The sequence below is a fragment of the Trachypithecus francoisi genome, unplaced genomic scaffold (assembly GCF_009764315.1).
Source record: "Trachypithecus francoisi isolate TF-2019V2 unplaced genomic scaffold, Tfra_2.0 Lachesis_group11, whole genome shotgun sequence".
Taxonomy (NCBI): domain Eukaryota; kingdom Metazoa; phylum Chordata; class Mammalia; order Primates; family Cercopithecidae; genus Trachypithecus; species Trachypithecus francoisi.
The window spans coordinates 77,641,122-77,886,337 of record NW_022681456.1 but is presented as its reverse complement, the minus strand read 5'-3'; the positions used below and the strand labels follow the sequence as shown (position 1 = coordinate 77,886,337).

General features: G+C 46.3%; 6 protein-coding genes, 1 long non-coding RNA gene, 3 other non-coding genes and 1 pseudogene across 34 annotated transcripts; 4 read left to right on the top strand and 7 right to left on the bottom strand.

The window, feature by feature from the left end:
- Positions 1-3,814: 3,814 nt before the first annotated feature.
- On the top strand, positions 3,815-6,329 carry SPRYD4 (SPRY domain containing 4). The gene is made up of 2 exons (XM_033221669.1): positions 3,815-4,004; positions 4,368-6,329. The coding sequence occupies exons 1-2, from the start codon at positions 3,920-3,922 to the stop codon at positions 4,904-4,906; spliced, it is 624 nt and encodes a 207-aa protein (XP_033077560.1). The 5' UTR covers positions 3,815-3,919; the 3' UTR covers positions 4,907-6,329.
- On the bottom strand, positions 6,299-25,328 carry GLS2 (glutaminase 2). 4 transcript variants are annotated; one of them, XM_033221666.1, is made up of 19 exons: positions 24,867-24,951; positions 24,386-24,509; positions 15,973-16,072; positions 15,464-15,585; positions 14,736-14,865; positions 13,875-13,954; positions 13,625-13,788; positions 13,348-13,406; positions 11,592-11,624; positions 11,271-11,329; positions 10,694-10,760; positions 10,493-10,543; positions 10,203-10,379; positions 8,800-8,931; positions 8,565-8,657; positions 8,031-8,092; positions 7,461-7,537; positions 7,121-7,184; positions 6,642-6,989 (listed from the first exon to the last, which is right to left on the bottom strand). In XM_033221666.1, the coding sequence occupies exons 2-19, from the start codon at positions 24,415-24,417 to the stop codon at positions 6,833-6,835; spliced, it is 1,659 nt and encodes a 552-aa protein (XP_033077557.1). In that variant the 5' UTR covers positions 24,418-24,509; positions 24,867-24,951; the 3' UTR covers positions 6,642-6,832. The 4 variants fall into 4 exon arrangements, with proteins under 4 accessions (XP_033077556.1, XP_033077559.1, XP_033077558.1 ...); XM_033221665.1 differs by lacking the exon at positions 24,386-24,509 and having other exon boundaries at positions 6,299-6,989; positions 24,867-25,319; XM_033221668.1 differs by lacking the exons at positions 24,386-24,509; positions 24,867-24,951 and adding an exon at positions 24,629-24,858 and having other exon boundaries at positions 6,299-6,989.
- A 9,267-nt stretch (positions 25,329-34,595) lies between these two features.
- On the top strand, positions 34,596-37,104 carry LOC117089925 (annotated as a pseudogene). The gene is made up of 3 exons (XR_004439804.1): positions 34,596-35,354; positions 35,654-35,820; positions 36,112-37,104. The product of XR_004439804.1 is annotated as a 60 kDa heat shock protein, mitochondrial-like (transcript).
- A 6,719-nt stretch (positions 37,105-43,823) lies between these two features.
- On the bottom strand, positions 43,824-53,010 carry LOC117089923. Its single transcript, XR_004439803.1, has 3 exons — positions 52,510-53,010; positions 52,122-52,161; positions 43,824-43,873 (listed from the first exon to the last, which is right to left on the bottom strand). It is a non-coding gene; the product is annotated as an uncharacterized LOC117089923 (long non-coding RNA).
- RBMS2 (RNA binding motif single stranded interacting protein 2) lies at positions 49,915-124,744 on the top strand. Of its 9 annotated transcripts, XM_033221660.1 has the most exons (16): positions 49,915-50,186; positions 50,323-50,388; positions 89,114-89,256; positions 95,671-95,837; positions 102,571-102,629; positions 103,494-103,585; positions 105,327-105,484; positions 115,000-115,079; positions 115,215-115,324; positions 115,649-115,695; positions 115,878-115,971; positions 121,313-121,390; positions 122,676-122,781; positions 123,411-123,491; positions 124,040-124,126; positions 124,247-124,744. In XM_033221660.1, the coding sequence occupies exons 4-16, from the start codon at positions 95,695-95,697 to the stop codon at positions 124,270-124,272; spliced, it is 1,161 nt and encodes a 386-aa protein (XP_033077551.1). In that variant the 5' UTR covers positions 49,915-50,186; positions 50,323-50,388; positions 89,114-89,256; positions 95,671-95,694; the 3' UTR covers positions 124,273-124,744. The 9 variants fall into 9 exon arrangements, with proteins under 9 accessions (XP_033077551.1, XP_033077549.1, XP_033077554.1 ...); XM_033221658.1 differs by lacking the exon at positions 89,114-89,256; XM_033221663.1 differs by lacking the exons at positions 49,915-50,186; positions 50,323-50,388; positions 89,114-89,256 and adding exons at positions 51,677-51,950; positions 101,671-101,791.
- Positions 123,634-123,737, top strand: LOC117091150. Its single transcript, XR_004440271.1, has one exon. It is a non-coding gene; the product is annotated as a U6 spliceosomal RNA (small nuclear RNA).
- Positions 124,745-131,673: 6,929 nt separating the features above from the next.
- BAZ2A (bromodomain adjacent to zinc finger domain 2A) lies at positions 131,674-173,570 on the bottom strand. Of its 10 annotated transcripts, none has more exons than XM_033221651.1 (31): positions 173,488-173,570; positions 172,946-173,057; positions 167,857-167,946; positions 153,475-153,612; positions 151,067-151,660; positions 150,013-150,198; positions 149,093-149,311; positions 147,870-148,343; positions 147,670-147,730; positions 146,525-146,633; positions 146,228-146,329; positions 145,850-146,060; positions 142,341-142,441; positions 141,955-142,020; positions 141,538-141,771; positions 140,770-141,024; positions 140,282-140,496; positions 139,912-139,986; positions 139,219-139,399; positions 139,058-139,117; positions 138,406-138,550; positions 137,226-137,884; positions 136,868-137,090; positions 136,620-136,775; positions 136,358-136,509; positions 135,860-136,149; positions 135,622-135,754; positions 135,361-135,507; positions 134,788-135,017; positions 134,527-134,670; positions 134,040-134,441 (listed from the first exon to the last, which is right to left on the bottom strand). In XM_033221651.1, exons 4-31 carry the CDS (start codon positions 153,608-153,610, stop codon positions 134,276-134,278), a joined length of 5,724 nt encoding a protein of 1,907 aa, XP_033077542.1. In that variant the 5' UTR covers positions 153,611-153,612; positions 167,857-167,946; positions 172,946-173,057; positions 173,488-173,570; the 3' UTR covers positions 134,040-134,275. The 10 variants fall into 10 exon arrangements, with proteins under 10 accessions (XP_033077536.1, XP_033077537.1, XP_033077542.1 ...); XM_033221650.1 differs by lacking the exon at positions 173,488-173,570 and adding an exon at positions 164,211-164,306 and having other exon boundaries at positions 172,946-173,151; XM_033221653.1 differs by lacking the exon at positions 173,488-173,570 and adding an exon at positions 164,211-164,306 and having other exon boundaries at positions 167,857-167,929; positions 172,946-173,151.
- A 1,359-nt stretch (positions 173,571-174,929) lies between these two features.
- On the bottom strand, positions 174,930-183,498 carry ATP5F1B (ATP synthase F1 subunit beta). Its single transcript, XM_033221644.1, has 10 exons — positions 183,261-183,498; positions 182,598-182,780; positions 182,210-182,384; positions 181,269-181,390; positions 180,839-181,023; positions 180,107-180,265; positions 179,883-180,005; positions 177,040-177,252; positions 176,160-176,361; positions 174,930-175,178 (listed from the first exon to the last, which is right to left on the bottom strand). Exons 1-10 carry the CDS (start codon positions 183,385-183,387, stop codon positions 175,078-175,080), a joined length of 1,590 nt encoding a protein of 529 aa, XP_033077535.1. The 5' UTR covers positions 183,388-183,498; the 3' UTR covers positions 174,930-175,077.
- Positions 181,116-181,182, bottom strand: LOC117091224. The gene has a single exon (XR_004440331.1). It is a non-coding gene; the product is annotated as a small nucleolar RNA SNORD59 (small nucleolar RNA).
- Positions 182,455-182,529, bottom strand: LOC117091223. The gene has a single exon (XR_004440330.1). It is a non-coding gene; the product is annotated as a small nucleolar RNA SNORD59 (small nucleolar RNA).
- Positions 183,499-194,587: 11,089 nt separating the features above from the next.
- On the bottom strand, positions 194,588-221,645 carry PTGES3 (prostaglandin E synthase 3). 4 transcript variants are annotated; one of them, XM_033221640.1, is made up of 8 exons: positions 221,175-221,645; positions 205,013-205,126; positions 204,805-204,874; positions 203,182-203,280; positions 201,122-201,211; positions 197,444-197,506; positions 196,015-196,039; positions 194,836-195,735 (listed from the first exon to the last, which is right to left on the bottom strand). In XM_033221640.1, coding segments are annotated over exons 1-8 (483 nt in total). In that variant the 5' UTR covers positions 221,177-221,645; the 3' UTR covers positions 194,836-195,715. The 4 variants fall into 4 exon arrangements, with proteins under 4 accessions (XP_033077533.1, XP_033077531.1, XP_033077534.1 ...); XM_033221642.1 differs by lacking the exon at positions 197,444-197,506 and having other exon boundaries at positions 194,588-195,735; XM_033221643.1 differs by lacking the exon at positions 201,122-201,211.
- Between the last annotated feature and the right edge of the window lie 23,571 nt (positions 221,646-245,216).

The window sequence follows — 245,216 nt, the reverse complement described above, 5'->3', positions numbered from 1 at the left end:
CCACACCTGGCTAATTCTAAAATTTATTTTGTAGAGATAGGGTCTCCCTATGTTGCCCAGGCTGGTCTCGAACTCCTGGGCTCAAGTGATCCTCTCACCTCAGCCTCCCAAAATGCTGGGATTACAGGCATGAGCTACCATGCCCAACCACCCTCTACTTTTATACTCATTTGTTTTAATGAGCATATATTCTGTGCTAAAGGGAACACTAAGGCCCTGGGGCACAGAGAATACAGTATTTAATCACCTTTCTTAAGAATTCACAGTCTAATGGGTGATATAGTTTCTCTCAGCAGCACTGGGGAGAATGGAGACCAGTTAGAAGGCTGATGCAGTTGATGGTGGGGGCTGGGTAGGAGTAGGGGGAATGTGATAGGGATTCAGTGACAATCAGTTATGTGAGAGGAGATAGACAAGTCAAGGACTCCATGGTTTCTGGGCAACTGGCTGAATATGGGTTGCAATTCATGAGATTCCCTCACTTGCTTAACCATTTCTGCTTTTCAAGCCATAGCTATGGCTTTTGGGAAGTCTCTTCCCACCTTTCCATATACTAAATCAGAGGCTTCACCTTTGTTTCTTTTGCATCCTGTATGACTTCAATCATGGCACCTAGTGAATCATACTGCAATGGCCTTGTGAACCCTTGAAGAAATCATGTTTTGTGAAAGTAAACAAAGAAGGTAGGCAGCAGTCATATCACGTAAAGCCTTGTGACTATGCAAGGGATTTGAGGCAGGCACCTTAAAGGATTTAAGCAGGGAGGTGGCATGTCTGACTGTAATGCCAACATTGAATTAGAAGCAGATAAATAGAAGCTGACAGATCAGCTTAGAAGCTACTCACATTTTCTACATTGAAATGAGAAAGCTGGCCGGGCGTGGTGGCTCAAGCCTGTAATCCCAGCACTTTGGGAGGCCAAGGCGGGCGGATCACGAGGTCAGGAGATCGAGACCATCCTGGCTAACACGGTGATACCCCGTCTCTACTAAAAAATACAAAAAACTAGCCCGTCGAGGTGGCGGGCGCCTGTAGTCACAGCTACTCGGGAGGCTGAGGCAGGAGAATGGCGGTAAACCCGGGAGGCGGAGCTTGCAGTGAGCTGAGATCCGGCCACTGCACTCCAGCCTGGGCGACAGAGCGAGACTCTGTCTCAAAAAAAAAAAAAGAAATGAGAACGCCTTGACCGGGCGTGGTAGCTCATGCCTGTAATCCCAGAACTTTGAGAGGCAGAGGCGGTGGATTTTCTGAGGTCAGGAGTTTGAGAAAAGCCTGGCCAACATGGCAAAACCCTGTCTCTATTAAAAACACAAAATTAGCCGGGCATGGTGGTGGGCGCCTGTAGTCCCAACTACTTGGGAGGCTGAGGCAGGAGAATCACTTGAACCTGGGCAGTGGAGGTTACAGTGCACTGAGATTATGCCACTGCACTCCAGCCTGGGCGACAGAGCGAGACTCCGTCTCAGTGAAAAAAAAAAAAAAAAAAGAAAAGAAATAAGAAAGGCTTAAGGTCAAGGATGACAGTGGCCTGAACTAGGGCCATGTCCACGATTCAAGGCAGTTAGAATTCTGGGAGAGGAGGAAGAATTTTTGGTTAATTATTTAGGCTTTTAAGTATCTAGGCCAGAGGCCAGGTGTGGTGGCTCACACCTGTAATCCCAGCACTTTGGGAGGGTGAGGTGGGTGGATCAGGAGTCTGAGACCAGACTGGCCAACATGGTGAAACCCTGTCTCTATTAAAAATACAAAAATTAGGCCAGGCGCAGTGGCTCACGCCTGTAATCCCAGCACTTTGGGAGGCTGAGGTGGGTGGGTCACCTGAGGTCAGGAGTTCAAGACCAGCCTGACCAATATGGTGAAACCCTGTCTCTACTAAAAATACAAAAATTAGCCAGATGTAGTGGCATGTGCCTATAGTCCCAGGTACTCAGGAGGCTGAGACAAGAGAATTCCTTGTACCTGGGAGGCAGAGGTTACAGTGAGCCAAGGTCGTACCACTGCACTCTAGCCTGGGCAACAGAGTGAGACTCAGTCTCAAAAACAAACAAACAAACAAACAAACAAACAAAACAAATTACCCGGATCTGGCTGGCGGGCACCTGTAATTCCGGCTACTCAGGAGGCTGAGACAGGAGAATTGCTTGAACCCCATAGGCGGAGGCTGCATTAGCCAAGATCAAACCACTGTACTCCAGCCTGGGTGATAGAATGACACTACATCTCAAAATATAAATTTAAAAAACATATATCTAAAATCCTTTTTTTGAGGGGTAGGAGGATGGAGGTGGGATGTATGTTGACATTGCACTGGCCAGCAGAACCTTGAGAAGAGGATTGATTTAAAAAAATGTAGGCCTGGCATGGTGGCTAACACCTGTAATCACAGCACTTTGGGAGGCAAAGGTGGGAGGATGGCTTGAGCCCAAGAATTCGAGAACAGCCGGGGCAACAAAGTGAAACCCTCATTTCTACAAAAAAGTTAACCGGGCATGGTGCGTGCACTTGTGGTCCCAGCTACACGGGAGGCTATAGCAGGAATATCGCTTATGCCTGGGAGATGAGGGCTGCAGTGAGCTGTGTTCCCGCCACTGTGCTGCATGCAGCCTGGGTCACAGAATGAGACGCTGTCTCAAAAAACAAAATAAAATGGAATGCAGATCTAAATGTTAAATATAGGCTGTTCACAATCTCCTACCTCATACACTAAACCAAAATATTGCTACTTTTGGTTAAGTTCAGAAAACTGAATGCTGAGTTAAACTATCCGTTTCTAGCCTTGAAGGTACTAAACCAACATTAACAGTATTTATGTATTTAGTACTAATTATAAACAACTGTGAATTACCCAATGGTTGCTATTTGCCAATATATATCTAGATTCTTCTTCTTTTTTTTTTTTTTTCTTTTTGAGATGGAGTCTTGCTCTGTCACCAGGCTGGAGTGCAGTGGCAGGATCTCGGCTCACTGCAACCTCCGACTCCCTGGTTCCAGCGATTCTCCTGCCTCAGCCTCCCGGGTAGCTGAGAATACAGCGCGCGCCACCATGCCTGGCTAATTTTTGTACTTTTAGTAGAGGCGGGGTTTCACCATGTTAGCCAGGATGGTCTTGATCTCCTGACCTCATGATCCACCTGCCTCGGCCTCCCAAAGTGCTGGGATTACAGGCGTGAGCCACCGCGCCCGGCCTAGATTATCCTCGCTTAATTATTACTAAGGTCTGTATATAATCTCTAGTTTAAAAATGAGAACACTGGCCAGGCGCGGTGGCTCAAGCCTGTAATCCAGCACTTTGGGAGGCCGAGACGGGCGGATCACGAGGTCAGGAGATCGAGACCATCCTGCCTAACACGGTGAAACCCCGTCTCTACTAAAAAATATAAAAAACTAGCCGGGCGAGGTGGCGGGCCCCTGTAGTCCCAGCTACTCGGGAGGCTGAGGCAGGAGAATGGCGTGAACCCGGGGAGGCGGAGCTTGCAGTGAGCTGAGATCCGGCCACTGCACTCCAGCCCGGGCGACAGAGACTCTGTCTCAAAAAAAAAAAAAAAAAAGAGAACACTAAGGCTCAGAAAAGTGGCATGAGTTGCCCAAACTCACACAGTGAAGCCGGGATCAAAGCTAATTACAGTACTGTTTAATTTTAAAATCTATACTTTTAAGCATCTCGCAAAACTACATCTCTAAAAGTTTTATGTAGTTCAAATGTGAGCGGCGTCCATCTACGCAGAAAAACTGAATAAACAGCATCAACCACCGGGTAGAATCAGAACAGAAACCGCTAACGCGGTGGCATCCCGCAGGGCGTTGCTCCTACGTCATAACACTGCGCGGCCGCCCCTCGCGCACCACGTGCTAGGGGAGCAGGCGGGCAGATGGCTGAGTCTGTAAGCGGGAGGCGTGTCCGGCTCATCCATGGCGCAAGATGGCGCTGCTCTTTGCACGTTCTTTGCGCTTGTGCCGCTGGGGAGCCAAACGATTGGGAGTTGCCTCCACAGAGGCCCAGAGAGGTAGGATTATCTCTTTTTACTCTTTTACCTCCAGGATGGCTTCCGTCTATTATTCCCAGACCCGACTCCGAGAAGCAATTCCAACCCTCTCGGGTCTTTTCCTTCCCCCACCTGCCTTGGTCTCTAGATTCCAAACCTGTGACACCATTTGGTTTCTTTAAATTCCGGGACTTCCTCAATCAGAGTTTTTCAGCTTTATGAGCTATCCATACTAAAGCGACCCCCCGACTCTCTTGCCCGCTTGGCATTCTGACTCTTCCCTAGTTGCTCGTGTCTCATGACTGCCTGCCTCAGATCTGAATATATCACCAGCCCTAGGGTTCTAGCCCCTGTTATTATCCCGTCTTTTTGCTCTGCCCGCAGGCGTCAGTTTCAAATTGGAAGAAAAAACCGCCCACAGCAGCCTGGCACTCTTCAGAGGTGATACGGGTGTCAAATATGGCTTGGTGGGATTGGAGCCCACCAAGGTGGCCTTGAATGTGGAGCGCTTCCGGGAGTGGGCAGTGGTGCTGGCAGACACAGCGGTCACCAGTGGCAGACACTACTGGGAAGTGACAGTGAAGCGCTCCCAGCAGTTCCGGATAGGAGTGGCAGATGTGGACATGTCCCGGGATAGCTGCATTGGTGTTGATGATCGTTCCTGGGTGTTCACCTATGCCCAGCGCAAGTGGTACACCATGTTGGCCAACGAGAAAGCCCCAATTGAGGGTATTGGGCAGCCAGAGAAGGTGGGGCTGCTGCTGGAGTATGAGGCCCAGAAGCTGAGCCTGGTGGATGTGAGCCAGCTCTCTGTGGTTCACACGCTACAGACAGATTTCCGGGGTCCAGTGGTGCCTGCCTTTGCTCTTTGGGATGGAGAGCTGCTGACCCATTCAGGGCTTGAGGTGCCCCCGGGCCTCTAGTATTTCCATTACTGGAGTCCCTAATCACGCTCTTGGCCAGCCTCCTTTTGAAAATGTCTGAAGCCTTTTTACTTTGCCTCAAGCAACCTCTAGCTCCCGCAGTTCAATGTTGGGTCCTTTGTGCAATATCATAATCATCTTCCTCATCCCCTACCTTGTGAAAGCTAGGCATACAGCCAAACCCTCCTTCTCCCACCCACCAACTACTGCCAATTTCCTAGGCTACCATGGGTGATATATCTTCCCTGACCTGCTTCCTTCAGTCCCTCTGCTTCCCTTTGCCCAGACCTTTCTCAGACTGTGTTCCATCCTGGGGTCTTATCATTCAGCTTTGTTTGAATTTATTAATCACCATGATACCTCTCCCTCCCTTTGTCCACATGTAACTTGTTTGTTCTTGGGGCTCTACCAGATCGCTGAAGAGTAAATCCTTTCTACCTCTGGCTGAAGGAGTGGTGCAGTCAATGACTTGGCCCTTTTTCTACAGCACATTCAGAGTTTGGGCTCTGGCTCCCTCAGTAAGTGCTTTATTAATTCAGTGTGTCAAAATGAAAACAGAGCCCTCCTTCCCCAGTAGCTCAGTGCCATAGACCTTCAGCCCCAGACAGCTGTAGCTATCCTTACCCTGAGTCCATCTACCTTAATCTATACCTCTGACACCCAGCCAGTCTGTCATAATCATTATCCCAGTTATAACCATGACCAAAGGGGAAGAGAGACACTTGGGGGATATCTAGGGTATGAGTGCTAGAAACTGTTGATTATTTTATTTATTTTTGGAGACAGTCTCACTCTGTCACACAGACTGGAGTGCAGTGGCATGATCTCGGCTCACTGCAACCTCTGCCTTCAGGGTTCAAGTGACTCTCGTGCCTCAGCCTCCTGAATAGCTGGGATTACAGGTGTGTGCCACCATGCCCGTCTAATTTTTATATTTTTAGTAGAGATGGGGTTTCGCCATGTTGGCCAGGCTGGTCTCAAACTCCTGGCCTCATGTGATCCACCCACCTTGGCCTCCCAAAGTGCTGGGATTACAGATGTGAGCCACCATGCCCGGCCAAAACTGTTTATACTTGAGAAGTTCCATCTTCATTTCTGCCACAGTTGGAACTTCCCGAGGAAGGAGGAAGGCCTGAGGTTTTTTTGCACAATCTGTTTCAGAGCCTGTTTAGACTCAAACCTACACTTCCCTTGGCAGCAGAATATACTTAACCTAAAGCAGTATTTGGAGTTGAGAAAAACCTGGCAGGGTAAGTGAATATGTACTGTTTGGTAGAGTAGGTAGAGAAGCTGTGCTCTGACCCTGTGATTCCATCTTTTTCTACCTTCTATGATGGTGATGAAGCTAGATACCCCTAAGAAAGAAAGAAGGACTGGGTTTAGCAAAAATGTTTTGATAATTAAAGTTTATTTGAACACAAAATACTTTCTCTGTCTATAAAATTGGCTGTTAGCAGTAGCAGCAGCATGTCCTGGCCAAGGGGAGTAGATCTCTCCAGACTACTAAAGCCATGTACATAGCCGTTTCCACTTCCCATATTCTGTGGATATATACATGTGCATGGTAGCTAGAGTCCCTCCACCAGAATGTCTTTCTCTCATGACGGTTTCTTCAGGAAGAGGAAGAGGAGACCTGGGTGAAGAGCTGGGATGGTTTTGAGTGGGGCAAGCCATTAGGCTGTACCTTGAAGCCCATTCTCTCTGGATAGCTCTACTGCAGGTGTCTACTGAGGCCCTTCTCTGTACTCTGTCTGCTGAGGGAATGGGGTATTTTGACTCTCATAGAAAGCACTAGCCTAAGTCACCACATGACTGCTTGGTCCCCACTGAAGCAGTGTAGCTCTCCATAGCATTTTTGGTGGTTATGGATTACATGTGTGGCCAGCTCGTGCTTTTTCTTGAGCAGGGGCTCTCCATGACCTGTGCTCATACCATGCTTTCTAAGTTCTCTTTAGACAGGGCCTCAGCTGCTGCCTCAGCCTGAGTGTCAGAGAGTGTGTAGGAATCCTGGTAATCTTGAAGCAGTTTGACCACCTCCAGATGGTTGAACTGCACAGCATCATCCAGGGGAATGTTGCCCCATCTGAAAGAAATAATGATATGATCAGGCAAAGGAGACATGGAGAGTGTGGTGGTTATATATATTTGCATGGTGGCTGGAGGGTCGGTAGAGAAGCTGTGCCCACCCTCCTCCACTTTTAGCTTAATACTCACCTGTCCTTGACAAAAGGATTCACTTTGCAAGCCTCGATCAGGAATTTAACAACTTCGGTGTGTCCTAGGAATACGGGCAGAAGGAAAATGAGAAGGCACAGGTCTTGAAACCTTTGGTGCAGACACTTAGCCACTGAAGTCTTTACCAAGAGGGGAGTGGAAAAGGCTTCTTCCCATTTTGTACCCTGCAGCACCCAGTAATAGTCTAGCTGCAAAGCGAAAGGTGTCTAGATAAAACTAGTTGCTGCCCCTATAACCTTGAGAGCACATATAACGAAGGAACTTTTGGTGAAAAAGAAAGGGTCTTATGATTACCCTCCCATCCTTAACCCTTCAGTACCTTCAGCTGCAGCAACATGGAGAGCTGTGCGTGAGTCATAGTCTTTCTGTTCCATATCCATGGCTGACAAGGCAAACCTGAGGGTAGTGGGAAAGCAGCTAGAGTTGCCTAGATCAGACTGGAATCACAGGTGGTCTTTGTGAACTGGTGTCAGACTGGATGAGTTTCAGAGAAAGTGAAATAGTCTACCCAGGTTTGTAGGCTCTCAATAATCTTTTTTCCATACCCAGATGAGATTGTTATACCCATATTAGAGAGATGGGAATGTGATGCTGCCAGAAATATCACTCACTGCCTACCTGTGGTAAGTGCCCATTGGAGGCAGGGTACCTACTTCCTCAGACTCTGCTCTTAACACTCAATAACAACGGCTAACTTGAATTATAGAGCAGGCAGTTTACTTTAAAAAAAAAAATCTCCTTTTTAAAAAAAATCTAATTTAAATGCAATCTATATCCATTCTGTCTAATTCCAAAGCTGAAGCACTTAACTATTTTGCTATGCTGCCTCCCAGTAAAATCTCTGACCAGGAGTATTTTATTGTGTGTATTTGGTCAACAGTAGCATTACCTTCGAAGAGCTGAGACATCACCACTGTAGGCCGCAAATAACAGGTTGACCACAGTCTTGTTCTGGAACACAAATCATACCCTCCTGACATTAATTGAACTCACCTATGTCAGCTCTGCCCTGTGACCTTCCTCCATGGGGGCTTAGTGAAGGGTATTGCTGAAGTGTTATGGAGTGTGCTACTCTGAAATATTTTTTATTTTTTTGTTTTTGTTTTTGAGACAGAGTCTTGCTCTGTCGTCCAGACTGGAGTGTAGTGGCGTGATCTTGGGTCACTGCAACCTCCACCTCCCGGTTTCAAGTGATTCTCCTGCCTCAGCCTCCCAAGTAGTGGGACCACAGGCGCGTGCCACCATGTCCAGCTAATTTTTTGTATTTTCAGTAGAGACAGGGTTTCACCATGTTAGCCAGGATGGTCTTGATCTGACCTCGTGATCCGCCCGCCTCGGCCTCTCAAAGTTCTGGGATTACAGGTGTGAGCCACCGCACCTGGCCTTTGAAATATTCTTACAAGCCACCTGGAGTTTTCCTTACCCGAACTTCTCCCCCTTCACGCCGTGGGTCTAACTTCCGAGCACAGTGCCTCAGGTTGTCATAGTTGTGGAAATTGAAGAGAGACACCAACTTCTAGAATTGTAAGCCAAAGATACTGTGTATTTACTCCTTACACTTAGTAGGAGCTCAAAATTATTTTATTAAAATAAAAGTGGTACCATTAAACAAATTTATTGCTTCAAAAATATTAAGTGCTATATGCAAAGCATCTCACCTGGCAGAAGCTGGTCCCTCTATAGCTATTCCCCAGCTTGTCCAATGGGGGTGACAGGCACATCATTCCCATGACATTGGGTACCACCAGCAGGATGGCTCCTGATACAGCTGACTTGGCTGGCAGGCCCACCTGGGGAACAGAATTGAAGCTGAGGATGATGTGGGTGTGCCCCGAATCAGAAAATAAACAAGTTAGGCTGTACTCTTAACAAGTTTACAAATGACTGCATGGCCACAATCCACCTCAACCTTTTGGCTTGTTAATTAGCTTCTTTTATTACTCCTGTCCTTTCCTTCTCTTAAAATTCATTGATTCAGCTAGAAAATATTTTTTGAAATACAGCATTCTGTGCTGGATGCTGTGCTAGAACTAGCATTCTGGTATTAGGAGATAGGTAATAAACGGGTATAAATAGTGTTAGGAGATAGGTAATAAACAGGTAAATAAATAGTCAAGTAATTTTTAAAGTAATTGTGATAAATAGTGAGAAGAAGTAGGGTGCTGTAAATAGAGGTAGAAGGGGGCCCATGTGAGATAGGGTGATCAGAAAAGTCTTTCTTTGGAAATGACATCTAAGCTGAGACCTCAAGGAGAAGAGCCAGCAATGTGAAGCACAATTCAGGAGCTGCAACATCTCTCGTTTTTTTTGTTTTGTTTTGTTTTTCTTTTTCTTTTTTTGAGACGGAGTTTTGCTCTTGTTGCCCAGGCTAGAGTGCAATGGCACAATTTCAGCTCACTGCAACCTTCACCTCCCAGGTTCAAGCAATTCTCCTGCCTCAGCCTCCCAAGTAGCTGGGATTACAGGTGCACACCACCACTCCCAGCTAATTTTTTGTATTTAGTAGAGATGGGGTTTCACCACGTAGGTCAGGCTGGTCTTGCACTCCTGACCTCAGGTGATCCACCCGCCTCAGCCTCCCAAAGAAATCTTTTTTCTTTCTTTTTTTTTTTTTTTGAGACAGAGTCCTGCTCTGTTGCCCAGGCTGGAGTGCAGTGGCGCAATCTCGGCTCACTGCAAGCTCTGCCTCCCGGGTTCACGACATTCTCCTGCCTCAGCCTCCCGAGTAGCTGGGACGACAGGTGCCTACCACCATGCCCGTCTAATTTTCTGTGTTAGCCAGGATGGTCTTGGTCTCCTGACCTCGGATCTGCCCGCCTTGGCCTCCCAAAGTGCTGAGATTACAGGCGTGAGCCACTGCGCCCAGCCAGACATCTCTTTATATATTCAAGGAACTTGGTGTTTTTGAGAAACTCATCTAAGGAGTCTCAACCTAATTGCCTTCCTGGAAGTTAGTGAATGAGAGGCAGGAACAAGCTTCCACCTCTATCTTCAGAGAGTCAATGTTCTCTCTTCTTAGCACTGGGTGCATGACAGATGGATGGCAGAGCCAGAAACTCACGTGGAAGGCAAACTGGCCAGAGAAGTCATACATGCCACAGGAATGCATGAGGCTGAGGGTGTTGCGCACTGCTTCAGCACTCAGCACACTCTCGCCTGTGATGGGGCAGATCCCACCATTGGCGAGGGTGGCTGCCATGACACTGCCTGATTCACAAGTGACCTCCACAGAGCACAGCTATGAAAACAAAGAATAGGTGAAGATGTGATGTGAACCTGCACATGGTACCCTCGGGTGTAGGGCAAGGACAGTCTGTCCTGTTCCCTCGGCCCTGAGCAGTGTTTTCTTACCTGGAAGTAGAGATCAAGGGCAGCCATCATGTCCACCCCCTTAGGAAAGCACTGCAAGGAAGAGAGGGGAGAGCATTTCTCTTCAGGACATCAGCAGCGCTTTCACATTGTCAGGGTCTCGGCCGAAACCCCCAGCCCCTACTGTTCTTCCACTAGCAGCAGAATTCCCAGGGACTTTCTCTCCCAGCCTCTCCTGGTTACCTTCTTTTCCTTGAGATAATAGCCAATGGCATAATTCCGATCCCCTGTTTCCTTCTCCGACTGGAATCTGAAGCAAACACCCAATTTAGTACTTGAAGTTGGAGGAATAGGTGTTGGGAGAAGGGGAAAATTACCCTCCCTGAGAGAGACAGAACTACATCACACCACAAACTAAATGAACCCCTTTATAACTTCTCACGGTAATATTAGAGGAAATTTCTGAACCTCAGCAAACACTCAGCGTAGCTTTATTATAAAGTAAACCCAAACCAAACCCCCAAACTATCTAGTCATCTAGTCTAGGAAAACTGGTGAAGTTTTTGGCTTTGAAAGTCTTGGCAAGAAAGGGCTTGGGCACAAACCATCACACTCTCTCATTACGTACTAATTAGTAATGGAAAAAATTATTTTACAAGGTAAACAAATGATGAAGGGACTCAGAGGAAGCTGGAGGGCCAAAGTTCCCCTGGGATTTCTTCCTCCTAAGATTCTCTCTCCCCCATTCCTCTTGTCCCCATCCTAAGTACACACAGATACACCACAATGCTTTCAGTCAGTCCTCTGAACAGGGACTTACGTGGCATTGCTGAAACCCATGTATTCATTCCCAGCCATTTTGTTGAGATACTGCAATACCTGGAAGCGAAAAAGGGACCTTGAGGCTCCACTTGACTGAGAAGCTCTATTAATACCTCACAGGCTGACTAGCCCTTCTGAACTCAGGTCTTGTCAAGAGGTTTTCCTCTCTGAGGCCAGCAGATTTCCACACTTCTGGAAATAAGGCTTCTAGTATGGGCTGGTGCACCTGGTAGTGGAGTTAGGGAGCCACTGGGGCAGCTGGAGAGGACAGCATGCTGTGGAGAAATGCAGCCAGGGGCCAAGTAGCAAGGGAACTTACAAAATCAAACTTCTCTGCTTTGTTACAGTCCATCTGCAGAGAAAGAGAGAGATGTCAGTCTTCTAAGCCTAGGAGGATGACAGAGGGAAGGATCAGAAGGATCTAGTGGAGTTCAAGTGTTAGACTGGTCCTGCTGCTGCAAATGTGTTCAATTTTATAATGGCCTGTTTTTTGTTTTTGTTTTTTTTTTCCTGAAAACACCACACTTCCATTGGCTCCTATCTTTCTCTTGAGGCAGAGTCTTGCTTTTTCACCCAGGCTGGAGTGCAGTGGCATGATCGTGGCTCACTGCAGCTTCGACCTCCCAGGCTCAAGTGATCCTCCCACCTCAGCCTCTGAGTAGCTGGAATTACAGGCATGAGCCACCTTGCTGGGCCATTCCACTTCCATTCTCAATCCAAACCCTCATCCCTGACTCCCACGTTCATTTTCCTGACTCTAATCCTGTCTCCCAGCCCCACCCTATCCCTGATCTCCATCCTCATTCCTTACACCCCATGCTAGACCTTTACTCTATCCCACTGGCTAGCATGATGGTTCATGCCTGTAATCTCAGCAATTTGGGGGGCCGAGGTGGGAGGATCGCTCGAGCCCAGGGGTTTGAGACCAGCCTGGGCAACATAGGAGAGACCCTGTCTCTCTCTCTCTCTCTCTATAGATAGATAGATAAATAGATTTTTTTTTTTTTTTTTTTTTTGAGACGGAGTCTCGCTCTGTCACCTAGGCTGGAGGGCAGTGGCACAATCTCGGCTCAACTGCAAGCTCCACCTCCCGGGTTCACACCATTCTCCTGCCTTAGCCTCCTGAGCAGCTGGAACCACAGGCACCCGCCACCACGCCTGGCTAATTTTTTGTATTTTTAGTAGAGACGGGGTTTTACCGTGCTAGCCAGGACGGTCTCGATCTCCTGACCTCGTGATCCGCCCGCCTCGGCCTTGGCCTGCCAAAGTGCTGGGATTACAGGCGTGTGCTACCGCACCTGGCCTCTATTTTTTTTTTTTTTTTTAAAGTTCCTACTTAGATGGGAATGGGGTGAGGCAGGTCCCAGATACAGGTTTGTAGATGGAGCCATCACAGAGCAAGGGGAGAGACTCAGCCTCATTTCCTCACCCAGACTCATTGCTTACTCATGTGTCAATTACAGAGTCAATACCACAGGGACTGTGACACCTGAGTCCCTGGGGGGAGGATTCCTAACACCACCTTCCTCAGGAGGGGCTATGATTGGCCCAAGGGTGTTGCTGCCCAGCTGCTCCCAGGTTCTTGCTCAAGCTCTGGGAGACCTACAGCTGATGGGCTAGTTTGACACCCTGTTCAAGGCCAACTCACAGTTCCAGGTGACGTGAATAACTGCCCTGGCCTGGCCATTCACCCTTCCCTGCAGGTGTCCCACACCCAGAAATGGCCAATCAGTGCCCAGTAGTACTGTCCTCCCCTTGTCTCTGGCATTTGGCCCTTGGTCCTAGGCAGGGGTCAGGACCTGCTCACTGCTCTAAGAGTCAGGAAGCTCTAGGCTCTAGACTCATGGGTGGGGGCAGGGAACAGTACTAGTGGGGGTGAGGGAGGTGGTGCAGCCTCTTTTACTGACATCGTCAGCGTAGCGTGTGGGTCCCTGCTGTGCCTCATGTGCCTTCTGGGGACCCTCAAAGGAATCAGAGCCCCACCAGTCTCCCCAGAGAGCTGAACAAATATGAGGGATACACGAACACAGGAGCTTAGAGGATAATACCTGTCAGAAGGTTAAGGCGGCACTGACCTTGATCAGGGAGCTGACAACAATGGCACCAGCATTGACCATGGGGTTATGGGGGATTCCTGGGGAAATACAAACCACCAAGAGTCTTAGCCACTGAACAAAGCCTCCCTGACAGCCTGCTCATTTTGTGGGTTAGACAAGAAGGATTGCTTGCTAGGGAGAAGGGCATGACAGGGCTAATCAGGAAGGGCAGAGAAACAAAAAAGGCTGGGGGATGGGGTGGGGGTAAGGAGGAGGGGACGGCCATAAGTATGGTCTGAGCCTTGGTAGTGCTCACCTTCCTCATTGAGGGAGAGCTTGTTGTAGCGCAGGCCACTAGGCTCTTTGCCCACAAACTTGTGCACGTAGTCAGTGCCTAGGGTGCTTATGGAGATGGCATAGGTGAGGGGCTTCACACAGGACTGCAGGCAGAAGGGGATCTTTGTGTGGCCCACAGAGTGCCTGGAGGCAGACAGAGGCCATGAAAGGGGTTGGCCTGTGTTCGGCACCTGTGCCCTGCCTCCCCTTCCTCTTGCCCAGCATCTCACCGCTGACCATCCACAGTGCACAGGGAGACACCCCACAGGTCTGGGTTTGACTTGGCCAGCTGAGGGATGTAGGCTGCCACCTGGACATGAATGGGTGGAGAAAAGGGAGATGGATGTGGAGAAAAGGAACAGAGTTGAGGATGAGGGTAAAGAGAATCTTTTAGATAAAAGCTAAAATTCTGTCTTCTATAGGGCAAAGGGGTTCCCTCCTGCCTGTTGCTCCCAGAAATTCCGAGCCTTAAGTCCTAAAAGGCCATGTCTTTCTGTATCCCCAATCCTGTAGAGATAGCAGTAAAGCTAATGGAAGTTAAAAAAGGAGAATTCTGAGGTCACCTTCCCCTTTTGCTTCTTAGGCTCAGTCTTTGAAGACTGTATTATAGACTCTTGATTCCCTCACCTGCTCTAGGAATCACGTGTATAGAAACACATGAAGCCAGGTCCCCATTTACAGAAGTTCTGCTTCTCATTTCTCATTCATAGGATTCCCAGCCGCAGGAAATCTCTGAGAAGCAAGGTTTATCTAGGTGTGGTGGCTCATGCCTGTAATCCCAGCAGTTTGGGAGGCCAAGGTGGGCGGATCACTTGAGGTCAGGAGTTCGAGACCAGCCTGGCCAATATGGCAAAACCCCATCTCTACTAAAAATACAAAAATTAGCCAGGCATGGTGGCATATGCCAGCTACTCGGGAGGCTGAGACAGGAGAATCGCTTGAACCTGGGAGGTGGAGGCTACAGTGAGCTGAGATTGCACCATTGCGCTCCAACCCGGGTGACAGAGCAAGACTCCATCTCAGAAAAAAAAAAAAAAAAAGAGATATTTGGCCCAGGTCCCTGACCCCTCCCTTAGTCCCCTGGCTCTCACTTTGCCTCCAGTGAGCTCTTTGGCATCCTCAAAGATGCGATCCACATGGCCCGTGAACTCCTCAAAATCAGGAATGACAAACTTCTTTCGGAATGCCTGGGTCAGGAGCACAATGTTGCTGCTCACACACCTGGATCCCAGATACGATTGGATTAGGGGGCTAGAGAGATGCAGCTGGGACTCACTCTGGAGCCATGGAAATTGCGAATAAAGAAGGTTGAGTGGTCTTCCGGTTTGGGATCAACAGCTGTATTACCTTTGGCAAATCAGTTTGCCTTTCTGTGTCTTAGTTTCCTTACCTGTAAAATGAGGGGTTTTAACGATGTGGAAAGACACTATGTCTTGGGATATGAGAAAAAAAATAAATACCAGAATAATATGTATGTATGTTACCTTGATATTTAAAAAATCCTAAATCATGGAAGTATATTTACATATATTCATGTATGTATGTCAATACATAGGACATTATCTAGAAGATACCCACTAATCTGTTAATATTTACTTTGGGGAAAAGAGGATAGGGATTGAGTAGGGAGGGAAAGGAGAACATGCATTTCTATATTGTTTGAACTCTTATAATGAGTATTCATGTGTAACTTATATAATAAGTAATAAAATAAAATGAAGAATTGAACTATACAATTCGCAAATTCCTCCCTGCTGTGAGAGTCTACGTCCACAGGACAGTTTTCAGAGAGCAGTGCCCTTGTTTCTGGGGCCCTCACTTTCGGAAGAGATCTCGGTCCAAGAGGCCACCACTACTGGACTCTTGGACCACACGGTGCATCTCGCTCATGCAGTCTTGGAGCCGAGGATCTGATGTCTGCAGCCCAGTGGCCTTTAGTGCCTTTAGAGGAAAGAAGAGACCAGAAAGGTCAGCTACAAGGACAGTGATGTGCTCCTCATAATCTTTCCCAGTGGATACCCGATTAGCTGAACCCCAGCCACTACAATAGGTGGAACAAATGGGTTTGGAGAATAAGAAGGGAGGGGATGGAGCAACTCTGAAGGCTAACAAGGGTTTCCTGTCCTTTTTCCACAGGGTTTAATCTTCTGACCCTGGGGCAGGGATGGGCTTGTCTTATCAGCCTAGACATCTGGATTCTCATCCATCTGTATGCTTCACCCTCATGTAGCAACCCATTAGCTGCCCTGCACTTGTCATACCCTCGTTTCCCCCACTTTTCACAGATCTTAAGGAATTAGCATCCTGAACAGGTAGAGAGCAACTTACAGTGGTGAACTTGTGGATAGGGATTTGTTCCTGTCCTTCAGCAATAGTGTAGAAGAGCAAATCACCCAGGCGGGACAGCATGCCACTTTCTGATGAATCACTGGGGGCAGAGAATGGGGAGGAAAGTGGGGCCTGAGAACTGCTACCTGCTCCTCCTTCTGCAACATGGGCTTATAAGTAGGTGAGTGTCCTCATTCTATGCCTCCTCCTTAAACCATCTGATCTATCCCTATAAATCTAACTTTCATGTCTGTCCTAAGAAGTTGTAGATCTTTTCTCTAGCTTTTACTCCTGACCTTCAGATCTTTATTTTTAGCTCCCTTCTCACACTTCCACCTATAGGTGCCCCACAAGCACTGAAAACTCAGTATGTCCAAACCTGAGTCATCTCACCTCGTTCCCTCTTCTTCTCCTCTTTGTTTCCCACCTGGGTTAACAGCATTACCACCCACCTGGGTGCCAAGCTGGAAATGTGGCATCATTTTGATAGTTTCCACACCTTAAGTCCATGCTTAGTTGGTCACCAACATTGGATGAATCTGCCTCATAATGTCTCAAATCCACCCTCTCTTCTCCTTTTCCCTGTGCCAGCATGCTGTAGTAGACCAGAGTTTGCTCCATAATAGCTGTGTGATCTTGAGCAGTTTGCTTAATATTGCTGAACTTGCTTCCTTATATAAGGGTAGTAATGTCTACTTCACCTGGGTGATGTGAGGCTTAAGATAAAAATTCCATGAAAAACTGTCTGACACAAAGTAGATGTTCAATAAATCATGTATATCATCAGCTCCTTATTCCCTTTTACCTAATTGCCACTACACGCTCTTGACTTTCAATCCATCTTTTTTTTTTTTTTTTTTTGAGACAGAGTTTCACTCTTGTTGCTTCAATCCATCTTCTAAAATGTGCTAGTGATCTTTTTTTTTTTTTTTTGAAATGGAGTCCGGCTCTGTTGCCCAGGCTGGAGTGCAATGGTGCGATCTCAGCTCACTGCAACCTCCGCCTCCCGGGTTCAAGCGATTCTCCTGCCTCAGTCTCCTGAGTAGCTGGGATGACAAGTGTGCGCCACCACGACCGGCTAATGTTTTTGTATTTTTAGTAGAGACGGGGTTTCACTATTTTGGTCAGGCTGGTCTGGAACTCCTTACCTTGTGATCCGCCTGCCTCGGTCTCCCAAAGTGCTGGGATTGCAGGCATGAGCCACTACGCCCGGCCAAACTGTGCCAGTGATCTTTCTAAACTCAAATGTAATTTCTGTACTCAAAAACATTTGGTAACTCCCTATGCCTACAGAATAAGCTCTTGAAATAAGAAGTAGGCCAGTCATGGTGGCTCACACCTGTAATCCCAGCACTTTGGGAGGCTGAGGTGGTTGGATCACCTGAGGTTAGGAGTTCAAGACCAGCTTGGCCAACATGGTGAAACCCCATCTCTATTAAAAATACAAAATTAACTGGGCATGGTGGCACATGCCTGTAATCCCAGCTACTACAGAAGCTGAGGCAAGAGAATTGCTTGAACCTGTGAGGCGGAGGTTGCAGTGAGCTGATATCTTGCCATTGCACTCTAGCGTGGGCAAAAGAGCAAAACTCCGTCTCAAAACAAAAACTTGGTAGGCCCTTAAAAGCTCTTTAAAACCTGCCAATTGGCCGGGCACGGTGGTTCATGTCTGTAATCCCCACACTTTGGGAGGCCAAGGTGGGCAGATCACCTGAGGTCAGGAGTTCGAGACCAGACTGGCCAGCATGGTAAAACCCCATCTCTACTAAAAATACAAAAACTAGCCAGGCGTGATGGTGGGCGCCTGTAATCTCAGCTACTTGGGAAGCTGAGGCAGGAGAATTGCCTGAGCCTGGGAGGTGGAGGTTACAGTCATTCAAGATTGCACCACTGCACTCCAGCCTGGGTGACAGAGTGAGACTTTGTGTCAAAAATAAATAAATAAGGCCGGGCGCGGTGGCTCAAGCCTGTAATCCCAGCACTTTGGGAGGCCGAGACGGGCAGATCACAAGGTCAGGAGATCGAGACCATCCTGGCTAACACTGTGAAACCCCGTCTCTACTAAAAAATACAAAAAACTAGCCGGGCGAGGTGGTGGGCGCCTGTAGTCCCAGCTACTCTGGAGGCTGAGGCAGGAGAATGGCGTAAACCCGGGAGGCGGAGCTTGCAGTGAGCTGAGATCCGGCCACTGCACTCCAGCCTGGGCGACAGAGCGAGACTCCGTCTCAAAAAAAAAAAAAAAAAAAAAAGTTAAAAAAAAAAAAAATAAATAATAAATAAATAAATAAATAAATAAAACCTGCTCACTTAACTTCCCTATTCCCCATCATGCCCACACACTCCAGATGTAACAGGCAATATAGATGGTTCACCAAAATGGGCCGGGAACTGTGAGGCTTCCTGGCCTTTGCTTATGCTATAACTTCTGCATAGAATGACCTTTGCTTAGTATGGTCCTGCTCATTCTTCAAAGTCCAGATCAAATGTCGCCAACTCTGTAAAGGCTTCCCCAAACCTCCAGATATTGCTTATGCTGCCGGTTTGACACAACACACCATCTTACTGACAGAAGAATCTCCCTTGCTCCACTGTTAGGTCTTTGTGTTTTATACATCTTTTTTATACATCTTTGTCTTCCTAGCACTGAGCAAAGTCCCTAGCACACAGTGGGTCTTCAATAAGAATTACTAAATTGTATTGCTGGCAAGGTCCCTGTGCCCCAAAGTATCTCTCTGGCTTATAGCACCTAAAATTCCAGGTACTGAAGACTTTTTAGTTTTCAAGATTTCCATTAACATGTTAAAATATTTAGAAGAGTTATTTTTTTAAGTAGAAAAGGGATCTACTATGTTGCCTAGGCTGATCTCAAACTCCTGGACTCAAGTGATCTTCCCACCTAAGCCTCCCAGAGTGTGGGATTATAGGCATGAGCCACCACACCCAGCCAAGCGGAGTTATTTTATCAGATTATTTCCAAATATGACAGCTAGTTTCGATTAAGACCCTTCAAAGATCTTTGACCCAGTCAGGTGCGGTGGCTTACGCCTGTAGCCCCAGCACTTTGGGAGGCTGAGGCAGGTGGATCATGAGGTCAGGAGATCAAGACCATCCTGGCTAAAATGGTGAAACCCTGTCTCTACTAAAAATACAAAAAAAAAAAAAAATTAGCCGGGCATGGTGGCGGGCGCCTGTAGTCCCAGCTACTTGGGAGGCTGAGGCAGGAGAATGGCATGAACCCCAGAGGCGGAGCTTGCAGTGAGCTGAGATTGCGCCACTGCACTCCAGCCTGGGCGACAGAGCCAGACTCCATCTCAAAAAATAAATAAATAGGCTGGGTGCGGTGGCTCAAGCCTGTAATCCCAGCACTTTGGGAGGCCGAGACGGGTGGATCACGAGGTCAGCAGATCGAGACCATCCTGGCTAACACGGTGAAACCCTGTCTCTACCTAAAAAATACAAAAGACTAGCCAGGCGAGGTGGCGGGCGCCTGTAGTCCCAGCTACTTGGGAGGCTGAGGCAGGAGAATGGCTTAAACCCGAGAGGCGGAACTTGCAGTGAGCTGAGATCCGGCCACTGCACTCTAGCCTGGGCGACAGAGCGAGACTCCATCTCAAAAAATAAATAATAAATAAATAAATAAATAAATAAAATAAATTACAAAACAATAAAAAATTTAAAATATATAAAACAATAAAATTAAAAAGAAAACTTTGACCCAATAATTTGACTTCCAAGGATTTGTCCTACAGGTATACTTACACACCTCAAAAATAACACATTTACAATTATTCATCACATTGTTGTTTTTTCTTTTTTTTTTTTTTGAGATGGAGTCTTTTTTTTTTCTTTCTTTGAGACGGAGTCTCGCTCTGTTGCCCAGCCTGGAGTGCAGTGGCCGGATCTCAGCTCACTGCAAACTCTGCCTCCTGGGTTCACGCCATTCTCCTGCCTCAGCCTCCCCAGTAGCTGGGACTACAGGCGCCCACCACCTCATCCGGCTAGTTTTTTTGTATTTTTTAGTAGAGACGGGGTTTCACTGTGTTAGTCAGGATGGTCTCGATCTCCTGACCTCATGATCCGCCCGTCTCGGCCTCCCAAAGTGCTGGGATTACAAGCTTGAGCCACCGCACCTGGCCAGAGACGGAGTCTTGCTGTGTCACCCAGGCTGGAGTGCAATGGCGTGATCTCTGCTCACTGCAACCTCTGCCTCCTGGGTTCAGGCGATTCTCCTGCCTCAGCCTCCCAAGTAGCTGGGATTTACAGGCACGTGCCACCATGCCCAGCTAATTTTTGTAGTTTTAGTAGAGACGGGGTTTCCCCATGTTGGCCAGGCTGGTCTCAAACTCCTGACCTAGTGATCCACCCACCTCCTCCTCCCAAAGTGCTGGGATTACAGGCATGAGCCACCACGCCCGGCCTTCACTGCGTTGTTAATAATAGTAAGATTAGAAACAACCTGATGTGCAACAAAAGGGAACCGGTTAATTATGGTATATTCATACAATGGAATATTATGCAGTATAAAAAAAGAACTTGGGGTGTGCTCTAAGTATTGATATGGAATTATCTCTAGGATACAATATTAACTAAAAGAAGTATGTTATAGAACAGTATATAGAGTATGGTAGTATTTATGTTTGTTTTTAGAGATGGGGTTTAGCTTAGCTGTATTGCTCAAGTTGGCCTTGAACTCCTGGGCTCAAGTGATCCTTCTGCCTCAACCTCCCTAGTAGCTGGGACTACAGGTGCATGCCACCATGCCCAGCTTTATTTATTTTTATTTTTTAATTTATTTTTTCTTTCAATAGGTTTTTGGGGAACAGGTGGTGTTTGGTTACATGAATAAGTTCTTTAGTGCTAGCTTTATGTTTTCATGTGTTTTTTCTTTTTTTTCTTTATCAGTTTTCTCAGGTTGAAGCACAGGTTTAAAGGGAAAAATATATATGTGTTTGCTTATTCAGGCACAGAATATTTCTGGACGAACATTTAGTTAGAAATAGGTAAGACTGGCCGGCCATGGTGGCTCATGCCTGTAATCCCAGCACTTTGGGAGCCCAAGGTGGGCAGATCACAAGGTAAGGAGTTCGAGACCAGCCTGACCAACATGGTGAAACCCCGTCTCTACTAAAAATACAAAAATTAGCTGGTGTGGTGGCGCCCACCTGTAACCCCAGCTACTCAGGAGGCTGAGGCAGGAGAATTGCTTGAACCCAGGAGGCAGAGGTTGCAGTGAACCAAGATTATGCTACTGCACTCCAGCCTGGGCAATGGAGTGAGACTCCATCTCATAATAAATAAATAAATAGGTAAGATTGATTCATCTTCTACAGAGATGACGTAGGTGCTGGGAAAAAGGGATGGGAGGGATACTTTTCACTATCTTTTGTGTATTTTGAATTTTGAACCATATGGAATATATTATCTATTGAAACAATGGATTAAAAAATAAGACTCAAACAGCTTGGCATAGACTAGGCATGTGTGTGTTTGGAGTCAGGAGAAATACCAGAAGAGGGAACACCAGAAGAGTCTTCCTGCTTCTGGGTAAATCTTGTTGTCACAATGAAGCTAGTGCCTATACGGGGAGAGGAGGAGAAAAGCTATCTGAGGGATAACTCAAGAAGGAAAGTACATAGGAACACTTTGAAGGCAGGACTCAGGACTCTGTGCCTGGAAGCTGACAGAAGACAGGAAATAATGCTATACCACTGAATGTATCACAAGCCTAAAAAAACTGCATATCCCTCAGATATGGATGGATCACCAATGTAATGTTGAGGGAAAACAAGCAAGGTACAAGAGCAATGTATATAGTATGATACCAAAAAACCAAGGTACAGGAACAATGTGTTTAGGATACCATTTGTACAAAAAAAGTAAAGTAATATCAGCATGTATTTTATGCATAAAATATCTCTAGAAAACTATACATGATATCACCGACATCAGATTATCTCTGGGGGGCAAAATTTCCTTGGAATTTAAGAAATAATTGAACAAGTGTACAAGAGTATATACTAACCAAATTGAAGACTGGTTATTTAAATTATGATACCTCAAACAATGGAATCTTTTAAAATTATAAAATGACAATGTCATACATATTCAATGATATTAAAAGCTGTTCATAAATGGAAAAGATAAGTTCAAGAGTATGACTATCCCATTTTTGTTAAATTATATATACATATATAGGATATGTATGACTAGATCACAATATTAATTGGTTATCTCTAATACTGGGATCTTTATTTTCTTTTTAAATTTTTTAAATAATAAACTTATTTATTTATTTTTGAGGCAGGGTCTCACTCTGTTGCCTAGGCTGGAGTGTGGTGGTGCAATCATGGATCACTACAGCCTCAACCTACAGGGCTCAAGTGATCATCCCACTTCAGTCTCCCAAGTAACTAGGACTACAGGCACACGCCACCATGCCTGGTTAATTTTTGTATATATATATTTTTTGTAGAGACAGGGTTTTGCCATGCTGCCCAAGCTGGTTTCAAACTCCTGAGCTCAAGTGATCCTCTCCACCTTGGCCACCCACAGTGCTGGGATTACAGGTGTGAGCCACTGCGCCTGGCTCTAAATTTATTTTTTTAATTGGCACATAATTGTACAGATGTTTATGGGATGCAGCGATGTTTCAATACATAGAATTATAGTGATCAGTAAGGGTAATTAGTGTATCCATCATCTCAAACATTTATCATTTCTTTGTGTTGGGATATTTTCCTCTTGATATTCTTACTTTTCTTTTAAAGTCATAAATACAGCCGGGCACGGTGGCTAACACCTATAATCCCAGCACTTTGGGAGGCTCAGGCAGGTGGATTATCTGAGGTCAGGAGTTCGAGACCAGCCTGACCAACATGGTGAAACCCCATCTCTATTAAAAATACAAAAATTAGCCAGTCGTGGTGGTGGGTACCTGTAATCCCAGCTACTTGGGAAGCTGAGGCAGAGGTTGCAGTGAGCTGAGATTGTGCCACTGCACTCCAGTCTGGAGGACAAAGAGACTCTGTCTCCAAAAAAAAAAAAAAGTCATAAATACAGCTAAATAGCTAAATATTAAATAATAACCCGAATAACAGCGCATTTCCTCTTTACTGCTCTCTTTCCTTCGCCAAACACAGGAACTCCACCCCATCATGGTGTCACACTGCCAGAGCACATCACTCTCCAGTGCTCACAACCCTTTCTGCCTGGGGAGTACCAGTCCAAGGATATGACAGCGGGTTCCCTGGGCAGAAGAAACAAGGTCCCCTGAAAAGACTTCCATCACCAGACTCCACTGGATAAGGAGGTGTGGGGGGGGGGGAACTAGGGATACCTATAGTTCCCTACTCTGCAGAAGGTAGACAGATGAGGGAAGTTCAGCCTTTGCTGTATCTCACTTTATTTCTCCCATGGTGAATATCTGGGAAGAAGTTGGGGTGGAGACTAGAACAGGAGGGAGAGGGCTTATCCTTTAAATGTTCTGTGTCTCTTTGAGAAGAAGCTGATGGAAAAGTACTGTGTAATATGGATAAGCAAACACCATGACTATGAAAAAAAGAAAGAAAAGGGCCGGGCGTGGTAGCTCATGCCTGTAATCCCAGCACTTTGGGAGGCTGAGGCAGGCAGATCATCTGAAGTCAGGAGTTCAAGACCAGCTGGGCCAACATGGTGAAACCCTGTCTCTACTAAAACTACAAAAATTAGCGGGGTGTGGTGGAGCGTACCTGCAATCCAAGCTACTCGAGGTAATCCCAGCTACTCTAGAGGCTGAGGCAGATTTGAACCCAGGAGGCGGAGGTTGCAGTGAGTCAAGATGGTGCCACTGCACTCCAGCCTGTGTGACAGAGTGAGACTCCGTCTCAAAAAAGAAAGAAAGAAAAGTACGGCATAATGTCATTAATAATAAATAATACCTATTGGTGTCCCTTACGACAGAGACTCGAGTAGTTGGTGAGGTAGTGTTGTGTCAGTCTGGCTACTTTACTGATAGTGTCTATGTTTCTGAGTGTCATGAGGGAGATGGCCCATTTCCTGTTCCTGCTACAGTAGAGCAATGGCTCTTTGAACAGTGTCTATGCTGGCCCTCTGGGGAGGACAAGATTTCCTGTTCAGCACGTCTGCATCTCGGAGAAAAAGGCTCAGCCACCAAGTGTGTCCTAGGCGGTGGGGAAGATAAAAGTTTGGCCACCTGGGCGGAAGAAATAACCAAAGAAAGAGAACCTTTTAGATTCCGGAGCCTGGGCAGCACAAATAATAGCTCTGACTGGCTCTGGTTTGGGAAATCTGCGTCTTAAAGACTTTTCCTCTATTACAAATATTCTCCCCATTCAACAACCAGTTTGGAAAATCCCCCCCTATTCTGCTGTTCAGGGAGCACTACTACGCACACACCCAACACTTATGTACGTACCTGCGCACCAGTAACACACGAGCATCACACATTACCCGCCGAGGACACGCAGAAACACAACACACAGACAGACCCCAGTACACTTGGACCTGAGGCAGGAGGCTGTTCCACACCCACGCATCTCCTAAAATACACACCGAGACGAGGGAAGGTGAGGACGGGCGGCGTGCGCCCGGCCCTGCACTCAGACACGTGAGCCAAGTAACACTCGGGGCGCATCTGTGATCCAGGTTAACTGCGCACCTTGGACAGGCGCCATCCCCAGGACCCGCTTGCCCGAACGCGCTCCCAGGCAGATTGCAGATTACCGCCCGAACGCGGCGTACCCAAAGCTCCACATCCAAAGGAAAAGGCATCCAGGGCTAGTGAGCGAGGAGAGGGGAGATGAGGGGCGCTGCCTGGGGAGGGCACTCGGGAACTAGCGAGGACCACAGTGGGAGTTGGGGCAAGCCCGTCCCCTGCCCTGTCCCAGGAGCCTTACTGATCCTGGTGCTGCGGCTGGCTGCTGTGTGGCGTCTCTCTGCCCTGGGCCGCTGCCTCACTGAGGTGGTGCCGGACGCCCCCGCCAAGGAGGGGGCTCCGGCTCAGGTGACCCCAGTCTCCCCGCCGGCAGTGACTGCCGGCTCGGCTCAGCGCCTTCTGCAGAGCCTTCATGGAGCGCATGCCCCCAGCAAGCCGCTGGCTCTGCAGGTGCGCCCAGGACCTCTAGCTGTGGCTGGGAAGGAGAGGCGGAGCGGGCGAGACAAGGTGCGGGGGAGTTCTGTGAGGGAGCTCTGGGCCTGAAAGACGGAGAAGGGGGGCCCGGTGGGTGGGGCTGGGGCAGGAGGAGGGGCTTTCCCCTTTAAAGCTGGCTCCAGGGTTAGGCACACCCTCAGGATAGGGGCTAGATGAGGAGCGTTGGGAATAAAGGAGAACCCGAGTGGGTGGAGAGAGGGCGGTGCCTGGGAGCTGGAATGGACAATGCCCAGGTCCAATCACTGAGGAAGCAAAAACATTGAGGCAGGGAAAGGGTAAGGTTGCCCAATGAGAGCAAGACGGTAGGCTCTTGCGACAGCCTGCGGATGCTTCCACGTGGGCCCCGCGAGCGCTTCCGTGTGGACCCCGAGAGCGCGGGTGTCCGCGGATGCTGAGGGCTGGAAAGGCGAGGACAAGCTGAAGCAAAGCCGGTGGGGGCGGGAGGCGCTCCCCGGGGACACCGTGGGGCTGTGAACGATGGAGTTCTCGCTAGAGAGGAGGGTGCTGCCTCGAGAGAGGAGGCCAAGTAAGAGTGAGCCCAGTTCAGGAGGTCACTTAGAGAGCCTCGACCTCCGAAGACCAAACCAGCGCCCAATAATCCGGCGAGTAGCGTGGCACGCGGCCGACCTGCGGTGGTGCTGAGTGGAGGGCAGGATGGCTGCTGGGTACCCCGGGCAGAAGCAGCCGACCAGCACCTCAGGAAGGTCGCTCTGGCGGTTAGGATGCCTGGTTCCAGTTTGTGTCCCTCTACCATTTATTTGGTGTAGGACTTGTTTTAAAATCTGGAAAGTTAAAACATTAGAATAAGGTGGCACGCAGAAAAATATTTTATAAACCATGAAGTGCTCCCTACATTTTTCCTACTTTAATTGTTTGCCCTTGTCCTCCTCACGGGCAGAAAAGAGGCGATGTACAAAAAGCATTTTGAAATCTAAGAACATTCAGGACTTTTGCCATTTGCAGCTAGAATTTTCACCTTGTATCTCGGCAGCGCCTAACCCAGCGTCCATATTTAGTAGTCCATATTTAGTTATTAGTCTCAATTTGAAGGTGAGGAAACTAAGACTCGGAAATTAAGACTTCTCGCATAAGGTAACCCAGCTAGTAAGTACCAAAGCCAGAAATTAGACCCGTTTTTTGTTTTGTTTTGTTTTGTTTTGTTTTTAACTACAAGTCTCTCCTTCATGCAGCCCTTCCCAAAAATTAAGCATTGAATTGAATTATCCCAAGAGAAATGACCCCATCCCTAAAGGAGGTATTTTATGTGTGTGGAAGTATTATGATACAGTACTGGGAGTCTTTTCCTTGTGATAGTTCTGGCTGTTTCACAAAATACTAGTTTTCTTTTTTTTTTTTGAGATGAAGTTTTGCTCTTGTTGCCCAAGCTGGAGTGCAATGGCACAGTCTCGACTCACTGCAACCTCCGCCTCCTGGGTTCAAGCGATTCTCCTGCCTCAGCCTCCCTAGTAGCTGGGATTACAGGCGCGTGCTACCTCACCCAGCTAATTTTTTGTCTTTAGTAGAGACGGGGTTTCGCCATGTTGGTCAGGCTGGTCTCATCCTGACCTCAGATGATCCGCCCGCCTCAGCCTTCCAAAGTGCTGGGATTACAGGCATGAGCCACCGTGCTTGGCTTATAGTTTTCGTTTTTGAATTAAAATGAGTTTCAAGGGTACCCGTGGGAAAACAAATACTGAAACCAGTATGGTGTGTTCTGTGGAAAGGCAGTTCTCCTTTGCCTTGGTTAGGATTGGAGGGCTTATTTGGTTTAAAACCAGATGGAGTGACATTTGTTTTTGCTTGTTTTTCTCTTCTATAGTCATTCTGTGCCTGCTGTATACATTCTCCTGTCCGTGGAAAGCTGTCTAATTCTGGGACTGCGGCTTGCTGCTTTATGCTTGGCTTTGCCCAAGAGGCAGAGTTCTGGGTCTTGATAGTGTAAACTCAATCCTGCATTAGTTTTTTTCATATATAACAGACGAATCTTATCCTTGTTTCGTAGGAATATGATTTATCTGAAGCGTTTTCATCTGTTCAAGAGAAAAATACCACCTGTTAAGGAATTTCTAAACATTACCCAGAATTAATTTGCTTCCTTTATTTCCTATTTCCGCCTCTTTGAATTAGCTTTATACTCTAATGAGTTCCTTACTCTCTTTCTCCTAGCACTCTTCTGCTAATAGGAACTGTTTGGGTAGTGAAGAAGATCTATGCATGGAAGCAGAGGTTCTTTGCTTAGAAAACTAGCTCCAGCTGCACTTGGACCTTTGGACTAACTCTGTCTCCAATACAATATTGCTTTCTTTGCATGAGGATGGAGCATGAACTGGTGACTTGGGAGGCCAATGGTACTGTGTAAAGTATAAGATACTGGAGAAGAACAAGTTTGTTGTCCCAGGTGGTTAAAGCTTGGCAGGGTCAGGTCCTCTTTTTGTTTCTAATTTGAAAAATACTCATCATCTAGTTTAATTTGTGCAAAACTATTAGCCAACTATGACAGGGGCAGCTATAAATGAAGATTTTCATAACTGAAAGAAAGTTTTTTTGGGTCTCTAACAGTGGATTTTTAGGTTAGTCCATGGCTGTGCCAGAGTTTTGTGGTATGTGAGAGAGGATTGGACTTAATGATTTTGAATCCTTAAGAAAAGCTAAATCTGGGCCGGGCACGGTGGCTCACACCTGTAATCCCAGCGTTTTGGGAGGCTGAGGCAGGTGGATCACCTGAGGTCAGGAGTTTGAGACCAACCTGACTAACATGGAGAAGCACTGACTCTAATAAACATACCAAATTAGCCAGATGTGGTGGCACATGCCTGTAATCCCAGCTGCTCAGGTGGCTGAGGCAGGAGAATTGCTTGAAGCCGGGAGGTGGAGGTTGCAGTGAGCCGAGATTGCGCCACTGCACTCCAGCCTGGGTAACAAGAGTGAAACTCCGTCTCAAAAAAAAAAAAAAGAAAAAAAAAAGAAAACCTAAATCCTCTGTGATAGGAAATTGATGTTTGGAGATTGTTTATTTCTTATGATTAAGAAACTCATTTGTTCTACTCTTTTTTTTCCCCTTTTTCTCTTTTGGTGATGGAGTCTCACTCTGTCATCCAGGCTGGAGTGCAATGGCATGATCTTGGCTCACTGCAACATCTGCCTCCCGGGTTCAAGCAATTCTCCTGCCTCAGCCTCCCAAGTAGTTGGGATTATAGGTGCCCGCCAATATGCTCGGCTAATTTTTGTACTTTCAGTAGTGATAGAGTTTCACTATGTTGGCAAGGCTGGTCTCGAACTCCTGACCCCGTGATCTGCCCACCTTGGCCTCCCAAAGTCCTGGAATTACAGGTGTGAGCCACTGCACCCGGTCTGTTCCACTGTTTAGACTGTAGCTAGGATGTTAATTGGTCCAAGTAAAAGATTAGTTCACTTTTTTTTCATTAATCTTTGCTAATGATACTATTGTTACAAACTCCTTTCTGCCTTAGTTTCTCCATTTGTAAAAGATAAACTTGTATTTTACTGGGTAAAATGTAAGTACTTGGGGCTCTGACATAATCAGCTTCCACTAACTGAATTAATATTTATTTGTTGGCATTCAGTATGCCAGGTCCAGTGCTGGAGAATCCAGAATTTTAAAAATTTAATAAACCAGTTTCTATTGGGAGAAATGAGAAAGTTTATGTTTAAAATTTCTAATGAAGGTCAGGCGCGGTGGCTCACGCCTGTAATCCCAGCTCTTTGGGAGTCCGAGGTGGGCGGATCAGGAGGTCAGGAGATCGAGACCAATCTGGCTAACACGGTGAAACCCCGTCTCTACTAAAAATACAAAATTGTGGTGATAGGCGCCTGTAGTCCCAGCTACTCGGGAGGCTGAGGCAGGAGAATGGCATGAACCTGGGAGGCGGAGCTTGCAGTGAGCAGAGATCGCGCCACTGCTCTCCAGCCTGGGCAACAAAGTGAGACTCCGTCTCAAAAAAAAAAAAAAATTCCTAATGAAAAATGCTGTGATGTAGAGACATGCAGAAGAAAGTATAAAGAGGGGACATCTAAGCTGGGGATGAAGGGCCACTGGGATAGAAGAGGAATGTTGGCTGACAGGAGCTGGTTTTTTTTTTTTTTTTTTTTTTGAGACGGAGTCTTGCTCTGTCACCCAGGCTGGAGTGCTGTGGCTGGATCTCAGCTCACTGCAAGCTCCGGTTCCCGGGTTCACGCCATTCTCCTGCCTCAGCCTCCCGGGTAGCTGGGACTACAGGCGCCGCCACCTCACCCGGCTAGTTTTTTGTAGTTTTTAGTAGAGACAGGGTTTCACCATGTTAGCCAGGATGGTCTCGATCTCCTGACCTCGTGATCCGCCCGTCTCGGCCTCCCAAAGTGCTGGGATTACAGGCTTGAGCCACCGCGCCCGGCCAGGAGCTGGTTTTTTTTTTTTTTTTTTTTGAGACGGAGTCTCGCTCTGTCACCCAGGCTGGAGTGCAGTGGCCGGATCTCAGCTCACTGCAAGCTCCGCCTCCCGGGTTCACGCCATTCTCCTGCCTCAGCCTCCGAGTAGCTGGGACTACAGGCGCCCGCCACCTCGCCCGGCTAGTTTTTTGTATTTTTTAGTAGAGACGGGGTTTCACAGTGTTAGCCAGGATGGTCTCGATCTCCTGACCTCGTGATCCGCCCACCTCGGCCTCCCAAAGTGCTGGGAGTACAGGCTTGAGCCAGCGCGCCCGGCCCAGGAGCTGGTTTTTAAAGCATGAGAGGTGTTTCAGACAGAGGGCTCTACAAGAATAAACAGAGCCTGAGAGGAACATTCGAGGGATTCTACCTCTAGTTGGGTTGGAATGAAACGTGGGTATAAGAGTGTGGACCAGCTGGGCGCGGTGGCTCACGCCTGTAATTCCAGCACTTTGGGAGGCTGAGGTAGGCAGATCACAAGGTCAGGAGTTCGAGACCAGCCTGACCAACATGGTGAATCCCCGTCTCTACTGAAAATACAAAAATTAGCCAGGCGTGGTGGCATGCACCTGTAATCTCAGCTACTCAGGAGGCTGAGGCAGGAGAATCAGTTGAACCTGGGAGGCAGAGGTTGCAGTGAGCCAAGATCGCGCCACTGCACTCCAGCCTGGGTGACAGAGTGAGACTCCGTCTCAAGAAAAAAAAAAGAATGTGGACCAATGAAACTGGGGATGTAGGTATGAGATGCCTGTTTTAACTTGATGCTAGACTTTCATAGAGTAAATGAAATTCAATAAAAGTTGAAGCATGTCTGTGATCTACTCCAGTGTGCTTTCCTAATTCTTCTTTCGTTTAGCAATAACAAAATGAAAATTTATAGGACTGAAAAAATATAAATATAAGCCTATTAAAAAAACGTATCATCACACTGGTCCGTTTATGATGCCTAACATGCATTTTCTCTATTTTGCCAAATAATATCTTCTATAATCTGGGTTCTCCAGTAGCCATTAAAGTAGATTATAGCAAGTCTTAATCAACAAAATATACTAAAAGAATGTAGATTTTGCTAGAATTCCTAAAAAGGATTTAGAAAAGTCTGTAGGCAAAAGCTAATTTGAAGGAATTTGAAAGCCTTTGCTGACATAGCAAAAAGAAAATACCTTCAGGGTTTGATTGATAGGATTTTCTTTTTTCCCTTCTCCAAGTTATTGGTAGAGAAATAGTATTTTAATACTTGTTTTTCTTTGACTTAAAGAATATGGAAGATGTCAGAATCTTGTATTACTCTATAGTGAGCAAATGAGACCCTTCTCTAAAAGACTAGGTTAAATTAACTTTTAACCACATTTACCTAAGTAAAACACTCCATAAGCCATATTTTATTAAGATTTTATATAATTTGAAATTTTTTTACATCACCTGCTTTGACCTGTCAGTTTGCAAAAAACTGTCGTTATAGTTTACTGATTTTCAGGAAAGTTTTAGATAATACAATTTTAGATCATCAGGTAATTTATGTAACTACCACTCAGAAAAGAGATTTTTGGTGTTAAGTATATTTACTCCCTTGTTTGCATTTCTTGTTCCAATTTAGTTAATTTAATTAGATGAAAATTCACAATAAAAAGTAGGTGAAGGTGCTAAATTAAAGGAATAATATTACATATAAAATTTCTGTGATAGTTGCTAATGGTACCAGTACTTGATTTCAAGTTTCTCTGAAATATCATCTTAGTTTTGTTTTTAAAGTATCATTATTTAACAAGTCCCTTACTGGTGAATATTTGTGTTATTTTCCTTTTTTTTTTTTTTTTTTTGAGAAGGAGTTTCACTTTTGTTGCCCAGGCTGGAGTGCAATGGCACTATCTCAACTCACCACAACCTCCGCCTCCTGGGTTCAAGCGACTCTCCTGCCTCAGCCTCCTGAGTAGCTGGGATTACAGGCACCTGCTAATACACCTGGCTAGTTTTTGGTATTTTTAGTAGATATGAAGTTTCTCCCTGTTGGTCAGGCTGGTCTCGAACTCCCGACCTCAGGTAATCCCCCCGCCTCGGCCTCCCAAAGTGCTGGGATTACAGGCCTGAGCCACTGAGCCTGGCCTCCATTTTTTATTATTACTAGAATCACCATATTTCCTGGCTTGTCTGGAACAGTATGAAACATGTTCTTATGTTTATAGCAAAATTAGGCTAGGCACGGTGGCTCACGCCTGTAACCTCAGCATTTTGGGAGGCTGAGGTGGGCGATCACCTGAGGTCAGGAGTTCGAGACCAGCCTGGCCAACATGGTAAAACTCTGTCCCTTCTAAAAATACAAAAAATTAGCCAGACGTGGTGTCGCACACCTGTAATTCCAGCTACTCAGGAGGTTGAGGCAGGATAATTGCTTGAACCCCGGGGGTCAGAGGTTGCAGTGAGCCGAGATCACGCCACTGCACTCCAGCTGGGCGACGGAGCGAGACTCCATCTTAAAAAAAAAGAAAACCAAAAACCAAAAACTGCTTAAGGAACTCTATAGAATCACAATATTTAACACAATTATTATAATTTAATATAGAAGCACAAGCAGGGAAAAAAAATATGTCATCAAAGTTTTCAAGTAGTCAACTCATTATTGGAGCCATTTTATTTTATTTATTCAGTTGGTTTAGAATTCAAAAGGGCACATAATGAAGTTGCTATCCTGCTTCTGTTTCCCAGCCATCCAGTTTCCCTCCCTGGAGGGAAACAGTGTCATTGTTGTTGTTGTTGTTGTTGTTGTTGTTGTTGTTGTTTGAGACGGAGTCTTGCTCTGTCGCCCAGGCTGGAGTGCAGTGGCGCTATCTTGGCTCGCTGCAAGCTCCGCCTCCCGGGTTCACGCCATTCTCCTGCCTCAGCCTCCCGAGTGGCTAGGACTACAGGCGCCCGCCACCACGCCCAGCTAATTTTTTGTATTTTTAGTAGAGACGGGGTTTCACCGTGTTAGCCAGGATGATCTCGATCTCCTGACCTCGTGACCCACCTGCCTCAGCCTCCCAAAGTGCTGGGATTACAGAAGTGAGCCAGCGCGCCCGGCTGTTACTTTTCACATATTATGGAAATTAGCTCTTTATGAAATGAGTTGCATACATTCTCCTCTCCCTGCCAGTTTATCATTTGACTTTGGTTTTCCATTTGTGGATTTTGCCATGTAGAAATGTTTTCTCTTTATGTGGTCAGGTCAGCTTTTTTTTTTTTTTTTTTTTTTTTTTTTTTTTTTTTGAGACGGAGTCTCGCTCTGTTGCCCAGGCTGGAGTGCTGTGGCCCGATCTCGGCTCACTGCAAGCTCCGCCTCCCGGGTTCCCGCCATTCTCCTGCCTCAGCCTCCCCAGTAGCTGGGGCTACAGGCGCCCGCCACGTCGCCCGGCTAGTTTTTTGTATTTTTTAGTAGAGACGGGGTTTCACCTTGTTAGCCAGGATGGTCTCGATCTCCTGACCTCATGATCCGCCCGTCTCGGCCTCCCAAAGTGCTGGGATTACAGGCTTGAGCCACCGCGCCCGGCCAGGTCAGCTTTTTTTTCTTTTTCGAGACCAGGTCTCACTCTGTCACCCAGGCTGGAGTGCAGTGGCGCCATCATGGCTCACTGCAACCTTGAACTCCAAGGGGTCAGGTGATCCTTCCACCTCAGACTCCTGGGTAGCTGGGACTACAGGTGTGCACCACCACGCCCAGTTAATTTTTTGTATTTTTTGTAGAGACAGCGTTTTGCCACGTTGCTCAGGCTGGAGACTTATTATCTCTAAAATGACATAAAAATCCATTGTTCAGCTAGAGGTTCACATGTGATCCTTTATTTCTCCTGCTTCCTTATCCTCTACATACCATAATGGGTCTCAAATCCATCCACTTCTCATTCCCATTGCTACTATCCTAGTGAAGCTTCTTAATTTACATCTCCCATCAGTTTTACTCCCTTCCATTCGTTACAGTATAGCCACAAGTGATCTTGCAGAAATGCAAATCTGATTATGTTGCTTTCAAAATATAACCCAGTAGTAATTTCCCAACTCTAACATAACTTGGAATGCAATTAAAAGTGAGTGGAGAAAAACAAATGAGAGATGAGGACATACAGTTAGTAAATATAAATTACTCTTGATTATGGGGAAAACTGGAATATCTAGAGAAGAATCTAGGGTACAGGAAAGGGCTTTTATTTGTTTTTTATGTATGAGTGTTTTCATCTTTTTTTTTTCTTGCTCTGGATTTTTGCCAGTCTGGCAGGTGAGAAATGGAATCTCCGGGTAGTTTTTTTGTTTGTTTGTTTGTTTGTTTTGAGATGGAGTCTCGCTCTGTCGCCCAGGCTGGAGTGAAGTGGCACGATCTCAGCTCACTGCAAACTCCGCCTCCTGGGTTCACGCCATTCTCCTGCCTCAGCCTCCCGAGTAGCTGGGACTACAGGCGCCCGCCACCTCGCCCGGCTAGTTTTTTTGTTTGTTTGTTTGTTTGTTTTGAGATGGAGTCTCGCTCTGTCGCCCAGGCTGGAGTGAAGTGGCACGATCTCAGCTCACTGCAAACTCCGCCTCCTGGGTTCACGCCATTCTCCTGCCTCAGCCTCCCGAGTAGCTGGGACTACAGGCGCCCGCCACCTCGCCCGGCTAGTTTTTTTTTGTATTTTTTAGTAGAGACGGAGTTTCACCATGTTAGCCAGGATGGTCTCGATCTCCTGACCTCGTGATCCGCCCGTCTCGGCCTCCCAGAAGTGCTGGGATTACAGGCGTGAGCCACCATGCCCGCCCTACTCCATGTAGTTTTAATGTGAGCATATTTTTATGTTCAAAATCACATTTTAATAAGTTGATGATAGCAAACCTGCATTGACATTTAAAGAAGGCAGGCCAAGCATGGTGGCTCATGTTTGTAATCCCAGCAGTTTGTAAGGCCAAGGCGGGAGAATCATTTGGGTGCAGAAGTTTGAGACCAGCCTGGGCAACATAGTGAAACCCCATCTCTATAAAAATTTTTAGCCCTCACTCACCAGTGACGACCTGTCTCGCTGCGCGCACGCCCTGCCACCGCCCCACAGAAATGCTTTGGTTACCTACAGTCTTTAGATGAGACCAGTGTCCAGGGTACTGACTCCTCATCTCACTCGGGCTTATGCCAAAGATGTAAAATTTGGTGCAGATGCCCGAGCCTTAATGCTTCAAGGTGCAGACCTTTTAGCCGATGCTGTAGCCGTTACAATGGGGCCAAAGGGGAGAACAGTGATTATTGAGCAGAGCTAGGGAAGTCCCAGAGTAACAAAAGATGGTGTGACTGTTGCAAAGTCAATTGACTTAAAGGATAAATATAAAAACATTGGAGCTAAACTTGTTCAAGATGTTGCCAATAACACAAATGAAGAGGCTGGGGATGGCACTACCACTGCTACTGTACTGGCACGCTCTATAGCCAAGGAAGGCTTTAAGAAGATTAGCAAAGGTGCTAATCCAGTGGAAATCAGGAGAGGTGTGATGTTAGCTGTTGATGCTATAATTGTTGAACTTAAAAAGCAGTTTAAACCTGTGACGACCCCTGAAGAAATTGCACAGATTGCTACGATTTCTGCAAACGGAGACAAAGAAATTGGCAATATAATCTCTGGTGCAATGAAAAAGGCTGGAAGAAAGGGTGTCATCACAGTAAAGGATGGAAAAACACTGAATGATGAATTATAGATTATTGAAGGTATGACGTTTGATCTAGGCTTTCTCCATACTTTATTAATACATCAAAAGGTCAGAAATGTGAATTCCAGGATGCCAATGTTCTGTTCAGTGAAAAGAAAATTTCTGGCCGGGCGCGGTGGCTCAAGCCTGTAATCCCAGCACTTTGGGAGGCCGAGACGGGCGGATCACGAGGTCAGGAGATTGAGACCATCCTGGCTAACACGGTGAAACCCCGTCTCTACTAAAAAATACAAAAAACTAGCCAGTCGAGGTGGCGGGCGCCTGTAGTCCCAGCTACTCGGAGGCTGAGACAGGAGAATGGCGTAAACCTGGGAGGCGGAGCTTGCAGTGAGCTGAGAACCGGCCACTGCACTCCAGGCTGGGCGACAGAGTGAGACTCTGTCTCAAAAAAAAAAAAAAAAAGAATATTTCTAGTGTCCAGTCCATTGTACCTGCTCTTGAAATTGCCACTGCTCACCGTAAGCCTTTGGTCATAATTGCTGAAGACATTGATGGAAAAGCTCTAAGTACACTCGTCTTGAACAAGCTAAAGGTTGGTCTTCAGGTTGTGGCAATCAAGACTCCAGGGTAGGCCGGGCGCGGTGGCTCAAGCCTGTAATCCTAGCACTTTGGGAGGCCGAGACGGGCGGATCACGAGGTCAGGAGATCAAGACCATCCTGGCTAACACGGTGAAACCCCGTCTCTACTAAAAAAATACAAAAATCTAGCCGGGCGAGGTGGCGGCGCCTGTAGTCCCAGCTACTCCGGAGGCTGAGGCAGGAGAATGGTGTAAACCCGGGAGGCGGAGCTTGCAGTGAGCTGAGATCCGGCCACTGCACTCCAGCCCAGGCGACAGAGCGAGACTCCGTCTCAAAAAAAAAAAAGACTCCAGGGTTTGGTGACAATAGAAAGAACCAGCTTAAAGGTATGGCTATTGCTACTGGTGGTGCAGTGTTTGGAGAAGAGGAGTTAACTGTAAATCTTGAAGACGTTCAGTCTCATGACTTAGGAAACGTTGGAGAGGTCATTGTGACTAAAGACGATGCCATGCTCTTAGAAGGAAAAGGTGACAAAGCTCAAATTGAAAAAATGTATTCAAGAAACCATTGAGCAGTTAGATGTCACAACTAGTGAATATGAAAAGGAAAAACTGAATGAACGGCTGGCAAAACTTTCAGATGGAGTAGCTGTGCTGAAGGTCGGTGGGACAAGTGATGTTGAAGTGAATGAAAAGAAAGAGAGTTCAGATGCCCTTAATGCTACAAGAACTGCTGTTGAAGAAGGCATTGTATTGGGGAGGGTTGTGCCCTGCTTCAATGCATTCCAGCCTTGGACTCATTGACTCTAGCTGATAAAGATCAAAAAATTGGTATAGAAATTATTAAAAGAACACTCAAAATTCCAGCAATGACCATTGCTAAGAATGCAGGAAGGATCTTTGATAGTTGAGAAAATTATGCAAAGTTCCTCAGAAGTTGGTTATATGCTGTGGTTGGAGATTTTGTGAATATGGTGGAAAGGGGAATTATTGACCCAACAAAGGCTGTGAGAACTGCTTTACTGGATGCTGCTGGTGTGGCCACTCTCTTAACTACAACAGAAGTTGTAGTCACAGAAATTCCTAAAGAAGAGAAGGACCCTGGAACGGGTGCAATGGGTGGAATGGGAGGTGGTATGGGAGGTGGCATGTTCTAACTCCTAGACTAGTGCTTTACCTTTATTAATGAACTGTGACAGGAAACCCAAGGCAGTAACTTCAGAGAAATCAGTTGGAGAAAATGAAGGAAAAGGCTGGCTGAAAATCACTATAACCATCAGTTACTGGTTTCAGTTGACAAAATATATAATGGTTTACTGCTGTCAGTGTCCATGCCTCCAGATAATTTATTTACTTTTTTCACAATACATAGTCCTTGTATTTAGGTACATTATGAGACACACTTACTTTTTCTCTACATTTAGCACATCAGCATAGAAATGTGATGAATTAATCTCCTAGTGATATAAAGTAAGAAGTAATGCACTGCAATAAAATATCACATGTGACAGGACACCAAGCGGGGTTTTGTTAGGAGGTGGGGAGGAGAATGGTACAAAGCTGAATCAGGCAAGGTCCCTACCCTTCATCAGCTTACAATTTAGTTGGAGAGTTAAGGCAATTTAAGAGTGAAATCGATTCCATAATACATGAGCTGTTACAAGGCTGCCTGTGATTAACTTCCAAATGGGTAATCCAGTCAATGAAGACTGAGCTCAAAGGCAAGAGACTTCAGTGTGGACTGGGAAGGCTTCATTTCTTAGTTGACTTCTCAGAAAGTTGCTTCCTTGCCTCCTGGTATTAGCCTTTTATTTTGTATTTTTGAATAAAAACATTTGCATATTCCTGATACTGGGTACAAGAGCCATGTACCAATGTACTGCTTTCAACTTAAGTCACTGAGGCATTTTTACTACTCTTCTGTCAAAATCAGGATTTTAGTGCTTGCCACCACCTGATGAGAAGTTAAGCAGCCTTTCTGTGGAGAATGAGAATAATTGTATACAAAGTAGAGAAATATCCAATTATGTGACAACCTTTGTGTAATAAAAATTTGTTTAAAGTTAATTTTTTTTAAATTAGTTAGGCATGGTGGCATGTGCCTGTAGTCCCAGCTACTCAGGAGGCAGGGGTGGGAGGATCAGTTGAGCCCAGGATGTAAAGGCTGAGGCATAATCAAGGCACTTCAGCCTGGGCAACAGAGCAAGACCCTGTCTCAAAAAAAAAAATTGTCTTTAGCAATCTAAAATTTGACGAGTTTGCTTTGATTCTCTAGTTGCATAACCTGATTCTCTAGTTCATAACCTGATCTACCCACTGCAAATTCTATACTTTCTTTTCCCAGGATTTGCTAAAGGAGGCACAACCCGTTTTAACCAGGAGATGGCAGTGTTTCTCTTACTGTTATATTTATTGGGCGCTCACTTTCCCATGGAAGGTGAAATACTTAAAGTGAAATTGTATTCTTTCAGTGAATAATCTTGAGTTAAATTATGTTTAGCTGTTAATGATAATAAGATTAGTAAAGTTGGTGCCTGCCTTCTAGGAGTTGACAATCTAGCTTCTAGGAGTTGACAATCTAGCTTCTAGGAGTTGACAATCTAGGAGCAAGAGGTGGAGGTGGAACTGTGAAGCAGAGTCAAAGAATAGCCTAAAAAGGCCGGCTGTGGTGGCTCACACCTGTAATCCCAGCACTTTGGGAGTCTGGGGCAGGCAGATAACTTGAGGTCAGAAGTTCAAGACCAGCCTGGCCAACATGGTGAAACCCCATCTCTACTAAAGATACGAGAATTAGCCAGGCATGGTGATGTGCACCTGTAATCCCAGCTACTGGGGAGGCTGAGGCAGGAGAATTGTTTGCACCTGGGAGGCAAAGGCTGCATGAGTCGAGATTGTGCCGCAGCACTCCAGCCTGGGCGACAGAGCAATATTCTGTCTCAAAAAAAAAAAAAAGCCTATGAAAATTTCAAACAAAATGTTACAAGAATACAAATTTGTAATTGACCTCTTGATGTGATGTCTTTAACGGCAGTTTAACTTTAGCCTACAGGTGAGAGTGGGCTTACTCCACTGTTAGGAGACACAGGTAAGTTCAAGCTGTCTGACTTCCAAGACACAAAAATAGGCAATAAAAAGAAAATCAGGCCAGGCATGGTGGCTCATACTTGTAATCCCAGCACTTTGGAAGGCTGAAGCAAGAGGATCTCCCTTGAGGCCATAAGTTTGAGACTAGCCTGGGAAACATAATGAGACCCCTATCTCTACAACAAATTTAAAAATTAGCCAGGCCTGGTGGCATGTGCCTGTAGTCTTTGCTATTTGTCAGGGGTGGTGCTGAGGCAGGAGGACCGCTAGAGGACCGTGTCTCAAAAACCAAAAAAAGAAAATAATATATTGTAAATATAAAGAGAAAAGTTCCTAGATGTTCTAATGTGCCATTCCATCACTGCCAGCCCTACTTTTACCATTTTTTCTTTTTTTGAGATGGATTCTCACTCTGTTGCCCAGGCTGGAGTGCAGTGGCAAGATCTCGGCTCACTGCAAGTTCTGCCTCCTGGGTTCCCATCATTCTCCTGCCTCAGCCTCCCAAGTAGCTGGGATTACAGGTGCCTGCCACCACGCCTGGCTACTTTTTTTGTATTTTTAGTAGAGATGGGATTTCACCGTGTTAGCCAGGATGGTCTCGATCTCCTGACCTCATGATCCACCCACCTCAGCCTCCCAGAAGTGCTGGGATTATAGGCGTGAGCCACCGCGCCTGGCCTTACCATTTTTAATTAGTAACTTTTTTTTCAGATGTAAATTTTGTGTTCTGAGACAGTCCATTTATTCATTTAACAAATATTTTAAAATTTTAAATTAGCCAGGTCCTGCTGAATGCTAAGGATATAATGGTGTACAAAAAACAGTCACAGTCTCTGTCCTCATCAAGTTTATGCTTCTGATGAAGCCTGGTCATGACTAGTGATAATATAACTAATGTATATTGATATTTTAACAATTACTTTTTCAGCACCATAGGAACAGGAAAAATAGAAGAATAATTATTTCTTGCATTCAAATCTCTCTCTCTCTCTCTCTCTTTTTTTTTTTTTTTGAGACAGAGTCTCCCTCTGTTACCCAGGCTAGGGTGCAGTAGTGCAATCTCGGCTCACTGCAACCTCTGCCTCTGGGTTCAAGTGATTCTCCTGCCTCAGACTCCCAAGTAGCTGGGACTACAGGCCCACACCACCATGCCCGGCTAATTTTTTGTATTTTTAGTAGAGACAGGGTTTCACCATGTTGGCCAGGCTGGTCTCGAACTTCTGACCTCAAGTGATCTGCCTGCCTCAGCCTCCCAAAATGCTGGGATTACAGGTGTGAGCCACTGTGCCCAGCCCTTATATTCAAATCTTATATTTCACCTGAGAGTTTTAGGATATGGTCCTAATTATCTGGAAAGCAGATTTAAAGCAAATTATCTTCTAAATATATAGCGAATCAAAACTCAGAAGCTTCATTAGGAGTGCTTCTCAGCAAATGTGGTTTTCAACAAACCTCTTGCTGTTTGTGTTGTAAGTTTATCCCTAGAAATATTACCCAGTGTGTAAGTTAAGAATAAGTCAAAATATTGAATATGACTACTACTTGAGGTAAGGGGCTGGCTTGAGGAAAATAGTTGAATCTTTCACTTCTGGATTCCTAGGATTATTCCTTTATTATTTCTGACCCCAAAGAACATATTTACTGGAATTATTTTACGGGCAAATAGAAAGGGTAGAATTGAGTCAATAAATCTGAATTCTGGCCAGGAGCAGTGACTCACACCTATAATCCCAAAACTTTGGGAGGCCGAGGCAGGCAGATCATCTGAGGTCAGGAGTTCAAGACCAGCCTGGCCAACATGGTGAAACCCCGTCTCTACTAAAAATACAAAAATTAGCGGACATGGTGACGCATGCCTGTAATCCCAGCTGCTCCAGAGGCTGAGGCAGGAGAATTTCTTGAACCCAGGAGGCAGAGGTTGCAGTGAGCTGAGATCACGCCATTGCACTCTAGCCTGGGCAACAGAGCGAGACTCCATCTCAAAAAAAGAAAAATGAAGAAGAAATCTGGATTCTGGTGTCACTTATGCTGCTGTTTGACCCCTATGACCTTGTGTAAGTGAGTTTGCCTCTCTGGGATTTGCTTTTTTAATCTGAAAATAAGAGAGGACAAGGGGAAGGAACTATCCAATTAATCACTGTTTTGGCTCATTATCATCCCCACAGTCTCATACTTCTTGCAATATTTAGTTTGACCATATGAAGTTGCTAGTATTCAATGATATGAAAAGATTAAGATTTAACCTATAGAGACAGCAGTTTCATTTGATTCAGCCTAATTGTTGAATCAGTTGTGGGCCCTGTTGGGATCATCTGAGTTATTTATTTTAGGGATAGATGAGGCCAAGGCCAAGCAAAATTATTGCCTCAGGTGTGAAGGAAACACACATTTAGAGAATAAATCTTTCTGGGTAGGTGATAAAATAAAAATAAAAAGAGAATACAATGAATACCACCATATAATCAATGTGGTATATTCTGGGTTACATAGAATCCATTCCAGCCTTTTCATTCTACAATATGGTAATTTTCTAGCCCAGTGATTCTAAATGATATTTCATTCCTGTATTCCTTCAGCATCTGGCAAAGGAAAAGTCCATTTGACAATTTTATTAGAATATTCTCTGTAGCAATGCTTGGCCAGGAATATCTGTTGCTATAGGAGAATACAGCCTGTTAGCACTGATATCCAGGGTGTGAAAGAAATAATTCTTCAGAGTTGTCTTTTTCCTTGTTTGCCAGTGAGGTAAGTCAAGGAGGTGAAAAGACAAACTTTTCCAATTTTTAGTTTTAGACCAATTTTGTCATTCCATCCTACATCAGAAGGGGTCACGGCTAAGCTTTGCTTTACTGTGTGATGTAGCTCATTAATGTTTCTTGCCTAAGGAAACTGGTATGTTCAATAAACTGTTTTTTGTTTGCTTTTTTTTTTTTTTTACTTTTCCCCAAGACATAATCTCATCTTTTTACCAGGAAATAAACTGAACTTTTTTTTTTTTTTGGAGACAGAGTCTCATTCTGTTGCCCAGGCTGGAGTGCAGTGGCATGATCTCGGCTCACTGCAACCTCCGCCTCCCGGGTTCAAGTGATTCTCCTGCCTCAGTCTCCCAAGTAGCTGGGATTACAGGCGTGTGCCACCACACCTGGCTAATTTTTGTATTTTTAGTAGAGACAGGGTTTCACCATGTTAACTAGGCTGGTCTCGAACTCCTGGCCTCAAGTGATCTGCCCACCTCAGCCTCCCAAAGTGCTAGGATTACAGGCGTGAGCCACCGCACCTGGCCAATAAACTCAAATTTTGGACTATTTCCATTACATAGCATTTTGGACACAAAAGTAAATCAGTGGAATGGAAAGATAATCCACAGGGAGTATTTACACCTAGGGAAAAATGTTTCTTTGTTGTTCAGGTCTCTGAGCCACATTCAAAGCCTCACATGCAAACTGACTGTCTCATTGCTTTCAGACACATATATCACACACCAGGCTGTCTCCATTGGAATGTGGAGACATATATCCATTGGAATGTCTGGCTAGGGTCCAGCACATCTACAGGTAATACGTTCTTCTGAGTTCTCCACCCTGATATGGAGGGGCCAATAGAGGCATGCAAACATTTTTCTTTATTTTTCTTTTTATTTTGAGACGGGGTCTCACTTTGGTTGCCTAGGCTGGAGTGCAGTGGCGCCATCTCAGCTCACTGCAGCCTCGACCTTCCAGGCTCAGGTGGCTCTTCAACCTCAGCCTCCTGCGGAGTTGAGACTACAGATGTGCACTACTATGCCTGGCTAGTTTTTTGTATTTTTAGCAGAAATGGGGTTTTGCCATGTTGCCCACGTTGGTCTTGAACTCCTGGACTGAAGCAGTCTGCCCACCTCAGCCTCCCAAAGTGCTGAGACATTTTTCAGCTACATTTTGGGGTTGATCTAGCCCCTACTCCTTCACCTTGGACACTTGTTTAAAAGAGTTGTTTTTCAGGAGAAATCACAAGCCTATATTGAATCAGGTACAAATGTCTCTTCCCCAAAGAGGTTACAGATAGCTCTCATTTTGCTTTTTTCCCTTCAAAACAATTCCTGAGTGCTGGGTTCATGAGAACCAAGAATTAGTGAGGCATTGACTAAATCTGGAAAAATGTGGGCAATATAATGGGCAAAGCAGAAGGGCGTCAAAGTAAATACACTGGAGGAAGTAGGATTCTTCCTCCTCCCATATACTTCCTGGATCTAACCACAGAACACCATTACCTTCCCCATCATTTCCACGGAATTCCATAACTCCTTTACAAATATACTCACCTGTAATGCCAGCACTTTTGAAGGCTGAGGTGGGCAAATTGCTTGAGCTGAGGAGTTCAAGACCAGCCTGGGCAACATGATGAAATCCCGTCTCTACCAAAAAAAAAAAAAAATTACAAAAGTTAGCCAGGTGTGGTGGTGCATGCCTGTAGTCCCAGCTACAGGGTGGGGAGGGGTGGGGTGGGTGTGAGGATCACCTGAGCCTGGGGAAGTCAAAGCTGCCTGTTGTGAGCCGTGATTGTGCTACTGCACTCCAGCCTAAGTGACAGAGTGAGACCCTGTCATAAAATATATATATATATATATATTTATAATGTATATACTCACCAGAATGAAGGATTTAGTTTCCAGTTTTGTTAGTGCTCTTTAACATAATACAACCTTGGCAACAGTTTGCATATCTGGGTCCTTTTACTTCTGTGGTCCCAACTTACTAGACTATACAAATTTAGATTTTTAGGCCAGGTGTGGTGGTTCACACCTGTAATCCCAGGACTTTGGGAGGCCGAGGCAGGTGGATCGCTTGACATCAGGAGTTCGAGACCAGACTGGCCAAAATGGTGAAAACCTGTCTCTACTAAAAATACAAAAAATTAGCTGGGTGTGGCGGCAAGCACCTGTAATCCCAGTTACTTGGGAGGCTGAGGCAGGATAATTGCTTGAATCCAGGAGGTGGAGGTTGCAGTGAGCCAAGATCATGCCTTGGTACTCCAGCCTGGGTGACATAGAGAGACTCTGTCTCAAAAACAAACAAATAAACAAACAAAAATTTAGGTTTTTGTATTAGTTAATATAAGTAGAGCTTATTGAATTAGATCCTTCTTTATCTCCCTTCTATCTGATATTCTCTACTTGTAGAGTAGAGGAATGGGGTTAAATCTTGGCATGTAAGGAAGTCCCCCTTTTTTCCTGCCAGATTTGTTTTTATTTCTTGGATGGTAGGACTCAAAGAGAAATGGGAGCTGGGGTGTCTTGTATCTAGTGTTTTTTGATTTTGTATTATTTTGTTTCCTTTTTTTTCTAGAGATAAGACATATTCCACCAGTTTCCAGGAGACTGAGAATTATGAAAATAATTTATGAATAATCAGGTTGTATGCTTATGGGAGAGAGGGAAGAAATTAAATTGGATGATCCCTGAAACTTTTTGAGGTATGTAGTTTAGCCTGCGTGATTCTAGGATAATCTTTTGAATGTAACTAAGATGCCAGTTTTTGGAATTGCTTACTTCAGATCTTCAAATTTGAGTTATATGATACCCAGAGGGATACATGCTGGCAGGCGGTAGAGTAACTAATCGCAATGAAGCTAGCATCTATTGGGTGTTTACCAAGTGTCAGGCACCTTCTTAAGGGCTTTATACGCATTGCCTTATTTCATTTCACTACAATTTTAGGGAGTAGATACTATTTATTATTCCATTTTACAGATGAGAAAAGTAGGGATCAGATATGTGAGGTAATTTCTCCTAGTGCAAAAGTGAAGTATTATCTTCATTTTGCAAATGGGTGAATGAGATATGTTAAGTAACTTGGTTTAAAGTCATATAGTAGTAACTAACAGTGGTGACAAGATTTTAATTTTCTTTTTGGAGACAGTCTTGCTCTGTCAACTCAGGCTGGAGTGCAGTGGAGCAATCTCAGCTCACTGCAATCTCTGCCTCCCAGGTTCAAGAGATTCTTATGCCTCAGCCTCCCGAGTAGCTGGGATTATAGGCGTGCACCACACCCAGCTAATTTTTGTATTTTCCGTACAGACAGCGTTTTGCCATGTTGGCCAGGCTGGTCTCAAACTCCTGGCCCAAAGTGATCTGCCTGCCTCGGCCTCCCAAAGTGCTGGGATTACAGGCATGAGCTACTGTGTCCAGCCTGGTGTCAGGATTTGAACTCAGGTCTGCCTTTTTCTAAAACCCATGGTTTTTAACTGTTTTTTTTTCTTAATTTGATTTTATTTTTTAAACTTTTTATTTTATTACGTATTTATTTATGTATTTTTTTAGAAATAGGGTCTCTCTCTGTCACCCAGGCTGGAGTGTCATGACAGATCACAGTTTACTGCAGCCTTGAACTCCTGGGCTCGAGTAATCCCTCTGTCTCAGCCTCCCCAATAGCTGGGACTATAGGCGCACACAACCACACTTAGCTAATTTTTTTTTTATTTTAATTTTTTTAGAGACAGAATCTTGCTCTGTTACTGGTATGGTCTTGGAACTCCTGGCCTCAAGCTATCCTCTTGCCTCAGCCTCCTGAGTAGCTGCGATTATGGACACGAGCCATATGCTTGGCATTAACTATTTAAAACAAATATATATATATATTTTAATAGAGACGAGGCTCTCACCATGTTGTCCAGCTGGTCTTGGGTTCCTGAGCTCAAGCAGTCCAACCACCTTAGCCTCCCAAAGTGCTGGATTACAGACGTGAGCCACTATGCCTGGTCTCTTGCCCCACCACCCTTTTTTTTTTTTTTTTTTTTTTTTTTTTTGAGACGGAGTCTTGCTCTGTGGCCCAGGCTGGAGTGCAGTGGCTGGATCTCAGCTCACTGCAAGCTCCGCCTCCCGGGTTCACGCCATTTTCCTGCCTCAGCCTCCCCAGTAGCTGGGACTACAGGCGCCCGCCACCTCGCCCAGCTAGTTTTTTGTATTTTTTTTTTTAGTAGAGATGGGGTTTCACCGTGTTAGCCAGGATGGTCTCGATCTCCTGACCTCGTGATCCGCCCATCTCGGCCTCCCAAAGTGCTAGGATTACAGGCTTGAGCCACTGCACCCGGCCGACCCTTTTTTTTTTATAGGGGTGAGGTCTCAACTACTTAAAATTCTAAGGTATCATTAAGCATTAAGGAATGAAAAGTGAGATTATAACACATTAGGAATATTAGAATTGGGTTGGGTACAGTGGCTCATGCCTGTAACCCAGAACTTTGGGAAGTCAAAGTGGGAGGATCGCTTGAGACCATGAGTTCAAGACCAGCTTGGTCTCGCTTGTTCAAGAACAGCAATGTCACTTCTGGGTATTTACCCAAAAGATTTGAAATCAGTTCACTGAAGAGATGTCTGCATTCCCATGTTTATTGCAGCACTATTTAGAGTAGCCAAGTTATGGAATCAACCTAAGTGTTAATAAACAGATTAATGAATAAAGAAAATATGCTATATATACACAATGGAGTACTATTCAACTTTATTGATTTATTTTTTTTTGAGACAGGGTCTCACTCTGTCACCCATGCTGTAGTGCAGTGGCGTAATCATTGCTCACTGCAGCCTCCAACTCCTGGACTCAAGTGATCCTCCCACCTTAGCCTTCCAAGTAGCTGGGACCACAGACGTGCACTACCATACCTGGCTAATTTTTTTTATTTTTTGTATAGATGGGGTCTCACTATGTTATCTGGACTAGTCTTGAACTCCTGGGCTCAAGTGATCCTCACACCTTGGCTTCCCAAAGTGTGGGATTATAGGTGTGAGCCGCCTCATTCAGCCTCAACTTTAAAAAAGAAGGAAATTCTGTCATTTGTGACAACATGGATGGAATTGGAGAACATTATATTAAATGAAATAAGTCAGGCACAAAAAGACAAATACTGTAAGTTCTCACTTATACATAAAATCTAAAACAATCAACTCACGGTAGCAGAAAATAGAATGGTGGTTACAGAAAGCTGGGGAAGAGGCCGGGCTCAGTGGCTCATGGCTGTAAACCCAACCCTTTGGGAGATCAAGGCGGATAGATCACGAGACTAGGAGTTCAGGACAAGCCTGGCCAACATAGTGAAACCCTGTCTCTACTAAGAATACAAAAATTAGCCAGGCATGGTGGCGTGTGCCTGTAGTCCCCGCTACTCAGGAGGCTGAGGCAGGAGAATCGCTTGAACCTGGGAGTTGGAGGTTGCAGTGAGCCAGGATCGTGCCACTGCCACTGCACTCCAGCTTGGGCAACAGAGTGAGACGACGTCTCAAAAAAAAAAAAAGAAAAAAAAAAAAAAAAAAAAGAAAAAAAAAACACAAGCCGGGGATGGAGGAAATGGGGAGATGCTGGTCAAACTGTACAAAATCTTAGGAGGAATAAGATTTTTTTTGTGAGCTCTATTGCACGTGTGGTGAAAGTTGTTAATAATAGTGTATTATACATTTCAAAATTGCTAAAAGAGTAAATTTCACGTGTTCTCACCACAAAAATGATAAGTAGGCTCGGCTTGGTGGCTCCTAGCACTCTAGGAGGCTGAGGCAAGTGGATCACTTGCCTCACTTGAGGTCAGGATTTCGAGACCGGCCTGGCCAACATGATGAAACCCTGTCTCTACTAAAAACACAAAAATTAGCCAGGCGTGGTGGTTGTGCACCTGTAATTCCAGCTACTTGGGAGGCTGAGGCACGAGAATGGCTTGAACTCGAGAGGTCGAGATTGCAGTGAGCTGAGATCATGTCACTGCACTCCAGACTGGGTGACAGAGCAAGACTCTTGTCTCAAAAAAAAAAAAAGATAATGAGCCTGGGAGGCAGAGGCTGCAGTGAGCCAAGATCACGCCACTGTCCTCCAGCCTAGGCGATAAAGCCAGATCCTATCTAAAAAATAATAATAATAGTAAGTATTTGAGGTGATAGATATGTTAATTAGCTTGAATTAATTACTCCACATTATATGTATAAGTCATAACTTCACTTTGGACCCATAAATACATACAATTATGAACTGTCAGTTTACAAACAACAACAATAGCCGGGCGCGGTGGCTTAAGCCTATAATCCCAGCACTTTGGGAGGCCGAGATGGGCGGATCACGAGGTCAGGAGATGGAGACCATCCTGGCTAACACGGTAAAACCCCGTCTCTACTAAAAAAAAATACAAAAAGCTAGCCGGGCGAGGTGGCGGGCGTCTGTAGTCCCAGCTACTCGGGAGGCTGAGGCAGGAGAATGGCGTAAACCCGGGAGGCGGAGCTTGCAGTGAGCTGAGATCCGGCCACTGCACTCCAGCCCGGGCGACAGAGCGAGACTCCGTCTCAAAAAAAAACAAACAAACAAACAACAGTCAGAAAACCTGCAATGAGATACCACCTCGCACCTATTCGGATGACTATTATAAAAAAAATTCTCGGCTGGGTGCTGTTGCTCATGCCTGTAATCCCAGCACTTTGGGAGGCTGAGGCGGTTGGATTGCCCGAGCTCAGGAGTTTGAGACAGGCCTGGGCAACACAGTGAAACCCTGTCTCTACTAAAAAAAAATACAAAAAGCTAGCCGGGCGAGGTGGCGGGCGTCTGTAGTCCCAGCTACTCGGGAGGCTGAGGCAGGAGAATGGCGTAAACCCGGGAGGCGGAGCTTGCAGTGAGCTGAGATCCGGCCACTGCACTCCAGCCCGGGCGACAGAGCGAGACTCCGTCTCAAAAAAAAACAAACAAACAAACAACAGTCAGAAAACCTGCAATGAGATACCACCTCGCACCTATTCGGATGACTATTATAAAAAAAATTCTCGGCTGGGTGCTGTTGCTCATGCCTGTAATCCCAGCACTTTGGGAGGCTGAGGCGGTTGGATTGCCCGAGCTCAGGAGTTTGAGACAGGCCTGGGCAACACAGTGAAACCCTGTCTCTACTAAAATACAAAAAATTAGCCGGGCTTGGCAGCGTGTGCCTGTAATCCCAGCTACTCAGAAGGCTGAAACAGGAGAATCGCTTGAACCCGGGAGGCAGAGCTTGCAGTGAGTTGAGATCATGCCACTGCACTGCAGCCTGGGCCACAGAGCGAGATTCTGTCTCAAAAACAAAAAAGGCCAGGCACGGTAGCTCATGCCTGTAATCCCAGCACTTTGGGAGGCCGAGGTGGCCGGATCATGAGGTCAAGAGATCAAGACCATCCTGGCCAACATGGTGAAACCCTGTCTCTACTAAAAACACAAAAATTAGCTGGGCGTGGTGTCGCACGCCTGTAGTCCCAGCTACTCAGGAGGCTGAGGCAGGAGAATCGTTTGAACCCGGGGGGCAGAGATTTCAGTGAGCTGAGATTGCACCACTGCACTCCAGCCTGGCGACAGAGTGAGACTCTGTCTCGGGGGGAAAAAAACAAAAAGTAGAAAGAAAAATTAGACTTAAAAAAAAAAAAGGTTAAATTGGGTTGATTGCCTTTATGAAACCTTCAAGAGAAAGGTTTCTGTACCACATTGTTAGGGTAAAGGAGAAGATATCATCCAAGGGCCTAAACAACAAGGATAAATTGGTTGAGAGTCTCTGAGAGCAGAAAAGGGACTTAAAAAATATATATTGGGGCCAGGCTCAGTAGCTCATACCTGTAATCTCAGCACTTTGAGAGGCTGAGGCAGGCAGATCACCTGAGGTCAGCAGTTTGAGACCAGCCTGGCCAACATGGTGAAACCCCGTTTCTACTAAAAGTACAAAAATTAGCCAGGCATGTTGGGGCATGCCTATAGTCCCAGCTACCGGGGAGGCTGAGGCAGGAGAATTGCTTGAACCTGGGAGGCAGAGGTTGCAGTGAGTTGAGATACTGCCACTGCACTCTAGCCTGGGCAACAGAGCAAGACTGTGTCTCAAAAAAAAAAGTATCACTGAGCGATGTCTTCATTTATTTATTTACTGCATTTGGCTGCTGTGTTTCCAATCTCAGTTGCAATTCCCACACTGAGGCTGTCCCACCCTTCCTGTGTCCCTTGAGCTGAGCAGGCACTTCCTGTCCTATTGGAAATGAAAGTTAGAGATTGGGGGTAGGGTATGTATATTTACTCTGCAGAATGCTAATACTGTCTGTTCCATTATCATAGCAAAAAAGTGACAGGGAAACTAGAATAGAGACCAGAACTTCATTTGAGGGAGGGTTTGGGCTTAATATTTGTTATCATAAAACAGACAGGGTTAATTTATATCTCAAGAGAATACTTAGGATGGCAGCAAGGTGGCCTTATGAATGGATTTGAAGGCTTTCATTTTATATCTCTATTCCACTTGGATTGGTAGGGGTTACTGGATATCATTCTTAAGTTTTTGGTTTCCTTTCTTGTTAAGGTTACTCCTACAAAGACATTCTTTGGAAACTAGTAGAGGTAAGTGTTGCAACTCTATTAGGTTCTTGACTCTGAAATTTATATCCCTTCCTAAGAATTTTGTGTTTTTATTCTGTTTGAAGCATATGCTTTTTAAGTAGTTTTTATTTTGTTTCTTTTTTTTTTTTTTTGACAGCTCAAAGACAACTCGAAGCAGATATCCCAACTGTGGACGTCAGTTTAGACATAAATTCCAGGTTTGGTGAGTTACTGTAATTGTTTCAGTTTCATGGATCTTAAAGATGAGGAAATAGTAGGGTAAAGTGTTAAATAAGATAGCCTGCAATTGTTAAAGAAATGCCTAGGCCCCAAGTGTCATGATACAGTCCAGTTTGATAATTCCTTCTTAAGTATGAACTCATTCCTTGGAGAATCTGAAATAGGGGTGAGGGCATCAGCCCATTGGTGCGAGCCAAGAGAAACAGATCTAAGGATCTGAAACTAGTTATACCCCACACTCTATTTTGCTTAGCTCTGCTCTTTGGTGTGTTCCTCTGTTTGTTCCTTTGTACATTAAGATCACTGCAAATGGGCCAGGTGTGGTGGCTCACACATGTAATCCCAGCACTTTGGGAGGTTGAGTGGGCAGATCACTTGAGGTCAGGAGTTCGAGACCAGCCTGTCCAACATGGCAAAACCCCATCCCTACTAAACAATACAAAAATCAGCTGGATGTGGTGGTGGGTACCTGTAATCCCAGCTACTCGAGAAGCTGAGGCAGGAGAATTGCAGAAGGTGGAGGTTGCAGTGAGCCAGATCCAGGATTGCACCACTGCACTCCAGCCTGGGTGACAGAGTAAAACTTTGTCTAAAAAAAAAAAAAAAAAAAAAGGCCGGGCGCGGTGGCTCAAGCCTGTAATCCCAGCACTTTGGGAGGCTGAGAAGGGCGGATCACGAGGTCAGGAGATCGAGACCATCCTAGCTAACACGGTGAAACCCCGTCTCTACTGAAAAATACAAGAAACTAGCCAGGCGACGTGGCGGGCGCCTGTAGTCCCAGCTACTCGGGAGGCTGAGGCAGGAGAATGGCGTGAACCCGGAAGGCGGAGCTTGCAGTGAGCTGAGATCCGTCCACTGCACTCCAGCCTGGGCAACAGAGCCAGACTCCGTCTCAAAAAAAAAAAAAATATTCACTGTAAATGTAAAGTAGGGGAAGCCCTGAGCTTATCTCAAACACTCTGTCTCTAACTCTGGTTTTTTTTTTTTTTTTTAACGTGTTCTCCAAGGCAATGTCTCAGGAGCCCCTTTAAAATCAAGCTTGAAATCTTATAGCTGAGATCTAAGGGTGGAAATAAAGCCCTTGTTGTCTTTATATGAGAATCAGAACTTGTTCATAGAGGAAAGGGGATAAATTTGAAAGGGGTTAGACCTAAGAACTCTGCTTTCTAGCTTTAATTCCTGAGACTGTGAAAAACAAACAAAAAATAACATCTTGGGCATTAGGACCCAGTCGAAGTGCCTCTGCCTTATTCAGACTCTGTTAACTTCTCTCAGTGACGTAAAGGAGCAGCCCGAGCTCATTCTCTGCCCGCAGCCCCCCTTCATCTCTCCCCTCCTGCTCCTTTTCTCCTCCCCCTCCCTTTTTTCCTCCCTCCCTCTCCCCCTTTCCCTCGCTCCCCTCCTCCCTCCCTCCCCGTTTTTCTTACCCCCTCCCTTTCTCTCGCTCTCTCTCACTCGTTCCCTAACATTAAAGAGAAAATGCTGCTATCGGTGACTTCCAGGCCCGGGATTTCGACTTTTGGCTACAATAGAAACAACAAGAAGGTAGGGAAAAGCGCTTTTTTGGTATCTAGCTACTTCTTTTTCTGGGGATCTGGCAATGCCCTTGGTTTTTACATTCTTTTTAAAGAGGGGAAGGGGATTTCTCTCTCAAGATTCCTAATTCCTCACCGTGCTTCTCCCTTTTCCACTACTTCTTTCGGCATCTTTTCTCACCTGGTTCTGGAGTTCAAGGAACTTACAGTCTCTGTGAGGCCTGAAAAGACAGGGGAATTAAAAACAAATCAAGCTTGCAAGTTTGTATCCTTGTGAAATGAAGTTAGTTTGACTTCCTGCTGATCAGTCTCCACAAGGATAATATGTCATCTCAGACCCTGTCCCCCAGTCCACCCCACCCCCCACAAGATTATTTTATTTGTTGATTAACTGTTTCCATTCTCTCCCCAACCTTCCCTCCTACCCAGACCACCAGTAGTATTAGATAGCTGAAATCATAGATAGTCAGTGAAGCCACAATAGTTTATCAAGAGCTGCGTATATTCTTCTAGACTACAGATCCTACCCCACCCAGCCTATAGAGAAGGAGTCTTGAGAGACATCGCACCTTGGGATTAAGGCACAGAGCGCTGTGATACTTTGGATCTTGCATTTGAGCTGATACTTGGAGCTCTGCAGATAGCCAGGCTTTGCAGTGACCCTAGGAGTCTTTATGATTAACCCATGGCTGCCTGAGAGTTGTGCTGTCCTTGGGCAATCTGGGGAGAGATGGACAATCTTGTCCATATTTGACAAGGAATATATTTGGCAGTTTCTGGCATTTCAGGGCACACAGCATACTGATTAGGAGGAATTTCATGCTGTAGCAGGAAGAAGACTCTACCCTCTCTTCGTGTTATAGCTGTTCTTTTAAGAAAAAAATGTGACATAGACATTTAGGGAATCTTTTGCTCATCTAATGGAATGTTGGAGGGTGAGGAACAATTCCTGCTGCTTTCTCATGTACCAATGAGATCATTACAGGTAGATTTAAACAAAAGTGGCTGATCAATGCAGTGGGTAAATGTTAGACCCAAAACACTTAGTGTTGATTTATGGGCTTGGTCTATGTGGTACTTATTCTGTTTATATCCTAAAGAAATATGGGTAGAGGGGGGAGGAAATGGGGAGCTATAGGTCAGAGGATACAAAGCAGTAGATATGTAGGATGAATAAATCCTGAGATCCAATGTACAACATGAGGACCATAGTTAATAAAATTGTACTGTATATGGGATTCATGCTAAATAAGCAGACTTTAGCTCCTCTTGCCACAAAGAGAAACAAAAGGGATAACTATGTGGGATGATTAATTTACTTTACTACAGTAACCTTTCTACTATCTATATGTATCCCATAACATGTTGTATACCTTAAATATACACAATGAAATTTACTTTAAAAAAGAAATGAGGCTGGGCACGGTGGCTTATGCCTGTAATCCCAGCACTTGGGAGGCCAAGGCGGGTGGATCACTTGAGGTCAGGAGTTCAAGACCAGCCTGGTCAACATGGTGAAACCCCAAATTTGCTGGGCTTGGTGGCACGCACCTGTAATCCCAGCTACTCAGGAGGCTGAAGCAGGAGAATCACTTGAACCTGGGGGACGGAGGTTGCAGTGAGCCAGGATTGTGCCACTGCACTCCAGCCTGGGTGACAGAGCAAGACTCCATCTCAAAAAGAAATGAAATATGAGTTTATACATACTTGTTGGTTATCAATGTATGTTTATATGTATGTATGCTGACATCTCTTTATCAAGTGTATGTATAGATAATACATTATATATTATACATATATATTTGAAAGGGAAATATTTCAGGTGTCTTTATTCTTTTCAAACCTTGTAGAGTACCATGTGAAAATTTCTTTCCTGATTTTTTTCCCTCCTAGTCTCTCAGGTTACCCAGAACTCATTAAAAGAAAATGAATTCCCAAAATGAATTGCTTCCCTATTAGAGTTTTCATGTATTTGAAGCTATCTAAAAATCTCTTTTCATTCTCTACTCCCTCTCCCACCTTGGAGTATAGGAAAAATTTAACTATCTTCTAAATCTAGGATAGTATAAGGGACAAGAGGTATGGCTGTGGGTTTGGGTTGAAATCTCTTCTCTTCCTGATAACTGTAAGGTCTGACAATTCAGGAATTGTTGGGATTGGTAGGGGAGGTTGGATAGATACATAATTACTAATTACTAATGTATTTGTCAATTCTTTGGGTTCTTATAAGTCAATGTTATGTTCAGATATACGGATGCTGTATCTGTGCATTACTTTGTGGCTATGCATATGACTCCTTTTGTGCCTATATAAGTTTGTGAATGCAGAGAGTTTTCATATTTTTATTTTTACTCTTTTTTTTTTTTGAGATAGAGTCTCACTCTGTCATCCAGGCTGGAGTGCAGTGGCGTGATCTCAGCTCACTGCAGCCTCCACCTCCCAGGTTCAAGCAATTCTCCTGCCTCAGCCTCCCGAGTAGCTGGAACTATAGGAGTGCCACCACACCCAGCCAATTTTTTTTGTATTCTTAGTAGAGACAGGGTTTTACCATGTTGGCCAGGCTGGTCTCAAACTCCTGACTTCAAGTGATCTGCCTGCCTTGGACTCCCAAAGTGCTGGGATTGCACTTTGAGTCGCCAAGCCCAGCCCACATTTTTATTTATTTATTTATTTATTTGAGACGGAGTCTTGTTCTGTCACACCCAGGCTGGAGTGCAGTGGCACGATCTTGGGTTCAAGTGATTCTCCTGCCTCAGCTTCCTCAGTAGCTGGGATTACAGGCGCCCGCCACCACGCCTGCCTAATTTTTTGTATTTTTAGTAGAGACGGGGTTTCACCATGTTAGTCAGGCTGGTCTTGAACTCCTGACCTCAGGTGATCTGCCTGCCTCGGCCTCCCAAAGTGGTGGGATTATAGATGTGAGCCACTGCACCTGGCCCCATATTTTTATTTTTATTTTACTTAATTTTTTTCCTCAACACTAGAAGACCAGGGAGGGTGTTTTTAAACTACAGCATTATTATGTTGCTCTTTGTCTTGTCAAGTAGGGCTTACTGTGTTTCTCTGTTGTGGAAAGTGTTATAGATGCATTTGCTTATGTAATTTGTAGTATTTTCCATACCCAGTTAAATTTTATTTATTTGTTTATTTACTTATTTTGAGACAGAGTCTTACCTTGTCACCCAGGCTGGAGTGCAGTGGCACAATCCTGGCTTCCTGCAACCTCAGTCTCCTGAGTTCAAGCAATTCTCCTGCCTCAACCTCCTGGGACTACAGGTGCACGCCACCATGCCCAGCTAAATTTTGTAATTTTAGTAGAGACGGGGTTTTGCCATGTTGGCCAGGCTGGTTTTGAACTCCTGGCCTCAAGTGATCTGCCAGCCTCAGGTTCCCAAAGTGCTGGGATTATAGGCGTGAGCCACTGTCCGGCCTATTTATTTATTCATTTATTTTGAGACAGGGTATCACTCTGTAGCTTGGGCTGGAGGGCAGTGCCATGATCTCGGCTTACTACAACCTCCACCTACTGGTCTTAAGTGAGCCTCCCACCTCAGCCAACTTTTATATATAACTTTTTTGTTGTTTGTTTTCGAGACAGAGTCTCGCTCTGTCGCCCAGGCTGGAGTGCAGTGGGGTGATCTCGGCTCACTGCAACTTCTGCCTCCTGGGTTCAAGCGATTCTTCTGCCTCAGCCTCCTGAGTAGCTGGGATTACAGAGGCCCACTACCACACCTGGCTGATTTTTTATATTTTTGGTAGAGATGGGGTTTCACCATATTGGCCCAGCTGTTCTCAAACTCCTGACCTCAAGTGACCTGCCCACCTCGGCCTCCCAAAGTGCTGGTATTACAGGCGTGAGCCACCACACCCTACCTATATATAGCTTTTATTTAAAAGTTACTGTTTCTTACTGAAACTAATAAAAGTTATTGTAAAAATTTAACTTTGACTGGGCTCAGTGCTCACGCCTGTAATCCCGGCTCTTTGGGAGGCAGAAACCGGCAGATGGCTTGAGGTCAGGAGTTCGAGACCAGCCTAGCCAACATGGTGAAACCCCGCAAACACTGAAAATACAAAAATTAGCTGGGTATGGTGGTGCATGCCTATAGTCCCAGCTACTCAGAAGGCTGAGGAAGGAGGATGGCTTGAACCCAGGAGGTGGAGGTTGCAGTGAGCCAAGATTGTGCCACCGCACTGCAGCCTGGGCAACAAAGTGAGACTCCATCTCAAAAATAAATAAATAAAATAAAATAAAAAACATGAAAAGTAGGATTGTTTTGTTTTGAAATATATACTTCACTTATCCGGAAAGATGTTTACTGAGGAGCCCATGACAGTCATAATTTTCTCTTTATTGGATGGTGGTAAATACAGGAATGCAGTCAACAAGTGTGTAATGCCTAATAAAGGCAGACTTTTTCTCAGGAAGTAGTGTTAATTTTTTTTTCCTTTCTTTGGAATTAAAATAGTTACTGAAGGGGAAAAATGTGGATTTCAAAGAGAGATTCTGCAAGATAATTTTGTGGATTTTTTTAAACATCAGTTTTAATGCCCTTCAATAACTTGGTTCATTAAAAAAAAAAAAAAAAAAAAAAAAAAAAAAAACGGCTGAAGTAAAAAGAGACAGGGTTTCTTCAATGTTTGAAGAAGTTGCCTAAGTAGAGAGATTTGAGTATAGGTGAGATTGAAAGAGGAAATGTTTGGGACTAAAGGAATTCCAAACTTGTAAAGGGCCTAACCACGCCTTTCTTGACATCATCTCCCTGGCATGTGTTATTATAATTTAACTCCTCATAGGATCAACAACCATTTCCTTTGGAAAAAAAGAAAAGAGACTGTGTTTAAGTTAGGATAATTTGCCTTCCCCAACGTACTTTTCATACATTTCTATTTCTTCTCAATGTTAATATATTGAAGACTGGTGGGGAGTAGGAGGTGATGAAAGTAAGGCTGACTGGTGGGTACTGCCAGATCCTCACTCATTGAGAAGCTTGACAACCTGCAGTTGTCAAGAGTGTTTACTCAGGAGAGAGAAGTGACAAACAGTACTGTAATCACTTAGTACTTCTAACAGTATAGAGAATTTTCTCTGTGTATGCTTACTACTTTTCCTTCTAGTTTCCATCAAATCAAATGTAATAGGACTGAGAATTAAGAACTTGTAGGTCTACCACCTCTTGACTGGGGCAGCTGTTCTGTTATCAGTGATAAGCTAACTCAAATGGTTAAAGTTTAGTGGTAGGCCGGGCGCGGTGGCTCACACCTGTAATCCCAGCACTTTGGGAGGCCAAGGTGGGTGGATCACCTGAGGTCAGGAGTTTGAGACCAGCCTGACCAACATGGTGAAACCCCGTCTCTACTAAAATACAAAAAAAAAAAAAAAATTAGCCAAGTGTGGTGGCGGGCACCTGTAATCCCAGCTACTCCGGAGGCTGAGGCAGGAGAATCGCTTGAACCTGGGAGGTAGAAGTTGCAGTGAGCAGAGATTGCACCATTGCACTCCAGCCTAGGCGACAGAGCGAGACTCCGTCTCAAAAAAATAGATAGGCTGGGTGCGGTGGCTCACGCCTGTAATCCCAGCACTTTGGAAGGCTGAGGTGGGTGGATCACGAGGTCAAGAGATTGAGACCATCCTGGCCAACATGGTGAAACCCCGTCTCGGCCGGGTGCGGTGGCTCACGCCTGTAATCCCAGTACTTTGGGAGGCTGAGGCAGGTGGATCACGAGGTCAGGAGATCGAGACCATCCTGGCTAACACAGTGAAACCCTGTCTCTACTAAAAATACAAAAAATTAGCCAGGTGTGGTGGCGGGCACCTGTAGTCCCAGCTACTCGGTAGGCTGAGGCAGGAGAATGGCGTGAACCCGGGAGGCGGAGCTTGCAGTGAACCGAGATCATGCCACTGCACTCCAGCCTGGGCGACAGAGCGAGACTCCATCTCAAAAAAAAAAAAAAGAAATCCCATCTCTACTAAAATACAAAAAAATTAGCCAGGCATAGTGGCAGGCGCCTGTAATCCCAGCTACTTGGGAGGCTGAGGCAGGAGAATTGCTTAACCTGGGAGGCCGAGGTTGCAGTGAGCTGAGATCACGCCATTGCACTCCAGCCTGGGCAAAACGAGCAAAACTCCGTCTGAAAAAATAAATAAATAAAAATAAATAAATAAATAAATAAATTTTAGTGGTGATGTCTTTCCATTGACCCCTCCTTTCCATTTTTAGCACTACTACTCTAATTTATGCCCTCATTATTGACTACCTTTACTACTGCAATAAACATCCAGCATGATCATCTTGCCTCCTATTTTTCAACTTCCCTATTCCTTGCCCCCAAGTAATTTTATACCTGTTGCCAGCACAATCTTCCTACAATCCAGCAGTCTAGCACTATTTTCTGTATAAAAAACTTCAGGTTGGGAGTGATGGCTCATTCCTGTAATCCCAGCACTTTGGGAGGCCGAGGTGGGTGGACCACCTGAGGTCAGGAGTTTGAGACCAGCCTGGCCAACATGGTGAAACCCCATCTCTACTAAATATACAAAAATTAGCCAGGCATGGTGGGAGGCACCAGTAATCTCAGTCACTTGGGAGACTGAGGCAGGAGAATTGCTGGAACCCGGGAGGCCAAGGTTGTAGTGAGCCGAGATCGCACCATTACACTTCAGCCCAGGGCCCACAACAGCGAGACTCCATCTCAAAAAAAAAACTTTAATGGCCGTATATTACCTGCTGAATAAAATGCAAATTTCTAGCCCAACACCCACTATCTATCTGGTCTTTCCTTATCTTCCTCATCTCCCCCATCTCCCCCCTGCACCACGCCGCCTTGATTCTGTTACATTTGCTCTACTAGCCAGTTACTTTAATGCAGTTTTCTGGATATACCTTTTGGTTGCTGGTTTACATTTCTTATTCCATAGGAGAATATGCAGTATGCAGTATAACAAAAAAAATACAGAACAGAAACAGAACGAGGGAAAATATCAATTAGAATAAGAAGTCAGTTGGAATTAAAAGGCAAGTATGGCCAGGCACAGTGGCTCATGCCTGTAATTCCAGCACTTTGGGAGGCCAAAGTGGGAGGATCACTTGAGCCTAGGAGTTCTAGACCGGTCCGGGCAACATGGCAAAACTCTGTCTCTACAAAAGATACAAAACTTAGCTAGGTGTGATGGTGTGTGCCTGTCGTTCCAGCTGCTCAGGAGCCTGAGGTGGGAGGATCACCTGAGCTGGTGGAGGTTGAGGCTACAGTGAGCCGTGATCATGAGGTCGAGGCTACAGTGAGCTGTGATCATGCCACTGCATTGCAGCCTGGGCAACTGAGTGAGACCATGTCTCAAAAAAAAAGAAAAGAAAAAAAAAAGTCGAGTGTACAAATCATAAAATTATAATGCTGGAAGATGAGGAGTGAAGCATCATCTTTGAATTTGTCAGTGTAAAGGTGGTTGATGACTTTGACAAGCAATTTCCAGAGGCATGGGGAGCAAAAGCAAGATTGGAATAAGTTGATGAGTGAAAAAAAGTAAGGAAGTATAGATGATATATACACACTAATCTTTTAAGAACTTTGATTAAGATGTAGAGCAGAACCCAAATAGAAAGTAGGTAAAAGATCTGAATCGATGTTTATCCACAGGCTCTATGGAAAGATGCTTAACATCATTAGCCATCAAGGATATATAAAATAAAGCCACGCTGAGATACCACTTCACACCCACTAGGCTGTTTATAATGAAAAAGACAATAATCAGTAATCAAAAAGATAATCGAAAGGACAAATAACTCCTTGGCACCATGATGCCCAGGAGTTTGAGACCAGCCTATCTCTACAAAACACAATCTCTACAAAAAAAAGACACCCATCTCTACAAAAATACAAAAATTAGCTGGGTGTCGTGGTATACACCTGTAGTCCTAGCTATTAACACTTGGGAGACTGAGGCGGGAGGATTGCTTGAGCCCAAGAGGTCAAGGCTGCTGTTGATTGCACCACTGTCTTCATTCTGGGTGACAGAGCAAGACTCTGTATCAAAAAAGAAAGAAAGAGACATAATATATGTGGAGTAATTGGAACCTTTATACACTTCTGGTGGGAATGCAAAATGGTACAGCTGCTTTGGAAAACATCTTGGCAAGTTCTCAAGAGGTTAAGCAAAGACCCAGGAATTCCACTCCTAGATATATGCCCAAGAGAAATGGAAACATATGTTCACACAAAGACCCGTACACAAATGTTCATAGGAGCATTATTCATAATAGTTCAAAGTGGAAACAACCCAAATGTCCATCAACTGATGAATGGATAAATAAAATACATGGTGTGCCCATACAATGAAATATTATTCAACAATAATAAGGAATGGGTTACTAGGCTGAGTGTGGTTTCTCATGCCTGTAATCCCAGCACTTTGGGAGCCCGAGGCAGGTGGATTACTTGAGCCCAGGAGCTCTAGACCAGCCTGGGCAACATGGCAAAAGCAAAATCCCATCTCTACAAAAAGTACAAAAATTAGCCAGACATGCTAGTGAGCAACACACCTGTAGCCCCAGCTACTCAGAAGGCTGAGTTGGGAGGATTGCTTGAGGCTGGGAGGTGGAGGCTGCAGTGGATCACACCACTGTACTCCAGCTTGTGCAACAGAGCAAGACTCTGTCTCAAAAAAACAAAAACAAAAACAAACAAACAAAAAACACAACAACAAAAAACAAAAATCCCTAAAGGAAAAAAAAAGGAATGGAATACTGATACATGCTAAATGTGGATGAACCTTAAAAACATTATGCTCATAAAAGAAGCCAGTCATAAGAGACTACATGTTGTATGATTCCATTTATGGGGAATGCCCAGAATACAGAAATCTATAGAGACAGAAAGTCGATTAGTGGTTGCCTAGGGCTTAGTGGGGAAATAGGGAGTGACTGGTAATGGGTATTGTGTTTCTTTCTGGGATAATGAAATGTTCTAAAATTCTGGTTATGGTTGCATAACTCTGTGATCTAAGTACCATTGAATTTATGCTTTATTTATTTAGAGACAGGGTCTCACTCTGTTGCCCAGGCTGGAGTGCAGTGGCACAATCATAGCTTACTAAAGCCTCAAACTCCTGAGCTCAAGGGATCCTCCTGCCACAGCCTCCCAAGTACCTGGGATTACAGTGCCACATGCCCAGCTAATAAAAATTTTTTTTTATAGAGACGGGCTTTTGCTATGTTGCCCAGGCTTGTCTCAAACTGCTGGGCTCAAGTGATCCTCCTGCCTTGGCCTCCCAAAGTGCTGGGATTACAGGCGTGAGTCACTGTGCCTAGTCCTGAATTTATACGTAAATGGACGACATGTATGGTATGTGAATTATAACTCAGTAGAGTTGTTATTTTTAAAAAAGATAGGGAGCAGAGAAATGAGATAAAAACTGGATGAGGGGCCGGGTGCGGTGGCTCAAGCCTGTGATCCCAGCACTTTGGGAGGCCGAGACGGGCGGATCACGAGGTCAGGAGATCGAGACCATCCTGGCTAACACGGTGAAACCCCGTCTCTACTAAAAATACAAAAACTAGCCGGGCGAGGTGGCGGGCGCCTGTAGTCCCAGCTACTCGGGAGGCTGAGGCAGGAGAATGGCGTAAACTCGGGAGGCGGAGCTTGCAGTGAGCTGAGATCTGGCCACTGCACTCCAGTCCGGGCGACAGAGCGAGACTCCGCCTCAAAAAAAAAAAAAAAAAAAAAAAAAACTGGATGAGGATAGCGGTGCTGTCAAGAGAGAATTTTCTTTTTCCTTTTTTTTTTTTTTTTGAGACAGGGTTGTGCTCTGTTGCCCAGGCTGGAGCACAGTGGTACAATCATGGTTCACTGTAGCCTCAACCTCCTGGGCTTGACCGATTCTCCTACCTTGGTCTCCCGAGTAGCTGGGATTACCGGCTCACGCCATCACACTTGGCTAATTTTTAAATTTTTTGTACAGATGGGGTCCCACTATATTGCCCTGGCTGGTCTCAAACTCCTGGGCTCAAGTTATTCTCCCATCTCAGCCTCCTAAAGTGCTGGGATTTCAAGCATGAGATACTGCACCTGGCTGAGATAATTTTCTTAAAGATGGGAGATGTAGGAGCCAAATATAAAGAGAATCGTGACCAATTACTTGGTACTTATTCTCAAAATATGCATATTAACATCCCACCAACTCTGATCTTTTTGTTGTTCTTGTGCCTTATGCATTCAGCCTCTGATCGTTTTTGTTGTTGTTGCTTAATTCTGGAATTGCCTTTTGTTTCATTTGTTTACTTCACTCATATTACTTAAATTTATTGAACTGCTGCAGCATGCTAGGCCCTGGGGTTAAGGCATGACAGTGGCCCTTTAAGAACTCACAGTCAGGCCGGGCGCGGTGGCTCAAGCCTGTAATCCCAGCACTTTGGGAGGCCAAGACGGGCGGATCACGACGTCAGGAGATCGAGACCATCCTGGCTAACACAGTGAAACCCCGTCTCTACTAAAAAATACAAAAAACTAGCCGGGCGTGGTGGCAGGCGCCTGTAGTCCCAGCTACTTGGGAGGCTGAGGCAGGAGAATGACGTAAACCTGGGAGGCGGAGCTTGCAGTGAGCTGAGATCCGGCCACTGCACTCCAGCCTGGGCGACAGAGCGAGACTCCGTCTCAAAAAAAAAAAAAAAAAAAAAGAACTCACAGTCAAAACTCTCTTTAAAAATCCTACCCATCCCTTTAAGTTCAGTTGAAATATTACCTCTTATATAAAGCTTCTGCTAATCCCTCCATTTCCCAGCCCCAGAGGGGACTGTTTTTCCCAAAGGGGACTTTTTTCTGAAGCCCCATAATGTTTTATACTTCTTAAATCATGTTTATATGATTTTGCATTGTACTGGAATCATTTAGGTAATTCTCTTATCTTCGTTGCTAGAGTGTAAGCTCTTTAAGGGTAGAGACAGTGTTATTCAGTTTATTATCTGCCCAAATACCTAATGTAGCATCTTAGGCCTATCTAGTAGATACTCAAAAAATATATCCTAATAAAAGTGATTAAGCTATCACATTTAGTGCCTATGGTAGGCACAAAATCAAGCTTAAGCAAAGGAAGGAAGCATTGTGTTCTATACAAACCCTGAAATATGGAGTTAGATAGATCTGAATTTATTTTTTAAGTAATTATTTATTGATTGATCTGAATTTAAATGTGGCTTTGTCACATATTAGCTGTGTGACCAGTGCCAGGTCTTAGGTCTTAGGCTTTCTGACCTTGAATTTTTCATCTTAAAGTACTGATATATTGGCCGGGCACAGTGGCTCATGCCTGTAATCCCAGCACTTTGGGAGGTGGAGGCGGGCAGATCACGAGGTCAGGAGTTCAAGACCAGCCTGGCCAACATAATGAAACCCTGTCTGTACTAAAAATACAAAAAAATTAGCCAGGCATGGTGGTGGGTGCCTGTAATCCCAGCTACTTGGGAGGCTGAGGCAAGGAGAATCGCTTGAACCTGGGAGGTAGAGGTTGCAGTGAGCCAAGATCCGCCACTGTACTCCAGCCCAGGTGACAATGTGAGACTCCCTCTCAAAAAAAAAAAAAAAAGTGCTGATATATTTTATTGAATTGTTTTGAGGATTGGTAATGTTTATAATCACATATCAGCCTGTATATTGGCTGTTATTTCTTTTATTTTAAGAAAACATTGTGGGCCGGGTGTGGTGGCTCACACCTGTAATCCCAGCACTTTGGGAGACTGAGGTGGGCAGATCACCTAAGGTCAGGAGTTCGAGACCAGCCTGGACAACCTGGTGAAACCTTGTCTCTATTAAAAAATATAAAATTAGCTGGGCATGATGATGCATGCTTGTAATCCCAGCTAACTGGGAGGCTGAGCCAGGAGAATCACTTGAACCCGGGAGGTAGAGGTTGCAGCGAGCTAAGATCATGCCATCGTACTCCAGCCTGGGCTACAAGAGTGAAACTCTGTCTAAAAATTGTGAACCTATGGAGTATAAAAGAGAAAAAAACATTGGTCAGGCGCAGTGGTTCATGCCTGTAATTCCAGCACTTTGGGAGGCCGAGGTGGGCAGATCACCGGAGGTCAGGAGGCTGAAACCAGCCTGACCAACATGGTGAAACCCTATCTCTACTAAAAATACAAAGTTAGCCAGGGATGGTGGCACATGCCTGTAATCCTAGATACTAGAGAGGTTGAGGCAGGAGAATCGCTTGAACCCTGGAGGCGGAGGTTGCAGTAAACAAAGATTGTGCCATTGCACTCCAGCCTGAGCAACAAGAGCAAAACTCTGTCTCAAAAAAAAAAAGAAAAAGAAAAAAAATTAAATTAAAGCACCTTTTCTTCTTCTTCTAGCCACTGTTTCATTTCTCTTCTTTCCTTTACAGTAAAACATCTTGAAAGAGCTATCTATTCAAGAATCATATATACTTGCTGTCTCCAATTTATTTCCTTTCATTCTTTTTTCTTTTATTATCTTGAATATATTGTCTGATAATACAGAAGTTTACATGTAGTTATAAAGTGTAATAATAGAAGAATACCTGTAAGAGGTACTCTCAAGTACTAGACTAGATTCATTGCCTATAAATTACGTACACATAAATTTCTCCATCTCATCCTCTGCACCTCTTCTAGAGGTAACCACTGTCCTAAATTCTGTATTTATCATTATCTTGCTTTTTATTTTATTTTTTTTTTTGAGACTAGGTCTCACTTTGTCACTTGGGCTGGAGTGCAGTGGCTCAATCATGGCTCACTCACTGTAGCCTCGACCTCCCTGGCTCAAGCAATCTTCCCACCTCAGCTTCCTGAGTAGCTAGGAATACAGGTGTGTGTCACCATGCCCAGCTAATTTTTAAATTTTTTGTGGAGATAGGGTCTCGCTATGTTGCCCAGGCTGGTCTCGAAATCCTGACCTGAAGTGATCCTCCTGCCTTGGCCTCCCAAAGTGCTGGGATTATAGTTGTGAGCCATGGCACCCAGCCCTATTACTTTTTTTTTTTTTTTTTTTTTGAGACGGGGTCTTACTCTGTCACCCAGGCTGGAATGCAGTGGCATGATCTCAACTCACTGCATCTTCCACCTCCCAGGTTCAGGCGATTCTTGTGTCTCAGCCTTCTGAGTAGCTGGGACTACGGGCGCATGCCACCACAACTGACTTATATTTGTGTTTTTAGTAGAGACAGGGTTTCACCATGTTGGCCAGGTTGGTCTTGAACTCCTGACTTCAAGTGATTCGGCCACCTTGGCCTCCCAAAGTGCTGGGATTACAGATATGAGCCACTGCGCCCGGCAGCCCTGTTACTTTTTGAAAACATAGTTTTAGTTTTCTGTGGAGGAAAGTTAAGCCAGTTTACTTCTATACTCCCATTTTGGACTGAAAGTCTTCCCCAAAAAACATAGTTTTAAAATCATATTTAATTTACTTGTTTGCATTGTTGTAAGTACTTTATATAACTATCTGTAATTATATCTACATAATATATAATTATATAACTATTTTTTTCTTATTTAATCCTTACAACTTCATTATTATTATTGCCATCTTATACATGAGGAAAAGTGAGTTACAGAGAGTTTGAAAATTATACTGCTAGTGAATGGCCCAACTGGGATTTGAACCCAGGTAATCTAGTTCCAAATCTGTGCTTGTAACCACTGCTATAGTCTCTTATTGCAGCACATAGTCTTCTGTTTGTTTTGTTTTTGTTTTTTTACTTTCAATGTTGTGTTTTCATGATTCATTCATGGTGCATGTAGATGTGTTTTATTCGTTGTTCCATGCTTTATAATATTTCATTTGTGAATATACTGTAATTTATCCATTCTCCTACCAACGGACTTTTAGATTGTTTCTAGATTTTGTTTGTTCGTTTATGCTATTTTTGAAATTGCTGTTCTGAACATTATTCTGTATGTAGTGTCCTTGTGCAAGAGTTTCTCTTGGGTTTCTACCTAAGAGTGGGATTGCTGAGCCATCAGGTATGCGAATATTCCACTTTGGGAGATAATGCTAAATTGATTTCCAAAGTATTGTACCAAGTCTGTTCCCATCAACAATGTATAAAATTTGTCATGGATTTACATCCTTTCCATTTTTTGATAATGTCAGACTTCTCTCATTCCCTCTTAAACCCAAACTAATTAGGCTTTTATTCCTACCACTCCACCAAAACTGCTCTTTTGAAAGTCTGCAGTGACTCATGTTATTACGTAAATGTTTGTTTGTTTGTTTATTATTATTTTTATGACGGAGTCTTGCTCTGTCGCCCAGGCTGGAGTGTAGTGGCACCATCTCGGCCCACTGTAACCTCCGCCTCCCAGGTTCATGTCATTCTCCTGCCTCAGCCTCCCAAGTAGCTGGGACTACAGGCGCCCGCCACCACGCATGGCTAATTTTTTTGTATTTTTAGTAGAGATGGGTTTTCACCATGTTAGCCAGGATGGTCTCGACCTCCTGACCTTGTGATCTGCCTGCCTCAGCCTCCTAAAGCGCTGGGATTACAGGCATGAGCCACCACGCCCGGCCCCAGAAAATGCTTATTTCTTTTTTTTTTTGAGACGGAGTCTCGCTCTGTCACCCAGGCTGGAGTGCAGTGGCCGGATCTCAGCTCACTGCAAGCTCCGCCTCCTGGGTTTAGGCCATTCTCCTGCCTCAGCCTCCCAAGTAGCTGGGACTACAGGCGCCCGCCACCACACCCGGCTAATCTTTTGTGTTTTTAGTAAAGATGAGGTTTCACTGTGTTAGCCAGGATGGTCTCGATCTCCTGACCTTGTGATCCGCCCATCTCGGCCTCCCAAAGTGCTGGGATTACAGGCTTGAGCCACCGCGCCCGGCCAAAAATGCTTATTTCTTAACTTGCATCTTAACCTATCGATAACACTTGACACAATTTATCACTCTATTCCTTGAGAAACTTTCTTCATTTGACTTACAGAATACCACACTCTCCTGGTTTTCTTCTCATTTCTATGGCCTCTCTTTTTCTGGCTCCTTTCCTGGTTTCTCCTCATTATCCTGACCTCTAAACCTTGGAGTACCCTAGAACTCAGTCCTTGACCTCTTTTCTGTCTATATTTCTCTCTTCATAGTTTTATCCAGTTCTTGGACAGGTGCAGTAGCTCATGCCTGTAACCTCAGGCCTTTGGGAGGCTGAGGTGGGCAGATTGCTTGAGCTCAGGAGTTTGAGACCAGCTGGGGCAACATGGTGAAACCTCGTCTCTACCAAAAATACAAAAATTAGCCAGGCGTGGTGGTGCATGCCTGTGGTCCCAGTTACTCGAGAGGCTGAGGTGGAAGGATCACTTGAACCCAGGAGGTAGAGGTTGCAGTGAGCTGAGATTGCGCCACTGTACTCCAGCCTAGGTGACAGAGTGAGACTCCATCTCAAAACAAAACAAAACAAAACAAAAAATATATATATAGATAGATAGATATCTCCAGTCTCATAGCTTTGAATAGCATCCATATGATGGAACTCTCAACTTGGACTGCCCGCCTGTATTTTAGATTCATGTATTTAACATCACACCTGACCGTTCCATTTAGACATTAATTAGACATTTCAAACTTAACAGAGCTCCTGCTTGTTCTTTACCTCCCTGCCCTGCCAAAACTGTTCTCCATCTCAGTAAATGGCAACTTCATTCTTCCATATGCTCAGACCAGAAACCTTAATATTATCCTTGACCTTCTTTTTCTCCCATAACTCCATATCTAATGGTATACTACTAGTATCCACTTTATTGAGCTGTTAGTAATGAATGCCTGGCACATAGTAAATGATCATTAAGGTTAACGATTGGCTGGGTGCAGTGGCTCACACCTGTAATCCTAGCACTTTGGGAGGCCGAGGCAGGTGGGTGGATCACCTGAGGTCAGAAGTTTGAGGCCATCCTGGCCAACATGGTGAAACTGTGTCTCTACTAAAAATACAAAAATTAGCTGGGCGTGGTGGCGCACACCATAATCCCAGTTATTCGGGAGGCTGAAGCAGGAGAATCACCTGAACCTGGGAGGTGGAGGTTGCAATGAGCTGAGATCGCGCCATTGCACTCCAGCCTGGGCGACAAGAGTGAAACTCTGTCTCCAAAAAAAAAAAAAAAATCCCAGCACTTTGGGAGGCCAAGGCAGGCAGAATACCTGAGGTCAGGAGTTCTGCCCAGATAATTTTTGTATTTTTTGTAGAGATGGGGTTTCACCATGTTGCCCAGGCTGGTCTTGAACTCCTGGGCTCAAATAATCCCCCCACCTCAGCCTCTCAAAGTGCTGGAATTACAAGTGTGAGCCACCATGCCTGGCCTGAGCTTCTTGAAAGAGTAGTCTGGCCGGGCGTGGTGGCTCAAGCCTGTAATCCCAGCACTTTGGGAGGCCGAGACGGGCGGATCACGACGTCAGGAGATCGAGACCATCCTGGCTAACACGGTGAAACCCCGTCTCTACTAAAAAATACAAAAAACTAGCCGGGCTAGGTGGCGGGGCCTGTAGTCCCAGCTACTCAGGAGGCTGAGGCAGGAGAATGGTGTAAACCCGGGAGGAGGAGCTTGCAGTGAGCTGAGATCCGGCCACTGCACTCCAGCCTGGGCCACAGAGCGAGACTCCGTCTCAAAAAAAAAAAAAAAAAAAAAAAAAAAAAAGAAAGAGTAGTCTGTATAGAGTCTCTGTTTCCTTACCTCCCACTCTTTTTCTTAGTAAGATCCTTCCTTCCTTCCTTCCTTCCTACCTTCCTTCCTTCCTTCCTTCTCTTTCTTTTCTCTCTTTTCTCTCCTCTCCTTCTTTCTTGTTTTTTTGTTTGTTTGTTTGAGATGGAGTATGGCTTTGTCTCCCGGGCTGGAATGCAGTAGCATGATCTTGGCTTACTGCAACCTCCACCTGGCAGGTTCAAGCAATTCTCCTGCTTCAGCCTTCCGAGTAGCTGGGACTACATGTGTGCACCACCATGCCTGGCTAATTTTTTGTATTTTTAGTAGAGACAGGGTTTCACCATGCTGGCCAGGCTGGTCTTGAACTCCTGACCTCGTGATCTGCCACCACCCCCCGCCGTCCTCGGCCTCCCAAAGTGCTGGGATTACAGGTGTGAGCCACTGCACCTGGCCTATTTTTATGTTTAACTGTGACAAGTATACATAACATAAAATGTACCATCTTGAACTTTTTTTTTTTTTTGAGACAGAGTTTCACTCTTGTTGCCCAGGCTGGAGTGCAATGGCACGATCTCAGCTCACTGCAAACTCCGCCCCCTGAGTTCAAGCGATTCTCCTGCCTCAGCCTCCCAAGTAGCTGGGATTATAGTTATGCACCACCACACCCGGCTAATTTTGTATTTTTTTTAGTAGAGACAGGGTTTCTCCATGTCGGTCAGGCTAGTCCTGAACTCCCGACCTCAGGTAATCCATCCACCTCGGCCTCCCAAAGTGCTGGGATTACAGGCATAAGCCACTGCGCCGGCCTTTTTTTTTTTTTTTTTTTTTTTTTTTTGAGACGGAGTCTTGCTCTGTTGTCCAGGCTGGTGTGCAGTGGCATGATCGTGGCTCACTGCAACCTCCACCTCCCAGATTCAAGTGATTCTCCTGCCTCAGCCTCCAAAGTAGCTGGGATTACAGGCACCTGCCATCACGCCTGGCTAATGTTTGTATTTTTAGTAAAGACGAGGTTTCACCATGTTGGTCAGGCTGGCCTTGAACTCCTGACCTCAAGCAATCCACTCGACTCAGCCTCCCAAAGTGCTGGGATTACAGGTGTGAGGCAGCCACCGCGCCTGGCTCATCTTGAACATTTTAGTGTACAGTTCAGTAGCATTAAGTGCATTTACATTGTGCGCAACCCGTCTCCAGAATTCTTTTCATCTTAGGGAACTGAAACTCTATACCCATTAAACAACTGCACATTCTCCTCTCCCTCCAGCCTCTGGCAATCACTGTTCTACTTTCTGTCTCGATGAATTTGACTACCCTATGTACCTTATGTAAGTGGAATCATACAGTATTTTGGTGACTGGCTTATTTCACTTGGTATAATGCCCTCGTGGTTCATCTATGTTGTAGCATGTGTCAGTGTTTCCTTGCCTTTCACCCTGAATAATGTTTCATTGTATGTTCAGCATATAGCACATATTTGTTTATTCATTTGCCTATTTTTTTTTTTTTTTTTTTTTGAGACGGAGTCTGGCTCTGTCGCCCAGGCTGGAGTGCGGTGGCCGGATCTCAGCTCACTGCAAGCTCCGCCTCCCGGGTTTACGCCATTCTCCTGCCTCCGCCTCCCAAGTAGCTGGGACTACAGGCGCCCGCCTCGTCGCCCGACTAGTTTTTTGTATTCTTTAGTAGAGACGGGGTTTCACCGTATTAGCCAGGGTGGTCTCGATCTCCTGACCTCGTGATCCGCCCGTCTCGGCCTCCCAAAGTGCTGGGATTACAGGCTTGAGCCACCGCGCCCGGCCTATTCATTTGCCTATTGATGGATACTTGGGTTGCTTCTACCTTTTGGCTGTTGTGAATAATGTCGCTATGAACTTGAGTGTACAAATTCACTCAAGTGTCCCTTTGAGACACTGCTTTCAATTCTTTTGGGTATATACCCAGAAGTGGAATTGCTACATCATATGGTAAGTCTATTTTTAACTTTTTTTTTTTTTTTTTTTTTTTGAGACGGAGTCTCGCTCTGTCGCCCAGGCTGGAGTGCAGTGGCCGGATCTCAGCTCACTGCAAGCTCCGCCTCCCGGTTCACGCCATTCTCCTGCCTCAGCCTCCGGAGTAGCTGGGACTACAGGCGCCCACCACCTCGCCCGGCTAGTTTTTTGTATTTTTTATTTTTTATTTTTTATTTTTTATTTTTTTTTTTGAGGCGGAGTCTCGCTCTGCCGCGCAGGCTGGAGTGCAGTGGCCGGATCTCAGCTCACTGCAAGCTCCGCCTCCCGGGTTCACGCCATTCTCCTGCCTCAGCCTCCCAAGTAGCTGGGACTACAGGCGCCCGCCATCTCGCCCGGCTAGTTTTTTTTTTTTGTATTTTTTAGTAGAGACGGGGTTTCACCATGTAAGCCAGGATGGTCTCGATCTGCTGACCTCGTGATCCACCCGTCTCGGCCTCCCAAAGTGCTGGGATTACAGGCTTGAACCACCGCGCCCGGCCTATTTTTAACTTTTTCAGGAACCGCTGTCCTGTTTTCAATGCTGCACAGGGTTCCAATTTGTCTGCATCCTTACCAACACTTGTTGTTTTCTGCTTTTTTTTTTTTTTTGACAAGTAGCCATCCCGATGGGTGTGAGGTGGTATCCCATGGTTTTGATTTCTGTTTCTCTAATGATTAGTGATGTTGAACATCTTTTCGTATGCTTATTGGTCATATGTAAATCTTCTTTGGAGATAAGTCTATTCAAGTCCTTTGCTTATTTTATTTTATTATTTTATTTATTTATTTATTTGAGATGGAGTTTTGCTCTTTTGCCCAGGCTGGAGTGCAATGGCATGATCTCGGCTCATTGCAACCTCCACCTCGCGGGTTCAAGTGACTCTTCTGCCTCAGCCTCCTGAGTAGCTGGGATTACAGACGTGCACCACCACGCCCAGCTAATTTTTGTATTTTTAGTAGAGATGGGGTTTTGCTATGTTGGCCAGGCTGATCTCAAACTCCTGGCCTCATGTGATCCACCCACTTCAGCCTCCCAAAGTGCCTGGAATTACAGGCATGAGCCACCACACCCGGCCCATCTTTGGGATTTTGATAGGGATTACATTGAATCTGCAGATTACAGGCATGAGCCACCACACCCAGCCCATTTTTGGGAATTTGATAGGGATTACATTGAATCTGCAGATTACAGGCATGAGCCACCACACCCAGCCCATTTTTGGGAATTTGATAGGGATTACATTGACTCTGCAGATTGCTTTACATAGTACTGATATCTTTTTTTTTTTTTGAGACGGAGTCTGGCTCTGTCGCCCAGACTGGAATGCAGTAGTGCGATCTCGGTTCGCTGCAACCTCCGCCTCCTGGGTTCGAGCAATTCTCTGCCTCAGCCTCCTCAGTAGGTGGGATTACAGGTGCCTTCCACCAAGCCTGGCTAATTTTTGTATTTTTAGTAGAGACGGGGTTTCACCATCTTGGCCAGGCTGGTCTTGAACTCCTGACCTCGTGATCCACCCCCCCTTGGCCTCCCAAAGTGCTGGGATTACAGGCGTGAGCCACCGTGCCCGGCCCTGATATCTTAACAATGTTAATGCTTCCAATCCATGAGCATGGAGTGTCTTTCCATATATTTGTGTCTTCTGCAATTTATTTTAGTAATGTTTTTAGCTTTCGCTGTACAAGTCTTTTGCCTCCTTGGTTACCCTTATTCTTAAGCGTATTATTATTTTTGGTGCTATTAGAAATGGAACGGTTTTCTTAATTTCCTTTTCAAATCATTCGTTGTTAATTATATAAAATTCAGAAATTCTTTTTTTTTTTTTTTTTTTTGAGACAGAGTCTTGCTCTGTTGCCCAGACTGGAATGCAGTGGTGCAATCTCAGCTCACTGCAGCCTCCGCCTCCTGGATTCAAGCAATTCTCCTGCCTCAGCCTTGCAAATAGCTGGGATTACAGGTGCATGCCACCATATCCAGCTAACTTTTTGTATTTTTAGTAGAGATGAGGTTTCACCATGTTGGCCAGGCTGGTCTGAAACTCCTGAACTGAAGTGATTTGCCCTCCTCAGCCTTCCAAAGTACTAAGATTACAGGCATGAGCCACTGCGCCCAGCCAGAATTCAGCAATTCTATAAGTCTGCTTTTGTGTATTGATTCAGCAAATCAGATATTGCCTTTCTGTTATAGAGGGTAAAGATTTATTTATTTTAAACCCCATGCCCTTATGTTCCAGCCTCCCCTTTCTTCCCAACTTCCGTGTATAAGTTGTGTCATGATTTTTAGTTAAATCAGTATTCAGTATTTATATTATGATTTTATAAGTATTATTTCTAGCTAAGCTGTATAATATGCTACGATAATAGTTCCTTTGTTCAATTTTTGTTTTCCCTGGAGTGAATAATTACCTTGTTTCTTAGTTTTATTTTATATAATAGACAGCATTTTTACATACCAGTTACTGTTCTTTTATTTTTTTTTGAGATGGAGTTTTGCTCTTGTTGCCCGGACTGGGGTGCAAAGGCGTGATCTCGGCTCACTGCAACCTCTGCCTCCCAGGTTCAAGCGATTCTCCTCCCTCAGCCTCCTGAGCATACCAGTTACTGTTCTAAGCCCTTTATAAAATTTAACTCACATAAACCTAAAAACTGAGAGGCTGGATGTTTCATTACATTCCAGCGTCACTGGCCTTCTCTTCCCTCCAAAGTCCCACCTTATAGCTTTTAACTGTGTTGTTCCCTCTTTCTGGAACGATCTCTTTCATTCTCCGAATGACTAGTTTCTTCTCATCCTTGAAGTCTTTTGTACTTGAATGTCATCTTTCTGACTAGTCTAATGAAAATAGGCCACAGCCTTCTTTTTTTTTTTTATTGGTAGCCCATTTATCACGTGGTTAATTATTAAATTATTTTATGCTTATTTGATTAATGTCTCTCTCCCCACTAAATACCCCTGAAAATTTCATTAGGGCCAAAACCATGTCTGGTTTAGCTAAGCATTTTGTCCTTGGTACCTGATGTAGTGCCTAGTACTCTAATGTGATGAGTAGATGTCAGCTCCTTTTATGTTTCAGGCACCATGATAAGAGTTTTACATGTATGTATGAATGTATTTATGTATTTATTTGTATTTACATATATTTATTTATTTATTTATTGCAGAAGGGGATCTCACTTTCTCTCCCAGGCTGGAGTGGAGTGGTGTGATCATAGCTCACTGCAACCTCAAACACCTGAGCTCAGGTGATCCTCCTGCCTTAGCCTTCCATGTAGCCGGGACTGCAGGTGTACCCTAACACACCCAGCTGATTTTTTTAAAAATTGTTTTTTTAGGGACAAAGTCTCACTATGTTGCCCAGACTGATCTCAAACTCCTGACTTCAAGTGATCCTCCCACCTCAGTCTTCAGAGTAGCTGGGATTATAGGCAAGAATAACCACACCTGGCTACCTGCATTTATCTTAATCCCCACAACAGTCCTATTTCATAGGTGTTGTTAACTATCCCCATTTTATAGGTAAGGTCAAGCAGCTTATCCAAAGTCACACAGCTAGTACAAGACAATGGTAGAGTTAAACCTAAATCTTGGTTGTGCTCGGTGGCTCATGCCTCTAATCCCAGCACTTTGGGAGGTCAAGGCAGGAGGATCACTTGAACCCAGATGTCAAGACCAGACTAGGTAACAGGCCAAGACTAAGTCTCTACAAAAATTTCAAATAGTATCCAGGTGTGGTAGCGTGCGCCTGTAGTTGAGGCTACTCAGGAGGCTGAGGTAGGAAGTTTGCTTGAGCCCAGGAATTCGGGGCTACAGTGAACCATGATTGTGCCACTACACTCCAGCCTGGGCAGCAGAGTGAGACCTTGACTCAAAAAAGAAAAACCACACACCCCCAAAACCCCTAAGTCTCTGTGACTTTTGAGCCAGTGTTTTCACCATTTTCTGTTGATTAATGGGATTTATAGTCAAGAAAAATACTTTTTTAAAAATTGAGTAAACATTGGGGGCCGGGCGCGGTGGCTCAAGCCTGTAATCCCAGCACTTTGGGAGGCCGAGACGGGCGGATCACGAGGTCAGGAGATCGAGACCATCCTGGCTAACACGGTGAAACCCCGTCTCTACTAAAAATACAAAAAACTAGCCGGGCGAGGTGGCGGGCGCCTGTAGTCCCAGCTACTCAGGAGGCTGAGGCAGGAGAATGGCGTGAACCCAGGAGGCAGAGCTTGCAGTGAGCCGAGATTGCGCCACTGCACTCCAGTCTGGGCGACAGAGCGAGACTCTGCCTCAAAAAAAAAAAAAAAAAATTGAGTAAACATTGATTCCTTGCCTATTCAGTTGCTGAATGAACAGTGAAAAATTAAGTAGTTATATAAAGAGTGAATCTGATTTTTCCTCATTTGTAAAATAAAGACATTAATTAGGAATGGAATTGATTACTTTAACTCAAATTGAATTACTATTAAATTATTATTTTACAAATAATAGGATTTGCAAACTAATAGGGCTGTGCTCTAACCTTTACCCCATTATTTCAGTTACCAAATATAACATTTACATAGCTCTTAAAGATTGTTGGGGTTTGAGGGTTTCAATCTGAAGCATTCCTCTTACTTCAATCCAGTTGAGAAATATGAAAAAAGTTTGATAGATGGAAATACAGTAACACTCATTACAAATAAAACTAATATTCAAGAAGATAGCTTGTATTTGTGGGCTAGTAGATGTTCTAATACTGAATCCAGAATTAGACAGATTTATCCACCTAAATACAAGCAGTACTTGAAAACCAGACAAAAACCTATGGACTTCCTCATGTGGGCACTTACCCCTATAAAATTTGACCAGTTCAGAGTAGCAAAGCTGAGTGTGTACTCCCTGCAGCCAGCTGGATCTCAAAATAGGAAAGAAGGAGCTGTGTTTTTCTTCTAGTCACTAAGAAGGGAGGGGTGATATGCTAAACACTTGGCTGTCTACATTGAAAGAAACATCTGGAGTAGGGAATAAGTGTTTTTCCCTGCTAAGATGGTAACAATCCAGAGAGAAGCAAGTCAAAAAATAAAATAAACATAAAAAATTTTAGAAGATGATACAAGATTCTCTTGATTGGGTTCCATTTTCACTTATCAGATCAATGCTTAAATCTAGTAACTTTATTTTATTTTATTTTTTTGAGACAGAGTCTCGCACTGTTGCCTGGGCTAGAGTGCCGTGGCACAATCTCAGCTCACTGCAACTTCTGCCTCCCAGGTTCAAGCGATTCTCCTGCCTCAGCCTCCCTAGTAGCTGGGATTACAGGCATCCGCCACCACGCCCAGCTACTTTTTTGTATTTTTAGTAGAGGCAGGGTTTCACCATGTTGGCCAGGCTGGTCTCGAACTCCTGACCTTGTGATTTGCCCGCCTCGGCCTCCCAAAGTGCTGGGATTACAGGTGTGAGCCACCGTGCCTGGCCTAGTAGATTTTGTTTTTTGAGACAGGGTCTCATTCTGTCATCTTGGCTGGAGTACAGTAGCATGATCACCACTCACTGCAGCCTCAACCTCTGTGGACTCAGGTGATCCTCCCGCCTCAGCATCTAGAGTAGCTGGGACTACTTATGGGCACATGCCACCATGCCCGGCTAATTTTTGAATTTTCCTTTTTTTTTTCTTTTTTTTTTGTAGAGACAAAGTTTTGCCATGTTGCCCAGACTGGTGTCGAACTCATGGGCTCAAGGGATCTTCCCACCTTGGCCTCCCAAAGTTCTGTGATTACAGGCATGAGCCACTGCACCTGACTCTAGTAGACTTTTTGATGATTGAGGTAAAATGATAAACTAAATCCCTTTACCTGTTTTTTGGTGTCATTTTAGACTACTGATTTGAACACATTTAAACTATGGGTTTAAAAAAAAAATTGGGACATATAGTTAATGAAAATCATTGACCGTCCCTGTGTTTCTTTCTCTTTTTTTTTTTTTTTTTTTCCTGTTTTTCTTGTTTTTTTTATTCGGGGTTTCACTCTGTTGCCTAGGCTGGAATGCAGTGGCCCGATCTTGGCTTACTGCAGCCTCAACCTCCCTGGCTCAAGTGATCCTCGCAGGGCAGCCTCCTGAGTAGCTAGGACTACAGGTGCACACCACTATGTCAGGCTAATTTTTAAACTTTTTCGTAGAGGCAGGGTCTCCCTATGTTGCCCAGGATGGTCTCAAACTCCTGGGCTCAAGCAATCCTCCCATCTCCATCTCTCAAAGTGTTAGGATTATAGCTGTCAGCCACCATACCTGGCCTCTTTATTTTTTAACCATCCCATATTTCATTTCTTTTTATTATTTTTATTTATTTATTTATTTATTGAGATGAAGTCTCACTCTGTCACCCAGGATGGAGTGCAATGGTACAATCTTAGCTTACTGCAACCTCCATCTCCTGGGTTCAAGCAATTCTCCTGTCTCAGCCTCCAAATTTCCGGGCGCGGTGGCTCAAGCCTGTAATCCCAGCACTTTGGGAGGCCGAGACGGGCGGATCACGAGGTCAGGAGATCAAGACCATCCTGGCTAACACGGTGAAACCCCGTCTCTACTAAAAATACAAAAAACTAGCCGGGCGAGGTGGCGGGCGCCTGTAGTCCCAGCTACTCGGGAGGCTGAGGCAGGAGAATGGCGTGAACCCGGGAGGCGGAGCTTGCAGAGAGCTGAGATCCGGCCGCCGCACTCCAGCCTGGGTGACAGAGCAAGACTCCGTCTCAAAAAAAAAAAAAAAAAATTTTATATACAGACAGTATCTCACTGTGTTTCCCAAGCTGGTCTCAAACTCCCGGCCTCAATGATTCTCCTGCCTTGGTTTCTCTGTGTTGGGATTACAGGCATGAGCCACCACACCCAGCCCCATACTTCATTTCAAAGTGTCCATGAAGGCCGGGCACGGTGACTCACGACTGTAATCTCAACACTTTGGGAGGCCGAGGCAGGTGGATTACCTGAGGTCAGGAGTTCAAGACCAGCCTGGCCAACATGCCTGGTGCATGCCACCACACCTGGCTAATTTTTGTATTTTTAGTAGAGACAGGGTTTCACCATGTTGGCTAGACTGGTCTTGAGCTCCTGACCTTGGGTGATCCGCCCACCTCAGCCTCCCAAAGTTCTGGGATTATAGGCGTGAGCCACCATACCCGGCCATAGAGTCACCTTTTAAAACCAGCTATAGGCCAGGCGTGGTGGCTCATGCCTGTAATCCCAGCACTTTGGGAGGCCAAGGCGGGTGGATCACAAGGTCAAGAGTTCGAGACCAGCCTGACCAACATGGTGAAACCCCATCTCTACCAAAAATACAAAAATTAGCCAGGTGTGGTGTTGAACGCCTATAATCCCAGCTACTCAAGAGGCTGAGGCAGGAGAATTGCTTGAACCTGGGAGGTGGAGCTTGCAGTGAGCCGAGATCACACCACTGCACTGCAGCCTGGGCAACAGAGCGGGACTTCGTCTTAAAAAAAAACCCATCTATGCTGGACAGTTATGCAGCATGTGTTCTCTGCCTCAGACTCTGTTTTAGAGATGCCTTTCTTGTTTTACATTGCTGTTTTTAGGAAGAGGAGTTGCAGGAAATATTTGTTTATTTCTCTTACATGATTTGAGCTTCAATAAAATATATTTATTTTGTGACTGACTTTTCTACCTGGAAATGAAGTAGAGTGATGCCACCTAGGCTGAATTCTGTGCCAGTTCATGGTAACTTCTGGTAACCTAAAGTCTCAAGATAGTTTCAGTAGTTGGAATGTCTTCTTCTGTCTACCCATCCTCATCACATTTTGTTGTTGTTGTTGAGACAGGGTCTTGCTCTGTTGCCCAGGCTGTAGCGCAGTAGTGCAATCATGGCTCAATGCATCCTCAGCCTCTCAAGTTCGATGATCTTCCCACCTGAGCCTCCTGAGTAGCTGGGACTACAGGCACATGCCACCATGCCCAGCTAATTTTTAATTTTCTTTTTTTGGTAGAGACGGGATTTTGCCATGTTGCCCAAGCTGGTCTTGAACTCCTGGGCTCAAGCAATCCACCTGCCTCAGACTACCAAAGTGTTGAGATTATAGGCCTGAGGCACCACACCTGGCCCTCATCACATTTTTTTTTTTGACTATATATTTTAATTTCAATAGTTTTGGGGGTACAGGTGGGTTTTGGTTACATGGATAAGTTCTTTAGTGGTGGTTTCTGAGATTTTAGTGCACCTGTCACCTGAGCAGTTTACACTGTACCCAATATGTAGTCTTTTATCCCTCACCCCCGTCCAGCCTTCCCTCCCAGTCCCCAAATTCTACCTTATATTACTCTTGTGCCTTTGCGTCCTCATAGCTTAGCTCTCATTTATAAGTGAGAACATATAATATGCAGTTTTCCATTCCTGAGTTACTTCATTTAGAATAATGGCCTATAGCTCCATCCAAGTTGCTGCAAATGACATTATTTTGTTCCTTTTTATGGCTGAGTAGTATTCCATGGTGTATATATACCACATTTTCTTTATCCACTTGTTGGTCGATGAGCACTTAGGTTGGTTCCATATCTTTGCAATTGCAAATTGTGCTGCTATAAACATGCACCTCATCACATTTTTATAACAGCCCTATTGAAATATAATTCACACATCATACAATTTAAAGTTCACACATCATACATTTAAAGTATACAATTCAGTGGTTCTTAGTTTATGCAGTTTTGCATCCACTACCATAGTCAATTTTAGAACATTTTATTATCCCCCAAAGGAAATCCTACCCACTTACCTATCACCACTTAATCCTCCCATTACTCCTCTCGCATTGCCCTAGGTAGTCACTAATTTACTTTCTGTCTCTATAGATTGCCCTATTCTGGACATTTTATATAGATGGAATCATGCAACATGTGGTCCTTTGTTACTGGCTTCTGTCTCTTTGTATAATGTTTTTAGGCTTACTTCACATTGTACCATGTATCAGTACTTTCTTCCCTTTTATGGCTGAATAAATATTTCATCATATGAATATATCACATTTTATTGATCCAGTTATCAGTTGATAAACATTTGTCTTGTTTCCACTTTGGGCTATTATGAATAGTGCTTCTGTGAAATTTGTGTACAGGTTTTGTGTAAGCATATGTTTTCTTCTCTTTTTCTTCTTTTCTTTTCTTTTTTTTTTTTTTGTGAGACAGGGTCTCACTCTGTTGCCCAAGCTGGAGTGCAGTGGCAGGATCTTGGCTCACTGCAATCTCTGCCTCCTGGGTTCAGGCAATTCTTGTACCTCAGTCTCCCGAGTAGTTGGGATTACAGGCATGCACCACCACACCCAGCTAATTTTTGTATTTTTAGTAGAGACAGAACTTCACCATGTTGGCCAGGCTGGTCTTAAACTCCTGGCCTCAAGTGATCCAACTGCCTCAGCCTCCCAAAGTGCTGGGATTACAGGCTTGAGCCACCGCAGCTGGCCCTGTGTGGGCATGTTTTCAATTCTCTTGGGTGTATACCTAGCAGCGGAGTTGCTAGGTCACATGGTAACTCTATGCTTTAACCATTTGAGGAACTGCCCAACTGTCCTCCAAAGCAGCTGCATCGTTTTGCAATGCCATAAGTGGTACATGAGGTTTCCAATTTCTTTACACCCTTCAGAACTTGTTATCTGTCTTTTTTATTATAGCCATTCTATAGGTATGAAGTGATAGCTTGCTGTGATTTTGATTTGCATTTCCTTGATAACTCTCCATTAAAAGTTTATTATTCTGGGCTGGGTGCGGTGGCTCACACCTGTAATCCTAACACTTTGGGAGGCCGAGGTGGGTGCATCATTTGAGGTCAGGAGTTGAAAACCAGCCTGGCCAACATGGTGAAACCCCGTCTCTACTAAAAATATTTTTAAAATTAGACAGGCATGGTGGCAGGTGCCTGTAATCCCAGCTACTCAGGAGGCTGAGGCAGGAGAATCGCTTGAACCCGGGAGGCAGAGGTTGCAGAGCCAAGATCGTGCCGCTGCACTCCAGCCTGGGCAATGAGAGTGAAACTCCATCAGAAAAAACAAAAACAAAAAAAGTTTATTGTTCTGGCTGGGCATGGTGGCTCAGGCCTGTAATCCCAGCACTTTGGGAGGCCAAAGTAGGAGGATTGCTTGAGTCCAGGAGTTTGAGACCAGACTGGGCACATAATGAGTCCCTGTCTCTATTTTTCAAAAATAATAATTATTGTTCTGCTTATCCTTTCAAGGCCCAAGTGTCTTTTTTGAGAGGCTTCACCCTCAGGAATTAATTGTGTCTTCTTTCATATTCTTTTTTTTTTTTTTTTTGAGGCGGAGTCTCGCTCTGTCGCCCGGACTGGAGTGCAGTGGCCGGATCTCAGCTCACTGCAAGCTCCGCCTCCCGGGTTTACGCCATTCTCCTGCCTCAGCCTCCCGAGTAGCTGGGACTACAGGCGCCCGCCACCTCGCCCGGCTAGTTTTTGTACTTTTAGTAGAGACGGGGTTTCACCGTGTTAGCCAGGATGGTCTCGATCTCCTGACGTCGTGATCCACCCGTCTCGGCCTCCCAAAGTGCTGGGATTACAGGCTTGAGCCACCGCGCCCGGCCTTTCATATTCTTATACCATTAGTACAAATATTTTGTTTTGACTTTTCTTTTCTTTTTTTTTTTTTTTGAGACAGTTTCACTCTTGTTGCCCAGGCTGAAGTGCAAGGGCATGACCTCAGCTCACTGCAACCTCTCCCTCCCAGGGTCAAGTGATTCTCCTGCCTCAGCCTCCCAAGTGGCTGGGATCACAGGTGCGAGCCATGGCACCCAGCCCATTCTGCTCCTTTTCTAGATCGTAAGCTCTAGTTTGTGAACTTGTTAGTGACTCCTTGTGGATGTGCATTTAAATTTATTATGTACCTCCCTGTGGAGTGTGTTAATAAATAAATATATTATGAAATATTTCACTCATACGCCATTCATCTATGAGTCCCCACAGCATCAAGCAGTGTTTATATATAGTTGGTATTTGCTTGGCTGGATGTGGTGGCTCACACCTGTAATCCCAGAACTTTTGAAGGCCACCAAGGTGGGCAGATCACATGCGGTCAGGAGTTCGAGACCAGTCTGGCCAACGTGGTGAAGCCCCATCTCTACTAAAAATATAAAAATTAGCCAGGCATGGTGGCACATGCCTGTAATCCCAGCTCCTTGGGAGGCTGCGGCAGGAGAATTGCCTGAACCCAGGAGACAGAGGTTGCAGTGAGCTGAGATTGCACCACTGCACTCCAGCATGGGCAACAGAGCGAAACTCTGTCTCAAAAAACAAACAAACCAACAAATATTTGCTGAATGACTGAAATAGTGCAAAGGATCTCATGGGTAATTACGGGTTCTGTTACTTCTCAGAGAAAGTGAACTTTCTCTTATTGGGTGATACAATGACTTGGACCCCAGGAAATAATGTATTTTAGGCAAACGTTCAGATAAGTTATATGTCCTGGAGACCACTGGCTCCAGTAATATGTCTTGTGGATCATCCACATTCCGGTTGTATTAGCAATTTAGATGTTAGGCCGCTGGATTGTGTGTCTGTGAGACTTTTTAGGGATTTATTAACATGATACTCAATTAGAAAACCCTGTGTTTATTTCACTCATTTTAACAAATATCTGTGCCTATTATGTACCAGGAACTTAGCTAGGTATCAAATGTGGGGTCGGGTTTTCTCCTGCTGTGGCAGTTCACAGTTAAGGACCCAGGGTGAGGATGACTTTGATGGCAAATGAATGGATACAGGATTCATAAACTTTATGAAACTAGACTAAATGAGCACTTGATCGGAGAGCTTAATTTTCAGAAATACAACTTCTTTATTTTTTTTGTTTTCTGAGACAAAGTCTCACTCTGTCACCCAGGCTGGAATGATCTCGGCTCATTGCAACCTCTGATACCCAGGTTCAAGTGATTCTCGTGCCTCAGCCTCCCCAGTAGCTGGGACCACAGGTGCGCACCATCATGTCTAATTTTTTTATTTTTAGTAGAGACGGGGTTTCAGCATGCTGACCAGGCTGGTCTTGAACTCCTGGCCTTAAGCAATCCACCTGCCTCTGCCTCCCAAAGTGCTCAGATTACAGGCTCGAGCCACTGGGCTGGGCCAGAAATGCAGCTTCTTTAAAGACAATGTTTTACTTATACTAGATTATAATTACAAGTGGCTCATCTGATTGGATCATTCTCTTAAAAGATCTGATGAAAACCTAGTGATTGGGAAGTAGGCATTGTGCCACCCTATCATTATAATCTCTTGAAAGAGAGCAAACAGAAGGACACTCTCTTTTCTCCTTGTTTCATGCGACTCAGTAAGACAGGAAACATGAAGTTTCTGCTATAGGAACAGGGGAATTCGATTTTTCTTTTTCTGGGTGAAAGATGAAGGAGTTATATATTTTTATGTCCACATCCCACCAGCCTTTCCCCCAGATTAGTGAATGTTCTGGGGAAGAGAAGGATAGGACTGTATTATCACTCACACTAGTCTGAAATGGTTCTCAGGGGCCATCAGTCTTATGTCAAGCCCTATGCTAGAAAATGAAGAGCCAGGCAGGGCGCAGTGGCTAACACCTATAATCCCACCACTTAGGGAGGCTGAGGTGGGCAGATCCACCTGAGGTCAGGAGTTCGAGACCAGCCTGACCAACACGGAGAAACCCCGTCTCTACTAAAAATACAAAATTAGCAAGAAGTGGTGGTGCAAGCCTGTAATCCCAATTACTCGGGAGGCTGAGGCAGGAGACTCACTTGAACCCAGGAGGTAGAGGTTGCAGTGAGCCAAGATCATGCCATTGCACTCCAGTCTGGGCAGCAAGAATGAAACTCCATCTCAAAAAAAAAAAAAAAAAGGAAAAAAAAGAAAATGAAGAGCCAAATTTTTTCCTTAATTCTCCTGTACTGTGGTGGATTTCATAAACTGCAGCAGATTCTAAATCTTAAATCTCACTTGCTATTTATTGATATGTCTTAAATGTCATTTTCATGTGAGAATCAATGTCAGGGTTATTAGAGGACCTGAAATGGCTGAATTGTCAGTTCTCCAGGTTTCTCTTAAGAAAGGGATAGACTAGACCAGGCGCAGTGCCTCATATCTGTAATGCCGGTCATTTTGGAGGCTGAGGTAGGCAGATTCCTTGAGCTCAGGAGTTTGAGACCACCCTGAGCAACATGGTGAAACCCTGTCTCTACAAAAAATACAAAAATTAGCCAGGTGTGATTGTGTGTGACTGTACTCCCAGCTACTCAGGAGGCTGAGGTGGGAGGATCACTTGAGCCCAGGAGGTTGAGGCTACAATGAACTGTGATCGTGCCACTACATTTCAGCCTGCCTAGGTGACAGGTTGAGACCCTTTCTCAAAAAAAAAAAGGCCAGGCACGGTGGCTTACGCCTGTAATTCCAGCGTTTTGGGAGGCCGAAGTAAGTGGATCACATGCGATCGGGAGTTTGACAGCAGCCTGGCCAACATGGTGAAACCCTGTCTCTACTAAAAATACAAAAATTAGCTGGGTGTGGTGGCACACATCTGTAATCCCACCTACTTAGGAGGCTGAGGTAGGAGAATCGCTTGAACCTAGGAGGCAGAGGTTGCGGTGAGCCGAGATCGCGCCATTGCACTCCAGCCTGGGTGACAGCAAGACTCCGTATCAAAAAAAAAAAAAACAAAAAAGGAAGGGAAGGGAAAGGCTGAAACAAGAGGATCACTTGAGGCCAGGAGTTCAAGACCAGCCTGAGCAACATAGCAAAAAATTTAGAAATTAGCCAGATATGGTGGCGTGCACCTGTATTCCTAGCTACTTGGGGCACTGAAGCAGGAGGATCACTTGAGCCCAAGAGTTTGAGGCTGCAGTGAGCTATGATTGCGCATCACTGCACTCTAGCCTGAGTGACAGAGCAAGACCCTGTCTCAAAAAAAAAAAGAAAAAAAAGAAAAAAAAGGGGATAGATCTCTGCTCTAACATCCATCAGTTTGCTTTACTCCTTTGAATGGCATGCAGTTTTATTTGGCTCCTAGAAAAAGAAACGCAGGTTTTTACTCATAACCTTGGTTTATGCTCATGAGGTGGAATGGCGGAAGTCATTTGAATTAGTGGCATTTAGAAGAGGACTCATAATTGTACTATGCCCCTCATGATTTCAAGATTTAAGCAGAGCCATCACATGTGACCTAAAATCTTAGATGTCTGGGATGATATTAGATTTGCTTTTAGAAGTAAGGAATGGCAGCATATCATCATGTAGCAAAGAAATATGTAAAGATATCCAGTAAAAGAGTATTCTAGGTATGAGTCTTCGTATGTAGTAGACTGGAAGTGAATAGGCAACATTAATGGGTTTATATAGAGAGAAATGACATGATCACATATACTTGAGAAGGCTAATGCTAGCTGCATTACTGAGGGTGGTTTGGAGGTGTAGGAGAACAGAGGCAGTCAGACAAGTTAAGAGATATTAGAAATAAGGGAATTCAGGAAAAGGTGCAGAAATTAATTTTAGACTTGCAGAATTTGAGATTACCTGCTTGATGGATATATGTTGAATGCTTTCAGAATAAACATGGGTTAATTCATTCACTTAGTAAACATTTGAGTACTTGAGGCCAGGCATGGTGGCTCACGCCTGTAATCCCAGCATTTTGGGAAGCCGAGGTGGGCAGATCATCTGAGGTCAGGAGTTCAAGACCAGCCTGGCCAACATGGCAAAACCCAGTCTCTACTAAAAATACAAAACTTACACAGGCATGGTGGCATGTGCCTGTAGTCCCAGGTACTTGGGAGGCTGAGGCAGGAGAACCGCTTGAACCTGGGAGGTAGAGGTTGCAGTGAGTCGAGATCGTGCCACTGCACGAAAAGCCTGGTAGTGTGATGACGAGTCTTGAAGTTTGATTTATTAACTGAAAGCTAATGTATTGCCTTAAAACCATGGGCATGTAAAGTAGGTAATGTTTTTAAAAAGTTCTAGTATTTCACTGATTTTTTTGTGTGAAATGCAGGAATTTCAGTTTTATTCCCTGGAGGTGGGAAGCAGTCTCAAGGCTGGGGCTTTGTTGACTTCAGATCTGCCAGTGAAACCTAGACAGGTACCCACTTGGTTACCAAGACAGAAAAGGAAACTTTGATTGATCATTCAAATTCAAAGCAGAATGCTAGGGAACAGCAGATTTAAGGTTAGTTGGATGACTGGAATCTAGCATATAAAGATGTGTGAAGACACCCATGTGAAAAGGACATTTCTATTTCCCAGAAGTGTCACTCCCTTCTCAGTGTGAGCAGCCACACATAAAAGCAGAAGGAAAGCAAGAGAGGTAGGATAATTGAGACAGTAGACATAAAATCCTTAGCACAGGCCAGGTGTAGTGACTGACACCTGTAATCCCAACACTTTGGGAGGCAGAGTCAGGAGGATCCCTCAAGCCCAGGAGTACGAAACCAGCCTTGGCAACATAGCATGTCTCTACAAAATTAAAAAATGTAATGGCAAGCACCTGTAGTCCCAGCTACTCAGGAGGCTAAGGTGGGAGGATTGCTTAAGCCTGAGAGGTCAAACCTGCCGTCAGTCACGATCATGCCACTGCACTGCAGCTTGGGTGACAGTACAAGACCCTGTCTCAAAAAATAAATAAAATACTTAGCACCATATACAAGTACCAAATATCAGTAATAGTTATTCTTTTAAAATTAAGAGTCTTCGGCCAGGCACGATGGCTCACGCCTATAATCCCAGCACTTTGGGAGGCTGAGGTGGGCGGATCACGAGGTCAGGAGATCAAGACCATCCTGGCTAACACGGTGAAACCCTGTCTCTACTAAAAATACAAAAAATTAGCCAGGCGTGGTGGCGGGCGCCTGTAGTCCCAGCTACTTGGGAGGCTGAGGCAGGAGAATGGCGTAAACCCGGGAGGCAGAGCTTGCAGTGAGCCGAGATCATGCCACTGCACTCCAGCCTGGGCGACAGAGCGAGACTCTGTCAAAAAAATTGAGTCTTTTTTTTTTTTTTTTTTTTTAAGACAGTCTTGCTTTATCCCCCAGGCTGGAGCGCAGTGGTGCAATCTTGGCTCACTGCAACCTCATCCTCCTGGGTTCAAGCGATATTCCTGTGTCAGCCTCCTGAGTAACTTGGATTACAGGTGCCTGGCTAATTTTTGTATTTTTAGCAGCGACGGGGTTTCACTATGTTGGCCAAGCTGGTTTCCAACTCCTGACCTCATGTGATCTGCCCGCCTCGGCCTCCCAAAGTGGCTGGGATTACAGGCGTGAGCCACTGCGCCCTGCCAGGAGTCTTTTTTTTTTTTTTTTTTTTTGAGACAGAGTATCACTCTATGAAGCCATCCTCCCACCTCAGTCTCTTGAGTAACTAGGACTGCAGCCATGCACCATCATGCCTGGCTAATTTTTGTATTTCTTTGTGTGTGTGTGTGTGTGTGTGACAAAGATCATTCTGTCGCCCAGGCTGGAGTGCAGTGGGGTGACCTCTACTCACTACAACCTCCACCTCCTGGGTTTAAGCAATTCTCCTGCCTCAGCTTCCCCAGTAGCTAGGATTATAGGCACACGCCACCAAGTTCGGCTAGTTTTTGTACTTTTAGTAGAGATGGGGTTTCACCATGTTAGCTAGGTTGGTCTCAAACTCTTGACCTCAGGTGATCTGCCCACCGTGGCTTCCCAAAGTGCTAGGATTACAAGCATGAGCCACTGCACCCAGCCTAATTTTTGTATTTCTTTTAGTAGAGGTGAGGTTTTACCATGTTGCCCAGGCTGGTCTCAAGCTCCTGGGCTCAAGTGATCCATCCACCTCGGCCTCCTAAAGTGCTGAGATTAAAAGTTTGAGCCACTCAAGCCTGTAATCCCAGCACTTTGGGAGGCCGAGATGGGCGGATCACGAGGTCAGGAGATCGAGACCATTCTGGCTAACACGGTGAAACCCTGTCTCTACTAAAAAAATACAAAAAACTAGCCAGGCGAAGTGGCGGGCGTAGTCCCAGCTACTCGGGAGGCTGAGGCAGGAGAATGGCGTAAACCCGGGAGGCAGAGCTTGTAGTGAACTGAGATCCGGCCACTGCACTCCAGCCTGGGCGACAGAGCGAGACTCTGTCTCAAAAAAAAAAAAAAGTTTGAGCCACTGCATCTGATCAAGAGTCTCTAAAAATTGAGTCTTTTTTAAAAAAGAATTCTTGTAATTTAATTTTTTTTTTTTGAGAGGGAATCTCGCTCTATCACCCAGGCTGGAGTATAGTGACACAATCTCGGTTCACTGCAGCCTCCACCTCCTGGGTTCAAGCGATTCTCCTGCCCCAGCCTCCTGAGTAGCTGGGACTATAGGTGCATGCCACTATGCCTGACTAATTTTTTTATTTTTAGTAGAGACAGGGTTTCAGCATGTTGGCCAGGCTGGTCTTGAACTCCTGTCCTCAAGTGATCTACCCACCTTGACCTCCCGAAATGCTGGGATTACACGCATGAGCCACCGCACCCGGCCGAATGTTTCTAAAATTAGAATGAAGGGCAAAATTCTCCTTCCTTTGCAGGTATAGATAATTCACCCATATTGAACTGTCATCTGTGTGCAGAGGCTTGATATTTCCCCTATCAGCTGTCAAGGATGCAGGAGAACTTGAGATGCCTTTGTGGAAAGCACATTTAAAGATTTAGAGCTTTCTCTTCGCAATAGCAAAGACATGGAATCAACCCAAATGCCCATCAATGATAGGCTGGATAAAGAAAATCTGGTATATATATACCATGGAATATACTATGTGGCCATAAAGAGGAACAAGATTATGTCCTTTGCATGGACATGGATGGCGCTGGAAGCCATTATCCCTAGCTAACTAATACAGGAACAGAAAACCAAATATTGCATGTTCTTGCTTATAAATGGGAGCTGAACAATGAGAACACATGGACATAGGGAGGGGAACATCACACACTGGGACCTGTTGTGTGGACAGGCGGGGGAAGAGCATCAAGACAAATAACTAATGCATGTGGGGCTTGGTACCTAAGTGATGGGTTGATGGGTGCAGCAAACCACCATGGCACGTGTTTCTCTATGTAACAAACCTGCACATGTATGCCGGAACTTAAAATAAAATGTTTTAAATAAATAAAGTAGTAATATGAACATTGGTAATAGTGGTACTAAACAGCTTAGTTTTTTCATGTAATAGTATATTTTTAGTATCCTTCCAGGAAAAGATGCATGGATGTGGCATATCATTTTTAATGATACTCTTTTTATGTATGCACTATAATTTATGTAACCAGTCTTCTCACTGATGAGTATATGCTTTTTCAGTATTTTACTATTATAAACGAATGATGCAATGAATATCCTTGTACATATATATTTGTGCACATATATAAGCATCCCTACAAGTGGAATTTCTGAATAAAAGGATATATACACTTGAAAAGATTTAGGGCTTTGAGGCAGGCAGCCAAGTACCTGGATACCTACTCAGTGAGCTGGCCCTGAATATCTTGAGGACTACCTTTCTCTGACTCAGAAAGTTACTTTTGTTTAAATTATATAGCAATTCCTTCTGTTTGTTTTTCTTTAATTGTCTAGGACTGAGACTGAGATCTTTAAGGCATAATATTAAGAAGACTTTGGTACAAAATTAGCTGGGCGTGGTGGCGCATGCCTGTAATCCCAGATACCCGAGAGGCTGAGGCAGGAGAATCACTTGAACCCAGGAGGCGGAGGTTGCGGTGAGCCAATATTGCGCCATTGTACTCCAGCCTGGGCAACAAGAGCAAAACTCCGTCTCAAAAAAAAAAAAAAAAGAAGAAGAAGATGACCTTGATCAGGTATGGTGGCTCATACCTGTAATCTAAGCACTTTGGGAGGCTGAAGTGGGAGGATTGTTTGAGGCCAGGAGTTCAAGATCCACCTGGGTAATATCGCAAGACTCCACCTCTACGAATTTTTATTTTATTTTATTTTATTTTGAGACCAGGTCTCACTCTGTCACCCAAGCTGGAATGCAGTGACACGATCTCAGCTCCCTGCAACCTCCACCTCCTGGGTTCCAGTGATCCTCCCACGTCAGCCTCCTGAGTAGCTGGGATTACAGGCGCCCACCACCATGCCCAGCTAATTTTTGTATTTTTAGTAGAGACGGGGGTCTCACCATGTTGCCAGGCTGGTCTCAACCTCCTGGCCTCAAACAATCCTCTCACTCAGTCTCCCAAAATGTTGGGATTACAGGCATGAGCCACCACACCCAGCCAAAAATGTTTTTTAAAATTAGCCATGTGTGGTGGTGTGTGCCTGTAGTCCTAGCTACTTGGGAGGCTGAGGCAGGAGGATCACTTGAGCCCAGGAGTTTGAGGTAACAGTGAGCATAATCATGCCACAGCACTCCAGCCTGGAAGACAGAGCTAGACTCTGTGTCTTAAAAAAAAAAAAAAAAAGGCCGGGCGCGGTGGCTCAAGCCTGTAATCCCAGCACTTTGGGAGGCCGAGACGGGCGGATCACGAGGTCAGGAGATCGAGACCATCCTGGCTAACATGGTGAAACCCCGTCTCTACTAAAAATACAAAAACTAGCCGGGCGAGGTGGCGGGCGCCTGTAGTCCCAGCTACTTGGGAGGCTGAGGCAGGAGAATGGCGTAAAACCCAGGAGGGGGAGCTTGCAGTGAGCTGAGATCTGGCCACTGCACTCCAGTCCGGGCGACAGAGCGAGACTCCGCCTCAAAAAAAAAAAAAAAAAAAAAGAGGAAGAGAGAGAGGGAGTGAGAAATACCTCAATTCCCTATAAATTGGTGATGTGGTATTTAAAGAATAGACAGGGTAGTCACAGTGGCTCACTCAGACCTGTAATCCCAGCATTTTGGGAGGCCAAGGCTGGAAGACTGCTTAAGCCCAGGAGTTCAAGACAAGCCTGGGCAACATAGCGAGACCTGAAAAATGATAAATAAAGGATAGAGAATTATGCTGTAAGATACCCTATAAAAATATCTGGGGATCATAGGATCTAAAGTATTTAATGTAAAAGTATGTCACTGTAATCTCCTCTTATATTAAACGTTACTTTGTTTTTTAGCTTTTTTATTTTTTGTTTTTTATTTTTTGAGACAGAGTCTCACTCTGTCGCCCAGGCTGGAATGCAGTGGCATGATCTTGACTCACTGCATCCTCTGCCTCCTGAGTTCAAGCGATTCTCCTGCCTCAGCCTCTGGAGTAGCTGGGATTACAAGCATGCGCTACCACACCCAGCTAATTTTTGTATTTTTAGTAGAGACGGGGTTTCACAGTGTTGGCCCGGATGGTCTTGAACTCCTGACCTCAGGTGATCCACCCATCTCAGCCTCCCAAAGTGCTGGGATTACGAGTGTGAGCCACCTCACCTGGCCTGTCTTTTAGCTTTTAAGCAGCTGCTGAGAACTAATACTAACCACATTTCGGACTATATTTAAGGCCAAAATAACATGAAAGAAGTATAGAGGTAAAACTGCTCCCTTGGTAGTTCACTTTATCAGTGATCGAACAGAGCTGAGAAGGCAGCTTATTCATGATGATGATATTAGCTGACAATATTAACTGATGATATTATTTATTCATCAATAAATATTTAATGTCTGCCATGTGCTAGTCACTATGGATTCAAAGATAGGCAACTCAGACAATTTTCTGCTTTACGGAGCTTACAGTCAGCAAAACAACTGTGGGACTGGCCCCTCTGCTCAGGAGGTAAATTCTTTAGGCTTTTTGCTCTGTAGTAAGCCATTGCCTACCCTAGCCTTTATCTTTCTATCAATTTGGATATAAATGCATTTATGATGCTCTTCTGTTGAAGAATTAGAACTTCCTCAGCTGAGAAACTTTAAAAGGGAATCCATTGTAGGGCTCTGGAGAAACCATAGCTTCTTTTTATTCCTCCCTTCTCCAGTAAGAATATGTCAGTTCCCTGGGTGCTCATACATATTACCCCTTTCTCTCTTACATATTATAGGTAAACATATTATTAGTTTACAGGGTCTTTTTCTCCAAATTGTTTTAGGAAGCTAGATAAGCTTTACTTAGGGGCTTTCTTAACCATTTCTCCCCCCTTGTGTTCTCTTACCCTTAAAAGTGAATATTTTTCTACCATTTTTCTTTGTTGTCAAACCTATACAGCAACTTCAGAAGGTACGTGAGAATAGCAAGAGATAAAAGTTGTTTTAGGCCGGGCGCGGTGGCTCAAGCCTGTAATCCCAGCACTTTGGGAGGCCGAGACGGGCGGATCACGAGGTCAGGAGATCGAGACCATCCTGGCTAATACGGTGAAACCCCGTCTCTACTAAAAAATACAAAAAATTAGCCGGGCGAGGTGGCTGGCGCCTGTAGTCCCAGCTACTCGGGAGGCTGAGGCAGGAGAATGGCGTAAACTCGGGAGGTGGAGCTTGCAGTGAGCTGAGATCCAGCCACTGCACTCCAGCCTGGGCGACAGAGTGAGACTCCGTCTCAAAAAAAAAAAAAAAAGTTGTTTTATAGTAAGCAATGGCTTACTACAGAGCAAAAAGCCTAAAGAATTTACCTCCTGTTCAGAGGGACCAGCCCCACAGTGGTTTTGCTGACTGTAAGCTCCATAAAGGCAGAAAAGTTGTTTTCTTCTGAGCCATATCTTCTTTTCTAAGAATTTTTTCAGGCCTTGTAGTAAGTTTATTATTGACTAAGTCATATTTTTAAACTATAGCTAAGACCTTAGTATTAAAACCAAGATGGTAGCTATGGTAGCAAACCAATAGCCTATTTTTTTTTTCTTTCTTTCTTTTTTTCTTTCTGAGAGGGAGTTTCACTCTTGTTGCCCAGGCTGGAGTGCAATGGGCGATCTCAGCTCACCACAACCTCCACCTCCTGAGTAACTGGGATTACAGGCATGCACCACCACGCCCAGCTAATTTTGTATTTTTAGTAGAGGCGGGGTTTCTCTGTGTTGGTCAGGCTGGTCTCGAACTCTCGCTCTCAGGTGGATCCACCCGCCTCAGCCTCTCAAAGTGCTGGAATTACAGACGTGAGCCACCTCGCCTGGGTTTTTCTTTTTTTTCTCTTTTTTTGAGACAGAGTCTCGCTCTGTCATCCAGGCTGGAGTGCAGTGGTGCGAGCTCGTCTCACTGGAAGCTTTGCCTCCTCCCGGGTTCACGCCATTCTCCTGCCTCAGCCTCCCTAGAAGCTGGGACTACAAGCACACACCACCATGCCCAGCTAATTTCTGTATTTTTAGTAGAGACAGGGTTTTGCCACGTTGGCCAAGATGGTCCCGGTCTCTTGAGCTCATGATCCGCTAGCCGCAGCCTCCCAAAGTGCTGACATTACAGGCCTGAGCTACCATGGCCAGCCTTTTTTTTTTTTGAGACAGAGTTTTGTTCTGTCACCCAAGCTGGAGTGCAATGGTGCAATCTTGGCTCACTGCAACCTTAGCCTTCCCGGTTCAAGCGATTCTTCTGCCTTAGCCTCTCATATAGGTGGGATTACAGGCATGCGCCACCAAGCCCGGCTAATTTTTGTATTTTTAGTAGAGACGGGGTTTTGCCATATTGGCCAGGCTGATCTTGAACTCCTGACCTCAAGTGAACCATCTGCCTCAGCCTCCCAAAGTGCTAGGATTACAGGCATGAGCCACTGCACCCTGCCTCGGCTAATTTTTGTATTTTTTGTAGAGATGGGGTCTTGCTATATTGCTCAGGCTGATCTCAAACTCATGGGTTCAAGCAGTTGTCTCACCTCAGCCTCCCAAAGTGCTGGGATTACAGATGTGAGCCACTGTGCCTGGACCAGTGTATTATTATTATTGCAGAACTAGTAATTAAATGGAAATTTCTTTTTTTTTTTTTTGAGACGGAGTCTCGCTCTGTCGCCCAGGCTGGAGTGCAGTGGCCGGATCTCAGCTCACTGCAAGCTCCGCCTCCCAGGTTTATGCCATTCTCCTGCCTCAGCCTCCCGAGTAGCTGGGACTACAGGTGCCCGCCACCTCGCCCGGCTAGTTTTTTTTTTGTATTTTTTTAGTAGAGACGGGGTTTCACCAGGTTAGCCAGGATGGTCTTGATCTCCTGACCTTGTGATCTGCCCATCTCGGCCTCCCAAAGTGCTGGGATTATAGGCTTGAGCCACCGCGCCCGGCCTTAAATGGCAATTTCAAAGTGATTCTTTTTTAAATGTATTTAACTTTTATTTTAAGTTCATGGGTACATGTGCAGGTTTGTTATATAGGTAATCTTGTGTTATGGGGGTTTGTTTTACAAATTATTTTGTCACCCAGTTATTAAGCCTAGTAACCTATTAGTTATTTTTCCTGTTCCTCTCCCTCCTCTCACTCTCCGCCCTTGGACAGACCCCAGTGTGTATTGTTCCCCTTAATGTAAATATATGTTCTCATCATTTAGTTCCTACTTATAAGTGAGAACATGCGGTATTTGGTTTTCTGTTCCTGTGTGAGTTTGCTAAGGATAATGGCCTCCAGCTCCAACCATGTTCCTGCAAAGGACAGGATCTCATTCTTTTTTATGGTTGCATAGTATTACGTATGTATATGTACAACCTTTTCTTTATTCAGTCTACCATTGATGGGCATTTTCGTTGATTTCATGTCTTTACTATTGTGAATAGTGCTTCAGCGAACATACACATGCTTGTGTCTTTATGATAGAATGATTTCTATTCCTTTGGGTATATACCCAGCAATGGGATTGCTGGGCTAAATTATATTTCTGGTGCTCGCTTCGGCAGCACATATACTAAATTATATTTCTGTTTTTAGTTCTTTGAGGAATCACTACATTGTCTTCCACAATGGTTGAACTAATTTGCACTCCCACCAACAGTGTATAAGTGTTCCCTTTTTTCCATAACCTCATAACCTCACCAGCATCTGTTAGTTTTTTTTTTTTTTTTTTTTTTTTTTTGAGACGGAGTCTCACTCTGTCACCCAGGCTGGAGTGCAGTGGCCAGATCTCAGCTCACTGCAAGCTCTGCCTCCCGGGTTCACGCCATTCTCCTGCCTCAGCCTCCCGAGTAGCTGGGACTACAGGCGCCGCCACCTCGCCCGGCTAGTTTTTTGTATTTTTAGTAGAGACGGGGTTTCACCGTGTTAGCCAGGATGGTCTCGATCTCCTGACCTTGTGATCCGCCCGTCTCGGCCTTCCAAAGTGCTGGGATTACAGGCTTGAGCCACCGCGCCCGGCCTGTTAGTTTTTTAATGCTAGCCATTCTGACTGTTGTGAGACGGTATCCCACTGTGGTTTTGAGTTGCATTTTTTTGAGGGTGCGGGGGAACGGAGTCTCGCCCTGTCACCCAGGCTGGAGTGCAGTGGATGATCTCGGCTCACTGCAACCAAGCGATTCTCCTGCCTCAGCCTCCTGAGTAGCTGGGATTACAGGTGAGTGCCACTACACCTGGCTAATTTTTTTTTTCCTGCATTTTTAGTAGAGACGGGGTTTCACCACATTAGTCAGCTGGTCTCGAAGTCCTGACTTCGTGATCCACCTGCCTCGGCCTCCCAAAGTGCTGGGATTACAGGCATGAACCACCGCGCCCGGCCTGCTTTTCTTTCTTTTTTTTCAAACGCTGTGTCACCCAGGCTGGAGTGCAGTGGCGCAATCTCAGCTCACTGCAAATTCCGCCTCCCAGGTTCATGCCATTCTCCTGCCTCAGCCTCCTGAGTAGCTGGGACTACAGGCGTCCACCGCCATGCCAGGCTAATTTTTTTGTATTTTTAGTAGAGACGGGGTTTCACCATGTTAGCCAGGATGGTCTCGATCTCCTGACTTCATGATCCACCCGCCTTGGCCTCCCAAAGTGCTGGGATTACAGGTGTGAGCCACCACGCCCAGCCTACAGAGTGTTATCTGGGAAATCCTAATGTAAGTGCTGGCAAAAAGAGGGAGAAAGGAATAGGAAATATAAAGGATGTATTAAAAGCTACAACAGGATTTTAAGTCTTTGGGCTATCTCAGAATGTGGTATTGGATTTCTTCTTCTGTGCTAAAATATGGAGCTAAGGAACAAATTATGTGTGTCCAAGTGAGTGCACATTTGTGATTATATATAGTTTGGAATCATTTTTTCAAGAGGGCCAGGATCTTCCTCACTCTCCAACATGTAAATGTATAATCCTTCTGCCTCTTCCTCATGTCTCCCTGCAGCCATATGTGTCATTGGCTCAGCAGATGGCACCACCTAGCCCAAGCAACAGTACACCTAACAGCAGTAGTGGAAGCAATGGAAATGACCAGCTGAGCAAAACCAACCTATACATCCGAGGATTGCAACCAGGCACTACTGACCAAGATCTTGTCAAGTTGTGTCAGCCGTAAGTTGGAGTGCATGTGGGTAGGCTTCCAGGGACAGTATAGATATGGTTTTGAGATAGGGTCTCGTTATGTTGTCCAGGCTAGTCTTGAACTCCTGGGCTCAAGTGATCCTTCTGCCTCAGTAGCTGGGATTACAGATGCATGCCACCACCCCTAGCCTTGCCAGCTCACTTATCCTAAAAGGCAATGGCATTTTGTTTCTACTCCATAGACACATAGAAACAAAAGACACATAGCATTTTGTTTCTACTCCAGAGACTCAGTAGCCTCTCTCTTAAAAAATTCTACCTGCTACTGGCCGGGTGCGGTGGCTCACGCCTGTAATCCCAGCACTTTGGGAGGCCAAGGCAGGCGGATCACGAGGTCAGGAGATCAGGACTATCCTGGCTAACATGGTGAAACCCCATCTCTACTAAAAATACAAAAGAATTAGCCAGGCGTGGCGGTGGGCGCCTGTAGTCCCAGCTACTTAGGAGGCTGAGGCAGGAGAATGGTGTGAACCAAGGAGGCAGAGCTTGCTGTGTGCCGAGATCATGCCACTGCACTCCAGCCTGGGCAATAGAGTGAGATTCCGTCTCAAAAAAAAAAAAAAAAAAAAAAAAATCTACCTGCTACTGATATATATTATAAAGCTTTTATGTGTTTCTTTAAGGAAAGCCAGTGTGGGACGGGCCTTTAAAGCCTAATATCCAGCTTTCTTTCCAGCACCTCCCCCAACCTGATGGTCTTAGTGGAAAGTTGCTGTCCTTACACCTTGAATAGAAAAGTTTAGGGCCGGGCGCGGTGGCTCAAGCCTGTAATCCCAGCACTTTGGGAGGCCGAGGCGGGTGGATCACGAGGTCAGGAGATCGAGACCATCCTGGCTAACACGGTGAAACCCCGTCTCTACTAAAAATACAAAAAACTAGCCGGGCGAGGTGGCGGGCGTCTGTAGTCCCAGCTACTCGGGAGGCTGAGGCAGGAGAATGGCGTGAACCCGGGAGGCGGAGCTTGCAGTGAGCTGAGATCCGGCCACTGCACTCCAGCCCGGGCGACAGAGCGAGACTCCGCCTCAAAAAAAAAAAAAAAAAAAAAAAAAGAAAAGTTTAGTATCTCTATAGATGTTAATTAGAAGGCATGAGAGAGCTGGCAGTGGGGATGGAAGAAAGTGGGACTCGCCAATCAAATCATGTACTTCGGAGACTTTCTGCTGCTGGAGATATTCCTTGGGAATGGAGACCTCAAATTAGCAGATAAAGAAGGTGGAGATAGAAGCAATTGCTGTGCATCTACCCCATGAAGACCCCTCAGAGTTCTTTTTAGTAGATTTGAATCATGGAATTGCCCAATTAGGAATGTTGGAAAAATGACAAGAGTGCACAGGTGTCCAGCTCAAAAAATAATAAACAATAAAAAATAAAGTCTGGTGTATATCCAAAACTGGTCCTTGGGCTGAGCATGGTGGCTCACACCTGTAATCCTAGCACCTTGGGAGACCAAGGCAGGAGGATTGCTTGAGCTCAGGAGTTCAAAACCAGGCTGGACAACATAGTGAGACCTTGTCTCTATAAAAAATATAGTAAAAAGATATATTAAAAAAAAATTTTTAACTGGTCCGTTATCTCAGCTTACCTTGCTAGAAAGGTATGTAAGTGGAACTAAGGAGACTGTCTTGGACTGGTAATTTTTGAGAGGTGGGAATTGGCAGATATGTTGGTTTATGAGGGAGGGAAAGAGTATCATATCAATCTAGGTCCTTGATTTCTAAATTTTGTTTCTTGTACTAAATATAATGTGCTACAGAAATTCTCTCACATCACAAGACAGAGAAGAATCTTTTTTTTTTTTTTAAGACTGAGTCTCAGCCTCCCAAGTAGCTGAGATTACAGGCACACACCACCAGACCTAGCTAATTTTTGTGTGTGTGTTTTTTTTGCTAGAGATGGGGTTTTACCGTGTTGTCCAGGCTGGTCTCAAACTCCTGACCTCAGGTGATCTGCCCACCTGGGCCTCCCAAAGTGCTGGGATTACAGGTGTGAGCCACTGCACCCTGCTTAGAGAAGAATCTTGATTAGACTTTACCATATGTTCGTTCCTCAGTATCTGTGGGAGATTTGTTCCAGGACCTCCTCTGTTCCCCTGCGTGGATACCAAAATTCACCGAGTTCATATCCCTACCCATTTTTTTTGAGACAGGATCTTGTTCTGTCACCAAGGCTGGAGTGCAGTGGTGTAATCACAACTAACCATAGCCTCCAGGGCTCAAGCAATCCTCCCACCTCAGCCTCGTGAGTAGCTAGGACTACAGGTACACGCCACCATGCTTGGCTAATTTTTTGTATATTTTACAGAGATGAGATTTCATTGTGTTGCCCAGGCTGGTCTCAAACTCATGGGCTCAGTCATTCCTCTTGTCTTGGCCTCCCCAAAAGCTGGAATTACAGACATGGGCCACTGAGCCTGGCCTCAAGTCCCTTAGATAAACTGGTGTAGTGGCCAAGCACAATGGCTCACACCTGTAATTCCAACACTTTGGGAGGCCAAGATGGGTGGATCACCTGAGGTCAGGAGTTTGAGACCAGCCTGGCCAACATGGTGAAACCCCGTCTCTACTAAAACTACAAAAATTAGCTGGGCGTGGTGGTGGGCACCTGTAGTCCCGGCTACTCAGGAGGCTGAGGCAGGAGAATCGCATGAACCCAGAAGGCAGAGGTTGCAGTAAGCCGAGATCACGCCACTGCACTTCAGCCTGGGTGACAGAGCAAGACTTTGTCTCAAACATAATCAAAATAAAATAAAATTGTGTAGTATTTGCATGTAACCTATGCACATGCTCCTATATACATCAAAATTATCTCCAGATTACATATGATACCTAATACAATACCAATGCCATGTAAATAAATGTTATACTGTATTGTTTAGGGAATAATGACAAGAAAAAAGTCTGCATATGTTCAGTACAGATGCAACCATCCTTTTTTAAAAAATATATTTTAACTGATTTTAGGTTAAGGGGTACATGTGCAGATTTGTTCTATAGGTAAACTCGGGACTCAGGTATTTGGTGTATAGATTATTTCATCACCTGGGTACTAAGCATAGTACCCAACAGTTATTAATTTAGTTTTTTTTCCCTGAACCTGTCTTAGAAGAAAGGCCATTTTTTTTTCCTGTATATTTTCAATCCATGGCTGGTTCAATCCACAAGTGGGAAACCCACAGATACAGAGTGATTTTTATTTTGCCGTTCTGAACAATTGCCTTATTTTTTGCTGAGTCTGAAGCATAAGTATAGTCAAGGGCAGCATGTAGGATTGAAGTAAGGAGCCCAAAAGGGGACTGTGGAGAGGCAGGAGTGAGGCAGGGATGAAAGAGGTGCCATAGGAGTCCTGATGAGGAGACTGAGCAGAGCAGGTGGGTAGAGCCCTCTGTCTGCTGTGAGCAGGGAGTTAAGCCTTTCTAGAAAGGATGTTTCTCATGCGTAGAAGGACTTCCTGCCTTTGTCCCAGTTGTCTCTCCCTGGGTTGTAGAGGAAGTAAATATTGCTGGATCCTAAAGTCTGGTATGTGGGAAGGAGAGGCGTGGAGTCTAGGACTGGAACTCCTGGTTCTCAGAGGGGCTCCTTCAAGGAAGCAACAGCAGTGACCCAGCTGTTGCCAGCTGCAATGGAAATTCTGAGCTCAAAGTCTCAGCTGCTAGACCACAGCAAGCTCCACCCTGGGGCCTTCATAGGGATAGCAGCACTTGTGTCCTCGGCCCCACAGTCAGACTTCTCAGGAGTCCCTCCCCTTGCCTAAACTTGGGAATGAATCCGAGTATGTAGCCTGGAAGGGCTGGGGTAGCCACATCCATCCTCACCCTCCTTTTAATGTTTTCTGTTCCCAGCTTCCAGGGCATTGCTTGGCTTATTCTGTCTAATCCTTTGGATCACAGAAGTTCCACTAAAAAAGTCAGTGAGATGCTGCCAAGGAGTGAAAACAAATCAGTCATCATATGTTCTTTAGGGATGGAAGGAGAGATGGGAAAATTGCTTGTTTGGGGTATTGTTCTCAAATTCAGTCCCTGCCAACTATTTTCAGTTAGCTCTTGTACTTCTGACTTTGTTAGTGATTTCTGTTCTGTCTCTTTAATAGTTTCACCCTCCTGGAGTGGAATGTAGAGGCTTTTTTCTAGTGGAACACCTCTAAGACAATCCCTGATCTGTGATACAGTACTACTCAAGTTTTAGAAGTTCCATGTGACTCTGCTACCAGAGTATAATTTTCAAAAAGTTGAAAAAAACAACTGTCAGGCTGGGCACAGTGCCTCATACCTGTAATCCCAGCTGTTTGGGAGACTGAGGCAGGTGGATCACTTGAAGTCAGGAGTTCGAGACCAGCCTGACCAACATGGTAAAACCCTGTCTCTACTAAAAATACCAAATTAGCTGGGTGTGGTGGCGCATGCCTGTAATCCCAGCTACTCGAGAAGCTGAGGCAGGAGAATCGCTTGAACCGGGGAGGTGGAGGTTGCAGTGAGCCAAGATCGTGCCACTGCACTCCAGCCTGGGCAACAAGTGCGAAACTCTGTTTCGAAAAATGAAAAGAAAACACAACTGTCATGCAAATATAAAATGAACAAGTGTCAAAGATTTTTATAACTCATTAATGAGGGAACCAACCAGCAGGATGGCAAAATGAGTTCAAAGAACATTTGAGGAACTATAGGAAATGAAGAAAGAATATTGGAATAAGATTGCTACATTAGATAAAAACTGGTTTATATCCTATAGGATAGTAAAGCCACTAACCTTTGCAATTATTTTTTCTACTGTACAGAAATAATTTGCATTTTTACTGGACAAAAATCTATAACTTGGCCAAGTGTGGTGGCTTACACCTGTAATCCCAGCACTTTGGGAGGCTGAGGCAGGTGGATCACCTGAGGTCAGGAGTTTGAGACCAGCCTGGCCAATATGGTGAAACCTCGTCTCTACTAAAAATGTAAAAATTAACTGGGTGTGGTGGTGTGCACCTATAATCCCAGCTACTTGGGAGGCTGAGGCAGGAGAATCGCTTGAACCCGGGAGGCGGAGGGTGCAGTGAGCTGAGATTGCGCCATTGCATTCCAGCCTGGGCAACAAGAGCAAAACTCTGTCTCAAAGAAGAAGAAGAAGGAGAAGGAGAAAGAGAAGGAGGAAAAGAAGAAAAGAAGAAGAAGAAGAAGGAGGAGGAGGAGGAGGAGGAGGAAGAAGGAGGAAGAAGAAAGAAGAAGAAGAAAAGATATGCAGCCCTTTGGCCTTATCACCAAAATTTAGACTTTTTTTGTTTATAAGATGATTTTCTTAGAGCTGGGCATGGTGGCTCTCAGCTGTAATCCCAGCACTTTTGGAGGCCAAGGCAGCAGGATTGCTTGAGGCCAGGAATTAAAGACCAGCCTGGGCAGCATAGTAAGATCCTATCTCTACAAATAATTTTTTAAATTAGGCGGACATTGTGGTACACATCTTTGGTCCCAGCTATTCAGGAGGCTGAGGCAGGAGAATTGCTTGAGCCCAGGAGTTCGAGGCTGCAGTGAACATGTTCACACCACTGCACTCCAGCCTGGGCAACAGAGCCAGACCCTGACGCACACACACACACACAAAATTTTTTTTAATACTACAGTTCCCACTCCCCTCCCTAACACTCTCAAATCTTGACAGTGAGAAATAGAAGTCTTAGAGTAAGGCAAAGAGAGGTATTATAGTTGAGGTTCCTTGAGTGTAATAATAATAGCAATTAAAATTTTTAAGTGCTTACCATGTGGTAGACATTAATGATTTGTGTTTATTCATTTCACATTCCTAACAATCCTATCTCCATTTTACAGATGATGAGGCTGAGACACCAAAAGGTTAAATGACTTGTTCAAGATCACACATAACTAAAATGTGGCAGAACCAGCATTTGAACCAAAGCAATTTGGCTCAGGTTGACCTTCAGTTAAAGGGGTCAGTGGAGGGGTGATGGGAATAGGGTATCAGAGAAGAACAATGTCTATAGTTTTTTCATAGGATCCGTGGTGTTTTCCAAAAGAAAATAAGTAATAGCAAGGATTCTTTTTAGTCCTCAGGGAATTCCAGCCAGCGCTCTGCCTCTACACACTCTTTTGTGTGGACATTGCCAAGCTTCTTTCCCCAAAAGACAGTCATCTCTTTCCAACTAGTGTGTGAGTCTTAGCTGGGAAAGAAGAGAGAAATGTGTTGGTATTATAAGGACTACAGTTACCTTATTTCTTTAGGTACCTTTGGGGAGGATGGCTTTATATTAAGTGTGGCATTTTTAACCCATTTCTTTCTTTTCTTTTTTTGAGATGGAGTCTCGCTCTGTCATCCAGGCTGGAATGCAGTGGTGCCATCTTGGCTCACTGTAACTTCCACCTCCCAGGTTCAAGCAATTCTCCTGCCTCAGCCTCCCAAGTAGCTGGGACTACTGGCATGATGCCCAGCTAATTTTTGTATTTTTAGTAGAGGTGAGGCTTCATGATGTTGGGCCAGGCTGGCCTCAAACTCCTGACCTCAAGTGATCCTCCAGCCTCAGCCTCCCAAAATTCTGGGATTACAGGTGTGAGCTACTGCACCCGGCTCCCATTTCTTTTTTATTTTTATTAAGGCTTGAGTAGGAAAAGTTGGACCATGGAAAGGGCATGGATTTGTCGAGATGTCTGAATCTCTGTCCTATTCTTAGTCTCTGCCCCCAGATTATTACTTTGCATTTTCCTCTCCCTTAGATATGGCAAGATTGTTTCCACTAAGGCCATACTGGACAAGACCACAAACAAATGCAAAGGTGAGAGAACAACTGTCCTTGGTGATGGAGAGCACCCGTAAGTGAGGCCATCCCTTGCCACTGCCCTTTACTGCTGAGATTCCTGAGTCTACAGTGTCAGCGAGGAGTCCCTGAAATTTTTAGGCTTAAAAGATTAGGAGATATTTAGATTATTTGGTGACCAAATAGCTAGAGCTGAAAATGCTGTTTAGGGCCCCAAGGCCAGAAGACTGTACAAAACACCTTTGAGTCTACTGAGCTTATTCTGGACTTTGTATTTCCCTGGATGAGGTGGTAGAAGTGGGTGAGATCTCCTTCTGCTTAGCAAAGCCATGTAAATGCCTTTTTTTGGGAGTGTTTTGGTGGGTGTTATTTTCTGAGGGTGAGTAGTTTTATTGGGGTTTTGAGCAGTTCTAGATAGAACTGGAAGAGTGGAAGGAAGAGAAAGGCCTACAGGTTGGGCTGGTGAGGGGCTTCTTCCAGCAGGTGCCTGGTGGTCTGCCCTGGAGAGGCTGCATTCCCCACATGCCTAGCATTTCTGGGGTAGAGCAAGAAAAGAGAGGAGCGAATTCTTTTAGAGGTATAGGGGGGCTTTGGGTTATTAGAAGAGCCTAGTTCCTGAAACCTCAGATTTCTTAAGGGGGAGGGAGAAAGGCAGGGACACCAGAATAGCTCATTGCCTTGGCATTCTTAGCCACAAACTAGATCACATCTCAGGGTTTGAGGAGCATGTGGATAACTACCTGAAACCTCTCAGTAGCTCTTTCTCCCTCCCATTTCTGTTACATGGGTCATAACCCTTCCTCTGTCTCCTGAAAAGCCTGGACCTCCCCGTGTTCCTTACACCTCCCACTTCCGAGTGATGATGCTGTTTCTCTGTTCCAGGCTATGGCTTTGTAGATTTTGACAGCCCTTCAGCAGCACAGAAAGCTGTAACAGCACTGAAGGCCAGTGGTGTACAGGCACAGATGGCAAAGGTAAGGGTACTACCCCATGTCTGTTCCTCCAAGGGGTTTGTGGTTAGCACCAAAGTTCCAGTTCTAAGGTTTCCAGAGGGCTTACGAACCATGAAATTGAGTGGGCAAGGGCTATCCACAGTGCTTTCTAGACAGTCCATGAGCACCCCTGGCTGCTGGAGGAAGATGTATTCAAAGTCTGTGGCAGGTAGCTCTATCAGCTCTGTTCCTCTCACCAAGTTATTGGCAGCAAGAAAGGTAAGGCGGCCTCTTCCAGTACTCCTGCTGCTTCCCTATTTTCCCTGTATTATGCACCCTGGCCCCACTTCCCTACCAGACAGTTTGTGGTGGTTTTGCAGCATTCTCTAAACAAGTCAGTTGTGCAACTCAGAATTTCAGAACAATGCTCTCCACCTCCCAATGTTGTTCCCCATAGGGGCTGGGTAGTGGGCTGGGGAGGCAGGAGGGAAGCCACATCAAGGGAGGAAACTGTCCCTTCTCCTCAGATCTGTCTGAAACTGTTGTCTTCACCTAGACTACTAGAAATCTAGAAGCTTTTCTCTCACTTCTTCTGTTAGGTGGGATTGTCCCCTTGCCTTTCTATTTAATTTTATTTATTTATTTATTTATTTATTTATTTATTTATTTAGAGACAGAGTCTCCCTCTGTTGCCCAGGCTGGAGTGCGGTGGCGCAATCTTGGCTTACTGCAAGCTCCGCCTCCCAGGTTCATACCATTCTCCTGCCTCAGCCTCCCAAGTAGCTGGAATTACAGGCGCCCACCACCACGCCTGGCTAATTTTTTGTATTTTTAGTAGAGACAGGGTTTCACCGTGTTAGCCAGGATGGTCTAGATCTCCTGACCTTGTGATCCACCCACCTCAGCCTCCCAAAGTGCTGGGATTACAGGCATGAGCCGCCGCACCTGGTCATCCCTTTGCCTTTCTGACGCTGTTATGAGTGTTATACATAGAGCTTGTGAGGCAGGCCTGCTAGACACCTTTTCTGTAATAGTTAAAGAAAAAGAAAACAAAAGGAAAAGGCAGAAGAGGATTAAGGTTGCTGGTGACCACCACTGTTTAGGGCAGTGTGACTGCTTAAATTCTTAAAAATACAACTATTGGATGATATTGCCATTTTGCACATTCTGTCCCCTGAAAAGGCTCTCCTACCTCTTCTTCCAGGAGGAAAACCCTCTGGCAAAAGCTCAAAGGTTTAGGAGCCTTCAGGGTCCTAGGAGACTGTAGCTTTCAGGGCTCCATGGTGACCCAGTGAACTCCACATCTGGCTCTTTCCCTGTTCCCTTCTCCCCTCTTCCTGCTCTTCCTCCATCAGGTAGTGAACAGGCATTCCTACTTAGAGGATTCTGCGTGGCCTGTCCGAAAAAGAAGTGGGAAGGGACTGCTCAAACAAGCCAGCCAAGGAGCAAGGCAGTCTGAGGGAATCCAGCCTCGGGCACCACACTGGCTGCTGGGGAGAGCGGGAATGCTGCTCTGCCTGTTTCTAAAAGAGACAGCCAAACACCATTTATGACTTGTATGATGGGCTTTTATAGTACTAGAAATATTAAATCTGCGCTTTTCCCTCCTGGAACTCAATATACAACCCATGGTAGTGGGACTGGGTGTTAACAAATAGAATAATCTCTGTTTATGTGGGACCGTTCCTATAGTCTCTTTTCTGAAATGTCATTTGTGAGGAGGGCTGAGGGTGGGAGAGGGATAAGAGATGTGAGCCTCATTTTCTCATTATTATTTCCATAGCAACAGGAACAGGACCCCACAAATTTATACATCTCAAACCTCCCACTATCAATGGATGAGCAGGAACTGGAGGGGATGCTGAAGCCCTTTGGCCAGGTTATCTCTACCCGTATCCTTCGAGATACCAGTGGGACCAGCAGAGGTGTTGGCTTTGCAAGGTGAGGATGGCAGGAGTGGGGAAATGATGAGGTTAATAACAAATGTCACTTAGGGGTCACCAGAAAACAAAATCTGTGCCTTTCCCACACAAGGTCAAAATACTATACTATTATTAAAAAATACTTGATGGTAAGTCAAAAGTTCATTTTAGGCCAGGCGGTGGCTTACACCTGTAATCCCAGCAGTTTGGGAGGCCAAGGCAGGCACATCACCTGAGGTCAGGAGTTTGAGACCAGCCTGGCCAACATGATGAAACCCCATCTCTACTAAAAATACAAAAATTAGCTAGATGTGGTGGCGTATGCCTGTAATCCCAGCTACTTGGGAGGCTGAGGCAGGAGAATTGCTTGAACCCAGGAGGCGGAGGTTGCAGTGAGCTGAGATCGTGCCACTGCACTCCAGCCTGGGGAACAGAGTGAGACTCTGTCTCTAAAAAAAAAAAAAAAAGTTCATTTTATTATAGGTTACAATACTCAAAAACCCATTAGCCCCTACCTAAAAAATGTTTTTAATAAAGATGGGGTCTTGCTGTGTTGCCCAGGCTGCTCTTGAACATCTGGGCTCAAGTGATCCTCCTGCCTCAGCCACATAAGCAGTTGGGATTACAGGCATGAGCCACCACACTCGGCTGAGCTCCCTACTACTTCCTGCTACGATAGGCTTTGTTCCTTTAATCCAGACCCAAACAGAGTAAAAAATTCTGTATATTCTTATAGTTTACTGAGTATTTCTCATCTTGTCTCATTTAATCTTTACAACAGCCCTATGAGATAAATATTCTCCATCTTATGGATGAGGAAAGTGAACTCTTCAGTATGAATTGATTTGCCCAGGGTCTTACAGGAGTGGGTGTTAGAGCAGAGCCCTGATCCTTCTGGCTTTGAGATCAGTAGGATGAAGTTGATCTTCCTTTTCAGATCTCTATTCTAGAACAATTCTGCATCTGTGATATCAGAGCTTTGTGAGCCTTGGTTCACTCTCTGAGGTGGAGATTGATTCAGATGAGGAAATTTCCCAAAGTCTTCCCTATACCTGCAGTTTTCCTGGGTGCCCTTCTTTGGGCTCTGGTATCTGCCCTCACTGTCGCAGGGCATCAGCCTCCCTTAGCCCACTTAAGAAATGTCTCTGCTTTTATTTATTTTAAGATTTTATTTGAAAGGAGATTCTTTTGACTTTTTTTTTTTTTTTTTTTAGTTTCAAAATGACTGGACTAAGTGAGCTAAGCACCCCTTTTAGATTTATAATATCTTGTCTGGTCCATGAACACCCCCTTACTCTGAGTGTTTCAGACCTTGGGAACAAGAAATAGTTTCTCTTGGCCGGGTGTGGTGGCTCATGCCTGTAATCCCAGCACTTTGGGAGGCTGAGGCGGGTGGATCACCTGAGGTCAGGAGTTTGAGACCAGCCTGGCCAACCTGGTGAAACCCTGTCTCTACTAAAAATACAAAAATTAACTAGGTGTGGTGGCGGCCTCCTGTAATCCTAGCTACTCAGGAGACTGAGGCAGGAGAATCACTTGAACCCCGTAGGCGGAGGTTACAGTAAGCTGAGATCGTGCCATTGCACTCAAGCCTGGGTGACAAAGCCAGACTCCTCCGTCTCAAAAAAAAGAAATATAGTTCCTCTTCCCCAGCTGACTCAATCTTAGTAGCACCACCTGCTGGCAATCCCGGGTATAACTAAAGGAGAGTTCCTTGGCTTGGGACCATCGAACTTACTTTGCTTCCATACTCCCTTAAAGCAGAGGTTCTCAACCTTTCTCAGTTTGTGGCACCCTTAGTTATTTAATAGTTTTTCACCCTAGACCAAAATAAATACCTAACAGTTCAATTTATTAAGTAACTGAATGGTCCACACAACTTTTTTTTTTTTTTTTTTTGAGACGGAGTCTCGCTCTGTCGCCCGGGCTGGAGTGCAATGGCACAATCTCGGCTCATTGCAACCTCCGCCTCCCGGGTTCAAGTGATTCTCCTGCCTCAGCCTCCTGAGTAGCTGGGATTACAGGCGCCTGCCACCATGCTCAGCTAATTTTTGTATTTTTAGTAAAGATGGGATTCACCAGGTTGTCCAGGCTGGTCTCCAACTCCTGACCTCAGGTCACCTCGGCCTCCCAAAGTGCTGGGATTACAGGCATGAGCCACCACGCCCAGCCAGTCCACACAACTTTAAAAAAAAATTTCCTGACAGCAATAACTTCATGGTCCACACAGCTTAAGAAGTGTTTATGCTTTAACAACTTTGTAGCTGTTTGAAAAAATAATACACAAATATTGAAAGAGAGAATGTCTTTATTTCATTCTAACTATACTTACTAATGGAATATGTGCCTGTTGGAATTGCACAACTTCTCAAAATTTGGTATCAGAATGGACACCTACACATTCATTTCCTGTTAACATATTGGTTTTCTTATGGTATTTGCTTTTGTCATAGCAACTATTTAAACCCAGCTTTGTGAAAATATGATGTTATCTATCAAAAGGATTGTAGGGGGAACTAATGTTGAAACAGTAAACAATTTTGAGCTAGTAGTGTACACATTCTCCAACAGATATTGCTGTTTTTCTTCAAAGAGTTAAAATAACCCTCATTGTGCCCCTCTGAGTTCACCACAGCCACCCACAGTCCCTGAGAGCACAGTTTAGGAACTGTGGCTTTAGAGACTTTTGAAAAACTATGAAATCTCTTGTATGTTTCTATGTTAATGTCTACAAGTTTTCTTCATATGTTCAGATTCATGCAAAGTATGATTTCGAGCAAATTATAAATATTGGCATTTAAAATGAAACTGTTACCTCATTTAAAAATGTATTCAAATGAGATCTAAATACATAGCAATCTGATACACAAATCATTCATTTAAAAAATACCTGACTTTGTCCGGACGCGGTGGCTCACTCACGCCTGTAACCCCAGCACTTTGGGAGGCCGAGGCGGGCGGATCATGAGGTCAGGACATCAAGACCATCCTGGCTAACACAGTGAAACCCCGTCTCTACTAAAAATACAAAAAAATTAGCCGGGTGTGGCGGCAGACGCCTGTAGTCCCAGCTTACTCGGGAGGTTGATGCTGGAGAATGGTGTGAACCCAGGAGGCGCAGCTTGCAGTGAGCTGAAATCGTGCCACTGCACTCCAGCCTGGGCAACATGCACTTCAGCCTAGGTGACAGAGTGAGACTTGTCTCAAAAAAAAAAACTGGACTTTGGGAGGCTGAGGCGGGTGGATTGCTTGAGCTCAGGAGTTCAAGACCAGCCTGGGCAACACGTGAAACCCCATCTCTATAAAAACAAAACAAACAAAAAAATTCGCCAAGCATGGTGGCACATGCCAGTAGTCCCAGCTACCTGGGAGGCTAAGATTGGAGGATCACCTGAGTCCAGGAGGTCAAAACTGCAGTCAACTGTGATCACACCACTGCACTCTGGCCTGGGTTACAGAGTGAGAGACCCTGTCTCAATAAATCAATACAGGAGCATGGGTAGGGCTGGAGGCAGATGGGGTGGGCCTTGCCCTGGGGATGGAGCTATGGGCCCATAGGACCCCTAGCCACTTCCTAGTTCCCCTTACCCCTACACCCCCCTCAAAAAAAACAAAAAACAAAGTGCTATTTTTTTTTTAATACAGTACTCTCGGCTGGGTGTGGTGACTCATGCCTGTAATCCCAACACTTTGGGAAGCTGAGGCGGGCGGATCACCTGAGGTCGGGAGTTCTAGACCAGTCTGACCAACGTGGAAAAACCCCGTCTCTACTAAAAATACAAAATTAGCTGGGCATGGTGGCGCATGCCTGTAATCCCAGCTACTCAGGAGGCTGAGGCAGGAGAATCACTTGAACCTGGGAGGCGGAGGTTACGGTGAGCTGAGATCACGCCATTGCACTCCAGCTTAGGCAACAAGAGCGAAACTCCATCTCAAAAAAAAAAAAAAAATGGAGTAGTCCCCCCTTATTTATGGTTTTACTTTCTATGGTTTCAGTTACCCACAGTCAACTGAAAATATTAAATGGAAAATTCCAGAAATAAGCAGTTAAAATGTTTTAAAATTGTATGCCATTCTGAGTAGCATGATTAAATTTCAGGCTGGGCTCAGTGGCTCACGCCTGTAATCCCAACACTTTGGGAGGCTGAGGTGAGCAGATCACTTGAGATAAGGGGTTCAAGACCAGCCTGGTCAACATGGTAAAACCCCATCTCTATTAAAAATACAAAAATTAGCCAGGCGTGGTGGTGTGCACCTGTAGTCCCAGCTACTCAGGAGGCTGAGGCAGTAGAATTGCTTGAACCTGAGAGGCAGAGGTTGCAGTGAGCCGAGATTGCACCACTGTACTCTAACATGGGTCACATGGTGAGATTCTGTCTCAAAAACATAAATAAATAAAAAAATTCATGTTGTCCGCTCCATCCACCCTTTGTCCAAAGTATTCACACTGCAAATGCTACCCGCCCATTAGTCATTTAGTAGCCATCATGGCTATCAGATGAAAAAGCATAGTATATCTAGGGTTTGGTACTATCCATGGTTTCAGGCATCCACTAGGGGCCTTGGAATGTATCGCCTGAGGATAAGGGGGGACTACTATAGTCATAAATCTCATATCATTCTTATAATATTCATTTTTTCTTCTTGATCTTGTGTTTCTATTCCATTTCTCTATAGAATTTAGTTTCTATGCCATTTCTTTATAGAATTGTATTCTAGTGTAAAATATTTTTATAATTAAAGCCTTTATGGATCATCTTGTCATACTTCTCTGCCATATACATTTATGCCATATATATGTATAAATATATACATAAATTTATATTTATGTATATAAATTTAAAATTTTGGCCAGGCGTGGTGGCTCATGCCTGTGTAATCCCAGCACTTTGGGAGGCTGAGGTGGGCAGATCACTTGAGGTCAGGAGTTCGAGACCAGCCTGGCCAAAATGGTGAAACCCCATCTCTACTAAAAATATAAAAATTAGGCTGGGCGTGGTGGCTCAAGCCTGTAATCCCAGCACTTTGGGAGGCCGAGACGGGCGGATCACGAGGTCAGGAGATCGAGACCATCCTGGCTAACACGGTGAAACCCCGTCTCTACTAAAAATACAAAAAAAAAAACCTAGCCGGGCGAGGTGGCGGGCGCCTGTAGTCCCAGCTACTCCGGAGGCTGAGGCAGGAGGATGGCGTAAAACCCGGGAGGCGGAGCTTGCAGTGAGCTGAGATCCGGCCACTGCACTCCAGCCCGGGTGACAGAGCAAGACTCTGTCTCAAAAAAAAAAAAAAAAAATATATATATATATATATATAAAATTAGCTGGGTGTGTTGGTGGGCACCTGTAATTCCAGCTACTCAGGAGGCTGAGGTGAGAGAGTCACTTGAACCTGAGAGATGGAGGTTGCAGTCAGCTGAGATCACGCCACTGCACTCCAGTCTGGATGACAGAGTGAGATTCAAAAAAAAAATTATCTTTACAATGATGAGCTCACAATTGCCCAGACAACATAAATATCTTAAAATGTTCATACAATGCCAGGGGCAGTGGCTCACGCCTGTAATCCCAGCACTTTGGGAGGCCGAGGTGGGTGGATCACCTGAGGTCAGGAGTTCAAGACCAGCCTGGTCAACATGGCGAAACCCCGTCTCTACTAAAAATACAAAAATTAGCTGGGGATGGTGGCGGGCGCCTGTAATCTCAGCTACTCAGGAGGTTGAGGCAAGAGAATCATTTGAACCCAGGAGGCGGAGGTTGCAGTGAGCCGAGATTGCACCACTGCACTCCAACCTGGACAACAAGAGCAAAAATCCGTCTCAAAAAAATAATAAATAAAATAAAATGTTCATACAACATTATTATTATTATTATTGAGACAGGGTCTCACTTGGTTGTGCAGGCTAGAGTGCAGTGGTACGATCCTGGCTCACCACAGTCTTGACCTTCTGGGCTCAAGTGATCCTCACACCTCTACTTCCTGAGTATCTGGAACTACAGGCCCCCACTGCCATGCCCAGCTAATTTTTTTGGTGGGGTATGGTGGGGGCAGCAAATTTTTTATTTTTTTAATTTATTTTTTTTTGGAGATGGAGTTTCATTCTGTCACCCAGGCTGGAGTGCAGTGGTGCAATCTTGGCTCACAGCAACCTCTGCCTCCCAGGTTCAAGCAATTATCCTGCCTCAACCTCCCAAGTAGCTGGGACTACTGGCACATGCTGCCACGCCCAGCTAATTTTTTGTATTTTAGTAGACACTGGGTTTTACCGTGTTGCCCAGGCTGGTCTCGAACTCCTGAGCTGAGCTCAGGCAATCTGCCCACCTCGGCCTCCCAAAGTGCTAGGATTACAGGCATGAGCCACTGCACCCGGCCTAATTTCTTAATTTTTTTGTAGAGATGGGGGTCTCACTGTTTTGCCCAGGCTGGTCTTGAACGCCTGTGTTCAAGCAGTCCTCCCGCCTCAGCCTCCCAAAGTGCTGGGATTTAAACATGAGCCGCTGTGCCTGGCTTTTTTTTTTTTTTTTTTTTGAGATGGCATCTCGTTCTGTTGCCGAGGCTGAAGTACAGTGGTGCAATCTCAGCTCACTGTAACCTCTGCCTCCCAGGTTCAGGCGATTCTTGTGCCTCAGCCTCCCAAGTAGCTGGGATTACAGGTGCACGCCACCACGCCCAGCTAATTTTTGTATTTTTAGTAGAGATGGGTTTTACCAGGTTGGCCAGGCTGGTCTTGAACTCCTGGCCTCAAGTGATCCGCCCACCTTGGCCTCCCAAAGTGCTGGGATTACAGAGGTGAGCCACCATGCCCAGCCAAATTATTTTATAGAAGTAAATTTTATTGCAAATGCAGAAGCATCTATGACATGGATAGGTTTTGTTTTGTTTAGTTTTTCTAATTAGGTCAGGTAAGCATAAATTAATATTGTTTATTACTATAACAAGGGAGAGTTTAATGCCAGTTCTGTTCCTGCTTTTTGTTTTCATGCTGAGAAAACTTGTTCTCATAAGTAAGTAGATGGGAATGGAAAGAATTTTGTTAAAACAGGAATTTTAAAAATTTCTTCTGGCCAGACGTGGTGTCTTGTGCCTGTAATCCCAGCACTTCGGGAGGCCGATGCAGGCAGATCACTTGAGGCCAGGAGTTTGAGACCAGCCTGGACAACATGATGAAACCCCATCTCTACTAAAAGTACAGAAATTAGCCAGGCGTGGTGGCACATGCCTGTAATCCCAGCTACTCGGGAGCTGAGGTAGGAGAATCGCTTGAACCTGGGAGGAGGAGGTTGCAGTGAGCTGAGATTGTACCATTGCACTCCAGCCTGGGCGACAGAGCGAGACTCCATCTAAAAAAACAAACAAAAAATTCTTCTGAATTATATGCCAAGAACCAAGGTGTTCTGTCATCAAAATTGATTTTTTATGTGTGAATTGACAACTTGCTAAAGTCCCCCAACTTTGTTGTTTCTAAAGAATTGGAAACCATTTGAGAGGAGCTATTGTAAGAGGGGACTTCAGCCTTGATCATTAGCCTTCAGGAGCTCTCCCTCCGGAAGATCAGATTTAACAGTTTTTGAGAAAGTTGAGATTCTGAAATGCTCCACGGCCTGCTTACCCTTTGGAAAGACTGTAAGGAGTAGAAGTACCCAACAGAACACCACAGCTCTACGATACCGAATGTGTGGTTTTCTCTAAAAGGCTCAATTTGAGGACTTTTAAAAATATCTTCTTTTGGCCGGGCGCAGTGGCTCACGCCTGTAATCCCAGCACTTTGGGAGGCCAAGGCGGGTGGATCACGAGGTCAGGAGATCGAGACCATTCTGGCTAATACGGCGAAACCCCGTCTCTACTAAAAATACAAAAAAGTTAGCCGGGTGTGGTGACAGACACCTGTGATCCCAGCTACTCAGGAGGCTGAGGCAGGAGAATGGCATGAACCTGGGAGGCGGAGCTTGCAATGAGCTGAGATCACACCACTGCACTCCAGCCTGGGCAACAGAGCGAGACTCTATCTCAAAAAAAAGAAAAAAAATATTTTATAGGAATGGTTCATATTTCTGGGGGTCACTGGCACAGAAAATGTGAGTCTTACTTTAAATATGGAAATAGGTTAAATATACTGAGTTACTTTAAATATGGAAATAGGTGAAAATACTGTTCCTTGTTCTATATAGTCCCTTATAATTTTTAGAACACATTTATATACATTATCTCCTTTGATCTACACAACACCATGTGGTAGGGTAGATGGATGTTATCTCTAAAGCACAAATAAGGAGTGGATCGGAGGGGTTTTTGTTTTGTTTTGTTTTTGTTGTTGTTTTTAAGACAGAGTCTTGCTCTGTCGCCCAGGCTGGAGTGGAGTGGTGTAATCTCAACTTACTGCAGCCTCTGCCTCCCGGGGTCAAGCAATTCTTCTGCCTCAACCTCCTGAGTAGCTGGGACTACTGGCACACACCACCATGCTCAGCTAATTTTTTTTAAAATTTTTAGTAGAGACGGAGTTTCACCATGTTGGCCAGGATGGTCTTGATCTTCTGGCCTCGTGATCCGCCCACCTTGGCCTCCCAAGGTACTGGGATTACAGATGTGAGCCACTGTGCCTGGCCTTTTTTTTTTTGACATGAATTCTCGCCCTGTTGCCCAGGCTGGAGTACGATGGCGCAATCTTGGCTCACTGCAACGTCCGCCTCCCAGGTTCAAGCGATTCTCTCACCTCTGCCTCCCGAGTAGCTGGGATTACAGGCACATGCCACCACTCCCGGCTAATTTTTGTATTTTTAGTAGAGACAGGGTTTCTCCATGTTGTCCAGGCTGGTCTCAAACTCCTGACCTCAAATGATCTGCCTCGGTCTCCCAAAGTACTGGGATTACAGGCATGAGCCACCGCATGCGGCCAATCACAGGCTTTTTGTGAGTGTCCTCACTCACAGAGCTCTGGGTGGCAAACTGATGCTGGAATCTCAGTCTTCTGATGCCTTATTTCTCTTTCTTCGACAAGAAACTAACTCAGTAGATTCCAGCATTCCTTTTTCTATCACTATGGGCCATGAACTCTTTCTTATTGCTTTTTCCTTCCACAGATTCATGAAATCTTAATGATATCATCAATAGCTAATTAGATCTTGACCTTAATTACAAGAAGCTAAAAATAAATATTGGCAAATTGTTAGCTTGTACAATTTTATCAGATTAAAGGAACAATTTTCATTCAGAATTTTCTAATAAAAAATAATAGTAACGGCCTCTATTTCTTATATTCTTTCTTATTTACATGGCAGACACAAGAGAGGGCCCATGTTAATAGTCTGAAGACTGTCATTCCTATGAGGATCCCATACAGGGACCAGTTGAGAGAACCTTCATTACAAGCTGGGGTTACCTCGTCAAGAACCTTGAATTTGTGTGGTACTCTGTGTTTCTGTAGTCATAACATTTGGAGCAATTATGGGGCTGGGAACTTAGAGCTTTGCTTTCTCTTTCAATGTGTGGAGAGCACAGATCCTGGAGAAGCTAGAGCCTAACCCCTCTTATGCTCCTTAGGATGGAGTCCACAGAGAAGTGTGAAGCCATCATCACCCACTTTAATGGAAAATATATTAAGACACCCCCTGGAGTACCAGGTGAGGCATCTGGGGCTCAGGCTGAGAGGGCCACAGGTTGTTAGTTCCAGTGAAGATTCTGGAGCAGCTTTGCATGAGTGTGCCTGGGCCACATGAGGTGGGACTCAGCTGCCCATTTCCCTTCTCTCTTGGCAGCCCCATCTGATCCCTTGCTTTGCAAATTTGCTGATGGCGGGCCAAAGAAACGACAGAACCAAGGCAAATTTGTGCAAAATGGACGGGCTTGGCCAAGGAATGGAGACATGGTAAGAGGACCTCTGAGGAGACAGGAGTACTAACGACATTAAAGTGGAATGGAAATGATCATGGCATGATTTCTGTGAGCTTAGGTGGAAAGCTTGAGAGCTACAGTATGTAATTGAGAGATGCTGGCTGTTAACATACTGCCAGTATGTTCTCGAGCAGGGCTTTGTGGCCTGCAGAATCAGAAAAACTCTGAAACAGCTGTAGTGGGACTTGTCCAGGCTTTAATTTGTTAAACTAAAACATTCCCAGCCTTGGACATTCTGGACCGGCTCCTGTTCTCACCCAAGGGCTCACAATGTGAACACTGTGTTCTTTCTTTATAGGGCAGCATGGCCTTGACCTATGACCCCACAACAGCTCTTCAGAATGGGTAAGGTTGTTTTATATAATCAAGCCACCTGAAAATGATAATGGCCTGTGTCCAGACACTCAAATGTTTCATCTTAATTCTCTCTATTTGAAAGTCAAGGGAATGTTGGTTGTGCCTATCAGTTGGGGCCCTTCCCTTGTGGTTTCCTGTGACTCAGTACTGATTGAGGTTCCTTCCCACAGGTTTTACCCAGCCCCTTATAACATCACCCCCAACAGGATGCTTGCTCAGTCTGCACTGTCCCCATACCTTTCCTCTCCTGTGTCTTCGTATCAGGTATGTTCATGCCTGAAAAAGGGTGTGGTGGTTTTCCCTACTGTTGTGCTTTAAGTGAAGTAATATAAGGCTAGGAACTACTTGTTTCTTCTTTTAATCATATTACACACAATTTTACGTAACAGTGTAAAAGATGATCTGTGTGTGTGGTCATATATATGGTATATAGTTTTAATGGTGTCCTCTTACTCCCCCTCCACCACCTCCACAAGTAAACTCATGTTAATGTCCTGTGTAGCATTTGTCATATTTTTTCATATGATTATACACACATGTATAGCATTTGGAGAGTTGTTTATTTTACAAAAATTGGACTATATTAAATATATTTTTACATTCACTCATCTCACTTAACAGTATCCTATACCAGTGATTCTCAGAAGTGTGGTCCCTGAACCAGCAGCATCAGTATCATCTGAGAATTTTTAGAAACAGAAATTTTAGACTCCCCTCCAAATCTACTGAATTACAAACTCTGAGGATGGGGCCCAGTGATCTGGGTTTTTGTTTATTTGTTTGTTTGTTTTCAGACGGCATCTCCTTCTGTTGCCCAGGCTGGAATGCAGTGACGCCATCTCTGCTCACTGCAACCTCCGCCTCCTGGGTTCAGGCGATTCTCCTGTCTCAGCCTCTGGAGTAACTGGGATTACAGGCATGTGCCACCACGCCCAGCTAATTTTTGTTTTTTTAGTAGAGACAGGGTTTCACCATGTTGGCCGGGCTGGTCTCAAACTCCTGACCTCAGGTGATCCGCCCTCCTCAGCCTCCCAAAGTGCTGCACCATGCCCAGCCGTGATCTGGGTTTTAACAAGCCCTCCAGGTGATCCTGTTGCAGCTAATGTTGAGATCCTCTGCTCTAATTTTATCTTTTTTAATGGTTGCATTATATTTCATGCTGCAGATATGCCAGAATTCTTTAGCTATACCAAATAGGGGCATTCACTTAGATTCGTTTTTTTGCTGCTATCAATAATGCTCCACTAAACACCCTTGTGCTATATTTTTACATATGCGTGCTTCTATTTCTGGGGGCTAGAGTCCCAGGAGTTGGATTGCTAGGTTGAATGCTGTATGGATTTTCAGTTTTATAGATGTTGCCAGATTGCTTTCCACAAAGGCTATGTCACCTCACATTTCCACCAACCCTGTATGAAAGTACCCGTTTCCCTTCAAGCATAGGTGCTACTGCTCTTTTAAAATTGTTCCTGTCTTGCTGGGCGTGGTGGCTCACACCTGTAATCCCAGCACTTTGGGAGGCCGAGGCAGGTGGATCACCTGAGGTCAGGAGTTCGAGACCAGCCTGGCCAACATGGTGAAACCTAGTCTCTACTAAAAACACAGAAATTAGCTGGGCATGGTGGTGGGCACCTGTAATCCCAGCTACTCGGGAGGCTGAGGCTGGAGAATCACTTGAACCCGGTAGGCGGAAGTTGCAGTGAGCCGAGATCCCGCCACTGCACTCCAGCCTGGGTGACAAGAGTGAAACTCTGTCTCAAAAAAAAAAAAAAATTGTTCCTGTCTTGATGAATGTAAAGTACATTGTTATTTTAATTTGCATGTCCCTTACTAGAGGTGAATTTAATCATTTCATTTGTCATAGTTTGATTTGCTTCCATCTGATTGCTATTCCTATGCTTTGCCCATGTTTCTATTTGGTTATTTGTTCTTTTCTTATCAACTTATAAAAACTCTATGTAAGTATTAATCTTCTAAATGTTATCTTTGTTACAAAATTTTTTTTCCAATTTTATTTTTTGGCTGTTGACTTTGTGGTCCTCAAACTTTAGTGATGTATCAGAATCACGTGGAAAACTCATTGAAACCTGGGTTGCTGGGCATCACACCCAGAGTTTCTGGTTCAGTAAGATGGGTGGAAGGCAAGAATTTGCATGTCCAACAAGTTCCCAGGTGATGCTGCTGCTACTGCTGCTGGTCCAGGGACCATACTGTGGGAATCACTAGTTTTTGCCATATAAAAGTTTAAAATTTGGCCAGGTATGGTGGCTCATGCCTGAAATCCCAGCAGTTTGGGAGGCAGAGGCAGGCGGATCACTTGAGCTTAGGAGTTCGAGACCAGCCTGGGCAACATGGCAAATCCCCCATCTCTACAAAAAATATGAAAATTAGCCAGGCGTGGTGGTGCATGCCTATAATCCCAGCAACACAGGAGGCTGAGGTGGGAGAATTGCTTGAGCCCGGAGATTGAGGTTTCAGTGCGCTGTGATCATGCCACTGTACTCCATCCTGTGCAACATGTCTCAGAAAAAAAAAAAAAGGTTTAAAATTTGTAGATAAATTTGTCTTTTTCTTTTTTTTTTCTTTCTTTCTTTTTTTTTTTTGAGACGGAGTCTTGCTCTGTCGCCCAGGCTGGAGTGCAGTGGCCGGATCTCAGCTCACTGCAAGCTCCGCCTCCCGGGTTTACGCCATTCTCCCGCCTCAGCCTCCCGAGTAGCTGGGACTACAGGCGCCTGCCACCTCGCCCGGCTAGTTTTTTTTTTTTGTATTTTTAGTAGAGACGGGGTTTCACCGTGTTAGCCAGGATGGTCTCGATCTCCTGACCTCGTGATCCGCCCGTCTCGGCCTCCCAAAGTGCTGGGATTACAGGCTTGAGCCACTGCGCCCGGCTGTCTTTTTCTTTTATAAATAATTTTTGAGACCGGGCGCGATGGCTCACACCTGTGATCCCAGCACTTTGGGAGGCCGAGGCGGGTGGATCACCAGGTCAGGAGATCGAGACCATCCTGGCTAACACGGTGAAACCCTGTCTCTGCTAAAAATACAAAAAATTAGCCAGGCATGGTGGCGGGCGTCTGTAGTCCCAGCTGCTGGAGAGGCTGAGGCAGGAGAATGGTGTGAACCCAGGAGACCATCCTGGCTAACACAGTGAAACCCCATCTCTACTAAAAATACAAAAAATTAGCCAGGTGTGGTGGTGGGCACCTGTAGTCCCAGCTGCTGGGGGAGCTGAGGCAGGAGAATCTTAGAGACCAGACAGACCAGACTCTGTCTCAAAAAAATAAATAAATAACTTTTGAATTTCCTGTCTTTTTTTTTTTTTTTTTGAGATGGAGTTTCACTCTTGTTGCCCAGGCTGAAGTACAATGGCCCAATCTCAGCTCACTGCAACCTCCGCCTCCCGGGTTCAAGCGATTCTCCTGCCTCAGCCTCCCAAGTAGCTGGGATTACAGGCATATGCCACCATGCCCGGCTAATTTTGTATTTTTAGTAGAGACGGGGTTTCTCCATGTTGATCAGGCTGGTCTCGAACTCCCGACCTCAGGTGATTCACCCACCTCGGCCTCCCAAAGTGCTGGGATTACAGGGATGAGCCACTGCGCCCGGCAAATTTCTTGTCTTAATTTTAAAAAGTATTCTCTGTCTCTATACTGTGTATCTGGTCTCTTAAGATTTTATGTTTTTTTTTTGTTTGTTTGTTTGTTTTGAGATGGAGTCTCGCTCTGTCGCCCAGGCTGGAGTGCAGTGGCCGGATCTCGGCTCACTGCAAGTTCCGCCTCCCTGGTTTACGCCATTCTCCTGCCTCAGCCTCCCGAGTAGCTGGGACTACAGAAGCCCGCCACCTCGCCCGGCTAGTTTTTTGTATTTTTTATTAGAGACAGGGTTTCACCATGTTAGCCAGGATGGTCTCGATCTCCTGACCTCGTGATCCGCCTGTCTCGGCCTCCCAAAGTGCTGGGATTACAGGCTTGAGCCACCGCGCCCGGCCCGATTTTATGTTTTAATTTACGTTTAAATGTGTAATCATCAGGAATTTATCTTTGTGTATGGCATAAGATAGGAGTCTGTTTTCTTTCAGAGTGTTACCCAGTTGGCCTAGCACCAAATTATTAAATAATCTAATTTACTGGATTATTTCAAATCCAGTTTGAATTGAAATGTCCTTGCAACCCATAATATACCTTCTGTGTCTATAGATTTGCCTATTCTGGATATAGTAGGCAAAGCTCAGAAAATTGTATGATTGTGTGATTACACATAAGTAAAATCATACAACATTTTTTTGTGTCTGGCTTCTTTCACTTAGTATGTTTTCAAGATGTATCCATGTTGTAGCATTTATCAGTACTTCATTCTTTTTATGGCTGAATAATATTCCATTATATGGCTATACCACATTTTGTCCATCCAGTTATCAATTGGTCATCATTTGAGTTGTTTCCTTTTGGCTATTATGAATAATACTGCTATAAACATTGATATACAAGTTTTTGTGTGGACATATGTTTTCATTTCACTTGGGTATATACCTAGGAGTGGAATTGATGGGCTACATAGTAACTTTGTATTTAACTTTTTGAGGAACTGCCAAAGCGTTTTCCAGAGTAGCTGCACCATTTTACATTCCCAGCAGCGGCAGTGTAAAACACTTGTTTTTCTGTCCTTATAATTGTAGCCATGCTGGCCTGGCACTGTGGCTCACACCTGTAATCCCAGCACTGTGGGAGGCCGAGGTGGGCGGATCACTTGAGCTGAGGGGTTCAAGACCAGCCTGGGCAACATGGCGAAACCCCGTCTCTACAAAAAATAACCAGGTGTGGGCTGGGTGCAGTGGCTCACCCCTGTAATCCCAGCGCTTTGGGAGGCCAAGGCAAGCAGATCACGAGGTCAGGAGATCAAGACCATCCTGGCTAACATGGTGAAACCCTGTCTCTACTGAAAATACAAAAACAAAATTAGCCAGGCATGGTGGCGGGCACCTGTAGCCCCAGCTACTCAGGAGGCTGAGGCGGGAGAATGGTGTGAACCCAGGAGGCGGAGCTTGCAGTGAGCCAAGATCCTGCACTCTAGCCTGGGCGACAGAGCAAGACCCTGTCTCAAAAGTAGCCAGGTGTGGTGGTGCACACCAGTAGTCCCGCTGCTGCACTCCAGCCTGGGCAACAGAGCAAGACCCTATCTCAAAAAATAGAAATAATAATTGTAGCCATCCTAATAGGTATGAAGTGGTATCCCATTGTGGTTGTGATTTGCATTTCAGCCTCTTTCATGTACTCATTGGCTATTTGTATATCTTCTTAGAGAGATATCTTTCCAAACCCTTTTTTTTTTCTAATTTTTTTAGTGACAGGGTCTCACTCTGTTGCCCAGGCTGGAGTGTAGTGTCAGAATCATAGCTCACTGTAATTTTGAACTCCTCTTTGCTCTTTTTTAAACTGGATTATTTATTGAGTTTTAAGAGTTGCTAATATTTTAAAAACAGTTTTCTTAATGTTTCTATTTTGAGTGGGGCATGCCAACTTTTCTGGGCTTTGTTGAATATTATTAGATCCTTGGGTCTGAACAATAGTTTCCAGGCAATTAACATTTTTGTTTTTGCTTGTTTTAGAGAGTGACTCAGACATCTCCTCTACAAGTACCTAACCCATCTTGGATGCACCACCATTCATACCTCATGCAGCCTTCAGTGAGTGTTCAGAAGTGGGCAGAAGCCAAAGAGGCAATTTGATGTAAAGAAAAAACTGACCGGGTGCAGTGTCTCACGCCTGTAATCCCAGCACATTGGGAGGCCAAGGCAGGCGAATCACCTGAGGTCAGCAGTTCGAGACCAGCCTGGCCAACATGATGAAACCCCATCTCTATTAAAAATACCAAAAATTAGCCAGGCATGCGTAGTGGCAGGCGCCTGTAATCCCAGCACTTTGGGAGGCCGAGACGGGCGGATCACGAGGTCAGGAGATCGAGACCACCCTGGCTAACACTGTGAAACCCCGTCTCTACTAAAAAAATACAAAAAATTAGCCGGGCGAGATGGCGGGCGCCTGTAGTCCCAGCTACTCGGGAGGCTGAGGCGAGAGAATGGCGTAAACCCGGGAGGCGGAGCTTGCAGTGAGCTGAGATCCGGCCACTGCACTCCAGCCTGGGCGACAGAGCGAGACTCCGTCTCAAAAAAAAAAAAAAAAAAAAAAAAAAAAAACCAAAAATTAGCCAGGCATGCGTAGTGGCAGGCACCTGTAATCCCAGCTACTCAGGAGGCTGAGACAGGAGAATCGCTTAAACGTGGGAGGCGGAGGTTGCAGCGAGCTGAGATTGTGCCATTGCACTCCAGTCTGGGCAACAAGAGTGAAACTCCGTCTCAAAAAAGAAAAAGATAAAGAAAAAAAAGGCCGGGCGCGGTGGCTCAAGCCTGTAATCCCAGCACTTTGGGAGGCCGAGACGGGCAGATCACGAGGTCAGGAGATCGAGACCATCCTGGCTAACACGGTGAAACCCCGACTCTACTAAAAACTACAAAAAACTAGCCGGGCGAGGTGGCGGTGCCTGTAGTCCCAGCTACCCGGGAGGCTGAGGCAGGAGAGTGGCGTGAACCCGGGAGGCGGAGCTTGCAGTGAGCTGAGATCCGGCCACAGCACTCCAGCCTGGGTGACAGAGCGAGACTCCGTCTCAAAAAAAAAAAAAAAAAAAAAAAGGAAAAAAAAAAGGCTTTTGATGCCAGGAGATGTGGGTGTGAGTTCTGGCTCAGATCCTTGTGCAACCCAGCAGTAAGACGTAAGCTTGTTATTCTTAGACGAGGGTCCTTCCACACTGACAGGCACAGTTCCTATTCTTTTGCATAGTTGGGTTGCTGCTCACTTACTATTTCTCAGGATTCTTAAATGTCTGTCTCCAGTGGTCCTGACAGCCACCAGTCACTGCTTTAGGCAGCCTCACAGGATGCTGCAGCTAACCCTGTCCTTTGTTGCTGTCTCTAGGGTTCAGTTCTGACACCAGGGATGGATCATCCCATTTCTCTCCAGCCTGCCTCCATGATGGGACCCCTTACCCAGCAACTGGGCCACCTCTCCCTCAGCAGCACAGGCACGGTAAAGCAGGATATTTCTGATTGTAAACTCTCTGAATGAGCACGGCATACCTATGTAATACTCTTCAGCATAAGTAACTTATGAATAATGATGGAATTACTTCAGTATCATCCAGGGCACACTCAGAACAGGACATAAACTACAATGGTAGTGCTCCATGAGCCAGGAATACAGCCATTCTGCTCCTCAGCCCACCTCTTTTAACTGATTCCTGCTCATGCACCTCATAAATAGTGCTTCTGTCTGCATATTAGTTTATGATACACATGTGTCCTAGGAATCCTCATCAAAATAGTACCTGAAAGGATGGAGGTTTCTTAATTAGGTTTCTTTTAGGCCTACTGTATTCCTTTTTGCATAGAAAGGGCTCAAGGGTAGAGAAGGAAGTGTGTTAAGGAAAAGCAGAAGGAAGTCGGGAAAGAGGAGGAAAATAAGCCATATAGGGAGATGTCTCCCTAACAATGTACTTTAGAACCACCTGAATTGCATTTAAGAAGCTAATGCTCAGATCAATTAAATTAGAATCTCTGGGGTAGAACACAGGCATCAGTATTTTTAAAACCCCCCAGCTGCTTCAAATGTAGCCAAGAATCACTGCTGTAAGCCCGTTGTTTCTCTTTCTAGTATATGCCGACGGCTGCAGCTATGCAAGGAGCTTACATCTCCCAGTACACCCCTGTGCCTTCTTCCAGTGTTTCAGTCGAGGTAAGGGTGTTATCATTTCTTTGGATTGAGGTTAGGAAAATGAACGGAGGCAGGTTTCCCCTGATCAAGATCTTCTTCTCACAATGATGCTGATTCTGTGTTCACAAATAGCTGGTAGGTATATGAAGAACGTAGGAAGGATGTGCTCGCTTAGGCAGCATGCATACTAAAATTGGAACGATACAGAGAAGATGATGGCCCCTGTGCAAGGATGACATGCAAATTTGTGAAGCGTTCCACATTTAAAAAACAACAACAACAGATGTAGGAAAGAAGGACTTGGTCTGAGTTCATGAATGAGGCCCTTCCTTACATTTGGCCAGCCAGTAGTTAACACCAGGATGCTGGCTTGTATTGACTAGTGTGTCTTGGGAAGAGGACAGGCTGCTAGGAAGGTTGGGGAAGTGGTGGTGTGGGTGGAAACACTCACACGTGAGTGTGGAGAGTGGGTAGATTTGGGAGGGCGCTCGATGTAGGGTGGGCTTTGGTGTAGTGGGAGGTGAGGAAAGGAATGCGTAAGATGACACCCCTCCTTGGCTATGGCACAGGAGAGCAGCGGCCAGCAGAACCAAGTGGCAGTGGACGCACCGTCAGAGCATGGCGTCTATTCTTTCCAGTTCAACAAGTAACAGTGGGTAAGAACCACATGCTGGGGGCAGGGAGGGCTGTGCTGGCAGATAGCAGCTCAGCCCAGCCTGAAGTCAGACAGGTTCTCATGTTTGTCTTGTCTCCTCTCTGGCTTGTGCCTTCTTTAGGAGATTCCCCTCCCCATCTTTACTGAATAGAAATGAATTCTTGGAGATACTCTTGCTCCCAGATTCCAGAGGGTTAACCAGGAATGGAGACCATCCGTCGGCCCTGCTAAGGACTAACACTTAGCCATCGTTTTTCGCAGGCCTGGGCCTGGAAAAAGAAAGCTCTATGTTCCTGCCCTTTGCTATTTCTCCGTTGCTGATGGAGCCTGGGGGAACCATCACTTTTCTTGTGTGCTACATTCAAGGAGATCAAAAAAACTTTTTTTCTTTTGCAAAGAAAGCTTTTTGTTTTTAACTGCAACGTAATTTTCCCCTACCCTAAAGAGACATGGTGGTTGTAGCTTCTCATCTATATGAAAAAGTTTTTGATACATTGGAATTATTTGGGAATGCTTTTAAAATAATTTGTAATTATTTCTTTACAAACCAAAACAGAACAGAAAGATGTGGTGCTAGAACATTGCTGAAGGAGCTCTACTTACTGAGCTTAGTTCTGGACTTTTTTGATGTGTGTCTATGTGTTTTAAAAAGTATGCAGCCTTTAAAAAATTTGTTTGGTAAAGCTCTCAGCTCACACACCCCATCTCCTCTTCACCCATATTATGCCTTCTTTCTCTAGTCCAGATTCTTCTTTTTCTCTTTTCTAAACAGCTGAGCCTGCCTATTTTGCCCTCTTACAGCTTTTAATTTTATGCATTTTTAAAAATGACATTTCATGTGGAATTTGGGGTTGGGGGGCAGGCTGGGCAAGGAACAAGGTAGAACACTAAGTAGGCCATGGAAGTGGCTGTTCTTTCCCCCACCCTGCCACACCCTGGGAGAAAAAAACTAGACTTTGGCTTCAGAAAGCACAGATGTGACCCAGGCTTACTAAAGAGACAATTCCACAGCCCTGGGAACACACCCTTGAGCCAAATGTGAAGACTAGGTCTTCCCTGGCAAGTTCCGGAAGAATGGACTTACTGACTTTTACCAACTCTTCTCACTGCCAAGGCCAACAGCATCTGAGGAAGTGTCTTTTCCAGCTACAGCTTTTTGGGAGTACCTGCTTTCCTGCTTCCTGGAGGATATTTTCTGTCCTGGGCTTCATGGCCCCTCTCTTCCCTGTTGCACGTTGCTGTGCTCAGAGCCTTTGCAGCTGTGATCTAGTTGAATCCACAAAGGCTCCTTCCACACTGTGGAAGATCTGCTGCTTCACCCACAGACCAGAGGTTCTCAACCAGAGGTGATTTTGTCCTTCCCAAGCCTTTGGCAACATCTAGAGACAATTTCGATTGCCATGCCTGGAGGTGGGATGTGTGTGCTACTGGCATCTAGTGGCTGGAAGCCAGGGTTGCTGCTAAACATCGTACACTGCATAGTATAGTCCCCACTACCCCCAACCAAGAATTATCTGACTCCAGAGGTCAATATTACCAAGATTGGGAAACACTGATATATCAGTGTTGTCCCTGCCTCCTGGGTTAGGGTAAATTCTCACCCCAACCCTGGACAAACAGTGCCTTTTGACACTCATGCAACTGTTTGGGAAGGACTGGACTGGGATCCTTGAATTCTCCCCAGACTTTGACTTTTGATAACTCTGTATGTAGCAAGAGTGATTCTTGAAAGAGTTGTGGCTCCACGCTGAATGCACACGTGTACTCAGACAGATTCAGTGGGCAGTGTTCTGGTGTGTGCTGTGCAATGGTGGGAAAGGACAAAGCTCTCTAAACTGTCCAGAGCAACTTGCCCTGCCCTGGTGTGCTTGGACCCTTTGCCCAGGGAACCAGGACATGAGAAATAATGTTCCTTCTGTGGAAGGACAACAGAGAGCTAGGGTAGAAAAGAACAATAAATTCCAACTCTTTTTTTTGAGACAGAGTCTCGCTCTGTCGCCCAGGCTGGAGTGCAGTGGCCGGATCTCAGCTCACTGCAAGCTCCGCCTCCCGGGTTCCCGCCATTCTCCTGCCTCAGCCTCCCGAGTAGCTGGGACTACAGGCGCCCGCCACCTCGCCCGGCTAGTTTTTTGTATTTTTCAGTAGAGATGGGGTTTCACCGTGTTAGCCAGGATGGTCTCGATCTCCTGACCTCGTGATCCGCCCGTCTCGGCCTCCCAAAGTGCTGGGATTACAGGCTTGAGCCACCACGCCGGGCAAATTCCAACTCTTTATGAGGCCAGGAGTCCTTTAAAAAAGCCTATGTCTTGGTCTTTAACTGTCCCCTTCTGCAAGATGTGACTCTATACACATGGAGACAGATTGAAGAAAGCCTTCAACCATCTTCTAGGAAATCAGATCCTGCTCCTGTCTTCTCCCAGTCACTCCCTTATGCACTGAAAGGATAATTTCACTGCCCTGCACTTCAAGGCCAGGTACCTCTCCACCAGACAGTCAGACAAAGGCAAATGACGGAGGATAGAGAGACAGGTGTTCACTAGGCTGGCCATAGGGAGAGGAAGGGGCTGACAGCTGGGGAAAAGAAACTGTAGTATCAGTTGTTGCAAGTAGAACTTGGCCCAGCTTTCCCTCCCTTCCCAGACACCCCAGAATTGAGAGTCCCAGTGCTCCCTAGTGTCGACTTTCTATATACATCCTAGGGGTAGGGGAGTGCGGGGCAATGGGTAGGATATAGAGTGTAAAGGACAAACTGCCGCAGTCTTCTCATTGATGCTTCCAACCTCAGGAAGGGCTTACCCAGTGTAAAATAGCCCCAAGCCCTGCAGCCTTCTAGAGGGCTTTGGCTGGGGAGATAGCTTTTGGTTTTAAGTCTCCAGCCCTCAGTCAAGGAAAATATACCATAGCTGCTTTCTTGTCAGTGGTCTTTGAGAGAAAGAGAAAACAAATCTAGAATTCTGTTCATTTGATAGACCAGGGGAGCTTTGCTATGGTAGGAGGTTTAGAAAGGGACTTTCATGCATAGAAACTATGGTTGATATTGCTGCTCCCCTCTCCTCTGCCTCACAGAACTCCTGATTCTGTCTTCTTTCTCTCTGTATATTTTTTAAAATGTTTAAATGGCTCTAACTTTTTGTTTTGATTTTTGAATTTACCTTTTGGAGTTCTTCTCATATGAATCTACTTGTTAGATTGTATTAATGAGTGTTTCTGGTTTGGGCATGGGAAGTGATAGGGAACCTGAAGTTATTTTGCAGTGGCTAATGGCACTGAGGAATTTCTTTTTTGGTGCATTTGGTTTACACTCATTTCCCCCCTAATTGTTAGGTCATTTGTAACAGTGGGTGAGTGTTTGGAGGAAAGGAGGGAGAAGAAAGGAGGGATACTGTTTCTCCCATGAAATAGTCTAATTGGTTGGGATGATGGCAGAGGGAAATGTAGGGGAGCCTTCCAGCTCACAGCCTAGGGCTGGGCTCTTAAACACTATGCCTAGTGTTTTCTGAATACTGTCTTCACGGAGCCCAGCTCTTACTCTCTTTGTACTTTACATCTCACCCCCACTCATTACAGATGCTCATAACATTCTTAAAATATTTTAGTACTTGTCATTTTTCTGTTTTCAGTCAACTAGAACACACCAGAGTCCCTTCCTCAGATGGCATAATCCTTTATAGGCTCTGAGCCTGTCTAGCATCTCCTGTTGGTGTTATTACTCCCCATCTCAGGCTCTGAGATGATACTCAGACCCTAAACTGATTGGACTTTTTGGAGGAGGGTGCCAGTAGAGGTCAGGAAGATGTGGAGATGATGATGGAGATGTTTTTATTTTGTTTTTTAGAGATGGTCTTGCTGTGTCACCTAGGCTGGAGTGCAGTGATGCAGTCGTAGCCCACTACAGTCTTAAATTCCTGGGCCCAAGGGTTCTTCCCACCTAAGCCTCCCAAGTAGCTGGAACTACAGGCACGTACTACCAAGCCCAGTTTTTTAAATTTTTGTAGAGACAGGGTTCTTACTATGTTGCCCAGACTGGTCTTGAACTCCTGTCAAGTGAGCCTCCCACCTCAGCCTCCCAAAGTGCTATGATTACAGGTGTGAACCTCCATGATGAGATGTTATTTTTAATGTTTTTGACTTTGGTTTTTTTTTTTTTTTTTTTTTTTTGAGACAGGTTCTCACTCTGTGGCCCAGGCTGGAGGGCAGTGGCACCATCATGGCTTACTGTAGCCTCGACCTCTCAAGGCTCAGGTGATCCTCCTGCCTCAGCTGCCTGTTCCCCTGCCACCAAGTAGCTGGGACTGCAGGAGTGCACCACCACGTCTGGCTAATTTTTTTATTTTTAGTAGAGACGGGGTTTTACCATGTTGGCCAGGCTCGTCTCCAACTCCTGAACTCCAAACGGCTAATGTTTGTGTTTTTAATAGAGACAGGGTTTCGCCATGTTGCTCAGCCTGGTCTCAAACTCCTGGGCTCAAATGATCCACCTCAGCCTCCCAAAGTGCTGGGATTATAGGCGTGAGCCCCTGCACCTGGCCTTTTTAGTTTTTTTTAATTTATTTTCTCTGAGACGGAGTCTCACTCTGTTGCCTGGGCTGCAGTGCAATGGCGTGATCTTGGCTCACTGAAACCTCCACCTCCTGGGTTCAAGCAGTTCTCCTGACTCAGCCTCCTGAGTAGCTGGGATTAGAGGTGCCTGCCACCACGACTGGCTAATTTTTGTATTTTTAGTAGAGATGGGGTTTTGCCATGTTGTCCAGGCTGGTCTTGAACTCCTGGGCTCAAATGATCTGCCTGCCTTGGCATCTCAAAGTGTTGGGATTACAGGCGTGAGCCACTGCACCTGGCCCTTTGCAGTGTTTTTAACCAAAGAATTTGTAGAGTTGCCCAGACCAGGAAGCCTGGTGGCTCTGAAGGGTAATAGACCTTGTCAGTAACAGACAGGGGGGGTGGTAGGAGGACATTACTCATATTGAAGATGAAGACCAGACTTTGCTGCTTCACAGGCCATGCCGGGGGTTGGGCCACTTCAGCTCCACTCCATTCGTTTTCCCTTCCTAACTTGACAATCAGTGAGCTCATTCACCCTCCCTTAGTGCCTACTCCTGTCACTCCAAAGTCAACCCATTGGGAATTGAGGCCTGCATGTGGGCTGTTACTTTGCGTCATACAGATGCTGTCAGAGGCCTTGCTGGAATGTCCTAGGAATCCCTAGTAGCAGTGGCTACTAGTCTTCTAGAAAAGAACTATTGCTGCTGCCTTGTGCACATGCCCCACCTTCTGGGAAAGTGGCAGCATTGCATTCATGAGGGGCTTTGCATTCTTAGCCAAGGGCAATAAACTTGGGTGGGTGATCTGGCCCAAACTTGCCCTTAGGCTCTGCTAGCCCTGAATCAGCAGGCTTCAGAGAGGAGGGTGGGTGTTATAAAAGCCAGTCTGTAAAGGGTAAATTCCAAATCTTGTGCCTTGTTATACCAATCCTTTCTGATTCCCTCTTAAACCAACTACTCTATTTTTGTGCTGCCTACATTTTCAATCCTCCCAAGCATTAGCAAATTCCTGAAATTTCCTCATTTGGTAGGCCTTCCACAGAAGTCAGCTATGGACTTCCATAGGAGTTGGCAGCTAAAACCAGACTGTGAGCTTCTGTCTCCCTTCTGATCTTTGCTGCACCTCCCAGGGGATGGTCCCCACATGACTATACAAAAGCTGGGTACCCTCATCACCCCGGTTACCCCTGACCTGATTGAATAAACTTTCATTCTCCAAGCAGACCCCCAAACTTCCTTGTCCTTGTTACACATCTACCTCACAATCTCACAATTAAACAAGGACATATTCACCTATTTCTTTACTGTCTTTCTCTATGAGGGTTGGGAAGGTGGGGGCTAGAAAAGGCTCATAATTTTTAAACTCTTGGGAATTTAAAAACTCTTGGGAATTTCTATTCCTACAATGTTTTCTCTGGGATTTTTAGCTCACTGATCACCCTAGAATAGTGTGAACTCTCCAGATAGGTCCTGCTGAGATAAGCCAGGGGAGTAGGCTGTGCAGTGACTGCTTAGGGTAATAAGTAATTGTTGGAGGACACCAGCATAGGAACAGAACTTAGAACTTAGAGGACAAGAAAGCTGCTCGGTGGCTGGTGTATAGCTGTAAAGGTAACCAAATACCAAAGAGGGAGTCTGTCATTTTCATAAGGCTGGAAGCGAATGCTCCTTCTCTATCTTAACATACAGTTTAGGGGGTTCACCAAGACAAAAGTTTCCAGGCTGGAGGGCAACACTTTTCCAGCCTCAGTGAAGCCCCCACTCCAACATATACCCTTTCTGGGTGGGTGAATACTACTTTTTTTTTTTTTTTTTTTTGAGACAGAGTCTCGCTCTGTCACCCAGACTGGGGTGCAGTGGCCGGATCTCAGCTCACTGCAAGCCCCGTCTCCCAGGTTTAAGCCATTCTCCTGCCTCAGCCTCCAGAGCAGCTGGGACTACAGGTGCCCGCCACCTCGCCCGGCTATTTTTTTTTGTATTTTTTAGTAGAGACGGGGTTTCACCATGTTAGCCAGGATGGTCTCGATCTCCTGACCTCGTGATCCGCCCATCTCGGCCTCCCAAAGTGCTGGGATTACAGGCTTGAGCCACTGCGCCCAGCTGGGTGAATACTTCTCTGCATGTGGACAGAAAATGTTTAATTTATACTTAAACACATTTTATGCATTTTTATCTGGAGACTTCTAGTTTTATATTCTTCCCACATCTATGCCAATGCCACCATTCTAACTTACACTCCTTTTCTACCCCTGGTCTTTTCCTTGTCCTTCCCTACAACTTGGTAGAGAGGTCCATTTTGTCTTACTTCACACTTTTTTTAAATAAAACACAAAAGTCTACATTTTGGTGTCTTATCCGTGAGTGGAAAGTGGTAAGCTGGTGATGGTCCCACATTTGCTATGACAGAAACACAGTTAGGAAGCTGGGGCCACATCTCACAAGGCAGGACCTGGATACACTGAATCCCACTTTGCTCCAGCCCAGCAACTCAGCCAGACATTTAGGCAAGAGCACTAATAACCCTTTCCATCCACACAGAGGGTGTGGAACAGGAGTCTGGCTTTTAGTACCGTTTGCACAGAAAAGGCAAACATGTTGTTCCCCTGCCTGTGGTCTCTTTTTTTTTTTTTGAGACGGAGTCTCGCTCTGCCGCCCAGGCTGGAGTGCAGTGGCCGGATCTCGGCTCACTGCAAGCTCCGTCTCCCGGGTTCACGCCATTCTCCTGCCTCAGCCTCCCGAGTAGCTGGGACTACAGGCGCCCGCCACGTCGCCCGGCTAGTTTTTTGTATTTTTAGTAGAGACGGGGTTTCACCATGTTAGCCAGGATGGTCTCGATCTCCTGACCTCGTGATCCGCCCATCTCGGCCTCCCAAAGTGCTGGGATTACAGGCTTGAGCCACCGCGCCCGGCCGCCTGTGGTCTCTTAAGCCAGTCATAACCATCCCAACGCCGTCTCCCCCTCAGGTGTACACGTAGAAGGGAAGATGAATACACAGAGTCTTTTGAATCTCTATCAAATGTGGTTTTTTTTTATTCAACTGACAAGCACTTTTCTACAGCTGCACTTGTGGAACATCACATGGCAAAAACAGGAGTTTTTTCGCTAGACTTTTTTTTCTTTTTAACCTTATTAAAAATGAGATTGGTCCTAAAAATATAGAAAGAAATAAATTTAAATTCACAAAAAACTGTACATTATCAAAAAGTCACTAAAACACCACATTTGGTTATATAAAAAGTCCCTTTTGCTGTAAAAGGAACACGGAAACTTGTTGGTGTTGATGGTGTGGTTTCTTCCTGTCAACCAGACTGATGGAGGGGAAGCAAAAGGGCAGGGGGTGGGTTGTCTTTTTATCTTAAACCTGCTTTCCCTACCAAATACTCTTGTCATGAGAGAAAATCCACCTAGCTCAAGGGGGCAGTGACGATGAGGAAAGAAAAGCAAGAAATGGCCCCTCTGATTATGCCCGATCCCTACCCCCACCCCACCCCGCTCCAGCCCCCACTTCTTCAAACTGAGGCTAGGACCCCACCCCGCCATGAGTGCCTGGTCCCTAGGGAAAGAGATGGAGCTGGGAAAGGAACACAAAGCAGGAACCATGGAGATTTCGCTCCCCCATCCACCTCACCTCCAATAATGAAATTAATCTAGTACATCTTATACCAGGGGAAAACTGCCAGGGGGAAAAAGCGGAGCCCCCAACTCTAACAGTTTCAACTGTCTAACACAAAGTTTGTTACAGCGCAGTTATTTAGATAAAATATAAATATTTATGCATAATATAAAGTCAATTCAAATATTCTTCAATCCACCTCTTACTTAAAAGCAAAAAAAAAAAAAAATCTCAAATAAAATTAAAAATTTGAGGTTTATCTGACAGAAAAGGCGACTTTAGAAATAGGCTATGGGGGAGAAGGGGCATCAAGGAATAAAGGGGCTGCCGCAGGACCTACACTGCCCCTACCCCCTTCAGTGGCTCTTCAGTACTGCCAGAATACAAGGAATGCTCCACCTCACCTGGCACCCCCACCCCCAGTGGAACATTTCTTGGATGCCTCAGCTCTCTGCTTGGGCCAGCCAGCAGCCACCTCCCCAGTGCAAGTACCCGTAATCTCTGAAGGGAGGGGCTCTGCTGAGCAGGAGAAGCAGGGGGCCAAGGGCCCATGGCTATACCTGGGAGTCAGCAGCTTTCCTTTCATGTTGGGGGTTAACTTGGACACAGTCACATGTAGGGCAGTGATGGACCCAGAACCCCTCCTCCCTACTCTCCTGTGCTCCAGGGTCTCTGCTGCTGGGGAAGGGGTCCTGGAGTATGAAGTGAAGAAAAGCACAACTAAATGGGATAAGGAAAAGATCCAGTTCTACCACTCTCCCGTAGAAGCTTAAGATTCAAAACTACCGAGAGGAGAGGGAGTTCCTGCTGAAAGATTGCACAGTCTGAAGAGGCTGGAACAAAAATGACCAGGAGAGAGACACAGCCTTGTCTCCAGAGAAATTGTTCCTGTGGTTTCCCAAAGACAAAAAAGTGATGGTTTTAAACAATGGGAAAAATGGGAATGAAAACAGATACTTAGGGAAACTGAATGGATCCTATCAAACAATACAGGGTCACAAGCACAGCATCTTCTCTCACACACACACACTCACACACAGCGTGCTCTCTCTCTGAGGCCGGCCCCATTGCTACCTGGCCTCCATCTTGGGGTGCACCCAAACTCAGCAGTAGTTGTCCCTGAGGAGTTCCCAAGAGGGTTTGGGAAGGAGGTGGGGAAGGAGGCTGGAAGGCCCAGGAGGCCTCCCTGCCCTCTCCCCAGCTACTGAGTTTCAGAAAAGGCTGGAAACTCAGCATGTGAGGAGCATCCAATGTCATACAGGGGATAGCTATCGGCAGGAAGATGGGGACAGAGAAAAAGACAGGGACCTCTGAACGTTTTTTTTCCTTTGAAGGGAAAAGATTTGGGAGAAGAGAAAAGGAGGGAGGAACCCGTACACGATAGTTTTACATTATTGGATAAGAGAAAATCTGAAAACTGGGGGGTGGGAGGTGGGAAAAGAAAAACAGACAGCGAAAAGCGGGGAAGGGACTGAACATGGAAGCAGCATGTCCAGGGCCCGGTGTCCGGCGCGACACACTTGGGAGTTAAGTCCACTTTACTGGCCGTCACTGCGGGTCCGCACACAGTACAGAGTGTTTCTTGGTTTCACACATTCACTAGAACTATTGCTATTGTTAAATAACCCCAGAATGCTGGGGCACGTACAGGGGAGGAGAGGAAGCAGGGAGGAGGAAGTAGGGACTTCTTTCCCCGTCCCCATTTTTAATTAGCAAATAAAACAGAAAAGAAAAATTATTTTTGTCTTTCTTTTTTTGGCTTTTAGTCCAGAAGGACCTCATCTCTGCACCTCTTATTTGAGGAGCAAGAGGAGGAAAGGGAGAAAAGGATATAGGAATAAGAGGATGTGGGGCGCTGCCAAGGGCAAGGTCAAAAATCAGGGTTGTATCTGACTTGAGGCTGGACCCAGGGCAGCATCAGCAGGTGAAAATGGCAGGTTTTTTGTTTGGAAGGTGGGGGGAGATGCCACAAGGTGACTCCCCACCTCCCTTGCCTCACAGATTGGCCTGTTTTCCCTGATAAAACTCCTCCCAGCGGCTCTCGAAGAAGCGGCGCATGATGTGCCCAGCCTTGCCTACTTCAGAGTCATCCTCGTTGAAGGTCTGGCAGTTGTCAAATACCAAGAGGGCATCAGCTGCAAACTCTTCTGAGCTGGTGTACCTGGACAGGGCAGGGGCAAAGCTGGGAGCTGGGTAGGAGTTGCAGCAGTAGCAAATACCAGGCGGATGCACCCACATCTACTTACCCTCCCCTGAGCAGCCGCTCCCGCATGGTGGAAAAATCCATAGGATTTTTGATGATGCGCCGGTACCCACTCACCAAACGTGGGTTCACAGGCTCTAGGAAAGGCCAGGCTGCATCATGGGACTCCATCTCCATCAGGATAATCCTATCATTACAGGGACAGTGATGGCTCCATCTCAGGAAGCAAATATACTGACCCCTCCCAGCCCTTTCCTCTGGCAGAGGTAGAGCCAACTGTCCCCCCAGGATTCACTCAACTCACTCGCAAAATGTGAGATCACTGTGGTGGTTCCGCATTGAGAGTCGCCGCCGCTTGGAGGGGGACTGCCCCTCTTCTGAGTACCGAGGCCCTGCTGCTGGGCTTTCTCGGCCCCTCAACAGTACCCGGCGTCGGCGGCCATCACCCTCTGAGAAGTTCAGCGAATAAGCACTTTTCCGCTTCTGGCCTCGCTTTGGGAAACCAGGCTTCTGAGTGAATTCTCCCTCTACCTGCTTAGTATAGGAAACCAGTGAGATTAGCAACAGCTGGAGATGCACTGCTTGCCCTACTACAAGCTCTGCCTAAATGTGATTTAAGGCTTCAAAATACCATCATGCATAAGCCGGCACTGGTTTATTCACATAACCCAATGAAGTAGGTAAAAGGGAAGATACAGTTATTCTCATTTTATAGAGAAAGCAATTAAAGCTACAGAATTTAAGTGACTTGTCCAAAAAAGGACTTAGAACCCAGGTCCCCTAACACCCAGTCTGGGACTCTTTCCAAGGAGACGAGAGATTGAGGATAATCTCTGATTTCTGTTTGAGTGTGGGAAAGAAAGAGCAGAAGCCTCACCTGAGCCAGACAGACCGTACAAAACCAATCTCCTTCTGGGACAGCCTCCATCTTGGGACGATGGCAGTAAATGTGGCAGCCACGGTCACACCCATCACAAAGCAGAAGAAACTCATCATTGTCACCCTTCCGGCAGACTAGACACGTCTGGACCAAGGTTGTGAGGAGGCAGAATGAGTTCTCAAGCCTCTACCTGCCAGTGACCCCACCCGCCCCTGCTGGCTGGCCCCTCAGCCTTTCCAGGCTCTCTCAGACTCTTACCACTTTGTTGACAGACTTCTCCCAGGCAATGGACCTCTCCAGCTGGCCCAGGCATAAGCACACCTGGGCTGCGCTCCGGCACCGCTCGAGGGTCTGGCGCCAGACACGAATGCGAGGGGTGATCTCGTATGATCTGGAGGGAGAAAGTGGTGATCTTTGGAGGAAGAGCAGGATCCACTAAAGAGGGAACTTATCCCTTTCTCTCCAAGACCAAGAATGGAGGGTGGGAGTCACTCACATCTCTGTAGTGGTGCCCTCAGGGGCACCATTAGGTGTGCTAAGCAGGGCCTTCTCCAGCACAACCTCATGAGTTGGCCAGAGGGGCTCCCGCAGGTACCGCCGTTCTACATTCTGTTCCAGGGCAGCCAGCCGCATCACAGCCAGGTCCAAAGGGTTGGTAGTTTTACGCTGAGGTGCCAGTCCTTCCCTGCCTCGACCTCGCCAGGTGATATCCTCCTGGGAGTTGGAGAGGTGCTCACAGTAGGCCAAGTCTTCACGGGTAGAGTCTGGGCTAGGACATGTCCAGCCCTTGAGTTAAGAGAGAGGAATAAAACTCACTGTAAAAGGAGGAAAATTTGGCATAGGAAAAAAACCAAACAAACAACAAAAAAAAAAAACATGACCCACTTAAGGTAGGTCACCTGTGAAGTAGGGACCCAGGGATTTTTCTAACAGGGCATAAGGGACTAATGCTTTTCCCTAAACAACTTCCTACACAGTGCCAATCCCAGCATACCCGAATCTGCAGATCAGACATGATAACCCGCTGCTCCAGATCCTCGACCCACTGAAGCACTGCTAGGTCTGTCTCATACGTCTTCTCTTTGGGAGACCAGCTCATAATCCCTTCTTGAAAGACAGGTAGTTGCCTGGGCTCAAAGATGGGGTCTGAGAAGAGAGGTGGCAGAGGGAGAGGCCCATCAGGCTGTTGTCCACAGCAGCAGCTCAATGCTTACCCTGGGCTCTTCAGCTCAAGCTGGGTGTAGGAGTATATTTACCAGCTGAGGGCCGTAGGCAGACTTCCTGCAAGAAGTCCCTGTGCTTGTTAAGGTGTTTGTGAAGTGCCTTCTCCCGGATACCTCGGGGATGTAGGGCCTTGAGCATGGCATCCAACGTCTCAGGATCTCGTATCCACCACCAGCCTGAGCACATCTCTGTGAGCGGATGAGATGTATGTGGGGTGCCAGCTGTGAAGCACTGCCCACACTGGATACCCCGACTCCACTCTCACTCCAAGATCACTCACCAGGTGGGACAGGCTGGGCCGTCAGCTGGGTTAGGTAACGCTGTTCCATTTGTTTGAAGAACTTACTGGGAGGTCTCCCTCTCCGTTTGGGCTGTCCCAGCCCTGTGGGACTCTGTGGCATTTCTCCAGGGTCTCCTGCTCGCCTCTTAGGGGCCAACCCAGCCAAGGGCGTGGAAGAGAACTGCACTGGAGAACAAGGGTTGGCAGCACTGGGTCTATTCATCTGTGAATAAAATGAGACATAACGATGTTTTCATGTTTATAGGTTGCCTCAACTTCAGGCAGCAGCTCCATACCCAGGCAATGGTGCCTGTGGCAAGATGAAATCAAGTGCATACTACTAATTCTGGCTACTTACTGGCTTGGAGGAGGCAAGCTGCTGAGGGGAGGGAGTGGGTTGGTCCTCAGAAACTGCAGGGGGTGGTGTAGGGGCAGCATTGCAGGGCATCTGGGCTGAGACGTTAAACCAGAGTGCTTGAGGATCAGGGCTGGATTCTGCTTCATCAGGCTCTGGCTCTGGCTCCTCCGGGGGCTGTGATGGAGCTGGGTCTAGTTTTCCAGGACTGCTATCAGGCGTGAGGACTGAGCTGCTCAACAGGGAGCTATGGCTCTGAGTCTGGCTCAGCCAAGACAGGAAGGCTGACTGGCTGAGGTCATGCTGGCTCTGACCCAGTGACAAAGGGGAGCTTTCTTGCTCCAGGAACCCCTTATGGGACTGAGGATGGGACTGAAGCTGAAGCTGAGGCTGGGGCTGGGCAGGAGCATGAAGCTGAGCCTCAGGCTGAAGCTGGGCCTGGGGCTGTTCTGAATCCTGACCCCTGACAGGGGACTTAAGATGCCTAGGTTGCATAGACCCAGGCTTAGTTTTTCGAGGTCGGCCTCGGGCCCGGGCAGGAGAACTGGCAGTGGTGTTGGAGCCAGCTAACTCCATCTTCACAGAGAAGAGGGCAGAGTTGAGTGACGTATGGGCTGCCACTTTTAAGGAGTCAGTTTCCTTCTTTATCACATCCTCAGGAACTGTAAAGAGAAGTAAAGAACTTAAGACATATGCTGACATACAAGGGAAAAGTAAAAGGGTGTATAAACTTAGGACCTATGCTTTCTTTTTCTCTTGGACTTAGTCCCCCTTTTTCGAGATTCCACAGGGAAGAGCTTACATACCAATGAACACAATATCTGGGGAAGAAACATTATTCTCCCAAGTAATGAGCAGCAGCAGCACAATTATAAGCTAACATTTATTGTGAACTAACTATAGGTTAAGTATTATTCTAAGAGACTTAACTCATTTTAATCCTCTCAGTAGCCTCATGAAGTACAAATACTATTATTATCTCAACTTCACAAATGAAGAAACAGAAATATACAGCTGGAAATGGCAGAGCAGGTGGGTAGGCAGCTTTACTCTAAAATCTATGCTCTTAACCATTACACCCTATTATCAGAAAATGAAAGAAGCCCAAGACTCCTAAGGAAAAGAAATTATTTAATTCTTGTTTGATAGGACTCAGAATCCACACTCCCACAGACACACCTACCTAAGTTCCCCTCTGTTCCTTCTACAAAGATACCAGCCAAATATGGCAATACCCAGTAGCGACGTCTGTAGCGGTCTTGACCCAGGGAGACCGCCCGAAGCATCTGGGATGAGTGAAGCAGCTTTTTGCGAAAGAAAAGCTGACGCTGGGTAGACAATGAAAATGAAGATGAATAAACACATTTATAGAGTGACAGTGGTGAATTCATCCAGTATATCGGAGAAAGGCAATGGCTCTAAGCCCCTCTATAAAAGTGATGCCATCTGGGCCTAACTCAGAAGGTGATTAAAGGTCAAGAGCGGTGGCTCACGCCTGTGATCTGAGCACTTTGGGAGGCCAAGGCAGGTGGACTGCTAGAGCCCAGGAGCTCCATGTTACCAGCCTAGGTAACATGTGGAAACTCTGTCTCTATAAAAACACAAAAATTGGCCAGGCATGGTGGCTTCCGCCTGTAGTCCCAGCTACTTGGGAGGATCACCTAAGCCCAGGAAGTTGAGGCTGCAGTGAGCCATGATCATACCACTGCACTCCAGCCTGGGTAATAGAAACTCCATCTCAAAAGAATAAAAATTAAAATTCAATTTAAAAAATACAGTGATCAATTCTTGCCCAGCCCGTATCTCCAACTCTTGGGAGGTTAGAAGCACAATACCTTACTGAGTTTTTCTATCTGGCGCTCTAGCTCTGGGATGCTAGATGCTGTGGCATCAACCTGGGGAGAAACATGTGAGCATTAAGAAAAAGGAGGTTATCAGATTCAAGAAAGAGGAATCTATTTTCTAACTCCCACTTTCCTTGATCTTGGGCCAGTACCTCTCCATCTCTTCGACCCCTGCGGCCATGAACAGCTGCTATAGACTCCTCTTCTTCCTCTTCTTCCATGCCACTGGTCTCCTCCATGATCCGAGAACTGCGCCTCCGTCCCAGGCATTCCTCTGGCCCTTCCATCTCTACCTCAGACCGCCCAGTTCGCTTGGCCAGAACAGTTTTCAGTCTTGAAACACATGGAGAAAGATTAAGGGATGGCCGAGCGCAGTGGCTCACACCTATAATTCCAGCACTTTGGGAAGCCAAGGCAGGCGGATCACCTGAGGTCAGGAGTTCGAGACCAGCCTGGCCAACATGGTGAAACCCTGTCTCTACTAAAAATACAAAAATCAGCCAGGTGTGGTGGTGGGCACCTGTAATCCCAGCTACTTGGGAGACTGAGGCAGGAGAATCGCTTGAACACGGGAGGCAGAGGTTGCAGTGAGCCGAGACTGCACTATTGCATTCCAGCCTGGGCAACAGAGCAAGACTCCATCTCAAAAAAAATTAAGGGAAACTGGTGAGGAACATGATAGTGCCACAAAAGAAATACCTGGACTCCAAACCACCCTGGGCCCTGGTAAGGTCCCAAACCCAGGGAAGGGGCTAAAGCATCACATTTCACGCCAAAACCCCGGCTATGCTTCACCCGCCCCACTTCTCTCCTCTCTGGGGCTCTACCCTCTGTTTGGTCCCTACCTCCGGAGCCGACCTTCAACAATCCACTTGTTTTTCCTGTAGCTGGACATACTCTCCAGAGTCTTGTCAATCTCACTGCAGGGGAATAGGGAATAGGATGAAGTGGCAGCACAAAAAAAGGGAAAGGAGGCTCAAGGGTAAAGGGGCTGCAGTTGAAAAAGGAGTTCCAGCCTAGAAACTAGATCAGATGAATGGCAGAGGAAGGCTTAGGCTCTCCCAGGGAGGGCACTGCAATTCAGTCCCAAGTCACTCCACATCTTCAGAACATGGCAGTGAACACATATTTCTGAGGACTTCTGGAAAGCTAGAAGTCCTCCATCCCATTCTGATGCAAGGCATACAATGACCATCCCCACTCCCAGCCTCTCACTTGATGATGAGGGTGGAGCCATTGAGCTCATGCACAAGGAAGGCCAGGACAGCAGCCTTCTGCTGGGGTGACTGGGCCTGAAAAGGCTGGGTGCGCAGGCGGTCACAGAGGGCTGGCTCTACTCCGTATGCCATAAGGAAGCAGCGCAGGATCTCCGACACATTGTCTCTTGTCAGTGGGATCTCAGACACCTTCTCCCCCAAGATCTTTAGGGACTGTGTGGAGGAGAGCATAATGGGAGTGAGTAGGGAAAGACAAACAACCAAGTTGGGTGAATGTGCAACAGGAAAATACACCAGAAGAGAACTATGGGGGTTAAGGTAGCATACAAAAGACCACAAAAGAAAAGGAGTAAAATAAAGAAAAATAACATGAGGAGAGAGGAGTCAGGAAGAAAAAGAAATGGAAAAATATAAGGAAAAGAGAAACACTAAGTAGTTATATCTCCTTTACTTGTCCTGGTTACTTTGGGAGGGACTTGCACTCACCTGACAGTAGGAGGGCAAGCCAGGATCATGGAGTGCAGCCTTCAGCAGCCTCACCAGCAGGTCTTGCACCTCACCCAAGCTGTCGCCCTGACACAGGAGTCCCTCCTGCAGGACCCCCAGGCTAGGCACATCTTTGGCAGGATCAAAGCCCAGCACCTTGCCAAAGCTATGCAGGAACTCCACAATGGTCAAGCAGTCTGAGAAGGCCCCACTGGGCAATGTCAGACCAGGGACTCGTGAGAAGTCAGGCAGGGGCTACAGAGATAAAAGTGTTCTGTCAAAATAAAATAGTGTTAACTGTTTTTTAAAACAAAAGTTAACACTGGGGTTCTTCCTTTAATCTTTATGTATTTTTTTTTTTTTTTTTTTGAGATAGGGTCTCACTCTTGTCACCCAAGCCAGAGTGCAGTGGCATGATCTCTGCTCACTGCAGCCTTGACCTCCTAAACCCAAGGAATTCTCCCACCTCAGTCTCCCAAATAGCTGGGACTACAGACAGGTACATGCCACCATACCCAGCTAATTTTCATATTTTTTGTAGAGATGAGGTCTCACCATGTTGCCCAGGCTGGTCTTGAACTACTGGGCTCGAGCAATCTGCCCGCCTCAGCCCTCCCAAAGTGCTGGGATTACAGGTGTGAGCCATGGCACCCGGCCTTCCTTTAATCTTTAATGGAAATGTTTCTCCCATTGCAGAAGTCCCTGTTTTTTTTTTTTAAAGGAAAGTCTTCCCAACTGACCAAGGAACTGTTACTCTCTCCTCACTACCTGGTGGTCAGTCAGACACATATCCTCTGTTGGCTTCTTCATTTCCTCCAAGATCATCTGTTGCCTCTGCCGTTCCTCCAAGCGCCTCTGTGTGGCCAGGGTCTTATCTGCTTTACAGGCTGGCTTGGCTTTGGCCACCTCCTCCTTTTCCTTCATTTTTACCTTCTCCTTCTTTTCCCTCTTGACTTTTTCCTTCAGTTTTTCCTGCTTTGTCTTTCCCTTTTCTTTCTCAGCCTACCCAAGGAAAAGAGGAACCAAGAGTGCCATAAAGATACCAGTTACTATCCTTCCCTGTTCCCAGTCCTCCCAACCTCACAGCCCAGAAATCTCACTATAAAACAAGACTGATGTACGTGTCTTGCAAAATCAGTTTAGTGGCTTCAAAATTATACTTGGCAAGTTTGTACATGCACCTACCTTGGATTTCTTCTTAGCTTCCTTCTGCTTTAAGCTCTTGGTCTCTTGTTTCCGCTTATTTCTGGCCTGTAAACCATAAGGGAAGTCATTTCTCCTCAAACTCTGAAAGCATCTCTGCTTGGGCTAGGATTCAAAAACAGACAAGGGTGCTGGGGAGGAGAGGTGAGAGATGGAATGAGGGGTTGGCAATGGATTAATTCTCTCACCCTAGAGATGCCCACATTATTTTTGAACAAGCCCAATTCTCTAAATCAAGCGCAAGAAATTTCAGGGTAATGAAGATATACTGCTACACAGGGAGTGCTGGATGTGGGAGATGAAAATAAAAGATGAAGTAGGTTGTAGGAAAAATTAACCTACTGTGTCATCTCTCTGATGTCCCTCACCTGCCCTTGGATAGTAGTCTGACACTCTCCCCGTTGTACCTTCTGCCTCACCTTCTTCTTGCTTTTACCAATCTTTGCTTTATCTTCCTCATTCGATGTTTCTTAAGAGCAGAAAGAAAAATGAAACAAGTGAGGCAGGAAGGCAGTTCTCTAGCGTCCAGGGCCACACATGCCTGTCTCAAAGCTGGCCTCCCAAGCAGTTCCCTGAAGAATCTAGAGTAGTTTTTTTTTTTTTTTTTTTTTTAAGTATACATAATAAAACATTGGGGGGAAAAATGTAGGAGAGGCACCTGCTATGGGGGTGGCACAAAGAACTCAAATGACATCTGCCCAGAAGCACCCGCCCCTGGCTCCAATCAGACTGCTTTACGAGGTGTCCTGCTGATAGAAAAGAGGCCACGGCCGGGCGCGGTGGCTCAAGCCTGTAATCCCAGCACTTTGGGAGGCTGAGACGGGTGGATCACGAGGTCAGGAGATCGAGACCATCCTGGCTAATACGGTGAAACCCCGTCTCTACTAAAAATACAAAAACTAGCCGGGCGAGGTGGCGGGCGCCTGTAGTCCCAGCTACTCGGGAGGCTGAGGCAGGAGAATGGCGGAAACCCAGGAGGCGGAGCTTGCAGTGAGCTGAGATCTGGCCACTGCACTCCAGTCCGGGTGACAAAGCGAGACTCCGCCTCAAAAAAAACCAAAAAAACAAAAAAAACAAAAAAAAGAAAAGAGGCCACAATGGCAGAGTAGCCTTGTAGCCAATCTCTATCCCAGGATACCTGACAAGAGCAGCAACCCACGGACTGATTTTAGAGCAGAGAGCAGAGAAAAGATATAGCAAGCCAAACTGTCAGGGAAAGAGGGTAGTAGTTAGAAGCACTGATTAACCAAGGATGTGCCGAAAAAAAGCCCACACAGCGGACACCTCAAAAGAATCAGATCGGCCGGGCACGGTGGCTCAAGGCTGTAATCCCAGCACTTTGGGAGGCCGAGACGGGCGGATCACAAGGTCAGGAGATCGAGACCATCCTGGCTAACGCGGTGAAACCCCGTCTCTACTAAAAATACAAAAACTAGCCGGACGAGGTTGCGGGAGCCTGTAGTCCCAGCTACTCGGGAGGCTGAGGCAGGAGAATGGCGTAAACCCAGGAGGCGGAGCTTGCAGTGAGCTGAGATCCGGCCACTGCACTCCAGCCTGGGCGACAGAGCCAGACTCCGTCTCAAAAAAAAAAAAAAAGAATCAGATCAACATTGACATGGTTATTGATCATGCTCAGCTCCATGTCTTGCTTCACTAAAAGTTCTGAATTTCTTCCTTCCGGAAGACTTGGGGAAGTATGATTCTGCAAGCAATAGAGTATTTCATAATTGATGTTTCTGACATGACTCTCTCTCTCTCTATAAATATATATATGTATGTGTATATATATGTATGTATATACAGACACGGAGTCTTGCTCTGTCGCCCAGGCTGGAGTGCAATGGCACAATCTCGGTTCACTGCAACCTCTGCCTCCCAGGTTCAAGCCATTCTCCTGCCTCAGCCTCCTGAGTAGCTGGGACTACAGGTGTGTGGCCAACACGCCCTGCTAATTTTTTGTATTTTTAGTGCAGGAGGGGTTTCACCGTTTTAGCCAGGACGGTCTCGATCGCCTGACCTCATGGTCCGCTGGTCTTAGCCTCCCAAAGAGGTGGGATTACAGCAGTGAGCCACCGTGCCTGGCCCTGACATGACAATATTTATTAATTTGTTTCTGGTATAGAAATGCCACCACATGTCTACATGACAACCCTTTAAGACAATTACGGGCAGATGAACTACCTAAGGCTTTGATTAAAATATGAGACTTGGCCGGGTGCAGTGGCTCACGCCTGTAATCCCAGCACTTTGGGAGGCTGAGGCAGGTGGATCACCTGAGGTCAGGAGTTCGAGACCAGCCTGACCAACATGGAGAAACCCCATCTCTACTAAAAATACAAAATTAGCCGGGTGTGGTGGCACATGCCTATAATCCCAGCTACTCTGGAGGCTGAGGCAGCAGAATCGCTTAAACCTGGGAGGTTTTAACTAGGGAATCACTTAAACCTGGGAGGTTGCGGTAAGCCAAGATCGCACCATTGCTCTCCAGCCTGGGCAACAAGAGCAAAAATCCATCTCAAAAAAAAAAAAAGAAAAGAAAAAAAGAAAAAGGTCAGGTGCGGTGGATTACACCTGCAATCCCAACATTTTGAGAGGCCAAAGCAGGTGGATCACAAGGTCAGGAGATCGAGACCATCCTGGCTAACATGGTGAAACCCCGTCTCCACCAAAAATACAAAAAATTAGCCAGGCGTGGCGGCGGGCGCCTGTAGTCCCAGCTAGTCAGGAGGCTGAGGCAGGAGAATGACGTGAACCCAGGAGGCGGGGCTTGCAGTGAGCCAAGATCGCGCCACTGCACTCCAGCCTGGGTGACAGAGTGAGACTCCATCTCAAGAAGAAAAAAAAAAAAGAGACTTGTTCTAGGTCATTTGGTTGAAACATGACAGAGCTACATGTCTGAGTGAGAATCAAGACTAAGTTTTTTCACATTCTTCACACTACACCAGGGTAAATGCACTATTTACTGAAAAATTTAGGTATTTCTCACCCGTCCATCCACCAAAACAGTGCCTATTATTATTATTATTATTATTATTATTTGGAGATGGAGTTTCACTCTTGTTGTCCAGGCTGGAGTGCAATGGTGCGATCTCAGCTCATGGCAACCTCTGCCTCCTGGGTTTAAGTTATTCTCCTGCCTCAGCCTCCCGAGTAGCTGGGACTACAGGCATGCACCACCAAGCCAGCTAATTTTTTTTTTTAGTAGAGATGGGGTTTCACCATGTTTGCTGGGATAGTCTCGATCTCTTGACCTCAAGATCCGCCTGCCTTGGCCTCCCAAAGAGGTGGGATTACAGGCATGAGACACTGTGCCCGGCCTATTATTTTTTTTTAGAAACAGGGTCTTGCTGTGTTACCTAGGCTGGAGTGCAATAACACAACTGCAGTTTACTGCAGCCTCCAAACTCCTGGGCTCAAGTGATCCTCTCCTGCCTGCCTCAGCCTCCTGGGTAACTGGGATTATTAGGCACACACCACCATGCCTGGCTCCCAATTATCTTTTAAATTCAGATGTGAATTCTGAACCTCCATGATCGTAAAAATGAGTAAGGTAAGAGGGTACAACTGAACCAGTATAAGATAAGGAGCTAAAAAATGGAAAGAAAGGGCAAGAAAGTCCTCTCCTCTGGGCTAAACACATCTGGAGACAGCCCAAGGTTTCACTGGTAGCAGCAACTCAACAAAGAATATGGCTGGAAAAGAAGCATTCCCAAGCGCTGGGACTATAACGCTGGATTCCAAAGAGAAGCTGATTCAGATTCATTCTTCCCAGATAATGTTAGTCACGCTCCTGGGAAATCCAGGTATTAGCAATTCATCAACATTTTAGATACCTCACGGAGGCAGCCGAATTCCAAAGTAAGAAACACCACTGTACCTTGGGCCTCCAGTTTCTTTAGGAGGCGGTTGTCTGTCTTGTCCAATAGCTCAGTGATTTTGACCTTAGGTGGCCGACCTCGGCCCCGTTTCACCTTGGGGACTTCCTTAGTCTTAGTCTTCTCAGTGTTTCGAGGTCGACCCCGTTTGCCAGTAATTGCCTGAATCCTCGATGGGATCTCCTCTGCTGAGAGCTGCACCCACTGCAAGCCCTAAGGTAGCAAGGGAGACTGTTACAGTAGGAAGGAATCAGCGCAGGCCACTAGACCCTCGGAACCATTCAATGCCCCAGAACCTTCAAACCCCACAAGAGGAAGCTGCAGCTTGTCCACCAACTCGTCCTCAGGGACAAAAGCGTATTTAACCCTTGGGTCTGCACCTCTGGCGTGTCTCTTTCTTCAAAGAAATCTCCAACAGGCATACGGGGACTGAAGCTGAAGTGCTCACGGCGGACACTGTGTACCACATTGCGGCTCAGGTACTAAGAGGAGGAAGTAAAGTAACATTAATAAAGCTGGAATCCTACCATGTATTTGGTCAGCAAAGGCACAAGCAGAACAGACCCAGAGCAGACAATGGCAGCCTCTTGCCACTGAGCCCAAGAACGGAGTCTTAGGCAGTGGAAAGGAGTCCACTGAGCCCAAGAAAGGAGTCCTTTAAAAAAAAGCTACATTACCTTGATCACTTCTGGAAATTGCTTCATCCTCTTCCCACAGGGGCCATAATACCAGGTCTCCCCCTGCCATCGGTGGCTGCCCTTCTTGATGCGCACCTCTCTCCGCCACCTGCCAGAGAAGCACATGGGCCCTGCCGCCAGGTCACACCCCTACCCACTCCCATGCCACCTAAGAGCCAAGCCCTCTGAGCAGATGGCCCTCCCCACATTTGTATCTCTAGAACTGCAAGCAGATGCAAAAGCACCAACAGAGATAAGCTTGGATAGAAGGCTGACTTAAGCTCCAGCAAATACACCAAGGTCCTTAGGAGAAAAGCATACACAAAACTGCACAAGCTCAGAGAGATCTCCACCCCCCCTTTACAAAATCAGTGAGATAAGCAGTCAGAAACCCCTCCCTGAGCCATTCAGGGCAGTTACTGGATTTCCAGTAAAGAGGATAAAGACCTAAGGGGAATAAAGGCAGAAGACAAAGGACAGGGAGGCAAGCAGAAAAGTACATTTGCTGCTGACTCCATGAAAAGACTCAATATGCCAGGGTTTAGTTAGGAACTCTGTGTTCTGAGCAATATTATTCTAAGACTAACTCTAATCTTTCTCTCAAAATTTTAAGCAGTACTCAGACTTAGTGACCACAAGTAGCCTTGAAGGGGAGGGGTAGGGAAGATCCAGGAAGGCAGTTATTTCCACAAGGCCCTGGTGTCAGCTAGTTTGTTCATTTTGGTCATGTACTATTCCTGCCCTTACCTCTCCTAAGAGCATTAAAACAACAAAACCACCTCAATTCGTTAGTACTAAGTCGCTCCTCATTCATTACTATTCCTTCTCTACAGAAATAAGACAAGCCAGCTAGTTTGGATGTGAGCCTTAGGGTTTGGAAAAGATAATAGCTGGAGCTCCTTGGGCAAAATTGAGTCACTACAAGATGAAGAAAGAATAGGTGATGGAAGACAGACCTTGAGAGAAGATGGAAAACCTAGGAATCTCATGCCAAGAAACATTATCACTGCAGATAACTGTCCTGTAATCTACTCTTGTCTGGCTCATTCCTCCCCCATCTCAGAGGAAAAGAGGCATTCCCTTCTTTCTAGAGTTGTGCATTAAACTTGTCAAGGTCAATAAATGTAGCAAACTAGAGCATTTACCCATGTTGGAGGGGAAGACGAACTTCTTCTGGGGTAGCAATACGTCTCCTCATGACATCACCTTGGGAGGAAGGGATACCCAAGTTAAGAGTTCAAGCAAAATATTTAAACAATAGACCAGCAGGGAAAGGCTAACTGCAACATGGGACAGAAAAGTTTCTTGGAACCAGACAGGGATAGAATAGAATCTGGATACTCACCACTACCAGAAGTAGTGAGTTCCTCTCCAGTGATCTCTTCCAGGTCAGCAGTGGTTTCTAGGAAGCTGCTGGCATCCTTATTTGCTGGGGAGGCTGTTGGAAAGGCAGCTGCTGGGGAAGTTACAGGAGAGGCTTCTGGGGATGTCACTGAAGCCGTCAAGGGGACTTCTGAGGAAACTGCTGGGAGGACTGCTGAGGAAGCTGGAGAGACCACTGAGAAGACTGCTGGAGAGACAACTGTAGAAGCTGCGGGACAAACTTCTGGAGAGATTTCTGGGGAGGCTGCTGGAGAAACCACTAGGGAGACTGCTGGGGAGGTTGTTGGTGAGACTGCTGGTGAGGTTGCTGGATGTAGCTGAATAGTGGATGACTGATCAGGAGCTGGCTCGGTCAGGGATGGTGGGAAGTCTGAAGACTGAGTTTCCATTTCTTCCTGTTCAGCGTCACTACCATTATTCAGGTCAAAGCTGTTATCTAGAATCCAAAGGGACAGGATAGGCTTTAAAAAAAAAAAAAGGCATCACATAAAACAAGAGAATCTACTCAGTCAAACCTGGACCAAGCTAAACAGGGTTACTTCAAGGGGTCTTCCCTAGGGTTGGAAAAAGTAGCAGCTTTTTCTCCCAATCAATCATGAAGATTAAAGGGTAAAGATGCTACAGATGTCACTGTGTGAAGAAACACCTTTTACCTGGTGCCAATAAAGCCTCTGGCCTCCTTCTCCCTACAAATTCCAAGTCTCACAAGTTCTTCAAAGCAGAGGGCACAGGTCAGAGTATAGCAGTCTGTGCCTCTTTTAGTCCCACCATACACTATCCCACAGCCCCTCAGCTCCCAGCAAGGTGCTCTTGCTTTCCCACTTTTTTTTTGAGATGGAGTCTCGCTCTGTTGCCTAGGCTGGAGTGCAATGACACAATCTCAGTTCACTGCAACCTCCACTTCCCAGGGCCAAACGATTCTCCTGCTTCAGCTCCCAAGTAGCTGGAATTACAGGCGCGTGCCACCACACCTGGCTAATTTTGTATTTTTAGTACAGGCGAGGTTTCACCATGTTGGCCAGGTGGTCTTGAACTCCTGATCTCAGGTGATCCGCCCGCCTCGGCCTCCCAAAGTGTTGGGATTACAGGTGTGAGCCACTGTGCACGGCCAGATTTCCCACTCTTAAGGCCCTAACTATGAAACTTATTCTCTCATCTTTCTTTGTCCTACATACCCTCACTTACCTTGCAGGACAGACTCCCCTAGGACAGGTGGAGAGGTGGGACTGGCAAAGATAGAGGTTGATGTTTGACTGTCATCTGCCAGGAGACTGAAGGCAGTAGCATTATTGAGGGAAGGGCACTCAAGGGCAGAAATCACAGGGCTGTCCTCAAGAGGCAGCTTGTCCTCTGCACCCATTAGCTCTGTGTCATCAATACCATATAGTCCTCCACTCACTGGCTCTGTTCACAAGGGTAGAAAAATCAGAGCAGGATAATGAGAAAAAAAATCAGAAAGCAAGACTTAAGAAACACTGGTCAGAAAATATCCAATTCTAGTTCCCACAGTGTTAAGATTCTTCCTAATATTAAATTAGGTAACAACTAAAGCCTTCTCCCTGAAAGAGTAGTCATGAGATTGTAGGGATCATAAAAGTTTGAGGGGAGGCCGAGGCAGGAGAATTGCCTGAGGCCTGGAGCTCAAGACCAGCCTGGGCAACATAGCAAGACCTCATCTCTACAAGATGAAAATGGAAGGAAAGGCATTGGTGGTTATTACTATGCAAAATTCTAGGATTTATCATAAAATGTCTTTCTTGTACTTCAATGGGGTAAAAGGTAACTGTTCACTGACAAATGTTTTCTTCCTAGTTTGTTAGAACCCAGAAAGATCAACTGTGTGGTAATAAGTCCCTATCCAGTGAATTATTACAGCCCAGAGCTCTTGGCCAAAAGTAATACTGGGAAATAACCTGGGACATGAACCAATTCAGCTCAGAGTTCAGTTAGTGCAACAAGGCCAGTGGCATGTAACTGTGGTCTGCCTTAGGCCTACCTGGAAGCCCCAATGCCATGGATTCCCTAATACTTTTCCCATTTTACTGTCTCTTTCAGGTTGGCTATTCTGCATGGATAAATTAAAGGGAGCCAGCCTCCAAACCTACCTGGTGCCAGAGAGTTGAAAGGCTCCAGAGAGTCTTCACTGAGGATTGGAGTGTCTTCCAGTTGATCAGGAAGATGTGAAGGATCATCTAAACAGCTCACTCTGGGGTCAGGGACCAGGACTGAGACCTCTTGGTGTAACGATTCCACAGAAGGGACAGAGCCATTGTAGCCACACATCTTCAGTTCTAGGAAATCCCAGGAGAGACCAAAAGTCAAAATCAGTGCCTTATATTGGTTCATTTAGCTATATTAGGCGGTCAGTCTTTGCTAGAAGGATGTTCATTCATTCAACATTTATTGCAGCCAGTTCTTTGCTGGGAACCGATCACATCAAGATACTCTTGAGCAGAGATGTACTGGTAAAATCAGTCCTACAGCAGGCAAAGAGAGTGGGGTCTGAGATAAGATCTTTATCATGTTCTCAGATATCTCCCCCAGCCAGTGGGAAACAGAGAAAACATCCTGTAATTTTACAGAGTGGTGATTTCCCTTGTATCAGGAATCAACTGGAAGCTAAGCTTCTATCTATTTTGAGGGAAAAGATGAGAGGGGCTGTCACATGTACTAATGCTAAACAACAAAAAAAGGAAACTTGAGTAGACAAATAATGATATGCTCTGCCTGCTTCCTTCCCTCCTTCATATGCCAATCACTACGTTGGGCTCAGACGACTTTAGCAGCCAGTCTGCTCCTGCAACAGTTAGTTAAAACAGCCTCAGTGCCCACTGCTAGACCCTAACCACTTCATATATTTTGAAAGAAGCCTTTCTTGATGCAGGGTGTCTATTGGGGCTGTTTCGGGCTCGCCCACCTGCCCTCTCCAGGCCAGAAGCTCTGCATGAGCTTGAAATAATTTGCACTCCCACTCCCGAGCTGGTGCTACTGCCACAAAAACACCAGCCACTTGGCTCTGCTAATTGCTAATCACCAACATGCAAATCAGCCTCCACTGCAGAGAGCTGAAAAGACAAGTTTTCCTCACTTCAAAAAGCCACTATCCCCCCCCCAGCTCCATTTTCCCTTTCCCCACCCAGTTCACCAACCCAGTTATACCTGGCTGCTCTTCTTCCAGCTCCAGGCTGCCTACCAAGCCAGTGCCATTCTCTGCCACAACTGAAGTCATCTCCTTTTCTGCTGCCTCATCAGGATGGATATCACTGCCTACCTCCTGGGAGGGTGCAAAGGTTTGAATGCTAGATCCCAACATAGGAGAAGTCTGTGGGGAGGTGAAAAAACTAGGGGGTCCATTGGGCATCACCTCAAAATTCTGGTCAGGAAAGGAATCATACAGTTCTTGTGAATCAAAGTTAAGCCCCATGGGACTCTGGGTACCGTTGGCCCAGAACTCTTGGCTCCCAGCCCGAAGGTTAGTGTTGTGACTTGGGGATGAAGGTTGCCGGCTGCCCCCAAGGATGCCGTTGAGTGGGTATTGTCCCCCCGAGAACTGGGAGAGAAGGGGTGGGTCCTTGAGGTTGCTGCCAGAATTGGCAGATGGGTACTGTGAGTAGTTCCAGAGACAGTCGTAGGCCACGCTGGGGTGATGGAGGTGTGAGGTGCTGGAGGAGTGGGGAGCAGAGTTCAAAATCCCTGAAGTAGTAGTGTGAGATACAGTAGATAAGCCATTAACATTCACATCCCCATTCAAACCTGGCAGAGAAGGACAGAAAAGGTCAGTTACAGATATGTAGGCAAGCAACTCTACCAAAACAAACCCAAAGTAATAGCACTGACCAGAAAAAGACATGATAAAGGGAAAGGGGATTCCTCCCCTCTATCTAGTTTTTGGGTCTCTGGAGAACACCAAGCCCAGAGGCTCCTGGATGTAGGCTTAGCAACTGCTACTGAGGCTGCTGAGTAGGGGGCTGGAGAGCACTCCAGGCCTGCCATGGGAGCCACCAGCAGAGCTGGATGCCGCTGCTTACTACTGGCTTTTTTTTTTTTTTTTGGTTTATTTTTGGTTTGTTTGTTTTGAGATGGAGTCTCACTCAGTCGCCAGGCTGGAGTGCAATGGCACAATCGTGACTCACTGCAACCTCCACCTCCCAGGTTCAAGTCAATTCTCCTGCCTCAGCCTCCCGAGTAGCTGGGAATACAGGTGCCCACCACCACGCCCGGCTAATTTTTGTATTTTCAGTAGAGACGGGGTTTCACTGTGTTGGCCAGGATGGTCTCGATCTCTTGACCTTGTGATCCACCTGCCTCGGCCTCCCAGAGTGCTGGGATTACAGGCATGAGCCACCATGCCTGGCCTTTTTTTTGTTTTTAATTAAATGAAACTGTTTGCAGACTCCCTACAGTGACTTGCGTTCTGCCCTACTCTCATTCCCTAGGGGATTTCTTCCCTTGGAGGGGCATGACTGAATTCTCCAGGGGCCCCCTTTCCCCAGTGCCTATTTGGCCCCACAGTGGCACCAAAAGGGACAACCTCCACCTCACTGGCACATGCAGATCCAGCACTTTGTGCTGGGCTGAGAATAGAATTTGCAGTCACCACAGCGACAAGAACCCAGCTCAGAAGGCTGGGTTTGGCCCTTCCCTATAGGCACTAGAAGGTAATATGCCAGCTGGGGGGTGGGGGAGACCTTTGCATGCAGTGCTGTAGAGTTCAGCTGTCAACATCAATGGCAACCCCTGGAATGGAGGATAATCAATCAAAAAGAATCAAGATATTAAGGAAGCTTGAGAGGTAGGGTGGAACCCAATGAAATAAAGGAGCTTCTACCATCTGCAACCTTTTTGGAGAGGATAGGAGGGAGAAGCAGCAGTATTTTTCTGCTGCAAGGAAGGAAGGAAGCAAGTGGGCTTCTCTCTGCTTCCAAGTATAAAGGACCTGAAACCCAAGCAAGATTATAGAGGTACCTGGCGAGTCATGGTACAGAGCAACTGGTAAGCCAAATCCAGGAAAAGACCCAATGCTGGCAGCAACACCTCCATATGGAATTATGAACTTCTCTCTGGGGAACTAGGTAAGCACTAAATTTTCCCTTGTCCCTACCTTCCATCCAAGGACAGAAGGTGGAATAAGTACTTCTAGCATCTGCCTTTCTCTGATGTACAAACTAAAAGGCAATACACTGCAATACACTTCATTCAACTCTCAGTATTGGCCCAGTGTAGCTTCCCTAACCTCTAAAAACAGCTTCTTAGAAGGCTAGTCCTTTATCTCTCTCATGAGTCCAACCTGGTTAGCAGCAGCAGTAGCCACCTCACCACTCTGTCAGCAGCCAGGGGAACAGGGCTGACAGAAGAAAAGGCTAAGATGAAAAAGCCGTTGGGTTTTCCTAACCTCTTCCAACCTTAAGTCAATACAAAAAATGTTTGCAAAAAACCCTAGAACTTGTTCGTAGAAGTTGATTTCTCTCCAGCAGCTAGACCAAAGTGAAGCAAAATCATCCCCCATGAATCCGCCCTTAAGGGTTGATGTCCATTCCCTCCCCAGGCCAAGCAGCCCTCACACTCACTTTTCCCTTGCTGGGGGAAGTTCATGGGAGACCCGTTAGTGTAGAGGCCCTCCCCTGAGGAAGGAGAGGGTTTCAGTCCTGAGGCAGCAGGTGCAGGGGGAAGGCCAGTAAAGTTAAAATGGTCGTTTGCCTCCATTTCTGCAGGAGGGGAGAGAGAGGGGGAAAAAAATACTGGCGGTTAAACAAGGTTATGTCACCTGGAATCTTCCAGGGGGAATGACCCCCGCCCTCCACCTACTTACCCTTCTCCTACCTAAGTACTGCGTGAGGGAAAGTACAAGCTAAGAAAAGAGAAGGAGAAAATACGCCCCAAGGGTGAGCAATGACCCTAAGAAAATAGTCTTTTAAAGCCAGCTTTGGTGATTAAAAAACAAAATAAGTTAGCAAGAAAAACCAAGATACAAGCCTGGAGGAGTTTTCCCTCTGTGTAAGCTCCACTCAGCCCAGGTTACCCTTCTATATTAGATATTAGCCCTCTACTGTAACACTTAACAATCTCCATCCTTTTGTTTTTATCCTCAAGGTAAAGTCTCCCTCCCAGGCCCACAAAAGGTTCTCAAAGCCATCTTTCTGATAGAAAAGCATATTTGATAAACACTCTTTGTTTCATTATTAAACTTGAGCTAAACATAATTTCTAATTATCCTATCCATAGCCCTAGACATCTCAAGATAGTAGTTACATTAGTAAAGGGATTTGAAAAGGAGAATACATTTCAGAAAGGTGATCATAATGGCAAACCTCAAATCAACCAGCAATAATTTTACTCTTTATGCTCCCCAAGAACATGGGTCAGAAAAATGTCAGCAGTGAAAAATTGATTAAATATGAGGGTGTCCCAAAAAATATTATTCTGTTATGTCTATTACGGTTATTACCTAATGTTTTAGTTTTGTGGCTTAAATATAAAGAAAGGGTCACAGAGAAAATAGCAAGATACTTATATTTGTAAAGTGCAATGGCTCAATGAGGTATGGTTAAAAAGTTTTTCACCCTTTCTGAATACTACTAATAATGATGAGAAGCCCTTGATCAGAATGAATTTAACTTTGATAGAGGAAAGGAAAGAAAGCAAACAGAAGCCAGAATTGTTGCTCAAGTCTAACGTATCAGTCGGATTCTTGTGATATCCTAGTGCATACCAACTTGATATGGGAGAAACGTAATCTGTCTTGATACAGAAAAAACAACTCCTGAATTATGTTATTACATTTCAAAAAAGAGAGGAATTCAGGCCAGGTGTGGTGGCTCATGCCTGTAATCCCAGCACTTTGTGAGGCCGAGGTGGGTGGATCACCTGAGGTCAGGAGTTCGAGACCAGTCTGACCAACATGGTAAAACCCTGTCTCTACTAAAAATACAAAAATTAGCTGGGTGGTGGTGGGCGCCTGTAATCCCAGCTAGTCAGGAGGCTAAGGAAGAAGAATCACTTGAACCCGTAAGGCAGAGGTTGCAGTGAGCCGAAATTGCGCCACTGCACTCCAGCCTGGGCGACAAGAGTGAAACTCTATCTCAAAAACAAAAGAATGGCTGGGTGCGGTGGCTCACGCCTGTAATCCCAGCACTCTGGGAGGCCGAGGCGGGTGGATCACAAGGTCAGGAGATCGAGACCATCCTGGCTAACGCGGTGAAACCCCGTCTCTATAAAAAAAATACAAAACATTAGCCGGAAGCAATGACAGGCGCCTGTAGTCCCAGCTACTTGGGAGGCTGAGGCAGGAGAATGGCGTGAACCCGGAGGCGGAGCTTGCAGTGAGCCGAGATCGCGCCACTGCACTCCAGCCTGGGCAACAGAGCAAGACTCCATCTCAAAAAAAAAAAAAAAACAAAAGAATGAATACACTGGTTAAGTACATATATGATGAGGCCTGGCATAGTGGCTCACACCTATAATCCCAATAGTTTGGAAGCCAAAGCAGGGGGACTGTTTGAGGCTACGAGTTTGAGACCAAGCTGGATAACATGGTGAGACTGGTCTCTACAAAACATTTGAAAAGTAGCAGGGTGTGAAGGCCGGGCGCAGTGGCTCACACCTGTAATCCCAGCACTTTGGGAGGTCAAAGCTGGCAGATCACCTGAGGTCAGGAGTTCGAGACCTGCCTGGCCAACATGGTGAAACCCTGTCTCTACTAAAAACACAAAAATTAGCCGGGTGTGGTGGTGGGCACCTATAATCCCAGCGGCTCGGGAGGCTGAGGCAAGAGAATTGCTTGGACCCAGGAGACAGAGGTTGCAGTGAGTGGAGATCGTGCCATTTGCACTCCAGCCTGGGGAACAAGAGCGAGACTTCATCTTGAAAAAAAAAAGTAGCAGGATGTGGTGGGGCACACCTGTGGTCCTAGCTTACTGGAGAGGCTAAGGCAGAAGGATCACTTGAGCCCAGGAGGTCGAGGCTGCAGTGAACCATGATCATGATCATGCCACTGTACTCCAGCCTGGGTGACAGAGCATGACCCTGTCTCAAAAAGAAAGAGAATATATATATATGCCCACTGGCCAAAGTCTGCAAGAGTCACATTCATAAATATGCTACATTACTACAAATTAGACACCACTAGTATAAATGTGAAATAGCATAATTCTGAGCATGAAATATAAACTCTGCATAGTATGTGCAAATTGTCTGTATCTTAGTCAATTTTAACTGAAATTTTAAAAATAAAAATAGGCCAAGCATGGTGGCTCATGCCTGTAATCCCAGTGCTTCAGGAGGCCGAAGCAGGAGGATCGCTTGAGGTCAGGAGATCAAGACCAGCCTGGGAAACACAGCAAGGCTCTGTCTCCACAAAAAATAAAAAAGTTAGCTGAGCATGGTGGTTCCTGCCTATAGTCTCGGCTGCTCAAGGAGGATGAGGCAGGAAGATTACTTGAGCCCAAAAGTGCAAGTCTAGCCTATGTACCATAGCAAGACCCCATCTCTACAAAATAAAAGCAATTTGCATTTTGTTGATTTAAGGGAAAAAGTTTTTAGGACTTACTGATCTCCCATATAGGATATCTCATCTTTAGTCTAAATAGGGGTATCCAATCTTTTGGCTTCCCTGGGCCACACTGGAAGAAGAATTGTCTTGGGCCACACATAAAATACACTAATGATAGCTGATGAGCTTAAAAAAAAAAAAAAAAATCACAAAAAAATCTCCATGTTACGTTTTAAGAAAGTTTACAAATTGGTGCTGGGTCGGATTCAAAGTTGTCCTGGGTGGGTTGGACAAGCTTGCTCTAAATTAAGTAGCAGACCTAAACCTGCCATGCATCAATGAAAAAATGGAGTCTTTACAGTGAAAAGACCCCAGGTTAGCCAGGCATGGTGGTGAGCACCTGCAGTTCCAGCTACTTGGAAGGCTGAGGCAGGAGGATCACTTGAGCCTGGGAAGGGGAGATAGCAGTGAGCCAAGATCATGCCATTGCACTCCAGCCTGGGTGACAGAGCGAAACCCTGTCTTAAAAAACAAACAAAAACAAAAAAACAGAGTCCTCCAGGATTTCCCTATTTTTTTTTTTTTTTTTTGAGACAGAGTTTCCCTCTTGTTGCCCATGCTGGGGTGCAAGGGTGTGATCTCGGCTCACTGCAACCTCCGCCTCCCAGGTTCAAGCAATTCTCCTGCCTCAGCCTTCCCAGCAGCTGGGATTACAGGCACCCGTCAACACGCCCAGATAATTTTTTGTCTTTTTAGTAGAGACAGGGTTACACCATGTTGGCCAGGCTGGTCTCGAACTCCTGACCTCAAGTGATCCACCCACCGCGGCCTCCCAAAGTGCTGGGATTACAGCTGTGAGCCACTGCGCCCGGCCAGGATTTCCCTAGTATAGTTAGCAGTTACTCCTCAGCAGTACGGGGTCTGAAAAATAAGCATCATGAGATTAATAATCCTTCTGAAGTACAAGAATTAAAGGCAAGTTCATTCCGTAGTCTCTAGTTAGGTTCCTTCCAAAGCTTATACCACAGAGCAAGGAGGACATTCAATACTTCACTTCAGAAGTTCTGGAAATACTATGCCTACAGGGCCAATTTCATCTGATCCTCACCTCTCCTCTCCCCAGTTTTTTGCACACCTCCCTTGGTGTAGAAGACACATGCAATTTCCGTCCTATGTGCAGTGGACTATATCCTCCTCAATGATGGGTCACAGTTCATTTCTGCATTCTCTATTTGAATCCATGAAAAAAGTTGTGACCTCCTATCTGCTGCTCTGGAAAAGCACAAGATATCCTGGTTTTTGTAAGTATTAATAACAATATGTGGATGGCTCACAGAAATCAGAGAAGTAAAAGGAATGGGAAGTTATCTGGTATTTGAGATCGGTTTCTCTACCTGTCTCTACTGAACTGTCATCAGAACCACAACCACTTCATTTACAAGAAGCTTCCTAGACGCATAATATTGTCTTTGTGCTGTGCAATGTGGTCAGCACAATGTAGTGGGCTCTAGGTTCAAATCTCAACTCTACTATTTACTAGCTAGCTGTTTAACCTTGGACAAGTTACTTACACTTGCTGGACCTAAGTTTCATCATCTGTAACAATTTTTGTACCCACTTTCAGGACTGGTGAGGATTAAATGAGAAAATCTAAATTAGAGCCCCAGCACAGTGTCTGTCATCCAGCAAGCACTCCATAAAGATTAGCTTTTTTGGCCGGGCGCAGTGGCTCAAGCCTGTAATCCCAGCACTTTGGGAGGCCGAGACGGGCGGATCACGAGGTCAGGAGATCGAGACCATCCTGACTAACACGGTGAAACTCTCCGTCTCAACTAAAAAAATACAAAAAACTAGCCGGGCGAGGTGGCGGGCGCCTGTAGTCCCAGCTACTCGGGAGGCTGAGGCAGGAGAATGGCGTAAACCCGGGAGGCGGAGCTTGCAGTGAGCTGAGATCCGGCCACTGCACTCCAGCCTGGGCGACAGAGCGAGACTCCGTCTCAAAAAAAAAAAAATACAAAAAAAGGCCGGGCGCGGTGGCTCAAGCCTGTAATCCCAGCACTTTGGGAGGCCGAGACAGGCGGATCACGAGGTCAGGAGATCGAGACCATCCTGGCTAACATGGTGAAACCCCGTCTCTACAAAAAAATACAAAAAACGAGCCGGGTGAGGTGGCGGGCGCCTGTAGTCCCAGCTACTCGGGAGGCTGAGGCAAGAGAATGGCGTAAACCTGGGGGGCGGAGCTTGCAGTGAGCTGAGATCCGGCCACTGCACTCCAGCCTGGGCGACAGAGTGAGACTCCGTCTCAAAAAAACAAAAACAAAAACAAAAACAAAAAAATTAGCTGGGTGTGGTGGCGGGCACCTGTAAGCCCAGCTACTCAGGAGGCTGAGGCAAGAAAACTGCTTGAACCCAGGAGGTAGAGGTTGCAGTGAGCTGAGATCACACCATTGCACTCCAGTCTGGGTGACAGAGCAACACTCTATCTCCAAAAAAAAAAAAAAAAAGACAGTCAGGTCTAAACAGTCTACATATAATATAAATATAATTTAAAACTAGGGATAATCCAGCCAGACTTCTTTATATGCAGTTTGACTCCTTATTTTAGATGTTACTTAAATATGGGAATTAATTATGTCACAGTATGGGAATACAAAGGAAATGTGAATACCTCCTCTCAACAATAAACGTAAGTTTATTTCATTTTAACCTTCCTACCCAGGATGCTTTTCACAATAAACCCTGAAGGTAAACTCTGTCCTCCCATTCAGAGCCAGTAAGAACAGTAAAGCAAAGGAGGGTATCTCCCTTTGAACTAATAGGATTTTCGCCAAATGAGAAAAGAAATCAGCCAGTGCCCAACCCCTAGAGTAGCAGATGACTGTCATACCAGGAAGTACATTCAGGCAAGCACCCAGCCCAGTCCCAGCTGTACATAAATGGATCTTTTAAGAGCTCCTATGTTTCATTTGTAAGATAAGGGACATTGCCCTATAAGCTTGAAGCAATAAAGCCCTCCCCACAGGGCCAAATAGGTTGCTTTTCTCTCAGTCCCAATCAAAGAGCTGCTACTCTGTGGGCCTGTGACATGGTTTTAATAGAAAAAGGCTGACAACACCGGGAGCAGTGGCTCACGCCTGTAATCCCAGCACTTTGGGAGGCCGAGGCAAGCGGATCACAAGGTCAGGAGATCGAGACCATCCTGGCTAACATGGTGAAACCCCATCTCTACCAAAAATACAAAAAATTAGCCAGGTGTGGTGGCGGGCACCTGTAGTCCCAGCTACTCCGGGGGCTGAACCCAGGAGGTGGAGGTTGCAGTGAGCCCAGATCGCACAACTCCAGTCTGGGCGACAGAGTGAGCCTACATTTCAAAAAAAAAAGAAAAGAGAAGAGAAAAGAAAAGAAAAAGGCTGACAAAGCACAAAGTGTTGAAATAAATATTACATATTTCAACACTGTTACAGGTGTCCTCCTTGACCATTTCTAACCCTCCGGCCTCTGAGGCTACCCCCCAGGACAAGACACATTAACACCCTACAGCTGGATATTGCGGTGGTCCCTGCAGCTCTTTGGTTCATTCTTCTCATGTAGTACACCAAAATCTCACAAATGGGAGGTTTCTAAGAAGGAGTTGGGGGGGATAAGAGAGATTTCAAATGTTTATCCTGACTAAACAGCAAAGGCAAATTCTATAGTAAAAATCACACCACTACATTTTAGCTTTGTAATTGTGAACATTATGAAGGATATTTCTTTTTTTTTTTTTTTTTGAGACGGAGTCTCGCTCTGTCGCCCAGGCTGGAGTGCAGTGGCGCGATCTCGGCTCACTGCAAGTTCCGCCTCCCGGGTTCACGCCATTCTCCTGCCTCAGCCTCCCCAGTAGCTGGGACTACAGGCGCCCGCTACCACGCCTGGCTAGTTTTTTGTATTTTTTTTTGTAGAGACGGGGTTTCACCGTGTTAGCCAGGATGGTCTTGATTTCCTGACCTCGTGATCCGCCCGTCTTGGCCTCCCAAAGTGCTGGGATTACAGGCTTGAGTCACCGCGCCCGGCTGAAGGATATTTCTTAACTCTACACATCTCTGGCTTACCCACCACACTCTAATACAGAGGTTCTCATCCGGGGCAATTCTGCCCTGTAGGGGACATTTAGTAATCTCTGAAGGTATGTGCTACTGGCATCTAGTAAGCAGAAGCCGGAGATGCTGCTAGGCATCCTTCAACACACAGGACAGCCTCACCACAACAAAGATATTATCTGGCCCACGTATCAATAGTGCCAAGGCTGAGAAACTCCGTTCTAATGCAAAAGCTGTCCCATTCCTGACCGGGCGCGGTGGCTCAAGCCTGTAATCCCAGCACTTTGGGAGGCCGAGACGGGCGGATCACGAGGTCAGGAGATCGAGACCATCCTGGCTAACACGGTGAAACCCCGTCTCTACTAAAATACAAAAAAAAAAAACTAGCCGGGCGAGGTGGCAGCGCCTGTAGTCCCAGCTACTCGGGAGGCTGAGGCAGGAGAATGGCGTAAACCCGGGAGGCGGAGCTTGCAGTGAGTGGAGATCCGGCCACTGCACTCCAGCCTGGGCGACAGAGCGAGACTCCGTCTCAAAACAAAACAAAACAAAACAAAAAAAAGCTGTCCCATTCCTGCCCCACACCTTGGGAAAGTTCCAAGTTTTCACTGGTCCCAGTTCCTGACACTGCAAATGAGGATGCTTTCACTTTTGTATCTAAAAACCTCAAGTCCCGGGCTAAGCCATCTTCCTCCACCAATGAGAGTTCCAAGTAGGCCAGGAGAGGTGGCTCATGCCTATAACCTCAGCAGGATCACTTGAGGCCAGGAATTCAAGACCAGCCTGGGCAACATAGTGAGACCCCATCTCTACATTTAAAAAAAAAAAAAAATTCCAAGTACCAAGCCACAAAATAAATATGCCCTCTTCTCCAATCACGATAACCCATTCTGACTGCCCTGGTAACAAGCTTGCCTTCAACTCTGACTCACACAAACTACATAATATACTGACCAAGGCTCAAAATATCCATCCTCTCCTTAACTACCTTCCCTAGTCAGGACTCCAAGTGAGGCAGAACAATGATAATGAAAGAAGGAAGACTATACTAAGAGGGGGCTACTCAAAGAAAACTGTAATGTCCAGGCTGTTCAGAAGATTTGAAAGATGACTGTTCTCTGTCCTTATTTCTTCTACATTATGTTGGTTCCACAGCATCACTTGGATATAAGTTCCACCATTATATCTCCAGCACCTAATTTAGTGTTAAGTATACAAAAGAACCAAAGGAAATATTTGTTGAGTCCATGGACTGAACAAATGAATGAGTAAATCTACCTTTCTGTCACTACCAGCTTACTCATCCAATGAAGGTTATGGGCTTTGCTCTTACTATTTTCAGAGAACAAAAAAAAATTCAGCTTCATTCTTCACAGAGATAAAAATTTCAAGAGGGAAGAAAGGCCCCAAATCTTGACGTACTTAGATAGCCACTCCTTGAAGAAAATAAGGCCTAAAAATAGGGAAGTACTGATAATGTAAAAAGACAATAAATTAGCTAGGCGTGGTGGCATATGCCTGTAGTGCCAAGTTCTCCGGAGGCTGAGGTGGGAGGATTATTTGAGCGCAGGAGCTGGAGGCTGCAGTGGGCTATGATCGCACCACTGTTCTCAACCAAATGAACAAAACAGAAAAATAAATAAATGTAAGCTCTGAATTAATAAAATGTTCTGCTTGGTTTAACAGAACACTCAAGGCATATAATAGGTTTTTATATATTTGTTAACTAAACAAACTACAGGTTAGGTTTTCTGCCACACTTCCGGTCACTTTACTCTCAGAAGACCGGGAATGCCTCTGAAATTGCAAGACACTAAAGGCCACAGTCCAGAGGTTATATTAAGGTTATTTCCCTCTTTCAGCTCTGATTGTTTCTTAGAATTTCTTTGTTTCTTTCTTTCTTTTTTTTTTTTTTTGGACAGTGTGGCTCTGTCGCCTAGGCTGGGGTGCGGTGGCATGATCTCGGCTCACTGCAACCTCCGTCTCCCCGGTTCAAGCAATTCTCCTGCCTCAGCCTCCCGAGTAGCTGGGATTACAGGTGCCTGCCACCACATCCAGCTAATTTTCATATTTTTAGTAGAGACGGAGTTTCATCATGTTGGTCAGGCTGGTCTTGAACTCCTGACTTCAGGTGATCTGCCCGCCTCAGCCTCCCAAAGTGCTAGGATTGCAGGCTGAGCCACCGTGCCTGGCCAGAATTTCAACTCTAACAGCTCAGGACTCTACCTTTTCCACCCTGAAAAATGAGCTAAGGAGGCAGGTTAAGGACCCCATTCATGAGGCAGGTTACAGAGTCCAACCTCAAAAGACTAAAAGAAGGAAGACGACCTATCTCTTAAAAACTTCTTCCTTTCTTTGGTAAATTTTTGGCAAGATTACAGTATTTTAGTCTGCAAAATGCCCCCATAATAATTGTTCTCTTTAATGAGGAAACAAGACAAAACACTAAGCCAATGCTACTTTTACTGCTAGTGACAATTTCCAGATGTCTTCAAACATGGGATTTTTTGTTTTGCACAATTTTTTTAATTTCAAAATTAGGCAGACTGACAAGCTGGTAAAAAATAGTCCTTCTGACCCACATGAGATAATACTGAGAAACTATTCATTTGGGCTATACATAGGCATATGAGGACACCAACATTCTAAGAAACAAACCAAGAAGATTATTTGCCCCGGGAATTACCTCAAATTTTATACTTGGCATTATTGCTGCTCTTGATATATCTCACACAAGGTCAAACATCACTATCAATTACTAACTTCTATACTGTTTTAACAATAAAAATAGCAGTTTGGTGCTTGACCTCTTCAGTGGTGACAAGAAAGGTCAACAGCAGGAAGACTCTGTCAGTAACCTTAACAAGCTTTGCTACTCTCCTAGTAATACTTGATTCCAGAGCCACAAGACTACAAGATGAACTTTTCATTCTAGACTGGCTCTGGGGTCAGCCCATATAGCTCTCTTTACATCTCAGATTTTTTCTTTCATCAAGAAGCTTAAAATATTAAGAAACGTATTTCTCTCGACAAAAAAACGCACCCATTTTATAAGAAGGCCATGAAAGGTTTGCTTCTTTCAGCTCCCAGTTCAATCATGTATCAAATGAAATCACTATTTTCTTTTTTTTTTTTTTTTTTTTTTGAGACGGAGTCTCGCTCTGCCGCCCAGGCTGGAGTGCTGTGGCCGGATCTCAGCTCACTGCAAGCTCCGCCTCCTGGGTTTAAGCCATTCTCCTGCCTCAGCCTCCCGAGTTGCTGGGACTACAGGCGCCCGTCACTGCGCCCGGCTTGTTTTTTTGTATTTTTTAGTAGAGACGGGGTTTCACCATGTTAACCAGGATGGTCTCGATCTCCTGACCTCGTGATCCGCCCGTCTCGGCCTCCCAAAGTGCTGGGATTACAGGCTTGAGCCACCGCGCCCGGCCAAAATCACTATTTTCTTAAAATCAGCTTTTCTTTTAAAAGTCCAAAGACTCAAGAGTAGTTCTTTCTCTTTTCTTTACTCTTTTAACCCCCAAACAGGGAAAATCAACTTGCTGTTCTGCCAAGTGCCAATTCAGGTAAGTAACCAAAGGCTGAAGAAAGGGGAACTTAAAATCAACCCCATCGGACAGCAACTTAAAGGAACTAATCAGGGGCAAGAAAAAGGATGCTGACAGATGGACTTGTTTTTACTGTTTCCAGAATATCAAAAACCCCAACAGCCCCAGTGAGAAGAGCAATGATGCTATCTTACTAGTGATGATGCCACTTTCACACAATCATAAGTGTCTATCTGCTCCCATACTGGATCTTTAATCTAGGGATCTTCATCTAGGTGGGAGGTTTTTGCCTGGAAAATAAATAGTGAAAGGATGATTTAAATGACAGGCTTAGATAGTTTTCAGAATAGTCCAAATAATCTTAAAACTTTTATCTTTCAAGGCTGGGCGTGGTGGCTCACGCCTGTAACCCCAGCATTTTGGGAGGCTGAGTTCGAGTTCGAGACCAGCCTGACCAACATGGCGAAACCCCGTCTCTACTAAAAATACAAAAATTAGCCAGGCACGGTGGTGCGTGCCTGTAATTCCAGCTACTGGAGGCTGAGGCAGGAGGATCACTTGAACCTGGGAGAAGAAGGTTGCAGTGAGTCGAGATGGTGCCACTGTACTCCAGCCTGGGCAACAGTGCAAGACTCCATCTCAAAAAAAAAACAACTTTATCTTTCAAAATCTAAAATCCTGTGGTCATAGGCTGGGCATGGTGGCTCATGCCTGTAATCTCAGTACTTTGGGAGGCTAAAGTGGACAGGTCACTTGAGCCTAGGAGTTCAAGACCAGCCTGTGCAAAGTGGCAAAACCCCACCTCTACAAAAATTACAAAAAATTAGCCAGGTGTAGTGGTGCGTGTCTGTGGTCCCAGCTACTCAGGAGGCTGAGGTGGGAGGATCACTTGAGCTGAAGAGGTTGGGGCTGCAATGAGCCATGATGGCACCACTGCACTCCAGCCTGGGCGTCGGAGTGAGACCCTATCTCAAAAAAAAAAGAGAGAAAAGAAAAGAAAAGAGAACAGGCGTGGTGGCTCACACTTGTAATCCCTGCAGTTTGGGACGCCGAGGTGGGTAGATCACCTGAGGTCAGGAATTCAAGACCAGCCTGGCCAACATGATGAAACCCCATCTCTACTAAAAATAAAGAAATTAGCCAGATGTGGTGGCAGGGTCCTGTAATGCCAGCTACTCAGGAGGCTGAGGCAGGCGACTCGCTTGAACCCCGGAGGCAGAGGTTGTAGTAAGCCGAGATCATACCACTGCACTCCAGCCTGGGCGACAAGAGCAAAATTCCGTCTCAAAAAAAAAAAAAGAAAAGAAAGAAAAATAAAATTCTGTGGCCAACTGTTGCCCCTAACCAAATCCAGTGTGCAACAAAATGCCTGGGGACATAGCACACAGTCCATCACTATATGTTATAGGAGAAATATCCTGGGATTATCAACTGAAAAGAAAGAAAAAAAAAATCTGGGCACATGACCTTGCAGGGAACAGAGGAAACGCTTACCAATCTCCAAGAAGAATAAGAGGGGAGATGTTCTTTTATGGATTAAAGAGTAAGTCATATGATAACAAACTGTACTATTCTAATTAGCTGGTTCTGCAGAAGGTAGTATCTCCAGCACCCTCAGTCAAATAACAGGCTTCCCACAGGGGCTGCCCTTAGGCTAGAATCACCACTGAGGACCGAGTTCACCAATCTCAGTCTGTGAATCAGTCCCTACGCCCAACATACAAATCCATCTAATAGTTAAATCTTCCTCACCGCTTCCTCTTCCTCCACTTCTCAGAATCTATCCTTCTTCACAAGCTCCCTAGCTCAGGTGCTCTGCAATATAGAAACTGTCATAATAACTATACTAAGTAGGACCCCAAGAAGCTACTCGTGCCACAAAAGATCCCTAGTCTCCCTGACAGCTCACTATGCTAAGGGAATTTGCATCACTTATATAGAGTGTACCCCGCTGGTAGGTAACTGAGTTTGCTTCTCTATGACCTCTAGCTCAAGGGAAAACAAAACCAGACAGGAAGACAGAGATGTTAGGGAGGAGGGATTGGGATACGTGAGTCAACTGAAGTTGACTACTTCCAATTGACAAGTTTACAAAAAAAAAAAAAAGTCCAACGAAAGGTCTCTCGGACCACATGGTTGGCAAGATCCAAGCTTGCCCAGAAGGCTTCAGAAAATGAAACCAAATCTGATTAAAATGGACATTTCAAAACAAGACACGCAGCAGCAAACGCACAGCTGCCATTTCCCGGCCACTTCCTGCGGGAGGCTGGGGGAGGGGCTGTTTGTGTACAGATGGAGGTGCAAGCTATGCCCCTCCGTCTTCCCCCAAAGCAGACAAATCTCTCACTTCAATAAACCATACAAAGGATAACTGCTATTGGCATTGCCTTCTCCTGAAAACTGGGAACACCGAGAAAGAAAGGGATGATGCGATATCACCTTTCTGCCACGGAAGCGGGGATCCCCTCAGTGGGGAATCTCCTTGGAAAAAGGAATTCCTATTTATTCTTCCCTTCTGTCCCTCAGCCCAGCTCAAATTCAAAAGCCTCAGCGGAAGCCTTATCAACCTCCATCCCCGGAATGGGGGATTCTCCCGGGACGCGAGGGCCCCGAGCCAAGAGCAGCACCACCCTCAGCAAGGAAGGCCCTCTGCTGATCTCCACGCTCAAGAGAATGGGTGCGCTCCCCGAGGGAGACACTTTCAGACCCCTGGACACCCCTTCCGCCTTCCACTCAGCGCAGCCAAAACGCCCAGCTCCCTGCAAACAGTGCGTTTAACCCGCCAAGGGAACCCCTTCACCCACTACTCGCGCTCAGGCAATCCCCACCCCCACCCGAGGAGGTGGAGCCCCTCCCGGGGATTCCACCCCAAGTCCCCCATAGGAGTCATCTCCACCAGGCAGGTGGCTTCTCCGCCTCCTCACAGTCGTCGCCAGGAGCCCCTACAGCTCCTCCTGCCCCCGCGGCCCCATCCGGGGTCCTCAGCAGCCCCACCAGCCCTGTTCTCCTCCCAGACCCCAGGGCAAGGAGACCCTCGCCTCAGGTTGGATCCTCGCAGGAAATAAGCTCCAGTCGGCTTCCTGCCCCGGCGAGGCTCAAGCCGGCTGTGAAGCCTCTGTTCCCGCGGGGAAGTCTCGGATGAAAGTGGGGCTCCCTCCCCCTTAGGCCCCTGGCCACAGACCCCACAAACCTGAGGCAGCGGCGTCCAGCCAGGCTCGGGGCTCGTCTCTCCCCGGGTAACAGGCGGTTCACATGGCCGCGCTCCGGGCGCCAGAAGAGGTGGAGACGCCCGCTGGGGGAGGGGGTCTGGGGTCCGGGGTCCGGGAGGGGGGAGGGGGACGCGGCTCAACCGCGGGGCCCGAAAGGAGCCAACATGGCCGGCGGGGGAGGAGTGAGTCGCAGCCGGAGGGGGCGGAGAAGCCTCGGCCGGGAGAGAGAGTCTCCCCACGCGGCCTCCACCACAGGGTCCTAAAGCCTGCCAGCCTCTCTTCCCGACCCGGACCTGGGTCCTAGCGCCGCTGTGTCTCCTGCAACCCTGGCCACCTTGCCCACCTGGCAGCTCCCTCTGCACCCGCATCTCATGGCGGCAGTAGTCCTGCTTCACACAGGGCAAACTGAAAGGCGTGCCACAGTCCCAAGGTTAACCTAAAAGACTAGACCAAATGTCTAGGCCCAAAGGCATGTGCCACTTCTCTAACAGGCTGGTAGGGGGTGAGAATCAGGGGAATTTCGGGGGCAGTTGTTTCCCAGGTAGGGTAATGGAAACGTGGAAATAGAAAGGTTACTCACTGAGGGCGCTAAAGGGATGGGGAGAGGCAAGAGAGTCTGCCACCCACTCACCTCTGTCCCTTCAGTGCGGCCTGGTCCTGCCTGGATCACCACTTTGCTGGCGACATCTGCAGGGTCCTGGTCACTGGAAAGGAAAGATTCCTGTGCGTAGGGGAAAGAAGGTTCGGCTCTGGAACCAGACAGCAAAGACCTGAGTGTAGCCTAAATGCAGTCAGAGAAGTAAAGGATAAGCTGAAAACTAATCAGCAAAAAGATGTCACAAATGTCCACCCATTCTATAATTCTGTAAATTTTTTTCTGACAGGGCTACATAACTGTGTGAAAACTCAGAACAGAAAAGTAAAATCTAGCAGAGGACTAGAGTTTGGCTGTCACCTAAAATGTCTATTGCAGAGCCCCAGGATGAAGAATAGTGTCATATGATATTAGAGCTTAGAGAATTTCTAGTTCATCCTTCTCTCCTTCATCAGATGAAGAAATTAAGACCCAAAGAGGTTCAATGACTTCTTCAAGGTCAAACAGTGGATAAAATATGACAAGAAAGGAAACCTGGTTTCCTTTCCTTGCAACTCAACACTCTGCAGGCTTCAAGATAATTCCCATTCAATTCAGTGCAACGCAGTTCTAGAAACAATTGCCTAAACTGTGCAAAGCTCAGGCTGCTGAATATTCTGGAAAAGCGACAGAGTGGGGATGATGAAACTCTGGCAAGTTGGGGGGGGTGTCAACAAATACATTTTCCTCTGGGGGTCTGAGGAGGAAAGAGATCTGAAAAATGGGCAGAGTTGGGGGGTGAGATCCATCAGTCTAGATTGGATTTCCTTACTCCACAGAGGGGTGGGCTCTTCCTGAGTTTTGGGGAAAGACTCCACCCCATCCCTCACCCCCCACTACAAATGGCTCAGAGAGGATAAGAAGGAAGCTAGCTTTAGCAAAGGCTCATAGAGTGTGTGGGCCACAGAGAAGGCTAAGGGGGTTTCTCTTCCTCTCTCGAGATAAGTAGATTACCAGTGGAGGGAATAGGCAGGTGGAAACCAAAACCCTTCTCTCCTCCCTGTCGAAACAACAGATTTACAGGTCACCTTGGGGAAAAAAAAAATACTCCTCCAACAGCCTGCCGACCTCAAATCCCTGAGTAGGTGGAGGTCACACTCAGGGGAGAGGTTTCCTTCCTTCTAGAGAAAGGAGGGCTCTGGCAAACTTCTGCTAAGAAATGCCTCTCTATCCCCAAATAAAAAAGGCTGGGGAAGAAAGGCATAAAACTGATGCCTCAAGGGCGGCGGGATGGAGGTGAGGGTAAGGAAGCTGGTATCCCTTCTTCTTCCCTTCCCTTTTCCAGGGCAGATGAGGGAGGATCTTCCTACCTCCCGCTCCCAGTCTTAAAGGGGGCCGGCCAGTCGGGGACTGGGCAGGCAGGGGAGGAGCCTGTGCCCATCAGACGGGTGTAGCCACGCCCCTCCCCACACCCACACACACCCACCGCTGGCTCCACTCTGCTCCGGAAGAGCCGGTTACTCCTGTGCCCCACTGACTGCCCCCACCCCTTCCGAGCCCCAGGCCTAGTCTCCAGGGCAACCTTTAGGACTATTCCAGCCAGGAGCGGCTGGGAGAGGGGTGTTATAGATAGGAGAGGACCACCTGGGATTAGAAAAGAAAACGAGGTAGGATCCATTCTTCCCATCTGGTGCAGAAAGACTGCAATCATCTTCATCCCTGAATGAGACCCCGCCTCATCTCATCTAATCAGGATCTTCCCTGCTCTGAGGAAGGATGAGGTTGGGGTGACAGTGTGCCCAACAGCTGGATGTTTACTTCCTGCTCTAAGGCACCCCATTCTGCAGCTGTGCTTCTCCCCCCATCCAGAGGACAGAGGGCAGACTAACCCCAAATGTCCTGAAACATTCCTCAGTCCCATCAGATGTGGCTGATCACCCACCTACCTCTCTTTTCCCCACCCATTTCCTTTCAGGAAGCTACTAGAAAGGGGAAGGGGCAAATGGTCATTTTATCAGCAACTTGTAAGAAAGGTCTCCAGGGAATAGGCTGAACCTCAAGCCAGGCCACTGGACTAGTAATGAAGAGAATGGGGAGGGACAAACTAGCACCTGCTCCCCATTTCTCACCCTCCTGTGTTCCTGCGGCACCTCCCTGACTCTGGGGTCAGCTGCCACTGTGCCTGGCTCCACTCTGGAGCCAGATGGCTGGGGCTGGGAGGAGGAAGAGAGAGAAGGGGATTCGTTTGCATCCCTCTACGTCCTTCCCTCTCCCCCACCAGATACTCCTGGCATCCAACCCCAAACACCACTGCTGAACACCCTCTCCTCCCCTCAGCACCCCCGCCAAACATGACTTAGAAGAGTCTGAAGCAGATCCTGACACCCAGTCCCCTAATTCTGGAGGTGAGGAGTGGGAAATGACAGAGCATAGCTAGGGGCGCAGCTGGACTGGGGGCGGAGGGGGAATTCTCTAATGGAGGTGGGATAATTATTAAAGACCTCCCTTCCCCTCACTGGCTGAATGGATCATACTGTTAACAGGGTCTGTCTAGCAGGGAGATGGCTCTCAGCCGAGTAACCATTCCAGCTGGACACCCCCCCTCCAACAGGTTAAAGCAAAAGTCTTCACCCTCTCTGCATTCTGGAAAGGCTAGATTCTCCTAACGCATCACAATGACCATACCCCTCCCCTTCTTTCCCCATTTTTTTTTTTTTTTTTTTTTTGGAGACAGTCTTGCTCTGTCGCCCAGGCTGGAGTGCAGTGTCCTGATTTCAGCTTGCTGCAACCTACACCTGCCAGGTTCAAGCGATTCTTGTGCCTCAACCTCCCGAGTAGCTGGGATTACAGGCACACGCCACCACGACCAGCTAATTTTTGTATATTTTGTAGAGACGGGGTTTTGCCATGTTGCCCAGGCTGGTTTAGAACTCCTGACCTCAAGTGATCTGCCCGCCTTAGGCCTCCCAAAGTACTGGGATTACAGGCGAGCACCACCCCACCCCGGCCCCCTTCTCCCCTTTAAGTCGACAGGTGGCTCCTCAGATTCACACAATCTTGTTTCCAAACTTCCCAATGGGATTCTCTATGGTGGTCCTGTAAGTTAGAGAAAGCCCCTATTTCCTAGGGAGCCGGGGGGCTTCCTTTGCATCTGAACAGAGAAGACTGGACTTCTCTTGCCTTCCTCATAGCCCCAACTCCCTTAGAGATTTAGCCACAGCTCCCCACCCACTCTCTCCCAACCGTCCCTGAGGCCCTGAAGCACAAGATTCCGGCAGCGCCCTAGCCCCCAGCTCCCAGGTGCTGGGGGAGGGGCCTTCCTAGGCTGCACCGACCAACCCTAGGCCCAAGAGGAGAGCCCTTCCCACCTGGGCTCAGTAGGCGGTGCTGAGGTTGGACCCCAAGCTCCAGGAGATGTAGGGTGGGGTGAGGACTACAGAAAAGATTTAGATGAGGCTTAGCTGAACTTAAAGGGCTGAGCGGAGCAGGGGCAGATAGTGTTGTCGACGTTGCTCCCCCGCCCCCCTTACTACGGGGAAGGAGAGGAGTTAGGGTGGGTATCCCCCCTCCCTTTGGGGTTAGGAAGGCGTGGGAAAGCGCTAGTTCCAGAGGGGAGGAGGCGAAACCCAGACCGCGGGAGATTTTTCTGGCGAGGAAGGCGCGGGGGAGGGGGAGATCCTGGGCCCAGAATAGGAAGGGTACTCGGGAGAGGATGGCGGAGAGGCGTGAGAAGCCTCCGGATTCCGGTCGCAAAGGACAGGGGGAAAACGGGCTACTAGATAGTGCAGGGCAGAGAGGAAGGGCAGCTCCCTGAGGGGGAGAGTCAGATCCCGAATCCCGGGGCAGCAGGGATCCCGGGGCAGGATACCGCAGGAACGGCCCGCCAGGGGACTCCGGAGCTGGAGGTGGGTGCCGGGCCTCACCTGGAGCAGGGCCGGGCCGCGGGCGGCGGCGGCGGCAGCGGCGCAGGTGGCCGAGCCGGGCGGCGGCGGCGCCTCCTCCCCCAGCCCTGGGCTGGCGGCGGCGGAGGGGAGGAGGTGGTGCTTAAAGGGGCAGGAGCTACCGAGGTGAGGACAACCGCTCAGGAGAGCAGTCGCGAAGGATCCACTGGGGGAGAGGGAAGCGGGTGGCGTCTCCTAGGGGCCAGAACCAGGAAGGATCCCAGATGGGAGGAAGAGAACAGATCCCAGAAAGAGACAAACTTCTGCGGTGAAGTGGGGGATGGTGGTAGGTCCGAAAGGAAGGACTCGGGAGAGCTCTGCCCGCGCTCCCAGGGCACCGGCAAAGACCGCCTCACAAAGGTGGCCGGGGAAGGCAGCGAGAGCTACATGGGCTCCTAGGAGGCCTAGGGGTGCAGGAGAGGGAACTCAAGGCCGAAACTGCTGGGGGTCACGCGCAGCGCCCTACTAGGTGAACAGGTTCCCCGTGTTTCAGCTCCTCAGGGCCCCATCCCTACAGCTGTGGAGCATTTGGAATCAGGAAGCTACGCGGGCAAAAACCTCCTATCCTCTCAACCTCAATCCTGCCTCCCACTCAGTGCCCTCAGTAACTGTAGTGTGGGGGCCATCAATAGCAGCCCTAGTGAGGCTGATGTGGGACCACGAGAATCGACTTTGGTTCAGTTTTCCCCCAACCACCACCAACCTTGCTTCAGTCCCTGGGGCAACAGGAAGCAGCTGCTCAGTGCAGCCCCCACCTGAAGGTGGGTCAAGGTGGGGGAGGAGAGAAGGCAGACTTAAAAGGCCTTAGAAAAATGAGAGGGAGGGGAGGCACTTTAAAGACCTTCCAGCCCTGCCCAAAGCGGGCTTTACTTTTGTGGGGGCTAGCAGTGAGTACTGTCAAAATTTCCCTGAATCTCAGCAGCTTAAATGGGGAGGAGCAGGGGCAATCCTTCACGGGGCGGCGGGGAGGGGGTTGGGAAAGCCCTGGCCTAAGCTGTGTCTGGGGCTCTTCCTTAGAGCTGGGGCTTGCCCATACTCAGGATCCCGTGGTCGGCAGCTGAGCCCTGTGCCCCCCGTCCCCCAGAGTCCTGTTTCCTCTCCTTCACCCCCAAAATGAGCAAAGGTTAGGCCCCACCCCTGCTGAGTCAGCCAGGGAGGGAGTAGGCATCCCTCAGGCCTTCCCCGGGGCTGGTCCCCATACTCACCCATGTCAGGCTGGCAGGGCTCGAGGTTGGGACCACCCAGCTCCTCACTGTCCTTGGGCCCCCACTTCACGTGAAGGCTGGTGTTGGATCCTCCCAAACTGTGAGCTGGGAACTAGCAACAATCAAAAAGCCAGTGTATGCTTCCTGCGAACCACACAGCCTGAACTGCTGTAGGGTGATGTCCCTGTGTGACAGACTGGGTGGGGAGGGAGGAGGGAAGGGCGGGGCCTTCTCTGGGTGGAGAGAGGGAGGAGGCGAGGACAGGGCAGACCAGGAGAAATATGGAGGAAGGTTAGAGCTGTGTTGACACTCCAGTGGCGTGGTAGAAGAGGCGGGCAAAGGGGGAAGGAAATAAATAGTTTCAGCTACTGAGAGGGAGAAGGTTCTCGATAAACGCTGAAGGACGTGAACGTGTTGGGGGAAGGGGTGGCGGGATGCAAAAGACTTAGGATTTCAGTTCCCAGGTCTGTATCGGTTGACGTGAGAAAACAAAGCAGAAAGGGCTGACCTGTACGCTAGGTCTTTTTCTACCAGCTTCTTACCCACTCCAGAGTCAGGACCTAGAGGAAGTGTCCCCACCCCCATAACTCAGCATTTCCCCAAATCCAAGCTTTTCTGGGAGCAAACTACCAGCACAAGCAGCTCAGGGGCTCCACCTTCTGTCCAGATCATGACACAGGAGAGACTGCGGGAGAGGCTGCTGCCAAGGACGTCATAGGCAGATGGAAGGAAGCTTAGAGGCCCTTACTCCACCCCTGGCGCCGCGCCAAAAAGCCCTCCCCAACCTTCAGCCCCCAGGGGCCTCTGAATTGGGAGCTCAGCTTGTCCCCGCCCAGCTTCTACCGAACTTGATGGCCTCAGCGGGTGGAGCTTATAGATGCAGGCTCCTCCCCAGGACAAAAGCCCCAGCTGGTCTGTAAACAGTCCTTAACTGAGAGCCACATCCCAGCAAATGGCCTTCATGGATTTGAAAATGGGATCAGAGTTCTTGCTGAGTCTCCAGTGCTACCGCGAGAGGGCAGTAGGATGAGTCTGGTCCCGGAAAAGAACACAAGGGGAACCCAATCCGACCTTGCAAGCTTCTTTTAAATTGAAATGGTGAAATATACCTCTACCCCTGCACCTCTCAGTAGGCTAAAATGAAAGGAAAATAACCTAACTTCATTAGTTTAGAAGCCCAAGCCAGCAACCCTGAAAATTGCTATTCCCTTGAGATTCTCTTTTCTGGGCTTTCATAAGGGATCTTCACAGAGGGTGAACTAGGCCTCATATGCCTCTGCATGGCCTCATATGCCTCTGCATAGCCTCAAGGAATCACAAGCAACTTTTATTTAGGCTTGCCCAAAATGTCAGGAAGTATTTCAGTACACTTTCTGAAGACATGAAGGCCTAACTAAGATGTAGAGAACCGTTTCGATTCAATTTTAACAAAGATCAGTATTCATCACTATTTCTTGAAAATTCATTAAACTCAGATTAACCCCTGGAAATCGGTTACTTCTAAAACGAGTTTTTCCCAATATGCCCTTCAAAAAAGGCCTATTTTTAACCAAGAAGTAGGTATGTGCCACATGGAATAGAGGCCAAAAAACACATCAATTTGTATTGAACTAAAGGCCCCAAACTGAGGCCCTACTAAGATCACACTACCCAAGGGAAACCCCACATGAGAGGTACGATTGCCCATCAACAAAAGAGAATGGCTAGTTTTAAGGACCGATTTCAAACATACATGGCCCACTTCAAGCTGAACCTGCTTCTTATAGCCACTCCAAAAATCTAATTGTTGAAAATAGTGCTGGTGATGTGAGACTGCATACACCTGTAGCCCCAGCTACTCAGGAGACTGAGGTGGGAGATCTCGAGCCCAGGAGTCGGAGACCAGTCTTGGCAACACAGCCAGACACCGTGTCTCTAAAAGTAAAACTAAATACATAACCCTTGAGTGTTGACTATGTTGTCAGAACCAAGAGAATCAGACAAATTCTGAGGGGTGTACATTTTATTGGAAACCGTAAATACCGTTCAGACAGAATATATCTTCAATCAAGTCTCTTGTGCAGCCAACACAGATAAATGAAGCTTTTTGGGTTAGGGGCAAGGAGAGGAAGAGTACAGAGGACAAAGACCCCTCACGACGCATGCTCTTCAGCCAGCTTATCAGCTTTTGCCACAGCTTCTTCAATGGGTCCCACCATATAGAAGGCCTGTTCTGGGAGATGGTCATATTCACCTGTATGACGGGAAAAAAAAAAAGTAAGAAGTGGAGGGATATCAATTTTCTGCATCGTGTAACATTCCTTACCACTTGAGGCCATCAGTTAGAATGTGATGACTTAATGTCATCTTAGAAAGCTTAAATTTCCCTCACAAATCAAATTCACAAGACATGATACAGTATGAATTAAGAACACATGGGTCAGGCATGGTGGCTCACACCTGTAATGCCAGCACTTTGGGAGACCAAGGCAGGCGGATCACCTAAGGTCAGGAGTTTGAGACAAGTATGGCCAACATGGTGAAACCCCATGCTACTAAAAATACAAAAATTATGCATGGTGGCATGTGCCTGTAATCCCAGCTACTTGGATGGTTGAGGCTGGAGTATCACCTGAACCTGGGAGGTGGAGGTTGCAGTCAGTCATGATTGCACCAATGTACTCCAACCTGGGCGACAGAGACTCAGTCTCAAAAAATACCTATAAAATAAAAGGGAGCTAAAGAATCAAGTAACAAACCACACTCAAATTAAATGTAGAGTATTTTCTTTTTGAGACAAAGTCTTCCTCTGTCCCCCAGGCTGGAGTACAGTGGCGCGATCTCGGCGCACTGCAAGCTCTGCCTCCTGGGTTCACGCCATTCTCCTGCCTCAGCCTCCCCTACACGTGCCCGCCTCCACGCCCGGCTAATTTTTTTGTATTTTTGGAAGATACGGGGTTTCACCGTTAGCCAGGATGGTCTCAATCTCCCGACCTTGTGATCCGCCTGGCTTGGCCTCCCAAAGTGCTGGGATTATAGGTGTGAGCCACCGCGTCCGCTCACGTATTTTCAAACAAAATTAATGGGAAAGTTTGTTTTTTAAATTAAAAATATAATTAGGCATAGTATATTATATATTGCTTGATGGTTGTTGGAATGGGACCACAGCACAGTAAACATTCAAGATTTTGGCTTTTCTGTGATCTTATGTTCAGCTTTGTACTCAAAATCTCACCTGCCAAAATCTGCTGGAATCCTTTGATGGTCTCCTTCAGGGGTACCAGCTTCCCCATATGACCTGTGAAGACCTCAGCAACCTGGAATGGCTGAGACAAAAAACGCTGTATTTTCCGTGCACGGGACACGGTCAACTTGTCTTCCTCAGAAAGTTCATCCATACCCAGGATGGCAATGATATCCTGCAGGGATTTGTAGTCCTATGAGAAAAAAGAAGCCTGAGTTAAGTACTCTCATTCCTTTAATTTGGACAAGCTAACAAAGGGAAAGTTACATGCTAGGGGGCAGAGAGGGTGGTGGTGGGATGAGGAACCTCAGCCAAGAAAGATTAGTGTCTTTCTTGTTCTCCATAGTCCTAGTTTGGTGCCGTTAGAAAAATACTGCATTCCACCGGGCGCGGTGGCTCATGCCTATAATCCCAGTACTTTGAGAGGCTGAGGTGGGCAGATCACAAGGTCAAGAGTTCAAGACCAGCCTGACCAACTGGTGAAACCGTCTCTACTAAAAATAGAAAAATTAGCTGGGTGTGGTGGCGCGCGCCTGTAATCCCAGGTACTCAGGAGGCTGAGGCAGGAGAATCGCTTGAACCCGGGAGGGAGGTTGCAGTGAGCCGAGATGGCGCCACTGCACTCCAGCTTCAGTGACAGAGACTCCATCTCAAATAAAAAAAGAAAAAAAGAAAAATATTGCATGCCACAGTGTTAAGTACCTGGAAACTCAAGAGACCTCATTAGCTCTCACTAGCAATTGCTAGCCTCAACTTTCCTTGCTCCAAAACAAATCACACAAATCACTAAGAAAGATCCAGTCCTAATACAGTCCCCACAATCCCTCTTTTTAACTTTCCGGACAGCGATCCCACATAGTAATATACTCACCTGCAGGATTTTTTGCACCCCACGGGCAACATCGTAATGCTCACTGCCAACAATGTTGGGATCCATGATGCGAGAGGTGGAGTCTAGAGGATCCACAGCTGGATAGATGCCCAGCTCAGCAATGGCACGTGACAGTACAGTGGTAGCATCCAAATGGGCAAACGTAGTAGCAGGAGCAGGGTCAGTCAAGTCATCAGCAGGCACATAGATAGCCTAAAATGAGATCCCATGAAGTACAGCAGGAACCAAAGTAAATTTTTTTTTGTTTTAAAAGTGTCTTTTTTTTTGAGACAGGGTCTCGCTCTGTCGCCTAGGCTGGAGTGCAGTGACGCAATCTCGGCTCACTGCAACCTCTGCCTCAACTTCCCGAGTGGCTGGGACTACAGGTGCCCGCCACCACATCAGGCTAAATTTTTTGTACTTTTAGTAGAGATGGGGTTTCACCATCTTGGCCAGGCTAGTCTTGAACTCCTGACCTCGTGATCCAGCCTCCTTGGCCTCCCAAAGTGCTGGGATTATAGATGTAAGCCACCACGCCCAGCGAACCAAAGTAATTTTACTTAAGCCATCCTCCTTTCTGACGTATCTTTATCATCTCACTCCATTTAGCACTCCAAAGACCCTTCTTACCACCCCTAATACCTGCTGAATAAGCTGACAGATTATCAGGTCTCTCAGCCATGATGGAAGAATTTTTAATATCATTCTTTTTGTTCTTCATCTTGTATTTTAACTCTATTTTAATAATACCCACTTTTAGAATTAAAAACAAGAGGCTGGGGGTGGGGCATGGTGGCTCACACCTGTAAAACCAGCACGTTGGGAGACCAAGGCAGACAGATCACAAGGTCAGTTCGAGACCAGCCTGACCAACATGGTAAAACCCCGTCTCTACTTAAAAAAAATACAAAAATTAGCCAGGCGTGGTGGCGCATGCCTGTAATCCCAACTACACAGGAGGCTGAGGCAGGTGAATCGCTTGAACCTGGGAGGTGGAAGTTATAGTGAGCCAAGATCGTGCTGTGATCTGCATTCTAGCCTAGGCGATAGACTGTCTCAAAAAGCCAGGTGCAGTGGCTCACGCCTGTAATCCCAACACTTTGGGAGGCTGAGTCGGGCAGATCACCTGAGGTCAGGAGTTCAAGATCAGCCTGACTAACATGGTGAAACCCCGTCTCTACTAAAAATACAAAAATTAACTGGGCCTGGTGTTGGGTGCCTATGATCCCTGCTACTCAGGAGGCTGAGACAAAGGAATCACTTGAATCCGGGAGGTGGAGGTTGCAGTGAGCCAAGATCGCACCCACTGCACTCCAGCCTGGGCAATGAGAGTGAAACTCCGTCTCAAAAAAAAAAAAGAAAGAATTAAAAACAAGAACAAAAAACTTCTTGCACAATAGTTCATTAAATTGAATTATAAAAAGTTCCTACAGTTTAGCCACATTTTTACTATACATAATATTTATGTAATTTTACTATACATCCCATCTATATATATTTGAAAATGTATACTACATTAATGCAGTAAATTTTTCTTTTTTTTTGATGGAATATCGCTCTGTCACCCAGGCTGGAGTGCAGTAGTGCAACCTCAGCTCACCACAACCTCCTGCAACCTCCGCCTCCCAGGTTCAAACAATTCTCCTGCCTCAGCCTCTCGAGTAGCTGGAACTACAGGCAAGTGCCACCATGCCCAGCTAATCTTTTGTATTTTTAGTAGAGATGGGGTTTCACTGTGCTAGTCAGGATGGTCTCGATCTCCTGACCTCATGATCCACCTACCTTGGCCTCCCAAAGTGCTAGAATTATAGGCGTGAGCCACTGCACCCGGCCCTAATACAGTAAATATTTAATGCTAAGTTCCCATATAGCTCTGGACTCCCCTTAGACTAGAAACCATTGCTTTGTGATCTACATTTAAATGTATACCTTCATTTATGGTTTTTTTTTTTTTTTTTTTTTTTGAGACAGAGTCTTACTCTGTCGCCCAAGCTGGAGTGCAGTGCCCCCATCTTGGCTCATTGCAACCTCCCGGATTCAAACGATTCTCTTGCCTCAGCCCCCCGACTAGCTGGGATTACTAGCGCACACCACTACGCCTGGCTAATTTTTTGTAGTTTTAGCAGAGACGGGGTTTCACTATGTTGGCCAAGCTGGTTTCGAACTCCTAACCTCAAATGATTCACCTGCCTCGGTCTCCCAAAGTGCTAAGATTACAGGCGTGAGCCACCCCGCCTGGCCTACCTTCAATTATTTTGGGTAGTTCTTAACCTTTTAGGGTCTTTAACACGCACACACACAGACTTTTACACATTATTCCAGGGAGCTCATGAACCCCAGTTAACAGACCTTTTTGAGATGTAAATAACTAAGTTATTTATTTGAGACGGAGTCTCGCCTTGTAGCCCAGGCTGGAATGCAATGGCGTGATCTTGGCTCACTGCAACCTCTGCTTCCGGGGTTCAAGCGATTCTCCTGCCTCAGCCTCTGAGTAGCTGGGATTACAGGCGTCCGCCACCATGCCCGGCTAATTTTTTGTATCTTTAGTAGAGACAGGGTTTCACCATGTTGGCCAGGCTGGTCTCTAACTCCTGACCTCATGATCTGCCCACCTCGGCCTCACAAAATGTTGGGATTACAGGCGTGAGCCACCACGCCTGGCCCAATAAGTTTTATACATCTCTCTACATACATTTTTTTTTTAGATAGGGTCTCGCTTTGTTCCCCAGGCTGATCTCTTGGGCTCAAGCAATCTTCCCGCCTCAGCCTCCTCAGTAGCTGAGATGCACCACTGCACCCCGCCTTTCTACAAATCACATCTTCATCTATGTAATTTTTCTTACCTGTACAGAGGTGATAGATCCCTTCTTGGTAGTGGTAATTCTTTCCTGCATAGTACCCATGTCAGTGGCGAGGGTAGGCTGATAGCCCACAGCAGAAGGGATTCTGCCCAATAATGCAGACACCTAAAAGAAAAAAAGGTCTTAGGTGTCTACATCCTTAGCCTCATCTGAATAGCTCCAAAGAAAGGCCAAATGAACCAGGTCCTCTCAAGCTTCCCTCTTACCTCTGAACCAGCCTGGGTGAAGCGAAAGATATTATCAATAAATAGCAGTACATCTTGACCTTCTTGGTCTCTGAAGTATTCGGCCACAGTCAGTCCAGTAAGAGCTACCCGGGCACGAGCACCAGGTGGTTCATTCATTTGACCATATACCAGCGCTACCTGCAGTAATCATACATAATCGTAAAACCTGACAAAGGAGTAAAGACGCCACATACGGAAGGTTCCTAAATCGGAGAAAGGACCACAGATCCTTTCTCAGAAGGTGTCAACATTTTTGTGTGCAAGTTTCTTTTCCCTATTAGAGATGCAGTTCAAAACAAAAAAGACAGCTTCTTATATTACTAAGGCAAAACTATAGTAGAAAGGAAATAAAAACCTGTTCAAATTAAGTGAAAAGTACAAAATAGGCTTAGCTGAAACATATGTACCATGTCCAATCCACCCCTCCCAAAATTAGCTTTCAAATGATGGGACTGTCTACCAAAAAGAAAACCTGGAAATGTTATTTAATGTCAGTATCAAAGAGAACAGAAAATGTCCATTAGTGTATTGGAAGTTGGGGGGAAAACACTAACAGGTTTCCTTTGTAGGTCCTGGCACACTAAAATGAAAATATTAAAATTATTTTAAAAAGGAAAAAAAACATTAAATAGAAAATATAGAACATGGCTTCAGTTGGCAATAGTTTCCTGGCATAACTACCACGTGGACGTCACTCAGCTCAATGCTGACCTTAGAGGTGGCATCTTTTAAGTTGATAACACCAGATTCAATCATTTCATGGTATAAATCATTGCCTTCACGGGTCCTCTCACCAACACCAGCAAACACAGAGTAACCACCATGGGCTTTGGCGACATTGTTGATTAACTCCATGATCAGTACAGTCTTGCCAACTCCGGCGCCACCAAAAAGCCCTATAAGAGGTTGAAAAGAAAGAATACTTAAGAGTTCTGCTTTCCTAAATAAGCAAACTTCCAAAAAAGGAATTGCTTCCTTCCATCCTATTCCTTCTCAGAAATTGCATATGGCTTCAGCAAACTCAGAAGAATGAAAGAATGTACTCATCAGTGAGGAATAGATGTCAATATCCATTTGTAATAGTGTATGAGTTTTTCCTCCCATATTAGGTTTGGAAAATATGTACCCCTTAATAACATACCAATTTTGCCACCCTTGGCATAGGGAGCTAGCAGATCCACAACCTTGATACCAGTCACCAGAATTTCCTGCTCAACACTCATTTCCATGAACTCTGGAGCCTCAGCATGAATGGCAGCAAATCTGTAAAAGTAGAAGAGAGGATTGGTATGTATTCACCTTGTTGAAAGCAAATGATAATCTTATATATCCTTCCCTATCAACTCTCAAATCTATCCCTTTACTTAAGGAACTACAGTCTTATCTCCCCTTTGTTGTATAAATTAGATCAACTATCATCCAGGATCTAACCCAACTTTCTGCAATAAAGAAAATCATTATCTTAGGAAACAATAATCCCGTTCCCTTACTTTAACTGTCATAAATTTTTCATTTTACTGAGCCTTAACAGCATTCCCTCACATAGCAATAGCAAATACAAAAACCTACAAGTTTTGGAGACTCCTAAACCTAAGCAGTAAGACCAAGTGTTAAAAATACTCAACTAGCCGGACGCAGTGGGTCAAGTCGGTTATCCCAGCACTTTGGGGGGCCGAGGTGGGTGGATCACCTGAAATCAGGAGTTCGAGATCAGCCTGGCCAACATGGTGAAACCCCGTCTGTACTAAAAATACAAAAATTAGCCTGGCATGGTGGCATGCACCTGTAATCCCAGCTATTCAGGAGGCTGAGGCAGGAGAATCGCTTGAACCCAGGAGGTGGAGGTTGCAGTGAGTCGAGAGCAAAACTCCTTCTCAAGAAAAAAAAAAAAAACCTCAAGTAGTAGGTTTTTGTCAATGAGAAATTCTGCATCCTAATTTCTTCAGGTGAAAGTGCACTGTGTGATTTTAATAATCGAAGGTATCAGAAGACAAATTCTGCTTTATGAGAAGGTGTCACCTTTATGTGTAAAACTGCAAATAACAAGTTTCTTTGTGCACAGATGCATTAAGAGCAACTTACTGTTTGGTTTTGATGGGACCTCTTTCATCAATAGGTTCTCCAATAACATTCATGATTCTGCCCAAAGTCTCAGGACCAACAGGAATTTTGATTGGTGCACCAGAATCCAGTACTTTCTGGCCTCTAACCAAGCCTTCCGTACCATCCATAGCAATAGTCCTTACTGTGCTCTCACCTGTTAGATACAGGCATTGCAGGGTTATACATAAGTAAAACTGGTATCAAGACCTAAGTCGACCAAGACTCCTTCTCAGTACCTAAATGCGGCTTCAGCAAACTCAGAAGAACGAAAGTCATTTTGATAAAATCATCACAGAAGGAGACAGCTTGGTTTTTGGGATACTTGGGCTACACAAGGTCTTTACTATCCCTAACAAATTCTACTTACCCAAATGCTGGGCCACCTCCAAAACCAGTCTGGTCTCCCTGCCTTGCACTTCCAGGGCATTTAGAATTGGTGGTAGTCCCTCATCAAACTGGACGTCCACCACTGCGCCAATGACCGCCACGATGCGCCCGGTGGCGGCGCCTGCTTTTGGCGAAGGAGATGTTTGCGCCGCATAGTCCCTGACTAACAGACAAAAGATATTGGAAGGAGCTGGGGTCAGTACAGTAAAAGGTTATCGGAAGCCAAGACTTACACAATAAGAGGAAAACTCAGCCGAAGTCAGGCCTCTTTCCGCTTGTACGGAAGGCGTGTCCAAGAGGGAAGGCCGCGCAGCGATCGATAAAGCGCCTGCACAGCCTTCCCATCCGCATGCACAATAACCCATTTTTCGAGAGTTCAGTACCCCTATTCAACGGGAAGGCCAACGCACCTGCCCGCACCTTCTCCGTCACACAAAGAACTTTATACAGAACGGGACAGAGCTGGGTCAAAGAAACCTTCTATGGGTGTCCCATTTTTGTTCTCCTGCCATTAGAGAGCAAAATGCGGCTCCAGGCATACTTTTAGCACCACGGATCCCTTAGGCCCGAGCTACCATCGTTCCCCGGCTCAAGGTCATGGGGCGGCAAAAAGGAACTTTAGCTCCTAGAGAAAAGCACTTACCAGGATGGACCGCCGTCGGAGCGGCCCGCAGTAAGAGCTGAGCTGAGGGTAGCGACGCTGAAGGAGTGAGTCCCCGCAAGGCCCCGGAGGCCGAAGCAGAGGCCACACGACCCACAAGACCCAACATGGCGGAGTCCGGGTGGAGACTGATTGCTGCAGCAACCCCGGCCGCCTGTTCTCCTGCAGTTGGGGCGAGGCATACGCTGCTGTAGGCAGGTCCATTGGGTAAATTGGCTGCTCATCATTCTCAGTGCTGCTTCTACAGGGTAATACACGCTTATCTTCTCATCCATTGGTCAAAACTGGTGCTAATCTGAAACTCCTTTTTTTATTGGACAGTGTGAGGTTAGAGGGCGACACTCTGAGCCTCCAAACCTAATTGGATTATAGCGACGTCAATTGGAGAGGGTAATCGGAGGAACTACGTTTAAGAAAGGGGCCGAGTTCCTGTTGAAAGTGCGTGGGCTGTCTTTGCCTGTCCTTGGGTTTTCTCCTTAGATAGGTCCTTGATCTAGGTGACAACCACAGGGGTGGGGTTCAGGGAAGTGGTAGCGCCGTGAAGCACCACTGAAGGTGAGCGTGGCGAAGTCAGGAGCCCTCTTTAGAGCTAAAATACGGTTTCTCTCTCGAAGTAGTGAAATTGGAAGCTTCCAGGAGATTGCGCAGATTAGCAACCTAGACAGGATCTTTATCATTTAAACCTATTAAAATGAAGGAAACTAATGTAACCAGTACTTTAGCTGGGTATTGAGGAGACTCAATAAGATAAATAAGACTCAGGACCTTCCTTTCAAGGTCCAGGTGAACAAACAATGCAATAATGTGATGGTTCCTGGTTAAGTATAAACTGGGTGCACGAAAGAGGAGGGGATAAATTTGGGTCACCTAGAGATACAGAATTGTCTACCTTGAAGGAAGCTGAGAGACCTCAGCTATGAAATGTGAATAGAAAAAAAAATTTTTTTTTCTTTTTTTTGAGACGGAGTCTCGCTCAGTCGCCCAGGCGAGAATGCAGTGGCGCGATCTCGGCTCACTGCAAGCTCCGCCTCCCGGGTTCACCCCATTCTCCTGCCTCAGCCTCCCAAGTAGCTGGGACTACGGGCGCCTGCCACCACGCCCGGCTGATTTTTTGTATTTTTTTTTTAGTAGATACGGGGTTTCACTATGTTAGCCAGGATGGTCTCGACTTCCTGACCTCCTGATCCGCCCACCTCGGCCTCCCAAAGTGCTGGGATTACAAGCGTGAGCCACCGCTACCGGCCTAGAAATTCTTACTGTAGTCCAGGAGCGGTGGCTCACGTCTGTAGTCCCAGCACTTTGGGAGGCCGAAGCAGCTGGATCACCTGAAGTCAGGAGCTCGAGACCAGCCTGGCCAACATGGTGAAACCCCGTCTCTACTAAAAATACAAAAATTAGCCGGGCGCGGTGGCTCAATTTTGTAATCCCAGCACTTTGGGAAGCCAAGGCGGGCGGATCACGAGGTCAGGAGATCGAGACCATCCTGGCTAACATGGTGAAACCCCGTCTCTACTAAAAATACAAAAAATTAGCCCGGCGTGGTGGCGGGCGCCTGTAGTTCCAGCTACTCAGGAAGCTGAGGCAGGAGAATGGCATGAACCCGGGAGGCGGAGCTTGCAGTGAGCCAAGATCGCGCAGTTGGACTGCAGCCTGGGCGGCAGAGCGAGACTCCGTCTCAAAAAAAAAAAAAAAAATTAACCAGGCGTGATGGCAGGCGCCTGTGCTCCCAGCTACTCAGGAGGCTGAAGCAGGAGAATCTTTTGAACCCGGGAGGCGGAGGTTGCAGTGAGCCGAGATCGCACCACTGCACTCCAGCTTGGGCGACAGAGTGAGACTCTGTCTCAAAACATAAAATAAATGTATAAAATAAAATAGGCCGGGTGCGGTGGCTCGCACCTGTAATCCCAGCACTCTGGGAGGCCGAGGCGGGCGGATCATGAGGTCAAGAAATCGAGACCATCCTGGCCAACGTGGTGTAACCCCGGCTCTACTAAAAATACAAAAATTAGCAGGGCGTGGTGGCGGGCACCTGCAGTCCCAGCTACTGGGGAAGCTGAGGCAGGAGAATGGCTTGAACCTGGGAGGCGGAGGTTGCAGTGAGCCAAGATCGCGCCACTGCACTCCAGTCTGGTGATAGAGCAAGACTCCGTCTCAAAAATAATAAATAAATAAGGCCGGGCGCGGTGGCTCAAGCCTGTAATCCTAGCACTTTGGGAGGCCGAGACGGGCGGATCACGAGGTCAGGAGATCGAGACCATCCTGACTAACACGGTGAAACCCCGTCTCTACTAAAAACTACAAAAAACTAGCCGGGCGAGGTGGCGGCGCCTGTAGTCCCAGCTACTCGGGAGGCTGAGGCAGGAGAATGGCGTGAACCCGGGAGGCGGAGCTTGCAGTGAGCTGAGATCCGGCCACAGCACTCCAGCCTGGGTGACAGCGCGAGACTCCGTCTCAAAAAAAAAAAAAATAATAATAATAATAATAATAATAATAAATAAATAAATAAAATAAGTAAAAAGGGCTGGGCTGGGCACGGCGGCACTTTGGGAAGCCGAGGTGAGTGTATCACTTGAGCCCAGGAGTTCGATACCAACCTGGGCAACGTGGTGAAACCTCATCTCTAAAAAATATGTAAAAAAATAAAAAAATAAAAATTAGCCAGATGTGGCATGTGCCAGTAGACTCAGTTACTGGGAAGGCTCAGGTGGGAAGATGGCTTGAGCCCAGGAGGTGGAGGTTGCAGAGAGCTAAGATTGAGCCACTGTACTCCATGCTGGCTGACATAGTGAGACCCTGTCTCTACAAAAAAAGAAAAAGAAAAAAAAATAGGGCTGAAAAAAATCCTTTGGGTTTGGGTTTGGCAACTAGGAAATCATTCCATGGTGGAGTGGGATCAAAAGTAATTTCAATGGACTGCATCTAAAACATAGGATTTTGGCCGGGTGTGGTGGCTTACACCTGTAATCCCTGCACTTTGAGAGGCCAAGGCGGATAGATCACCTGAGACCAGCCTGGCCAACATGATGAAACCTGGTCTCTAGTAAAACAAAAAATTAGTCTGGGCGCAGTGGCTCACACCTGTAATCCCAGCACTTTGGGAGGCCAAGGTGGGCAGATCACCTGAGGTCAGGAGTTCGAGACCAGCCTGACCCACACAGAGAAACCCTGTCTCTACTAAAAATACAAAATTAGCCAGGCATGGCGGCACATGCCTGTAATCCCAGCTACTTGGGAGGCTGAGACAAAACAATCACTTGAACCCAGAAGGCAGAGGTTGTGGTGAGCTAAGATTGCGCCATTGCACTCCAGCCTGGGCAACAAGAGTGTAACTCCGTCTCAAAAAAAAAAAAAAAAAAAACAGAATATTGTCACTGGAGCCAGGTTGGGAATCTTGTGTTTTCCACTCACTAGCTATCATTGGGCAAGTTATTTAATCTCTTTACATCAGTTTCCTCATCCATAAAAGGGATACTACTACTAACAATGGGGATAATATCCTAGGATTGTTTTGAGAATTAAGTAGACTAATATAAGAAAGAAGAATTGAGAACAATGCCTGGCACAAAATTAGCCCTATATATACATGATATTATTATTTTTGTTTACTATTGGCTAATGTCAATTGGATCCTATCCAATCCATTCAATAATTTGTTCCTCTCATACATTTTGTGAGCAGAGTCTGTTTCGTATAATGCCCTTGAAAAAGTAATATAGGGCAAATGTTTAGGATTTTTTTAAAAACCTAGACAACGTAGGTTGCTTAAAAAAAAAAAGCAGAGATGAAAAATCAAAATAAAGATTCCTTTTGTCATTTGTGAGCCTGTTACATCATATCTATGGCCTCATCTGTTTCTGACCTCAACAAGGATAATTTTATAGGCTGGGCATGGTGGCTCGCACCTGTAATCCCAGCACTTTGGAAGGCTGAGATGGGGGGATTGAGTGAGTCCAGGAGTTGGAGACCAGACTGGGCAACATGGTGAAACCCTGTTTCTACAAAAATACAAAAATTAGCCAGGTATGGTGGTGTGTGCCTGTTTTCCCAGCTACTGGGGAGGCTGCGATGGGAGGACAGCTTGAGCCCAGAAGGTGGAGGTTGTAGTTATCTAAGATTGGACCATTGCAGGAGGCTATTCAGGAGGCTGAGGTGGGAGAATTGCTTGAGCCTAAGAGATAGAGGTTGCAGTGAGCTGATATCTGTGCCACTGCACTCCAGCCTGGGCAACATAGTGAGACCCCATCTCAAAAAAAAGGAGATAATTTTATATAAAAGTGAAGAAGCGGCTGGGCACAGTGGCTCATGCCTGTAATTCCAGCACTTTGGGGAGGCCGAGGCGGGCGGATCACGAGGTCAGGAGATCGAGACCATCCTGGCTAACAAGGTGAAACCCCGTCTCTACTAAAAACACAAAATTAGCCGGGCGTGGTGGTGGGCGCCTGTAGTCCCAGCTACTCTGGAGGCTGAGGCAGGAGAATGGTGTGAACCCAGGAGGCAGAGCTTACAGTGAGCCGAGCTCCCACCACTGCACTCCAGCCTGGGCGACAGAGCGAGACTCTGTCTCAAAAATAAATAAATAGGCCGGGCGCGGTGGCTCAAGCCTGTAATCCCAGCACTTTGGGAGGCTGAGACGGGCGGATCACGAGGTCAGGAGATCGAGACCATCCTGGCTAACACGGTGAAACCCCGTCTCTACTAAAAAATACAAAAAAACTAGCCGGGCGAGGTGGCGGGCGCCTGTAGTCCCAGCTACTGGGGAGGCTGAGGCAGGAGAATGGCGTGAACCCGGGAGGCGGAGCTTGCAGTGAGCTGAAATCTGGCCACTGCACTCCAGCCTGGGCGACAGAGCGAGACTCCGTCTCAAAAAAATAAATAAATAAATAAATAATAAAAGTGAAGAAGCTCCATGACTTCCTCCCTCTACCCCCTTTCTAGCAAGACTTAATCTGATTTGAGAACTTTGGTTTTGTATCACCAATTTGGGTCTTGGCAAAATGAGAGTTTTATTAACGATCAAACACATTACTTTTTTTTTTTTTTTTGAGATGGAGTATCAATCCTGTTGCCCAGGTTGGAGTGCAATGGTGCTATCTCAGCTCACTGCAACCTCTGTCTCCCAGGTTCAAGTGATTCTCCTACCTCAGCCTCCCAAGTAGCTGGGACCTCAGGTGTGCACCACCACATCTGGCTAATTTTTTTGTATTTTTACTAGAGACAGGGTTTCACCATGTTGGCCAGGTTGGTCTCGAAGTCCTGAACTCAGGTGATCCGCCCACCTCGAACTCCCAAAGTGTTGGGATTACAGACGTGAGCCACCACCCCCGGCCTACTCTGACATTTCTTTTTCTTTTTTTTTTTTTCTTTTTTTGAGACAGAGTCTCACTCTGTCACCAAGGCTGGAGTGCAGTGGCATGATCTAGGCTCACTGCAACCTCCGCCTCCCAGGTTCAAGCAATTCTCCTGCCTCAGCCTCCTGAGTAGCTGGGATTACAGGCGCACACCACCACACCAGGCTAATATTTTGTATTTTTAGGAGAGACGGGGTTTCACCATGTTGCCTAGACTGGTCTTGAACTCCTGACTTGGTGATCTGCCTGCCTTGGCCTCCCAAAGTGCTGGGATTACAGGCATGAGCCACCATGCCTGATCCTAGTACTCCTTTAATACATATTCCTAAACATATTGGCTTAAAATATGTTCACTTAAATAAGATTCTGCCAATTTGCCTTCCCAAACCATCCTGCTAATCTACCAGGTTCCCAGCATCCTTGCCAAAACTTTATTTTTAAACGTGGCTAATGTAATGAAATTATTGACTTAATTCATTTTTTTTTTTTTTTTTTTGAGATAGAGTCTCCATCTGTCGCCCAGGCTGGAGTGCAGTGGCACGATCTCGGCTCACTAAAACCTCTGCCTCCCAGGTTCAAGGAATTCTCCTGCCTCGGCCTTCTGAGTAGCTGAGACTACAGGCTCCCGCCACAACGCCCGGCTAATTTTCTTGTATTTTTAGTAGAGAAGGGGTTTCACCATATTGGCCAGGCTGGTCTCGAACTCCTGACCTCAGATGATCTACCCTCCTTGACCTCCCAAAGTGCTGAGATTACAGGCATGAGCCACTTTTTTTTTTTTTTTTTTTAATTGAGGCAGGGTCTTACTCTATCTCCCAGGCTGCAGTACAGTGGAGCAATTACGGCTCACTGCAGCCTTCGCCTCCCCGGTTCAAACAGTTCTTGAACTAGAGCCTCCCAGGCTCAAGTCCTCCCACCTCTGCGTCCTGAGTAGCTGGGACCACAGTCATATGCACATACCATCAGGCCCTGCTAATTTTTGTAAAGACAGGGTTTCGACATATTGCCCATGGCTAGCTTCAAGCCCGGTGGGGGGACAGGGGGACGCTCAAGTAATCTGTCGTCCTTGGCTTCCCAAAGTGTTGAGATGACAGGCATGAGCCACCACGCTCAGGTCTAATGGCGAGTAAGATGGAATATTTTCATGTTTGTTGGCCAGTTGTATATCTTCAGTTAATTGTTTCCATCTTTTGCCAATTTTTTCCTTTTGGCTTGTCACAATTAAGTGTTCTTGAAATGCTTTGTTAAACATGTTGTAAATGTTTTCTTCTAATGTTATCTTTTAATTTAGTGGTATGTTTTGACCTATTAATTTTTTTTTTTGAGACGGAGTCTCGCTCTGTTGCCCAGGCTGGAGTGCAGTGGCCGGATCTCAGCTCACTGCAAGCTCCGCCTTCCAGGTTTACACCATTCTCCTGCCTCAGCCTCCCAAGTAGCTGAGACTACAGGTGCCCGCCACCACGCCTGGCTAATTTTTTGTATTTTTTAGTAGAGACGGGGTTTCACTGTGTTAGCCAGGATGGTCTCGATCTCCAGACCTCATGATCCGCCCACCTTCGCCTCCCAGAGTGCTGGGACTACAGGCGTGAGCCACTGTGCCCGGCCCCTATTAATTTTTATTATTATTTTTTTGAGACAGAGTCTCGCTCTGTTGCCCAGGCTGGAATGCAGTGGCGCCGTCTCGGCTCACCACAACCTCTGCCTCCCAGGTTCAAGCAATTCTCCTGCCTCAGCCTCCCAAGTAGCTGGGACTACAGGCATGCACCACCATGCATGGCTACTTTTTGTATTTTTAGTAGAGACGCGGTTTCACTATGTTGGCCAGGCTGGTCTTGAACTCCTGACCTCATGATCCGCCCACCTTCGCCTCCCAGAGTGCTGGGACTACAGGCGTGAGCCACTGTGCCCGGCCCCTATTAATTTTTATTATTATTTTTTTGAGACAGAGTCTCGCTCTGTTGCCCAGGCTGGAGTGCAGTGGTGGGATCTCAGCTCACTGCAACCTCCGCCTCCAAGGTTCAAGCGATTCTCCTGCCTCAGCCTCCCGAGTAGCTGGGATTACAGGCATGTGCCACCATGCCCAGCTAATTTTTGTATTTTTAGTAGAGACAGTGTTTCACTGTGTTGGCACAGCTGGTGTCGAACTCCTGACCTTGTGATCCGCCTGCCTCGGTCTCCCAAAGTGCTGGGATTACAAGCATGAGCCACCGCGCCTGGCCAAGCCTGGCAATATCTTAAATGAGTTGTCACCACGCCTTATTTGACCACCTACATATACCTGGATTCCGGATCCCATTACCATTGCCTAAATTTAGCCCTTCATCTCTTACCACTTGAATTATTGCACGAACTTGTTTCCTTACCTCCAAATCCACCTGCAAAACATTATTCATGCTATGGTATTTCTGAAATGTATTTTACCATACTGTGTTATGGGAAAGAGATTTGGTGGTGATATATGACGCTTTTTACTAGTAGGAATAGACATTCAACATTTAATTGCGGTCAATGTTTAAATGAAACCCACAGGTCTAAAAAACACAATTGGCCGGGTGCGGTGGCTCACGCCTGAATCTCAGCACTTTGGGAGGCTGAGGCGGGCAGATCACCTGAAGCCAGGAGTTCGAGATCAGCCTGGCCAACATGGTGAAACCCCATCTTTACTAAAAATATAAAAATTAGCTGGGCATGGTGGCACATGCCTGTAGTCCCAGCTACTGGGGAGGCTGAGGCAGGAGAATCGCTTGAACCCGGGATGCAGAGGTTGCAGTGTGCCAAAATCGTGCCACTGCATTCCAGCCTCAGTGACAGAGCGAGACTGTCTCAAAAAAAAACAAAAACAAAAACAAAAAAACACAATTGTCCCTTGTTATATTCGGGAGGAGTGGTTTCATGACCACTCCACCACCAAGCATACCAAAATCAGAACATACTTAAGTCCTAAAGTTGGCCCTGCAGAACCCTCCATATTCATGGGTTTGGCATTTTACAAATACAGTATTTTTGACCTGCATTTGGTTGGAAAAAATCCACCTAAAAGGGGTCAAACCCATGTTGTACAAGGTTCAAGTGCACAAGGATGACAGAATGTAGGGGTTAGAGTAAGCCTTCACAAAATCCTTAGAATTCACTGTTAAAATTCTCCATCCTACTGCCACCCTAGAACTCCATTTCAGTTGTCCACTTATTTGCACAGGCTGCTAGATTCGACCAGGAAGTCTTACTCCGTATTCACAACTACTTAGACCCTGTTACCAATTATTTAATCACTCTCTATCAAAGCAACTAGATGTTAAGTTTTTTTTTTTTTTTTTTTTTTTGAGACGGAGTCTCGCTCTGTCACCCATGCTGGAGTGCTGTGGCCGGATCTCAGCTCACTGCAAGCTCCGCCTCCCGGGTTCACGCCATTCTCCTGCCTCAGCCTCCCGGGTAGCTGGGACTACAAGCGCCGCCACGTCGCCCGGCTATTTTTTTTTTTTTGTAGTTTTTAGTAGAGACGGGGTTTCACCATGTTAGCCAGGATGGTCTCTATCTCCTGACCTCGTGATCCGCCCGTCTTGGCCTCCCAAAGTGCTGGGATTACAGGCTTGAGCCACCGCGCCCGGCCGATGTTAAGTTTTTTACAAAGTGCCAGCCTCCTCCCTACCTAGCCTGTATCTTTTCCTATTTGGTACAATGCTGGGTGATCCACAAATAAAAAATTGTATTTGTTTTTTTTTTTAATTTCTCAAAAGAATTCCCGCTAAACAGGAGAAATTTCAATTAGCCTAGAACTAAAATGGGGGACACAACCTTCATGCTACTGTAGCAATCACCCTCAACCTGCCCTCCCTGGAAATAGCTAAGTTTAGGAAACTGTATTAGCACCAATATCACGACCTATCAATATGGACAAAAAATATGCTATACCCATTCATCTAAACTTAAAAAATTTCACTTACAATCCTTTTTTTTTTTTTTTTTGAGAGGGGGTTTCACCATGTTGGCCAGGCATGAACCACCATGCCTAGCCCAGAACATGTTTTTGTTTTTGAGACAGTCTTGCTCTGCCACCCAGGCTGGAGTGCAGTGGCGCCTCCCAAAGTGCTGTGATTACAGAATTAAGCCACCGTGCCCACCCCAGAAAATGTTCTTAACAGAAGCTTTGAATTAGAGATGAGGTACAATGCACAAGGTGTGTTACCTAAGAAATAAGGACTGATGAGAACCTGTCCAAGTGTTTGAACACAAAATATATTTTAAAAATTATAGCCAGGTAACACACAGTGACACACACCTTAATACTGGCACTTGGGGAGGCCAAGGCAGTCATATCACTTGAACTTAGGAGTTCGATACCAGCTTGGGAAACATGGAGACCCGTCTCTACAAAATATGTAAGTCCAGCAGGTGTGGTGCTTGAGATGTGACTGCACCACTCCACTCCAGCCTGGGGAAGCTGCAGTGCAATGGCACAATCTGGGCTGTCTGTAACCTCTGCCTCCTGGGTTCAAGCGATTCTCCTGCCTCAGCTTCCTGAGTAGCTGGGATTACAGGCGCAGGCCACCACACCCAGCTAATTTTTTTGTTATTACTGGTAGAGACGGGGTTTCATCATGTTGGCCAGGCTGGTTTTGAACTCCTGACCTCAGGTGATGCTCCCACCTCAGCCTCCCAAAGTGCTGGGACTACAGGCGTGAGCCACCATGCCCAGCCTTTTTTTTTTGAGAAACTTGTCTACAAAAATCTTCGTGGTGCCATCTTGGCTCACTGCATCCCCAACGGCCCGGGTTCAATTGCTCCTCCCACCTCAGCTTCCAGAGTAGGCAGGATTACAGGAATGCACCATCACACCCAGCTAATTTTTTTGTGAAAATAGGGATTCGCAGGCTGGGCGTGGTGGCTCATGCCTATAATCCCAGCACTTTGGGAGGCTGAGGCAGGCGGGAGTTTGAGACTAGCCTAGCCAACATGGTGAAAACCCACCTCTACCAAAGATAATTAGCTGGGCATTGTCGTGTGCGCCTGTAATCCCAGCTAGTCAGGAGGCTGAGGCAGGATAATTGATTGAACCTGGGAGGCAGAGATTGCACAGAGATGAGAGTGCACCATTGCACTCCAGCCTGGGCGACAGGGGAGACTCCATCTCCAAAAAAAAAAAAAAAAAAAAAAAAATTGGGGTTTTACCTTGCCCAGGCTGGTCTGAAGCAATCCACCTGCCTGTCTCCCAGAGTGCTGCTATTACAGGCAGGTGGGAGCTACCATGCCTGGCCTGTATGATGGCATAGTTTCAAGGCTGGGCGGTAAGCCAACGAATCATTCATTTCCAAAAATGACATATGAATTTTTCCAAGAAAATCAAGTTTTTAAAATGTTTTCCCCACTGAAGTTAAGAACTACATATCATAATACACTATGCATATCTATTATCGCACTTCCGGCCGGGCGCGGTGGCTCAAGCCTGTAATCCCAGCACTTTGGGAGGCCGAGACGGGCGGATCACGAGGTCAGGAGATCGAGACCATCCTGGCTAACACGGTGAAACCCCGTTTCTACTAAAAAATATAAAAAACTAGCTGGGCGAGGTGGCGGGCGCTTGTAGTCCCAGCTACTCGGGAGGCTGAGGCAGGAGAATGGCGTAAACCCGGAAGGCGGAGCTTGCAGTGAGCTGAGATCCGGCCATTGCACTCCAGCCTGGGCAACAGAGCAAGACTCCGTCTCAAAGAAAAAAAAAAAAAAATTATCACACTTCCTATCAAGTTTTTGTCTCATGTTTGTTCCCCCAGTCTAGCTTGTGAGCTCTCTGAGCTCAGCAATCATCTGAAGTATTAATCTTTGTATCACCAGCACTTTAACTGCCTGCAACACAGGTCCTGAATATCCGACGTAAAGAAGTGCTGAAATACATAGTGTTTCTATGTTATGACAACTACAGAAGCTGTGAGGGAATGAAAACTTCCAAAATGCAGAAGTTCAAAGATTTAGAGGAGGACAACACATTTAGTTTTATTTCAAATCACAACACTTTCTTTTCCAACTGCTGCAAAGTGCATCTACAATATTCTATTACAGATCCACTTTTAAAAGTTTTCCTGTGACATTACAGCAAGCCTCTTTTTCAAACAGAGGAATAATCCCAAATTCTTCCTCAAATAAAAATAAACTCCATTCCAGTAAATGGTAAATACATAAAAATTACAGTAAGCCAGACACTTAAAAGGACAGCCAAGAAGTCTTCCAACAGTTTATTAGAAAGAATGTAGACATTTAAAAAAATCCCCACTGTCATGAACATAAATTGAGGTTTTCAGCCCTGGTATAAGCTGAATCAAAAAAAGAAATAAAAAATCCAATAGTGTATTAAACATTTTTCACTCATTTGCCATACTTGACAGTGCAAATACAAATCTGGTCTAAATGTACAGACTCTCAAGCAACAATGTACAGCTTTCTTCGTCCTCCATGCTAAGAGATGTAAAAGCTTAAGGGTCAAACAATACCAAATGTATAGGCTTCAAAAACCATCTAAGTTAGGGCATTCTCTAGTTTTAGCTAAGATACACCTGGAACACTGACAAGTGATCACTTACATAGAATAATGTGAAGTAAATTTTTTGAAAAATAAATTTTAGTGGAACAATCCTGAAGGAACACCAGGAGAACAGCAGGTTACCAGTAAGGTGTCAGCCAATTTGTTCCAGCCACTTTTGAATCCATGTTCTATAATCTAAAATTTAGTTCTCTTTCCCTAAGCTGAGAGCTTCCTATCATGTCAGTATCTATGTTATGAAGAAAAGGAGACTTAGGTGAGATGTTTCTATTTATCACAACAGCTGCATCAATTGCCTAGGACCTCAACAGCTTCATGAAAGTCTGGGAAATGTTCATGCATAAGGTTATTGCCTTAGCTGACTTAAAATTGCCCCATACAATGGTACATATATCAACCCTTAGTGAAGCCTTTTAAAAAACAAACAGGTTGAAAAATGGGTTAAAGTAGGCAAATACAGCATCTGCCTTTAGAGCTATCAACTCAGGAATTCTCTCAATTATGAAATCTTGCAGAGAAGTTATTTTTCTTTCTCAAAATCCAAGTGATGACAATACTCCTTACTCCAGATCTGGCATTTCTGAAAGAATTTTAAAAAATATTAGTATAAAGTACAAGGGAATCATCTACCAATTTTAATATCTTAAAGGAAAAGCAACCAAAAATCGAATTATATAGTTCCCCAGTGAATTAATAGGTTGTCTTGCTATCTCAAGTTATTCACATTTCTGCTTTATTTATTTATTCAAGGTCATAAAGAAAAAATTGCTTTTTTTCAAAAGAAGTTAACATCTCTATTTTGAGTTTGGTTTTTGATGCAAAATATCGCTATGTAAACATACTTTTTATATACACTTACTTTCATCATCACTGTCTTGTGAATCCTGAAAGAGGGAAAATAAAGTTACCGAACTGATCAAATATTTGTTTGCTAACTGAACAGTTAACCTTAAAAAGTTCAAGCGCTATTATTTTTGATTAAAGTAGCACAGGTAGGTAGTTATATCAAGCCTAGAAATTTAGTCATTGGACTTAATACTAGGTTTAACCTAAGGTGAATGGATGTACAGCAGAGGATCTATATACCTGTAAAAAATGGTGTGCACCTTTTGGTGACAGTTTAGCCCACCCTTTGAATCCATTCCTAAATTAACCTATGTCAGCATTCAAAGAGAAAACATGGATCAATATGAAGAAAATAGATTGACAAAAGACAGTGAACTCTAATCCTAGCTGTTGAGTGAATATTATGTATTTTTCTAAATAGCATTAAATAACTTTCTGGGAGATGTCAACAGGATGCTGGGGTTGACAAGATGTTGAGAATAGTTGTTTATTATATCCTCATCCTCCTCTTACAGATTTACAATGTCCATCTGTTCTGGGTTTTTTTGTTTTTTTTTTTTGGAGATGGAGTCTTGCTCTGTCGCCCAGGCTAGAGTGCAGTGGCGAGATCTTGGCTCACTGCAACCTCCATCTCCCGGGTTCAAGCGATTCTCCTGCCTCAGCCTCCCAAGTAGCTGGGATTACAGGCACCCACCACCGTGCCCAGCTTATTTTTCTATTTTTAGTAGAGACAGGGTTTCACCATCTTGGCCAGGCTGGCCTCAAACTCTGATCCACCCGTCTCCGCCTCCCAAAGTCCACCTGTTTCAACGGTCTCTGACCAATCCTGACATAAAACCTATTTAATTTACTTTCTTAGTCAAAATAATCCCTATAAACTCTTTTATTTTTTTTTCTTTTTTTGAGATGGAGCCTTGCTTTGCTGCCCAGGCTAGAGCGCAGTGGTGTGATCTTGGCTCACTGCAGCCTCCACCTCCCTCGTTCAAGCAATTCACCCACCTCAGCCTCCCCAGTAGCTGGGATTACAGGCACCTGCCATCATGCCTGGCTGATTTTTGTAGAGACAGGGCTTCACCATGTTGACCAGGCTGGTCTTGAACTCCTGACCTCAGGTAATCCACCCACCTCAGCCTGCTGGGATTACAGACGTGAGCCACCTCGACCGGCCTGAACTGACTGTTTTAATTGAGTAAGGTATTAATACATAATGTCTCTATACAATGATTCTTTGGAAATGTGATCCATTTAGGAATGGTCTACGGTAAAACCAGTTCCCTAACAGATACCCATTCCTCAAAAATGGGCACATTTTAAAAATTGCTTTTCCCTTTTTTTTTTTAGAAAATAAGAAGTAATCCTGAATCTATATAAAACCATTTGTAAATATTTTGTTTACTATTTAATAGTATGAAAGTAAACAGAAAAAAAACTTTTAGACTTACATCATCTGCTCCATCTACTTCTGGTAAATCTACATCCTCATCACCACCCATGTTGTTCATCATCTATTTGAAGTGTAAAAATTAGTTTTAAAAATGATGTTAAGTTAGGCCCTAATTATTAATGCTGTATGCTTCAGAATAAACCTTAGGTCTGCCACGGATATCCACAAATGAAAAATGCAAAATAAATGTAAGCATCTTCCCTTCTGGAAAAGGAAGATTATAAGCAATTACACACAAAATCCTAAAAACCTATACGGAAATTAAAACTAAATTTTCCCTAAAGAAAAGCTATTCATGCAGCAAGGTATCAATGTATGACAGACATTGAAAATTCTACTTGAATAGTGGTCATCTCTGGTGGTTAAGGAAAAGAATGGGATTAATTTGTAAATGCACAGCTATCTATCTAAAGGTACTCTTTTTGAGACAGAGCCTAGCTCCGTCGTCCAAGCTGGAGTGTGGTAGTGTGATCTCAGCTCACTGCAACCTCCGCCTCTGGGTTCACTCAATTCTCATGCCCCAGCCTCCTGAGTAGCTGGGATTACAGGCGCGCACCACCACACCCAACTAATTTTTTGTGTTTTGGTAGACATGGTGTTTCACCACGTTGCTCAGGCTGGTCTCGAATTCCGAATTCCTGGGCTCTAGTGATACAGCTGCCTCGGCATCCCTGTAGTCCCAGCTACTCGGGAGGCTAAGGCAGAAGAATGGCATGAACTCAGGAGGTGGAGCTTGCAATGAGCTGAGATCACGCCACTGCACTCCAGCCTGTGCGACAGAGTAAGACTCCATCTCAACAAATAGTCTGTTAAAAAGAGTAGATTTCATGTGAAGTGCTCTTACCTCAATTAATTAAACACACACAAAAGGATTCAGTATAAAAATTTTAGGGCCAGGCGCAGTGGCTCAAGCCTGTAATCCCAGCACTTTGGGAGGCCGAGATGGGCGGATCATGAGGTCAGGAGATCGAGACTATCCTGGCTAACATGGTGAAACCCCGTCTCTACTAAAAAATACAAAAAATTAGCCGGGCGAGGTGGCGGGCGCCTGTAGTCCCAGCTACTCAGGAGGCTGAGGCAGGAGAATGGCGTGAACCCGGGAGGTGGAGCTTGCAGTGAGCTGAGATCTGGCCACTGCACTCCAGCCTGGGCGACAGAGTGAGACTCCGTCTCAAAAAAAAAAAAAAAACAAAAAAATTTTTTTTGGGCAATCTATCTTGAATGAAATGAATAACTGGGAGTTTCCCTACCTCGAAAAGCACTATTGAATACTTTTACGTTTCTTTGGGTAGAAAAATGCTAAATGTACCAAGCACAACATGTTTAAGATGAACAGCAAGAGAAAACTGAACATATTCAAGAGATATTCAGGAGATAACAAAAACTTGACAACAAAGATAGCAAAAAAACAAAAACAAAAACAAAAACAAAAACAAAACAGTGTTACAAGGCTGGGGGCGGTGGCTCAAGCCTGTAATCCCAGCACTTTGGGAAGCTGAGGCAGGAGGATCTCTTGAGCTCAGGAGTTCAAGACCTGCCTAAGCAACACAATGGCTTGCACAACTAGGTAAACGGTGGCACCAACTGCTACAGGTAAGGTACAATTAAAAAATACTAATAATATGAATAGAACATCTTCCCTTCCTGTTGAAATCACCGTGCCAGAGTCATGTGCGGAGAATTGTTAAATAAGCAGTTGCATACATAAAGCTGGACACTTCGCTCTTTTATTTAACTCTTAAGGTCCCAAAATACAAAATCTAGTTAATGAAAAATTTCAAAGAACAACAAGAAATGGATTTCATGAGTATGCATTCAACTTACACACTAATGTTCTTTCTGTAGTTTTATTCTACTGCATTTGATAAAGTCTATTCTGCATACATAGGGATGAATCATTTATTCTTCAGTCATGGCAACATGTTATTTGGGTGACATCTCAGATAACAGACTTTCTTGAACTTTTTTCTTTGTATACCTCATGGTAAACATTTCACCATGATTTTTTTTTTTGAGAGAGTCTTGCTCTGTCACCCAGGCTGGAGTGCAGTGGTGTGATCTCAGCTCGCTGCAACCTCTACCTCCTGGGTTCAAGCAATTCTCCTGCCTTAGCCTCTGGAGGAGCTGGGATTACAGGGCTGCACTACCACGCCCAGCTATTTTTTTGTAATTTTAATTATTTATTAATTTAGAGACGTTGTTTTGTTCTTATTGCCCAGGCTGGAGCGCAATGGCGATCTTGGCTCACCGCAACCTCCACCTCCCGGGTTCAAGTGATTCTCCTGCCTCGGCCTCCCGAGTAGCTGCAATTACAGGCATGACTATGCCTGGCTAATTTTGTATTTTTAGTAGAGACAGGGTTTCTCCGTGTTGGTCAGACTGGTCTCGAACTCCCAACCTCAGGTGATCCGCCCGCCTCACCCTCCGAAAATGCTGGGATTACAGGTGTGAGTCATACACCCGCCCTATTTATGTATTTTTTTTGAGATGGAATCTTGATCTGTCGCCCAGGCTGCATGCAGTGCAGTGGAGCGATCACAGCTTACTGCAACCTCCACCTCCTGGGTTCACACTACTCTCCTGCCTCAGCCTTCTCAGTAGCTGGGATTACAGGCACACGCCACCACACCTAGCTAATTTTTGTATTTTCAGTAGAGGGGAGGTTTCGCCATGTTGGTCAGGCTGGTCTGGAACTCCTGACCTCATGATTCACCCGCCTCGGCTTCCCAAAGTGCTGGGATTACAGGCATGAGCCACCGCACCCAGCCTATGATTCTTGTGTTTAAAAGCTTATAGTCATATTTTTTAGACCAAGTCCCGCTCTTTCGCCAGACTGGAGTCCAGTGGCACTATCTCAGCTCACTGCAACCTCTGCCTCCAGGGTTCAAGCAATTCCCATGCCTCAGCCTCAGGAGTAGGTGGGACCACAGGCACACGCCACCACGCCCTGCTTATTTTTTTTGTATTTTAATAGAGACGGGGTTTCACCATGTTGGCCAGTATGGTCTGGATCTCCTGACTTCGTGATCCGCCAGCCTTGGCCTCCCAAAGTGCTGGCCTCCTCCCAAAGCGCCTGGTCAAAAGTTTATAGTTTTATTTTATGGCTTCAAAATCCAAGTCAACTACTGCAATCATGTTTTTTTTTGAGATGGAGTCTCGCTCTGTCACCCAGGCTGGAGTGCAGTGGCGCGATCTCGGCTCACTGCAAGCTCCGCCTCCCGGGTTCACGCCATTCTCCTGCCTCAGCCTCCGAGTAGCTGGGACTACAAGCGCCCGCCACCTCGCCCGGCTAGTTTTTTGTATTTTTTAGTAGAGACAGGGTTTCACCGCGTTAGACAGGATGGTCTCGATCTCCTGACCTCGTGATCTGCCCGCCTCGGCCTCCCAAAGTGCTGGGATTACAGGCTTGAGCCACCGCGCCCGGCTGCAATCATGCTTTAAAAAAAAAAAAAAAAAAAAATCCCAATGATGAAATTAGGAAATTAGCAAACTAGCTGTGTTAGTCTTAATACATTAACTTTTGTAGCTAACACTGATTCCTTTTAAAATCATTAAAACAGTCTTAAAAATAGCACGCATCATGAATATCATTAGGTGCCCAAAACCAACTTAAACTGACTACATAGACAGGTACTGTATACTTCGAGTGGGGAGACGTCCATTTAATGGATCTTACCTCAGAGAAACGATCAAAATTAGACATGTCTTCATCTGAATCATCTTCCCAGTCTTTCCAATTATTGAAGTCGACACTAAGCCAATTAAGCTATAAAATCAATACAAACATCACCCTAAGGTTAGGTTAATTTGCATTTAGCATGAACCTTAAGACTGCATTTTCTTTTCTTCTAAAGAGACCAGGTCTTGCTGTGTTATCCAGGCTGGAGTGCAGCAAGCATTCACAGGTACAATCCCACTATTGATCAATGTGAGTTTTGATCAGCTCCATTTCTTTTTTTTTTTTTTGAGACGGAGTCTCACTCTGTCGCCCGGGCTGGAGTGTGGTGGCCAGATCTCAGCTCACTGCAAGCTCCGCCGCCCGGGTTTACACCATTCTCCTGCCTCAGCTTCCCGAATAGCTGGGACTACAGGCGCCCGCCACCTCGCCCGCCTAGTCTTTTTTGTATTTTTTAGTAGAGACGGGGTTTCACCATGTTAGCCAGGATGGTCTCGATCTCCTGACCTCGATCAGCTCCATTTCTGACCAAGGATCTTGTTTACCCTCTTCAGGCAGCCTGGTGGTCCCCGCTTCCTGGGACACCACCATAACTTAGCATGGCTACCTGACTGACATACGGCATTGCAACCCAGAATTGGGCGCAAGTAATTCTCCCACTTCACCCTCCAGCGCAGCTTTTAACTACAACAGGCACACGCTACTGGTCCCTGGCAAAACAACATTTTTTGAACTGCAACTTTGTATTTTTATGAGGGCATGTAATGAGCACACAAAGAATAGACTAAGCTAAATGGGGTGGCTTACACCTGTAACCCCAACACTTTGGGCAGCCACGGTGGAAAAATTGGTTGTGTAATCCTTCAGGAGTTCGAGACAGCCTGAGCAATAGTGTATCCTGTATCTGGGGAAAAAAAAAAAAAAACAAATTTCCTGGGCATGGTGGCACATTCCTATAATCCTAGCTATTTGGGAAGCTGAGGTGGGTCAGAGGATCGCTTAAGCCCAGGTGGAGGCTGCAGTGAGCCATGTTCACACCACTGCACTCTTGCATGAGTGGCATGAGACTATCTCAAAAAAAAAAGATTAGGCCAGTGTGGTGGCTCATGCCTGTAGTACCAGTACTTTGGGAGGCTGAAGTGGGGAGATCTCTTGAGCCTAGAAGTTCAAGACCAATCTGAGCAACACTGTGATACCCCTTCTCTACAAAAAATACAAAAATTAGCCAGGTGTCGTGGCATGGCCCCTGTAGTCCCAGCTACTTGGGGGACAGAGCAGGGAGGATCACTTGGAGCCTGGGAAGCTGAGGCTGCAGTGAGCCGAGATCGTGCCACTGCACTCCAGCCTGGGTGACAAAGAGAGACCCTGTTTTGGGAAGAAAGAAACAACAACAAAAAAAAAATCACTAAAAATTGTTAAACATACCTTTTGAAAACAAATTTACTAGTAAGAACTATTTTCAGTTAATTTACTTTTTCACCAAGCTTTGTCCCCTCCCATTTGATAGCTGAGTAATTTATGCAAAGTCTGTCTCTTAAGTGCAAAAGATTCTACACCAGTTAATAACTGATATTCTCATCACACTTTGTATTTTTTTTTTTTTTTTTTTTTTTGAGACGGAGTCTTGCTCTGTCGCCCGGGCTGGAGTGCAGTGGCTGGATCTCAGCTCACTGCAAGCTCCGCCTCCCAGGTTTACGCCATTCTCCTGCCTCAGCCTCCGGAGTAGCTGGGACTACAGGCGCCAGCCACCTCGCCCGGCTAGCTTTTTTGTATTTTTCAGTAGAGACGGGGTTTCACCGTGTTAGCCAGGATGGTCTCAAACTCCTGACCTCGTGATCCGCCCATCTTGGCCTCCCAAAATGCTGGGATTACAGGCTTGAGCCACCGCGCCCGGCCCACACTTTGTATTAAAACCGAGTAGACAAAAAACATGAACATGAGGCTTTATACTTAGCTGTGAAACAAAAACACAGCAGTATATTCCTTACATCAAATAAATGTATCTTTTATTACCTACAATAAAAATGTCAAACTTTTCAAAAAAGGAAAACAAAACCTACCTTTGCCCTTTCTTTTGTTAACCTTGGCCATGACTGGCCCGATTCTCCTTTTCGTAAACAACATAAAATTGATCTGTCCGTTCTTTTATGCTTGGAATCCTATGAACAAAAGGACCATCATACAATTTATCTTTCCAGTATCACTACATGACAGAAAATAGCTTGTCATTTCTCACCTTTTTCATTTCTTTACCTAAATTTTCTCTGGACTCTGAAAGCAACATGCCCTTGACTACTAAAAACTTCCAATTATCCAATTGCCCCAAACCACTGTAACTTTCATTTTTAAAAAATTTTATTTTTTCCCTTGTATTTCCTACTGAAATAATCTGCACAAAAACAAAGTTTCCAGTTTAACCTGATACCTTTTTTTTCTTTCCTGCACATGGTAAACAGAATAAAACCTTAAAAACTTTAACTAAAAATGATATAACCACAGAACGGTTTAAAGATTCTATTCTTGGGCCGGCATGGTGGCTCAAGCCTGTAATCCCAGCACTTTGGGAGGCTGAAACGGGCGGATCACGAGGTCAGGAGATCGAGAACAGCCTGGCTAACACGGTGAAACCACGTCTCTACTAAAAAAATACAAAAAACTAGCCAGGCAAGGTGGCGGGCGCCTGTAGTCCCAGCTACTTGGGAGGCTGCGGCAGGACAATGGCGTGAACCCGGGAGGCGGAGCTTGTAGTGAGCTGAGATCCGGCCACTGCACTCCAGCCTGGACGACAGAGCAAGACTCCGTCTCAAAAAAAAAAAAAAGATTCTATTCTCAGATAAAGGAAGCCTCGGCCAGGGGCAGTGGCTCATGCCTGTAATCCCAGCACTTTGGGAGGCCAAGGCAGGCAAACACTTGAGGTCAGGAGTTTCAGACCAACATGGTTTTTACTAAAAACACAAAAATTAGCCAGGTGTGGTGGCATGCGCCTGTAATCCCAGCTGCTCCAGAGGCTGAGGCAGGAAAATCCCTTGAACCTAGAAGGCAGAGGTTGCAGTGAGCCAGGATTGCACCAATGCACTGTAGCAGTCTCAAAAAACAAAAACAAACAAAAAACAAAACAAACAGCTGGCGCGGTGGCTCAAGCCTGTAATCCCAGCACTTTGGGAGGCCGAGAGGGGCGGATCACGAGGTCAGGAGATCGAGACCATCCTGGCTAACACGGCGAAACCCCGTCTCTACTAAAAAATGCAAAAAACTAGCCAGGCGAGGTGGCGGGCGCCTGTAGTCCCAGCTACTTGGGAGGCTGAGGCAGGAGAATGGCGTAAACCCGGGAAGCAGAGCTTGCAGTGAGCTGAGATCCGGCCACTGCACTCCAGCCTGGGTGACAGAGCGAGACTCCCTCTCAAAAAACAAACAAACAAAAAAACCCACAAAAAACAAACAAACAAAATAAACAAAAAAAGATAAGACAAGCCTCAAGGATACTTCTCTAAGCCCAAACAGTGATAGCAAAAACAAAAAGTATGCAGAAATCAATTTTGGAGGAAATATTCTACAAAATGTAAATATACATAGTCTGCCTCACTATTAAGAAAAACAGAGCTAATGCTTATTGCTAAAAAGAATACTTGGTATGTCTGTTTCCTCAAAACTTAAATCTGGATTAAAGCATCAAGACTACTTACATTTGGATCAATACAGTGAAAAAGATCAATTTCATTTAAATGCTTAAAATTATCACTTCCTCCGAGACAACTGTATAAAATAATAAAGAAAGAATTAAGCCTCTTCAAAGAGACAAAGATTAATAATATCGTCAATGAAAAGACAAGCCAAAGTTATTCAGTTGTGTGAATGACTATTTTACATCACTGGATAAAAAGCTTAACTTACCTGAATGTAAGTTTGGATTTTTCAAAATTTACATTAACATCCTTACTGTCTTCAACACAAAATTCAATGAAGACATAGTCCCTTCGATCGTACCACTTTGCAGAAGCAGGCTGCCTACAAAAGGATAAAGTAGGGAAAGTCAAGCTGGAATTCATTAATTAAACATTTACATACTAACCTTCGACACCATTATAGCATTATTTCAGGGCAGTTCATTACAATTTTAAACAAAAACTACATTTTTACCCTAACAGCTACATTCCAAGTTAAAACCTAAGGGTCTAACAAGATTTAGTTTCAGAATGATTCCAATTTCATAGTAGGAAGGATTTAAAAACCAAACAATGCTTAACAGTGTTAGCCATTTATCTAGTCCTATCAAAAATTATGTTACTTGGCTGGGTGCAGCGGCTCACACCTGTAATTCCAGCACTTTGGGAAGCCAAGGCAGGTGGATCACTTGAGGCCAGGAGAGCTAGAGACCAGCCTGGCCAGCATAGCAAAACCCTGACTCTACTAAAAATACAAAAAAAAAAAAAAAAAAAAATTAGCTGGGCATGGTGATGCGGCCTGTAGTCCCAGATACTTGAGGGTTGGGACTGAGGCACAAGAATAACTTGAATCCGGGAGGTGGAGGTTGCAGTGAGCTGAGATCATGCCACTGCATTCCCGACTGGGTAACAGAGACTCTTATCTCAAAACAACAACAAAAAAAATTGGTACATCAGAGCTTTACTTTTTAAGTTCACTCAAACCAGGAGAATGAATCTCCTTTCCTCAAATTAAGCAATCTAGAATTTTATCAGTTTCCTCAAAATTAATACATTGAGGCCGGGCGCAGTGGCTCAAGCCTGTAATCCCAGCATTTTGGGAGGCCGAGGTGGGCGGATCACGAGGTCAGGAGATCGAGACCATCCTGGCTAAAACAGTGAAACCCCGTCTCTACTAAAAAATACAAAAAATTAGCCGGGCGAGGTGGCAGGCGCCTGCAGTCCCACCTACTCGGGAGGCTGAGGCAGGAGAATGGCGTAAACCTGGGAGGTGGAGCTTGCAGTGAGCCGAGATCCAGCCACTGCACTCCAGCCTGGGCGACAGAGAGAGACTCCGTCTCAAAAACAAAAAGAAAAAAATTAATACATTGACGTCCTAACCCCCAGTACACCTTAAGAATGTGATTATATTTGGAAATAGCATCTTTAAATTACGATTGAGTAAATATGAGGTCTTAGGATAGACCCTAATCCAATGACTGTTGTCCTTCTATACGAAGAGATTAACACAGAGGGAAGAAAGGAAATAACTACCTGCAAACCAAGGAAAGGCTTCAGAAGAAACTAACCCTGCTGACACCTTCGCCTTGGATTTTCAGCCCCCTGGAAACGTGAGGAAATAAATTTCTGCTGTTTAAGCCACCCAGTGTGTGATACTTTCTTATAAAAGCCTTAGCAGGCTGAGGTCGAGAATTCAAAACCAGCCTGACCAACATGGAGAAACTCCGTCTCTACTAAAATCATAAAAAAGTAGCCGGGTGTGGCGGTGTGGGTCTGTAGTCCCAGCTACTTGGGAGACTGAGGCAGGATAAAGGCATGCACCCGGGAGGCAGAGTTTGCAGGGAGCCGAAATTGAACCACTGCACTACAGCCTGGGCGACAGAGCAAGACTCCATCCAAAAAAAAAAAAAAAAAAAAAAAAATTAGCTGGGTGTGGTGGTGCATGCCTGTAATCTCAGCTTCTCAGGAGGCTGAGTCAGGAAAATCGCTTGAACCTGGGAAGCGGAGGTTTTCGGTGAGCTGAGATCGTGCCATTGCACTCCAGCCTGGGCAACAAGAGTGAAATTCTGTCTCAAAAAAAAAAAAAGGAGTGGGGGTGCGCAGGGAGGGCCAGCACGGTGGTTCACGCCTGTAATCCCAGCACTTTCGGAGGCAGAGGCAGGCAGATCACGAGGTCAGGAGTTCGAGACCAGCCTGGCCAATATGGTGAAACCCCGTCTCTACTAAAAATACGAAAGGCTGGGCGCGGTGGCTCAAGCCTGTAATCCCAGCACTTTGGGAGGCCGAGACGGGCGGATCACGAGGTCAGGAGATCGAGACCATCCTGGCTAATACAGCGAAACCCCGTCTCTACTAAAAAATACAAAAAACTAGCCGGGCGACGAGGCAGGCGCCTGTAGTCCCAGCTACTCGGGAGGCTGAGACAGGAGAATGGCGTGAACCCGGGAGGCGGAGCTTGCAGTGAGCTGAGAGCCGGCCACTGCACTCCAGCCTGGGTGGCAGAGCAAGACTCTGTCTCAAAAAAAAAAATAAAAAAATAAAAAAAAAAAAATACGAAAATTAGCCGGGTGTGGTCGCACGCACCTGTAGTCCCAGCTATTTGGGAGGCTGAGGCAGGCCAATCAGCTGAAGTCGGGAGGTGGAGGTTGCAGTGAGCCAAGATCACACCACTGCACTCCAGTCTGGGTGGCAGAGCGAGACTGTCTCAAAAAGGAAAAAAGCCTTAGCAAGCTAATAATACAATCATGTCCCAGAAAATAAAACAAATTAAAATTATTAAAATCTGTGGTTAGGCCATGAGCCAAAAATGATTCCTACATTTTTAAAATATTAAAAAACAAAACAAAACAAAAAAAAACCCGGGAGGCAGAGATTGCAATGAGCCAAGATTACACCACTGCACTCCAGCCTAGGCAACAGAATGAGACAAAAAAAAAAGAGAAGAAGAAAAATGTGAATGAGAGAGGTATTTGTGGCCTGCAAAGCCTAATATTTACTGGCTGACCCTTTACACAAGTTGGCTAACACATTAAAACTACCAACAGGGTCGAGTGCGGTGGCTCATGCCTGTAATCCCCAGCACTTTGGGAGGCCAAGGTGGGTTGGATCACCTAAGGTCAGGAGTTCAAGACCAGCCTGGCAAACACGATGAAACCCCACCTCTACTAAAAATACAAAAAATTAGCTGGGCGTGGTGGTGGGTGCCTGTAGTCCCAGTTACTCGGGAGGCTGAGGCAGGAGAATGGCATGAACCCAGGAGGCGGAGTTTGCAGTGAGCCGAGATCCCGCCACTGCATTCCAGCCTGGACAACAAGAATGAAACTCTGTCTCAAAACAAAACACAGAAACTGCAGACCAGGCGCAGTGACTCAAGGCCGTAATCCCAGCACTTTGTGAGGCCAAGGCTGGTGGATCACCTGACGCTGGGAGTTTGAGACCTGCTTGACCAACATGGAGAAACCCCGTCTCTACTAAAAACACAAAATGAGCCAGGCGAGGTGGCGCATGCCTGTAATACTAGCTATTCGGGAGCTGAGATAGGAGATCACTTGAACCTGGGAGGCGGAGGTTGCAGTGAGCCAAGATCAAGCCATTGCACTCCAGTCTGGACAGTAAGAGCAAAAACTGTGTCCAAAAAAACCCCAAAAAAACAAAAACAAAAAACAAAGCACAACTACAAATGGGGGGCCGGGCATGGTGACTCACACCTGTAATCCCAGCACTTTGGGAGGTCAGGGTGGATGCATTACTTGAGTTCAGGAGTTTGAGACCAGCCTGGGCAACATGGCAAGATCCCATCTCTACAAAAAATAACCTGGGTGTGGTAGCATGTATCTGTGGTTCCAGCTACCATGGAGACTGAGGTGGAAGGATCACCTGAGCCTATGAAGTCAAGGCTGTGTAAGCTGAGATCACGCCACAGCACTCCAGCCTGAATGACAGAGCAAGAACTGGTCTCAAAAAACAAAAAAACAAAAAACATGAAAACAAAAAACCCCCAAAAACTACAAGTGGGTGGAGGGTGCCCTACACTTACCCTGAATCAGGAATAAACATACATATTCCCTCATTTGAAAGGAGAACTGTGCCAGGCGTGGTGGCTCACGCCTGTAATCCCAGCACTTCGGGAGGCCGAAGCTGGAGGATCACCTGAGGTCAGAAGTTCGAGACCAGCCTGACCAACACGGTGAAACCCCATCTCTACTTAAAAAAAAAAAAGAAAAAAAAATTGCTAGGCCTGATGGCACATGCCTGTAATCCCAACTACTTGGGAGGCTAAAGCAAGATAATCGCTTGAACCTGGGAAGCAGGGGCTGCAGTGAGGCGAGATCATGCCATTGCAATCCAGCCAGGGCAGCAAGAGTGAAACTCCGTCAAGAAAGACAGACAGACAAGAAAGGAAGCAAGGGAAGGGAGGAAGGGCGGGGAAGAGGGGGGAAGGGGGGGGAAGAGGGAGGAAGAGGGGGAGAGGGAGGGAGGAAGGAAGATTGCGTTGGTTGCAGTGACTCACACCTATAATCCCAACACTTTGAGAGACTGAGGTGGGCAGATTGCTTGAGGCCAAGTTTCTGACCAGCCTGGCCAATATGGCAAAACCCCATCTCTACTAAAAATGCAAAAACATTAGCTAGGTGTGGTGGCACATGCCTGTAGTCTCACCTACTCATTGTGAGGCTGAGGCAGGAGGATCACCTGAACCTAGGAAATGAAGATTGCAGTGAGCTATGATGGCGCCACTGCACTCCAACCTGGGCAACAGGGCAAGACTTTCTCAAAAATAAATACATAAATAAGCAAACAAAACAAAAATGAAAGTCAACGTTTATGAAGTCTCCTTTTGCCTTACACCATCTCTGTTTCTCCTATTAACAAATGGAGAGGGCTGGGCGCGGTGGACCACGCCTGTAATCCCAGCACTTTGGGAGGCCAAGGTGGGTGGATCACCTGAGGTCAGGAGTTCAAGACCAGCCTTGCCAACATGGTGAAACCTCGTCTCTACTAAAAATACAAATATTAGTCAGGCATGGTGGCGGGCGCCTAAAATTCCAGCTACTCGGGAGGCTAAGGCAGAAGAATCGCTTTAACCCGGGAGGCGGAGGTTGCGGTGAGCCGAGATCACACCACCATTCTCCAGCCTGGGTGACAGAGTGAGAGACTCTGTCTAAACCAACAAACCCAAAACATATGGTGAAGGGGCTGAGTTGAGCTTTAACTCTAGCTTCTGAACTAATTATACTGCATTTATCTCTAGCCTTTCTGCTAACACTGGCTAAACTCATAACCACTGTGTAAGACTGTTAATTTATTTTAATAATAATATACCTACAGATGCAAAACTTTCCACCTCTGCATACATTATGTAAATAATCTACTACTTAAAGCAAAACAATAAACCCCACAGGTGGATATTCATGCCTTTTTTTGAGGCTGTCTCGCTCTGTTGCCTAGGGTGGGGTGCAGCAGTGGCACATCTCGGCTCACTGCAGCCTCCGCCTCTTGGGTTCAAGCAATTCTTGTGCCTTAGCCTTCCAACTAGCTGGGATTACAGGTGTGCCACCATGCCCAACTAATTTAACTCCTGGCCTCCAGTGATCTGCCAGCCCTGGGCTCCCCAAAATGCTGGGATTAGATGTGAGCCATCACTCCTGGTCTCCATGCTTCTCTTTCCAAGTCAGGGTCTTGCTCTGTGGCTCAGGCCGGAGTGCAGTGGTACAACTCTGCTCACTATAACCTCAAACTCCTTGTCTCCAGCAATGCTCCCACCTCAGTATCCCAGCTAGCTAGGACTACAAGCATGCGTCACCATGGCCAGTGAATTTTTTCTTTTTGGCAGAGATGTAGTCTCCCAATGTTGCCCAGGCTGGTCTTGAATTCCTGGCCCAGGCCGGGCGCGGTGGCTCAAGCCTGTAATCCCAGCACTTTGGGAGGCCGAGGCGGGCGGATCACGAGGTCAGGAGATCGAGACCATCCTGGCTAACACTGTGAAACCCCGTCTCTACTTAAAATACAAAAAAACTAGCCGGGCGAGGTGGCGGCGCCTGTAATCCCAGCTACTCGGGAGGCTGAGGCAGGAGAATGGCGTAAACCCGGGAGGCGGAGCTTACAGTGAGATCTGGCCACTGCACTCCAGCCTGGGTGACAGAGCGAGACTCCGTCTCAAAAAAAAAAAAAGAATTCCTGGCCCAAAACGATACTCTCACCTTGGCCTCCTAAAGTGCTGGGATTTCAGGCAAGAGGCACAGTGCCCAGCCTATTCCATGCTGATCTGACAAGCATTTCTCAGCTCAATAGAAGGGCTATATACACCAATCCAAGCAATTAAATTTTGCATAACCTAAAATCCTCTATAGTCCTGTCTGAAAGGTCTCTTTGTCAGCCTTAAAAGGACAGAGACCATAGTTGTTCCTAAATACCATAATTTTAATATGTTAGTATCTGGTGAGTTTTAACTCTAATTTATAAAACACTGCAAGCACCCCACTATAAAAAATTGATGCACCAGGGAAGCTAGATGGAAACAATTTGCTAGGAAAAATGCCTCAGTTATTTTAATCCATTTGATAGTTTTACTATGTGCAATGTACGTTTTATTATAAAAGACAAAACAGGCTGGGTGTGGTGGCTCATGCCTGTAATTCCAGCACTTTGGGAGGCTGAGGCAGGTGGATCACCTGAGGTCAGGAGTTCAAGACCAGCCTGGCTAACATGGTGAAAACCTGACTCTACTAAAAAAAAAATACAAAAATTAGCCGGGCTTGGTGGCGGGCGCCTGTAATCCCAGCTACTCAGGGGACTGAGGCAGGAGAACTGCTTGAACCCAGGAGGCAGAAGCTGCAGTGAGCCGAGATCATGCCACTGCAATCCAACCTGGGCGACAGAGCCAGACTCCGTCTCAAAAATAAATAAAACAAAAAATACCTATTTGTAATATGTAAGGAATGAGACATCAAAGTTCTACTATGGAAAGGAAAAAAGTAGTTCCGGAGTTCATAAACAGTTTTTCCTTCTTAGGTATCAAACACCCTGCCTATAAATGTCTGACGCCAAGCTCTCTGTCTCACACATACTCATTGCTCAGGGAAACCGTAAGATATTTCAGATCTTCTGTAATCAGCTGTAGTACTACAAAACTTTCTGAAAAAGTGATCTGAATAAACCTGCTAGCCCTGTGGCTACCAATCATGTTGCAAGATATATCAGGGCCTCATGGAGGAACTCACAACTACCTTGGGATATTTTAATTTCAGAATAATTCAGTGATACTCAACAATAGCCAAGACACCAAGCAAACTATTAGTTTGAGGTTGTTCAGTTTCAATGAGCTTGTACTGCAAACCCCTCCCATTAAGTTTCATCTTCTCAAAACTGAATTTCTGGTGGTTGCTGTAATTAAAAAACAAACAAACAAACAAAAACACACAGGTGCTCGTTACCCACCTCACCAAAAAAACAAACAAACAAAAAAACCACCAATGGGGAACAAGAAGTGAGATGACAGAATTCATTTCAAGGTCTGAGAAGTTATATAGTATCCAAAAGCCATACACATTCCATTAATAGCTATGGTTATATAAGAAACTATATATATTTTTCTTTCCAACAGTGTACATTAGTTTTTCCAATAGCTACTAGGCTGTTAAGACAATATACTTATGTTGCTTTGATACAACTATGTCATCAAAGGAACTGCTAGTTACTCCTTTTGGCCTAAGAGCACAACTCCTCAGACACCAAGGGCACTATACACCTGGAAAGTTTGTGAACCTCTGTGCTATAGTTAGTTCCTTCATGTGGTGATTTCCACTCTAAGACACAAAGGTGAAAGCTAGTCAACGTAATGTTTTATCGAAAACTTAGCACTTTTTTTTTTTTTTGAGAAGGAGTCCCATTCTGTCACCCAGGCTAGAGTGCACTGGCGTGATCTGGCTCACTGCAACCTCTGCCATCTGTGTTCAAGTGATTCTCTCCCCTCAGGCGTCCGAGTGGCTGGGATCACAGGTGTGCGCCACCACACCCAGCTAATTTTTACATTTTTCGTAGAGATGAGATTTCAACATGTTGGTTGGCCAGGCTGCTCTCGAACTCCTGACATCAGGTGACCTGCCCACCTCAGCCTCCCAAAGTGCTGAGATTATTGCCGTGAGCCACCACACTCGGCCAGCACTTTTTTTTTTTTTTGAGTCAGAATCTCACTGTCATCCAGGCTGCAGTGCAGTGGCATGATCTCAGCTCACTGCAACCTCCACCACCGGGTTCAAGGATTCTTGTGCCTCAGCCTCCCAAGTAGCTGGGACTACAGGAGCGCGCCACCATGCCTGGCTAATTTTTGTATTTTTAGTAGAGATAGGGTTTCACCGTGTTGTCCAGGCTGGTCTTGGAACTCCTGACTTCAAGTGATTCACCTGCCATGGCCTCCCAAAGTGCTGGGATTATGGGCATGAACGAACCACCATGCATACCCACTTAGCACTTCTCTATCAAGGAACTCTTGTGATTTTCCACATTCCATCTTTTGAGCCCTCTTTTTTTAAAAAATTGATTCCTTGCTTTGGTTTTAGACCCTGAAGCATTCTTCTAACATCCCCAGGAGCCAAAATAATTTTGCTTTGTTCAAGACTGACTCAAGGTCAAATACCACTCACTCACTGCCTCCATAACAAATTTTAGATTCTCAGGATTCCATTATCATATTGTCAAGTACGCAGAACCTAGTTTAGATTATATAATAAAACAAACTGGAAATACAGACATGGTTATTTATTTTGCAATAAAAGGACCGCCGGATAAATTACCGTCCCTTTTTGTGAAGTGAAAAAAATGAGGCTTCTGTCAGAAATGCTGGGTTCCAATCCTATTTTGGCCTTTTTTTTTTTTTTTTTTTTTTTGAGACACAGCCTCACTCTGCTGCTCAGGCTGGAGTGCAGTGGTGTGATCTTGGCTCACAGCAACCTCCGCCCTCCACCTCCTGGGCTCAAGCAATTCTCCTGCCTCAGCCTCCCAAGTAGCTGGGACTACAGGTGCGTGCCGCCACCCCCGACTGATTTTTTTTTTTTTTTTGAGATGGAGTTTCACACTTGTTGCCCAGGCTGGACTGCAATGGTACAATCCCTACACACGGCAACCTCCCCCTCCTGGGTCCAAGCGATTCTCTTGCCTCAGCCTCCCAAGTAGCTGGGATTACAGGCACCTGCCACCATGCCCAGCTAATTTTTGTATTTTTAGTAGAGACAGGGTTTCATCATGTTGGCCAGGCTAGTCTCGAACTCCTGACCACAAGTGACCTGCCCACCTTGGCCTCCAAAAGTGCTGGGATTACATGTGTGAGCAACCGTTACCAGCTGACACAAACACTTTTCACCAAATGAAGTGTGGATTCATGTGAAAGAGCACCTGAGGCACAGAAAAGCCACAACAGCACATTTTATTCAGTTTCAGAATACAAAATAGAAGAGCATATTGCTGAAGGTGAAGTTAAAATATCAACGAGCAAGTGCCTCCAATTCCAGCACTCTGGGAGGCCGAGAAGGGAAGATTGCTTGAGCCCAAGAGTTCGAGACAAGACAAGACTAGGCAACATTGTGAGACCCCCGTCTCTAAAAAAAAAATAATAATAAAGTTAGCTGGGTGTGGTGGTGCACACCTGTAGTCCCAGCTAGTGAGGGGCCAAGGCACGAGGAGGGCTTGATCCCCAGAGTTTGAGGCTGCAGACAGTGATGACACCACTGCACTCCAGCCTGGGCAAAATAGTGAGACAGCATCTCATAAAAGAAGAAATATTCCTGGAAAACTGCAAGTTCAAAGGTATACTAAGGATCAGGTGCAGCAGCTCACACCTGTAAACCCAGCACTCTGGGAGGAAGATCACTTGAGCCTAGGAGTTTGACACCAACCTGGGCAACATAGTAAGACCCCGTCTCTATTTATTTTATTTTATTTTATTTTATTTTATTTTATTTTTTTTTGAGGCGGAGTCTCGCTCTGTCTCCCGGACTGGAGTGCAGTGGCCGGATCTCAGCTCACTGCAAGCTCCGCCTCCCGGGTTTACGCCATTCTCCTGCCTCAGCCTCCCGAGTAGCTGGGACTACAGGCGCCCGCCACCTCGCCCAGCTAGTTTTTGTATTTTTAGTAGAGACGGGGTTTCACCGTGTTAGCCAGGATGGTCTCGATCTCCTGACCTCATGATCCACCCATCTCGGCCTCCCAAAGTGCTGGGATTACAGGCTTGAGCCACCGCGCCCGGCCTATTTTATTTTCTTGAGACAGAGTCTCGCTCTGTCGCCCAGGCTGGAGTGCAGTGGCCGGATCTCAGCTCACTACAAGCTCCACCTCCCGGGTTTACGCCATTCTCCTGCCTCAGCCTCCCGAGTAGCTGGGACTACAGGCGCCCGCCACCTCGCCCGGCTAGTTTTTTGCATTTTTTAGTAGAGACGGGGTTTCACTGTGTTAGCCAGGATGGTCTCGATCTCCTGACCTCGTGATCCGCCGTCTCGGCCTCCCAAAGTGCTAGGATTACAGGCTTGAGCCACCATGCCCGACGACCCCGTCTCTATTTAAAAAAAAAAAAAAAAAGGCCAGGCGTGGTGGCTCACACTTGTAATCCTAGCACTTTGGCAGGCCAAGGCAGAAGGATTGCCTGAGCTCAGGAGTTTGAGACCAGCCTGGGCAACAGGGTGAAACCCCGTTCCTACTAAAATACAAAAAATTAGCTGGGCATAGTGACACATGTCTATAGTCCCAGCTACTCAGGAGTCTGAGGCAGGAGAATCGCTTGAACCCAGGAGGCGGAGACTGCAGCGAGCCAAGATTGCGCCACTGCACTGCAGCCTGGGCAACAGAATGAGACTCCCTCTCCAAAAAAAGAAAAAAATTTTACAAAGGTATACAGAGGAAGCAGGGAAGCAGCCTCATTCTAGAATCTATCATTGCCGGCTGGGGCAGTGGCTCATGCCTGTAACCCCAGCACTGTGGGAGGTCGAGGCAGGTGGATCATGAGGTCAGGAGTTCAAGACCAGCCTGGCCAAGATGGTGAAACCCCCTCTCTACTAAAAATACATAAAAGTAGGCTAGATGCGGTGGCTCACAGGCCTGTAATCCCAGCACTTTGTGAGGCCAAGGCGGGCGGATCACCTGAGGTCAGGAGCTTGAGACCAGCCTGACCAACATGCAGAAATCCCATTTCTACTAAAAATACAAAATTAGCCAGGCATGGTGGCGCACGCCTGTGATCCCAGCTACTTGGGAGGCTGAGGCAGGAGAATCACTTTAACCCGGGAGGCGGAGGTTGTGGTGAGCCAAGATCTTGCCATTGCACTTCAGCCTGGGCAACAAGAGAGAAATTCTGTCTAAAAAAAAAAAAAAAAAATTAGGCAGGCATGGCGGCAGGTGCCTGTAATCCCAGCTACTCAGGAGGCTGAGGCAGAGAATTGCTTGAACCTGGGAGGCGGAGATTGCAGGGAGCCGACATCGCGCCAGTGCACTCCAGCCTGGGCGACAGAGCAAGACTCCGTCTCAAAAAATAAACCAAAACCAAAAACTATCACTGCCAATCCATACAGTAAATAGTAAAAAGTTCAATACACTATTTCCATAGCAAAATATGCTATTTTTTGAACTCACGTCAATGATCTTAGGTGTTTAACAACTAGATTGATTCTGAACAGTTGATATTTACAACCCTTTTTTTTTTCCCTGAAAAGAAACAATTGCTAACCACAAGACCCAAAAATGATATAGCTTGTAGAAGATTTTTAAACTGAGAAAATCCAATTAGGTAGGAGAATCTTAATTTAGCAATAAAACACTGGCTTGCACTCAAGAGATTTTTCACTTCCAGTTTCTACTGCCTTCTAGTTAAAGTCTAACTGAAGACAGGAAGAAAAATTAAAAATCCAGTTGCCAGGTTACAGTGCACAGGAAATCAATACTGAACAAAGGCCACCCACTATCAGAAAGTTATAGAAATTAACAATATAGCATATGTTCACTCTGACAATTTGTTTTGCAGGCTGAAGATGGACAATTTTATTTCGGTGATTCATTCCTACACAGCTGAGTGAGGGAAAGCAAGATTTTTACCAAAATCAGAGATGCAAGTTTCTGCACAACTTCCTAATTACATACAAGACATTAGACAGGAAAAACAATAACTTAAAATATCTGTAAATAAAACGTTTTACTTTTCATCTGTTTTTAATTGGTCCAACGACAATGATTCAAAAAATGCGAAGTAGCACCCTCTGGCAAGGTTAAGTGGAAAATCTTAAGTGGGGGAAGGTCCTAAAATCCCAGCCTTCTCCAAGATAGGTTCAAAATTAAGAGCTTTTATGTAAACTATCAAACCTTTATAACCTAGGATTTAAAGAAATGTAACTACGAAATCGCTGAAGAACAAACGGGTAAATCAAATGAGAATACACACTCCCAAGCCCTTAAGGCGCCCAGAATAAATCTCTCTCCCCAGAGCTTAAAAAATATTTTTCTTATTAGCCAGGCACGGTGGTGCTTGCCTGCAGTCCCAGCTACTCGAGACACTGAGGCAAGGAGGATCGCTTGAGCCCAGGAGGCACCGGTTGCAGTGAGCTGAGATCGCGCCACTGCACTCCAGTCTAGGCAACAGACCAAGATCCTGTCTCCAAAACAAAAAACAAAAAAAAAAAACCCCACACTTTTAAAACCAGTTATCAACGAAATAAGCCCTTACCAGCCAGATTCTTCTTAAGACTGGATGACGACCCATTAAAAAAGCTTCTTCCACCTCAAATAACTGACTTACAATTTTTTTTTTTTTTTTGAGGCGGAGTCTCGCTCTGTCGCCCGGACTGGAGTGCAGTGGCCAGATCTCAGCTCACTGCAAGCTCCGCCTCCTGGGTTTACGCCATTCTCCTGCCTCAGCCTCCCGAGTAGCTGGGACTACAGGCGCCCGCCACCTTGCCCGGCTAGTTTTTTTTTTTTTTTTTCTTTTCTTTTGAGAGGGAGTCTCGCTGTGTTGCCCAGGCTGGAGTGCAGTGGCGCGATCTCGGCTCACTGCAAGCTCCGCCTCCCGGGTTCCCGCCATTCTCCCGCCTCAGCCTCCGAGTAGCTGGGACTACAGGCGCCTACCACCGCGCCCGGCTAGTTTTTTGTATTTTTAGTAGAGAGGGGGTTTCACCGCGTTAGCCAGGAGGGTGTCATCTCCTGACCTCGTGATCCGCCCGCCTCGGCCTCCCAAAGTGCTGGGATTACAGGCTTGAGCCACCGCGCCCGGCGTAGTTTTTGTATTTTTAGTAGAGACAGGGTTTCACCGTGTTAGCCAGGATGGTCTCGATCTCCTGACCTCGTGATCCGCCCGTCTCGGCCTCCCAAAGTGCTGGGATTACAGGCTTGAGCCACTGCGCCTGGCCACAACTTTTATGTTATAATTTCATTTAAGTCTTTAGCTTGGTAAGAGTCCCTGAAGAATTTACTAAATGGAATATATTGAATATTTTAAAAATAGTATTTTAGCTGGTCTCTTCAAAACACTTGTTTTCCCTCCCAACACTGCCTGTGGCATCGGATCACTCGTTTTGAAGGTAGCTTTTTTTTTTTTTGACACAGTCTAGCTGTGTGGCCCAGGCTGGAGTGCAGAGGCGCGATCCCCCCTGCAAGCTCCACCTCTCGGGTTCACGCCATTCTCCTGCCTCAGCCTCCCAAGCAGTTGGGACCACAGGCGCCTGCGACCACGCATGACTGATTTTTTGTATTTTTAGTAAAGACGGTTTCACCGTGTTAGCTAGGATGGTCTCGATCTCACGACCTCGTGATCCGCCCGCATTGGCCTCCCAAAGTGCTGAGATTACAGGCGACAGCCACCGCGCCCGGCATGAAGGTAGCATTTTTTTTTTTAACTAGAGAGGCCGCTTTTTGGAATCGGCTCTCTACTGCTACACTTACTTTTTTTGAGACGGAGTCTCCCTCTATTGCCCAGGCTGGAGTACAGTGGCGCAATCTCGGCTCACTGAAACCTTCGACTCCTAGGTTCAAGCGATTCTCCTGCCTCAGCCTCCCGAGTAGCTGGGACTACAGAAGTGCACCACCACGCCCGGCTAGTTTTTGTATTTTTAGTAGAATCGGGGTTTCACCATATTGGCCCAGCTGGTCTCTAACTCCTGACCTCGTGATTCACCTGCCGCAGCCTCCCAAGTATTGGGATTACAGGCGTGAGCCACCACGCCTGGCCTTACACTTAACTTTTCACCCAAGTTTTTAAATCTACTTTCCTAACTTAGCCGTTCCTTACCTATTTAAATATCTCATGTGGCCTCCAGAAAGTGCTTCTACTTCGAGCCCATTTTAAACATTTTTCACGAAAAGATACGTTTGGCTCTATTATTAAAAGCTGCTTAATGCCTTATCTGACAAAAATTTTCCCTTACAGATTTTCAGAGTATGAAAGGTTAAGACTGGGCCGGGCACGGTGGCTCAAGCCTGTAATCCCAGCACTTTGGGAGGCCGAGACGGGCGGATCACGAGGTCAGGAGATCGAGACCATCCTGGCTAACACGGTGAAACCCCGTCTCTACTAAAAAATACAAAAACTAGCCGGGCGAGGTGGTGGGCGCCTGTAGTCCCAGCTACTCGGGAGGCTGAGGCAGGAGAATGGCGTAAACCCGGGTGGCGGAGCTTGCAGTGAGCTGAGATCCCGCCACTGCACTCCAGCCTGGGCGACAGAGCGAGACTCCGTCTCAAAAAAAAAAAAAATAAAAAGACATTACTTAGGAAAGATTTCAAAAGGAAAAGCAAAAGCTATTTTATAAACTTTTTTTTTTTTTTGAGACGGAGTTTTACTCTTGTTGCCCAGGCTGGAGTGCAATGGCACGATCTTGGCTCACCGCAACCTCTGCCTCCCTGTTTCAAACGATTCTCCTACCTCAGTCTCCCGAGTAGCTGAGATTACAGGCATGCGCCACCACGCCCGGCTAATTTTTTGTAGCGACGGGGTTTCTCCACGTTGGTCAGGCTGGTCTCGAACTCCCGACCTCAGGTGATCCGCCCACCTCGGCCTCTTAAAGTGCTGGGATTACAGTTGTGAGCCACCGCGCCCAGCCTGATTCAAACTTTTAAAAACCCCGATTACGTATCACTTTCGGGGAGGGGGATCCTTCAAATATTCTAACATGCTGTGCTCTAGAAGCTTGTTTCCAGTGATAAACTCGCTTCAGTGTATCCCTCACTCATCCCGTTAGATTTCTAGCCAATATACTCACCGTCAGTATCATGACTTTGAATCAAGCAAACCCTTATTACTTTTCCACAAAGTCACTCCCTTCATCTCTCTTCTGAATGGATTTTTTTTAAAAAAAAGGTTCCCCCTTAATTGCTCTCCATACCTTTTAGGACGTAATTGGTACCTTAAAAAATAACCTCCCGTCAAAAAAAAACAAAAACTAAAACAAAAGCCTGTAAAACCGGCAGTTCCCACTGTATGTGGCAGTGCCAAGAATTCTTACTCGGTTAAAATCGCCGAGGCTTTATCATCATAAAATGAAGACTGCCATAGAATCTCAACACAAATTTAAACTCTTTAGGACAACAGTAGGTCAATTACACGCCTATTACATACATATTTCATCCTACGATTACAGGATAGTGAAACCTCACCTCAAGTTTAACATGGAACACAGAAAATGTCCGTGTCTTTCCAAAGTAGACACGTGCAGAACTACCTGCTCAACGGTAACTCCTCCTCGCTGCCAGGGAAGCTGCTGAGTTTTGGCAACCTCCCGTATTTTCAAGAGACTGGAGTTAGGAGGCGGACTGCAAGTACCCACACTCAAGAAACCCAGACACTGGAGGGAGAAGTATGTTGTGGCGTGGGCATGGCTTCACTCTAGTTGCCTAGCAGTACCTGCCGCTCACGGCTAGGTCCGCGTGGGGCTCTCCCAGGACCTCCGCCAGGCACCTGGCGGCACCCACCACAGGTGCACTGGACTCAGGGCCTGGCCCAGGGACCACAAAGCAGCAGAACCGGAGCGCCCAAGCAGCCCAGGCGACCCACGAGGGTTGACGCTTCAGGGCGCCGCATGGCGAGCAGCTCCCGGGAGCTTAAGGCCTAAGGTGAAGTTACCTAAGGAAGCGAGTAGCCCAGACAGCCAAAGAGGGAAAAAGTAGGATTTCCGGTATAGGGAAGCCAAGGGACGTTTCAGGGGTGGGGGAAGCAGACATCTGGAGGAAAAATGTCCTCCACCCGCCAACGGTAACCGGAACAAGGATCCTGGACCTCCCGCCCCCAGGCAGGAACGACTGCCACCACCGATGCGAGAAAGGCTAGGGGGCCAAAAGCAGAGGGAGGGCAGGGGCCGTTTCCAGGGAGCCCCCAACGCGGCCTCGGCCTCACTCTGGGCGACCTTCCCTCGGCGGGGTGTCGCACTCACATTGTGAACGGGGCAGGGGGACGGGCGAACGGGTGGGCGGGCCTCTCTGGCGGCGGCTGCTGCTAAGGAGTCGACTTCTCTCCGGTGGCGACTCCGCGTTTTCTCCCCAGTCGCGGCCTCTTCTCGCTTCCCTCAGGCGACGGCGGCAGCGGCGGGCTCGACCTCGGTCCCCAGAATGCACCGCGCGGAAAGAGCAGCTCCTCCGGTCGGGGAGAAGACGAAAGTGTAGGAAAACGGGCGGGAGGACGGAGAATGAACGTGCGTGCGTGCAAACGAGGGGTGGTGAGGCCGGGCGGCGGCTGGTGACGCAGCAAAATGCCCGGGCCCTACCGCCGCGCGTGCGCAGTCCTTGTTTTCGGGGTCCGGCGCGGCTTTCTAGAGATATCTACGGAAAGGGCGGGGCTTCCCAGCTCCTTCGCGATCCTTCCTGGCGTCGGCCCCGCCCTTCGTCCGCCACCCCCACCCCCACCCCGCCCCCTGCTAGTCGCTACGCGTTCCCGCCTCTCCTCCCGCGCTGTCCTCTCGCGTTAGAAAACCGTTGGTGGCCCAACTGCCCGGCCATGCGCCTTGGGCGATTTCTCTGAGAAACGGCTGCGTTGGCAGTGGGAGGCAAGGCCGAGGCGGAGGGACACGGAGTCGGGATCCTGGAGAACTAAAATGGAGCGTTGGTTACTCTTGAGGGAGTAAATCAGTTCACTGAGGAATCATTCCACCACAAAAACCTGTGAAAAGCCTGTGCTGTGAAAAAAGGGCTCACTTCAGAATCAACGGCCTGGGTCTACCTCGCCATTTTTCTGAAGGTTGGAGGCTCTGTCTAGGGACAGCGGAAATTCGAGGTTCTTGGCGGAGGAGGAGCATTTGCCATTTGGGCCGGGCTTTTGCCCCTACCTTGAGACCTCAGTGCTGTAGATGAGACAGGAAGGATATTTGGTGGCAGAGCCTAGGTTTCTGGGAATGGAGAGGCTAGGACATTGGGTGTCTCCACGCACATCGTTTGGGGGAGAACGGGTTCCCCGTCGCTTCGTGCAACACACTAATAGGGTGTATTAGGGGATAGCAACCAAGAGACCCAAAACAGTCCTGCTTACCAAGAGGCCACTTAACGGTGGAGTAGGGGAAAAATGCTCTAGTGCACTGCATTATGAACAGGAAGGAGGTTTAACGAAAGTGCTATAAAACCTTTCTGAAGAACGGGTCTTCATAATAAGCAATAAGGTATTTAGTGTCTATGTTGTGCAAGACAGGTAGTGGGAGCTACGAAAACTGGACCCTAGCTCAAATGCCATTTTGGACCGGGCGCCCGTAGCTCACGCCTGTAATCCCAGTACTTTGGGAAGCTTGAGGTGGGCGGATCACCTGAGGTCAGGAGTTCAGGACCAGCCTGCCCAACATGGTGAAACCCAATCTCTACTGAAATTACTAATTAGCAGGGCGTGGTGGCACGCGCCTGTAATGCCAAATACTAGGGAGTATGAGGCAGGAGGATAGCTCGAACCCGGGAGGTGGACGTTGCAGCGAGCACTCTAACCTGGGACCCTGTCTCAAAAAAAAAAAAAAAAAAAAGGGGGAAGTTGGCCTGGCGTGGTGGCTCACGCCTGTAATCCCCGCACTTTGGGAGGCCGAGGCCCCTGGCTTACTGGAGATCAGGAGTTCAAGACCAGCTTGGCCAACATGGTGAAACCCCATCTCTACTAAAAATGCAAAATATTTGGCCGGGCGCAGTGGCTCAGGCCTGTAATCCCAACACTTTGGGAGGTCCAGGCGGGCGGATCACGAGGTCAGGAGTTTGAGACCAGACTGGCTAACATGGTGAAACCCCATCTCTACTCCCAAAGTGCTGGGATTACAGGCTTGAGCCACCGCGCCCGGCCAGTTTTTTTTTTTTTTTTTTTGGTTGGTAGTGTTTTTGTTTTTTTGAGACTGACTGGAGTGCAGTGGCGCGATCTCGGCTCACTGCAAGCTCCGCCTCCTGGGTTCACGCTGTTCTCCTGCCTCAGCCTCCAGAGTAACTGGGACTACAGGCGCCCGCCGCCATGCTCGGCTAATTTTTTTTTTTTTTTTTTTTTTTTTTTTGGTAGAGACAGGGTTTCACTGTGTTGGCCAGGATGGTCCCTCTCAGGAGACCGCCTCGGGTTCGCGCCATTCTCCTGCCTCAACCTCCTGAGTAGCTGGGATTACAGGCGCCCACCACCATGCCCGGCTAATTTTTTGTATTTTTAGTAGAAACGGGGTTTCACCGTGTTAGCCAGGATGGTCTCGATCTCCTGACCTCGTGATCCGCCCGCCTCGGCCTCCCAAAGTGCTGTGATTACAGGCGTGAGCCACCGCGCCCGGCCTTGAAGTTTTTTTTAAGTAGGGGAGTAGTTATCTTGTGTTGTAGATTAATTTGGTGATAAGGTATAAGATGAATTTGAAATGGAAGAACGGAACTGAAGGTAGCAGTTACATGACTGCAACTCCAAATTACTGGCAATCTCCCTTATCAAAAGAAGTATTGGGTGAAAAACCGCCTTTTATAATACATTTTAAAAAATTCAAACCCACTGCATCCTAATTCATAGGGTTTTGTTTTGTTTTGTTTTTTGAGATGGAGTCTTGCTCTGGTGCCCAGGCTGATGCAGTGATGTGATCTTGGCTCACTGCAACCTCCACCTTCTGAGTTCAAGTGATTCTCCCACCTCAGCCTCCCTTATAGCTGGGATTACAGGCCTGCGCTACCACACCTGGCTAATTTTTGTATTTTTAATAGAGACAAGGTTTTGCCATGTTGCCCAGGCTGGTCTTGAACTCCTAGTCTCAAGTGATCCGCCTGCCTCAGCCTTCCACAGTGCTGGGATAACAGGTGTGAGCCACTGCGCCAGCCTAATTCACTGTTATTTACACACATACTGCCATTGCTTATTTACTTCCCTGTGTCTTCTTTGCTAAACATATTTCAAGGGATTTCATGTTAATGTAGTTCTGAAAATGGCTTCTCTCTCAAAAGATCACAAATAGTTTGTAATCAGGTTTATCCATGCATTTAGATGTTATCTCAACCATTAGCCAGTGGAACCCAAGTTGAACCAGATTTCTTTTTCAAATTCACTAAGAAGTTTAGTTTCTATAGGGGCAAAATGTATATTCAAACATATTATGAACCAGAGGTTTTGGCAAAAGAATCTGCAGCCTGAATGGCAGAAACTACAAAATATTTGGCAAGTATTAGATCCTGTTTCAAAAGTTGAATCCTTAGGTGAGTGTTGTGGCTTGTGCCTATAGTCTCAGTTACACTGGAGACTGAAGTCGGAGGATCTGCTTGAGCCCAGGAGGTCCAGGCTGCAGTGACCCATAATGTAACCAGGACACTCCAGCCTGGGTGACACAGCAAGACACTGTCTCAAAAGAAAAAAAAAAAATGTTTAATCTAACAATCTAACAATTGCCTAAGAGGAAAGAAATTACTAGGACAATTGAAAAAAATTTGTAAAAGGGTTGTAGAAACATTCTGTCAGTTATAACATCCATGTTTTCCCTGATATTTTTCTGAGGATTGAATTTATTTATTTATTTATTTATTTATTTATTTATTTTTTGAGGCGGAGTCTCACTCTGTCGCCCGGACCGGAGTGCAGTGGCCGGATCTCAGCTCACTGCAAGCTCCGCCTCCCGGGTTTACGCCATTCTCCTGCCTCAGCCTCCCGAGTAGCTGGGACTACAGGCGCCCGCCACCTCGCCCGGCTAGTTTTTGTATTTTTAGTAGAGATGGGGTTTCACTGTGTTAGCCAGGATGGTCTCGATCTCCTGACCTCGTGATCTGCCCGTCTCGGCCTCCCAAAGTGCTGGGATTACAGGCTTGAGCCACCGCGCCCGGCCTCTGAATTTATTTTTGAGACAGAGTCTCACTTCTGTAACTCAGACTGGAGTGCAGTAGTGGTATCACAGGTCACTGCAGTCTTGAGTTCGGGGGTTCAATCGATCCTCCTGTAAGGACTGAATTTAAATATATGTCCTGAGTCACAAATTGCAGAAGAGAACTTTATAGACTGACTTGAGCAATTAAAAAAATTGTTAATCGATGGTGAGATAAATTCTGTTTTATTAAGGGGGCTTTTTAATAAGATAACAACTTAGAAGTTGTTAGTTTTGTATTAGGAAGTCAAAGGAAAAGGGTGCAGAATGGTAAAAATGTCTCTTGGGTATAGGGAATAAAAATTGGGCTGGGCGCAGTGGCTCATGCCTGTAATCCCAACACTTTGGGAGGCTGAGGCAGGTGGATCACCTGAGGTCAGGAGTTCAAGACCAGCCTGGCCAACAGGGCAAAACCCCATCTCTACTAAAAATGCAAAAATTAGTTGGATGTGGTGGCAGGCACCTGTAATCTCAGCTACTTGGGAGGCTGAGGCAGAGGAATTGCTTGAACCTGGGAGGCAGAGGTTGCAGTGAGCCGAGGTCATGCCATTGCATTTCAGCCTGGGCAACAAGAGCGAAATTCTGTCTCAAATAAATAAATAAATAAATAGGCCATAAACCTTAAAAGAGATATTATGACCCAGCTTAATATAAACATCACTAGGAGCCACTTGTAGTCCAAGCTACTTGAGAAGCTGAGGTGGGAGGATTGCTTGAGCCCAAGAGTTCAAGTCCAGCCTGAGCAATGTAGGGAGACCCTGTCTTTGAAAAAATAATTTTTTTTTTTTTTGAGATGGAGTCTTGCTCTGTCGCCCAGGCTGGAATGCAGTGGCGCAATCTCAGCTCATTGGAACCTCTACCTCCTGGGTTCAAGCAATTCTCCTGCCTCAGCCTCCCAAGTAGCTGGGATTACAGGCAACTGCCACCATGTCGGCTAATTTTTTGGGGTTTTTTTAGCAGAGATGGGGTTTCACCATGTTGGCCAGGCTGGTCTTGAACTCCTGACCTCAGGTGGTCCGCCTGCCTCAGCCTCCCAAAGTGCTGGGATTACAGACGTGAGCCACTGTGCCTGGCAAATAAAATCATTTTTTAAATTACTTATGTTTTAGGCCATGCATGGTGGCTCATGCCTGTAATCCCAACATTTTGGGAGGCCAAGGTGGGAGGATGGCTTGAGGCCAGGAGTTCAAAACCTGCCTGGGTGGCCGTGAGCAATGATTCACTCCTATAATCCCAGCACTTTGGGAGGCCGAGGCAGGTAGATCATCTGAAGTCAGGAGTTCAAGAACAGCCTGGTCAACATGGTGAAACCCCATATTTACTAAAAATACAAAAATTAGCTGGGTGTGGTGGCACATGCCTGCAGTCCCAGCTATTTGGGAGGCTGAGGCAGGAGAATCGCTTGCACCCAGGAGGCAGAGGTTGCAGTGAGCCAAGAATGCGTCACTGTACTCCAACTGGGATGACAGAGCGAGACTCTGTTTCAAAACAAAAACAGAAACAGGCTGGGTGTGGTGGCTCACGCCTGTAATTGCAGCACTTGGGGAGGCTGAGGTGGGCAGATCACGAGGTCAGGTGCATCCTGGCTAACACGGTGAAACCCCGTCTCTACTAAAAATACAAAAAATTAGCTGGGCCTGGTGGCAGCACCTGTAGTCCCAGCTACTCGGGAGGCTGAGGCAGGAGAATGGTGTGGAACCAGGAGGCGGAGATCGTGCCACTGCACTCCAGCCTGGGCGACAGAGCAAGACTCTGTCTCAAAACAAAACAAAAACAGGAACAAAAACAAAAACCTGGCCGGGCGCGGTGGCTCATGCCTGTAATCCCAGCACTTTGGGAGGCCGAGGTGGGCGGATCATCTGAAGTCAGGAGTTCGAGACCAGCCTGGCCAACATGGTGAAACCCCATCTCTACTAAAAATACAAAAATTAGCTGGGTGCAGTGGCAGGTGCCTGTAATCCCAGCTACTCGGGAGGCTGGGGCAGGAGAATCGCTTGAATCTGGGAGGCAGATGTTGCAGTGAGCCAAGATCACGCCACTGCACTCCAGCCTGGGCGACAAAGCGAGACTTCATCTCAAAAACAAAAAAACAAAAACAAAAACCTGCCTGGGCAACATAGCCAGATCCTGTCTCTGAAAAAAAAAAAAAATATATTTGATGCCATTATTATCTTCTCAATAATATTGAAGCATAGCCTACTGGGGCCGGAGGCAATGGCTCAGGCCTGTAATCCCACCACTTTGGGAGGCCTAGGCGGGCAGATCACCTGAGGTCAGGAGTTCGAGAGCAGCCTGGCCAACATGGTGAAACTCTGTCTTTACTAAAAATACAAAATTAGCCAGGCATGGTAGTGTGCGCCTGTAATCCTAGCTACTTGGGTGGCTGAGGCAGGAGAATCGCCTGAACTCAGGAGGTGGAGGATGCAGTGAGCAGAGATCATGCCATTGCACTCCAGCCTGGGCAACAAGAGTGAAACTCTGTCTCAAAAAAAAAAAAAAAAAAAAAAAAAAAAAGCAGCATAGCCTATTCATTTGGTTTGGAGAAAGTTTTACAAAGAGTACTGTATTTTGTGCTGAGTAGTTTTCTCATGTCCTTTTCTTTTTTTTTTAATGTGGTTATTTTTGAGACAATATCTCTCTGTCGCCCAAGCCGAAGTACAGGGGCACGATCATGGCCCATTGCAGCCTCAACCTTCTAGGCTCAAGTGATCTTCCCACTTCAGCCTCCTGAGTTGCTTGGGCTACAGCAGTGAGCCATCATGCCTGATTGAGTTTTCTCATATTCTGAGGTTTTTTTTTTTTTGTCATGGTTGTCGTTCAAACAAAATGTCTCAGATATTTATTACTGAACCAGCCTACTAGTGCACAGCATATCAACAAAGAAAAAACATTTCCCAAGAAAACATATCCGACTGTCCAGATATTTTCAGCTTGATGTGGTTAAGATCATAGTGACCTTGATACAGCAAAAATGTGTGCCGTCTCATGTGCAATTCCTTATATTCCTTAGTTCTCCTCTAATGTCTCCTCTTGGAGTAGTACCTGATTTTAAGTTTTCTTCCAAATCCAATGGGCAATGGGATGATTTTGCTTTTGTTTCTTGGCCAGGAATCACTTGATTAATCTCAAAGTCTCTTGAGAAGACATGGCCAGAAACAGAGTCAACCACACTCAATACAATGGCAGAGAAAAGACAGGGAGCTCATACTCTGAGTTTTGTTTTGCACTACCAGTGTGTCATGGGCCAGCATCAATATGAACATCTTTACAGGAAAGAAGAGCCTTTTAAAAGCTATTTACACACCGGGCGCTGTGGCTTATGCCTGTAATCCCAGCACTTTGGGAGACCAAGGTGGGCGGGTCACAAGGTCAGGCGTTTGAGACCAGCCTGGCCAATATGGTAAAACCCTGTCTGTACTAAAAATAGAAAAATTAGCCGGGCGTGGTGGCATGCACCTGTAGTCCCAGCTACTCGGGAGGCGGAGGCAGGAGAACCGCTTGAACCCGGGAGGTGGAGGTTGCAGTGAGCCAAGGTTGCACCATTGCACTCCAGCCTGGGCAACAGAGTGAGAGTCCGTCTCAAAAAAAAAAAAAAAAAAAAAAGCTAATAAGGTATTTACCTGTAAAAATGGCATGCATTGAAGTATTTTTAAAATGGTGGCCGGGTGCGGTAGCTCATACTTGTAATCCCAGCCTTTGGAGGCTAAGGTGGGCAGATCACAAGGTTAGGAGATCGAGATCATCCTGGCTAACACGGTCAAACCTTGTCTCTACTAAAAATACAAGATATTATGCCAGGTGCGGTGGCTCACGCCTGTAATCCCAGCACTTAGGGAGGCTGAGGTGGGCAGATCGCAAGGTCAGGAGATCGAGACCATCCTGGCTAACACGGTGAAACCCCGTCTCTACTAAAAATACAAAAAAAAAAAAAAAAGCCGGGCGTGGTGGTGGGTGCCTGTAGTCCCAGCTACTCGGGAGACTGAGGCAGGACAATGGTGTGAGGCCGGGAGGCAGAGCTTGCAATGAGCCGAGATCGCTCCACTGCACTCCAGCCTGGGCAACAGAACAAGACTCTGTCTCAAAAAACAACAAAAGAAATTAGCTGGGCGTGGTGGCCCGCACCTGTAGTCCCAGCTACTGGGGAGGCTGAGGCAGGAGAATCACCTGAACCCAGAAGGCGGAGGTTGCATTGAGCCGAGATCGCACCACTGCACTCTAGCCTGGGCGACAGAGCAAGACTCCATCTCAAAAATAAATAAAATATATAAAAAATAAAAATATAAATTATCTTCTGCTGGTCACGGTGGCTCATGCCTGTAAACCCGTTACTTTGGGAGGCTGAGGTGGTTGGATCACTTGAGGTCAAGAGTTCGAGACAGCCTGGCCAACATGGCAAAACCCGTCTTTCCTAAAAATACTAAAATTAGGCCAGGTGCGGTGGCTCATGCCTATAATCCCAGCACTCTGGGAGGCCGAGGCAGGTGGATCATGAGGTCAGGAGTTCAAGACCAGCCTGGGCAAGATGGTGAAAACTCGTCTCTACTAAAAATGCAAAAATTAGCCGGGCGTGGTGGCAGGTGCCTGGAATCCTAGCTACTCAGGAGGCTGAGACAGGAGAATTGCTTGGACCCAGGCAGCAGAGGTTGCAGTGAGCCAAGATTGCGCCATTGCACTCCAGCCTGGGCGATAGAGGAGTAAAACTCCATCTCAAAAAAAAAAAACCAAAAAAACAAATTAGCTGGGCGTGGTGATACACGCCTGTAGTTCCAGCTACTTGGGAGGCTAAGGCAGGAGAATTGCTTGAACCCGGAGGTGTAGGTTGCAGTGAGTTGAGATTGTGCCATTGCACTCTCAGCCTGGGCCACAGAGCAGGACTCTGTCTCCAAAAAAAAAAAAAAGTTCTTCTACCCCCATGTCCCCAACCTCCAGGCTGGGGCAATCCCAGGCTGTGGATAGATACTGGTCCTTGGCCTATTAGGAAAGGAGCCACACAGCAAGAGAAGAGCGCTGTGTGAGCCAGCATTACTGCCTGAGCTCTCCCTCTTACCAGATCAGTGATGGCATTAGATTCTCATAGGAATGCAAACCCTGTTGTGAACTGCACATTCGAGGGATCTAGGTTGCACTCGCCTTATGAGAATTTTTTTTTTGATACAGGATCTCTGTCACCCTGGGTGGAGTGCAGTGGCGTGATCTTCGCTCACAGCAACCTCCACCTCCCGGGTTCAAGCGATTCTCCTGCCTCAGCCTCCTGAGTAGCTGGGATTACAGGTGCTTGCCACCGCACCTGGCTATTTATTTATTTATTTTGAGACGGAGTTTCGGTCTGTCGCCCAGGCTGGAGTGCAGTGGTGTGATCTCGGCTCACTGCAAGCTCCGCCTCCCAGGTTCACGCCATTCTCCTTCCTCAGCCTCCCAAGTAGCTGGGACTACAGGTGCCTGCCACCATGCCCTTCTAATTTTTGTATTTTTAGTAGAGACGGAGTTTCACCGTGTTAGCCAGGATGGGCTCGATCTCCTGACTTTGTGATCTGCCTGCCTCACCCTCCCAAAGTGCTGGGATTACAGGCATGAGCCACTGTGCCCTGCCGTGCCCGGCTAATTTTTGTATTTTTAGTGGAGACAGGGTTTTGTGATATTGGCCAGGCTGGTGTGGAACTCCTAACCTCAGGTGATCCACCAGCCTCAGCCTCCCAAAGTGCTAGGATGACAGGAGTGAGCCACTGTGCCTGGCCACTTACGAGAATCTAATGCTTGATGGAACAGTTTCATTCCAGAACTATTCCCTCACCATGGAAAAACTTGTCTTGCACAAAACCCATTTCTGGTGCCAAAAACATTGAGGACCACTGTTCTACCCCAAACATCACCTTATATTATGTTTATATTATAGAAAATAAGACCCCTGAGTGGGCAGGGTGGCTCATTCCTGTAATCCCAGTACTTGGGGGGCCAAGACGGGAGGATTGCTTGAACCCAGGAGTTTGAGACCAACCTGGACAACATAGGGAGAGCCCGTCACTACAAAAATAAAAAATTAGCCAGATGTGGTATATGGTGATGCTGGGATTACAGGCATGAGTTACGGTGCATGGCCTAGTGGACACATTTCTTGAGTGAGAGCACTGCTGTCATACTTTTCTCACTATTCTCAGTCCCTGGCACATAGTAGTTGCTCAAAAATGTTTGTTAAATATATTAATAATTTAGCTGTAATGGAGAAAAACTACAGACAAACCAGTCATGGTAGTATAGGCAAGAGATTAGACCCAGAACTAAAGCAGTGGCAGTAGGAATGGACAGATAAAGCTAACCCAGAATTTTGATGTATTTCTAACCTTGAAGACCAGTTAGAAAAGGAGTCAGAGAAGGAGGTTTCTAGTTTGGGAGACTGGGTGAAATTCGACACCATTAGCTGAGACTGAAAGGGACAGATGGAGGAGTAGAAATATGATTTAATATTGTTTATATTTAGTAGTTGAGGAAAGGGATTTTTTTGTGGCTTGTTTAGGAATGGGATGTTTTATCATGTTTGATGGGTAAGAAAAGAAGCCAGTGGAAAGAGAGGAGGGGTTGATGAAGACAGGATAACAGGGAGAACAAGGTCTGGTATGAGGCAGGAGAGGATAAAGGCCAAAGGAAAGAGAGAAGGCATTAGGAAGAGGGAAGGAGATGAAAGTAAGTCTAAGGGAAGGGCTTTTAAACTTGATTCTGGCGCTTGCACTCTCTCTTGCTCTGTGTGTATCTGTGTGTATACACACAAAGAATATACATACATACACACACATATATATGTGTGTATATATATATATACATACACACATTTTGTTTTGAGACACAGCCTCCATTGCTCAGCCTGGAGTGTAGTGATGTGATTGTAGCTCACTGCAGCCTTGACCTCCCCAGGCTCAGGTGATCCTCCCACCTCAGTCTCCCAAGTAGCTGATACTATATATATAGGTGTGCACTACCACTCCCAGCTAATTTAAAAAAGTATTTTGTAGAGATGGGGTTTTGCCATGTTGGTCAGGCTAGTCTCGAACTCCTGACCTCAGGTGATCCGCCCACCTCAGCCTCCCAAAGTGCTGGGATTACAGGGGTGAGCCACCGCGTCCGGCAATTGTTGTATTTTGAGTAGAGATGAGGTTTCACCATGTTGGCCAAGCTGGTCTTGGACTCCTGACCTCAAGTGATCCACCCACCTCGGCCTCCCAAAGTGCTGGGATTACAGGCATGAGCCACTGCGCCCGACCTGTTCTTGATCTCTTTGTTTTTTTTTTTTTTATTTTTTTATTTTTTTTTTTTTTTATTTTTTTATTTTTTTATTTTTTTTTTTTTTTTGTTGAGACGGAGTCTCGCTGTGTCGCCCAGGCTGGAGTGCAGTGGCCGGATCTCAGCTCACTGCAAGCTCCGCCTCCCGGGTTTACGCCATTCTCTCGCCTCAGCCTCCCGAGTAGCTGGGACTACAGGCGCCCGCCATCTCGCCCGGCTAATTTTTTGTATTTTTTTAGTAGAGACGGGGTTTCACCGTGTTAGCCAGGATGGTCTCGATCTCCTGACCTCGTGATCCGCCCGTCTCGGCCTCCCAAAGTGCTGGGATTACAGGCTTGAGCCACCGCGCCCGGCCTTTTTTTTATTTTATTTATTTATTTATTTATTTATTATTTATTTATTATTTTTGAGACGGAGTCTTGCTCTGCCACCCAGGCTGGAGTGCAGTGGCCAGATCTCAGCTCACTGCAAGCTCCTCCTCCCGGGTTTACGCCATTCGCCTGCCTCAGCCTCCCGAGTAGCTGGGACTACAGGCGCCCGCCTCGTCGCCCGGCTAGTTTTTTGTATTTTTAAGTAGAGACAGGGTTTCACCGTATTAGCCAGGATGGTCTCGATCTCCTGACCTCGTGATCCGCCCATCTCGGCCTCCCAAAGTGCTGGGATTACAGGCTTGAGCCACCGCGCCTGGCCTGATCTCTTTGAAGTGTCACCACAGAGGGGTCCCTATTCATACCCCAAGAGGGGGTTGTTGGGCCTCAAGCAAGAAAGAATTCAGACACCTCCGTATAGTAAAGTGAAAACAAGTTTATTAAGAAAGTAAAGAAATAGGCCGGGCGCGGTGGCTCAAGCCTATAATCCCAGCACTTTGGGAGGCCGAGGTGGGCGGATCACGAGGTCAGGAGATCAAGACCATCCTGGCTAACATGGTGAAACCCCGTCTCTACTAAAAAAAAATACAAAAAACTAGCCGGGTGAGGTGGCGGGCGCCTGTAGTCCCAGCTACTCGGGAGGCTGAGGCAGGAGAATGGCATAAACCGGGAGGCGGAGCTTGCAGTGAGCTGAGATCCGGCCACTGCACTCCAGCCTGGGTGACAGAGCGAGACTCCGTCTCAAAAAAAAAAAAAAAAAAAAAAGAAATAGCCGGGCGCCGTGGCTCAAGCCTGTAATCCCAGCACTTGGGAGGCCGAGACGGGCGGATCACGAGGTCAGGATCGAGACCATCCTGGCTAACACGGTGAAACCCCGTCTCTACTAAAAAATACAAAAATCTAGCCGGGCGAGGTGGCGGGCGCCTATAGTCCCAGCTACTCGGGAGGCTGAGGAAGGAGAATGGCGTGAACCCGGGAGGCGCAGCTTGCAGTGAGCTGAGATCTGGCCACTGCACTCCAGCCTGGGTGACAGAGCGAGACTCCGTCTCAAAAAAAAAAAAAAAAAAAAAAAAAAAAGGAAAGTAAAGAAATAGGCCGGGCGCGGTGGCTCAAGCCTGTAATCCCAGCACTTTGGGAGGCCGAGGCTGGCGGATCACGAGGTCAGGAGATCGAGACCATCCTGGCGAACACTGTGAAACCCCGTCTCTACTAAAAAATACAAAAAAACTAGCCGGGCGAGTGGCGGGCGTCTGTAGTCCCAGCTACTCGGGAGGCTGAGGCAGGAGAATGGCGTGAACCCGGGAGGCGGAGCTTGCAGTGAGCTGAGATCGGCCACTGCACTCCAGCCCCCGCGACAGAGCAAGACTCCGTCTCAAAAAAAAAAAAAAAAAAAAAAAAGAATGGCTATTCCATAGCCAGAGCAGCCCGGAGGGCTACTGGTTGACTACTTTTATGATTATTTATTGATTACATGCTAAACAAGGGGTGGATTATTTATGAGCTTTCTGGGAAAGGCATGACAATTCCCGGAACTGATGGCTCCTCCCCTTTTTAGACTTATTGGATAATTTCCTGACTTTGCCATGACATCTGTAAACCTTCATGGTGCTAGTGGGAGTGTCTTTTGGTGTGCTAATGAATTATAAGCATATAATGAGCAGTGAGGATGACGAGGGGGTCGCTTTTTGTCGCCATCTTGGTTTTGGTGGTCTTTGGCCGGCTTCTTTACCACATGCTGGTTTTATCAGCAAAATCTTTGTGACCTGTACCTTGGGCCGACCTCCTATTTCATCCTGTGACATAGAATGCCTGATATCCTGGTAATGCAGCCCAGGAGGTCTCAGCCTCATTTTACCCTGCTCTAATTCAAGATGGAATTGCTCTTGTTCAAAGGCCTCTGACCTAAGTGTTTGATGTAGTTGACCAGTCATTCCTTTTTCTTGAAAAGGCTGTCTTCTGTTTCTTTTTTTGTTATTTATTTATTTTTTGAGACAGGGTCTCACTCTGTCACCCAGGATGGAGTGCAGTGGTGCCATCCCGGCTCACTGCAACCTCCACCTCACAGATTCAAGCAATTCTCCCGCCTCAACCTACCAAGTAGCTGGGAGTACAGGTGCGCACCACCACACCTGGCTATTTTTGTGTTTTTAGTAGAGACAGGGTTTCATCATGTTGGCCAGGTTGGTCTCAAACTCCTGGCCTAAGGTGATCCACCTGCCTCGGCCCCTAAAGTGCTGGGATTACAGAGGTGAGCCACCGCACCTGGCCTTATTTATTTTATCTTTTTGAGATAGGGTTTCACTCTGTCACCCAGGCTGGAGTGCAGTGGCACGATTTCTGCTCACCGTAGCCTTGACCTCTGGGCTTGAGTGATCCTCCTACCCAGCCTCCCAAGCAGCTGGGACTATAGGCGGGTGCCATCACACCTGGCTAATTTATTTATTTATTTTTTGAAAAGGAGTTTCGCTCTTGTTGCCCAGGCTGGAGTTCAATGGCTGATCTCGGCTCACTGCAGCCTCTGCCTCCTGGGTTCAAGTGATTCTCCTGCCTCAGCCTCCGGAGTAGCTGGGATTACAGGGGTGCGCCCCCACACCTGGTGAATCAAGGTCACAAATGCCTCCCCTTTTTTTTTTTGAGACCGAGTCTCGCTCTGTCACCCAGGGTGGAGTGCAGTGGCGCCATCTCATCTCACTGCAAGCTCTGCCTCCCGGGTTCACGCCATTCTCTTGCCTCAGTCTCCAGAGTAGGCTGGGACTACAGGTGCCTACCACTGCCCCCAGCTAATTTTTTGTATTTTTAGTAGAGACAGGGTTTCACCGTGTTAGCCAGGATGCTCTCGATCTCCTGACCTCGTGGCCTCCCAAAGTGCTGGGATTACAGGCGTGAGCCACTGCACCTGGCCTTATTTATTTTATCTTTTTGAGATAGGGTTTCACTCTGTCACCCAGGCTGGAGTGCAGTGGCACGATTTCTGCTCACCGTAGCCTTGACCTCTGGGCTTGAGTGATCCTCCTACCCAGCCTCCCAAGCAGCTGGGACTACAGGCGGGTGCCATCACACCTGGCTAATTTATTTATTTATTTTTTGAAAAGGAGTTTCGCTCTTGTTGCCCAGGCTGGAGTTCAATGGCTGATCTCGGCTCACTGCAGCCTCTGCCTCCCGGTTCAAGTGATTCTCCTGCCTCAGCCTCCGGAGTAGCTGGGATTACAGGGGTGCGCCCCCACCCTGGTGAATCAAGGTCACAGATGCCTCCCCTTTTTTTTTTGAGACCGAGTCTCGCTCTGTCACCCAGGGTGGAGTGCAGTGGCGCCATCTCATCTCACTGCAAGCTCTGCCTCCCGGGTTCACGCCATTCTCTTGCCTCAGTCTCCAGAGTAGGCTGGGACTAAAGGTGCCTACCACTGCCCCCAGCTAATTTTTTGTATTTTTAGTAGAGACAGGGTTTCACCGTGTTAGCCAGGATGGTCTCGATCTCCTGACCTCGTGGCCTCCCAAAGTGCTGGGATTACAGGCGTGAGCCACCGTGCCCGGCCTTTTTTTTTTTTTTTGAGATGGAGTTTTGCTTTGTCGCCCAGGCGGGTGTGCAATGACATGATCTCAGCAAACCTCAACCTCTGCCTCCCAGCTTCAAGCGATTCTCTTGCCTCAGCCTTCAGAGTAGCTGAGATTACAGGTGCCTGACACCAGACTCAGTTAATTTTTATGTTTTTAGTAGAGACGAGGATTCACCTAAAGAGGATTCACTAAAGAGCTTGGCCAGGCTGGTCTCAAGCTCCTGACCTCAAGTAATCTGCCCGCCTCAGCCTCCAAAAGTGCTGCTATTACAGGCGTGAGCCACCGCGCAGGCCCCAAGTGACTCTCATGGGCTGGAGACACAGGCTATTATGAATTGCTAACCACAGTCTCTTAGTCTCCCTTTTAAATAACAAAAGAGGAAATTTCTTCACTTCCTGACACAACTCTCCATCATACAAGAGCAGTTAGTGATTTTCATCCTTAATTTGTGTCCTTTGGGAGTTGCTGCTTTCTTAGAGTCATTAAATGCATGTAGGCAGTGTCTGCTTCTTTAAGCCAGATTTATACCAAATGAAAAGGCAGAAAAAGATCTAATTTAATGAAGATTTCTTTTTCTTTTTTTTTTTTTTTGAGACGGCGTTTCACTCTTGTCACCCAGGCTGGAGTGTAATTGGTGGTCTCTGGTCATTGCAATCTCTGCCTCTTGGGTTCAAGCAATTCTCCAGCCTCAGCCTCCCAAGTAGTTGGGATTACAGGTGCCCATGCCCAGCTAATGTTTGTATTTTTAGTACAGACAGGGTTTCACCATGTTGGGCAGGCTGGTCTCGAACCCCTGACCTCAGGTGATCCACCCTCCTTGGCATCCCAAAGTACTGGGATTGTAGGCGTGAGCAACCATGCCTGGTGTTAATGAAGATTTCGAAGAACTAGATCAACAAATCAGTGGGACTGTAAAGGCAACTCTTGGGACACAGGTCAGGAAACTTTGTGCTTAATTCAGAAATCAAAAATCCAGCAATCTCAGTTCTGGGTGTTAGAATTGTGGAAAATAAAATTTAGGCTGGGCGCGGTGGCGCATGCCTGTCATCCCAGCACTTTGGGAGGCTGAGGTGGGTGGATCACAAGGTCAAGAGATCGAGACCATCCTGGCCAACATGGTGAAACCCCCATCTCTACTAAAAATACAAAAATTAGCCAGATGTGGTGGCGTGTGCCTGTGGTCCCAGCTACTCAGGAGGCTGAGACAGGAGAATTGCTTGAACCCAAGAGGCGGAGGTTGTGGTGAGCTGAGACTGGGCCATTGAACTCCAGGTTTGGCAACAAGGGCGAAACTCTGTCTCAAAAAATAGATAGATAGATAGATAGATAGATAGATAGATAGATAGATAAAAAATAACATTTTAAGCCCCCGAACTGACTGAATGGATCCCCATTTGTCCAAAAGGACCCCTAAACTCCTGAAAAATTAGTTCAGGCGGGCCGATCAGGTGTTTCAGACCAGCCTGGCCAACATGGTGAAACCCTGTTTCTACTAAAAATACAATAATCAGCTGGGCATGGTAGTGCACACCTGTAATCCCAGCTACTCAGGAGGCTGAGGCAGGAGAATCTCTTGAACCTGGGAGACCAAGGTTGCCGTGAGCTGAAATCGAACCACTGTACTTTAGCCTGGGCAACAGAGTGAGACTCTTTCAAAAAAAAAAAAAAAAAGGGACAAAAGAGACTAGCAAAATTCCAACCTGATGCTAGTATAACATCACATGAGAGATAAAAAAGGAAATAAAAATATTTTACCTCAAATACGCTTCTTTGCTATATTTTGAAATGGTGGGCACAGTGGCTCTTGCCTGTAATCCCAGTACTGGGAGGCAGAGGCAGGAGTATTGCTTAAAGTCAGGATTTAGAGACCAGCCTGAGCAACAAAGGCAGACTCTGTCTCTGAAAAATAATTAAATATAAATAAATAGGCCGGGTGCAGTGGCTTACACACGTAATCCCACAACTTTGGGAGGCCGAGGCAGCCAGATCACGAGGTCAGGAGATCGAGACCATCCTTGCTAACACGGCGAAACTCTGTCTCTACTAAAAATACAAAAAAAAAAAAAAAATTAGCCAGGCGTGGTGGTGGGCGCCTGTAGTCCCAGCAAGTCGGGAGGCTGGGGCAGGAAAATGGCGTGAACCCAGGAGGCAGAGCTTGCAGTAAGCCAAGATTGCACCAGTGCACTCCAGCCTGGGCAACAGAGTGAGACTCTGTCTGAAAAAACAAAAATCAATAAGGCTTGGCGTGGTGGCTCACGCCTGTAATCCCAGCACTTTGGGAGGCCGAGGTGGGCAGATCACAAGGTCAGGAGTTCGAGACCAGCCTGACTAACATGGTGAAACCCCGTCTCTACTAAAAATACAAAAATTAGCCGGGTGTGGTGGTGTGCACCTGTAATCCCAGCTACTCAGGCTGAGGCAGAAGAATCGCTGAACCCAGGAAGCAGAGGTTCAGTGAGCTGAGATTGCGCCACTGTACTCCAGCCTGGGCTACAGAGAGAGACTTCCTCTCTAAATAAATACATAAATAAAGGCCTACCAAGCCATTTTTTGTGGGGGAAAATTTGCATCTGTGAGTAATCTGTACTAACATAACTAGATCTTTCTCCTACCAGTTCCACCCAATCCTGAAGAGATTAACTGAGAGTCTAGCATTATTATTATTATTTTTTTGAGATGGAGTCTCGCTCTGTTGCCCAGGCTGGAGTGCAGTGTCAGGATCTCAGCTCACTGCAACCTCTGCCTCCCCAGTTCGAGCAATTCTTCTGCCTCAGCCTCCCTAGTAGCCAGGACTACAGGAACATGCCACCGCTAATTTTTTTTTTTTTTTTTTTTTGAGGAGTCTCACTTTGTTGCCCAGATTGGAGTGCAGTGGCACAGTCTCAGCTTACTGCAACCTCTGCCTCCCGGGTTCAAGTGATTCTTCTGCCTCAGCCTCTGGAGTAGCTGGGACTACAGACATGCACCACCAAGCCCCGTTAATTTTTTTTTTTTTTTTGTATTTTTAGTAGAGGTGGGTTTTCACCATATTGGCTGGGCTGGTCTCAAATTCCTGACCTCATGATCTGCCTGCCTCAGCCTCCCAAAGTGGTGGGATTATAGGCATAAGCCACCGCGCCTGACCTTTTTTTTTTTGAGATGGAGTTTTGCTTTTGTTGTCCAGGCTGGAGTGCAACAGTGGGATCTCGGCTCACCGCAACCTCCACCTCCTAGGTTCAAGCAGAGTTTAAGCAATTCTCCTACCTCAGCTTTTGGAGTAGCTGGGATTACAGGCATGCACCACCATGCCTGGCCAATGTTTATTTTTATTTTTTGTATTTTTAGTAGAGACGGAGTTTCTCCCTGTTGGTCAGGCTGGTCTCGAACTCCTGACCTCAGGTGATCCGCCTGCCTCCCAAAGTGCTGAGATTACAGGCGTGAGCCACCGCACCTGGCCTGTTTGTCTGTTTTTTGAGATGGAGGTCCCGCTCTGTCGCCCAGGCTGTTGTGCAATGGTGTGAGCTCAGCTCACTGCAACCTCTACCTCCCGGGTTCAAGAGATTCTCCCCCATCAGCCTCCTGAGTAGCTGAGATTACAGGCACCTGCCATCATGCCCGGCTAATTGTATTTTTGTAGAGAAGGTGTTTCACCATGTTGGTCAGGCTGGTGGGAGTGTAGCAGTGAGGACGACCAGAAGTCACTCTGCTGGCCACCTGGGTTTTGGTGGGATTTAGCTGGCTTCTTTACTGCAACCTGTTTCTTTTGTTTGTTTTTCGAGATGGTGTCTCACTCTGTCTCCCAGGCTGGAGTGCAGTGGAGTGATCTTGGCTTATTGCAACCTAGGCCTTCTGGATTCCAGCGATTCTCCTGCCTCAGCCTCCAGAGTAGCTAGGATTACAGGCGTGCGCTACCACAACTGGCTAATGTTTGTATTTTTAGTAGAGACAGGGTTTTGCCATGTTGGCCAGGTTGTTCTCTAACTCTTGACTTCAGGTTATCCACTGGCCTAGACCTCCCAAAGTGCTTGTGTTACAGGCATGAACCAATTACAAGCATGAGCCAACGTGCCTGGCCTGGTTTAAACACCTCTGACATTTACCCCATCCCTTTTATAAGAGAACCCTTAACCTTTTTTTTTTTGAGATGCTGAGTCTCACTCTGTCACCCAGGCTGGAGTGCAGTGGTGCAATCTCCGCTCACTGCAACCTCCACCTCCTGGATTGAAGCAGTTCTCCTGCCTCAGCCTCCTGAGTAGCTGGGATTACAGGTGCCCCTGACGATGCCTAGCTAATTTTTTTTGTATTTTTAGTAGAGACGGGCTTTCACTATGTTGGCCAGGCTGGTCTTGAACTCCTGACTTTGTGATCCACCCACCTTGGCCTCCCAAAGTGCTGGAATTACAGGCGTGAGCCACTGGGCCTGGCCTTTTTAAAATTTTTTTTTATTTTTGAAGCAGAGTCTTGCTCTGTTGCCCAGGCTGGAGTCCAGTGGCATGATCTTGGCTCACTCCAACCTCCGCCTCCTGGGTTCAAGTTATTCTCCTGCCTCAGCCTCCTGAGTAGCTGGGATTACAGGCATGAGCCACTACACCCGGCTCATTTTTATATTTTTAGTAGAAACGGGGATTCTCTGTGTTGGCCAGGCTGATCTCAAACTCCTGACCTCAGGTGATCCGCCCACCTCAGCTTTCCAAAGTGCTGGGATTGCAGGCATGAGCCACTGCGCCCGGCCTTCTGTAACTTCTTCAGGATGAATGGGGCGATGATATTCCTGCTTAACTATTAGAATCTCTCAGTTAGAAAGCATTGGTATGGTGAGGGCCATTTATAAATCTTGAGTTCTGACCAAAGGTGATATCTGGAAGATTAGTAAGTATTCATTTAAGAAAACATTCAGGGGCCAGGCATGGTGAGCTGAGATTGTGCCACTGCACTCCAGCCTGAGTGACAGAGGGAGACTCCATCTCAAAAAAAAAAAAAAATAGGAATCATACACTATTTGCCCTTTTGTGGATGGCTCATTTCATTTGGCATAATGTCAACAATTTATGTTTCAGCATGTGACAGAATTTCTTTCCTTTTTAAGGCTGAATAATATATATATTAATATATATAAAATAATATTTTATACACACACTTTTTTTTTTTTTTTTGAGATGGAGTTTTGGAGTTTTGCTCTTGTTGTCCAGGCTGGAGTGCAATGGCATGATCTTGGCTCACTGCAACCTCAGCCTCCTGGGATCAAAGGACTCTCCTGCCTTAGCCTTCGAAGTAGCTGGGGTTAGGGGCATGGGCAACCACACCTGGCTAATTTTGTTTTTTTTGAGACAGAGTCTGGCTCTGTCACCCAGGCTGGAGTGCAGTGGCGCCGTGTCAGCTTACTGCAACCTCCACCTCCCAGGTTGAAGTGATTCTCGTGCCTCAGCCACCTGGCTAATTTTGTTTTATATTTTTATAGAGACAGGATTTCACCATGTTGGCCAGGCTGGTCTTGAACTCCTGACCTCAGATGATCTGCCTTCCTCGGGCTGCCAAAATGTTGGGATTAAAGGCGTTAGCCATCATGCCCAGTTTTTTTTTTTTTTTTTTTTTTTTGAGACGGAGTCTCGCTCTGTCGCCCGGGCTGGAGTGCAGTGGCCGGATCTCAGCTCACTGCAACCTCCGCCTCCCGGGTTCACGCCATTCTCCCGCCTCAGCCTCCTGAGTAGCTGGGACCACAGGCACCCGCCACCTCGCCCGGCTAATTTTTTGTATTTTTAGTAGAGACGGGGTTTCGCCGTGTTAGCCAGGATGGTCTCGATCTCCTGACCTCGTGATCCGCCCGTCTCGGCCTCCCAAAGTGCTGGGATTACAGGCTTGAGCCACCGCGCCCGGCCCATGCCCAGTCTTATATATATATTTTTTGACACAGAATCTCACTTTGTCACCCAGGGTGGAGTGTAGTGGTGTGATCATGGCTCACTACAACCTCTGCCTGCCAGGATCAAGGGATCCTCCCACCTCCACCTCTCTAGTAGCTGGGACGTCCCACTATGCCCGGCTAATTGTGTGTGTGTGTGTGTGTGTGTTTAGATGGAGTTTTGGTCTTGTTGCCCAGGCTGGAGTGCAATGGCATGATCTTGGCGCACTGCAACCTCTGCCTCCTGGGTTCAAGTGATTCTCCTGCCTCAGCCTCCCAAGTAGCGGGATTATAGGCGTCCACAACTATGTCCGGCTCATTTTTGTATTTTTAGTAGTGACCAGGGTTTCACCGTGTTGGCCAGGCTGGTCTTGAACTCCTGACCTCAGGTGATCCACCCGCCTTGGTCTCCCAAAGGGCTGGGATTCGCCATTTTGCCCAGGCTAGTCTCAAAAGTCCTGAGCTCAAACAATCCTTTATACTCCCTGGCCAAGCGATCCTGGCTTCCCAAAGTGCTGGGATTACAGGCATGAGCCACTGCGCCCAGCCAAATAATATTCTCCTGTTGCTATATACCACATCTTATTTAAGCATTCATCTGTTGATGGACACTTGGGTTTCTGCTGCCTTTGTCTATTGTGAATAATGCTGCTATGAGTATGGTTGTAACACTGAGTCCCTGATTGTAATTTTTTTTTTTTTTTTTTTTGAGACAGAGTCTCGCTCTGTCGCCCAGGCTGGAGGGCAGTGGCCGTATCTCAGCTCACTGCAAGCTCCACCTCCCGGGTTCACGCCATTCTCCTGCCTCAGCCTCCCGAGTAGCTGGGACTACAGGCGCCCGCCACCTCGCCCGGCTAGTATTTTTTTGTATTTTTTTAGTAGAGACGGGGTTTCACCATGTTAGCCAGGATGGTCTCGATCTCCTGACCTCGTGATCCGCCCGTCTCCGCCTCCCAAAGTGCTGGAATTACAGGCTTGAGCCACCGCGCCCGGCCCCTGATTGTAATTCTTTTGGGTTTAAAACCAGAAGTGGAATTGTGGGATCATCTATGGTAATTCTATTTTTAATTATTTGAGGATCTGCCATACTATTCCATAGTGGCTGCACCATTTAACATTCCCACCAACAGTGCACAAGTTCTTCACATTTCTTCACATCCTTGCTAACACTTTTTTTTGATAGCCTAATGGGTTGAGGTGACTTTTTTTAATTTTTTTTTTTTTTTTGAGGCACATTTTCGCTCTTGTTGCCCAGGCTGGAGTGCAATGGTGCGATGTCGGCTCATGGCAACCTCCGCCTCCCAGGTTCAAGCGATTCTCCTGCCACAGCCTCCCTGGTAGCTGGGATTACAGGCATGTGCCACCACACCCAGCTAATTTTTTTTTTTTTTTGAGACGGAGTCTCGCTCTGTCCCCCAGGCTGGAGTGCAGTGGCGTGATCTCGGCTCACTGCAAGCTCCGCCTCCCGGGTTCAGGCCATTCTCCTGCCTCAGCCTCCCAAGTAGCTGGGACTATAGACTCCTACCACCATTCCCATATAATTTTCTTTTGTATTTTTAGTAGAGATGGGGTTTCACTGTGTTAGCCAGGATGGTCTCGATCTCCTGACCTTGTGATCCGCCTGCCTCGGCCTCCCAAGGTGGTGGGATTACAGGCTTGAGCCACTGCACCCGGCTGGCCTCATTTTTTAAGGAGACCAAAAGACTGAATTCTATAAAAGTGCCTTAACTTCTTTAGTTCTAAAGCCCAGTTTTAGATGTTAGCCACATTTATTCCCATTTTAACATCTTCCTTCTAGGTGTATTTTCACATATTCATTTTATGATTCTTGCCTCTACATTTACTTGTAACTTTCCCATTTCTAAATTGTAGCCCTTTGATTTCTTTCAAACCATTCTCTGACAACTCAAACTCAGTTTATTCTTTTTTTGGAATTCCTACATAGCTATCTGTAAACTAACTGTTATGTTTTAGTTAGCCTGGGACAGTCCTAATTTTCATTTATTGTCCTAATATATAATTATGGCTATCCCAATCAGAAGCTACTTTGTAGATTAAAATGTCTGTAGAAAATTTGCTTAAGAGCAGAAAGTTTACAATATGCTCAAAATCTTCCCCTTCAGGAGATAGCCTTTTCATGTATCTCCTACCTCCTCTTCAACCCCCTACCAAGCTCTTGTATGTCGAGGAGTTACAATGTAAACTCCTCAGAGGACACAGAAGCCCCAGTGTACATTCAGAAAGATTGGAGTTCAGTGAAGGGGCTGATTACTAGATACAGAAGAATCAGGATCTGCTAACACTTAACATCTGGGAAAGCTGAAATGAAGAAACTAATTTTTTCTTGAGACAGTGTCTCTCTCACTCTGTCACCCAGGCTAGAGTGCCGTGGTGCGACCTCAGCCATTACTCAGTCCCGATTCTTTTTTTTTTTGAGACGGAGTCTCGCTCTGTCGCCCAGGCTGGAGTGCAGTGGCCGGATCTCAGCTCACTGCAAGCTCCGCCTCCCGGGTTTACGCCATTCTCTCGCCTCAGCCTCCCGAGTAGCTGGGACTACAGGCGCCCGCCATCTCGCCCGGCTAATTTTTTGTATTTTTTTAGTAGAGATGGGGTTTCACCGTGTTAGCCAGGATGGTCTCGATCTCCTGACCTCGTGATCCGCCCGTCTCGGCCTCCCAAAGTGCTGGGATTACAGGCTTGAGCCACCGCGCCCGGCCCCGATTCTATTTTTTGTAGACGCAGGGTTTTGCCATGTTTCCCAGGCTGGTGTCAAATTCCTGGGCTAAAGTGACCCACCTGCCTTGACCTCCCAGTGTTGGGATTACAGGTGTGAGCCATCCCGCCTGGTCAGAAATGAGAAACTTTATAGTCAAGTTGTATTTCCTAGTTAGGAAGGTCCTAATAGCCTAGTATAGTAACTTTTTTTTTTTTTTGAGACAAAGTCTCGCTGTCGCCCACGCTGGAGTGCAGTGGCACGATCTCGGCTCACTGCAAGCTCTGCCTCCAGCGTTCACGGCATTCTCCTGCCTCGGCCTCCCGAGTAGCTGGGACTACAGGTTCCTGCCACCACACCCAGCT

Excerpts from the sequence above, each read along its gene's own strand:
- BAZ2A (XM_033221645.1), bottom strand. Across the intron at positions 142,442-145,849 it reads AAAGAAACTGGAGGCCCAAG|AAACATCGAATGAGGAAGAT; the intron begins GTACAGTGGTGT and ends TCTGCTCTTAAG. Across the intron at positions 136,510-136,619 it reads CTGCCTACGGCCCTCAGCTG|ACCCCATCTTTGAGCCCAGG; the intron begins GTAAATATACTC and ends CTCTCTTCTCAG.
- ATP5F1B (XM_033221644.1), bottom strand. The coding sequence starts at position 183,387 with ATGTTGGGTCTTGTGGGTCGTGTGGCCTCTGCTTCGGCCTCCGGGGCC. Across the intron at positions 180,266-180,838 it reads TAAAAGATGCCACCTCTAAG|GTAGCGCTGGTATATGGTCA; the intron begins GTCAGCATTGAG and ends TGATTACTGCAG. Across the intron at positions 177,253-179,882 it reads GATCTATCACCTCTGTACAG|GCTATCTATGTGCCTGCTGA; the intron begins GTAAGAAAAATT and ends ATCTCATTTTAG.
- RBMS2 (XM_033221655.1), top strand. The coding sequence starts at position 51,885 with ATGCTGCTATCGGTGACTTCCAGGCCCGGGATTTCGACTTTTGGCTAC. Across the intron at positions 51,951-95,670 it reads ACAATAGAAACAACAAGAAG|CCATATGTGTCATTGGCTCA; the intron begins GTAGGGAAAAGC and ends GTCTCCCTGCAG. Across the intron at positions 123,492-124,039 it reads CTTCCAGTGTTTCAGTCGAG|GAGAGCAGCGGCCAGCAGAA; the intron begins GTAAGGGTGTTA and ends GCTATGGCACAG.
- SPRYD4 (XM_033221669.1), top strand. The coding sequence starts at position 3,920 with ATGGCGCTGCTCTTTGCACGTTCTTTGCGCTTGTGCCGCTGGGGAGCC. Across the intron at positions 4,005-4,367 it reads CTCCACAGAGGCCCAGAGAG|GCGTCAGTTTCAAATTGGAA; the intron begins GTAGGATTATCT and ends CTCTGCCCGCAG.
- GLS2 (XM_033221665.1), bottom strand. The coding sequence starts at position 25,048 with ATGCGCTCCATGAAGGCTCTGCAGAAGGCGCTGAGCCGAGCCGGCAGT. Across the intron at positions 11,330-11,591 it reads AAGCAGAGAAGTTTGATTTT|GTATTGCAGTATCTCAACAA; the intron begins GTAAGTTCCCTT and ends TTTCGCTTCCAG. Across the intron at positions 10,544-10,693 it reads ATTATCTCAAGGAAAAGAAG|TGCTTTCCTAAGGGGGTGGA; the intron begins GTAACCAGGAGA and ends TCTTCCTTGCAG.
- PTGES3 (XM_033221640.1), bottom strand. Across the intron at positions 204,875-205,012 it reads AAATCCAAACTTACATTCAG|TTGTCTCGGAGGAAGTGATA; the intron begins GTAAGTTAAGCT and ends TATTTTATACAG. Across the intron at positions 203,281-204,804 it reads TTCACTGTATTGATCCAAAT|GATTCCAAGCATAAAAGAAC; the intron begins GTAAGTAGTCTT and ends TTTTGTTCATAG.